The sequence below is a fragment of the Astyanax mexicanus genome, unplaced genomic scaffold, assembly GCF_023375975.1.
Source record: "Astyanax mexicanus isolate ESR-SI-001 unplaced genomic scaffold, AstMex3_surface scaffold_33, whole genome shotgun sequence".
Lineage (NCBI taxonomy): Eukaryota > Metazoa > Chordata > Actinopteri > Characiformes > Acestrorhamphidae > Astyanax > Astyanax mexicanus.
Genome location: NW_026040043.1, coordinates 1,806,885 through 2,048,905, shown reverse-complemented (window position 1 = coordinate 2,048,905; position 242,021 = coordinate 1,806,885). Strand labels below are relative to the sequence as shown.

General features: G+C 37.7%; 5 protein-coding genes and 52 non-coding genes across 60 annotated transcripts; 54 read left to right on the top strand and 3 right to left on the bottom strand.

The window, feature by feature from the left end:
- Positions 1–44,140: 44,140 nt before the first annotated feature.
- Positions 44,141–110,250, top strand: LOC103042932 (fibronectin-like). Of its 4 annotated transcripts, XM_049473077.1 has the most exons (45): positions 44,141–44,362; positions 45,055–45,180; positions 46,183–46,320; positions 47,112–47,243; positions 47,840–47,977; positions 53,993–54,148; positions 54,926–55,132; positions 56,085–56,270; positions 57,696–57,872; positions 59,398–59,550; positions 60,695–60,823; positions 61,191–61,331; positions 66,577–66,689; positions 70,650–70,818; positions 71,871–72,047; positions 72,167–72,295; positions 73,232–73,321; positions 73,430–73,624; positions 75,571–75,849; positions 77,340–77,603; positions 79,105–79,199; positions 79,302–79,470; positions 80,925–81,011; positions 81,108–81,299; positions 83,245–83,523; positions 84,821–85,009; positions 86,489–86,578; positions 87,571–87,837; positions 88,593–88,709; positions 89,538–89,711; positions 90,777–90,932; positions 91,540–91,944; positions 92,224–92,411; positions 93,456–93,543; positions 95,106–95,288; positions 97,985–98,074; positions 98,946–99,134; positions 99,987–100,076; positions 102,892–103,343; positions 104,693–104,831; positions 105,436–105,597; positions 106,505–106,630; positions 106,728–106,834; positions 107,842–107,955; positions 109,054–110,250. In XM_049473077.1, the coding sequence occupies exons 1-45, from the start codon at positions 44,200–44,202 to the stop codon at positions 109,129–109,131; spliced, it is 7,488 nt and encodes a 2,495-aa protein (XP_049329034.1). In that variant the 5' UTR covers positions 44,141–44,199; the 3' UTR covers positions 109,132–110,250. The 4 variants fall into 4 exon arrangements, with proteins under 4 accessions (XP_049329034.1, XP_049329032.1, XP_049329031.1 ...); XM_049473075.1 differs by lacking the exon at positions 83,245–83,523 and having other exon boundaries at positions 44,142–44,362; positions 103,216–103,343; XM_049473074.1 differs by lacking the exon at positions 83,245–83,523 and having other exon boundaries at positions 44,142–44,362.
- Positions 110,251–112,005: 1,755 nt separating this feature from the next.
- LOC103043257 (bifunctional purine biosynthesis protein ATIC) lies at positions 112,006–128,409 on the bottom strand. The gene is made up of 15 exons (XM_049473088.1): positions 128,307–128,409; positions 126,609–126,735; positions 125,483–125,626; positions 124,141–124,229; positions 123,511–123,662; positions 121,688–121,844; positions 120,432–120,557; positions 119,997–120,104; positions 119,022–119,107; positions 118,830–118,919; positions 117,896–118,021; positions 117,709–117,801; positions 114,904–115,086; positions 113,896–114,051; positions 112,006–112,802 (listed from the first exon to the last, which is right to left on the bottom strand). Exons 1-15 carry the CDS (start codon positions 128,320–128,322, stop codon positions 112,683–112,685), a joined length of 1,773 nt encoding a protein of 590 aa, XP_049329045.1. The 5' UTR covers positions 128,323–128,409; the 3' UTR covers positions 112,006–112,682.
- An 8,877-nt stretch (positions 128,410–137,286) lies between these two features.
- Positions 137,287–137,368, top strand: trnas-cga (transfer RNA serine (anticodon CGA)). Its single transcript has one exon. It is a non-coding gene; the product is annotated as a tRNA-Ser (tRNA).
- Positions 137,369–138,237: 869 nt separating this feature from the next.
- Positions 138,238–138,319, top strand: trnas-uga (transfer RNA serine (anticodon UGA)). The gene has a single exon. It is a non-coding gene; the product is annotated as a tRNA-Ser (tRNA).
- A 545-nt stretch (positions 138,320–138,864) lies between these two features.
- Positions 138,865–138,946, top strand: trnas-cga (transfer RNA serine (anticodon CGA)). Its single transcript has one exon. It is a non-coding gene; the product is annotated as a tRNA-Ser (tRNA).
- A 594-nt stretch (positions 138,947–139,540) lies between these two features.
- Positions 139,541–139,622, top strand: trnas-uga (transfer RNA serine (anticodon UGA)). The gene has a single exon. It is a non-coding gene; the product is annotated as a tRNA-Ser (tRNA).
- A 670-nt stretch (positions 139,623–140,292) lies between these two features.
- trnas-uga (transfer RNA serine (anticodon UGA)) lies at positions 140,293–140,374 on the top strand. Its single transcript has one exon. It is a non-coding gene; the product is annotated as a tRNA-Ser (tRNA).
- A 545-nt stretch (positions 140,375–140,919) lies between these two features.
- trnas-cga (transfer RNA serine (anticodon CGA)) lies at positions 140,920–141,001 on the top strand. The gene has a single exon. It is a non-coding gene; the product is annotated as a tRNA-Ser (tRNA).
- Positions 141,002–141,595: 594 nt separating this feature from the next.
- On the top strand, positions 141,596–141,677 carry trnas-uga (transfer RNA serine (anticodon UGA)). Its single transcript has one exon. It is a non-coding gene; the product is annotated as a tRNA-Ser (tRNA).
- A 673-nt stretch (positions 141,678–142,350) lies between these two features.
- trnas-uga (transfer RNA serine (anticodon UGA)) lies at positions 142,351–142,432 on the top strand. Its single transcript has one exon. It is a non-coding gene; the product is annotated as a tRNA-Ser (tRNA).
- Positions 142,433–142,977: 545 nt separating this feature from the next.
- On the top strand, positions 142,978–143,059 carry trnas-cga (transfer RNA serine (anticodon CGA)). Its single transcript has one exon. It is a non-coding gene; the product is annotated as a tRNA-Ser (tRNA).
- Positions 143,060–143,653: 594 nt separating this feature from the next.
- On the top strand, positions 143,654–143,735 carry trnas-uga (transfer RNA serine (anticodon UGA)). Its single transcript has one exon. It is a non-coding gene; the product is annotated as a tRNA-Ser (tRNA).
- Positions 143,736–144,408: 673 nt separating this feature from the next.
- trnas-uga (transfer RNA serine (anticodon UGA)) lies at positions 144,409–144,490 on the top strand. The gene has a single exon. It is a non-coding gene; the product is annotated as a tRNA-Ser (tRNA).
- Positions 144,491–145,035: 545 nt separating this feature from the next.
- Positions 145,036–145,117, top strand: trnas-cga (transfer RNA serine (anticodon CGA)). The gene has a single exon. It is a non-coding gene; the product is annotated as a tRNA-Ser (tRNA).
- A 561-nt stretch (positions 145,118–145,678) lies between these two features.
- Positions 145,679–145,760, top strand: trnas-uga (transfer RNA serine (anticodon UGA)). The gene has a single exon. It is a non-coding gene; the product is annotated as a tRNA-Ser (tRNA).
- A 545-nt stretch (positions 145,761–146,305) lies between these two features.
- trnas-cga (transfer RNA serine (anticodon CGA)) lies at positions 146,306–146,387 on the top strand. The gene has a single exon. It is a non-coding gene; the product is annotated as a tRNA-Ser (tRNA).
- Positions 146,388–147,060: 673 nt separating this feature from the next.
- Positions 147,061–147,142, top strand: trnas-cga (transfer RNA serine (anticodon CGA)). The gene has a single exon. It is a non-coding gene; the product is annotated as a tRNA-Ser (tRNA).
- Positions 147,143–147,686: 544 nt separating this feature from the next.
- On the top strand, positions 147,687–147,768 carry trnas-cga (transfer RNA serine (anticodon CGA)). The gene has a single exon. It is a non-coding gene; the product is annotated as a tRNA-Ser (tRNA).
- Positions 147,769–148,362: 594 nt separating this feature from the next.
- Positions 148,363–148,444, top strand: trnas-cga (transfer RNA serine (anticodon CGA)). Its single transcript has one exon. It is a non-coding gene; the product is annotated as a tRNA-Ser (tRNA).
- Positions 148,445–149,117: 673 nt separating this feature from the next.
- Positions 149,118–149,200, top strand: trnas-uga (transfer RNA serine (anticodon UGA)). The gene has a single exon. It is a non-coding gene; the product is annotated as a tRNA-Ser (tRNA).
- Positions 149,201–149,745: 545 nt separating this feature from the next.
- Positions 149,746–149,827, top strand: trnas-cga (transfer RNA serine (anticodon CGA)). The gene has a single exon. It is a non-coding gene; the product is annotated as a tRNA-Ser (tRNA).
- Positions 149,828–150,421: 594 nt separating this feature from the next.
- Positions 150,422–150,503, top strand: trnas-uga (transfer RNA serine (anticodon UGA)). The gene has a single exon. It is a non-coding gene; the product is annotated as a tRNA-Ser (tRNA).
- Positions 150,504–151,176: 673 nt separating this feature from the next.
- On the top strand, positions 151,177–151,258 carry trnas-uga (transfer RNA serine (anticodon UGA)). The gene has a single exon. It is a non-coding gene; the product is annotated as a tRNA-Ser (tRNA).
- A 545-nt stretch (positions 151,259–151,803) lies between these two features.
- Positions 151,804–151,885, top strand: trnas-cga (transfer RNA serine (anticodon CGA)). Its single transcript has one exon. It is a non-coding gene; the product is annotated as a tRNA-Ser (tRNA).
- A 594-nt stretch (positions 151,886–152,479) lies between these two features.
- Positions 152,480–152,561, top strand: trnas-uga (transfer RNA serine (anticodon UGA)). Its single transcript has one exon. It is a non-coding gene; the product is annotated as a tRNA-Ser (tRNA).
- A 673-nt stretch (positions 152,562–153,234) lies between these two features.
- On the top strand, positions 153,235–153,316 carry trnas-uga (transfer RNA serine (anticodon UGA)). Its single transcript has one exon. It is a non-coding gene; the product is annotated as a tRNA-Ser (tRNA).
- Positions 153,317–153,861: 545 nt separating this feature from the next.
- Positions 153,862–153,943, top strand: trnas-cga (transfer RNA serine (anticodon CGA)). The gene has a single exon. It is a non-coding gene; the product is annotated as a tRNA-Ser (tRNA).
- Positions 153,944–154,537: 594 nt separating this feature from the next.
- trnas-uga (transfer RNA serine (anticodon UGA)) lies at positions 154,538–154,619 on the top strand. The gene has a single exon. It is a non-coding gene; the product is annotated as a tRNA-Ser (tRNA).
- Positions 154,620–155,292: 673 nt separating this feature from the next.
- On the top strand, positions 155,293–155,374 carry trnas-uga (transfer RNA serine (anticodon UGA)). The gene has a single exon. It is a non-coding gene; the product is annotated as a tRNA-Ser (tRNA).
- A 537-nt stretch (positions 155,375–155,911) lies between these two features.
- On the top strand, positions 155,912–155,993 carry trnas-cga (transfer RNA serine (anticodon CGA)). Its single transcript has one exon. It is a non-coding gene; the product is annotated as a tRNA-Ser (tRNA).
- Positions 155,994–156,587: 594 nt separating this feature from the next.
- Positions 156,588–156,669, top strand: trnas-uga (transfer RNA serine (anticodon UGA)). The gene has a single exon. It is a non-coding gene; the product is annotated as a tRNA-Ser (tRNA).
- A 673-nt stretch (positions 156,670–157,342) lies between these two features.
- On the top strand, positions 157,343–157,424 carry trnas-uga (transfer RNA serine (anticodon UGA)). The gene has a single exon. It is a non-coding gene; the product is annotated as a tRNA-Ser (tRNA).
- Positions 157,425–157,968: 544 nt separating this feature from the next.
- trnas-cga (transfer RNA serine (anticodon CGA)) lies at positions 157,969–158,050 on the top strand. The gene has a single exon. It is a non-coding gene; the product is annotated as a tRNA-Ser (tRNA).
- A 594-nt stretch (positions 158,051–158,644) lies between these two features.
- trnas-uga (transfer RNA serine (anticodon UGA)) lies at positions 158,645–158,726 on the top strand. Its single transcript has one exon. It is a non-coding gene; the product is annotated as a tRNA-Ser (tRNA).
- Positions 158,727–159,399: 673 nt separating this feature from the next.
- On the top strand, positions 159,400–159,481 carry trnas-uga (transfer RNA serine (anticodon UGA)). The gene has a single exon. It is a non-coding gene; the product is annotated as a tRNA-Ser (tRNA).
- A 544-nt stretch (positions 159,482–160,025) lies between these two features.
- On the top strand, positions 160,026–160,107 carry trnas-cga (transfer RNA serine (anticodon CGA)). The gene has a single exon. It is a non-coding gene; the product is annotated as a tRNA-Ser (tRNA).
- A 594-nt stretch (positions 160,108–160,701) lies between these two features.
- On the top strand, positions 160,702–160,783 carry trnas-uga (transfer RNA serine (anticodon UGA)). Its single transcript has one exon. It is a non-coding gene; the product is annotated as a tRNA-Ser (tRNA).
- A 673-nt stretch (positions 160,784–161,456) lies between these two features.
- On the top strand, positions 161,457–161,538 carry trnas-uga (transfer RNA serine (anticodon UGA)). Its single transcript has one exon. It is a non-coding gene; the product is annotated as a tRNA-Ser (tRNA).
- A 544-nt stretch (positions 161,539–162,082) lies between these two features.
- On the top strand, positions 162,083–162,164 carry trnas-cga (transfer RNA serine (anticodon CGA)). The gene has a single exon. It is a non-coding gene; the product is annotated as a tRNA-Ser (tRNA).
- A 531-nt stretch (positions 162,165–162,695) lies between these two features.
- trnas-cga (transfer RNA serine (anticodon CGA)) lies at positions 162,696–162,777 on the top strand. The gene has a single exon. It is a non-coding gene; the product is annotated as a tRNA-Ser (tRNA).
- Positions 162,778–163,450: 673 nt separating this feature from the next.
- trnas-uga (transfer RNA serine (anticodon UGA)) lies at positions 163,451–163,532 on the top strand. Its single transcript has one exon. It is a non-coding gene; the product is annotated as a tRNA-Ser (tRNA).
- A 544-nt stretch (positions 163,533–164,076) lies between these two features.
- trnas-cga (transfer RNA serine (anticodon CGA)) lies at positions 164,077–164,158 on the top strand. The gene has a single exon. It is a non-coding gene; the product is annotated as a tRNA-Ser (tRNA).
- Positions 164,159–164,773: 615 nt separating this feature from the next.
- Positions 164,774–164,855, top strand: trnas-uga (transfer RNA serine (anticodon UGA)). The gene has a single exon. It is a non-coding gene; the product is annotated as a tRNA-Ser (tRNA).
- A 666-nt stretch (positions 164,856–165,521) lies between these two features.
- On the top strand, positions 165,522–165,603 carry trnas-cga (transfer RNA serine (anticodon CGA)). The gene has a single exon. It is a non-coding gene; the product is annotated as a tRNA-Ser (tRNA).
- Positions 165,604–166,356: 753 nt separating this feature from the next.
- trnas-cga (transfer RNA serine (anticodon CGA)) lies at positions 166,357–166,443 on the top strand. The gene has a single exon. It is a non-coding gene; the product is annotated as a tRNA-Ser (tRNA).
- A 539-nt stretch (positions 166,444–166,982) lies between these two features.
- trnas-cga (transfer RNA serine (anticodon CGA)) lies at positions 166,983–167,064 on the top strand. Its single transcript has one exon. It is a non-coding gene; the product is annotated as a tRNA-Ser (tRNA).
- Positions 167,065–167,679: 615 nt separating this feature from the next.
- On the top strand, positions 167,680–167,761 carry trnas-uga (transfer RNA serine (anticodon UGA)). Its single transcript has one exon. It is a non-coding gene; the product is annotated as a tRNA-Ser (tRNA).
- Positions 167,762–168,443: 682 nt separating this feature from the next.
- Positions 168,444–168,525, top strand: trnas-uga (transfer RNA serine (anticodon UGA)). The gene has a single exon. It is a non-coding gene; the product is annotated as a tRNA-Ser (tRNA).
- Positions 168,526–169,206: 681 nt separating this feature from the next.
- Positions 169,207–169,288, top strand: trnas-uga (transfer RNA serine (anticodon UGA)). Its single transcript has one exon. It is a non-coding gene; the product is annotated as a tRNA-Ser (tRNA).
- A 753-nt stretch (positions 169,289–170,041) lies between these two features.
- On the top strand, positions 170,042–170,123 carry trnas-uga (transfer RNA serine (anticodon UGA)). Its single transcript has one exon. It is a non-coding gene; the product is annotated as a tRNA-Ser (tRNA).
- A 1,241-nt stretch (positions 170,124–171,364) lies between these two features.
- Positions 171,365–171,446, top strand: trnas-cga (transfer RNA serine (anticodon CGA)). Its single transcript has one exon. It is a non-coding gene; the product is annotated as a tRNA-Ser (tRNA).
- Positions 171,447–172,914: 1,468 nt separating this feature from the next.
- On the top strand, positions 172,915–172,996 carry trnas-cga (transfer RNA serine (anticodon CGA)). The gene has a single exon. It is a non-coding gene; the product is annotated as a tRNA-Ser (tRNA).
- A 1,006-nt stretch (positions 172,997–174,002) lies between these two features.
- Positions 174,003–174,085, top strand: trnas-cga (transfer RNA serine (anticodon CGA)). Its single transcript has one exon. It is a non-coding gene; the product is annotated as a tRNA-Ser (tRNA).
- An 11,743-nt stretch (positions 174,086–185,828) lies between these two features.
- On the top strand, positions 185,829–197,417 carry LOC125789977 (motor neuron and pancreas homeobox protein 1-like). Its single transcript, XM_049473097.1, has 3 exons — positions 185,829–186,467; positions 191,837–191,997; positions 193,904–197,417. The coding sequence occupies exons 1-3, from the start codon at positions 186,059–186,061 to the stop codon at positions 194,276–194,278; spliced, it is 945 nt and encodes a 314-aa protein (XP_049329054.1). The 5' UTR covers positions 185,829–186,058; the 3' UTR covers positions 194,279–197,417.
- Positions 190,840–190,921, top strand: trnas-cga (transfer RNA serine (anticodon CGA)). The gene has a single exon. It is a non-coding gene; the product is annotated as a tRNA-Ser (tRNA).
- Positions 197,418–213,147: 15,730 nt separating the features above from the next.
- Positions 213,148–225,803, bottom strand: LOC103045172 (serine/threonine-protein kinase 16). Its single transcript, XM_022685687.2, has 8 exons — positions 225,700–225,803; positions 223,559–223,692; positions 220,779–220,998; positions 219,194–219,327; positions 217,737–217,857; positions 216,327–216,422; positions 215,583–215,704; positions 213,148–214,569 (listed from the first exon to the last, which is right to left on the bottom strand). Exons 2-8 carry the CDS (start codon positions 223,642–223,644, stop codon positions 214,428–214,430), a joined length of 921 nt encoding a protein of 306 aa, XP_022541408.1. The 5' UTR covers positions 223,645–223,692; positions 225,700–225,803; the 3' UTR covers positions 213,148–214,427.
- Positions 225,804–228,023: 2,220 nt separating this feature from the next.
- Positions 228,024–241,453, bottom strand: tuba8l2 (tubulin, alpha 8 like 2). The gene is made up of 4 exons (XM_007234818.4): positions 241,339–241,453; positions 230,246–230,468; positions 229,957–230,105; positions 228,024–229,240 (listed from the first exon to the last, which is right to left on the bottom strand). Exons 1-4 carry the CDS (start codon positions 241,339–241,341, stop codon positions 228,266–228,268), a joined length of 1,350 nt encoding a protein of 449 aa, XP_007234880.2. The 5' UTR covers positions 241,342–241,453; the 3' UTR covers positions 228,024–228,265.
- Between the last annotated feature and the right edge of the window lie 568 nt (positions 241,454–242,021).

Below are 242,021 nucleotides of genomic sequence, written 5' to 3'. Positions count from 1 at the left end.
TGATGCCAAGAAAAAACAGGGTTATTCCACCAAATATTGATTTCTGAACTTTAAAAAATTATGAATATGAATTTGTTTTCTTTGCAATATTTGAGGTCTGAAAGCTCTGCATCTTTTTTGTTAATTCAGCCAGAGAAGGAAGAGCGAGAGTTTCCTCTGTTGTAAAGGATAAGTTCAGCAGAGTTGCCAGCCTTAGAAACTGCAAGTTAACAAAAAGCTCCCCAGATAAGAGCACCTAAATGCTTCTTCAAAGAGTATTTTTGGTTTGTTTAACACTTTTAAGTTACTACATGATCCCTTATGTGTTCCTTCATAGTCTGATAGATCACTTCAGCGCATATGTCCAGACTTGTCCAGACCAAAACTGTAGATCAGTTGAACTGGAAACAAAAATAGAAAATAGGTGTAGAAACAAGGAGGTGGTCATAATGTATTGATTGATTGGTGTAGATTCATGTTATTTGCGGTTGTGAATCTTCCATTGGGCAGCAGGTGGAGCCATCTACCATGTAGAGGAGTGACCTGAGGACCTGAGGAGAATCAAAGGCTGGAGAATAGAAAATATTGGACTATTTATAAATATTGGATCTTTTGCAGCATTCGAGTGGACACCTGGTCATAAACTGGGTTTAGAACTATTAAAAACATAAAACAAAAGTTTAATAATTAGTTATATGTCTTCTAGACAAACACTGCCCTGTAAACACAAACTGAGGTTTACTTATGGTCTACTACACTAAATCCTCACAGCAATGCTCCAATATCTAGTTTAAAGTCTTTCCTTAACAGTAAGAGGTAGTTACAACAACAAAAGCAGGATAACCTATTTTAATATATTGTGTTAATCAGCTGGTTGCTAGGGTATTGATAGCTGTTGCTAAGGTGTTGCTGGTAGGTTCCTAAAGGCTGGCTAGGTGGTTGCCACAGTGTTTCTATAGTAATAATTGCTATGGCAAAGCTAGGAGGTTGCTAAGCTGTTGCCATACTGTAGCTGTTGGTTACTCAGCTATTGCAAAATGGTTAATAAAATGTTGGTTGATATGGTGTTGCTAGGAAACTGCTAAGGTACTGCTAAAATTTACTGTCCTGTTTTACTGTTTCAACGGTTTGTTTCACCTGTGCTTTCTCGTACTATGCTAGTCAGTTACTATGGTATAGTTGTTGGTTGCTAACAAGGTACTAGGTGGTTGCTAAGGTGTTACCAGCTGGTTGCTAAAATGTTGCTGTGATATTGGTGTTGGTTGCTAAGGTATTGCTAGAAGGTTCCTAAAGTCTAGCTATGTGTTTGCCACTTTGTTTCTATAGTATTGGTTTTGGTTGCTAAGGTGTTGCCAGCTGGTTGCTAAAATGTTACTATGAGATTGGTGTTGGTTGCTAAGGTGTTGCCAGGTAGTTGTGAAAATTTTTGCTATGATACTGGTGTTGGTTGCTAATGTTTTACTAGGTTGCTCCTAAAGACTAGCTAGGTGAATGCCAGGGTGTTTCTATAGTATTAGTTTTAGTTAGTGTTAATATTAATTGCTAAGGTGCTGCAAGGTGGCTGCTAAGGTGTTGCTTTACTTTAGCTGTTGGTTGCCCAGGTCTTGCAAAGTTAATAGGATGATGCTATAGTATTGATATTGGTTGCTATGGTGTGGCTAGGTGGTTTCTAAGATGTTTCTATACTGTAGTTGTTGGTTGTTTAGGTATTGCAAAGTCTAGCTGTTGGTGCTGTAACTGTTGATTAATACGATGTTGCAGTAGCTGCTGCTGGCTGCGATGGTATTGCTGCTATGATATTGGTGTTTGTTGCTAAGGTGTTGCCAGGTGGTTGGTAATTGTTGCTATGTTGCTTTAACTCTGGCTTCAGTGAGAGTGAAAGTATCAGATCTTCTTCTCTTATATTAATAAAGTCTTCTGTCTTTCTTTTCTTTCTGAAGCTGAAAGGTGATAAATAAAGCGTATTATTGCAGCCTGTTCTTTACGCTCTGTTTATCTTTATTTCCTAGAAAGACTGAGGAGCAGATGTGAGGTTTTTTTTTTTTTTGAGAGACTGAGTTTTTCCACTGTGTGGAGAACACAGCAGATACACTGCACTGGTTTATGAAGTGAGAGAGTCTGAGAGAGAGGAGTACAGTAGGTCATGCTGTTTCTCCATCAGCAGCCGGAGTCCGAGAGAGAGAGAGAAAGAGAGAGAGAGAAAGAATACAGTAGGTCATGCTGTTTCTCCATCAGCAGCCGGAGTCTGTGAGAGAGAGAGAGAGAGAGAGAGAGAGAGAGAGAGTACAGTAGGTCATGCTGTTTCTCCATCAGCAGCCGGAGTCTGAGAGAGAGTACAGTAGGTCATGCTCTATCCTCTCATCAATCCCATTGTGATGTTGGCCAGCACAGGCGTCTGTTAGCTGATGTATCAGAGCTGGGGATCCAACGCTTTCCTCAGAGAACCTTGTAATGCTGCCTATTAATGCTGTATTGATTAGTGGAAGTTAGAAAAGAGGCGGAGTCTATCTTCACATGTATCGGAGGAGGCATGCACTTGGAAGCATTGTAAGTGATACTAGTGTATTAAGTCTAAGTCTTATTGAGTGAGTTTGTTAGAAAAGATCTTCATCTGAGAGACGTTTCTTAGCTTGCTGGTAATTTGGTTAAAAGCGATGCTATAAAGGCATGCCGACACAAGCCGACAAAAACAGCCGATCTCTGCGTGATAAAAGCTTTACGATGCCGCTCACGTTCTGCTCCACGTGCTGAGAGATAATTCAGCTCTGAGTCAGCAGTGTTTACAGCGTTCCTTCATAATCACTACTGTGAGTGTGAACCAGCTTCACACTGTGTTACTAATAATCAGATTTACCACAGCGAGAAACTCATTAATCCTATTTATAAAAATATACACTATTAATTCAATTTTGCGCTTCTCATTTCCGATGATACTGCATTTACTATGACAATGTGTGAAACCTCACACTGATTGTGTTTATTTAAAGGAACAATACAATGAGTAATAAAATAACAGCAAGCCTGTAAATGTTTGATCTGGCAACATATAATTACATTTACACAGCTCTGGAAAAAATGAAGAGAGCACTTCAGTTTCTGAATCAGTTTCTCTGATTTTGAGTAAAATGAACATTGTTGTTTTATTCTATAAACTACAATTTAAACTACATTTCTCCCAAATTTCAAATAAAAATAATGTATTTAGAGCATTTATTTGCGAAAAATGAAAAAAGTTCATAGTTAAGTTTTAAGAGTTCAGAAATCAATATTTGGTGGAATAAATCTGTTTTTTAATCACAGTTTTTTTCATGCATCTTGGCATCATGTTCTCCTCCACCAGTCTTACACACTGCTTTTGGATAACTTTTTGCTGCTTTACTTCTGGTGCAAATACCTATGTAAGCAGTTCAGTTTGGTTTGATGGCTTGTGATCATCCATCTTCCTCTTGAATATATTCCAGAGGTTTTTAATTTGGTAAAATCAAAGAAACTCATCATTTTTAAGTGGTTTCTCTACAAAGTATTTGGCTCTGATGCTCTCGTTTTTTGCCCCTTGTAGAAATAAATACAGGAGATGGAAAGACAGTTTTTACAAGCTGTTCTGTCAGTTAAATATATATATATATATATATATATATATATATATATATATATATATATATATATATATATACGGAAAATGGGCGGAGCTACACATCAAACAGCATGTATTATATCTGATCTCAATTCCCCTGCTTCCGTTAATACTGTACCCACTGCACACAGGCTGCACGGCTTCAAATAGCAGCATTGTGCGCTCTGTACTGAGTCTGAGATTTTATCAGCCTATAAATGAATAGAAACGGCTCTACAAACTACAAACAAGCAGTATAAACAGAATTCCAGCAGAGTAAACAATGGTTCCTGAACAGGTCAGGGTGAAGTGACCTTACAAAAATGCTGCTGGATCAACAGAAGGGCTTTAATTCTTTAATTCTGCTTTAATAAAGCTTAGACTGTACAAACCATCTGAGAGGATCATCTGGAGTGAAGCCAGTGACATTCCAGCTGGAAATGAATGTAATACACATACAGTTGCAAGAAAAAGTATGTGAACTCTTTGGGATTATACTTGGATTTCTGCAAAAATTAGTCATTAAATGTGTTCTGATCTTTATCTACGTCACAACAATAGACAAACACAGTCTGCTTAAACTAATACCACACAAAAAATGTTTGGATGGTTTTACTAAACACAACATGTTAACATTCACAGTGAGGGTGGAAAAAGTATGTGAAGCTTTGGATTTAATAACGGGTTGATCTTCCTTTGGCAGCAAAAACCTCAACCAATCGTTGGAGATCCAACCAATCAACAATCAACCAATGTAGTTGCAGATCAGAACTGCAGAACAGTCAGGAGGAATTTTGGATCTTTCCTTTTTACTAAACTGTTTCAGTTCAGCTATAATATTCTTGGGATATCTGGTGTGAATTGATCGCTCTCTTGAGGTCATGATGCCACAACAGCATCTCAATTGGGTTCAGGAGGTCAGGACTCTCCAAAAGGCCCAGTATTTTCTTCAGTTGAAGCCGTTCGGTTGTTGATTTACTTCTATGTTTTGGGTCGTTGTCCTGTTGCATCATCATCCTCTGTTGAGCTTCAGTTGGCGGACAGATGGTCTTAAGTTTCATGCAAAATGTCTTGGTAAACTTGGTAATTCATGTCTAGCAGTAAACGATCTCTCACCAAGGTCTTTTCATAGGGCAGCAGGTTCATAGGGCAGCACTATTTTATACCCTCTTGTAAGTTCAGTGCCAAACTAATTGAAAAGAGTCAAACATGAAGAAAGATATACGAAAGTTTAAGGAAGTTGCAAAAACACGTGACGATCAGCAGTGGAAGAACCATCTTTAACTCATCTGTCAGCGGTATGGGTGGTACCGCCGCAGGGCACGGGTCTGGCACCAGTTCCCCCGGGTTTGGCAGAACCGCAGAGAAGAGTCTGAGGTTTGGTGTGGTTGAAGGCTATTATAGAGATAAGAAGTTACATATGAGCAAAGACATATGAGAGAGAGAGAGAAATAGAGGTAGAGAGGGGGAGGGATAGAGGTAGAAAGAGAGAAAAAGAGAGAGACAGAAGTAGAAAAAGGGAGTAAGACAGAGAGAGAAACAGAAGTAGAAAAGGGAGGGATAGATAAAGGTAGAAAGAAAGATAGACAGAGAGAGAGGGTAGACAGATAAAGAGAGAGACAGAGAGAGAGTTAGAAGTAGAGAGGGGGAGGTAAAAAGAGTTTGAGGTAAAAAGATGGAGAGATAGAGGTAGAGAGAGGTAGAGACAGAGAGAGGGGGATTGAGATAGAGGGGGAGAGAGATAAAGGTAGAGATAGGGGTAGAGAGAGAAAAAGTTAGAGAGGGAGAGACATACAGATAGAGGTAAAGAGAAAAAGGTAAAAAGAGAGAGAGAGCTAAAGGTAGAGAGAAACAGGTAGAGGGAGAAAGAGAGGGAGATAAAGGTAGAGAGAAAGAGAGGTAGAGAGAGAAATAGATAGATAGAGGCAGAGAGACAGATAGAAGTAGAAAAGTAGAAAGAAAGAGAGGGGGGAGATAGAGGTAGACAGAAACAGAGGGAGAGAGACATAGAGAGAGAGATAGAGGTAGAGAAAGGAGGGATTGAGGTAGAGAGAAAGAAAGAGAAGAATAGAGAGATAGATGGAGAGAAAAAGACAGCGGTAGAAAGAGAGTTAGAAGTAGAGAGAAAAAGAAGAGAGAGAGATAAAGGTAGATAAAAAGAAGTAGAGAGAGACAGATAGAAGTAGAGAGGTAGAAAGAAAGAAAGAAAGAAAGAAAGAAAGAGTGAGAGTCAGAGGTAGAGAGAGAGAGAGAGGGAGAGAATGTAAGGACAGAACATGAGGTCTTCAGTAACCCGAGGCTGTTTGGGTGAAGTACTCTCTTTGGGATTTAATTCCGAAACGTCCGGAAACCTATTATCAGCAAACAGCAGGGAATTCTGGGTAATGTGGATACACTTAGCTCAGCTGGGATCTTCCACAAACAACCTGATTTGCACTTCCGTCACTTACTTTAGTTATTCTTCTTATATAACAAGCGTTTACAAGCCCTGGAAAACAGATCCTGCAGTTTTACACAGTGAGAGACATCAGATTTTACTGGATTCATCAACTGCTAAATGTTCTAAAAGACACCCAGGTTGTAATCAAAGGTTATAATGATGTTGGGGGACCATCTGTTTAACGAATATAACTAGCACAACCATCCTGGATGACTAGCATGATTAAGCTTCAAAAATAGCATTACCAGTATTGCTTATTTTGGTTGATTGGCTGTATTACTAACCTAGCATTAACAGCAGGGCTAAGCTAGTTGACTAGCATGATCAGCATCACAAGAAGTTGACTAGCATACATACATTATTGATGATCTGAGATAGTCAAGGTGACATCATCCTCTATTCTCATAAGCCAATAGGCCAGTAAGGTCAAGCTGGTTATGCTAGTTGAGTAGCTTGGTAATGCTACAGGCTGGCATAATAATGGGCATGCTAATCATTACAGTCTACCAACTACAAAAAGCCATGCTCTTGCTATGCTAGCTATGCTAGTCAACCATCTTGGTGATAATGATCATAATATACATTACAGTGAAGCTTAGCCATGGTGGTCACGCTAGTGATTAAACATGACCAAACTGCTCATGCTGGTCATGCTAGTCAACCAACTTAGCCATGCTAATCATACAGTCAATCAACTTAGCCTTGCCAGTCATGTTTTTGTCATACTGATCATGCTATACCTCCAACTAGGTCATGCTATTCATTTTAGTCAACCTGCTTGGTTATGTTGGCCATACTAGTCATGAAACTTAAATATCTTGGTCATGTTGGTCATGCTACTCAACCATCTTAATAATGTTAGTCATGGTATTGAACCAGCTTTTGTAATTTTGGTTATTGTAGTCCACCAGCTTGGTTATGTTATCCATGCTAGCCATTATAGTTGACCAGCTTTGCTATGTTTGTCAAGCTAGTCATGCTAGATGGTCATTTTAGTCATGTTGGTCATGGTTGTTGACCAGCTTAGCCATTACCAAGCTGTAGCCTAGCATAACTAGCATGTCCAGCTACACCAAAATGGTAGATTACCATCACTAACATAGCCAATCTGCTCTACTATAAAAACTAGCCCGACCAAAAAGACCAAGTTGGATGACTAGCATATTCAAGTTTCTTGACAATTTAGCCTGATCATTTTAATTTGGCTTATTGAACAGATTATCCAGTTGGCCACCACAGATATTTTATCCATGACCCTTCCAGACCAACCATGATGTCCACCCACCCTCCAACAACCCTTAAACCAGGACTTAAACCATTTGGTCATTTTGGCCAATTGTCCAAGTGTCTACCAGCTAAACCCCATGCCTTGATCCCAGACAGGCTAATTAACATATTTGTCTGGACGGCTGTGTTTAAACATTAATGGCAGATATTTGGAAAGAGGTATTTGCTGAGGAATGTAGGCGTAGCGTCTGGAACTGGACACTTCCATTACCACTCAGCGAGACTATGTGGGTGTGAGGAACTCTCTGACGCTTTCCGGACGATAATTCTACTCTTCTTCGTTAAAGAAGTTGTAGGTGGTACGAGAAAAATGCGTAAGAAACAGCGTTTGCTTAAAACAACCCTGCCAAGAAGTGTTTCTCCAGCAGGCAGCTGAGAACTTCACGGATTGTTCTCTGGATTAGAACGGTACAGTTTATCTCTTTGGGGTCAATTACGCAAAACTGCACATCTGTACCATCTCTAACAGATGTGTTCACTCTGATGTGATCAGGCCAGGGCTTTATCTTGTCTTAGTCTCGAGTGGTCTTTCAATTTCTTGGTTACAGGCACTTAAAGATGATGTAAAATCAACATACTGTAATTTACTGTGTAATGTAGGGTAATTAAAGGAGAACTCCGGTGTAAAATGAACTTTTGTTGTAGTAAAACATGATAAAAATTACTTACCTTTGATGAATAGCCACCTCCACTCTCCTACAGCTTTCTGAGATTCAGTAATTTTGTGATTTTTGCCTAGCACTCTGTACACTGAAAAAAGGCTGAGTAAAATGTACTTAAAAAAAGTTTCGCAACTTTCTGCATTTGCTTTTTTAAGTAAATTTAATTTCAGATACATTTAAGTAACTTCAACTCGGTTTCAAGACTTAAATGTTACACAGAGTAAATTAGTGAACTGAACTTCAGTCAATCCTTTCTTTTAATAAACTTTACTTCATTTACTTTTACTGAATCAATCCCAAAAGCACACCTCAGTGCAAAAGCACACCTCAGGCGACTCTGTTTGTGGCTTGCTTGCAGAAATGGCTTCTTTCGCATCACTCTCCCATACAGCTTCTCCTTGTGTAAAGTGCGCTGTATTGTTGACCGATGCACAGTGACACCATCTGCAGCAAGATGATGCTGCAGCTCTTTGGAGGTGGTCTGTGGATTGTCCTTGACTGTTCTCACCATTCTTCTTCTCTGCCTTTCTGATATTTTTCTTGGCCTGCCACTTCTGGGCTTAACAAGAACTGTCCCTGTGATTCTTCCATTTCCTTACTATGTTCCTCACAGTGGAAACTGACAGGTTAAATCTCTGAGACAACTTTTTGTATCCTTCCCCTGAACAACTATGTTGAACAATCTTTGTTTTTAGATCATTTGAGAGTTGTTTTGATGAGCCCATGATGCCACTCTTCCAAATAGGAGAACAACTTGCAATTGAACACCTTAAATACCTTTTTTTGTGCTTCAGTATGTCAGTAAAAAGTAGTTAGGAGTATTCAAATCAATAAAATGATAAGGGTGCCCATACTTTTGCACCGGTCAAATTTTGGTTTAATGCATATTGCACATTTTGCAAACCTCATTTTAATCCTGAAATATTACTGTGTCCATCAGTTATTAGATATATCAAACTGAAATGGCTGTTGCAAACACCCAAATATTTACAACTAAAAATGATTAAGATTAATAGGGGTGCCCAAACTTTTTCATATGACTGTATGTAAAAAAAATAATTTCAGGAATTATAATATATTATGTTTTATAAATAATTTAAGTAATATTGTAAAAATTAGAAGTATCCTCAAGTGCGGAAACATAATGATTATGAAACATCTACAGTAAGTACTGTTGCTCACAGCTTTTATACAGATTTAGCAGGGTTTGTGAGAAATCTCCTTGTATAATTATCAGTCTGGATCAGTTAGAGTATGGCGTGGGAGTATCTTTATTCAGTATACTGTACGTTTACAGTCTATAAACAGTCTATTCTTCTTCATCTCCTCAGAACACCAAAACAAAAACAGTCTGTCTCTGAAAGCAGACGCAGCCTGGAGCTGATCTGAGGTGATGAATGAAGCAGCCGCCAGACGCTCGTCTGCACTGATCTCGTTCCAGACGCTGACCTGATGTCAGAGACCACATCAGATACGGTACGAACAAGCATAACATTATGACCATCTCATAACATTACGACCATCTTCACAGCAGTACTGCTGAAATTCTAAACACCTAAGTGTCACTGCTGCACTGAGAATAGTCCTGTAGGCAGTGTCCTGTGCAGCATACTTTAAGCAGCATATTGTGGGCAGTGTTCTGTGGGCAGCCTCCTGTGGGTGGCATCCTGTGGGCAGTGTCCTGCAGAACAGTATCCTGTGGGTTGCATTCCATGGGCGGCATCCTGTGGGCAATTCCTCTCTTCTTGAGAGTGGCAACCTGTGGGCAGCAGTGTCCTGTTGGCAGCAGTGACCTGTGAACAGCATCCTGTGGAAAGTGTCCTGCAGACCAGCATCCTGTGGGATATGTCCTGCAGACAGGCGTCCTGTGGGCAATGTCCTGCAGAGCAGTGTTCTGCAGTGGAGCGTCCTGTGGGTAGCATCCAGTGGGCAGTGCCCTGTGGGCAATGTCCTGCACAGAGGTGTCCTGCTGGTGGAAACTTGTGTGAAGCCTTTTGTGGGCAGTGACCTGCAGCTCAGGGTCCTGTGGGCAGCCTCCTGTGGGTGGAATCCTGTGGGCAATGTCCAGCAGAGAAGTGTCCTGCAGAGCAGCGTCCTGCGGGTTGTTTCCTGTGGGCAGTGTCCTGCAGAGTGGGCAGCATCCCATGGGCAGCGTCCTGTGGGCAGCATCCAGTGGGCAGGGTCCTGTGGGCAGCAGTGTCCGGTGGGCAATGTCCTGCACAGTGGTGTCCTGGAGGGCAGCGTCTTGCGGATGGCATCTTGTTGGTAGCATTCTGTGGGAAGTGTTCCGCGGGCAACGATGTGTGGACAACAGTGTCTTGTGTGCGGCATCCTGTCGGCAATGTTCTGTGGGCAGCAGTGTCCTGCAGAAAAGTATCCTGTGGGCAGATACATTTCTGGCGTATTGCTATCTTGGCAGTGGAAAACACAGGTGCTTCAGCAATCTGCCAAAGTCCGAGCGCACCTGGCTCTTGAAGGGAATAGTAATGTGATACGGTAAATGGTCTCCATGATTAATTATGAGAATTCGTTTTGAGTGTTTAGAGCCGTGTACTTTTCCCGTCGTTATGATAGCAAAGACACACAACGTCACTGTTTCTGGAAACGTACTGAAGGTTCTGGCCTGTGGGTTTTGGGCCTACAGCCGGACGGGGAGGCGACCCACGCTGCTGCCTGTTCCCACAGTAACACAGTGGGCGTGGCCTTCTGCTCCAGGCCTGACAGCTTACAGCTAATATTATTACAGCCTGAGGCCTGACCCCAGCACACACACACACACCATACACACACACACACACTATACACACAGAATACACACACACGCACTACTGCCAAGATACAGGACGGTGAACATACGGAAAGAATTCATTAGGGCTGGACCCGAATATTCGGGTATTCGGATATTCGTTCGTTGAGTAGGTATTCGGTTTTTAATTTTGGTATTCGGATATTCGTTTTTTTTTTTCTCCTTTCCAGAGTTCCACCTCACTCTAACCACTTCTGTTTTCGCGGGTCCCGTCAGAATATCTTGCGCGCGGGACAGAACTGAACTGTTATTGGCTGGAGCGGGAGTTTAATCCAGACGATGCGGGAGCAAATTAATAAATAGTTAAGAAAACTGTAATAATTGTAAAAAAAAAAAAACCTAAAGAAAACTCTCAACGCGCAGGATGGACCGACACACACATGCACACACTGATGGTGTTTGGACTGGGGTAAGGAACGGGACCGCACTATGTGGCGGGCGGGCGCGGGATTAAAAGAAGCAATTTTTTTGCGGAGCGGTAACGAGACAGAAACGCGGGAGCGTGGAAGAGTGGGTTTAAAAATCAGTCTCGCGCAGACCTCTATTATACATGATAAAAAAAAATGCAGGCTCTTCGAAACTGATTTATATAATAAAACGTAAGGGGTAATGTGGCAACAGGAGGGGCTAAATCGGTTACAAAAGCCTGGCCTACAAAAATGATGTCTGAACGAATTTCCTCTTATCTAATATAATTTAAAATGGTTTAAAAATATAAAATAATTTCTAAGCAAACGAAATATTTAATATTGAGCTTATAGCCCAAGTGCAAAAATACAAAATCAGTAATACGGCTATGCCCTGCACAATGCTTAAACCGAAATAGACCAAATACAATAACGTCATTAACAATGACTTTCCTCTACTCTAATATAATTTAACATGGTTTAAAAATATAAAATAATTTCTAAACAAACGAAATATTTAATATTGAGCTTATAGCCCAAGTGCAAAAATACAAAATCAGTAATATGCCCTGCACAATCCTTTAACCGAAATAGACCAAGTACAGTTTACAATGACTGTCCTCTAATATAATTAACAATGTTTAAGAATATAAAATACTTCCTGAACAAACGTTTTTTTTGTTTGTTTTTTTAAGCAAATAGCCTAAGTGTGAAAACACAAACAGCAATTTACTGGGCTGGCTTGCGCAGCGGAGAAACCGTGCAGCAGCCTCCTAGCCTGCTTACGCAGCGGATAAGCCGCGTGTGGGGCAGCAGAAATTCCGGGATGAAAACACAAAGAAATCTGAGCTAAAAACACAGAAAAAATATGGGGGATAAAAACACCAAAAATCCGGGGTGAATATGTCTCGTCGGTCAGAGCAAATTGAACATTTTTCAGTGGATTAAAGGGGCCGTGATTTGCTTTTTTTTATTTATTTTTTTACCTCTTTTTTTAAAAACGAATATTCGAATATTCGCTTCGAATCAGTGCCGAATATCCGGAGCTCAAAAAACGCTATTCGGGCCAGCCCTAGAATTCATACTGGTGGGGCTGAAGCTCCACATCCAGAGGGCGTGTCTGAACCCAGTCCATTCATTACCTTACATAAGAGAAAACAGCAGAATTAAACACTCAAACCCAAACAGCACTTTTATTACTTACAAAGTGATTTTATAGTATTAAACATGTTATAATGCATACTGGATCATTTACTATGGTTAATAAACGGTTCATAGTAGATACAGAATCACTCATAGTAGTTAGATAGTATACAGATACTGCATTATTTATTGCATTTCCTGCACTGCAGTGATATAAATAGATAATGAAAAATTCATAGCATATACTAAGTAATTCATAGTGGATACTAAATCATTAGTGTTACAGACTGCATTATTGTTGATAATAGATATAGATTATAATTAACTCATAGTGGATACTTCATACTAAACATTAAATCATTAATAGAACATACTGCATTGTTGATGCTAGATTATAAGTAATTCATAGTGGATAGTGAATCCTAAGTAGTATCTACTGCCCAATTAATGGTAGATAATGAATAATTCATAATGGATACTGAATAATATATGTGACAAGCATTACTGTGGTAGATAATGACTAATTCATAACACATACTGATTAATTCATAGTGCATACTGGATCAGTTATAGTGGATAGTGCATTATTGGTTTACACATTATATAATTCATAGCGCACACTAGATGCTTTACACTAAATACTGATTCATTCATAGTTCATATACTATACTATCATTCATAATATGTGAAGAATAGAAGAGGGGGTTCTGATGAAGTGGCCACAATTAGTGAAAGCACAAGGTACATTAGGTGTTTCTAATAAAGTGGCCAAATGAGTGGAAGTACAATTTTGGCCACATTATAGTAGGTGTTTCTAATAAAGTGGCCCAAATTTGTGAAAACACATGATACAGTAGGTATTTCTAATAAAGTGGTCAAAATTAGTGAAAACACAAAGTGCAAATAGGGTGTTTCTAATAAAGTGGCCAAATTATTGGAAGCACAAGGTACAGTAGGGTGTTTCTAATAATGTGGCCAACATTATTGAAAACACAAGATACTCTAGGGATGTTTCTAAAAAAGTGTGCAAATTGAATTAAAGGTAGGTGTTTCTAATAAAGTGGGCAAATTGAATTAAAACAAAATATACAGTGGGTGTTTCTAATAAAGTGGCCAAAATTAGTGAAAACACATGATAACCTAGGTGTCTCTAATAAAGTGGCCAAAATAGGTTAAGTACAAGTCAAAATAGAAGGTGTTTCTGATAAAGTGGCTACAATGAGTGAAAATACATGATACAGTACGGTGTTTCTAATAAAGTGGTCAAAATTAGTGAAAACACAGTGAAAACAGTGAAAAGTGCAATTAGTGTGTTTCTAAGAAAGTGGCCAAATGAGTGGAAGCACAAGGTACAGTAGGGTGTTTCTAATAAAGTGGCCAAAAATGAGTGGAAGTCATTTTAGAAGGTGTTTCTGATAAAGTGGCAAAAATTAATGAAAATACATGATACATTAGGTGTTTCTAATAAAGTGGCAAAAATAAGTGAAAACAGAGTAAAATAGGGTGTTTCTAATAAATTGGCAACAATTAGTCAGGACAGAAGGTATTTCTGATAAAGTGGCCAAAATCAGTTGTATTCAGTACAGTGCAGTGTTTCTAATAAAGTGGCCAGAATAAGTAAAAGCAAATTGTATGTTAGAGTGTTTCTAAGTAATTGTACTTCCACTCATTTTGGCCACTTTATAGTAGGTGTTTCTAATAAATTGGACACAAATGAATAAAAGCACAAGGCACAGTAGGGTGTTTCTGATAAAGTGGCCAGCAGAAAGGCGCTGCAGGCTCAGTGCTTGTAAAGTTACAGCAGCTGGAAGGAATGGTGTAATTAGTGCAGACTGGTGGACAGACTGTGAGTCATGCTGAAGATGCTACTGAAGATTCCTCTCCAGCTCCTCGGGCTCCACCTCGCCCTGTTCTGCTGCTTCTGGAGATCCTGTGTCACTGCTGACTGGATCTGTTATCCAGCTGTGAAGCTGATGTTGGGAAAGATGGTCTGAGATTCAGCGAGTTCAGGAGTTTCTGTTCCTCAAAAGACGACAGATACTTTACGCAAGCATGCGTTCCTAAACATCATTATTCTAAAATTAATCATATTCTTCATCATTCTGTAGTTTCACGTTTATGACAAAATTGTCAAGTCAGTGTGTTTTCAGTGTGTGATGGTTCATTATCCCAGATTCCTCCAGGTCCATTCTTTCATTTAAAAAAATTATGCGTAAAATTTACTTTAAAAAGGTTTTGCATCTTTCTGCATTTTTTTAATGTAATTTAATTTAATGTAAATTAAAGTAACTTCAACTCGGTTTCAAGACTTAAATGTTTCACAGAGTAAATAAGTGAACTGAACTTCAGTCAATCCTTTCTTTTATTAAACTTTACTTCATTTATTTTTACTGAATCAATCCTTTCTTTTAGTAAACTTTACTTCATTTATTTTTACTGAATCAATCTTTTCTTTTAGTAAACTTTACTTAATTTCTGCATACAATATTACCTAATTACAATTACTTAATTTATACAATATTATTGTTTATATTTTTAGTTAAAACACACATATTTACATAATCTCAAAGATGTTTTTTGTAAACAGACCAAGTCCCACTGTCTCAATACATGTATGGCATGTAATACATTCCTTTTAGTATACTTTTTAGTCTTGAAACTGAGTTGAAGTTACCTTTAAATTTATCTGAAATGCAGAAAGTTGCAAAACTTTTTAAAAGTAAATTTTACTCATCATTTTTTTCAGTGTACAACAGCTCTGAATCTCAGCCAGGTTAGATGAAGAGCATCTCTTAGGTCAGGACTTTGAATAACACATGAATGTCCTCTGATCTAAACCATTCCTCTGTAGCTCTGGCTGTATGTTTAGGGTCATCGTCTTGTCGGAAGGTCTCAAGTCTTTTGCAGACTCCAAAAGATTTTTTTTTCCCAGGATTGTTCTGTATGTATCTCCATCCATCTTCCCACCATCAACTCTGGCCAGCATCATTGTCCAAGATGCATGATGCTGCCACCACCATGTTTCACAGCGGGGATGGTGTGTATCTCTACAGCGTAATGAGCGGTGTTACTTTTCTTCCACACATAGATCTTTGCATTTAGGCTTAAAAGCTGCAATTTGGTTTGATCTGAGCACAGAAACTTCTTCCACATGTTTGCTGTGTTCTAACATGACAAGCCAGGTTCTGTCATGGTATCTTTGGTTCATCATGTCTGCAATCAAATAAAAGTAAAGGACATTTCCACGACCCAAGACCTTTTTAAAGTTAGCACCGGCCAGTAAGGAGGATTATGCTAACTGGTGCCCACAAGTATGGACAAACTCTGAGCCACATTAGCCACGGTTCTGAGTGAAGCTTTCCTTTACGTTTTCCCATATTTCCGTGGTCAGCTCTGTGGGAAAATCTGTCATCTTAATGGAGCATTTAGTAGCTGAGCATTTTGCCCCTAGCACCAGAGCGGGACACCCTGCCAGAAGGGAGCCATGCAGGCGGGACATGGGCTAGCTCGCCCCACTCGCTCTGGCTTTGATACAGAGTGTGGTATTTCTCAGGGAAAAGAGTGTCGGGTCTTTAAGGAACCTGAGAAATACTGAGAGACAGACTCATTTCCTCTTATTGAAGGCTGGCGCTGCGGGAGAGAAAGAGAGGGAGAAAAAGAAAGAGAGTAAACTGAAGTAAAAAAGGGGGATATAAAAAGAAAGAGAATGAGATCAAAAGAGTATAATCTAGTCTAATATATCTAAAATCACATAAAACAAAGGAAGGAAGCATAATAAAGGCTAGCATTGATGCTACATTCCTTTAAAATCTACAAAAAACGATAGAATATTACAAGCTAGTTTTGCTCTAGCTTGTATATTTGTGCTATGACTCAAGATTCATGAGTTCAGATACCTCATCATGCTACCTCGCCATCAGCAGCCGGAGTCTGAGAGAGCACAATTGGCCATGCTCTCTCTTTGGGTGGGTATCAGGCCGTTGCAACAAGGTAAGCAAACCAATTGATTGCCATAGGGCCCCAAGCTGGCCTATCCTACTAGTAGTTGCTGACAGCAACGAGTAAGAAGAGCTAAAGAGAGAGAGAGAGAGAGTAAAGAAAGGAGTTGGTGCTACATTCCTTTAAAATCTACTAAAAACATCACATTAGAGATTATCATTTATTTTGGCTGACATTTCTGCGCTATGATTCAAGATTCCCAAGCTCAAATCCTGCATCCAGCTACCTCGCCATCAGCAGCCGGAGTCTGAGAGAGCACGATTGGCCATGCTCTCTCTGGGTGGAAACCAGGCCTGTTGCAACAAGGCAGGCAAACCAATTATTTGCCTGTAGGGCCCCAAACTGGCCTGGGCCCCCTAGATAACGACCGAATTAAATTAAGAATTGAATCCCATTGGTCATCTTTGAGCGCCCAATGCAAATACATGCAATGACACTGTTATTGGAAACCCCTATAGGATATCCCTTCCTTCTATTTGCTGACAGTAACTACTAGGAAGGGATAAAGAGAGAGAGAGAGAGAGAGAGAGAGAGAGAGAGAGTAAAGAAAGGAGTTTTAAAAAGAAAAAGAAAGTGATCGGCCAACCAATTAATTGCCTTTAGGGCCCCCAGATAGCTTATGAATTGGTTATGAATTGAATCCAATGCCCCCCAAATGCCTTAAAATGGCCCTGGTGGGTACAGTAGGTGGCGCTCTCTCCTTACATCATTGTTAGGCATAGTCTCAACTTATATTCGCAGGTGATATTTAGACAGATACTTGGTCTCCCAGAAGTCTTGGAAGTCTACCACATATCAATAAAGGGAGAGAAAGACACTCCCTTCGTGAGCATTTAGAGAGGGTTCTGATTGGCCTGTTCTCTGCAAGGAGTCTGTGAGTCAATCAGTGAGCCAATCAGTTTTTAGTGTGGACGGGCAGTGTTTTTTTCCCCTACTGGACGGATGCATTCAGGAGCATCATGGCTCCCATTAAAACTCATTTCACCTCAAACTACTCTAAAGTATATCCATGTCTGGTAAAAGTAAAAAACAAGTTCTGCCTAGATAGCATGTTGATATGGGGTTTGTATGGGTGGTCAGTGATGAAACTATAAGAAATTAAACATAAGCATGTTAGCTTAGTTGCTACTGTGCTTAAAACACTACGCTACGCTATAATGCTATATAATGCTATAATGTCCGGTGAAAGTAAAAAAAAATCCAAGACTAGGCTTAACATTGTCTGGAAACCTGCCCTAAAGAGCCCTTGTTACCTTTCCTTATTTAACCTCCCTTTTCCCTTCTGTTCATCAGGAGATTATCATGGATTTAGAGCAGAACTAAGTACAGAAAAGAGCTGCGTTTCCTATAGAGAATAACATTTTCGTCATTAGCATCATTTCCAGGAGAAGCTTCATCAGCTGTTTGCTCTGTGTGCAGTCTGTCTGGCCTGAGGGGATCCGGTGTCCTAGCCGTGCTGGAATGTGAGTCCGGCAGCACCTTGTATGGTACTCAAGCTCAAAAATATGTAAGATATCTCCAGATGTGGTTAAGTCTGATCGTAATACGTTCCCTCATAATCCGAGCTTCCCTTTGCTCTGTGGTATAGAGGAACATGTTCGTCATGGTTGGTGAAATTTGGGGTCAGGTATTGTCTACTCGAGGTTTGAGATTTGTTCGGTGAAGCAGGATGGCCTGGTCTGGTCTACATATCTTCAGATAAAAAAAAAAAAATCTTCTCCAGGGAGGCTAAGCTGTTCGTTAGCAGTGGAGTTGGCCAAAGACAAATAAATTATCTGGGTCTGGATGATTTATTGTAAGGCTAATTTGTTATATATACTGTATATATTACGTTTAATTTTCTTAATCAACCATGAAAAGGTTTATATATAAGGCTCACTTCCAAAGAATGTCTAGTTTTTGTTTATTTTCTGGTCTTCATACATAAGGCAGATTATGAGGTGCATTTTAAGCAACAATAGTAAGGAACAGGGATGTCGCCATGTTTTAATTTTAATTCAGCAGGTCGCTGAACTATGCCGCTGAGTGGTGGGGGGGAGTTGTGTAGGGGGAGGAGCACTTAGATAAACAAAACTGTAATTTTTAATATAAAATCTATAAAATTTTCTTTTAAACAAGTGCTGGATGTTCATTTACACACATTTTTCTCCTGAAAACTGTATATTTGGGTCAGTAAAGCACCGTTTATTTACAGTAAGCTTAGATCTCCAGATTTCCAATAAGGCTGGGTGCAGCAGCATTAGTATCTTGTAACCCGACAGCCTCTCTCTCTCCCTCTCTCTTCACCTCTGAACGGCAAAAGAGCTAGCAATTAGCATGGTTAGCAGCAAATGCTAATGCTGCTCCAGCAGTGCTAGCCAGGGCTAGCAGCAGGTTACAAGCTGATAATACTCACCTCTGAACGGCGAAAGAGCTAATGCTTAGTGCAGTTAGCCGCTAATGTTAATGCTGCTCCAGGAATGCTAGCCAGGGTTAGCAGTAGAGTTTAGGCCAATACAACTCTCCTCTGAACAGCAAAAGAGCTAGCGCTTAGTGCGGTTAGAGCCTCTATATGCACTAAGCGCTAGCTCTTTATCTGTTCAGAGGAAAGTATTATCAGCTTGTAGTCTACTGCTAGTCCTTAGAGGCTAATGCTTATGCTAATACCGCTCCATTCTTAGTGCTGGAGAACTAAACTTGAAACTCCTGTATAACTCTGTACTTTAGTGGAGTGGATTTACCGCTCCTTAATACCTGACTGGTAGAATTTGTACGTAAGGAGCACAGGATAATTAGGCGTATTGACGATTTTTAAAAAAAATTAAGGATTTTAAGTGCACCTTATAGTGCGAAAAATATGTTAATTGCATTGTTTTCCCTAGATAGCATGTTGATATGGGGACTGTATGGGTGGTCAGTGAAGAGCTCAGAAGTTTTTAAATATAAAAGCCCTACATAGGCATATTAGCCCAGTTGCTACTGTGCTAAAAACGCTATATACCGCTATAATGCTATGCTATACTACGTGGCTCTTTGAGCCATCCCCTGTGACATAATCCAATAAACAAATTAAAGCAGGGCTAATTTATTCCTTTAATTTATTTAAGTCCTATTTAAGTGGAAAATGAACGTGTTTCGTTCTGAACTACAAAAACAGGAGGATAAATTGGGTTGTAAAACCATGTCTGAGCACTTTTCACCTCGACCAAAGTCGTTTTCGTACTATTTATACGTTAAACAAGAACTTTAATACTCAATAAACACATTTTATAGCTCCTTTAAAGTGACAACAGCTACTGTAGCCACCCCTGTTCCCCTGACTCTGACCACGTTCCAGAGAGACGTTCCTCCAGAGGACAGCGTGTTCATTAACTGTCCTGCGGTCAGAGATGATGAGGCAGGACGTTTCAGTCGCTGGATCATTCAGACATGTCTGGTTTTGACTCACAGCCCCAGCTTTGTCTCCTGACGCTGAGCTGCTGGCGTGGTGTGGTGGTACCTGTGGTCTTGCTTACGGACGGGGCTCTTGGCTCTCCGTCAGCAGCGTTTGAGTTCCTGAGCAGCTATGTGAGCTAAGTCAACTCTGACTGGGCACGCTGACCTGGCCAGGCCTAGCATCAGTGATGGTGAAGCAGCCAAACAGAGGAGGACCAGAGCTGTCTGAATGAAGGACAAGAGAAAATCGAGTTAACATGGGTACAATTTTGGCAGGTTTGACCTGTTAGAGGTCACTAAGAGGTCCTGGTTAAGATTCCTGTCTCATTAAAGTAAATAATATGAATGAATGAATGAATGAAGTTCAACTTATATAGTACCTTTCTAGAAACCCAAGGACGCTTTACAATTTACACACTTTTACGTACAACCATTTATAATGAGCACTCATCCACACACCGGTAAGAAGCGGCAGCCAATAGCGCACAGCGTAGTCTCAACTGGAAACAACCATCCACCTGGAGGACTGCATCCAGCACTACAGCATTTACCCAGGACAGAGTGCCAATCCATATCTGGGCGCAGTCATACATGCATTCAGCAGCTCAGACACGTCCAGGTAACTGCGCCGTTAAAATAGCAATCTGCCTATAAAAAGTCAGAGCCCACCTGACTCTTAAAGGGAATAATGAGCAAGTGACACTCTGATTGGTTTATTTCACGTAACGCCCAAAATTAACCACACCAATGATGAATTACAAGAATTAGTACATGACTTTTTTGAGTTACGCAAGGTGTACTTTTTATCACAAAGGCCAGTTTATTAACAAAGGAGACAAGTATATAAGGAGAGTCTAGGGCAGGCAGGGTCAGTAGCAATAAGGCAGCTATAACAAACAACAAACCAGGAAGTGGAGGAGTAAGCAGGGTCAGTACACGGGAAATCCAGCAGAGGGGAATAGGCAAAAGAATGGTAAAATTTACAAGCAAGGTTGGTAGCTAGAAAACAAGCAGTAAACTGGGCAAGGCAAAAAGGATAAACACAAATACAGAAACAGGCGAAACACAAAAAAACAATAAACAAAGAGAAACGCTTAGTGGAAGAGCTTGGGAATCTAGATTCAATACTCAGCAACAATGAGAGCAAACTGAGGGGTATTTATACTAATAGTCCAGGAGCTAACAATCAAAAGCTAGGCAAAATGGAATGCTTAGTTGTTGTAGCCCTGAGTGAGGGAATGCTGGGAAATGGAGTCTTTGAGACCTTCAGAGTTCAGAGCAGGCATATTGACAGTGCCAGGACTGATACTTTTCCCGACATTACAATAGCAAAGACACTCTGAGACAGCCTAAATCAAGCTGCACAGAGCACACTTGATGACTTTCCTATAGAGCCCTGGGTCTTGTCCAAATTTTAGTTTTTTTCTAGCTTTCGATAATTAATGTTTCCAGTTATATAAAGACAGCAGATCCAATGGTTATGTAATTGTGGAGATATGTAATTGTAGTGAACTGAGATGCTGAACTGAGAACACTGGAGTATCTATGTTACCTTCTGGCTCTTTATCTTTAATTAAGCTGTTATTATCAGATCTTCTGAAGTCCTTAGATAATCTCACTCTGATAATCTAATGATCACATTCTTTTTAACTTGAACTGCATAACAGTTTCAGTTTACTCTAACTATTAATCTTTTTTAAGCCCTGCTACTATTATTATTTTATTACTTTCATTTTTACTACCATTACTGCTATGGTTATAGCAGTACACGTCTGAAAAAAACTGTTTTATGTAGTAGTAGTTGTACAGATCTTATTTTCACAATAGTTTAACAAAATTACATTTAAGCGTCACCTTAGTGCCAGTGGGATCATCTAAAGAACTTCCACAGAATTTAAAGTATATATATAATTTATAACTGTTTTTTAATTTTTAATAGTTCAGATAGTTCTCAAAGGTATGAGCCGCCTCAAAATACCACAAAATACCATAGAAAATAACATAAAAATAACAAAAAATCCCCAGACACCAGAGCAAACACAGAAACAAGCGACCTCAGGAGATGACTGAGGACTGAGTGTGTGTGTGTGTGTGCGTGTAAAGTTTCCAGACACTGTTTAGACTTTCCTTTTCAGATGTGGAGGAGGAGGAGGAAACCCTGCAAACCCTCTAAAGAGACTAATTCTTTATTAAACTGTTTTCAGTCATTTCCAGTACCTGACACCATACTACTTCCTGTCCCATGACTTTTGGCATGTCCAATTGACCTGTGGGAAATGTGGGCGGGGTCTCATTTATCTGCTCACATGGACAGTTCTAGCCAGAAGCCGACGGTCACCATCATTAACCTCTCAGACACACACCCTTTCCATAGTAACACCTTAACTGCCACCTTAATACACCTTAGCACCCAACAACCAACAACTCTACCATTGCGACACCTTAGCGAAATCCCTGCATACCATAGCAGCCACATTGCATACCAAAGCAAACACCCAGCAAGACTTCCAAGCAACCATTTAGTAAAGCATAGCAACCACTGTTAATTCCATAGCAACCGGCTAGCAACTAGAATTCTGCAGCAACCAGCAAGCAACACCTTAGCAACCCCCTAGTAACCATATAGTACACCTTAGCAACCACCTAGCAACACCTAACAATGCCTTAGCAAATATCTGGAAACACCAGAGCAAAACACCTAAACAACTTGTGACCAGTAACCACTAAGCAATCACTTTGGATTCCACAGCAACCAACTAGCAACATCTTAGCAACCATTTAGTAACACCATAGCAACCACCTGGGATACCAAAGCAACCAACTAGCAACACCTTAGCAAGCACTGAAAGTTTGTTCCAGCAACACCATAGCAACCACATAGGAACACCCTAGCAACATAGAACCTCCACAACATGTAATGTATATATACTGCATTTTTTGCAGGTGCACTTAAAATCCTTTCATTTTCCCAAAAATCTGTACTGTGCCTTATAATCCGGTGCTACATCATAGCAACAACAAAGAAAGACCCTAGCAACATCATAGCAACCACGTGGGATACTAAAGCGACCTTAGGATCCACTTTAGCTGCGCAACCATCCTTGTTTCCAGTAAAAACACTTTTTTTTATTTTCAGTTTTATTATATTGCATCATAAAATGCATTGGGAAAATAAAGATTTAATAATTTAATTGTCCATCACTGAAGGTTTGTTCCAGGTTTTAGATCCAGACCCTCTTACTGGAACTCACGCCCCACCTGAGGAACAGCAGACCTGCAGACCCCCGGCCCACCGTCTAGACAGGAACGCTGAGTAATACTTCCATTCAGACTGGAACCTGCAGAAACTCTCCATTCATACACATCCATTCAGATTGTGGTTTCAGAAACCCAGATAAACTAGTTCATACAGGAAAAATAAGGACTTTAATTAGTACCTTTACCCACAGAACAGCAGCTCTGGATCACATCTACTGAATGTGGGATAATTAGAGCTGTGAGACGTTTCATTTTTACATTTTTCTCGTTTGTTATTTTGGGATATGCTATGGAAATGCACCAGACCTCCTAAACAACAAAACAGTGCAGGTACAGCATGGTGCTGCGCAGTATACTGCTTCATATAATGTACTTTTCTGTGCAACAGAGGAAACTCTTGATCTTCCTTTCTTGGGGTGTTCCTGATGAGTACCAATTTTATCATTATACCATTTTTGATGGTCTTTTCAGTGACTGCACTTGAGGTTCCTTTAAAATTCTTGAAATTCTTCTTTTTGGATTGATTGACCTTCATTTCTTCTTAATATCAATTTTAGTTGAGTAGTTGTTGCTTCTCATAATCTGGATTAGAACATTACTCAAATATTCACTATTCACTGTATACCTGTAACTCTACCTCTTCACTACTTTACTTTAACTGATGCTCTCAAACACTTTATTAAGAGACAAGAAGTTCAAGTAATTAACTCTTGATGAGTTCAGCACAGCTGTTAACTGAAAGCCTGAATTCCAGGTGAATCTACCTCATAAAACTGACTGAAAAAAAATCCATCAGAGACGTGTAAAACTGATCATCTATGCAAGTGGAGCTACTTTAAGAATCTAAAATATAAAACATATTCTGGTTTGTTTATCACTTTTTTACTCTTTACCTAATAATTTCATATATTTTTCTTCATATTTTGGATGACTTTAGTATTAATCTACAAAAGCAGAACATTTAAAAATAATGAAAACTACTAAATGTAAGAGGTGTCCAAATTTTTGACTGGTAATGCATGTGTGTAAAGTTTGTAAAGTAGAAACATTACCAACATGCCAACATTAGCTACTATGTAGTTAGCATTGCTACTGAACTGTTAGCATCACTGTCCTGCTAATAAAACAACTTTCCCTGTGGCCCCGCCCCTAGAACCGACAGTTAAGGTGAGCTTTTCAGTTGGAGTTGAACAGATTGATCCTAATGAAATATAAACTCTGGTGAGTGTGTTTAACCACCAGATATAAAGGAGGATATTAATCCATCACTACTATAAACTCGAGATTGCACTGAAACAATTTTGCAGAGTAAAATGAACATTGTTGTTTTATTCTATAAACTACAGACAACATTTCTCCCAAATTCCAAACAAAAATATTGTCATTTAGAGCATTTATTTGCAGAAAATGAGAAATGGCTGAAATAACAAAATAAGATGCAGAGCTTTCAGACCTCAAATAATGCAAAGAAAACAAGCTTATATTTATAAAGTTTTAAGACTTAAGAAATCAATATTTGGTGGAATAACCCTGGTTGGTTTTTAATCACAATTTTCTTTTATGTATCTTGGCATCATGTTCTCCTCCACCAGTCTTACACACTGCTTTTGGATAACTTTTTGCTGCTTTACTCCTGGTGCAAAAATTCAAGCAGTTCAGTTTGGTTTGATGCCTTGTGATCATCTATCTTCCTCTTGATTATATTTCAGAGGTTTTCAATTTGGTAAAATCAAAGAAACTTATAATTTTTAAGTGATCTCTTAAAATGAGTATTATTCCTGTAACAGTCTCTTTATTCATTTTACTGCAAATCTCTTTGCCCTGGGAAACACGTCCCTGGGCACGTCCTTAACACCATTCAGTGATTAAAATACACGTCACAATTTTACCTTCTCTTCCCAAACACACACACACATGCTCACACACACTCAGACACTTAGCAAACACACGGTTTCCTCCAGCTCACTGTTTTCACTCCTGACTCATCACTCTCAGCCGATGCTAACAGCAGCGCGGCTAAACGTTTAGCTGGAGGTCGGTGCTGACCCGGCCCGGTTCAGTAGAACATCGCCTCAGTGTGAAATACAGCACTTCATCAGCACCGCTGTACCGCGAGCTGCAGAACCTGCAGGATTATGCAGAGAGACTCTGTTCTACAGGATTAGCAACACTTACTGAAAATACTGTGAGGAAACGTCAAAACTAACACGCTAACAAAGCAGCTAACAACAACACAGCGGCGGCTAACCTTTATTCTGCAGCTTCCCCTCTGTAACAGCACTCTTACATATACAATATGTCTCTTAATAAAACAGTAATAAATAGATCTAGTGTTAGTTTATTGTTTGAGTCCATGATATCCAGCTAATTTAAGCTAAGCTAATAGATTAGCGCTTGTTCCTAGTTGATCGAGTAAAACCCCAAACACTACAACTTTCTTTCCAAAAGAAAATGTTAACCCATTTTTATCCAACTTGTTTTCATTACGGCTTCTCATTGTCACGTCCTTGCCCTTTTTCCTCGTTTCCCATTTGTTCTCGCGTTTCTCTGTGTTTTGTTCACCTTAAGCTTCTTTAATATATTTGCATTCTACTAAAATACATTCATTTACACTGGGCATATATGCAGCTGAAACAGGAAACAGCCTTTAACTATATTTATCAACATTTTAATATTTTAGCATTACAGTCATTATGGCTTTTAGAAAAATTTGCATCTTTTTCTACTTACATTACTTTTACTTTTATACTTTAAATGGAATTTTGAAACCAGTACTTTTACACTTTTACTTTGGCTGTGTGTAATGCTGCAACGAGCCAGATATCTCAGCATGGAGTTGTGGAGGTTCCTAATGTTCCTCCTCTTAAAATCCATCCCATACCAGAGGAAAATTTTATTGCTTAAATGTTGCTCTATGATGTCTCAGGAGACATATTTGTGATTCTCCCTTGTCTGATTTAGATATCAACTTTGTCACAGATGTTTCTCCTAAAATTGCCTAGGAGAAATAAATTTAGACAAAAATGAGACATGAGATTTTGTGAAATCAGATTTTTTATGCTAAATTGTGTATTTCATGTTCTGAGTTGTTTAGGTATAGTCTCTTCATTTCGGAAGCTTCTTTTTTTTCATGGTCTACTTTTATTTAAACTTTTCTGTATTTAGTAAACTATTACTGTTATTGTTTTTATGAAATCTGAGCACAATGTAAGACTGTATTGAGATCTGTAGTAAAACTCAGGAGGAGATGCATGTGAGATTATGGAAGTCTTTGTCGCAGGAGAAACATCTGAGCCGCAGGAGATTTAAAGTAAAATCTCTCTTGGGTTTCCTTCTAATCTCATATCTGTCTAGGAGAAACAACAGAGACATTAAGGAAATCTCCTTTTTAATTTTTCTTTCCTATGGGATAATATCTCCATTATTCTGTATACACAGTTCCTGCAGATTGTGCAGTAGCGGTGGAGTAGTAGTATGATGCCTCTCAGGGCAGGGCTTCAAACTGATGTTATCATTATTAGTATTTTTATTCTAATTCTATTTTTATTTGATCTATTTTTATCTTATATTTACTGTTCTTTTAACACGATTAAATGTATTTATTATTTTCTTTGTCATGTCAATCCCTGTATCTGTAAATAAATTGACTTTCAGCAGGAATACATTTTCGGAAGCGCCAAGTGGTCCAGTGGTTTAAAGTACTGCCACTATTATCAGGAGGTTGCTGGTTTGAATCCCGGTCATGCAGCATGCCTTCAGCTGCCGGAGCCCCGACAGAGCACAATAGTCCTTGCTCTCTCTGGGAGGGTACAGTAGATGGCGCTCTTTCCCCTAATCACTCCTAGGGTGATGTGGAACAGCACAAGGCTGCGTCTGTGAGCTGATGTATTAGAACCGATTCACTGCGCTTTCCTCGTTAGTGCTGTGATTCAAAAAGAGGCGGAGTCTGACTTCTCATGTATTGGAGGAGGTGTGTGCTAGTCTTCATCCTTGAGGCATGGTGTTGAGGCATCCCTAGTGATAGAGGGATATACAGCTGAGTAGCAGCCGAATGTGTGGGATAATACTATATTCTCAGGTAGTTTTGATTTATCGCCCGATTATAGTAACAGCTATATTCTCACCCGGCTGCTCTGGCTCAGGAGCTGTAGAGTTGGCGTGGTGTCAGGTGGGCAGTGAAAATCACTCACTACCTTTGGGTTCACACCTCTCTGACTGTGCCGTTACTCATGTTTGTTCACTGCTGCTCTCCAGACGCTGTGTTACCGCTGCCCGGGTCGACCCCGGGCCCAGGCTCTGTTGACCCAGCTGACTCTCTGCTCGGCTGAATGGGGGGAGTTGGCGCTCGGTCAGGTGTTAAGAGGGCAAGCAAACGTAGACTTTCTGAGACCAGACCAAAGAGCTGTCAGACTGTGTAAAAATAACGTACCAAAAATAATGACCACTTAAAAAATAATGAGTTTCTTTGATTTTACCAAATTGAAAACCTCTGGAATATAATCAAGAGGAAGATGGATGATCACAAGCCATCAAATCAAGCTGAACTACTTGAATTTTTGCACCAGGAGTAAAGCAGCATAAAGTTATCCAAAAGCAGTGTGTAAGACTGGAGGAGGAGAACATGATGAAGCCAAGATACATGAAAAAAAAACTGATATATTTATCTTTTTTTTGCAAATAAATGCTCTTAATGGCAATATTTTTATTTGGAATTTGGGAGAAAGGTTGTCTGTAGTTCATAGAATAAAACAACAATGTTCATTTTACTTAAACATAAACCTATAAATAGCAAAATCAGAGAAACTGATTCAGAAACTTCATTTTTTATAGAGCTGTATTTTCTGTTTTTTATGTTGGTCGCCCAGTACTTGCTTCTAAAACATAGGACCGTCAGCGTTAACGCATTACAGTATTAACAGTAATGTGTTAATATTTTTTTAGGCAAATATATTATGCCACCAAGTTTGACCCCAACTTCCGCTGTAATCTGCTGAGAATTTTTTTCTGGAGCGGTTTGCTTGTGGTGAGAACGTGATTCAGTCTCGATCCGAACCAGCTATCAAATATAGGGCTGTGACGATAATTTTATTACCGCAATACCGCGGTTATGGGACGTCACCGCGGTGATGAGCTCATTACCGTCATTACCGCATTTTTTTATGGCTGTCAAATCTGATTGACTGCGTTTTGAGCGGTAGTAAAATGCTCCATATAAGCACAACTGTGGTGAATTCAGTATTAATATGTCAAGTGTAAGTCCTACACTATAGGGCTGTGCAATATATCAAATATATTTTGATCGCGATAGATATTGGTGTCAAACGATCTCAAAATTCATAATATCGAATATAAATTTTTTTGTCATTTATCTGTGCTGCCGCTGCACTGGCGCGGCAGCGAATGGGTTAAGCAAAACGCGGTGCGTGGTACTCATTGAGGTCAGAACAGCTCTGGAGTCTCCTGCTCACTTCGTCTCCATTGAGGCTGCTGAAGAGAGTGAAGATTAGCAGCACTAATATTGGCTCGGAAATGGAAGCTACAGGGCAGGCTCAGTAAGTTGAGAAAAAAGGAAGAAAAAGACTCAGAACAGAAGAGAATCATCTGCAAGATTTGCCGGAAAGTGGTGTCTGCACCTCTCACCAACACATCAAACTAATTCACCCACCTCAAGGTAAACCATAGAGCCATGTAAGGTGTTCCGTGGTCACATTTTGAGAAAGTAAAATATATTAATTCATTGTCTGGCTGCTGGCTGTTCTGCGTGAGCACCGCGGAGAACGCGCAGCATTGCGCCTCAGTCTTGGGAAAAATAGTAAGGTTGGTTGAAGTGTAGTTCAAACAGCAAAGCAATGATATAAAACTATAACCACCATCTTTACTGAAATGTTGTTATCTGACCAAGTCTGAGGTAAAATGCGCTGCGCCTTGTCTCTTTCACAGCACGCGGAACTGAGTTCAGAACCGCTACAAATATAACCATATAAAACTCAGTTCAGATAAATAAACTTCAGATGAGTAAGGACACGTAAAGTGAAACAAAAATTGTCAAACATAAAGGACAGGTTTCTATTATTTTAAAATGGGACTAATGTCTTTTTTTTGGTCGGTTGTCTCTTGCGAGCCGATTTCTTAACGTCACGACATTTTAATCAACATATTATATGACGCGGGTCCCGTCAGGATATCTTGTGGCACAGACAGAACTGAATTGTTATTGGCGGGAACAGGAGTTTAATCAATCCAGAGGATGTGGGAGCACATAATAAATAGTTAAGAAAATTGTAATAATCACGCAGTGATTCTCATGCACGCAACAAAAAAACCCTAAGCACAAAAAAGGAGCGGAGAATGGACCGACACGCGCACACACACACCGATTTTGTGGTAAGAAACGTGACCGCACTATTCAGCGCGGTTTTAATAAATATTTTTTTTAATTTTAAGCACTAAATGTAATTTATTAAATTTATTTAGGACCGCGGGGCAGGTGCGGCAAATGTGGCGGGCTGATGCGGGATTAAAAGAAGGATTTTTTTTGCGGAACGGTAACGGGACAAAAAAGAAATGATGTCTGAATTAATTTCCTCCAATCGAATATAATTTAACAGGGTTTAAGAATATAAAATAATTTATAAACAAACGAAATATTTAATATTGAGCTAATAGCCCAAGTGCAAAAATACAAAATCTGTAATACTCTGCACTGCACAATTCAAACGAAATAGCCGTAACGCAGCTGCGCTCCTGCCCTGCGATGCAGCCGAAGCCTGGTGTGAGGCAGCAGAAATTCTGGGGTGAAAACTACATAACTACACAACATAAGGAGACATAATGCACTCCAAATATTCAGGAGGGAAGTGAAATAAATGATACTGTACAGATATAATCTGTATCTAGTAGATATTTAATGAGAAATAAGAACAGTGTGAATAAAAAAAAAAACAGACGCCTATCACAGACTTCTTGAGCCTTGAGCCCGAACGGCCCGAGGAAAGGGGTGAGAAATTTATTTTTTTCGGGTCCGGGGTCAGTGGAAAATTTTGCTGTGGATTAATTCGTCTTTTTTTTTTTAACGAATATTAGAATATTCGCTACCAATTACTGCCGAATATCCTGAGCTCAAAACCGCTATTCGGGCCAACCCTAAAATAGATCTATGGATGGAGAAGGGGGAGGCGGACAAGCTCCTCCTTCAAAAAGTCTGCTCGGAAAAAGACAGGTTAGCTGTACAATGACGAATTATACAGGCAGCATATGTTCACTTGTTATGCTGTATTTATGGTTTATGTATAGGTTGTATGTAGGCTGTATGGTTTGAAGAATAAAGATTTGTTACCAATAAATTTGTTTGTTGTTTTGGGGTCTCGCGGTTAACCGCAATATCGCGGTGATGCGTTAGTTTTTTACCGCGGTTATAAAAAATCAATACTGCCCCAGCCTTAATCAAATATACTTTTTTTTTAATTGAGCTAAACTGCTAAAAAGGTGCAGTTTAGTCTGATATATATATTTGCCATATAATATACTGCTATTAACAAACACTGTCTCTGCTGCTCCATGATTTTTATTTACACTAAGAGTGCAGTATGAGCAGAGTTCACTGCTTGTCCCATTAAAAACGCTTAACAATGTCAACAATCTGTCAAAGTTTTCTGGACGATCTTATTTAAGACATTTTGATTTAATGTCGTTAAATGTTCTTGTAACATCGTTGTACCATGTGTGAGTGTTTTAATTTTTAGTTTTGGGAATGTTACTTTTAATGTTGGTATTAGTCTAGCCTAGTTGGAAAAAAAACATTTTTACAGGACATTCCTGGAACAATTCCTGTTTCTGTAAGGTTACAGGTTACCCTTCTTGGAACCAAGTCTGGTGGAGGAGAACATGATGCCAAGATGCATTAAAACTGTGATTAAAAACAGGGTTATTCCACCAAATATTGATTTCTGAACTTAAAACTTGATGAATTTGAACTTGTTTTCTTTGCATTATTTGAGGTCTGAAAGGGAAATGCCTTATGTATAAAAATAGACCAGAAAATAGACATTCATTGCTAATGCTCCTTATAATACGATGCACTTTATACTGTGGAAAATACGGTACATATCTGCCTTGATACATAACTGAATACCAAGTTTCGCAGCAGGCCCTTGTGGTATGATGGGATGTCATTGTCACATCTACACCAACACTGTACACCCTGTACTTTGTATTGTATGTGATTCAGAGTGAAAAAATTGCCCTTTTTGCAGTTTTTCCACTGTTCAGACAGTTCTAGATCAGACCCGCCCACTGTACATATTGCCTCATGCTGGTTTGTGGTCCCAACATCTGCATGTTAAGGGAACTGGACCAGTATGACTCAACAATTGGAGTGTTTTTCTCAGTTCACCATGCCAACATGTTCATGCACAAGTGTCAACTTGATGTTGGGTGGAGATAAGAGAGAAAGTTCTGGAAACTTGAACCATAACTGAGGTCATCAACTCTGGCCTGAGGTAAAACACCAAATGGAGGTTCCTATAGAACCCACCATAGAGCTAAAAAAGATCCCACCAGTCTATTACTAGAAAAACAGGGTTTCTCAGTGCAAGAAGACCATTAAAACCCATAAAAATACAACATCAGGGGCTCTATTTTAGTGCAGCTTGATTTAGGGTGTGTCATTGTGTCTTTGCTATCATAACAACGGGAAAAGTACACATTGCATGGCTCAAAATGCACAAAGGGCATGTACTTATTCTCTTAATTAATCATGGGTGTGTTTAATTTTGGGTGTAACCTGAAATAAACCAATCAGCATGTCCCTTGCTCATCATCCATTTAAGAGCTAGGTGCGCTCTGACTTTGGTGGATTGCTATTTTAAAGGCGCAGCTACCTGGACCTGTCCAACAACCCTTCTCAGCAGAGGAAACTGACCTGCTTGTTCACGCAAGTTGGGTTTGTGCACTGATGGCAAGATAGCAATTAATGTCTGACTGTTGACTGTTGTCAGGGTTTTAATCAGTCAGTGGAGCTCCTGTGTTTTTTGTTATCAAGATAAACAAGCAAAACTCCAGAAATGTACCTAAACACACCTCATTTCCATCAGTGTAGATATATTCAGAAACTCTGTTGCTATTTATATGAGACAGGCAGAATGTGTGAAGACTGTAGACTGTAGACTGTTTGGCGGGGTGTAAGATAGCAAAGAACATCAGAACGTACAGTACAGGCCAAAAGTTTGGACACACCTTCTCTTTTTCAATGCGTTTTCTTTATTTTCATGACTATTTACATTGTAGATTCTCACTGAAGCATCAAAACTATGAATGAACACATGTGGAGTTTTATGTACTTAATAAAAAATGAGCTGAACCTCCACAGTCACCGGACCTGAACCCAATCCAGATGGTTTGGGGTGAGCTGGAGCACAGAGTGAAGAAGGCAAAGGAGCAACAAGTGCTAATAAACACCTCTGAGAACTCCTTCCTTCAAGACTGTTGGAAAACTTTTCATTTCAGGTGGCCACCTCTTGAAGCTCATTAAAAGAGAATGATGCCAAGAGTGTGCAAAGCAGTAATCAGAGCAAAGGGGGGCTATTTTGAAGAAACTTGAATATAAAACATGCTTTTAAGTTATTTCACCTTTTTTTGTTAAGTACATAAAACTCCACATGTGTTCATTTATAGTTTTGATGCCTTCAGTGAGAATCTACAATGTAAATAGTCATGAAAATAAAGAAAATAAATTAAAAATCAGAAAGTGTGTCCAAACTTTTTGGCCTGTACTGTACCTTGCGCAGAATGTAAGACCCAATGGCGCCAATCAGTTAAATCTAAAACCTGTCCAGACCCAACACATATTTGAGAAAAGAGGACTGGACCCAGCAGGAAGAAATAAGTTAATCTTGTACTTTAAATGATAAAAAAAAAACGTCTTGACCATTTTTAATCCCACACACTGCATTCTTTTCCTCCCAGGTGGATCTCTGAAACCTCTGGCCCATGACGTCCAACCACACGTCCAAACCTCTCCAGATGAGAATACCACCGCATGCTGCAGGCGCTGGAGTGGGCGTTGGACATTACTCCACATTACTCCACATTACTCCAGAGAATGCAGCTTCCTACTGTGCAGTCCAGCTGGCTGTCAAACAGAAGGCGGACTGGGGAACTGAGAAACTGAGGAACCGGGAACAGCGTTCCAACACTCCAGTCTCTACTTAACGCTTCGCCACCCAGGCTGAGTTCTTTTCTTTACCTGGAAACGTGTGTTGAAGTAGAGAAACGAGGGATGAAAAGAAATATAATCACTAGTCCTGTTGTGATCTGTTGTTCACTGTAAAAAAGAAAACTTTAAATTGTTCTGCTTAATGTGATTTTTAAGTCAGCTGAATGAGAAATATTGAGCTGCCACTATGAGCAGGAGGTCGCAAGTTTGAACCCCCGCTCATGCAGCTTTACCATCAAGCTGCCGGCGCTCAGAGGGAGCAAAATTGGCCCTGCTCCCTCTAGGTGGGTAGATGGCGCTCTCTCCCCACATCACTCCTAGGGTGATGTCTGCAGCACAGGGCGTCTGTGAGCTGATGTATCAAAACCGAGTTGCTGCGCTTTCCTCCGAGCGCGCTGGTTGCTCGGTAATGCTGCATCAGCAGCAGCTCGAAAAGAAGCGGTGGCTGACTTCACATGTATCGGAGGAAGCATGTGTTAGTCTTCACCCTCCTGGTGTGTTGGGGCATCACTAGTGATAGGGGGAGTCCTAATGAGTGGGTTGAATTGGCTGTGTAAACTGGGGAGAAAATGGGACAAATAAGAAAAAACTAAAACAAACAAAAAAAACATTTCATTGGTGCAACTTATTTTTTTAGTTGGTTCTAAAGGATAGTCAGCAATACACTTTTGTAGAACTTAAATCAGGCCAACTAAAGGCACAAATTACATTTTTTTTAAGTTGGTGAGATTTAATATTTGAAATTTTAATACATATAAAAAAAAATAATTATCTGGGCTATCTGGGTCCTTAACTCTAGCTAGAATTAAATTGTAAACTTTATTGGAGTTTCTGGACAGAATTCGAGGATTCACACCTGTGGTGATTCAAGCCATGATGAATTGGTATTTACAGGTCAGATATCTGACATAGACCCTGAAGAATGGGTTGAAATGTCATGTTTTATTTAAATAAATTAGTCTACTTTTTCTGCAGAATAATTGCATTTCAGACCAGCTCGAATTATAGTTTGGAATCAGACTTCATGTGGTTATTGGCGGTTCAGACTATGAGTAATCAGTCTGGATACAATCTGGACACGATTTATTATTCTTTGTTTGTATTGTCTTGTATTGTCTGTCTGCACTTTTGTACTGTTGCACTATTGTTCTGTCTACACTGTGTTTATGTGCACCATGGTCCCTGGAGGAACGTTGTTTCGTTTCACTGTGTACTCTGTATATAGCTGAAATGACAATAAAAAACACTTTGACTTTGACTTTGATAAAATTATTATGGATACAATGTAGACATGCCAAAAATTAGAAGACATGTTGTTTCTGTCTAGTCTCGATACATGTAGACAGGGAAAAAATAGAATTCATGTGGATTCTGGCTGTTCAGATTATCACATGTCAATATGTATATAATCTAGACATGCCAAATACTAGATTACATGTGATTTCAGGCTGTCAGGACTATGCAAACATCAATCTGGTCAAACTAGATATGCTAAAAAACAGATTTAATGTGGTCTCTGTCTGTGTAAAAAACAAAAAACAGTCTGGATACAGTCTAGACATGGCAAAATTTGGATTTTATGTGTTTTTGGGATGTTCAGACTATCAAATCAGTCTGAAAACAATCTAGACATTCCAAATATTGGATTTCATGTGGTTTATGTCTGTTTAAACTATCAATAATCAGTCTGGATACAATCTAGACATACCAGACATCAGTTTTTATTTGCTTTCTGGCTGTTCAGACTATCAAATGTCAATCTGGATATTATCTAGACATGCCAAATATTGGATGTTATGTGGTTTCTGTCTGTTTAAACTATTCAAAACCCGTCTGGGTACAATGTAGACATGCCAAAAATTAGATTTCTTGTTGTTTTTGTCTGTGTAAACTATTTAAAACCAGTCTGGGTACAATGTAGACATGGCAAAAGTTGATTTTATGTGCTTTCCAGCTGTTCAGGTAATCAAATATCAATCTGTATATAATCTAGACATGCCAAATATTGGATTTAAGGCTTTCAAGACTATGCAAAAATCAATCGGCTCAATCTTGAGATGCTAAAAACAGATTTCATGTTCCTGGCTGTCAAGACTATGCAAAAATCAATCTGAATACAATCTAGACATGATAAAATCAATATGGATACTATGTAGACATGCCAAAAATCAGATGTCATGTGGTTTATGTCTGTTTAAAACTACAATAAATCAAACACAAACTAGTCTGTATTTGTGTAGACGTGCCAAAATAATAATTTTATGTGATTTTGGGCTGTTCAGACTATAAATAATCAGTCTGGATACAATCTAGAGATTCCAAATATTTGATTTCATGGGATTTCAGGCTTTTACGACTAAGCAAAAATCAATGTGGTCAATTTAGAGATGCAAAAACAGATTTCATGTGGTTTATGGCTGTGCAAAGTGTCAACATACTCATACAAAATAGACATTCCAAAAATTAGATTTCATGTAATTTTAGGCTGTCAAGGCTATCAATAATCACTCTGGATACAGTCTAGACATGGCAAACATTAGATTATATGGTGCCTGTCTGTTTAAACTATCAAAAAACAAATATGGATATAGTCTAGACATGCCAAAAATTAGATTTTATGTAGTTTTGGGCTGTTCAGACTATTAATAATCACTCTGTATACAGTCTAGACATGCAAAATTTGGATTTCATGTGGTTTCTGGCTGTCCAGATTATAAATAATCAGTCTGAATACAGTCTAGACACAGTAAAAATCAGATTTGGGATGGCAGTAACCGAAACTAATGTACATGCTTCTCTATTTAGTGTTTTCTTTACTTAGCTTCACTTTTAGTTCAGTGTGTATATACATTTTTTATACCTATTCTTATGTTTCTTTATTTTTGTATTGTTTTTTAAGACAGTAATTGTAGGAACTGCAAAGTAAGAATTTGATTGTATATTGTACAGTGTAACTGGTTGTTTCTGCTGTGCATATGACAAAGAAAACTCTTGAATTCTGACTCTTTTACACATACTGCACACCAAGGGCGGATGCTGGTCTTTCAAGGAGGGGGAAGCTCAATTTCGGCCTACATCTTAACATATGTAGTTTTATTTATACGTAAATTCTACTCTCCCTGAGATTTTTTTTTGTAAACGAAAAGGCAATATTTTCAAGTTTTCACTACACAACAAAAAGTTACCCATTCTTTATATTGAACAATTACATAAAAAGACGCTATGAGATGAATAAACATAAAATGATCAGTAAAAAAAAAATATTACGCAAAATCTTTAAAGTTGGTAAAGGAAAAAATGCAGGTAAATTTATTTCCTTTTTGGACAGTTTAAATTTCCTTAAATAATCCCTTTATTAATTTTAATTATTTTTAATGATAACACAATACTTACTACTGGCCCCTGTTCATTTATGTCCTGAGATGGTTTCATCAAGAGGAATGGCCATCAGTACATTTTATTTGTTACAGCACTTCCAGTCAGCCAGCTCACTTTATCAAACCAGAACAGCTGAAAAGACCTGTTACTTTTCCCCACCTTTTAAACTAAATTAATCTGAGCAGTTGATCTGCCCTGCTGTTTAACTCGAAGTTTTTCTTCGTAAGGAAGACTATCAAATGGATTTTTACACTAAAAGATCGCTGATTTGCTCATTTCGCTGTCAATCAAAAAGGGACTCCGCCTCAGACAGATCATCCAATCATCATGCAGAAGCTGAGCGTCCGGGCTGGCCGAGGCCAGCCCACTGCTCCATAGACCCCCAGAGACGCTGAGCGTCCGATGGGCGGGACAAAGTCCAGCATTTATCCAATGACTCGTCTCGTTTCGCCGCGCGCTTTGCTCCGCTATTGAAGTCTGTGGACGCTCAGCGTCTGCACTGTTTAAAGCAGCGCTGTGAAGCTGCGGGAATGAGTAAGAGGAAAGCCGCGGCGTTACCAGTGATAAAAAGCTGATTCTGGACTAAGTTCAGCGCGTTGTAGCGCATATTTAATCAGTGACATGTACACACAAAAGTATATATTTAATCACTTTTTTTTACATTTTAGGGGAAGCTGAGCTTCCCTTGCAGTCTTAGGGTGTACTCACACTAGGCAATCCGAACCGTGCCCGGACACGGTTACCTCCCAAAGCACGGTTCGTTTGGCTAGTGTGATCGCTCCGAACCGTGCCCGGGCACGGTATGCTGAACCGTGCCCGGGCCCGCTTGGAGAGGTGGGCCCGAGCACGGTTCGCTCGGGCACGGATCAAGATGATGTCAGTGATGCGATGCTACTGTAAACGGAGGACGTTTTATACACAATTCTGCATATAATATTTTTGAAAAGGGTTCTAAAGAGCACCATAATGGTTAGTGTTACCCATAATAAATTAGGACTACTATCTACAAGTCCTAAACAACAAACACATTTTATTATTACTTGAGTTTTATGTTTCGCTCCTTTGGTCACTATTTATGTATATAGCAAATACGTCTCTTACCTTACTGATGAACGTGAATTGTAGTCCGCAAGTAAAGCTGCAAATTTCTCCCTGGACGTCTGCTGCTTGTGTAAAAACCTTCTTACACGTGCAGCACGATTAGCAGTAAATCGCTGTGTTGCACAATCAATGAATCTCTGGTTCAGTTGCGTATTTGCACGCCCAAAACGACTCCAGAGAAACAAAAACAACAGTACAATCCTGAACTCCATTGTTTTGCGCGCGCATACTGTTCTTCAAAACAAAAGTCACTTGTTGATGACGAAAGCGTGCTCGGGCACGGATCGTTTAGCGCAGTGTGAGTGCAGGCATGCGGGGGAGTGGGGAGGGGGCCGAACCGTGCTCCAGCACGATTCAACCAAACCGGGCCTAGTGTGAGTACACCCTTAGAGCAATCGCCACTGCTGCACACGTTACCGTGTAAAAGGGACCAAGCATTTCTGTTAAATACACTTCAGCTCAGGTTTGTTGTTGGTTATTGGTTCAGAACAGATGCAGCTTTGGGGATCAGTATCTCAGAGTGCTTCTGGTCTCAACACCGTATAGAGTGTATTACTGCTGGAAACATGGACTCTGTTGGCAGCCATGTTTGTTTTTTCTATCTTGGCTGTTTGCTGAATGGGTGAATCACTGAAGGGAAACAGTTTTTGACTCTGTAAAGTTTGAGGACTGTGAGGATCTGATCCAGTTCTGTTACTGGAACTGATGGAGAGACTGGAACTGAAGGCTGGACTTATGAGTCACTGAAGCTGCTGAGATCCAGCGACAGCGTTATCAGACTCGCCCTACTGTCAACAGTCTGCTGCATGTCTCGTCACGCTCTTACCTTCTGTCCAAAACATTACAACCACCAGACTCACAGCTGGAGTTCCTTCATTTATACACAGTGTTGGGCACGTTACTTTGAAAAAGTAGTTAGTTATAGTTACTAGTTACTTCTCCAAAAAAGTAACTGCAATACTCCACTATAAAAGTAACTAGTTACCAGTAAAAGTAACTATTGCGTTACTTTTGTGTTACTCGCCCCCACCCCCCCTCCCCCGTTACTTGCGTCTTTGTCTGTATGCGCTAAGTTAAAGAAAAAGTTTATTGAGCGGCTAAAGTAACGTGCAGTAACGGGGTGTGGGAAATGGTAACGGCGTTATAGTTACAGTCAGAGTAATTAGTTAGATTACTCCTTACTGAAAAAAAAGTAACGGCGTTAGTAACACTGTTTATTTCAACGGCATTATTCCCATCACTGTTTATACAGTGAACAGACTAAATCTTTAACAGAGGCTACTTTATTAGAAACACCTACCATTTTATTGTACTTCATCTACCTTACGTTTCGCACTATAAGATGCATTGGTAACACAATAATAACTTTTTTATTAATATACCATTGAGTAATTAATAGCTGTTATTTTATTACATTTTAAGAAACTAAAAAGTTGTTAATATATTTGTAAACACTAACAAACACATTGACAACATGAACTGCAATTGATAAACATTTGTCAGATTTAATTTTTTTATAAACTAGTGATTTATTAATGTTCAAATTTTGATGAGCTAAAGATTTATGAACATTTCTACGTAAGAATATCCTGATATTCATATGCTGATAAATTAGTGTCACGTATGAGCAATTGGTAATATAAAAAAAATTCTGAAAAACTAATGCTTTGCTCACATCTACTGATCATTAGTTAAAATATATTAATATAAGTTATTATAAGTGTTAAAGATGCATTTAAAATCCTTTACTTTTCCAAAAAATCATCAGAGCTCCTTCTGTATGAATTCTACCAGTCTGGTATTAAGGAGCAGTAAAGCCACTTTGCTGAAGTACAGAGTTATACAGGAGTTTCAGTTTAGTTTTTCAGCACTGAGACTCGAGTAGTATTAGCATTAGCTGCTAACTGCGCTAAGTGCTAGCTCTTTCGCCGTTCAGAGATGAGTATCAGACTGTAGTCTGTGTGTTTACCATGTTAAAACATCGGTAATAAACATCGGTAATATCACCCTGGCTTACCCAAACACACAGTGTAGTCACTGAGACTCGAGCCTGGAGCAGTATTAGCATTAGCTGCTAACTGCGCTAAGCGCTAGTTCAGAGGTGAGTGTTATCGACCTGTAGCCTGCTGCTATCTCCAGCTAGCACTGCTGGACCAGCATTAGCATTACCTATTAACTGTGCTAAGCGCTAGCTCTTTCGCTGTTCAGGGGTGAGTATATTGAAGACTATGTTTACCATGTTAAAACAAGCTAAGTAGGACAAACTGATGTCACTTTGGCTAAGGGTTCCTCAGTATAGCGCTGTCGGTGGCATTAGCCGCTAACTGTGGCTAGCTTTAGTGGAAATCTGATAATCTAAGCTTACTGCAGATAAATAGAAGTGCTTTACTCACCCGAATAAACAGTTTTAATGAAAGAAATCTGTGTTGATTAACATCCAGTGCTAGTTTGACTTAAAATATGTTTTTTTTAAACAACTAAGGTTTTATTTACTTAACTTAGCTTAACTTCAGCTTTAGCGTAACCCAGTGGCGAGACCTGCTGAATTAGAAGGGAAACATTTTGACACCCTTGTTCCTTACTAGTGTAGAATAATGCGCCTTATAGTGCGAAAAATCCTTCCTCTCCTTATGGCCAATTCATCAGGAACACCTACTGAACTTGTACTCCCACTCACTAGTGGCCACTTTATTAGAAACACCCACTAGCTGACAGCTACAGCAGAGTGTAAGGTACGGGTGCAGGGTTCAGGTTCAGGGCTGGATAGTGTTTTCTATGGATCAGACGTGATCACATACTGCAGGTAAACAGGAAGCTGGTTCTGCTCGGTGGGGAAATCAGGGCCTCAGTGAATCACAGGTAAACACACACAGTGAGTAAGAGCCGCAGACAGGTGAACTCATCCAGGTGGAAAAGGAATAATGTTCTAAGATGAATGAGTCTCTTTGGGATCACAGGAATCGTTTAAATTATTTACCAAATGGGAAAAATAAGCCACTCAAAACTCAGTTTACATAACAACAATCAACCAATCTGTTTTTTATAGGAGTAAGTAAAAATAATCTCAAATGAAAACAGATGAGGTAGATGCAGTAGCTATTTTTTTTTTCAAAATTATACAGGTACTTAAATTGAGTTATCAAAATAAACTCAACTAAACTTTTTTAAAGTATCCGTCAAATAACGTAAAGCAGCGTTGTGTCGCAAAACCCCATTATGAAGCTTTTTTTGCGAAGATTACTTTATTATCACTTATATAAACCCAGTTTATGCAAAGTGACCACGCCTATACATTTCATTGTAGCCTACTTTATATATTTGCATGAATGATTGATGAAATTACTGTAGAAACGATAGGGATATTTATCGTCATATCGCACAGCACTACTCTCAGGGTAAAAAACAACTCTTAAAATTGTTAACAAACTTTTTTAATTCGTTTGTATTTTTTTTGTTTGTATATTTTCTGAACATTATAAAATGTTATACAAAAGCAGTGTGTAAGACTGGTGGAGAAGAATATGATGCCAAGATGCATGAAAAAAAAACAGTGGTTAAAAACAAAAAACAGGGTTATTATGCACCTAATACTGTTTTTTTCTGAACTCTTAAAACTTGATAAAATGAATATGAACTTGTCTTCTTTTAATTATTTGAGATCTTTTTTGTTATGTCAGCCATTTCTTTCATTTTCTGCCAATAAAAATCTAAAAAGCTCTAAATGACAATATGTTTATTTGGAATTTGGGAGACATTTTGTCTGTAGTTTATAGAATAAAAAAAAACTATGTTAATTTTACTCAAACATAAACCTATAAATAGCAAAATCAGAGAAACTGTTTTGCACGAATTAGCTTACTGCTAGCTACATTAGCCTCATAACTCCAGTGTAAATCTTACAGTAAGGCGTAGGTTTGGAGCTCTGAGCTGACGGTGCTGCTGATGATGGACTGCATCTGGGTTAAGAGTACAGTGGTATAAAGTGGACGTTTTTGCTGAGCTGTCTCTCTCTAATAGTCTCTGTATATTCTGTGGAGATCTGGCGCCGTTTTCGCCTCATAACAGGCTGGTGATGTATGTTCTGAGGACTGAGCTGAGAGGGGCTGGAACCAAACAAACCGTCGCTTTGAGGGCTTCGCTCTGGACCCGGGCTGATGTAACAGCGCTGAATTTGTTTATGGGTTAATATAAAGTCGGCGTGATGGGCCCGGTCTCCTCCCTCGAGCCGGTTTCTCCCGGGAACGCTGAACTTTTGTCCTCGGGCCTGACGAGAAGCAGCGGTGCTTTGACAGCCGGGCTACAGCTAATCCTCTCTGAGGGGTCAGCGTTCTGCGAGAAGGTCGAGTAGGTCTGGAGAGAGAGGGCGTGTATAAGCAGCGCTAATGCAGTCGGTTGTGCAATCTGGAAATGTTAGATATTTTAAAAAGAGAACCTGTTGGTTCCAGGTCTTCAGTTCCAGAAACACCAAGGTTTTTAAACATCATGATTAATAGATTTGTAGGTTACTCTTTTTAGGATGTTTTCACACCTGTAGTTTGTTTCTCTGGTTCAGAGCTGGTCGAACCACATGACTACCTAAAAAATCAGGCTCGTAAAAAATCATGATACTAATAAAAATAATAATAACGTCATATGCAAAACCATAAAAACATCATATGTAATATAAAAATGTGTAAAGCATATTATTAGACATAAAAAAATACAAAATTTATATATTTTCTGGAGAAAAAAGACGTGTAAAAGTTGGAGTGCATTATGGTAGTTTGCGTGCACAGCGGGGCTGGGGGAGAAAGCTGCGCTCACTTCTCCTGCAGAAACTGAACATAAAGTTTTAGACTCAATAAACATCCTTTAACCAGCTATAATCAACACATGTCCACCAGAAACATTCTGAAAATGCAGACCTTTCTTTTACTAAAAGTAAAATATAACTGTTTCATGTTAAATCAATTATATTTTAAACATTACGTTACATACAGGCCACAATTTAAAGTCTTATTTATTAAGTAAATCTAAGTTCTATCTGGATTTGGAGTAATGGGATCTCAACTTGGTTTTATATTCTGCAGAGTTTGGAGTCCTATTTTTTAGGAAAATCTAAATGTTTGTATACCACGCCAGTAAATTCGTAAAGATCTCATTCTCATGTATTTAAGATATATGTTTCAAGTGATGCTACTGTAGAATTTAGGAAAAGTGTCTATTTGATTGTGCATACACCCGATTTTTTTTTTCTACACTATTAATATGGTATTAGCATTGAATGAGTTTACCATAGCATGTTGGAGTATTCGGAGGTAAAACGTAAGAAAAAAAGGCCCATTTGGTTTTGCATTTGGTGGGCCCTACAAAGCATTTGTGCTTAGGGAACCCAAATGGCTAGCGCCGGCCCAGTGTGCTGGTCATGTTGGGCGACCAGCATGGTCAACCTTAGTCATACTGGTTGTCTAGCTTGGTCACCACAAAATTTAAAAACAAAAAGGATACCCTGTACTGGTTAAAATCTAATCTGGTCACCCTCCTTGACCAGATTAACCACCTTAAACATCTGTGAATGTGTAGACATTAGGACTAGTTCACTTGTAGTGAAACGTCTTCTGGTCTCGATCCGACCCAGCTATCAAATATACTCCTTTTTAACTGAGCTAAACTGCTGATATCTTGCAGTTTAATCTGATATACTGTATATATTAGCCAGATAATATACTGCTATGAACAAACGCTGTCTCTGCTGCTCCATGCTGTTTACACACTAAAAGCGCGGTCAGTGCAGTGTTCACTGCTTACAGCCATGCGACTCTGCACCGCACATCCCGTTAAAAACACTGTGTTTAAAAGCACAGCTGCAAATTTTTTAGCGTTCAGTGTTAAAACAGCTTCACAATGCACAGATATATGCACTGGAACATATGATGAGAAAAACAGTTTTAATACTTTTATCAAATTACCTTAGACATCTTTTGTAACGTTTTAAAGATGAATAATTGTAAAAAAAAAAAATCACCTCACTGCTTTGTTTCTCTATAGCTTATTAAAAATTGACTGTACAGGAGAGACTGATGAGTTTAAAAAAATGATGGATCTCTGCATTACTAATAAAGTACTTTACAAGCTGCTCAGAGATATTTCCATCATTTGAATAAATAAGAAACACATAAAAGCACATATTTGACATATACTAATATTTTACGTTTCTACAATAGGAAAAAATCATTTTTTTTTATTAAGACTTGTAGAAAAAGAAAAAGTACTTCCCTAAAACTATATTACAGTATGAGTATATTACCAGTTGTCCTGGTCATGCTGTAATTTTACAGGGTTTTTAAGTTTATGGTTTGGAGGGGGTCCATGTACAGTAGTGGTGGGCGTGTCCTGCTGTATTAGCCCCTCCCCCGGACTGTGTGAGGGTATATAAGCAGTGTAGAGCTGTAGTTGGGTCCATAGCAGCAGCTCCGCGGCGGGGTGTGTGAGTGTGTGTTATTTATTACTGGAGCTCCGGATGATCAGCGGGATGCTGCGGGGGTCTGTAGCCGGGCTGCTGCTGCTCTGCGCGGGCAGCGCGGTGCTCGGGGGGCCGCAGGCGGGCAGAGGCGAGGAGCAGCAGCAGCAGGTCGCCCTGGACACGGCGTTCCTGGAGGCGACCCAGTACTCCGGCCTGCAGGGTACGACCAGTTCATTAATATACTTTAATATTCCCATTAATCTGCTTTAATATAGATTATTATCTGCAGTATTAGAATGCAAATGTGAGAAATTTAATTTTAGACATATTTCTTAGTTTCTCTGTTATTTTAATATGCAATATTTAAAGTTTTGAAGTTTTTCTTGGCTACTTTTCTGAGTATTTTATGGGGATAAACAGTGTTGGAGCAGTTAATTTCCAATAATCTACTTTAATATATATTATTAGCTACATAATTAGGATGGAAATGTGAAAAAAATAAGTTTAGACATATTTCTTCTATTTTTTTCTTTTTAATGTAATAAATATTGCATTTTAAAAGTATTTCTTAGAAACTTTTTTCGAGTATTTTATGGGGATAAACAGTGAAGGACTAGTTTATTTCCCATTAATCTCCTTAAAATTAGTTTATTACCATCATGATTAAGATGGAAATGTGTAAAATTTAAGTTTAGACATATTTCTTCTGATTTTTTTCTTTTTATTGTACTAAATATTACGTTTTTAAATATTTCTTGGCTACTTTTCTGATTATTTTATGGTGATAATCAGTGTTGGAGCAGTTTATCTTCATTAATCTACTTTAATATATATTATTAGCTGCATAATCAGCTTGTGCAGATGTTCCTGTATCAGCTGATGTTTAATCGGTTACTGTGTTGGTGGTTATAGAGGGCTGTACTGAGAACAGTCGGTTCTACCGGGCGAATGAACAGTGGGAAAGACCGTATATGGGCAGTACTTTACTCTGTACCTGTCGAGGATCAGCCGGAGTCACCTGCGAATCCAAACCAGCAAGTAAGCAACTGATATATAACATTAAATAACACATACTGCATTTCATACCATAGTAAAGATACTAAAATGGATTTTCAGGTGATAGCATTAAAGAACTACTATGTAAACCCAAACAAATGTATGTATTAGACATCAGTATGGGTGTGAAGAACCTTTAGGGGTCATTTGATGTAACGATTCTTTAATATAGATTATTAGCAGCATGATTTTTTCAGATTTTTCCCTTTAAATGTGTTAAATATTAAGTTTTTAAGTATTTCTTGGCTACCTATTATTTTATTATTACGTATTTATTGGGATAAAGTTTAGAACCAGTTTATCTCACATATCTTACCTTTAATATATATATATAAATATATTTTTATGTAATAAATACTGTAGTTACCTCTTTATTCCCTCCATCACTATTGTATATAGTGTCTCTTGTCTCACGTCACACTTGCTTTAACTTTGGGAAGGAGAGGGTCTCTGAGTGGTCTAGCGGTCTAAAGTGCTGCCACTATGATCTAGAGCTCGCTGGTTTGAATCCTGGTCATGCAGCTTGCCATCAGCTTTCCCCTTATCACTCCTAGGGTGATGTGGATCAGCACAAGGCTGCGCCTGTGAGCTAATGTATCAGAAAAAATATATATAAACAGTATATTTGTCTGTTTATATTCGTACTAGGGGTGGGAGTTTTTACGTTGGCCCTAAAATAATATTACGATATTTCATGGTATTTTTTCACGATAACGATACTCTTGGGGATATGACAAAACACTGAATTAGAAAAATTATTTCAAGAATACACTACTAACATAATTTCAGTCCACTGTATGTCCTGCACAGATGCAGTATTGACAATAAAACTACTTGACTTGACTTAAAAAATCTTTTTTAAAAAGATTATAATATATAATAATAATAAGTTTGTGCTTTCACCATTTTTGAAGATCGTTTTTTTTCCCTGACAGCAACAATATAACTTGAATTTGTAAACCTGTGTTGTTTTTGTTGTGTTAGTGGAGGAGACCTGCTACGATAAAGTGAACATGAGGTCGTATCGCGTTGGCGAGACGTACGAGAGACCTAAAGACGGTATGATCTGGGACTGTACCTGTATCGGCTCTGGCAAGGGCAAAATCAGCTGCACCATCGCCAGTGAGTTCAGTACTACACTGCACCGCACTGCACTGTTACATCACATTCTGATACGACTATAAATCAGCTTTAAATCTCTACATACTCACAGCCTACACTTTTTTGAGTAAATTTAAAATTTGAGTTGAAAGTAACTTCAACTCGGTTTCAAAACTTAAATGTTACACAGAGTAAATAAGTGAACTGAACTTCAGTCAATCCTTTCTTTTAGTAAACTTTACTTCATTTATTTTTACTGAATCAATCCTTTCTTTTAGTAAACTTTACTTCATTTATTTTTACTGAATCAACCCTGAATCACTTACAGACATTTCTCCCAAATTCCAAATAAAAATATTGTCATTTAGAGCATTTATTTGCAGAAAATGAGAAATGACTGAAATAACAAAAAAATTCTTTCAGCTTTCAGACCTCAAATAATGTAAAGAAAAGTTCAAGTTCATATTCATAAAGTTTTAAGAGTTCAAAAATCAATATTTGGTGGAATAACCCTGGTTGGTTTTATGCTGCTTTACTCCTGGTGCAAAAATGCAAGCAGTTCAGTTTGGTTTGATGGCTTGTGATCATCTTCCTCTTGATTATATTCCAGAGGTTTTCAATTTGGTCAAATCAAAGAAACTCATTTTTTTTAAATCGTCTCACTGAATCCCACTGAAGTTATAAACAGTGTTTCCTTCAGCCTGGACTCAATACTCTAAATGTTGTTCTGATTGTACAGTGAACCCAGTGAATTGCATTTTTAAGTTAAATTTGTTGTTATTAATGAATAACTCTTTATTATCTGATGCCAGATCGCTGCCACGAGGGCGGGCGCTCCTACAGGATTGGTGAGAAGTGGACCCGCCCCCACGACACCGGCGACTACATGCTGGAGTGCGTCTGTTTGGGCAACGGCAAAGGGGAGTGGACCTGCAAACCCGTGGGTAGGTGCATACGCTGAATTAGGGGGCAGTGAGGGCAGCGTGGAGGTGGTGGTGGTGTTGGCGGCGTGGGCTGGAGAACAGATCAGCAGCAGCAGGAATTCTGGGAAGTCAGAGTCCAATGGTTAAACTCATCACTCTTCAAATATTTAATAACAGGACACGGATCAATACCTAAAATCTGTGTCAGACATGAGCTTTCCTCACTACTTACAGGATTCTCAATTTGGTTTTTCACTCATTTTAATGGTCTGTATTGCAGATTAAAGGAGAACTCTGGTATGAAATTGACTTTGGGTGTATTTATTAAAATGTGATAAAGTTCTTACTTTTGTTGACTATCCTGTAGGAATGTAGAAAAGGAAAATTGCACCCAGATAGGGACTTGAACCCAGGACCCCAGGACCCCAGTCCCACTGTGCCACCATGCCCAGCTTTCCTTTTTCAGCTACCTTGACCTGCAAAGACCAAAATAAACCATCTCAAACCAGTTACCAGCAAAAACGGGTATAGAGATGAATTGTTTAGCAAGGTTTAGCAAAATGTTTCTGTCAGAATGGAGAAAGCTCAGTTCTTAAATAAAACGATGCTTCTTTCAGCGGAGCGATGCTACGATTCCTCGGTGGGCTCCTCGTATGTGGTGGGTCAGACGTGGGAGAAGCCGTATCAGGGCTGGATGATTGTGGACTGCACGTGTTTGGGAGAAGGAAACGGACGCATCACCTGCACCTCCAGAAGTGAGTAATAAACCCCAGATTTAATGCTCTTTACCTTTAAACCAAATCAAATGTTCAGATTTCAGACTAATCCTATATGAACTCAAGCAGCCGTGACCTACACACTGTCTGAAGGTCACTTCTGTGGTCTATTGGATTGTAAAGTGATCAATAATTGACGTGTTTATGTCGTTTCTGACCCTGTTTGACACACTGTTATCTATAAGCACGGACTAATGCTGCGTTTATTTACCTTAGAACTCCATCAGAATATCAGAATAGGCCCTAAAATAATATCACAATATTTCATGGTATAACGATACTGAATTTGCTGAATCAAAAAAAAAAATTCAAGAATACATTAATGCAACAAAATAAAAATTAAATTTTACTATTGCATTTGATATGATATTGAACACCTCTAATAACTCAGATATTAAAAAATACAAGAATACAATTTTATCAGATTTGTAACAGAAGTCAATAATCCAGGATGTCATGATACTAATAATAATAATGCACTCCAAATATCTCCAAATATCCAGAATTAAAATAAAATAAATGATACTGGACAGATACAGATATAATCTGTATCTAGTAGATACAGCTCTAGAAAAAAGATAAAGAGAGCACTTCATATTCTGAATCAGTTTCTCTGATTTTGCTATTTATAGGTTTATGTTTGAGCAAAATGAACATTGTTGTTTTTTTCTATAAACTACAGACAACATTTCTCCCAAATTCCAAATAACAATATTGTCATTTAGAGAATTTATTTGCAGAAAATAAGAAATGGCTGAAATAACAAAAAAAAAGATGCAGAGCTTTCAGATCTCAAATAATGCAAAGAAAACAACAAGTTCATATTCATAAAGTTTCAGAAATCAATATTTAATGGAATAACCCTGTTTTTTAATCACAGTTTTCATGCATCCTGGCATCATTTTCTCCTCCACCAGTCTTACACACTGCTTTTTACACTCCTGATTCAGAAATTCAAGCAGTTCAGTTTGGTTTGATGGCTTGTGATCATCCATCTTCCTCTTGATTATATTCCAGAGGTTCTTAATTTGGTAAAATCAAAGAAACTCATCATTTTAAGTGTAAAATTATTGGAATAATACCATCAACTCTGGCCTGACATCTTTTCCAGATCTGATGTACTTGTTAGGTAAATGGAACGCAGCATTAATCTTTGCTTGTATAATAAATTTGTAATTAATAAATGAATAAGTATAATATTATTTTTCTCAGTTGTTAAACTGGGTTCGCTTTATGTACGTTTAGGACTTGAAAAGGTGTGAAATTATGTTTTAGGTCATATTTATGCAGAAATATAGACCATTCTAAATGGTTTACAAACTTAAATTATAAACAATAACTACCGGTGTATATATAGCATAAACGGAAACATACTATAGATTTTTTACAATAAATGAAATGAAGTGAAACGTATGTAATGTAATGTATAATGTAAATCTAAGCTTAATTTAATTAAACAGAAGCACCTAAAACCACCCATATAAACAGTTTTCAGAGGATAATACCATGTAGATTAACATCTAGCGCTCATTTAACTTGTCTGACATAGCTTTACAGGTGAATTAGAAGGAAACGTTGGCGACACTCCTGTTCCTAATACTACTTGTACTAGTTTTGAATAAAATGAGATAGAGATAGATAGATAGTAGGGGTGGGAATCGATTACTATCTCACGATTCGATTCGATTCCGATTTTGGGGGCCACGATTCGATTCAAAATCGATTTTTGATTCAAAACGATTTGAATTATAAAAATTTCTGCTTCTGGCTTATGAATCTTATTGAAAAAAAACCCTCCATAATATACACTGGTCCTGGAGCAGGTAATGTGTTACAAAAACAATAAAATGTGCAGGAATGTGGGTCTTCAGTGACAGAGGAATCACTGGGATATCACAATGACGTTAATGAACAATAAATAAATAATAAATAACACTGCTTTATTACCAGGCTACTAGCGGTGGTGTGTAGGTGACGCTGCTGGGCTGATGTGATGATAGCAGTGGAGCGCTAAAGTTCAGGAGCAGCTGCTGATTAACTAGTTAATTTAAGGTCGTTGTATTTCTTCAGAAAGGGGGCAGGAGGTGGAGAAATTAATTCATATTGTCCATTCCTTAATTCCTCTGTGATGAGGAGCTGAAATTAGCTCTGATTAGCTTATTTTATTTTTCCGTTCCGCCTTAAATGCTGCAGCCTGCTGCCACCTGTAGCGTTATTTAAGGTGGAACTGGAAAGTTAGCTTGTTAGCTAGCTAACAGTTACTGAAACTAACTACTAGCGATCTTTTTTATGCTTGTTATGAAGCATTCTGCCATAAAACATTAAAACTACACGTTAATCTAAGGTAATATAGTGCTTGTTCTGCCATCTTACCGGTGATTCTCAAACACCTACTACGCTCTGTGTGGGTCTGGAAGACCTCGGTTTGAAGGGACAAGCGGGTTGCCAGGTCCAACAAAAATACCCAGCCCAAAATCAGTCCAAAACCCGCCCCTCAGAATCGATTTTGGGACATTTTAAATCGATTCTGAATCGTAGTAAATGAGAATCAAGATTCTTATGTGAATCGATTTTTTGGCACACCTCTAATAGATAGATACTTTATTGATCCCCGGGGGGAAATTCTTGGCATCCAGCAGCAGGTTACACAATACACAAAGTTAAAAAAGATAAAATATAAAATATAAAGATACATATAAATACAATCAAATAAGAAATAGAATATACAGTGTAAATGTACAGTCTTCGTGTGTGTGTGTGTGTAATGGAGATGGAGAATGGAGGTAGTGCAGTTGAACACAATAGACAGTGAACACCAGTTGATGTGCATAATGTGAGGATAACTGATGTCAGCCAAACAGAAAGTGCAAATACACAGTTATATAATAATTTAAATTAAATTAAGCAGTGCAAAAGATACGTTAACAGTGCAAAAGATACGTAAACAGTAGGTGAATTAACTAGTGAATGAACTACTAGTGCAAAATATGGTAGAACTATAAAAAGTGTTCTAGGCATCAGCAAGTCTGAGAGTGTGTCCATAGCTGGGGGTGTGTCCATGGTGTGGCCAGAGTGGCCGGAATGAAAAAGTTTCACAGAGTCTTTAGTTTGCTGTGCTGAGAGGAGTTGAACAGTCTTATGGCCTGAGGAACAAAAGACTTTCGGAGTCTGTCTGTGGAGCAGGACTGGGACAGCAGTCTGCCGCTGAATGAGCTCCTCTGCCTGGTGATGGTGCTGTGCCTTATAATCCAGTGCATCTAATCAAATGTATGAAAATCATAGTATCACAATAGGTCCAGAAACAGCTACAGAAATCGAGTAACATCAAATAATGAATTTGTTTAAAAGCCTCTATTATAAGGATTCACTGTAAGAGCCTGAGGTTTGGGTTTTGGAGAGCTGGGAGGAAGTCATTGACAGGTTTTACAGCTTTAGGCCAGTTTTTACTGCTTTTACAGTTATAGACCAGTGGAACATCTGAGCTCATGTGTGAGATTGGAGGTACTGGACTGTAAACTGGATGTTTGGATGTGATTGGTGGATTTTTACTGCTGACTGCTGTTTTTTTTAACTCTGTCTTTAAAATCCTGGTGTCAGCACAACTAGGGTCATTCCACCAAATGGGTACCCTTTGCTTGTTTTAACTCTTCCAAATTATACTTTATTTTTCATCTTTTTTTTTAAACTCTGAGGCTAATGACACACATACATTTAACTATTCACATATATTTAACTAACTAACTAGCATGTACTGGTCAAATTCAAACAGCTTTACTTAATTTAAATAAAGATTTCTAATCCAAAGATGTTTTAAAACTCATGTAAAATTTAAAAAGCATGTTTAAAAGCAAGTCCACTAATTTCTTTTGATTTTCTCTTAAAAAAGTCTCTATTTTAAAGAAATGATAGACTGCATGTTCAAATAATTGATATTTATGACCAAAGAAAATCCTGTTACTGGAACTCACTCCTGTTACTAGATTTTTTTTATGTTATGAGTAACAGGACTAAAAGTGAAAGGAATGAGTTTTTAGCTTAGAATTAGCAAAAGCATAAAAACGTAGCTATATGGCGGCTATGCTAATAGCATGAGGACACTGATCAGACACATTCCAGTGATCTTCCCAAAATTTGTATTTTTAAAACATAAACAAACAAAAAAAAAAAGAATTAATTTAGGTAACAGGACTGAGTGTTGAGATCGATCTTCTCCTCAGTCATTACAGTTACAATAAGATCAACTATACAGAAAAAAAAACTAATGAGGGAACCTAGTTTTGGTCTTCCCATGATCTTCAGAACCAGAACCAGCTGATGATGTCACTTCCTGTTGTAGATGTGACTTCCTGTTGTAGAGTGTTCCAGATGTTTCAGATGATCAGGGTAATGTGTTTTATGGTAACAAGACTGAGTGAAAACCGAGGTAAACAACTAAAATGTGTATTTTTTAACTTAAATATTATGTTTTTATTATGAAAAATATATTTTTAAAGCATAGATGGGATTTTAATAATTTTTTTTCATTTTAAAGTTTATAGTTAGAGAGTGGGGTAACAGGTAACAAATGCTTTTTTTAGTGTTTTAAGTAGTTTTTATTAATATTTTTAATTACATATCTTAATTTTGCAAATAGGTCAGTGTACAAGACACTGTGCTTAGTAATAAAATGTATTTTAAAGTTATTTTGTGTGCACATTTATACATAATTTCCTGGGAACAGAAATGGCACCCATTGGGTGGAATATGTCACTAGAGTTTCAGTTTAATGCTTTAGAAATTTAGTTTTTTAATGATTGTATTAGATTTGTTTGATTTTATTTCACTTTTCAGCTTCAGATTCTGCAGCCAGATTCTTTATATTAGCGCGTCACTACTCAGGTGATCAGACCCTGCTTACAGCAGTACTGCCGAGGCTCCAGCGGCAGGAATAAAGACAGCAGGCTGCCTAACATTAGCATTGTTAAGTGACATCAGGGAGGAAGTGAGTTTGAACAAACACCATTAGAGACGCTGTAAACTTCCTACACCTCTCCAGCCAGCTCTGTCTGGAATGTGTCGGAGCCAATAACACGAAAACGCTCGATAAAAAAAGAGCTGGATACTGGAGGGAAAAGCAAACCGGTCGCCAAAAAACTGTGAAGAAACAATAGAGAAGAACATGGTGTTTTGGAAAGCTACTTCCTTTGTGGAGTGATTTACTTTTACTAACGATCTGAAGGAAAAGAAAAGGAGTTAGATTAGATTGAATGGAGTTTAGAGTTATGGAGACCCAGCCCAAGTCTAAGAAGTTATAGAATAGAATGGATCTGGATCTCCAGATTCGGTTTCTGAATCAATTTCTCTGATTTTGCTATTTATAGGTTTATGTTTGAGTAAAATGAACATTGTTGTTTTATTCTATAAACTACAGACAACATTTCTCCAAAATTCCAAATAAAAATATTGTCATTTAGAGCATTTATTTACAGAAAATGAGAAATGGATGAAATAACAAAAAAGATTCATAGCTTTCAGACCTCAAATAATGCAAAGAAAACTTTTTTTTTTCATGAATCTTGGCATCATGTTCTCCTCCTCCACCAGTCTTACACACTCCTTTTGGATAACTTTATGCTGCTTTACTCCTGGTGCAAAAATTCAAGCAGTTCAGTTTGGTTGCTCTTGATTATATTCCAGAGGTTTTCAAATTGGTGGAAACTATTTTTTTTTGTCCTATATATATATACACATAGGTTTTCAGCCTTTCCTCTTATAAATCTGTTCTGAGAGGACAGGTTACACTCGAAAACAAGGGGTAGTGTACAAAACAGAAATGGGACTGGGCCTAAAAATCCAATTACAAGTATTTCCATGCATTTTTCAACAAGACAAAGCTTAAGCTCATACTGCACATTATATTATAAAGGCATGGCTGTAAAAGAATGATGTGTGGATGGTTTTGGAACTGCTGTGTTGCTGCTGATCTATAATTCTCTTTATTCTTTGCTTCTTCAGATCGCTGTAATGATCAGGACACCAGGAAGTCGTACCGTATCGGCGAGACCTGGAGTAAAGTGGACACTAATGGGCACAGACTGCAGTGCCTGTGTACGGGTAACGGCCGGGGGGAGTGGAAGTGTGAGAGACACTCGTCTACACACACTGCGCTGGGTGAGTCTTCACTTCTACAGCCGTACACTGGAATTAATCGATAGGCGCTAATTAGAGCTGAAAATGTATCCAAAGACAATGACACTTTATTTAGCTTAAAATAATGTAACTAGGGGGTGGCGAGTGTTCCAGCTGTCTAAAGCCACTATGATGCCACTATGATCGGGAGATCGCTGGTTCGAATCCCGGTCGTGCAGCTTGCCATCAGCTGCCGGAGCCCTGAGAGAGCACACACAGTTGGTCTTGCTCTCTCCGGGTGGGTACAGTAGATGGCGCTCTCTCTTTCCCCTCATCACTCCTAGGATGATGTCGATCAGCACAAGGCTGCATCTGTGAGCTGATGTATCAGAACCGAGTCGCTGTGCTTTCCTCCGAGCGCACTGTGATGCTACTCGGATGTTTATATATATTCGAAAAGGGGCGGGGTCTGACTTCACATGTGTCGGAGGTGGCGTGTGCTAGTCTTCACCCTCCTTGTGTTGGGCCATCACTAGTGATGGGGAATAAAACAAGTATGGAACAATTGGCCTCACAAATAAGGGAGAAAAAATAGGAGAAAATTACAAATAAAAAAAAAAATAATACTACATTTTATTTTATCTAAACAAAACAAAACCAAACAAAAATAAAACAGAAAAAGTCAAAAGCTTCACACTTTCAGTGGAAGTAAATGTAAAAAGCAGTAATTTTGGAGCGTTTTTGTTGATTCACTTTGTATTAAATGATGCTAAATGTAAAAAATGTTGGTGTGTAACAGTCTTTTCCTGTTGGTAACAGGTCCTGGAACAGGTACGGAGCTGGTGGCTCGGGTCAGACCCGTCACTCATCAGGTGGACGTGGTGAATCAGCTGGTGGAGGAGGAGGGATCGTGCCGGGTGGCCTCCGAGGTGATCTACTCTAACGGCATGAGCTGGGTCCAGACTCAGGGCAGCCAGCAGAGGATCTGCACCTGCGTTAACGGAGGAATCGGCTGCGAGGATTGGGGTACGTTGTTCCCACCAATCAGGAAAGAGCTTTTGGACCTTAAGTGTAATGGGATGGAGTGTAGCTACAGACTAGTAGCTCTCAAGCCCAGAGGGTTGTTGAACCCAATTGCAGAACAGTTGATATTAAAGCGGATGTCGTCAGGGTTGTGGTCCAATAGACTACCGCTGCCCTGGCTAGTGAATTGGGACACGGCTGGGGAAAAAAAACGCCCTTATAAGGAGATAGGGAGCCTGAGAAAACGAGAAAAACAATAACGGGAGAAAACTAAAGTCACGCCGAGCCGACAGAGAGAGAGAAACAGGGGAGGAATATAAACAAAAGCTCTCCAGAGAAGCATTTTATTATTATTTTTTTTTCATTATCGTTATTATTAGACTTTAAACAGAAAAAGATCATACGCGTTCAGTGTGGCATTTTTTCGATAAGCTTCTGCTACGTCACAAAATTTATTTCAATCCAGTGTTGCATTAAATATTAATTTTCACCAAGATTTTGCAGCAGCATTGATGATGGTAGAGTCTAACAGCTGCACAAAGCAGCTCTTCTCCATCCAGCACATCCCAAAGATTCTCAATGAGGTTAAGGTCTGGACTCTGTGGTAAACTCTCTCAATCCATGTGTAAAAATGATGATCTCATGCTCCCTGAACCTTCATGCACTTTTTCACAATTCCTGCACCATGAATCCTGATATTGTTATCTTGGATGGAATATGAAGAAAAAATAAATCCATTGATGTATATGATGGAATAACCTGGTTTCTATTCAGTATATTCAGGTAGTCAGCTGACCTCATTCTTTCAGCACATACTGTTGCTGAACCTAAACCTGCAGACCAACTGCAGCATCAACCCCACATCATTTAGGACAGGTAGTGTGTGTCTGAAGGTTATGAGTACTGATACCCGTGGTCTTTCTCTATGTGTGTGTGTTTGTGTGTGTTTGTGCAGATGGTCAGTCTTCTCAGGTATATGGTGGGAACTCTAATGGTCAGCCGTGTGTGTTCCCCTTCGTGTTTGAGGGAAAGACTCATTATTCCTGCATCTCTGAAGGACGAACCGACGGGCAGCTCTGGTGCAGCACCACCTCCGACTACGACTCAGACGGACAGTACTCCTTCTGTACCCAGAGGAACTGTGAGTACAGATCTGATTTACCCTAAACAGAAATATCGGATTTAAAACCATTCTGATTCATAAATGTTCAGGAAACACTTTTGAGTAAAGCTCACAATTACCGTATTTTTCGCACTGTAAGGTGCACTTAAAATTCTCAATTAATTTTCCTAAAAATCATCAGTGCTCCTTATGTATGAATTTTACCAGTCAGGTATTAAGGAGTAAAGCCACTCTACTGAAGTACAGAGTTATACAGAAGTTTCAGTTTAGTTCTCCAGCACTGGGACTGGAGAAGTATGAGCATTAGCTGCTAACCGCTTATGCTATACTCACTCAGATAAGTATTATTTACATTTACATTTACGGTATTTAGCAGACGCCCTTATCCAGAGCGACTTTCAACAGTGCTTCGTTGTTTACATCAAAATATCCAAAGCTATTTTTTTTTATTGGATATTATTAGCCTTTAGTCTTCTCCTGTCTACTCTGGCTTGCACTGCTGGAGCATTATTAGCATTAGCCGCTAACAAGCCACTAGCTAAGCGCTAGATCTTTTACCGTTTAGAGGGGAGTATATCAGACTGTAGTCTGCACCTTTACCATGTTAAAACAAGCTACTTGGGAAAAAATGCTAGCTAGTATTGCCCTGGCTTACAAAAAACACTCAGGGTTCCTTAATGTAGCACTGTCGGGCGGCATTAGGCGCTAACCACTAGCAGTTAGCGGCTAATGCTAATAAATTCAGGAATCTAAGCTTACTCTAAATAAACGGAAGTGCTTTATTCACCCAAATAAACAGGAGAGTTTTCAGGAGAGAAATCTATGTAGATTAACATCTAGTGCTCATTTAACTTATAAGAACATCTTTTTCATTAAAGTTTTGTTTAGTTAGCTTAGCTTTACTTAACTTAGTTGCCTACCCCCTGTTACCACCACCCAGCGGTGGGACCTGTTGAATTAGAAGTTCCTTATAGTGTCTCTTAAACTGCACCTTATGTTCAGTCCATAAAATATGGTAAATAAAACATTGATACTTATTCTTCATTTTTTTGTCATATCACCAAGATTGTGGCATTAAAACTCCTAAACATTGCGTAAATATTGCATTAATATTGCATTATTTAAAAACCCAACTCACGCAAGTTTAAAACACAAAAAAGCAGTGTTAATTCTAATGTATGAATTACACCATTTCAAATTAAATTTAAATTTAAAATCCATTGAAATATGCAGATTACAGATTAATTTACCTTTGCCAGTTTTTGAGCTCTCTATATATAAAGCCCCCTGTTTCAGGCCAGGCTTCAGCTCTGGCTGATCATAACGTTTCTCCTCGGTTATAATGAGGCAGTGGGTTTAGTCTGGTCTGGAGGTGGAGGAAGATGGATGAGGTGTGGATTTGCTCCTCAGAGCTGCAGTTTATATTTATTAAATCTCTCTCAGTGATGGTGACGACCCGCGGAGGGAACTCCAATGGCGCCATGTGCAAATTCCCCTTCATCTACAACGGACGCAACTACACCGACTGCACCGCCGACGGACGCCGCGACGGCATGAAGTGGTGCGGCACCACCACCAACTACGACGACGAGCAGCGCTTCGGCTTCTGCCCCATGGCTGGTGGGTAAAAACACACAGTAAAATCCACAGTGTTAAAATCCACAGTATATATATACAAGGGTTGAACAATGAAACTGAAACACCTGTGATTTTAGTGTGGGAGATTTCATGGCTAAATTGGAGCAGCCTGGTGTTCAATCTTCATTAATTACACATTGCACCAGTAAGAGCAGAGTGTGAAGGTTCAATTAGCAGGGTAAGAGCACAGTTCTGCTCTAAATATTGCAATGCACACAACATTATGGGTGACATACCAGAGTTCAAAAGAGGACAAATTGTTGGTATACGTCTTGCTGGAGCATCTGTGACCAAGACAGCAAGTCTTTGTGATGCATCAAAAGCCACGTTATCCAGGGTAACGTCAGCATACCACCAAGAAGAACCAACCACATCCAACAGGATTAACTGTGGATGCTGTAAGAGGAAGCTGTCTGAAAGGGATGTTTGGGTGCTAACCCGGATTGTATCCAAAAAACATAAAACCACGGCTGATCAAATCACCGCAGAGTTCAGTGTGCACCTCAACTCTCCTGTTTCCACCCGAACTGTCCGTCACCACAATAAATTATTGTGCTCTAAAACCAGGTGTTTCAGTTTCACTGACCAAACTATTATATCTCTACATATTTGTGGACACTCCTTTTAATAAATGCATTTAGCGACTTTAAGTTACACACATTGCTGATATTGTAGACAGGAATGTGTTGGAACACACAGGTGCTCCTTTGCAAATTTCAAACAAAAATGTTAGCATGTGCCAGAGATTTCTGTAAGTCTACAGCTGACGCTCTAGGATTCTTCCTCACCTCATTGATCATTCTGTATGTGCTGTGCTCTTACAGTCATCCTTACAGGACTTTACTACGCCTAGGGAGAGTAGCAGCAACAGTGCTGAACTTTCTCCATTTGTAGAGTGTCTGTCTTATCGTGTGGACACATGAACATCAAGGCTTTTAGAGATACTTTTATAATCCTTTCCAGCTTCATGCAAGTCAACAATTCTTGAACGAAGGTCTTGAACGAAGAGCTTGACCTTTTGTGCTCTTTTGAGGCATGATTCACATCAAGCAGAAATGCTTCTTAAGAACAGCAAACTCAAAACTGGTGTGTGTTTTTTTATAGGGCAGGGCAGCTTTTTTTAACCAACACATCTCAAAACAATCTCATCACATTCTGCCTCCTCCATTTAGCTCTTAGAAAAGTCATTAGCCTCGGGGTTCACATACTTTTCCCTCCTCACTGTGAATGTTAATATGTTGTGTTCAATAAAAACATGCAAACATATATATGTTTTGTGTGTTTTTAATTTAAACAGACTGTGTTTGTCTATTGTTGTGACTCAGATGAAGATCAGGAGACATTTATTGACCAATTTATGCAGAAATCCAAGTAAAACCAAAGAATATTTTTTCTTGCAACTGTATATACAGTAATCAGTAAATGTATTAAATATTTATTCCACTGTGTAAATCTCTCTTTATATCTTTATATATGTGTCTCTCTCTTTCTCTCTCTTTCTCTGTAGCTCATGAAGAAATCTGCACAGCTAATGATGTGATGTATCGTCTGGGTGACCAATGGGACAAGCGCCACGACACCATGGGTCACTTGATGCGCTGCACGTGTTTGGGAAATGGGCGTGGCGAGTGGAGTTGCATTGCCTACTCTCAACTACGAGGTATACCAGTATAATATGCAAAAACCCCGGTTGCCAAGTATGTGAATTGGCTTAAGGCGCTTGGGCCAAAACCTCATTGCTTATTCTGCATGATGATAAAGAGGGCGGAACTTGCAGCAATGGTATGCTGTAGATTACAGAGAAACCAATTGGTTCTGACGTTTCTGTGAAGGTATCTCCTCCGACAGCCTCACCACACCCAATATGTCCATTTCATCGGAGCTTCAGAACAGAGTTTACCTCCACAGAGTAGAGAGTAGGCGTATGGAGTCTTTTGTAAATGCTAATTTAGCACCTTCAACCACAGACACATCTCCTTTTCTTGAAAAGATGTGGATGCAATATAGATATCTTGCTATGTGGTGTCCCCAAATCTGCTGTAAATATCTGTGATAAAGGTTAAATAGCCTTTTGGAATGTTGGGTTAGCATTTTTGTGCTATTTTGTATTTCCACTTGGGTCTCGACTGCCCCTTTAATAACTATAAGTACTCCAAACACCCCAAAAAAAAAACCTGCATAGAAGAACCACCCTGGCGCCACCCATCACCAGAGCCCCACAGAATAGCCACAGTAGAACACAGTAGGAATAGCCAGCAGACTTCTTCTTAGGGAGGGATCTGTACCTACTGTCAGTGGAAAGTCAGCAATGAGGGAGATGTTAGAACTTAGGTATGTTTCTGTATAGCCCATAGATATATTCTAAATTGTGCAAAAAGTTAGAATGTTAAAATGAACGTGAAAATGAAATTCTAGCACAAATGCAGAAGAAACAATCATTTGGAAGTGGTCCTTTTGAAGTTGAAGGTGGTGGTTCCATCTCGTAAATACGATTTTTCTGACACGACTTGAAGGCAGCATGAGTGTTGTACGTGCCAACACCCCGGTTGCCAAGTATAGTACAACTAACTGCTCGGTTCTGCATGGAGGATATCGAATTTTTAATGCTATATGTGCAATAGAATTGAAGATAAAATATCTTTATGGCTCAAAACTGCTTGAGAATTTTATTCTGGGTGGAAAAAAGAAGTTGCAACACTGCTCAATCTTGTAAATTTCTAAGAATTCCAAGGAATTGAGTGCGATTTCTTCATTTTTGGACCTGTAATAACCATATAATCTGTTTTTTTTTTTTTTACCTCCAGATCAGTGCATCGTAGACGGCCACACGTACGAGGTGAACCAGAACTTCGACAAGCGCCACACTGAGGGCTACATGATGAACTGCACCTGCTTCGGTCAGGGCCGAGGACGCTGGAAATGCGACGCCATCGGTGAGCCAGCAGCAGATTCGCTTTCTTTTAATATCCGCAGTCCTCATCTCTGGAGACTTGCTCACTGATCTGCAGAAGTTTAATAGTAATTTCGGCTGTTCTGCAGTAACTTTCTCCAGTTTCCTGTGATTCAGCCGAGTGACCTGAGTGAACAATAGCTTTAGTATTTTATTATATCAGAGCTGTAGAGGTCAGGAGAGCGAGACAGGCGGCAGGTCTATGGTAAATGTCGCACTTTCCAAACCTCTTAAAGCCCTTCAGAAGGAAAAGCCGCTGCCGCTCTGAAGAGCAGATGTTTCCTCTGCAGCTGCTGGAGAGCCAGAGGACGCTTTGCACTTCTCTTATGTAAATATTTCTCTCGCCTCAGATCAGTGCCAGGAACCCGAGTCCAAGGCGTTCTACCAGATTGGAGAAACGTGGGATAAGGTGATCCAAGGAATCCGGTACCGATGCTACTGCCACGGGAACGGCATCGGAGAACAGGCCTGCGAACCCCTGCTGTCCTCCGGTACGCTGTTTTTGCTATTTATAGGTTTATGTTTGAGTAAAATGAACATTGTTGTTTTATTCTATAAACTACAAACAACATTTCTCCCAAATTCCAAATAAAAATATTGTCATTTAGAGCATTTATTTGCAGAAATTGAGAAAAAAGATGCAGAGCTTTCAGACCTCAAATAATGCAAAAAAAAAAAAAACAAGTTTATATTCATAAAGTTTTAAGAGTTCAGAAATCAATATTTGGTGGAATAACCTGGTTGGTTTTTAATCACAGTTTTTTTTATGCATCTTGGCATCATGTTCTCCTCCACCAGTCTTACACTCTGCTTTTGGATAACTTTATGTTTTACACTTCTGGTGCAAAAATTCAAGCAGTTCAGCTTGGCTTGATGGCTTGCGATTATATATTTTCGTTTCGATTATAGGCATAGTTTTTAATTTGGTAAAATCAAAGAAAATCATAATTTTTAATTTCTCTTTTATTTTTTTCCAGAGCTGTATTTTTTAAAAGTATATTAAACATGGAAAAGTATATACTTTTAACATTAAAATTAGTATGTACTTAAATACATACGAAATGTAATATTTTGGAACAACTTAAATTGTAATTAAGCTATTTAAATACAAAATAAGTGCATTAAATTGTGCTTTGGAGTGCAAAATTGAGTAGATTTAAGTATGTGTTTTAAAACCATTATTTTTAATGCAATTAGAGTATATCATAAATATACTACTTTATATATTGATGCACACATTTTGTACACCTTAATGCTACTAGAAAATATGTTCGTCTTGGCATTAAATACTGCATAAAGTGCACTTTAGCGTAGTTTTTTTTTTTTTTTTACATCAACACAACGTTTAATTTAAAGCATATTGCTTAAAAAGACATTTTATGGAGATACAGAAAAAGTATATTTAAAGTTTTTTTAAGTAATTCAATTGAAAATGTACTTTTAGTATTCTTTACCTAATTTTAACATACTTTTAAAGCTCTTAAGTGCACGTCCTTATTTCACAAGGGCATCTAAAATCAAGATGCTACAAAGGGTTCTTTGAATCAGTACGATAGAAACAAACAAAAAAATTGTTTGCACAAAGAAGAATTACAGTATTAAAATCAGCCTTCTTTCTCCAGTTAACAAATAAATAAAATTTATTTCAGTGTGCAATAATTGTATCCTTTAAGATACAGTATTTGTATATTTAAACAGGGCTATAGTTTCTGCTCTTGGAGCTTTTTGCATCTTGTATCCAGGGTTTTAAAGAGTTTTATCACTTCTTCTGAATAAATGATTCTGTACCCAGGACTGATTCTGGGTTTGTCCACAAAATAACACTTAAAACCATTGAATTGCTTGGTATTCTCAGTGTCTAAACATCTTTAAAGTGTAGTAAGAAGTAATGGCGACCTTAGAAAGTGGTAAAAACTTTACTGCACAACTTTTTTTTGGAATGTATTCAAGGTTTGAAATGCAGGAGTGGATATAGATTGATAAAGTAAAAGAAGTTGAGCAGATAAATCATGAAATATTGTGGGTTAATTTCGTCTGAAAGTCTGAAAAAGTACCAGAAGCACTTGAAAGCACTTGGAATTTGGACCTTAGCTAATGCTGGTGCTGCACTATTGATACTATTGATCTGATTAGTCCCACAGTTCTGCTCCTCTCTAATCATTAATCAGTGTTTGTGTTCTTCAGATCCACAGTGCTAACACTAACACAGCATCTGCTTTCATTGGTCTGTTATTTAGCAGTTTGGCTGCTTGTTTTGGTGGTGTTGGGGGGTTGGTGTTGGGGGGTTGGTGTTGGGTGTTGGTGTTGGGAGGCAGATGGACGTGGGTGTGAACCTCTACACTCTTCCTCTGGGATTTGTGATGGAGGTGTGATCGCTGTTGTTGTAGCAAAAGGCTTAAACCCATCCACTCTCCCTGATCCCACGTGATCGTTAAAAAATACTCCACACAATACCGTGTTCATTTCTGATGAATAGTTTAAATTGTAGATTAATATTGAAGTCATTAGAGCTATAAACAAACACATATGGAGTTACCTATAAATCAAGTGTTAGAAAACAAAGTGTTAAACAAACCAGAAAATGTTTTCAATCTCAGTTTCTTTAAAGTAGCAATAATAACTAATCCCAAACTCACTCAAAACCCTCAAAAAACTCATTCCAACTCACTCAAAATCTATTTGAATCTCATTTGCAAACTCACCCCAACTCACACCAAATCCATCCCAACTCAACCCAAAGCTCACTCAAAACCCACCCCAAACTTGTTCCAAACTCATCCCTGATCCATCCCAAACTCACTCAAAACCCATCCTAAACTTGTTCCAAACTCATCCCAAACTCATCCCTGATCTATCCCAAACTCATCGCTAATCCCAAACTCACTCAAAACCCATCCCAAACTCATCCCTGATCTATCCCAAACTCATCGCTAATCCCAAACTCACTCAAACCCCATCCCAAACTCATCCTTGATCCATCCCAAACTCATCCCTGATCCATCCCAAACTCATCGCTAATCCCAAACTCACTCAAACTCATCCCTGCTCCATCCCAAACTCATCCCTGATCCATCCCAAACTCATCCCAAACTCATCTCTGACCCATCCCAAACTCACTTAATCCCCATCCCAAACTCATCCCAAACTCACTACAAACTCAATCAAAACCCATTCCAAACTAATTCCAAACTCATCCCAAGCTAATCCTAAACTCATTAAAAACCTTCCTAAACTCGTTCTAAACTCATCCCAAACTCACTAGAAACCAACTCAGTTGAGTTTAGGATGGGTGATTTTGGAAGACTGTTTATTACATAACTCCACATGAAAGCCTCAGTAGTTCACGTGAGTGAAATACAAACAAAGATAGCGGGTCAGAGTTTTTGGTGAACAAACAAATGCTAATGCTAAGTTAGCTCAACTAGCAATACTACTCCTGAAAAGGAATGCAGCATATTAAACAGACAGTTTGTGAAGAGGTAGTTATTGAGTACTGAGTTAATGTATTGCTTGTGAGTAGAGTGTAAAAATGAACTTAAACCTGCCGTATGGCGGCTCTCTGTTACAGCTCTCTCACACATTTCCTGCCTCCCTAATTATTTCCCCTGAAAAAAAAATTGAATGAGAATCTGTCCATAAACTTCATAATATTCTGTAGTGATTATAAGAGAGCCACACCTGCAGAGGGGGAGGGGCTACAGGTGATGATGTAAGTGATTCTCAACAGACATCACATGACCTCAGTCAGTCCGGAGCCTCTCTTACTGACTGTAATGCTGATCAGTGGAAACTGCTGCCTTTAACATTTGCCCTCTTTCATATTGAGACAGCGGTTAATGTGTTAGGGAGCGTCAACAAACGGACCGTTCTGTTCCAAAACATGAATTATCCGTCTGCTAACCATTATCGGAGAACAGGGACACTCTGAACATGTGATATTACTCTGAATTACATCTGCAGGAACATAAAATACACACATAGCGCCCATGTGTTGCAGTCTGGACTGTGGAGGTTTGATGGACGAGTGATTTTTGAGGACTTTTGAGATTAACCCTAGTTCAGACTGACAGCACAAATCTGATTTTTGGCATATTTTCATTTGATCCAGATAGATTTTTGATTGTCTGGACAATCAGAAACCACACCAAATCAGATTTTAGCTTATGAACTTCAATTCTTAGCATCTCCACATTTTATCCAGATTAGATATATGTGTATATGTGTATAATTTAAATAGCCACAAAAAAAAAATATTTTGTTATATCTATATTATATCCAGATTGATGTTAGATCATCTAGACTGCCAGCAACCACATTAAATCTGCTTGATCAGACTGAATTTTTATTTGATAGTCTGGGCAGCAAGAGACTGTGTAAAATCTGTTTTTCGTATATCATGTTTAGATTGCATCCAGAAACGTAAAAATGCTATTGTCAGCAGTTTTAGATTGAATCCAGGTTGATTGCTGATGGTGTGGACAGCCAGAAATGACAGAAAATCCTATTTTAATATTTATATTGATTTTTAGATTAGTATTTAACTTGTATACAGATTGATATTTAATCTGATAGGGATTTCTGATTGTTGAGCAGCTAGAAATCACATAAAATTAGATTTTCGGCATTTCTATATTGTATACTGATTTATTTCTAATTGTTGAGCAGCTAGAAATCACATGAAATCAGATTTACTGGCTTTTTCAGATTGTATCCTGATTTGAGTTTCTAGTTGTTGGAAACTACTTGAAATCTGATTTTTGGCATTTCTAGATTGTATCCTGATTGATTTTTGATCGTTGGACACCTGAAAATCATGTAAAATCAGATTTTCTGAATTTCTATATTGTATACTGTTTGATTTCTAATTGTTGGACAGTTAGAAATCACATGGAACCATTTTTAGCGTTTTTAGATTGTATCCTGATGTAATTTCTGATTGTTGAAAAGCTAGAAATGACCCATAGATTTTTGGCATTTCTAGATTGTATCCTGATTGATTTTCTGAATGTTGGGCAGCTAGAAACCATAGGAAATAAAATTTTTGCTAATTGGATCTAAACCACATTCTGAGGTTTTAGGATTGTGATGTCCAGACAGGCAAATCTGATGTGATCTCTTATAAATAAAAGTATAAAAATGCAAATAATCAACCCAAACCCAGATCTGATTTTAGAAACAAATCCAGTTTATCTTCAGTCACATCCAGAACATCAACTTAAGCATCCTGTGAGCTGCAGTCGCATTTTTACGGCCTGTGAAAAAAAAGTTATTTGGGTTGACGTAATCTGTTGACGTAATATTTATCGCATTCCTGTGGAAGTGATGTATGATGTGCACATATGGAAGTGATTACCGTAACTGCACTGAAAGTCCCGTCATTATTTCAGTGTTACATGATCTCCAGGGCCGAGCCTCCGGGTCACCCCAGGCCAGAGTAGAGCGATGCAGTGGATTTATCCTCCACAAAAATTAGATTTGACTAATTTCTCGTTATTACGAATCGTATTCTGCAGCAGCTGCAGGCTGTTCGATGTTATTTTTGCTTTTGTTGCTTTCTTCTCTCCAGAGACGTTAATCCAGTCCACCTGTGCTGGTCGTTACACAAGTCTCAGTGGAAGCCTGAGCTAAGACGTATTTTTCACTGAAAGGCGAAAAACCAGAACCAGAAAATCCCGCCGCAGTTCCATTCCAGATGAAATGGGTGCTAATCTTATTATTTATCTCCTCCCCCTTCAGTTCCAGTCCGGGTGATCATCACTGAGACAGGAAACAAGCCCAATTCTCATCCCATCCAGTGGAATCCACCTTCATCAGCCCACATCACCGAGTACATCCTCAAATGGAGAGTGGTATGTATAGCTGTTTCTAGCACTTTTATACTGTGGAGTTCCTCAGGGCGCTACCTTTGGGCCAATGTAGTTTTGTGTTATTGTAAAGTTTAAGGGCCTCCAGTGGCTGGAGGACAAATGTGTGAAAAGTATCTCCATTCATTACCTTGTAGGTAGAATAGAGTATAGATATTAGGGTTTAATAGAATACTTCTGTAGAAGTTGAAAAATTATCAACTCAAGCTTTTTACTTATTAAGTAAAAGTGTTGTAAAAAAAAGTACTGGTTTAAAACTACTTAAAGGGGAACAAATGGCATTACCGTAATTTCCAGACTATAAAGCACATTAAGTGACACTAGTAAGGGTGCCTACATCGAAGTGAGCAAGGGTTTCGCCATGTTTCCCTTCTAATAAGGAAGCTGGGGGAGGAGCCTAAGTAAACAAAAATAGAATTCTTACAAAAAAAAACATTTTCTTTCAAAGTTAAACGAGTGCTGGATGTTAATCTACACAGATTTCTCTCCTGAAAACTGTAAAACTGTTTATTTTGGTGAGCAAAGTGCTTCCTTTTATTTACAGTAAGGTTAGATTTCCAGTATTTTGTTTTATTGTGACCGATAGCTGTAGTTAGCAGCGTTAGCCAGTCCCAATTAGCAAGTTAGCAGTGCTACTCAACTCCAGTTAGCAGCATAGCCAGCCCAGATTAGCACTGCCAGCCAGCCCCAGTTAGCAGTGCTAGCCAGCTGCGGTTAGCAGCATAGCCAGCCCAGGCTAGCAGTGCTAGCCAGTCCCGGTTAGCACTGCTAGCCAGCCCCAGTTAGCAATGCTAGCCAGCTGTCTTTAGCAGCATAGCCAGCCCTGGTTAGCAGTTCTACTCAACTCCTAAGATTTAACAGTTAGCAGCATTGACAGCCCTGGTTAGCAGTGTTATCCAGCCCCGATTAGCAGCGCTAGCCAGTCTCAGTTAGCAGTGCTAGCCAGTCCCAGTTAGCAGTGCTGGTCAGTCTCGGTTAGAGATGGGCCAGCATAGCCAGTTGTGGTTAGCAGTGCTAGCCAGCCCAGGTTAGCAGCATTAGCCAGTCTCTGTTAGCAGCGCTATCCAGCTGCGGTTGGCAGCGCTAGCTAGTCCTGGTTAGCAGCCTTTGCCAACTGTACTTAGCAGTGCTATCCAGCCCAAGTTAGCAGTGCTAGCCAGCCCCGGTAAGCAGTGCAAGCCAGTCCCGGTTAAAGGTAGAGGTCCAGGTAAAATGTTAATGTTGATAATATAATTAGGGATGCACTGGGCTGTTCCCTGTTTTTTTTATTGAGATCTTAATCTGTAGTTCAGCTTCCCATTTACGCTTAATATGCAGGGAGTTATTTGGCTCCATTGATTTAAGAGTTTGGTATAAATTATAAAAAAAATATCTTACATGGTATGTCACCTAATTTGTAGTAACCTGAAAAAATCAGTTTTAGAAAGTTCAAATTCTTGTCTAAGTTGAGTAAAGGACTTTTCCGAAATGTTTGATTCAAAGAAATTATGTACATATGCAAGACCCTTTTTCAAAGGGTTTTTAAAGCCTGAATCCAACTGTATTGGGGGAAATGTATTCATGTATTTAATTGGCGTTAGAGCAGAGAGAGTGGTTGGGCGACTATATGTTTTCAGTATTTTCCTCCAGACCAAGACTTTTGTCCAGATGATCCTCATAGATGTCAGGGGTATGTCGAGGTTCTTTGAACAAGATCAGAATAAGCAATGTTTCCTTAAACAGGACAGTAAACAGTTAGCGTTAGCCGCTGTTTGCGTAAATATAGAAGTACAGGACGTAATTTCTCTAGTTCAAACAAACTGCCGTCCCCCTGTGCCCCCCGTCCCCCCCGTCCTTGAACTTCAGGCTTGTTTGCGAGGCGTTGCAGGTTCTGGTGGAACACAGTCAGCGTGTTGTTGAAGTTCACAGTCTGGATTTAATGAGAGACGCTGTTTATTCAGCAGAGAAGGAAGTGTCTGATGTTTACAGACGTCCAGAACTTTACTTCTACCCACCCAAATCCTCAGATCAGGTGTTGATTCCCGGCACCAGGACACGGGCGCACAGGGAAGCCGGGACACGGGGACAGACAGCTGGACAGCCCTGAATAAATCTTTAATAATCTGAGTTGTGCAACAGACGCGAGGACAGTTACTCTGTGACTATTGACCTGTACAGTATCCTCACCGTCCTGGACTGAACTCACTGGACTCTTGTCTTGTCTCAACCCTTTTCTTGTTTTGTCTTCTTGTGTCTTCTTGTATTTTCTCTTATCTGTTTCTTTCATTTTGTCTCTTCCCTTCTCTTCTCAACATGTCTCATATTAACTTGTCTCACCTCACCTTGTCTCTTCTCTTCTCTACTACTCTCCTATCATCTCGTCACATCTCCTCTCCTCTGGTCTCGACCCAACTCTTCTCGTGTTTCCTCTGTTGTCTCTTCTTGTCTCTTCTCTTTTCTTCTTGTCTCATATCATCTAATCTCGTCTTCTTCTCTCTCCTCTTGTCTCATTTCAACTCTTCTCGGGTTTCCTCTAATGTCTCTTCTTGTCTGTTCTCTTTTCTTCTTGTCTCATATCTTCTCCTTTCGTATTATTTTTACTCCTCTTGTCTTTTCTTAACTCTTCATGTGTTTTCTCTATTGTCTCTTCTTGTCTCTTCTCTTTTCTTCTTTTCTCATAATGTCTCCTCTTGTATATTTTTACTCCTCTTGTCTTTTCTTAACTCTTCACGTGTTTTCTCTATTGTCTCTTCTTGTCTCTTCTTTTTTCTTCTTTTCTCATAATGTCTCCTCTCCTATTATTTTTATTCCTCTTGTCTCGTCTCAACTCTTCTCGTGTTTTCTCTATTGTCTCTTTTTGTCACTTCTCTTTTCTTCTTGTCTCGTATAATCTCATCAAATCTCATCTGTGCTTATCACTTCTTGTTTCTTCTCTTCTTGTCTTTTCTTTAATAGTGTCATATAATCTTTTCTCCTCACATCACTGTTTTTTTTTTACCTTTTCTTCTTGTCGCTTCTCTTCTGTACCATTTTCCTATCTTCTTATCTTGTTCTCTTTCATCTCCTTTTGTCTTGTCTCAACTCTTCTCGTGTTTTCTCCTCTTGTGTCTTGTATTTTCTTCTACCTTTTTTCGTATTGTCTTGTCTCTCACCTCATCTCTGCTGTTAATTTCTTGTGTCTTCTCTTCTTGTATCTCCTTTTCATGTCACTTCTCTTCTCTACATGTCTTATCTCATCTCACCTTGTGTGGTCTAATCTCTCCTCATCTTGTCTCTTCACCTTCTGTACTAGTAACATATCATGTAATCTTGTCCCATCTCATCTTATCTTCTCTCCTCTCCTCCCCCTTTTCTTGTCTCAACTCTTCTCGTGTTTCTCTTCTTGTTCTATTTCTATTCTTCTTTTTTCTATGTTTTGTTTTATTTTGTTTCATTTCTTCTTTTCCCTTCTCTTTTCTTCTTGTCCTCTTGTACATTTTTTCTTCTGCCCCATTTCCTCTCTTGTCTCTTTTCTTTTCTCTTTTTGCCTTGTGTCGTTATGTCTCACCTTATGTCACCTTAACATTTCTATCCTCTCATCTTTTATTGTCTCTTCTTGTCTTGTCTTGTCTTGTCTCTTATAATTTTTTCTCATGTCTTCTTCTCGTGTCATATTGAACACGTCTGTTCTGTCCTTTGTCTTCTTTTTTGTCTCTTATCGCCTTGTCTCACCTGGTTTCTCTTCTTCTTGTCTCATCTTTACTTCTTTTCTCTTCTCTTTTTGTCTCTTCTCAGCCCTGAACAAATCTTTAGTAGGTTAGAATGATGAAGTAGACATATAAACAGTAATTCAGATAAATATAATCTGTAGTATTTTTTACTGTTCTGCGGGGGGACAGGGGTGGGACAATTCTGGAGCAGAAGCTGTTGGGTTTGATTGAATTTGCTGTTCTACTCTAACTGCTTCCTGTTTTTTTTTTTTTTCAGAAAAACACCAGAACCCCGTGGAAGCAGGCGGTTATTCCAGGCCACATCAACTTCTACACCATCTCAGGCCTGAAGTCCGGTCTGACCTACGAAGGTCAGCTCGTCTCCATCCTCCACTCTGGACGCCGCGAGACAACCAGATTCGACTTCACCACCTCCCACGGCTCCTGTATGAAAACTTACACCTTGATTGCTCCTTGATGTTCTCATATTCTCTCATCTACTTTTTCTCATCTCTTATTGCCTCTTATTGTTTATTTTTTGTCTCTTCTCATCTCATTTTGTCTCTTTTTGTCTAGTATCACCTTGCCTCACCTCGTCTCATTTTTCTTGTCTTTTTGTCTCTTTTGGTCTTTTCTCTTTTTGTTTCAAATTTTTGTCTCATCTCCTCTGTGCTTGTCTCACATTGCCTTATCTCTTATTGTTATTTTTTGACACTTTTTGTCTTTTCTCTTCCCTTTTTGTCTCATATTGTTTCACCTCATATTGTTTCAACTCATCTCTTCTTGCCTCATCTCATCTCCTTCCTTCTTTGCTCTTTGCTCATTTAATTTCTTCTTGTCTCCTCTCTTCTTGTCTTGGATGTTGTGTCTCACCTCATCTCATCCCTTCTTATCCTTTTCTCTCTTGTCTCAAAACTCTTCCTTTTTGTTCTTCCCTTTTTTGTCTTTTCACTTCTCCTTTTGTCTCATATGGTTTCACCTAACTCGTCTTTTCTTGCCTTGTCTCAGCTTTTCTCTTCTTTTCTCTTTGGTCATTTAGTCTCTTCTTGTCTCCTCTCTTCTTGGATTCCTTATCTCACCTCACGACTCTTCTTATACTTTTCTTTTTTTTTCTTTTCTCTTTTTTGTCTCATAACTCTTCCGTTTTCTTCTTCCCTTTTTTGTCTTTTCTCTCCTTCTTATGTCACATATTGTCTTAACTTTTCTCTTCTTTCTGCTCTTTGATCATTTATTCTCTTCTTGGTTTGGACCTTCTTGTCTCACCTCATCTCTTCATACTCTTTTGTCTCTTTTTTCTTTTCTCTTTTTTGTCTTATAACTATTCCTTTTTTGTCTTCTCTTTTTTCATTTATATTTTCTCTTCTCTGTTTCTTATCTCTTGTTCTCTTTTCTTCTTGTCTCTTTTTTTTCTCATTTTTCTTCTCTGCTTTTGTTGTCTCTTGGCCTTTCTTGAACAGTACATTTTCACTATTCTCACCATCACTCTTGTCTCCTGTAGTGATTCCCACTGAGGGCATCACGACTCCGCCTCCCCCGGTGTTGGACACGTCGGAGTCAGTGACGGAGATCACCTCCAGCAGCTTCGTTATCTCCTGGGTTTCTGCGTCCGACACCATCTCCGGCTTCAGGGTGGAGTACGAGCTCTCAGAGGAGGGAGCCCAACCCAGTGTGATTGGTTAGCGCTGCTTATGAACAGCTTACGAACAGCTTACGAACTTTACGTCTTTTCTACGCGTTACTCTGCCAGATTTTACCAGTAATTAACAGTGATCTAATCTCCTGTATCTGATGCAGACCTCCCCCGCACTGCCACCTCCGTCAACATCGAGAACCTCCTGCCCGGACGCAGATACAACGTACAGGTGTTCGAAGTTCAGCCAGGGGGCGACACTAACATCATCCTGCACACCACGCAGACCACTGGTGAGCACCAGCACACTTATACTTACGCTTTTAGTAAATAAATAAATGATATTGCTAAGTTAGCTTAGCTAACATTACTAACCTAGTCCTGTACAGCTCGTATCTTTCAATTATCATATCAGTTCATACTGTAAAACCAGAAAACTCAGTAAACTGATACCAGACATCACAAATATTGTTAAATGCTTTTATTTTATTTCATTATTTTATGTGTAGAGTGTAAACATGAACTTAAACAGGCCGTTTTCTAAGTGTCTCATATTCTTATAGTATACGCACTCTGATAATCAATGCCTCTGATGCTGCCGCTGCTATTAAAAAAAAAAACCTAATGCAATATGACTTGAATTAACTAAAAACATTAAAAGAAGAAACGTTTTACTTTTTATTTGTAATGTGAGTAAAGCCAGTAAAGTGCTTAGGGTTATAGTTTAGCCTGTTCAGAGGTGAGTATTATCGGCCTGTAGCCTACTGCTTTCCCTGGCTAGCACTGCTGGAGCAGCATTAGCATTACCTGCTAAGCGCTAACTCTTTCGCTGTTCAGAGGCGAATATAATGGACTGTAGTCTGTGTTTACCATGTTTAAAAAAAGTTACGTGGGACAGACGAACCGCAAGCTAATATCACCCTGGCTTACCTGAACACTTAGGGATCCTCAGTGTAGTGCTTTTGCGTGGCAGTTAGGTGGCATTAGCAGTTAGCCGCTAATGCTAATGCTTCAGGTTTGCTTTGCTGATTTAGAAGGGAAACATGGCGACACCCCCGTTCCTAACAAGTTATGTATGAAAATAGACCAGAAAATAGACGTTTATTGATAGTGCACCTTATAGTGAGAAAAATATGGTGGCTGTTGGTTTAAGTAAAGTGCCGTTTGTTTGGAGAAATTTTAGTCAAAAAAAAATGTTTTTCTTACTCACCAAACTTACTCTCCTGCAGCTCCTGACGCTCCTACAGACCACAGGGTTACAGGTGTTGAAGAGACGTCCATCGTGATCTCCTGGACCCGACCACAAGCTCCCATCACAGGTAGGACCAGAACTCCACCGCGCTGGATTCACACCATACCAAACAATCTGGATCCCTGTACTGATGGTACTGACGGTGTGTGATGTGTGTGTGTGATGTTGTGTGTAGGGTACCGGGTGGTCTACACCCCGTCTGAGGAGGGCAGCAGCACCGAGCTCATCCTGCCCGAGTCCGTCACCACCGTCACCCTGGTGGACCTCCAGCCCGGATCCCAGTACAACGTCAGCATCTACGCCGTGGAGGACAACCAGGAGAGCGTACCGGTGGTGCTGCAGGTCAACACTGCTGGAGAACCACAGCCTGGTAACATCTTCACTACATACCATCAGGCTAAAATGTCTAGTTGTGTCTCTAGCATAAATAAACGCAATGTGAGCTATTTTTTGTGGAAAAAAAAAAATAGTGCTCCGGAGATCCAGTATAACACTGCTTTAGTCCGGTGGAGGCGTGGGCGGGGGGAACCAATAGGATTTCAGCTCTTGCTCATGAATATTCATACATGCAAACAAATATCGCCACTGATTGGCTAACAGCGAGACGAACAACAGTAGAAGCATTTTAAAATAAAGACATTTTTACACTTATAACAGTCTTTGCGATGTCATATGTTACTTTACAACATGTGAAATAATGATGAACCTGCTGAGTCTCTGTAAAAAAATGCCAAATCCACCGGAGATCCTATTTAAACCTATAGTTACTTACACACACAGAGGTCCAGAAATAATAAAGTTCTAATAAATTAACGTATAGACTTTTATTTTTATCATAGAAGTTTATTTTTGAGAACCCACTAATACGGCTCATTGTATTAGATAAAGATAAAATAAGAATAATGAAGTTAATAATTAAATAAATAAGGAAATTAATGTGTGATAAACAAAACAGAGGGTTAAATCAGCTTTTAAGACACATATTTTAGTGTTTAATGTAATTTAAAAAAAATTATATTGTCATTATTAGTATTATTATTGCAGTAATATAATTATTACGGTATGTATTAAATCAGCAGGGCTTAATCTGACAGTTTTTAGAGAGAGTGTTTTTTGTGTGATTTGGAGCAGAACACTGGCGGTTGCTGTGGCGGTGTGTGTGTGTGTGTGTGTGTGCCCTGCGTGCTCTCTCACATGTTGAGGCGTGTGCCAGTTCTCTGCCGCGCTCAGGCGGCGTCTGATTTACACACTGTCTCTCGCCAGAACACACACACACACACACACACTGGAAGTTTACTGTTCTCTTTATTTTCCTTCCAGATTCATCCAGCTGGCACACACACACACTTAAACACACACACACACACACACTTAAACACACACACACACGCACACTTAAACACACACACAGACTTCTTCCTGCTGTTTTCTTTTTGCTTTCTGCGCTTCTGCACTTTTTTTGGACAATATACCAGTGAACCATTTACTCAGAATGAGTTTTTATATGTGTGAATTTCATAATTATATCAATACTGAGTTTACTGATAAAACTGATTAAACAAAACACTTAGCAACACCATAGCAACCACCTAGCAGTACCATTTTCCAGCCACTACCTGACTAACTTCAAAGCAATCATTTGGCAACACCATAGTAACCACCTTACAATTCTATAACATCTATCTACCAATCGCTTATCAACACCATAGCAACCACTTTCCCACCACCAGGGATACCAAAGCAACTGCCAGCAAAACTGTCATTTAGCAACTGTAGCATTTGTTTGCCAACCATTTAGCAGCACTACAGCAACCACCTGGGATACCAAAGTAACACTTAGCAACACCATCTTAAGCACCTGGGATACCAGGGCAACACCATAGTAACCACCTGGGATTCCATAGCAACTGGCAGCAACACCCTAACAACCACATTGCAGCTCGATAGCAACCATCAAGAAACACCATGGCCACCACCGGGGATACCAAAGTAACACTTAGCAACACCACGGTAGCCACCTGGAATACCAAAGCAACTGGTAGCAACACCCTAACAACCGCTATGCAATTTGATAGCAATCTTGCAAAACCTTATCAACAACTTAGCAATGGTATAACATATTTACCAACACCATAGCAACCACTTTGGTACAGATTGTAAAAGATTTTGGACATGTTGTCTTGAGGTTCTAGTCCATTAACATTATTTTTACTGCTATCATTACTATCATTATTACTTTTATAGTTACTTCTATTATTACTGTTTTTATTTTATGGAGAAATTTAACGACTCGTGTTCTTAACTTCCTGTCCACAGAAGAGACCCCCGCCCCGACGGACCTGCAGTTCTACGAGGTGACCGACACCAAGATCACCATCACCTGGAACGGCCCCCCGAGCGAGGTGTCCGGCTACAGAGTGACCTTTGAACCCGTAACCCCCGACGACAGACCCCAGAAGGCACTCCAGCTTCCCGTCACTCCCAACGCCTACGCCGAGATCACCCACCTGCAGCCGGGAACGCTGTACCGCTTCCACATCTACGCCGTACACGGAGGAAGCGAGAGCCAGCCGCTGGTGGGGGACAGGAGAACCAGTGAGTGTACCTATAAATACCAACCACACACTTTCAGATACCATAACAACCACCTGAAATATCACAACCACCACCTATCAGCACCTTAGCAACCGCCCTGCCAAGGGAGCCATCTAGTTACACCTTAGCAACCATTAGAACAACAGCCAATAACACCCTAACAGCCACTTAGTAATTCCCTAACAACCACCTTGCACATCAAACTAACTGTCAGCAAAACCCTAACAGACATAAAGCAACCTCCTAGCAACCGCCTAGCAGTGCCAAATCTAGCAATGGTTGGGATGCAATAGCAATAACCAAGCAAGTTCAAAGCAACCTGCATCCAGCAACACCCATCTAGCAACTGCTTAGTAACACCGTAGCAACCATATAGGGACTCCAAAGCAATATTGCAACACCATAACGAACCCCTGTGATACCAGAGCAACCACTTACTTACAGCATCCTAATAATTACTTAACAACACTCTTATATTCCTCTTAAAAACCATAGCACCAATCTATTTATGCCAAAGCAACCACTTACTCTGGGATACCAGAGTAATTGTGAGCAACACCCTAGCAACCACCTAGCAGTGCCAAGGTATTAGCAACTACCTGGGATGCCATAGCAGCGCAACACCAAGCAACACCAAATCAACAACCAGTAACACTATAGGACCTATTACTCACTTAGTGTCACCATAGCAACCATCTAGTCATACCAAAGCAAAGCTAGCAACACCATCACAGCCATCTAGGACTCCAGACTAACTACCAGCAACCACCTAGCAACACTTCAGCACCCATCTAAGGACACCATAGCACCACCTAGCAACCACTAAGAAACACCAGAGAAACCACTTGGGATACCAGGTCATCTGCCTACCAACCAGCTAGCAACATCATGGCAACCATCTGGAATAGCAGAGTAACTGCCAGCAACACACTAAGGAACTTCTTAGCAACCACCTACAAAAGCCATAGCAATGACCAAGCAACACCACAGCAACAACCATTATACCATTATATTCACTAAGAAACACTATAGGAACCATCTAGTGACACCAAAGCAATGCTAACGACATAATTATAACCATCTGGAACCTAGCAATCACTGAACAACACCAGAGCAACCATCTAGTGACACCATAGCAACAACCTAGCAACCACTGAGCAACACCCAGAGAAACCACCTGGGATTCCAGAGCATCTGTCTCGCAACCAGCTAGCAACACCCCTAAATTGACTTAACAACACCATCGTGACCACCAAGCAAGATCATAGCAACCACCTGGTGTGGCGGATGCTTATGTCTGTGTAATGTAATCCCTATTTGTGTAGCCTTTATGTGTATAGAAGTGTTGGCCAAATTCTGTATGTGTGTTTTTGATGGATTTACAATATTTCCTTCAAAACGCTAAAAAACGATTTTTAAATGAATGTCTATTAAATGGAATACATAGAAATAGACAGTTAAAACTTATATTTTATTTTATGTTTCCACAGAACCCGACTCTCCGTCAGAGCTACGCTTCTCCGACATCACGGAGAACAGCGCCCTGGTCATGTGGTCTGCTCCACAAGCTCAGGTCACAGGCTACAGTCTGTTCATCACCACAGAAGGCTCCGCCCACAAACACTTGAGGATCCCCTCCCACGAGACCCAGTACACCGTCAGCAACCTGCAGCCGGACACCGACTACATCGTGGTCCTGCACTCGGAACAGGGCAGCACCCTCAGCGAGGGCATCCGGGGCACTTTCACCACCAGTGAGTCACTGATATTACATGAAGACAATGCTAATGCTAATGCTAACACTGCTAGTGGCCACTTTTAGGAACTATTCGAAACCTATTGCTTGTAGTTCTAGCTTATGTAGCCAAAGTTTTACTAAATTCAGGTGTTCTGATCGTTTCCTTGACCACAGGTGTATAAAAACAGTCATCTTCTGTAGAATCAATTACGACAGACCTCCAAACTTTAGATTAGCTTCAGATTAGCTTCATGCAGTGGATCAAAACATGCCGCCATTGGACTCTAGAAGAATGGAGATGTGTTTTCTGGAGTAAAGAATCACGCTTCTCCTTCTGGCGATCCAATAGATTAGTCTAGATTTGGCAGTTTTCACGAGAATGGTACTTATGTAAAGTTTGGTAGAGGGGGGATCATTAGTATTATGGTTTTAGGTTGTTTTTCAGAAATTGTGCTCAACCCCTTAGTTCCAGTAAAAGAAATTATTAAAGCTTCATCAGACCAAGATATTTTAGACAATTTTATTTTATTTTATTTTATTTTTCTTTTATTATTTGCGCAAATGGAATGTAACATCACGTAAACAAATGAACAAACAAACAAACAAAAAACTGTGCAGGCAGTAAAAAAAAGCCTAAAAGAGATTTGTACTTTCAAGAAAACTATAAGAGAAACACAGAGAAAAGAAGACCAAGAAAAAGAAAAATAATTGTAATAATAATATACGTTTACTCAATGTACATAATCATAAATACATATTTAGTGTTTGGATAGGTTACAGTGAGAGTAGATATGTTTTAAGCTGTTTTTTTTTTTAACTAATGATGCTAGTGCAGATTTCTAGTTGCAGATTGAGTTGGTAGGCAGAGAAAAAAAATGAGTAAGTGTAAACTGTCCAATTGATGTTCTAAACAAAAGGTTATTAGAAGATCTTGTGGAGTAGTGATAAACATAAACACTCTCCTAAACCTTGTAGAAAGCCTTCCCAGAAGGGCTAATGCGGTTATAGCTATAAAGTTTGAGCTAACATTATATTAAATCCTATGGATTCATAAATACAGCAGGAAAAAAATTAAAAAGCACTTAAAAATGATGAGTTTCTTTGATTTTCCCAAATTAAAAACCTCTGGAATATAATCAAGAGGAAGATGGATGATCACAAGCCATCAAACCAAACTGAACTGCTTGAATTTTTGCACCAGGAGTAAAGCAGCATAAAGTTATCTAAAAGCAGTGTGTAAGACTGGTGGAGGAGAGCATTATGAGGTCTAAAAGCTCTGAATCTTTTTTGTTATTTCAGCCATTTCTCATTTTCTGCACATAAATGCTCTAAATGACTAATTTTATTTGGAATTCGGGAGAAATGTTGTCTGTAGTTTATAGAATAAACCAACAATGTTCATTTTACTCAAACATATAGCGAAGGAAGACAACGAAAACTTGTAGCACTATAGCGTATGTCTGTAGAGAAGTTAACTCTATATATTTTCCCATTTTTCTCTCTCTTTTTCCACACAGCTCCTCTACTGGGCAGAGCTCCACCCTTCTCCACGGACGTCACCGACACCTCCATCATCATTTCCTGGTCTCCAGTTCCTCGCATTAGTTATAAAGTAAATAGCCTGGACCTGTTTTGCACACTGGCGCAATTTCCCGCCTACGCCATTCTGTACTTCATTGCTAAACGTGTGTGTGTGTGTGTGTGTTTCTCACAGTTGTCTGTAAGGCCCAGTCAGGGAGGTGAGGCACCCAGAGAAGTGACCTCCGGCTCTGGCAGCATCTACATCTCCGGTCTCACACCAGGAGTGGAATACACCTACAGCGTCCAGCCAATCATCAACGGCCGCAAGCAGGACAACCCCATCACTCGAACCGCCGTCACGCGTAAGCACACGTTACATCTGACAATCCCATATTAACCACCCTAAAATACCACAGTAACCATCTACCACCTAAAATAGTATAGCAACCATCTGACAACCCCATACTAACCACCCTAAAATACCACAATAACTATCTACCACCTTAAATAACACAGTAACCATCTTTAAACACCCTACCTTCCACCTAAAATACTATAGTAAACATATGACAGTGCTGTAGAAAAGGCCTACAGTACCCCATTAACCATCCACCAACACCCCATCTACCACATAAAGTTCTATAGTAACCATGTGACAATGCTGTAAAAAAAAACAAAAATACCACATTAACCATCTACCAACACCCTAGCTACAACGTTAAATTCTTGAGTAACCTTCTAAAAATACTGTAAAAAAGGCCTAAAATACCATAGTAACCATCTGCTGACACCCTAACTACCACCTAAATTACTATAGTAACCATTTGACAATGCTGTAGAAAAGGCCTAAAATACCACATTAACCATCCAACAACACCCCAGCAACCACTTAAAATTCTGTAGTAACCATCTGACAATGTGGTAGAAAAGGCCTAAAATACCACATTAACCATCTAACAACACTCTAGTCAACCTCTTACATATCACAGTAACTACAGTATCTAGCAACACCCTAACTACCACCCTAAATACTACAATAACTATCTAGCAATGCTTTAGAAAAAGCCTAAAGTACCACATTAATCATTTGCCAACACACTACTCAGCACCTTAAATACCACAGTCTCCCCCTTACCTTAGATACCACCTAAAATACCACAGCAACCATTTACCAACCCCCTAGCTACCACCTAAAATACCACATTAACCATTTACCAAAACCCTAGATACCACCTAAAATACTAGAGTAACCATCAGACAAGTAACTGTAGACAAGGCATACAATACCACAGTAACCATCTACAAACACCCTAGCTACCAGTACTACGGTAACTATCTACCAACACCCTAGCTACCACCTAAAATACCACAGTAATAACAGTTTTCCAGCATCATAGAAAACACCTAAAACAGCTGCCAACATCCTAGCAAACCATAGTAACCATCTTCTGCCAATGCGCTTGCAACCATCTCTAGAGTACCATAGCAACCGCCTGCCTGCACAGCAGAAAACACCTAAAATACCACAGTAACCATCTGCCAACACTGTGACAAATCTTAAAACACCACAGTAACCATCTTCTGCCAATACACTTGCAACCATCTAAAACCATCCTTCCAGCACAGCAGAAAACACTTAAAATACCACAGTAACCATATGCCAAGCCCTAGCAACCACCATAATCTGTACAATAGTCTTAGTCTTAGTAATTTGAATAGTTAAATAGTTTTACAGTGTAGTTCCTGCTCCCTCCTGATGTTCTGAAGGTTCTGCTGTTCCTCATTGTTCTCCTGGTTTGTTTTCTATTGGCTGCAGCTCTGTCTCCTCCCACTGACCTGAACGTGGCCTCCAACCCCGACACCGGCGAGCTCAACGTCAGGTGGCGCGACGCTCAAATTCCCGGTAAATATATAGAGTCTCTCAGGCTCTCACACTGATGTGTGTGTGTATGTTGTTGGCTGTGAGAATGTAAATGTGTGTTTTTAATGTTTTCCTCAGATATCAGCGGGTACAGAGTGACGTGTGCGCCCACTAATGGTCAGCGGGGGAACTCTCTGGAGGAGTTCATCAGGGCGGGGCAGACGTCCTGCACTCTGGAGAACCTGAGTCCCGGAGTGGAGTACAACGTCAGCGTCTACACCGTCAAAAACCACATCGAGAGCGAGCCCATCTCCACCACCGTCACACAGGGTAAGACCTGACAGGACGTACACACCCGTATTATACATTGTGAGGTTGATGTGCTCATGGCAAGGCATCATAAAGGGGAGTTGGAACGATGTCGGACAGTGGGTACAGGTACGAAACTGAAACTTGAATGAAGGAAACATTCGTCTGAAGGCAAAATACCAAAAATCGAACACGGTTTATCACAGTTTATTAATTTTGCCACTTTTTGACCAATATTTAATGCAAAACTACACATAAAGAGTTACTTATCGGCTACAACTTGGGTAGATGGCAATTAAGTTTGGTCGCAGAACAGATATTTTCCAAGCTGTTACGTGGCGGACCACAAAAAAAATTCTGTTTTGGGAAATTAAGTGTAATGGGATGGACTGTTACAGACTAGTAGCTCTCCAGCCCAGAGGGTTGTTGAACCCAATTGCAGAACAGTTGATCTCAAAGCAGGTAAACCCAAGAAAAAAGATAAAAATAAATAAATAAACACATTGCTTCTCACGCGGGATCCAACCCGTGTCATCAGGGTCACGGTCCAATACACTACTACCGCTGCCCCGGCTAGTGAATTGGGACACAGCCGGGAAAAAACGGCCTTATAGGGAGCCTGAGAACGAGCGGAAAAACGCGCCAGAGAGAGACAGAGGAGGAATATAAACAAAAGATCTCAAGAGCACCATTTTATATTTTTATTTGTTCATTATTGTTCATTATAGTTCAAACAACCTCACATGCCAGATGTTTCATGCCCACCTCTTCACCTGCTGTGCTCCACTGTTTCTGAATGGGCTCTGAATGGTCTAATTGTCTTTAATAAGAACACTAAAAGTAAAACACTAAAACTAAAAATAGAGTCATATTTGTATATTAAATATGTAAAACCCCAAATCAGTAAAGCTGGGACTGCATGCAAAATTAAAATAAATGTCTTTGACAGTATGTACCCAAAACCTAAAGGAGGAGGAAAAATGTAGACAGGTCTTGAAGGCAGCATACAGCTCTGAAAAAAACAAGAGAGCACATAAAAATGATGAGTTTCTTTGATTTTACCAAATTGTAAACCTCTGGAATATAATCAAGAGGAAGATGGATGATCACAAGCCATCAAACTAAACTGAACTGCTTGAATTTTTACACCAGGAGTAAAGCAGCATAAAGTTATCCAAAAGCAGTGTGTAAGACTGGTGGAGGAGAACATGATGCCAAGATGCATGAAAAAAACTGTGATTAAAAACCAACCAGGGTTATTCCACCGAATATTCATTTCTGAACTCTTAAAACTTATTTTCTTGTCTCTTCTCTTAATTAAAAAAATCTTCTCTTATTTTTTTCTAGAGCTGTATGCTTCTCTAACCTCTCAATGTATTTGTTTCATTACTGTCCCAACAATTTTCTTTAAGAAAATACTGTAGATTTGGGGTTTATTTATAGTTATAATCTGACATTAATAAGCTTTTAGTGTTCTTAAAAAGTAATTACAGACTGAAAAAGAGCCTGAAAATATGCATGGCTTTTCCATATTTCACCATGTTTTTCCCAATCAATGCTCATCAAAATCACTTATATAATGCATCTGATTTGTTTTGTTACAGTATGCCTTTGGTTAAATTATTTAATTGATTAATTGAAAGAATTTCAATTTGTTTAATTTATTTGTAATCTTAAAGTAGCACTGCTGTATTTATTAATAGCAATTTTGTTTGCTATTTATTTATATATTTTATAAAATGACGATGTGTTGATTTTAGCAGAAATTATAAGGAATGTGAACATTTTTGTATGATTGTTTCATATTGATGCATCTCTAACCATTGCATGTTTCACGCTAAGCATTTTTTAAATTGCACCATTTTGATTGGCTCATGTTTTGCACTGCTTCTTTGTCTCGTCCTGCTTGTTTATTTGTTAAACTTTTATAAACATGCTGCGTTTATAAAATACGGTCACGCTCTAGACATACCAAAGGTGCGATACCTCGGCCTCGCCAACGTGAGCGACACCACCATCGGGATCCGCTGGACCGGGCCGAACCACGCGGCCGTTACTGGGTACCGCGTCACGGTGGCGGCGGCCGGCGAGAGTTTACCTATCCTGGAGGACTCGGTGGACTCGGCCGCCAGATATTATACGGTGCGCGGGCTGGAGCCGGGCATCGATTACCACATCAGCGTCACCGCGGTAACCGAGGAAACCGAGAGTGAACCCACCACCATCACCCAGCAGACCCAGACCGGTGAATTATTCTCTGAGTGCTGATTGGTGGAGGGATAAGGCCTTAAACTCCGAGCTTATTAAAGCCGTTAAGCTTATATGTCATTATTCCGCATTATAAGCTTAATACTGCTGCTTTAATGAACCGGTGAAGAAACTGCCGCTGATTTACTCTGGATAAATAGTGAAAACAGACAACGAGAAATCAGTGTAACACTGGGGAGGGGCAGTTTGATCACACGGCCACGTGGACTGTATACATGTGCATCAGTGGCTCTACTCTTACCTGTAGTCTAAGCCTTTTAACCCTTTAGACCCTTCAGACCCTTAAGCCATGCTACTGAATAATATATAGTAGATATTGAATCATTTATAGAAACTTCTGAATACTTTATAGTAGATTTTGAATAATTTATTGTAGGTACTGGATCATTTATTGTAAATACTGAATTAGTTATATAGCAGCTATTGAATCAGTTATAGTAGATACTGAATCAGTTATAATAGTTATTGAATCAGTTATAGCAGATTCTGAATCAGTTATAGTACATACTGAATCATCTAGAATAGATATTGTATAATGTATAGTAGATAGTGAATCAGTTATATCAGCTGCTGAATCATTTATAGTAGATACTGAATCAGTTATATCAGCTGCTGAATCATTTATAGTAGATACTGAATCGTTTATTGTAGTTATTGAATCAGTTATAGTAGACACTGAATCAGTTATAGGAGCTGCTGAATAATTTATAGTAGATATTGAATCAGCTATAATAGATACCGAATCATTTATAGTAGATACTGAATCAACTATAGTAGAAACTTAATCTGTTATATTAGTGATTAAATCAGTTATAGGAGATACTGAATCAGTTAAAGTAGATACTGAATCCGTTATAGTAGATATTAAATCAGCTTTAGTAGATACTGAATCATTTATAATAGATACTGAATCAATTAGAGTAGATACTGAATCAATTAGAGTAGATACTGAATCATTTATAATAGATACTGAATCATTTTTAGTAGATACTGAATCATTTATAGTAGATACTGAATCATTTATAGTAGATACTGAATCTGCTATGATATATATATATATTTTAAAATATAACTATTTGCAGTAGTTATTTATTAATTTCAGGTAGTGAAAACAAAACATTTTGTGTTAATACAGTATTAACTTCTACAGGCCACTTTATTAGAAACACCTATCTTGAACATCCGTCCATGTCGGCCCCTCGGGACTCCATATTATGCGATGTCTCGCTGGTAATTTTTTTATTAACCAATTCTACCCTCTGGTTTAATTCCAGCCATCCCGTCTCCCACCAACCTGAACTTCGGAGAAGTGGGACCCGACTCCATGAGGGTGTCCTGGACACGCCCCTCAGTCCAGCCAACCGAGATCAGCCGATTCGTGATCCGCTACCACCCATCCAATAACGACGACGACAGTCACGAGGTCAACGTGGGCGGAGCCACCAGCACCTTCCTGTTGCAAAGTGAGGCCATTTCACTTTTTATTACATTTTTATTTTTTCACAGCTGAATAAATGCCTAAATATATTTTGTTTTGCTTTTATAAAAGAAGATATTTCAAAACTACACTTTAAAAATGTTTATGGATCGTTTAACCCTTTTAACATCACAGCAGAAAAGAAAAAAAGCACAATAATGCTTATAAATAATGTTTAATGAAAAACACTTATCTCCAAAACAGCAACTTTACAGGAGAGAGAAAAAAGCTTCTAAACTTTCAATGGAAGTCAGTGTAAAAATAATTTATTTCAGTTCATTTTGAAGTATTTCTATTGGTCCATTCATCAAGAAATTTTGGCACAGTGTAAGAGACAGTTTGCCTGTTCAGATGATGTAGTAAACTAAAAACCAACAAAAATGTAGATACTTGTTTTTCATTGGACAGCGACGATTTACAGTGCATCTTAGCGATGCTAGATAGCTAGCTACTATTCAATTAATTTTTATTTTTCAATTTACTTCAACAATGCTACACTAGTCACATGTCTATTTGTACAGCAGTGCAGTTTTAGTTGTATATTTATCTCAGCGGTCCTGTTTTGGTGCTAACACAAACAAATTCTAATGCTGTTTAAAGTTATCTAGCTACCTCAACCTATGTTCAATCGATCAATCACTCAACCTTTATTTTCACTCTGGAAAACATTGACCCTTAATAATAAATTAGAAATAATAATGAATAAAATAGTAACAAATAATAAATAAAAGAATTACTCATTTTAAATGAACATTTCACATATATAAATAATATATATATATATATATATATATATATATATATATATATATATATATATATATATAAAACAGAAAATAATAAAATACCATAAAAACAAATTGACACATAAAAAGTAAAAAACAATTATAAAATATAAAATAAGTAAAAAGATAATAGTAAAAGTAAAGTAAAATGTTAAGAATAATAAGAAATGATTAAATTAATAATAGAACTAAGAACAATAATGAAAATATAAAACATTAGAATAAAAAAAGTTAATAAATAAATAAAATTAAATTAAATAAATTAAAAAAAAATTAAATAAGAAAAAGATAAACGAAAAAAATGAATTCAAAACAATCACAGGGTAGTAACCAGGATGTTACTATCCTGGTCCTGTACAGCTCGTATATATTCATCTGTAAAAAAGCCTGTTTGTGACGTGGTAGTTTGTAAACTGAGACAGAGCATGATAAAAGAGATGCGGAGTGCTTTAATCAATTTCATTAGTTTGTAAGTAGTTTGCTAAAACATTAGAGGAACTAATGCTATTTAACTTTTTGGGAAAAAAAGTGTTTGACTTCAGATATATTAGTTGTTGGGTCATTTTTGTGCAAAAATATTTGTTTATTTAATGCTTCTATCATAAAACAGTTATTTATCCTGTGTTATTTTCAGGTATTTTGTATTTAACGGTTCTGTTCTCTCGTGTTGTTGAATGTAGATCTCCTGCCGGTGACGGAGTACCTGGTGAGCGTGGTTTCCGTGTACGGCGAGAGAGAGAGCTCACCAATCTCCGGCAGACAGACAACAAGTATGTTTATTATTTTATAACTGAAAATATAAAATATACAAAATATGATGTTTAAATTTTAGACAGCTCATAAATAAACTAGTTTATGCATACCCGCTAATGTTGCTGCCTATGTATAGAAATATTAATTAGCCTTTCATTGATTTTTGGTGGTTAGCATGATTAGCATGACTGACCAAACCATTCTACAGCTCTGGAAAAAAATAAGAAAGCACTTAAAAATGATGAGTTTGTTTGATTTTACCAAATTAACAACCTCTGGAATATAATCAAGTCACCAAACCAAACTGAACTGCTTGAATTTTTGCACCAGGAGTAAAGCAGCATAAAGTTATCCAAAAGCAGTGTGTAAGACTGGTGGAGGAGAACATGATGCCAAGATGCATGAAAACTGTGATTAAAAAACAGGGTTGTTCCACCAAATTTTGATTTCTGATATTATACTCTGACATATGGTGCCATATCACTCACCCCTAGTTATCACATCAGGGTTCTACTTTTTTACTGTTCTTTGCAAAAAGAAAAATTCACACTGTTCTCATTTCCCATTATATATCTACTAGAGACAATCAGATTATATATCTATATATATATGTCCAATATCCTTTATTTTACTTTAATCCTGGATATATGGAGATATTTGGAGTGCATTATTTTTATTAGTATCATCATATTCTGGATCATTGACTTTATCTGTTACAAATCTGATAAAATTATTGTATATTTTAGTATCTCAGTTATTAGGGGTGTGCCATATCATATGGTATGCAGTAATACAATTAAAATTTCATTTTGTTGCAGTAGTGTATTCTTGAAATAATATATTTGTTTATTCAGTGTTTTGTAATATCGCCAAAAGTATCGTTATATAAAGATATATCATAAAATATTGTGATGTTTTTTTAGGACCATATCGCCCACCCCTATAATTTAGATGGTAAACTCTTAGGTACTACTGTTTTGAAGTATGTTAAATTTACCGTCTCCTGCAGCTCTGGACTCTCCCACCGGTCTGGACTTCTCTGAAGTTTTCACCAACTCCTTCACCGTGCACTGGATCGCCCCGCGCGCCATCATCACCGGCTACCGCCTGCGCTACCAGCCCACCACCGGGGGGCGCTATAAGGACGAGCGACTGCCCCCCACCCGTACCTACTACACCCTGACCAGCCTGACCCCCGAGACCGAGTACAGCGTCCAGATCTACGCCCTCAGCGGCAGCAAGGAGAGCCAGCCGCTCACCGGCACTCAGGCCACCAGTGAGTATTAACTCATATATTCATCCATTTATCTGTTATTAGAAATATTATTACCTAACTTTTTATAGGATCTCTTTTAAAGTTTTATTTAGTTTAAAAGCTGTTTTAATACATCATACCTACATATAAAGTGTTTATTCACAAAAAAAGAGAATGTCTGAAATAACAAAAAACTCCAATTTAAAACAACCCAGCAGATATACCATCAAAAGTGTGGAGCTTTAAAGCTGTGTTCCAGCAGTCTAAAGCGCTGCCACTATGATCAGGATGTTGCTGGTTTGAATCCCGGTAATGCAGCTTGCCATCAGCTGCCGGAGACCTGAGAGAACACAGTTGGTCTTGCTCTCTCTGGGTGGATACAGTAGAGTAGAGTAGAGTAGAGTAGTAGAGTAGTGCTCTTCTCTTTCCTCTCATCACTCCTAGGGTGATGTGGATCAGCACAAGGCTACGTCTGTGAGCTGATGTATCAGAACCGAGTCGCTGCGCTTTCCTCCGAGTGTTAGCTCTGTGATGCTACTCGGCAATGCTGCATCAGCAGCAGTTCAAAAAGAGGCGGAGTCTGACTTCACATGTATCAGAGGAGGCGTGTGCTAGTCTTCTTCACCTTCCTGGTGTTGGAGCATCACTAGTGATAGGGGAGTCCTAATGAGTGGGTTGGGTAATTGGTCTTGTAAATTGGGGATAAAAAGTTTTTGGCTGCAAACTATAATCTGCATCTCTAATATTAATGCAACATGTGTTCTTCCCATTTTTAGTCTCAGACGCTCCTACCGACCTGGAAGTGACATCATCAACCCCGAACAGCATCACTATTTCCTGGGAAGCACCTTCTATCCCTGTCCGTTATTACAGGATCACACACGGAGAAACAGGTCAGCTCTGATACTGCAATTATCTGCTGGAAAACAGATTAATAAATCAGGATTTCTATAGAATATTATGAATTTGATGAGCCTATGGAACCTATAGAGCAAAACTGTAACACTGAGATCAGCTATAGTAATTAATTTAACATAATGTAATTTAAAATTTAACATGGAGGAAATATTTGCATATTTTTGCATTTAAAAAAAACAGTATAGCTACAGTATAATGCACCAGTCACCATCAATTTAAACTATTAATATTTAACAAGTATTATTAGTACCTGTACCTGTTTTACTTCATCTTATTTATTCTTTAATTTTATTTCTAATTCTAGTTCTTCTCTTAGTAATTTATTTCCTTTTAATTTTTTCATTATATATTCATTTATTGTTAAACAGTTTTGATTTATTGCTTGTTTATTAATTTCACTATTTTACTATTGTTGTTATTATTATGAATTTATTTTATTTATCTATTATTTTTTATTGTATTATGTAAAAGTTAGTTTTAGCTTAATTTCAACAGTTTTTTTGTTGTATTAAGCTTATCTTCTTTTGACCTTAATTTCTTATCAATTAAACCAATCAATTATTTTTATCTCTTTTTATCCTTTATTTACTGTAATTTTAAATTTATTAAATGTAGTTATTATTTTCTTGGTCATGTTAAACCCCTGTATTTGTAATTGCTCGGCTACATTGAAAATGAGGGTTGCCCTCAATGTACTTATGAGTCAAAATAAAGGTTAATTGATTCATTTATTCATTTATTTATTCATTTATTGATTGATTAATGTGTAAATAACTAGTTTTCTGATGCTCTTATCACTGCAGGAGAGAGCGGCCCACCCAAAGAGTTCACCGTGCGAGGCACCGAGTCCACGGCCACCATCCCCGGCCTCCGCCCAGGAACCGACTACACCATCACCGTGTACGCCGTCACCGGACGAGGAGATAGCCCCGCCTCCAGCACCCCCACCATCATCACACACCGCACCGGCACCGACAGTCAGTACACCCACATATATACAAATATATACACGTATACCACACATTATATATAGTTACAGAATATTAAAAATAGTGTATCAATTATGATACTTTGTTTTGCAAAGACATGTATGACAGTAGAGATTGGTGTCAGAAGATAGCAATAGTATATATGTAGTAAATTGTGCCGATATATGAGAAACACATGAATTGAGTTTTATTTGTTGTAGTTATGGGAAACTATTTTGCACTTTCTACAGTGAACAAAAATTATTATTAATTATTAAATTATAATTAATATTTTAAAAAAATTAAATATCAAAACTATTTGAAAAAATATGTATTTTTTTACATTTGTCATATTTCAACTATTTAGTTATCTGAATTATATTATTTATATATTTATTTTAAATATTAATTATATTTTCATGCTAAAATCACACCGCATATTTTGTCAAGATTGTCGGATTCTGTGATTTATTCGCTTTTGTGCAACTTCTAGATTAGTAACATCCTAGCAACTCATAGCAACTCCCTAGCAACCAGTAAAACACCTTAATAGCTACCTGGAATACAACTTGAATCACCTGGCAGCACTGTAACAACTGTCTAGTAACACCATAGCAACCACCCAGCAACACCATAGCAACCACCCAGCAACCACTTAGCAACCACCTAGCAACACCATAGCAACCACCCAACAACCACTTAGCAACACCATAGCAACCATGTAGCAACCACCCAGCAACACCATGGCAAACACCCAGCAACACCAAAGCAACCACCCAAAAACAACTTAGCAACACCATAGCAACCACCCAACAACCACTTAGCAACACCATAGCAACCACCCAACAACCACTTAGCAACACCATAGCAACCACCCATTAACACCATAGCAACCACCCTACGACCACTTAACAACACCATTGTAACCTTTTAAAATACTACTCCTCCTACTACTACTAATAATAATAATCTTTATATTGATTTGTTTGCATTTATTTATATTGCACTCTGTTGTATTCACATTTTTTTAATCTATTCTACATGTTTTCTTTCTTCTCTTTCTTTCTTTGTCAGGAGCTCCATCCCCCTCAGATCTGGATGTGACGAATATCGAGGATAACTCCATGACGGTGCGCTGGAGTCCTGCTAAAGGCCCCATAACCGGATACAGGGTCACAGGAGCCCCCAAAGAGGGAGTGGGACCCACCTTCACCAAGGTGGTCGGCCCAGGTAAGAGTTTACCTGTACATACCTGTAACCTTAAAGAGAAATATTACAGATAAACTGATAGTCACAAATTTTACTGTAGAATAAGATCAAATCATTTTGATGTATCTTTTTGCAATATTTTTGTTGTATTTTTTTTTTGTAGGTCCAGTGAAAAGTATTATTGTTTTATTAGATTATCTGCGTTATACATTTTTATATCAAAATATTTGACATTAGAATGGAATTTGTATTATTATTTAAGAAACTAGGGGAGAAATTTTCCTAAATTCAAAATTTTATCTATAGAAATGGTCCATGTTGAATTATTATTATTATTTATTTTTTTTTTATTTTTTTTTTGATAAATGATCGGTTTTATAATTTTTAAGGAATAGTTAAGGAAAATGTTTAGCTCACTATATTTTCATATTGAAATGGTAGAAATAACAAAAGATTGTATTTTAATAGGATGCATTATTTTTGTATTTTTTATATTAATAATATTTAATATAAACCTGTAAAAAAAAAAAAAAATATATATATATATATATATATATATAGTATTAAAAGCCCTGGTCTCAGGATGTAAGTATGAATAATTTTGTGTATTATTTGCTGCTGTTCTCAGATCAGACGCAGTTGAAGGTGACAGGTCTGCAGCCGACTGTAGAGTACGTGCTGAGCGTTTACGCTATCGGACCAGACGGAGAGAGCCCCCTGGGGGTGGAGAGAGGAACTACGAGTGAGGTGCAGATTCCCACGGCCGTGGACCGTCCCACCGACCTGAGCTTCAGAGACGTGGACAGCACCTCCCTGAGGGTGACCTGGACCCCCCCGCGGGGTCCCGTCACCTCCTACCGCGTCCTGTACTCCAGCCCGGAGGAGGGCGAGCGGGAGTGGCGTCCCGCGCCTCGCGGTCAGGACGACAGCGTGCTGCTCCGCGGCCTCCGCCCTGGAACCCAGTACACCGTCAAAGTCCTGCCCATTAACGGAGCCACGCCCGGAACCATGCTGAGAGGAGCCCAGGCCACCAGTAAGACGCAAACTTAAACATACAGCTCTGATCACTTCAGTTACTGAATCAGTTTCTCTGATTTTGCTATTTACAGGTTTATGTTTGAGTAAAATAAACATTGTTGTTTTATTCTATAAACTACAGACAACATTTCTCCCAAATTCCAAATAAAAATATTTAAGTTATTAAAATGTGCAAAGTTCAAGGGGTATGAATACTTTTGCAAACCTAGACTGTACCTAAATTAGCTCTGCTATTATTGCTGTACTCTAATTTTGACTCATCTGCTTTCTCTAGCTGTCCCTGCCCCCACCAACATCCAGTTTGGTGAAGTTGGCCCCTCCTCCTTCATCGTGTTGTGGACTCCGCCCAGTGCCAGGCTTAGCGGGTACCGTGTGCTGATCACCCCCAAGAACAACATTGCCGCGCCCAAACAGATGAACGTGGCCCCGGACTCCACGCAAGTGACCGTACCCGGACTCCTGGTAAAGATTTTATTACGTCTTTTTTATTACTTTAAGTCATATGAACATTACATTGAGCTTCATTTAAACATTATTGAGAGATTTAGCTTAAATGACTAAACACAAATTTTTTTTAAAAAAGTTGTAAAATTTCAAGTGCCATTGACTGCAAGGAATTTTTCCCACTCCTCCATGCAGAATTCTTTCAGCTGTGAGAAGAGAACTTAGAACCAGCTGCTATGATCATCTCAAAAATGCAGATTATCATTCCAAGGTCGAAAAGTTTTAAAAAAATGAAGTGAACACATATGTTTGTGTAAAATGAACATTGTTGTTTTTATTTTATAAACTACAGACAACATTTCTCCCAAATTCCAAATAAAAATATTGTCCTTTAGAGCATTTATTTTCAGAAAATGAGAAATGGCTGAAATAACAAAAAAGATGCAGAGCTTTTAGCTTTCAGACAAGTTTATATTCATAAAGAGTTAATTTTAAGAATTCAGAAATCAATATTTGGTGGAATAACCCTGGTTTTTAATCACAGTTTTTATGCCTTGTGGTATCATGTTCTTTCTCCTCCACCAGTCTTACACACTGCTTTTGGAAAACTTTAAGCCTTTACTCCTGGTGCATAAATTCAATCATCATTTTTAAGTGGTCTCTCATTTTTTTTTTCAGAGCTATAGATAAAAAAAGATATTCTCATGCTCTTGCTAATATGTATATATATATATATATATATATATATATATATATATATATATATATATATATATATATATATACACACACACACACACACACACATATATATATATATATATATATATATATATATTATTGTATTGAAAATAAGTATAACAATATATGTATAAATGAAATTCAGTTTTTTTATCAGCTTTAAGATTTCAATTTGAGGTAAATGTAAAGAAATAGTCATTTTCCAGCAGCAGAGATATCAGCTACCAGGTAGGGTGGGGTGATTCTAATAAAGTGGCCTGAACTTGCATGAATTTGCATGAAATAAATAGTACCTAATACCCGTGCTGGTTCTGTTTCCAGGTGTCAACCCTGTACGAGGTTCACGTCTACGCCCTGAAGGATTCCCTCAGCAGCCGACCCCTGATCGGAGAGGTCACCACGGCTGAAGGTGGGTCAACTTTATAAATTATCCATCAATCAATCGATCAAACTTTATTTTCACTCAGGAATACATTAGGGGGGCCCTCATGTGCAATGCAGCCGAACATTTACAGTATAAAAGGGACTGAAAACATTGAATTAGTTTTGAAAGTGGAAATAGTAAGGTAGTAATGGTGAAAATAAAAATAATAAATAAAAGAAATACAAATTTTAATTCAATGTCTAATGTAAATGAATAAAATACGTATGTAAAAAAGGATATAAAATAGGAAATTTTAAATGGACACATAGAAAGTAAAGAATTAGGGCCACTACAGTAATCACTCTGTTTATCGCTGAGACAAACTAAAGCTACTACGCTCCAGTTTAACTCCCGAGCCGTTGCCAAAAGCATCAACATGCATCAGTTATCATTAAATAAAGATAAATAATGTTTTAAATACATTTTTGGACTCGGAACAGACCAGAACATGCTGTAAATGTGTCCATATCATGTAAAAGTACACTAACTTTTTTAGCTGACTGGATAACAACCACTTAAAATACATTGTAAAGCTATTTATTGCTAATATTAATAAGACTTTCTAAAAGACAAAAAAAAGTATAAAGAACTTTGTAAAGAGTGTAAAAGTACAAATTAACTTTTAATGTAATCAAAAGTACAATAACACTACATGATCAATGATAGTATATTAGCAGTATTAACTAGCTAATTACTCGTGTAATGTAATCACTTAATTCTCAATTAAAGCCCCGCCTTTTTACTATAATAAAGCAGAATAAAATCATAAAAACTGATTTCTAATCTAATAAAAATGTGTTAATGTTAGCCCTAAATTCTGTTGAAACTTTTAGGACACTGGTTTGGGAGGAGCTGTTTTATCATTGAAATATATTAGGGTGGGCGGAGCTATATGTCAATTGCATTCTAAAAATATATATTTTTTTTTTTTCACGTTATATATATTAAAAATGATTTATTTCACATTTCTATCCCAATTTACATGGCCAATTACCCAACCCACTCATTAGAACTCCTAATCCCCTATCACTAGTAATGCTCCAACACCAGAAGGGTTGAGAAGACTAACACACGCCTCCTCCGATACATGTAAAGTCAGACTCCGCCTCTTTTTGAACTGCAGCTGATGCAGCATTACCGAGTAGCATCACAGCGCTAACACTCGGAGGAAAGCGCAGCGACTCGGTTCTGATACATCAGCTCACAGACGCAGCCTTGTGCTGATCCACATCACCCTAGGAGTGATGAAGGGAAAGAAGAGCGCCATCTACTGTACCCACCCAGAGAGAGCAAGGCCGATTGGGCAATGGCTCCAGCTGATGGCAAGCTGCATGACCGGGATTTGAACCAGTGATCTCCTGTTCATAGTGACATAGTCACCTTAGTCCGCTGGATCACTCTGAGCCCCAATATATATATATATATATATATATATATATACATATATATATATAAATGATTATATATGTATATCATACTTCAGTGTTGTGTTGGAGCTTTATGGTTTCCTGTTATATAATAAAAGTCTCCTCTGATTCGCTGTGCAGATATTAGCCCTCCGCGCCGCGTCCGCATCTCAGACGTTAAGGACACCAGCATCACGCTCGTCTGGCGAACCAAGATGGGCGAACCAATGACAGGATTCCTCATTGAGGCCACGCCAACCTCTGGCAGTTATCCAACTGTAAGGAAGGTGATTCCAGAAGACGCCCGCGCCATTACCATCACAGGTAAAATCCAGCTTTTAGATGGCTTTTATAGTGATTTTCTGTTAGAGATGCACAGAAATTAGCATTTTTGATTAAAACCAAACAAAACTGAGCAAAAAGAAACATTTGGCTGGAATTGGCCAAATTTAGAATTCCAGACATATTTTTTTTTACATATCTTAAATATATTGGGTGTCGTTTTTTTCTTTTTTTCTTTATGAAAAGCAATTGAACACATCAACAAAGCACAGTCTTTTTTTTTTTACTTTTCATTCAGCCGTACTTTAAACTTTTTTTTTTTTAGATTTTTTGCCAAATATTCCTAAAAGCAAAAACCCGACTTTTACATCAAAAATAAACATAATAACAGTGTAAACAAGAAGGTCAGTATCTTCCTCTGAGGCACCTAAAACCTTTAAAACCAACCTTTAACAACTTTTGAATTAACAATTTTAATTTTAACCACCAACAGCCTCTGACATTGACTGAAATCGACTGGGAAGTTCTTTCCCACTCCTCCATGCAGAATTCTTTCAGCTGCGAGATGTTTGAGGAGCTTATTGCTACACAGCCACTTTCAAATCATTGTGTCTTTATTGACTTACCGTATTTTTCGGACTATAAGGCGCACCGTATTATAAGACGCACTATCAAAGAACGCCTATTTTCTGGTATTTTTCCATACATAGGGCGCATCGCATTATAAGGCGCGTTAAGTGACACTAGAAAGGGTGCCTATATCAAAGTGAACAGGGGTGGCGCCATGTTTCCCTTCCCCCACGGGGGGTGTCTTGCCGGTGGAGCGTCTCAGTATACAAATCTAGCTATTTCAAAGTCAAACGAGTGCTGGATATTAATCTACACAGATTCCTCTCCTGAAAACTGTTTATTTGGGTGAGTAACGTGCTTCAGTTTATTTACAGTAAGCTTAGATTTCCAGATGTCCACTAAGGCTTGCTGCACCAGCGTTAGCATAGCTATCCGCTAGCACGCTAGCTAGTCCCCTAAACTAGTAAAGTTAACCCAAACTTAAACGACAGCGTTACACTGAGTAATCCTGCGTGTTCTGGTAAGACAGTGAGATATTAGCTAGCGATTCGTCCCCCGTAGCTTGTTTTAACACGGTAAACAAGCAGATTACAGGCTGATAAAACTCACCTCTGAGAGAGTTAGCGCTTAGCATCTAGCTAATGCTAGCCAGGCAAAGCAGCACAGACTTACAGGCTGATAACTCACCTCTGAACGGTGAACGCTTAGCGATTAGCATCTAACTCTAATAATACTGCTCCAGCAGTATTAAAAGTACTAAATTTAGATAATACTGATCTCTGAACAGTGAAAAAGCTAGCTAGCTTAGCGGTTAGCATCTAGCTAATGCTATTGCTGCTCCAGCCACGGAGCTGCACGGCTCTGCACGAGTGTGTGTTTACTTTAGATAATACTGATCTCTGAACAGTGAATAAGCTAGCTAATGCTATTGCTGCTCCAGCCTCGGAGCTGCACGGCTCTGGACTCTGTATAGCACTGAAACTCTCTATAACGCTGCACCGAGTGTGTGTTTACTGCTCCTTACAACCTGACGGGTAAAATCCATACAAAAGGCGCACCGTATTATAAGACGCACTGTCAATTTTTGTGAAAATTAAAAGTTTTTAAGTGCGCCTTATAGTCCGAAAAATACGGTAATTTAAGCACTATAGAGAAATTCATCGTAAATAACTAAACACATAAAACTGAACACGTTACTTTTAAACGTAAATAAAATGTAACAAACAAAACTGTGAGATGTTTTGTTTTGTGAGAGGGGTTTCTTTGATGTGGCCATTCCAGAACTTTCCATTTCTTTATTATAGAGCTGTTCCTCTATGGATATACTGAAATACTTTGGGTCGTTGTCATGTTGCATGGTCCATCTTTGGTTCAGCTTCAGTTTTCGGATAGATGGTCTCAAATAGGTATTACACTTGTCCTGGTCCTGGTCCTGGTCCTGGTCTTGGTGTTCTCTGACAAACCTCAGTCTTGTCCTGATGGGGTTTTTTTTACAGCAATTTTTTCTTTGCTGTATGTTTGAAGCTCAAGTGTCTATATGTGTGAATTTGTACATAGCTTAAATATTTTGGGTCTTTTTTTTTTTTAAGAAAAAGAAACTGAACACTATTACAAAATATGTATTGGACAGTGAACATTTTTACGCATTAAAAAAGCACAGTATGATGTACAATAATACATTAATAAACTAATAACCTGTTGTTCAGTATGTTTTAGTCTTTTCACTTTTCACTCATTTAGCCGTACATTAAAACTGATTTAAATGTTTTATTTTTTTGCTAAATTTTTGTAAAAGATTTGTGACTGAGCAGATCAGTTTCCTCTGCTGAGACAGACGCGCCAAAGCGCTGCACTGTTAAGATACGAATGCGCCAAAGTCAGAGCTCATCTGCTTCTTAAAGGGAATAACAACTGGCACACTGATTGGTTTATTCCACGTTGCACCCAAAATTAACCACACCTGTGATTATTTAAGAGAACTAGTTCATGACATTTTTACGTTTTAACCCACGCAAGGTGTATTTTTGGGGCCCTCATGACGCAATCAACCGATGGGCTATAGATCGCTAAAATAGGGCCCCTAGAAACAGAGTTTCTGTTTTATAGATTTATTTTGTATTTACTGATAAGTTAAGCTAATTTTCATGATGTTTGCGGTTGTGTTTCAGGTCTCCAGCCTGGTGTTTCCTACTTGATCAGCCTCTATACCCTGAATGGAGACAGCCGCAGTTCACCATTCACCCTCACCGTCACCACAGGTACACCATTAAACGTGCTACAGACTGCCACCAACCTCACGAAATGCCTCCAGAGTGTCTGTTTCTTTCTGATGTTGCTACTTAACTAGTACATAAAACTACAGTTAAATCTTAAAAAATGAGAATATCATTGAAAAGTTACTTTATTTCAATAAATCAGTTCAAAATGTGAAACTCATATATTATAAACATGTATTTATTACACACATTAATGCACACTGCTCACACCGCCAAATGTGCCAATTGGTCTTATGTAATGTATTCTAATTTTCTGAGACACTGATTTTTGGGTTTTCGTTCCTAAATAAGCAAATACCAGGAATTATAGATTTGTTGTCTTCTTCAATTTCAAATTCTTCATTGCAGGTTTACCATATTCATTTGATTATAGCGCCACCATGTGGAGTAATGAAGCAGTAACTTTACTAAGTCTAATTGGGTGGCGAGTCTTAAGGAGTTAAGAATGTCTATGTTTCACTAATAGAATATGTATAGAAAAATATTGATATTTAAAGCCATTTATCTATATAAAACAATTTATCAGCATATCAATATATTGTCCCACCCTGATCACCGAATGAGCATTTATTAAAAATAACGTAATTAATAACTAAAATATAGCAAACAGGGGCAAACACGAGTTAAATAATGAAGGGTCCGGAACTGAGCCTTGTGGAACACCATATGATGCTTAATAAAACCTGAATGAGTAATTAAAACATGCAAATTAGATATGACAACTTTAGTACAGAAGATCCAGTCTAATCTGCTCATTCTATTCCAGAGATGCAGTGCTAGTATTTGAATATCTTCATAATAAAGAACAGTTAAAAAAATATATTTTTAATATTAATTCTGTGTGTTTATTCAGCTCGTGCCGCCGTCCAGTCACCCACAAACCTGCAGTTCACCTCTCTGACCCCCAACTCCATCTCCTTCACCTGGCAGCCCCCCACCACACAGGTTACAGGATATTTCGTCACCTACGAGGAGGCGGGCGGAGCCCCAAAGGACCTCACGCCACGCCCACATGCTGGAGCAAACTACGCCACCATCACGGGTACGACTGTCTATTATATATTATATTATATCTATATTATATTAATAAATTACAGATAAAAAACTTACCTAGAGTTCCCACTCGCTGGCCACTTTATTAGAAACGCCTACTTACTTAGAGTTTCACTTATTGCTGGCCACTTTATCAGAAGCACCTATGTACCTAGAGTTCCACTTATTGCTGGCCACTTTATCAGAAACACCTACGTACCTGGAGTTCCTCTTATTGCTGGCCACTTTATTAGAAACACCTACTTACCTAGAGTTCCACTTATTGCTGGCCACTTTATCAGAAACACCTACTTACCTAGAGTTTCACTTATTGCTGGCCACTTTATTAAAAACACCTACGTACCTAGAGTTCCACTTATTGCTGGCCACTTTATCAGAAACACCTACTTACCTAGAGTTCCACTTATTGCTGGCCACTTTATCAGAAACACCTACGTACCTAGAGTTCCACTTATTGCTGGCCACTTTATTAGAAACACCTACGTACCTAGAGTTCCACTTATTGCTGGCCACTTTATTAGAAACACCTACGTACCTAGAGTTCCTCTTATTGCTGGCCACTTTATCAGAAACACCTACTTACCTAGATTTCCACTTATTGCTGGCCACTTTATCAGAAACACCTACGTACCTGGAGTTCCTCTTATTGCTGGCCACTTTATTAGAAACACCTACTTACCTAGAGTTCCACTTATTACTGGCCAGTTTATCAGAAACACCTACTTACCTTAATTTCCACTTATTGCTGGCCACTTTATCAGAAACACCTACGTACCAAGAGTTCCCACTCGCTGGCCACTTTATAAGAAACACCTGTAAACTTTGTGTTTTTTAATTTCAGGTTTGAGACCGTCCACTGAGTACATCATTAAGATCGTAGCTCTGCAGAACGCCCAGAGGAGCCCCCCGCTGGTGGGCAAGGCCAGAACCCGTAAGTACACGCCCACTTTTACACATAAACACATTTACATATTAAATATTGTGTTAGAAACGTGGGTAAAAGGTGAAAGGTGTACTCCTTCAAAACCCTGCTTTTGTCTCGGAGTGGTAAACGCTGACAAAAGAGGTTTTGAGACGCTAGCTTGACTCCGCCTAGCTCTGGCTTTGAGTTGTGCTTTCTGAGCAGCATTAGCATTTATACTGGGGCATCGTTAAAGGAACAATATGTACTAAATTATATATTAAATTATTTACTAAATTATATATAAATGGTTGCAACACTTGAAGCATAACCATGGCTTCAAGAGCCGTGTCTCTTCTTCTCCTCTTTTGTGATGATACTGATAGCAGTTCATGTTAGCATTTTGTAGCCTGTAACATTAGCTAGCACTATTCTGGATGACTTAACCTATCTTAAATACTCACTGCCTGGATTTACCTATTCACTTTCGAATGAGGAAGTGATTTAAAATTCCTATCCCTGCTAGCCGTGTTAATTTCGTTAACAAAAACCATTACGAAAAATCTTCGTTGATGACCTATTTTTCATGATGAAAATGAGACGAAAACTAAATAAAATGTAATACTTAAAAAAACGAAAGAAAATGAAAACTATGACCAAATGTATAACACCAGAATTCCCACAGGTCCTTAAAAAGTCTTAAAATGTCCTAAATTAAAATCTTGATGATTAAGGTCTGAAATTTTCTTAAATTTACTGTAAATTTGCTGTAGGTATTAAATTTTTAGATTGTGCGCTTAATGCCGGTGGAAAAAACACACACTAACATTAGCAGAGAGTTACTGGGGAGAGAACTAAGGTTAGCGGAGAGCTAGCTAACATTAGCAGCGAGCTAGATAACATTACTGGGGAGAGAATTAAGGTTAGCGGAGAGCTAGAGCTTTGTTGTGACTAATAGTGGTTCACTTTAACTTTAGTGAGCACTATTCTGGATGACTTAACCTCTCTCAATCTCAAATACTCAATACCTGGATTACCTAGTCACTCTTAAATGTTATACTAAAATTATTTAAAATTCCTATTACTACTAGTGGTTGTGATAAATTACTTAAGTAACGAAGCTCAGTGCTTAGCCACTCTGTTTTGAAAAGAAAATTAGCAGGTACAGCACTCTTGTCTTGTAGTCCTTCTAGGATCGAAGCTCCAGTCTCCCTCTATCTCTTCTCATTAGGCTTTTTAAAAAGATGCAGAAGCTCCAGCACAATGTGTTTACCTGCTATTGTGTTCTATACCTGGCAACCTGGGGTGTGGAAATGGGACTGGGGAATGGGCATTGGGAAAATATTATACATACTGTTCCTTTAATGCATTAAACCAGGCAGCTAAAGGCTACAGTCTACAGTGCCTGATGATGCTTTACTGATCACAGAAGGAGAAGCTTCTGGTTCTTAACTCAGATAATCAGCTGATTCTGATTTAGATTAATGTTTAAAGAACATTCCAGAAGATTGCTGCTTTTTTTATGCTCCCACTGGTGTTTTTATCATTTTGTTATTTTTATCTGGTTTCCAAAAAGCTTAAGATTAGCATTTTAGATGGTGTAAAAGTTGGGCTTTGATGGATAGGAGTAAATTTTTTTTTTATATAAACCTGTTGGTCTATCAATATGACAAACTAAGAGAATCCATTAAAAGTTTGGACATATGTTGTTTGCTTTTCATTAAATATTTCTTTATAGATATTTCGACAAAAGACATTAGAATAGATATTTGCCTACATTGCCCTGTAAAAGTCTTTATTGCTCCAAGTCAAACTTAAATAAAAAAAACTCAAATGTAATGCTAATGCTAATGCTAGCACATGCAGAGGGCAAGTTTCACAACTTTTTTTTGTAGTTAGACATCTCGATCTAACTTTAGCTTTGTAAAACGTATGTGCTTTTTCATGTCTTTACCGACATTACAGAAACTAATAGAAGGATACATCAGCTGCGTCCTTAAAATCACTCTTTTAGTGCTTAGAAATTTCTGCAATTCTTGGAGCAAACTAATACAAAGGGTGCTCTAGCAGTTAAAGCCACTCTGCTGAAGTACAGTGTTATAAGGGTAAGTTTTCAGTGCAGTTTTAGCAGTATTAGCATTAGCCGCTAACTGCCCTAAGTGCCTTTCGCCATTTAGAGATGAGTATTTCTGATTATAGTCTGCATGTTTACTTTGTTAAAACAAGCTACATGGATTGAATTGCTAGCTGATAGCGCCCTGGGTTACAGGAACAGCATTTACTAGCACTAAGTGCTGCTAACTGTGGCTAGCGCTGCTGCTGTCTGTGGAAATCTAAGCTTACTGTAAATAAACAGAAGCGCTTTACTCACCCGAATAAACAGTTTTCAGAAGAGAAATAAAAAATATAGAAGGGAAACATGGCAACACACTTGTTCCATATTAGTGTTGCAAAAATAAAATGTGCCTTATGTATGAAAATAGACCTAAAAATAGACATTCATTGATACTGCGCCTTATAATACAGTGCGCTTTATATTCCGTAAAATAGGGTAATCCCTGTCTTGGAATTTGCCCATAATGCTTAGATATGTCCAAACTTTTGATGGGTACTCTACTTCAGATACTACTTCTCTTATATGTTTATATACTAGCTGATTTCTGAAGACTAAAAGAAAGAATCCAGTACTTTATGGTACTGGTTTATGGTTAAGCACCACCACCTCTCTCCTTGGTTGGCTGTACCTTTACTATACTGCCCCCTCTGGCCAGTAGGCGCTACTGCAGCTCCTGCAGCCTTTCCCTCCCCATTACCGCTTTGCTGCTAACCCCTCTCTCCCGCTCAGAGGATTCCTCGTTGCTTCTGCCAACCCCCCCACGCCGCGGCCCTGGCCACGACCGCCTGGACGTCCCCGAGGTGGACATCGACGACAACACTGTGCACATGCCGGGTCCCACCGCCTGGCCGGGGCAGCCTGAGCGCGGGCAGCATGTGGAGTACACAGAGTATAATAACCAGCCCGGCACCCCAACCCACGGGGGCTACCAGCCCGTCCGGCCCCGCCCCAGCCTGGTGTACGTCCCCCAGGCGGGGCCGGACGGGGCGAGGGTCCCCGTGGTGGTGCAGGTGAGTGAGAGGCCCGGCCACGGTCTGCCTTTCCATTTTCCAGGAAACAAGTCCGGCATTCCGCAGGAAGCCCAGACCCAGACCACCGTCACCTGGCAACCCTACCAGCAAAGCTCCGCCTACCTGGTGTCCTGCCACCCAATCACGCACCGGGACGAGAAAATGTTCCAGGTTGGTGAATGATTCTTGAGCTTGTTTCTTAATTCTATGTTTTATTTGGTTGATGTTGATAATGGTAAAATTGTGGCAGACCTAGAAAGTGTGGGACTGATATATTTTCTGATAATTTTTTTGATAAGAATTCAGAAGAATTTCACATTAAACTACACTAAATCTCTAAATGTGGACAACATCTCAACCATTTTGCAGAAAAGCTTTAAAAATAATAATTTTATGGATTTTACTAGTAATATTGTAGAACTAGATGTGAAATAGATTATTATTATTGGTTGTTAATGTTTTTTTTTTTTATTTGTTCATTCATCATTGGTCATCTAGTTTGGTTAATGTATGAAACACACAGTATCGACTCCCCACCAATTAGCAAAAAGTTAGCAACAAGTTGGCAAGGTCCAAACCACTTTTAGGCCAAATCATTTCAATGTAAGTTAACAGCGCAGAACAGAAACTCAAATTTTAAATAATAATGCATCCATATGCACCACGGACAACATTTCTCCAAAATACCTTATACAAATATTTTCATTTAAAGCATTTATTTGCAGAAAATGAGAAATGGCTAAAATAATGCAAAAAAAGAAAGTTTTAAGAGTTCAGAAATCAATATTTGGTGGAATAACCCTGGTTGGCTTTTAATCACAGTTTTCATGCATCTTGACTTATGTTCTCCTCCACCAGTCTTACACACTGCTTTTGGATAACTCTATGCTGCTTTACTCCTGGTGCAAAAATTCAAGCAGTTTGGTTTGGTTTGATGACTTGTGATCATCCATCTTCCTCTTGATTATATTCCAGAGGTTTTCAATTTGATAAAATCAAAGAAACTCATCATATTTAAGTAGTGTCATTTTTTTCCAAAGCTGTATATTTATTTTAGAAGTTGTATTGTACAGCTTAGTTGTGATCACATGTTCAGCCCAGACTGTGTGGAGGTGTGTATTAGTGTATCTCTAGTGTATTTGATTATGTGGTTTCTGATGCAGTTTGACTCACTGTTATCTACAAAACTTGTATAATTATGTCTGGTGAATGTAGTAAAGAAGATAATGATTTATTGGGGGACACACTTTACACATGCATTTCTGGACAAGCATGTATTACTGTGGCAATTTAGTAATTTAGAAGATTTTACATTAGTATAAGAGTGTTGTGCAGTTTGGCCGAGCATTGACTGCATCACCAGAGTTACATAGTGCCGTTTCTGTCATAATGAGCCTGGAATTGCAATAACAGAAACGTCTCTCTGACAGGGATTAAACCCAGCTTGAATGGTTACCCACAAAACTGTGAAAAAACACAGTGAAGAAGATAATTATAACCCTGTTGTTATCTTACCACAGATGCGTCTTCCCTCAACCTCCACCAGCGCCACACTGATCGGCCTCACCTCTGGAGCGTCGTACAACGTTATCGTAGAAGCCCTGAAGGGGGCGCTGAAGCACAAAATCCTGGAGGAGATCATCACTGCAGGAAACACAGGTTTGAAGATTAAATATAAAGATAAAATATCATTGTTTTATATAATAAGAAAATGAACTAAAAGCACTTTACACCAGTGGTTCTTGGACCTGTTCCTTGGAACCCCTAGTTCAGGGGTGTCCAAACTACGACCCGCGGGCCATTTGTGGCCCGTTTCCTTTTTTGGAGCGGCCCGCGAAGTATTTTAAAAATAGAATGAAAGTTGGCCCGCTGTTAAGCAGGTTTTTATAATGTGAGATTCAAAGTTTGAACGCTAGGGGTCAGAAACGGGCCAAAGAGTCTAAAAGCGGAGAGAGTGCGCATTTCTAGCGTAAAAAACGGGGCAAAAGAGTCTAAAAGCAAAGAGAGTACGCATTTCTAGCGCAGAAAAACGGGCCAAAGAGTGTAAAAGCGGAGAGGGTGCGCATTTCTAGCGCAAAAAAACGGGGCAAAGAGTCTAAAAGCGGAGAGGGTGCGCAACAAAAAAAGTTTGGACACCCCTGCCCTAGTTGATCATCATCACTGGCTTATACAGTATAATAAATTGACAGAATTAATTTTAATGAATTAGCTGATGTTTAAATTCTGTGTTTTCTACTCTCTCTTTTTCCTCAATACCCATCAGTCCAAGAGGGAAGCTCCCCCAGCAGCGACGCCTGCTACGACACTTTCACGGCTACCTACCACAACGTTGGAGAAGAGTGGGAGCGAATGTCCGAGACTGGGTTCAAGCTCTGGTGCAGATGCCTCGGCCTGGGAAGCGGCCACTTCCGATGCGACTCGTCCAGTACGTATTATTTTATTATCTTGTGTCTGAACTGAAAGCAGAAGCATTTCTGAGTGGAGAAGAATATGGATAAAATGTTGTGTTTGATGGTACCAGTTGGCTAAAACACCATCCATTCAGTTCCCACATAATAACTAAAACAAGTATTACCAGATATAATTAAACCTCTATTTACGAGAGAAAACTCATCGCATAGTGTAATGTCTTATTATAGATCTATTTCAAACCTATCCTTAATTTCTAAGATTTTAGGAAAAAGCTATGACCCAACAACCAGATCTATTTAAATTTCCAATCTGGGTTTGGGCCTCATCATAGCACTGAGACCGCTCTAGTTAAGATAACAAATGATGAAATATTGTCATTTTGAGCATGTATTTGCAGAAAATGAGAAATGGCTGAAATAACAAAAAAGAGATGCAAAGCCTTCAGACCTCAAATAATGCAAAGAAAACAACAAGTTCATATTCATAAAGTTCAGAAATAAATATTTGGTAGAATAACCCTGTTTTTAATTACAGTTTTTTTCATGCATATTGGCATCATGTTCTCCTCCACCAGTCTTACACACTGCTTTTGGATAACATTATACCTGCACTCCTGGTGCAAAAATTCAAGCAGTTCAGTTTGGTTTGATGGCTTGGGATCATCCATCTTCCTCTTGATTATATTCCGGAGGTTTTCAATTTGGTAAAATCAAAGAAACTCATCATTTTGAGTCAAATGAACATTGTTGTTTTATTCTATGAAATACTGCCAACATTTGTCCCAAATTACAAATAAACATATTGTGATTTAGAGCATTTATTTGCAGAAAATGAGTCTTGCAATCATGCTCTCCTCCACCAGTCTTACACACTGCTTTTGGGTGAACTTATGCCACTTATCTCTATTGTCTTGTCGACAGAATGGTGCCACGACAGCGGCAACAACTACCGCATCGGTGAGAAGTGGGACCGGCAGGCGGAAAACGGTCACATGATGAGCTGCACCTGCCTCGGCAACGGCAAGGGAGAGTTCAAATGCGAGCCACGTAAGTCCCGCCCCTCCTCACTCCCCATTGGCTGGTGATCGAAACAAAATAAACATCTTCTTATCTTATTAACTCAATGTTTTTGTGTATTTTTTAGATGCGTCCACGTGTTACGATGATGGAAAGATGTACCAGGTTGGGAACCAGTGGCAGAAGGAGTACCTGGGGGCCATCTGTACCTGTACCTGCTACGGAGGACAACAGGTACATATTAGCGTAAAAGAAAATCCTCCGAAATACGAGTTGATCGAAAGACATTAGGGTCACAACGTCAACCAGTGAGTTCATGGCATCGTCCACCTTGGCTCAGGACCGCCTACAGGGTGTTTACAGAGCTAGTTAACGTTAGCGATCTTGTGTAAGAAATTGTAGGTTTAAATCGGATCTCCGGTTGATTCTGTATTTTACAGAAACTGCGATCTTGTGTTAGTTATTGTAGGTTTAAATTGGATCCCATAGAGATTTTTGGATTTGGATCATCCCTGATAATATACATACGACATATACTGTCATCTAAATTAAATTGCTTAGAAGTTTATGTATAATATGTGTTATACTGATGTTAGTGGGAATTTTGGATACATTTGAATGGTCTACAGTGGTGCTTAATAGTTTGTGAGTTTGTGAACCCTTTAAAATGTTATGTATTTTTGCATTAATGTGCAAAAAAAAGTCCTAAAAGTCTATAACGAGAAATATTATCCTTCTAAAACATTAAAGGAGAACTTAAAATGTGTAAAACAGACTTTTGTTGTAGTAAAACATGATAAAAAGTTCTTATCTTTGATGAACAGCACACCTCTGTTCTCCCACAGTGTTCAGAGATCCAGAAATTTTAACAGTTTGTCCAACAAACACCCTTCAGACTGGGTGATACGGGGCATAATTTACCCTGATAAATCACTTTTTACATCGTTATTCAGCTCAAAGTAGCTCCACACCTCCTTACTGGAATCCGGAGAGCCCTGACATTTAAAACGAGGCATTAATAACTTAAGAAGTGCTTATTAAAACACACTGTTTACATCCTATAACACTAGCTTCCACTCCGAACGCCACCATTACTGTACTCTATAGAGTCTATGTAAATATAAGTCTATGTTATTTTTAGTTCAGTAATGGCGGCGCTCAGAGTTAGAGTCACCTGGGATAGTTTTCTCAGCCTGTTGAAGGAGTGTATAATAAGTAGAGTGTGTGTTTTGGTGTATCAGGGTTGGCGCTGTGAGAACTGCAGGAGGCCGGGAGCTGAGATTGATGCTGGTTTGCTGAAGCCGGTCAGTTCAGACGTCTACAACCGCTATCGTGAGGGCACCCTGCGGAAAGTGGTGAGTCTACAGCACCCATCCAGCAGAAACTGCACAGAAATTTTTTTTTTTTTTTTTGGAAAAAAAAAAACATATTTTCTCTTGATTTTTTTTTTATTTTTTTGCAAAAGATTACAAGATACAAACATGGAAAAATCTGAGAAAATGGAAACATTTATATGAATAATAAATAATTCTTGAAGGGTTTTCCTATTTTATAGACGTCATATATATTTACCAATTTCACTTATATCTCTGTTGCAAGCAGAAGTTTGACACTTGAAAATAAGGGGTAGGGTATAAGTGAGAAATCTAGTGATTCTGATCAGGTTTCAGATCAATGTGTCTTAAAATCGTCCTCTGAGCTTTTGACTAAGACAAGATTTTTCAAATCCAAACTCATATTTCGCCACAAAAATTAGAAATGAGATTGATTTGGTGGAATAACCCTGGTTTTTGATCACAGTTTTTTTCATGCATCTTGGCATTGTGTTCTCCTTCACCAGTCTTACACACTGCTTTTGGATAACTTTATGCTGCTTTGCTCCTGGTGCAAAATTTCCAGCAGTTCAGTTTGGTTTGACGGCTTAAAATATACATATTTCTCTTGATTTTAAGATTTGTTCATTTTTGCATCTTATAACAAAAAAAAGCTGCAAAAAAAAAATCTAATAAAAAAAAATGGAAACATGGATAAAAACCCATTAAAAACAATAAAATCTTAAATTCATATTTCTAATATTTCTATTTACCAATTTTCCTTGTAACCTTTTCAAGAATTTATTGTTTTTATATATTTTTTAGTTTTAGTAATTGGTTATTATTTTTTACTGCTTTATGTTCTTAGTTTTAAATTTTCATCTGTAACTATATTATTATAATTTTTTTATTACCTTTGATTTTCTTACCAATGATTTTGGGATTCCTACTAAATTCTTACTTTTATCTTATTTTTTTTTTTATATCTTATTTTATAAAATGCTGAGTAATTTTATTTATTTTTTCTTTGACAGCACCATGTCTATGTATTGGCATAGCTACATCATCAATGTACTCCGAGATCAAATAAAGTTGATTGACATTGTTTGACATATTTTCTTTTTTTTTTTTTACTTTCAGAACATCCAGTGTCCAATCGAGTGCCTCCGACCAGATCTCCTCGCCGACGCCGTGGCCAATCCCAACACCAGGGAGTGATCGCCCACCCAGTGCCCTTCTACTGCAACCAACCCTCATTATAAACCCCGCCCACCTCCGTTAAACCCCGCCCACCTAAGGGTGGGTCTACCTGAGAGTGTACTAACCCCCATCCCCACCCCCCCTATAGTGCCTTAAAGCCTTCCTACTGTTTACCATATTCACCAGCGCCGTCCTACTGCTGCTTCTCAGCCAATCAGTGAGCTGATATTTAAGCCCCTCCCATATATAATAACAGTTCAAATTGAGTGGCATCATCGAAGCGAACGATTGGCTGTCAAAATATAGTATTATTCCTGTTTTTTTTCTTTAAAAACAACAGAAACAACCTAGGCCTGTCAGGATAACTATTAACTATTAATTATTAACTATTATATTGGTGTTTGGACGATATATTGTCATAGAAATAATATTGCGATAATCGATATTATTGTCATTTTAGAAGAAGGATATAATGATAATATAATATCATATAACGTATAGCTATTTTTCTCACTACCAAAAAAATATATAGGACAGTGTATAAATAAATACATTTTACGATAAGTCGTAACTAACGTAGTTATCGTAACAGGCCTACGACAATGTGTACGATTTTTTTTTACTTTTATGGGAGGAGCGTACAAAACGTTTTAAACATCAGACCCACCTTTCCAGTACTACCATTTTTTTTCTTCGTAAATTAGTGGCTATATCTATTTTTGTAATCACGTACGAGAAAAAAATTACGTACGAGACGAATAGAATGATATTAATGATTAATAAAAATCAAGCACTGTCGTTTTTTTTTTCTTTGAGAATGTTGGAGATCCAGGTGGAGCTCCAGTTTATTTGAGGTTCATTTCTCCAGGTTTCAGTTCGTCCTTTAGTTTAATTGTGTTTAATTTTCTCTCTCTTTTTTTCTTCTACGGCTCAAGTTTGAGGCCAGCACTGTTTTAAAGATTATGACACTTGATTTTGATAATTTAATGTAATTTGATGTGTTCTTTAGACGCTTCTCTGTTTTTATCCCCTCATTCCTCCGTTGTCGAGTGCTTTTGTTTTGTACTGTAGGTTCCAAAGTCTTCACTACTGTCAAGATTCCCATTTTTTGATAAAGTTTTACAAAAGAACCTCAAACTGCTGAAGTGTGTTTGTGCTTCTTTCTTTGCATTTAGCTACTTTAAGTTTCATTCATTGCTGACACTGATGTGCAAATGCATAAAAACACACATATACAGAATAGCAGAAGAGAAAGATCCGCAAACGGCAGGTTTAAGTTCATTTTTATGCTCTACTTAGTTACTAAGTTTACTACGATTATTTTTCTTCGCAAACTGGCTGTTTTACAGCTGAAAGAATACAAGCTGTACAGGACTAGAATAGTAATTTTTAGCTGAGCAAACGGATGTTTACTTTTATTTATGAATTTCTTTCACACTTAACATTACAATGGGTATTTTCTTTTCTTTGTAAAACTAGTTTAATCTACATTTTTCTCTTCCTCATTGCACTTCTTGACAATCATTTTATTGACTATATATGGGCTATTCCACTGAATAGGTGCCATTTGCTTATTGTAACTCTTCCAAATAAACTTTTTAATATATTTTTTAAACTCTGAATCTAATAACACATATATTTAAATATTCAAAACATGTACTGGTCAAACTCAGGCAGCTTTATTTTTTTTACAAGCTTTCTAATCTGAAAATGGTTCAAAAACTCATGTGACAATTAAAAAGCATGTTTAAAAAAGCAAGTCCACCAATTCCTTTGATTTTCTCTCAGAAAGGTTTTATAGAAATGTTTGCCTGCATATTCAAATAATTGATATTTATGACAAAAAAAAAATTTCTTTTACTGGAACTCACTCCTGTTACTCTATGTTTTGAGTAACAGGAATGAGTATATTTTCATAGAATTAACAAAAACATGAAAAATAGATAAATGGTGGCTATGCTAATAGCATGAAGACACTGAACACATTCTAGTGACATTTCTCTAAATATGTATTTTAAAAATAAACCAATAAGATGTGAAAATTCATTTAGGTAACAGGACTGAGTGTTGAGATTGAGCTCCTCAGTCATCGTTACAATAAGATCAAATGTACAGAAAAACTAATGAGGGAACTTGGGGAAATTTTGTTCTTCAAATGATCTTCAGACGAACCAGCTGATGATGTCACTTCCTGTTGTAGATGTGACTTCCTGTTTTAGAATGTTCCAGAACTGAGTAAAACCACAACACAGGGACACAACTAAAATGTGTATTTTAACTTAAACATTAAAAAAAAAAAAAAAAAAGTAAAAAAAGTATTTTTAAAACATAGGTGGGATTTGGACTCAACCATAATTCATGTTTTTAATTACTTTTGCAATTAGGTCGATGTACAAGACACTATGCTTAATAACTATTTACATTATACATTATACATGTAATTTCCTGGGGACAGAAATGGCACCTATTCAGTGGAATATGCCAAATACATAACCAATTAAAAAGCCAAGTACATGTAATAAAATCACTGGAAAATGGTACCAGGTGCCAGGCGTGGGCTATAGAGGGTTATAACTAGTAAGAATCTGGTATAAAAGCAACAAGCACACAGTGAAAACATCTAAAAGTCAGGTTTTGTCATGGTAAGGGGCGTCAGTACATTTCTGTGATGCAGCATTAATACAGAAATGTACATTATTGAGATCTTTGAGAAACATAAGCTGCTTTCATCACCACATCTTTTCCAGGAATGTCCATCATTTTATTTTTTTGAAAAGACAATGCTAAACCACACTCTGCACACATTATTACAAAAAGCATAACTGCTTACTTTTGTGAGAATAATGAAAAATAAAGAGTTTGGAAAGAAACAAACCAGTCATGAAACACAAATCTTTGAGAAACTGTTTATTCTGTATCTTCAGCTACAGTGAGGAGAGCTCCCAGCCACTAGAGGCAGCAGAGTGCAATCTGAATCAGTGGAATGTATCGTATCGTTGAGTAAAAACATCACCTCTACTGTTCACTACTGAACTTTTACAGCATCAACTACTGAACTACTGAAGAACATGGTCAGAAACATCAAGTTAGAAGAAAGTGCAGTAGAGAAACGGAATGATCTGGAAGAAAAAGACGAAACTATGTGAAATAATAGACGACGTTAGTGCAAGAAAAGCTCATTAGGAAATAGCAGGAACTGGTAACAATTAGCCTTTCTGTGCTAATAGATGACATGGTGTTAATGCTCACAGATAGTCTGGATTACAGTGAGGGAAACGTTAGCGTTGAGCTGTAGGTCGATTAGCCTCTAATGTAAGAAAAATGTGCGCCTAATGCAGGTCATGTACCAAACATAAGAGATCCCAATGCTAGTCTTGAAGGTCTTATTTACTTAATAAAGTAAATTACTGGGATGAATTTTCTCCAAGGAGCAGGTTAGGATCCACTCTTAAAGTTTACTGATGGAAAGGGCACAAATTAGTTCAGAGAGTTAATGGATGAGGGTAGGATGATGCTAACTAAGAGGTGGAGAATAGGCAGTAGGTAAACATGCAACCCTAATCCAGTTTTTAATGGTGGAACAGGCGCTTGTTGGTGTGCGCCAGGGTGATGCCCAGCTCGTTACAGGCGTTAATCACCACCTCATCAGCAGTGGAGCCGGCGGGGGCAGCGATGTACTCAACACCACTCTGAGAAAAAACACGGAAAACACCAGATAAACACATTAAATTGGGCTGTCAATCAATAACAAAAAATATGTATTAATTAATAGCAATAATAATAATAATTGCAACTAAATCACATTTTACTTCTTAGCACTGAAACTTTGAATGAAATTTTAAATGTAAGATAAAATAATCAATGTAAGATCACCACAATTGGATTTTATTTATTAACCCTTCCTTATACACAGAAATAAATCTGAGGGGAATCTGTTACGCTCATTCTCTCGAATAAAGACCCAGAGAGAGACAGACTACTTTTACTTACTTCCTTTATTGATCACTCAATCTTTTCAATAGTACTATTTTTCTCCAATCTGTATGTTTATTTTTATTTATTTATTTTATTACTGTTATTATTTTCTATTATCTGTTTACTTATTATTAAATGCTTTGGCAATAGTGTATATAATTACATTCATACCAATAAAACACCACTGAACTGAGCTGAGAGAGAGAGAGAGAGAGAGAGAGAGAGACAGACAGAAGAGAGAGACGAGGGAAAGACAGAAAGAATGAGATAGAAAAAAGAGCCAAACAGAGAGACAGAGAAAGAAAGACAGAGAGAGAGACAGACAGACAGACACAGACAGATACAGACAGGAAAAGACAGACAGAAAGATACAGAGACAGATAGACACAGAGGAAGACAAGAGAGATAGAAAGACAGAGACAGATAGAGAGCGACAGAAAGAAGGAAATAGACAGAAAAAACGATACAGACAGGGAAAGACAAAGAGAGACGGAGAGGAAGACAGAGAGACAGAAAGCCAGACAAAGACAAAGAAAAAAGAAAGACGGACAGACTGATACAGACAGGAAAAGACAAAGACAGAGAGAGACAGACAAAGAAAGAGATAGACAGAGAAAAAGATAGAAAGAATAAAGACAGACAGAAAAAGAAAGACAGATAGAAAGACAAAAGAGAAAGAAAAAAAAAGGCAAAGAGAGACAGAAAGAAAGACAGAAAGAGATAGACGAGGGTAAGAAATAGCCAGAAAGAGAGAGACAGGTAGAGACAGACAGTAGTGATCAGTGGGTGGTGGTAAGGTGGTGTTACCCGTTTGGCGCGGTCCACGTTGTCTCTGAAGGGGAAGAAAGCGTCGGAGCTCAGAGCCACAGCCTGTAGAGAACTCAGCCAGTTTCTCCTCTCCGTCTCAGAGAGAAACTCAGGAACCTCCTCATACAGAGCCTTCCACACCGCCAGGTCCTCACCCTGACATATAAACACACACAGACACAACATATATAAACTACTGATAATACTCTCAATTACATCATTAATTATTACCCTCTTATAACTCAAATACTGACTCCCGAAACACTCATCTACACTAACTTTACAATGCTAACTGTATCTATATTCTATTAATTTATATGCTACATAAGATTTGCTTCTTTGCTGGTTAAATATATTTGGAGAAAAAAGGGAGGAAATTGGGTTTTTGACTAAATCAAGGCTTTAAGAGAAATTACACCAAATTAGGGCTGCAACTAATGATTAATCAATCGATAATTTTTTCTGATTAATCGATTACTAAATCAGATAAAATGCAAAACATTTCATAAATTAAACTGTCTTTGTACAAAAGCAAAAGTTGTTGTGATGCCATGTGCTGACAATAAGGCAATTATTCTGCAATTAATGCAATTAATTTGTATTAAATATATTTGAGGAACACATGCATTAACTTATTAAAAATAGTGTTTACATGAACTAACCTGAGATTTACATTAAATTGTATTATTCTCATCATTTAATAGCAGCAGCAGTGTATGCACTGTAAATATACATTTGGCTGTCATTCACAAACGATTTTACACAACGTCTGTCAGGAAACACCTTAAAAAAGGCAGTAAATATATTTTAAAAATGTTTAGATTGATTTTCTTTTACTCTGAATAGAACTGACGCCACATTTAAGGTAAGTTCTTGGTAATAACAGCTGTGAATAAAATATGACCTACAGTAATTTATTTATAATACAGAAGTTACAGGAGAACTGTTTTAAAAAGGTCATAATTAGAGGAGGAGACGGTGGTATGAAGTGTGTTATCTACTCTGTACCTCTCCGACGGTGCCGCTGACATACTGGTCGATGGCGTTGGCCATCTCTGCTCGTTTGACGCCGGAGCGAAACTTCATACCCAGAACTGTGGGATGATGCCTCAACCACCAGTTATCAGCCTTATCTCCAGCCAGACGAGTGCAGTGGATCCGAGACTGCTGCCCAGCTCCAATACCGATCACCTGATCACACACACAAAAAAAAAAACATACCAACATTAGAGCTCTTGAAAAAATATATAGAGCACTGAAATATGATGAGTTTCTTTAATTTTACCAAATTGAAAACCTCTGGAATATAACTAAGAGGAAGATGGATGATCACAAGCCATCAAACCAAACTGAACTACTTGAATTTTTGCACCAGGAGTAGGGCTGGGCGATATGGAAAAAAATCTTATTACGATATAGTTTTTCATATCAGCCGATATCGATATGTATCACGATATAAATCAAATCACTTTCTGTTACACTTAAAGGTTTCTATTTTTACTCAGAAGTGACAGAATAAGGGAGTTATGGACAAAATCACTAGCAGGCTCAGAGCCTTGTGGACAGACACTAGGATGTTAACATCTTGCCAGGTGGGTACAGCTTTTAAATTAATTTTAAAAAGGGGACAAATATATAAACTAAAAAATATGTAAGACCCTTTACATTATATGTCTGTTTAATTTAAATTGCAATAACACTTTATTTATTTTTATAAAATTATATTTAATCAAAAGATCATTCCCCTCCCTGAATGCAGGCAACTACATAAAGCAAAATACAAGAGTATATCACAGTGTTCATTTTGACAGGTGATTTTGATACAGTCTTAGTCTTTTCACTAAAATGTATAATAGTTTTAGTTACATTTTAGTCTATCGGATATTATTAGTTTTAGTCAGATTTCAGTCTAGTTTAATTTTGGTCATATAAAAAGTATGTATTACATATGTTTTACTGTTTTTCTATTTTCTATTTGTTGTAATTTTAGATAATATACTGCTTATGTTTTTTTTTAAATAAGAGCCTTTAGTTTTTTTTTCATTTAAATTAAGCTAACATTTAAATATTTTTAAAAAAAAGTGGCCTATAATGGAGGTGGGAGGAATAAAGTCAAGTTTCTGAAATGATCCACTTCTACTGCAGTACAGATTTATACTAACATTACTGGCTTTCAGTAGACTAGACTTACATTACTTAAGTGTATTTAAAACTCCAGTTCAGTAACAGCAATGTTTAGCTCAGTTCAAATACAGCTAGACAGATTATATAATCTTCTGTATTTAGTAAAATATCCAGCATAACAGACTCTCTATCTGTTAAAAACTATAAAACACAAAGACAGAGGAGAATGCTGCCCTCAGGGTTTTCTAACAGAAACAGTGAGAGTTAGGAAAAAAGATGGAAAGTGCTTCCTTTCTGTGTGTTTATATACTAACCCCTCACTCGTGCTGAAGTTAACCTTAATTTACACGAAACGTGGATTAACACGGCTAACGTGCGTTACCCATTAGTTTATTAGAATGTAAAAAGCAGTGAAAGCATCTTAGCTAATGATGACAGATTGCACAGATCCCTTTTACACCTAAACATCGCTAACTTTAAACTGGAGACAAGCTAATCTAACTAGCAGCAAACAGAGCAGCGTTTACCTGCCTTCAGAAATCTGAACAAGCTCACCTCTCTAAATATCTTGGAGACGCATGCCTCATATTTAAAAGGTGAGTTTTCCAGTGTAGCGCCGCTGAATAGTATAAATGAAGTTTATCCAGTAAATGGGAGAGAAGGAGCCGCTATGTGAGGAGTTCAGAGTGGAGGGGCTCGGGGGGTGGGGCGGAGGGGGATGGTGGAGAGGGGAGGGGAGGGGTTGTACTGGGCTGAGCAGCAGTTCAGCGTGCTGCCTGATCTCGTGCTGCGCCTTTTCACAACGCTACTTAAACGGGAAATAGAAAATTTAGTTTATCGAATTTCTCGCCCCGACTTATCGCGATATATAGTTTCCTCGATAACTATCGATATCGTTTTATCGCCCAGCACTAACCAGGAGTAAAGTAGCATAAATTTATCCAAAAGCAGTGTGTAAGACTGGTGGAGGAGAACAGGATGCCAAGATGCATGAAAAAACTGACCACCAAATATTGATTTCTGAACTCTTAAAACTTGATGAATATGAACTTGTTTTCTTTACATTATTCTTAGCATCTTTTTTTATTTCAGCCATTTCTCATTTTCTACAAATAAATGCTCTAAAAGTGGCCTGTAGTTTATAGAATAAAACAACAATGTTCATTTTACTCAAACATAAACCTATAAATAGCAAAATCAGAGAAACTGATTCAGAAACTGAAGCGCTCTCAATTTTTTACATAGCTGTACGTTAAGAAAAAAATTAATTTGTTTAGGTTAATTAGTTTATGCTGAGTGTTTACTTACCACACGTTAGTGTTAGCTTGTGCTAAATAGCAAAACACAAATAAACAAGCTAGTTCCTGGTTAACTGTGATGGTTTTTACATCTCCCTCAACTACTGACTTGTTACTCTAAGACAATGTATAGATCCCTCCCTCAGACAAAGTCTGCTTGCTAATCCTGCTGTCTACTGTTTGAGTTTCTAAACCAAAATAACGGAAAGTGTGTTTATGCTAGTAATGGCATAGTATATGATTGTGATTATAGTATATGAGTATGAGTATGTTATTAGTATATAATATATGAGTGCTGTTATTAATTTGGTTTAGAAACTAAAAAAAAAAAAATTACATTTTTGTCCCAAATGCATACTGGTTTTATGTGAATGTTAGCGTGTGTGCTCACCTGTCCGTCTTTAGCGTAGCACACGGAGTTGGACTGGGTGAACTTCACAGCGATGGTGGCCACGATCAGATCCTGCAGAGCTTTCTCAGACAGCTAATCAATATTAAAAACATCAAACAGTTTAAACCACAATCAATCATTTAATCAATCACCAATAAATAAACAGGAAGTGTGTAATGTGTCTCACCGTTCCTTTAGAGACGATGTTGCTGAAAAGCTCTTTATCGATGACAGCGTTGTTCCTCTTTTGTTTGAGATGAAGTCCGAAAAGAACCCGAACCTCCTGCTCATCCGGCTCATACTCCGGATCCATCTGATACACAACACGGACACTTTATTAGAAACACCTACAAACCTCAGCTTTTCATTTACAGCTGGCCACTTTATTTGAAACACCGACTGCGCAAAGATATTTATATGAGAAATTGATAACGAACTGTGGAATGACTGTGCAGGGGGTTGCTAGGCTGTTGCTATGTAGTCTCAGGTAGTTGCCATGGCATTTCAGGTAGGCGGTTGCTACCTACAGTGTCTCACTGTATTGGCTTAGTGGTTGGTGTGAAATTTCAGGAGGTTGCTGTGGTGCTGGTAGGCGGTTGCTGTGCTGATTCTACACTGTCACACTGTATTGGCTTAGTGGTTCCTGTGACATCTCAGGTGGTTGCCATGGCAATGCAGGTAGTTGCTGTGATGCTGGTAGGCAGTTGCTATGCTGATGCTATGTTGTCTCAATGTATTTGCTTAGTGGTTGCTGTGATATTTCAAAAGGTTGCCATGGCATTTTAGGTAGTTGCTGTGGTGCTGGCAGGCGGTTGCTATGTCTCACTGTACTTGCTTATTGGTTTCAGTAATATTTCAGGAGGTTGCCATGGCATTTCAGGTAGTTCCTGTGGTGTTGGTAGGCGGTTACAATACTGTTCCAATGCTGTCATACTGTTTTTCGCTTAGTGGTTGCTGTGATATTTCAGGTGGTTGCCATGGCATTGCAGGTAAATGCTGTAGTGTTGGTAGATTGTTGCTATGCTGTCTCTGTGTATTTGCTCAGCAGTTGTCATGATCCATATACCAATACCATATTAACCACCTAAACACCACATAGACCAAGTGAGAGCAGGCATTACCTGGAGGACACAGTAGTTGCCGTTCTTCTTTTTGGAGAGAATCCGAAGAGCCTCCTCATCATACGCCGGGGCGATTATACCATCCGACACCTGCAGGAGATTTGGGGGAGGAGTTATTCAAGAACCAATAGATTTTAGAGTCATTTAAATTAATTTAAACAGGAAGTTTGGTTGGTAGGTCCTGGTACACACCTCTCTGGAGATTATCTTAGCGGTCGGAACATCACAGGGGTCAGAGAGAGCGATGAAATCTCCGAAAGACGACATCCTGTCTGCACCTGAAAACATCAGACACAGTGAATGAATGGATCGGGTATTATCAGCCATTTAATCTTAATCCAGTTCTGAGTGTTTGCTTTAATCCTGGCATCCAGATCTCGGAGGAGAGTTCTCAGAAGATAAGAGTAACTTTTTAACGGTGCACACTAGGGCTGCACAATATTTCGTTTAAGCATCATAATCCCGATGTGCTTATGTACAATAGTCACATGTCAGGACGTGCGATGTCATTTAAGGCAATTAAATCAAACATGTCAAGTTGCAACGTTTTGATTGACACAAGAAGTAGATACACAGCGCTGTCTCTGTGTCTGTGTGAGTGACAGGCTGCTGCTGCCTGAGAAGCGCGAGGGGGAGGGGGAGCGCCATCCACATGGTTGGGCACGTGCTTGTAAACGTGAGCATGTGTGGAAAGCTGTGCACCTCAGTCCAGCACAGTTTAGCAGTGCAGATATTTCTAGTTACAGCTGAATTCAAGCTTTTAATCCCTGAAAAACAAACGCTCTTATTCACCTTTTAAAAAGCCATTTAAATGCCTGATTAAAGGGCCGAATACTGTTGTTTTACTGTTTTCCTCGGGTTTTGAGAGGTCAGCTCTGACTCAGCTCTTGATCGGTCCGCGTGCAAGACAGCTGAGGGGGGTGGGGGCGGGGCTAGTGACGTCATCGGCCCTGCACTGTTTAATATCGCCATATATATTGTTGAAAAAAAAGTATTATTTTTTTATTCAATGTCGTAAAGCCCTACTGCACACTCAGAACAAAGTACACACTAACGCTAATGCTAATACACTACAAAAAAAAAAAAAAAAACAGTTATTACACATACAACAACAACAACAACAGAAGCGTGTGTGTGAGTGTGAGTGTGTGTGTGTGTGTGTGTTACCTCTGGCCCTGGCGTAGGCGGTGGCGAGTGGTGTGAGGTCCTTCAGCATGTCGTGCACCATACACACCTTAGCTTCCTCCTCACTTAGAGCTACACCAACCGCAGCACCTGCAACACAACACCATGAGATTTCAGAAGGTTGCTAGGCTCTATACTATATTGCTATATACTAGGAGGTCATACTATTTTGATGGTTGATCGAGGGATGCTACAGCAGTTGCTGTATAAATTAGAACCATAGGAAAAACAAGTAAAAAACTTATGGTGTTGAGTGGTTGAGAGTTTCTATAGTATTTCAGGTGGTTGTTATGATGTAGCTGTGGCATCCAATCTGCATTACATGGTTCTGGTAAGTGGTTATTCTATTGTTCTATTGTGGTGGAAGATAAATGCTGCCCCCTAGTGGAGAACGTCATTTACGCAATATAAGCTCACCTGCAGGACTGACGTGTTTGAAGGACGTGGCTGCAGGTAAACCCAGAGCGCTCTTCAGCTCTCGCACCAACTGCCAGGCATTCAGAGCATCACACAGATTAATAAACCCCGGAGAACCGTTCAGCACTGAGAGAGAGAGAGAGAGAGAGAGAGAGAGAGAGAGAGAGAGAGAGAGAGAGAGAGAGAGAGAGAGAGAGAGAGAGAGAGAGAGAGAGAGAGAGAGAGAGAGAGAGAGACATTTAATTTTTTCTTGATCTAGAGCATAACATTTATTGTAAAAAGAGGAAAACAAGCAAGCACTTCATTTGTTTCCACAAGAAAGGAAGACAATAGGGCACTTTGTCTCTATTTTACAGCCCCTAGATAAAGCTATATACACTTAGTACCTCTAGAGTGGACAAAAAGGGACAAAGTGCCCTCTAGAGTGGCAAAAAAAAAAAAGAAAAAGAAAAGAAGAGCCCTCTACGAGCGGTCAAAAAGGGACAAAGCTCCTTCTAGAGTGGCCAAAGAGACAAAATGTCCTCTAGATGTGGCAAAAAGGGGACAAAGTGCCTTCTACAGTACTAAAAAAAGATACAAAGTGCCCTCTAGAGTGGCCAAAAAGGGAAAAAGTGCCCTCTGGAGTGGCAAAAAAAAAAAAAGAGACAAAGCGCCCTCTAGAGTGGCAAAAAAGGGACAAAGCGCCCTCTAGAGTGGCCAAAATGTAACAAAGCGCCCTCTAGAGTGGCCGAAAAAGGGGCAAAGCGACCTCTAGAGTGGCCAAAAAGAGGAAAAAAAAAGCACCCTCTAGATTGGCCAAAACCATGGGCCACTGGGGAAGGGACAGTTCCAAGACCGTTCACTCAGTTACTCATGCACCGTTCTTTAGTTTACAATGCGAGATGCTAGACTAAAATGCTAAGCATCCCATATATCACCCCAACAAAGCTTTTAAAATATACCCAGATATATCCAGATGCTTATGAAAAATTAAAATTAATTCTTGATTTTTGTGGTGTCAGTTAGTGGTTATTATAGTCATATAAGCTATAATTAGAATGCTTTTTTCGAAGCACTGCTTCTCCCTCCAGCCTATACTTATACTTACATCCAAGCAGTTTTAATATATAATTGGTTCTTGGGGGGGAAGAAAATAGCTTTGTAATTTTTATTTTGCTTTTCCACAAAAATAAATAAATAAATAAATAAATTAATTAATTAATAAAAAATGTTTTAGTGAATACTAGCACAGGTGTTGGCGCTGAACCTCTGCGTACCTGTGAGCGGCAGGGCGGGGCGTAAGGTGTAAATCTGGGCGGGAGCTTGGTGAGGGTTCATGCCGTAGCGGAGCTGAAGCTGAGAGACTCCGCCGCTGTACTCACGCCGGAAATAATCAGCGATCGCCTCGTCGTACTGAGCCGTGTGAGTGAACGCCTGAGAGAACAAAATCACACACAAATATATTCAAAAATTAAACACCAAGAGCTCAGTGATATGTACAGAACATCCTGCAGACACATGTTGCTTTATCTTATGCAGAACTTCCAACTTACAGCAGAGTTCAGCAGGGTAATGCTCACCCACACACCACAAAGAACGTTTGTTTCCCAGCAATGTCTCCACCAGATTGCAGCACTTCTTTGTCTTACCTGGTCCCTAAACTGATTAATAATCCAAAATTTATTATGTAGCAGCTAGGACAACCTATAAGTGTAGAGCTACAGGATCTACAGGCCCAGCTGTAGCAACATCTGTGGGTAAATGTGCTGCAGGATCCATATAGAACCTGTAGAACCTTCATAACCCAACCCTCTCAAGCTCATCTTATATCCAGGATGGAGGAACCAACAGTGTTCTATAGAGTCTCATTACAATTGTATTTCAACCATTCTAAGCAATAAACTTATAACTTAAGTTTCATTCTAATATTGTAGTGTTGAAGTCTACAATCAGCTTAACTGTGTCAAAGGTTAAACGAGGACACGATGAGTAAACAGTGAGCAGGAATCTGGACCATGACCCAGTATGACCAGCACTGCAGCCACCAGGCCAAGTTCCCAGTACATTCCCAGTTCAGCTCCAGTTCAGCTCTGTTGACTGACTGATTAAATAATGGGGGTCAGTGGTGATTTAATCAGTGTGGAGATAAGCAGTGATGTGTGTTTACTTAGAAACTATGAGGTTTCTGCCTCTGTAGTTTAAGATTGGAGTCAGAGTGTGTGTGTGTGTGTGTGTGTGTGTGTGTGTGTGTGTGTGTGTGTGTGTGTGTGCGTGTGCGTGTGCGTGTGCGTGTGTGTATGGAGAGTGTGTTATTAGTGGGGGTTGGGGGTTATTGCGCAGTATGAACTCAACTGCAGGTCTGAACAGGTCTGAAGGGAAGGAACAGAAGAGGAGTTGAGAAAAACCTGAAGATCATCATGTCATTTTCAAAGGATCGAAATCGAGTGGAAAACTACGGATCACTGATGTATTAAATAATTATGAGTGGGTGAATCGTTCAGGCAGTGCGAGTGACAGTGATCTGAGCTGTGAGCTAGTGGCTGGTAGGCTGGGAAAGCATTGTGCAATTTACAGGGGTTGGACAATGAAACTGAAGCACCTGGTTGTAGAGCACAATAATTTATTGTGGTGACGGACAGTTCTGGTGGAAACAGGAGAGTTGAGGTGTACATTGAATTCTGCATGATTTGATCAGCCGTGGTTTTAATGATTCTTGGATACAATCCGGGTTAGCACCCGAACATCCCTTTCAGACAGCTTCCTCTTACAGCATCCACAGTTAATCCTGTTGGATGTGGTTGGTCCTTCTTGGTGGTATTGGTGCTGACATTACCATGGATTCCGTGGCTCTTGATACATCACAAAGACTTGCTGTCTTGGTCACAGATGCACCAGCAAGACGTGCACCAACAATTTGTTCTCTTTTGAACTTGTTGTGTGCACTGCAATATTTTGAGTAAAACTGTGCTCTTACCCTGCTAATTGAACCTTCACACTCTAATGACAGGCTGCTCCAATTTAGCCAAGAAACCTCCCACACTAAAATGACAGGTGTTTCAGTTTTATTGTCCAAAGTATATATATAAAAAAATAAAATTACCTTAAGAGCCAGAGTCTTGCGGGTGTCCAGGCTGGTGTCATGGTTACCGGATGACTCCATCTCCTTGGCAATCAGGTCGTAATCAGACGGATCGCAGACGATGGTCACTCGGGCGTGGTTTTTGGCCGCCGCTCGGAGGAGAGTGACGCCACCTGAAGACAAGATTTCAGTATGCATTAAAATTATCCTTTAAGCTACAGTATTAATATACTTAAAGGACTGTACTTTCTGCTCTTGAAGATTTTTTACACCTTGTATCCTATTGCATAATTCCATTCCTCTCTTTTCTAAGTGAATATTTGCTGTTTGCTGTTGTTTTTCTATTTTACAATGATATAAATACACTCGTACAGTGAGAAACAGCAGCAGGAGCTTCTCAGATAAAGTGCTCAGTTTTCATTTCTCTTTAAACAGGAGGGAGCAAGACAAGCGCTGGACTTCACAAAGCTGAGCTACTGTCATTGCGGTGCATTAGCTTGTTATGATATCCTACACAGCGCTCCACAGCGCCTCTAGTGGCATGGCGGTATGTGAAAAATACATATTGTTTCACCAGACGAACCAGTATACCACCCAGCACAAGTATGTATCCATCCATCACATAATCTGAATGATGTTAAACTCACTCACCAATGTCGATTTGCTCCACAGCATCTGCCACGGTTACGTTCGGAGACGCCACCGTCTTCACAAACGGATACAGGTTACACACCACCACCCTGAAACACACACACACACACACACACACACACAAACACAATATATATATAATATTACCAGACCTTCACTTTAATCCACAGTCTACACACTGACCATATAACCCCAAATATAAAGGTCATATAAATGTCCTCAAATTACCCTTTACTACAGCCAATCAGAGCACAGAGCCTCCAGCCATCCACATCCGCAGCTCTTAAATTAACCGTTTATCAAATTAAACTCAATCTCTCTAACTCTACACTACACACACCACAGCTGAGCTTCAGCCAATTAGTTAACAGATTTGATTGGGTCACATGTTCATCACATGACCTTCACACGAGACCTGCAGGAGTTTCTAATCAGGTCCATCACTAACCTACAGATTCACACACAGATGATCTAGAGAAAAGCCTGTCTGTCCGAATGTCTAACAAACGCTAAATAAAACAACTTTACTGGAAATAATAATAAAAATACAGAATAATTTGTACCAAACAATTTACTAATCAACTTGAATTGATCAACAAAAACATAACTACATTCATTTTAAGAAAATACACATGCATGCTTTAATTTAGCAGCTCCTCCATAATATAACCATCACAGAATAATCTGTCAGCTTCAGCAATAATAAATACCAAATAATAAAAACAGAGCAGCTACTGCAAAGCTATTGCTTTTGTAAAAGATACGTTATCCTAAAATATACTGCTTATTGGGTATTTGTAGCATAGTATTATTTAGAAGTGCATTAGTGCATATCTGTTATGTATATTTGAATCTAGATATATGTATGCAGGTATGTATGTATGTACAAGTGCTCATAAGTAAATAAATATGTAGGTGTATGTATGTATGTACGTATAATACAAATTAATTGCACATAACCTAAAAATTACTGGAATACACGTAAAAAACTGCTAATATACAATTTGGAAAAGTGTGTTTTGAAAAATATAAAAATATAAAACTACATTTAAACTATGTATAGTTTAAAATATGAGGTGATGCATATTCCTTGTGAATCTGTTAAAATGATACATTAATAGATTTATATTACAACTGATATGATCAGATCAAGGACATCCCTAAATGTATACAGTATATTCCAATTCTGTGCATTCATTTTGCCATTTTTATAGGTGAAATTAAGTTTTTTTGCAGGTGATTTCCACAGAATATGTTGGGATCCAATTCTTTCGGTAAGAGCTAGTAAACACTCTAAACCCCTGATTCTGAATGATTGATTATATCCTCTGTTCTCCTTTACCTCACTAAACTGAAGCCCAGTTTCTCCATGTCTGCCTGATCGGACGGCGAGTGTCTGGCCAGGATGCCGCCATGAACAGCAGGGTGGAGGGTCTTAACTCGGCCCCCCAGCATCTCCGGGAACCCGGTGAGCTCAGACACATCTCTGTAACAACAAGCAATCGAGCAATCTGTCAATTATTAGTGAAACAAATTGACCTCATTCTGCTTGCATTAAAATATTAAGAACTAAAACATACATGCTTAGAACTCTTGTTGTTTTCTTCTGTCTAAACTCTAATTCTGAGATTGATAAAACACAGTGGATCAACACCTGCAGATGACATGTCTTGTCTCCCCATAAAACCATCACTGATTGTGGGATTAAAACTTCACACTAGACCTCAAGCAGTTTGGTCTGTGTGTCTCTCCACTCTTCCTCCAGACTCTGCTCCCTTGATTTACAAATGAAATGTAAAATTTACTGATGATCAGTGATGGTTTGGAGAGTCATGTCTGTCATCTGCTGGTGTTGATCCACTGTGTTTTATTATCAAGTCTAAAGTCAGTGCAGTTTTGTTTTCCCACAAAATCTTACAGCACTTCATGCTTCCCTCTGCTACTGACAACTTTTATGGAGATGAGGATTTCATTGTCCAGCAGGACTTGGCACACTGCCCACACTGCCAATTGGTCTTACATAACATGAAACATTTTCTGAGACGCTGATTTTTTGGGGGTTTTCATTGGCTGTAAGCTTTATAATCATCAACAATAAGAGAAATAAACGATTAAAACAGATCACTCTGAGTTTAATACATCTGTATAATATTTCACATTTAAAATCAACTGAATTACTTCATGCTACTCCACAGCATCTGTACTGAAAAAGGATAAAACACTGGTAAAAATAATCAAATAGCAGGATTTACAGATTTATTGCTTTATTGTTTCCCAACCAATATTCTTCCCCACATGTTTATTAACCCTACTTATTTCATTATAGCGCCACCATGTGGAGAAATTAAGTAATGAAGCAGGAACTTCAGTAGTAAATAGCAGTAAAAAAAAGTGCAACATCAATATTTGATGCTACATATGGAGAAGGTTTCGCAAAATTAAACACCCCCAATGAAAAAAGTGGTTACCTGACGGTAAGGCCGGCATCCCTCAGGGTTTTGGCTGTTCCTCCAGAAGCCACCAGATTCAGCCCCACCGCCACCAGCCGCTTAGCGAAATCCAGCAGCCCAGTCTTATCAGACACACTGAGAACGGCTGGAGACAAAAACAGCAGCTGTAATTTCATATTTAATATATTATACATTATATTGTAAAGGGTGATCCGTATTAAAATGGAGCGATGCACAATGGTACCCAACAGTGCAAAATTTTTTACATACATTTATGGCATTCACAAGCTTATTTCTATTACAGACTTGGGCCAAAGTAATGTTTAAGAGACACACCTACTGGAAATACATGAACCAAAATATATATAAAAAAATCTCTTTAACAACAAGGTAGGGAAACAGGTAACATTAGTAAAGTCAATATTGATTATAAAATCAATGTCATAATCAGGAAATTGATCATATCGATTACTTTGATTCCTATTTAATCTTAAGTCACCAAAAATATAGCAATAATACACAGTAACAGTAGTAAGAGTTTGGATAGAATTCGAAATGATATACATTCTTGGAAATGGAAATAAATAACTTATGTTGTGTTGGGAGAGCATGTGCTGCTGCACAGAGATTTCCACTGCCTTTTAGTTCAGTTTTTGCAACCAAAATGAACATAACTACAGTGAATTCCAGTTATAAATAAAGGAAATAAACCTTTAAGTGGTGCAGGATGACTTCATTCTCATAATATTATGAATGTACTTTCGTAATAATACGACTTCATTCTCGTAACATTACAACTTTAATCTCAAAGTAAACTGCTTTTATTTTTTGGCCCTAAAAGTGGCCCTAAAATGCTAATGACATAGGAAATACAAAAACTGAAATGTAATTTTAAAAGAAGCAGAGAATTATCATTAACATTAGTAAAGTCAATATAATATTAATATAATGAAATTATTGATTTTATAATTAAGGAATTGATAGATATTGATAATATAATTACTGTAATTATTATTCCTAAGACAAATTACCTATTAAAAAAGGATTTTAAGTGATGAACCTACTGAAAATACATGAAGTAAAAGGTAATTAAAAACAGAAAAATAACAAAAAAGCAAGAGAAGAGATAAAACTAGGTCAATATTGACGATGACATCATTGATTTTATGATCAAGGAATTGATCATACTGATTATATTGATTATTTAACTAGGCAAAAGCAGCAAAAACAAAGCAAAACTAACGTTACACAGTAATAGTACTAATAGACTTTGGACAAAAACTATGATGCAGTGCATTCCTGATCTATAGTTAAGAAATGGAAATAAATGAGTTAATAAATAATATAATGAATATATGAATATAGTAACAAAACACTAAACTAAACTAAACTAACACGAAACAAACAATGAATGAGAATAAACACAAACTCTTTAACTCATATTACACACTATCTACACAACACAACACACAGCATGCGTATAAATAAGAGATATTACAGTGTAAAACTCACAATCTTCAAACTTTAACAACAGAAAACCAGATTAAGACACTTTATAAACTCAATAAACTCTATAAACTGTGATTAACTGCACTGTTTACTAACTACCTACACACACAGCGCTGTTTAACGCACACTTCCGGTACACTAAACCCAACTAAAACAGTTTAAACAGTGAAATAAAGCTTTAAATAAAGAAAAATAAACTATAGTTACCAAGTTCAGAGGCCATGCTGCTGCTGTTCACTCACACAGGAGAGGGAAGAGCAGGACACGCTGCAGCTAATCACACCAGCCTCGCGCACCAGGGGCATCATGGGAAATGTAGTCTTTACGCTGCAAGACAGCCTACAATGGAAAATCACAGGGACTTTTTTCATTTCCAGTGATTTTCTTATTTTTCTCATTTTGTTTTTATTTCTTAACTAATATTTTTATAATGTGTAAATGTTTTGTGTATCTAATTTGATGCTAATTGTGTTCTTACTGATCTGAGGAATTGTGCTTTTAAATGATTTCTTATCCCTATACGTTTGTTCTCTCATTTTATGCACAACAATCTATAACAAGATTTATATATATATATTGTTATATACATATAGTTTGTTATATATATATATATAAACTCATTTTATACCCTGAATTTGTGAGGAGGGTATTTTATTATTGTTTCTTATAAAGCCTAACACTGGGTTATTATAGAATTCATTTGTTTATTTATTTATTGCTGTGATTATGTTTTTTTTTTGTAGATACAAGGATTGTATTTATATATATATATATACATTTTAGTTATTTCCAACGTTGGTTTGATTAGTATATTAAAAATATATATCTTTATCTAAAATAGTTCTGGTTATATTAGCAAGATTTGTGTAGCTTTCTTTGGACATTATTAAGAAATTATTAAGATTAGTGACTGGAAGTTTCTTTTCCTTTTTCCTTTGTTTTTTTGTTTCTCAGAATTAGCAGGACCTCACTCCCCAGTTAAGGACTTTTATTGTGGACTTGGAACAATTCTTCTCTCCAAGTAGGTGCACTAAGGTTTGGGATGTCATTTTTTTAACTGTTGGAAATAAAATTACTGACAAATCAGCTGATTTCCAAAGTTATATTTATTGGTTTAAATCAAAGAAAATTAATTCTTCTCCATTCAGATCTGTGACACACACACACACACACACACACATTGTAAAAATTTTAGACCATGTTTGCAGTTCTGCCACTAGGGGGCTCCAACAGACAACATCACATTTCCCGCCTTTCTGGACTAGATAAGCAAACATGAACCTATTAGCACCTGTTCCATTTTATTAGAAACACCTACCTACCTTATACTTCCACTCATTGGCCACTTTATTAGAAACACCTACCTACCTTATACTTCCACTCATTGGCCACTTTATTAGAAACACCTATCTGCCTTATACTTCCTCTCATTGGCCACTTTATTAGAAACACCTACCTACCTTATACTTCCTCTCATTGGCCAGTTTATCAGAAACACCTACCCTACCTTGTACTTCCACTTACTGGCCAGTGGCCACTTTATTAGAAACACCAACGTACCTTATACTTCCACTTACTGGCCACTTTATTAGAAACACCTATCTGCCTTATACTTCCTCTCATTGGCCACTTTATCAGAAACACCTACCCTACCTTGTACTTCGACTTACTGGCCAGTGGCCACTTTATTAGAAACACCTACCTACCTTATACTTCCTCTAATTGTCCGCTTTATTAGAAACACCTACCTACTTTATACTTCCATTCTCTGGTCACTTTATTAGAAACACCTACCTACCTTGTACTTCCATTCTCTGGTCACTTTATTAGAAACACCTACCTAAGTTGTACTTCCATTCTCTGGCCACTTTATTAGAAACACCTACCTACCTGGTACTTCCACTTACTTGCCACGTTATTAGAAACACCTACCTACCACACAGAAATACAGTGGATTATGGCCAAACCAATCAGTATTCTAGAATTTAGGCATTCTTAGTAAAAAGATAGGTTCTCTAATAGAATGGGGGCGTGTCAGTCCACTTTTCAGTACTCAAATAGCTCTGGAAAAAAATAAGAGACCACTTAAAAATCATAAATTTCTTTGATTTTACCAAATTGAAAACCTCTGGAATTCAATCAAGAGGAAGATGGATGATCACAAGCCTTTAAACTAAGCTGAACTGCTTGAATTTTTGGCATAAAGTTATCCAAAAGCAGTGTGTCTGACTGGTGGAGGAGAACATGATGCCAAGATGCATGAAAACTGTGATTAAAAACAGGGTTATTCCACCAAATATTGATTTCTGTACTTTATAATTTTTTGTATTTGTAAAACTTTATAATTATGAACTTGTTGTTTTCTTTGCATTATTTAAGGTCTGAAAGCTCTGCATCTCTTTTTTGTTATGTGAGCCATTTCTCATTTTCTGCACATAAATGCTCTAAATGACAATATTTTTATTTGGAATTTGGTAGAAATGTTGTCCGTAGTTTAAAATAAAACAATAATGTCCATTTTACTCAAAGATATACTTATAAATAGCAAATCAGGGAAATTGATTAAGAAACTGAAGTGCTCTCCTTTTTTTTTTCCAGAAGTGTATATTCGAGAGGTGTTTATGCATTTTTTCAACAAGATAATGCTAAAAAAAACACATGCTGCACACCAGGGCCGGATCTAGCCACTTTGGGGCCCTAGGCAAAATATAAACAAGGGCCCCTCATTCTTGAAACGCACACATAAACCAAATAACTAGAGATGGAACGATCGATTGGCAGTGTATCTGTATCGGCGAATTTTCAGCCAAAATACGGTATCGGCGATCGGCAGATATTCTTCTGATTTAGCCGATCTGATTCAGGAGTTTAGGGTTAAGCAGTTTATCAGAGCTGTGTGTGGATGAAACTGGTAAAACCGGTGAAACTGCTCGCTCACAGGAAGCTGCAGTTCCTCATCCAACCACTAGTTGGAGCTGCAGCAGCAGCAGCACAAGCCCCGCTGTCTTTACTCAGTCACAGAGCAACAGCCCAGCCACGGGCTACAGGGCTCAGCACAGCCAGTCTGGAGCGTTTTTTTTTTTTTTTAAGTTCATTTGTGTAGAAAATAAAGGTTTTAACCCCACTAACCGGATAATACAGCTCTCTACAGTTCATCTTTCAGCCCAAGCAGCTAACAGCAGCAGTTTAGAGCAGCCGTCACAGAGGCACTGCTCGGATTACATTATAAACAGGTCAGTTAGCGCGCTGCTAACCTCAGGATGTTTATAACTACGGAGTTCAATGGACACACCACGGCTGCAAGGTTAGACTGTTGAAGGCTACTGAAGACTATTAAAGGCTATTGGGGGTTATTGGGGGCAGAATTCAGTAAAGGCTGGTTAGATCAGTAATTCACGTCCTCGTCCTTTGCTGAGGTGAAACTGCGATTAGCGCTGTCACAGTGAGGTTTATTAACGTCATTAAAACAGATTTTGTCAGGTTTTCTCTTATAAATATTTACAAATAACTTATATCTCTCCTAAAAGTGTTTATTTTGGTCAGTAACACTCGTGTTTATTTACTATCAGTGTAAATTACCAGTGTATACTTTGGCGTGGATGTAATTAGAGGAATCTGTACCAGGTTTGTCTGGCACCTGTGTGGCATTAATGTGGCATTTGGCCCCGCCCAATATCGGTTTTGGCCGATCGTGGTGAAAGACGATCGGCGATCGGAATCGGCCCCAAAAACACTGATCGGTCTAGGAGGTGTAAAAAAGGAGGTGAATTTTGTCAGTGCATCTGCGATTCTTTTGCTCTCTGCCAGTTTCTTTCGTTTAGCAGAACCACTATTCATAACTCTGCTTCATTTTCACTGTGACAGCTGTCACTCTAGTCGCGTACAGTTCCCGCTGTTTTGGTTTGAAGTCACGTCGTGTGGCAGGTTGCTACGTCATCATATTATGGACTAGTTCAATGCAGTAATGGAGGGGGGTATGTGTGTTTGGACAATTAGTATTTAGACATTAATTCGGTATTCTACTGATATTTCTGTTGTTTTTTTAATAGAAATATGTTTTTTCTTTACTTTACATAAGTAACAAATTAACATTGTTTTTGGTGTATTTACTGTAGCTGGGGTGGTCAGATTTGGGGGCCTCTATGGAGGACAGATTTGGTCGAGGCCCTAGGCAAATGCCTAGTTAAATGAAAGAACCGCCTCTGCTGCACACATTACTATAACTATAAGGGCTAAGGTTTGACTGTCTGCATTCCTGATCTGTCCCCAGTAGTGTGTTGGACACCTGGCGACGTTTTTACAGGAAGAATGAGACAATATAACACTTGAAACTCCAATTACAAAATGATACCTAAATGCTTTACTGTCCTAAATTTGTGTCTGTGACAGTTCTTTAAGCTGATGAAGGAATGGTATATCATAAGTGAGGAAAGTGTTTAGGTTAAATGGAATAATGAGTTCATTTAGGGCGCATTCCAGCGATCAGGCCGGGTGTTGCTTTAATTACTGGGCGCGAGCCAAAGCAATGCTTTCACAGTGTTTTGGAAACCTGTCGCCTTTTTGTAATTTAATTAAAGTGGACAAAACAGCGCAAGCGCCAGCGGGGCTCCTGGGGGCAGTTAAGGCCGATCGGGGCCGTCTGTTAAGCCGACCGCATCGATTTCATTGATTTGCAACAGCTTTTGGGCTAATTTCATCTGCAGAGGTGAGGCCGGTTCTCCTGGCTCCTGAGACGCTCCATCTTTCTCCTCACCTCCACCTATTCCTGCTGCGCCAAGTGATTAGATAAAAGTGGATTACAGGAGGCAACAATAAGTCTTATTGGGGATGCGGGGGATGCGGGGGGGGGGGGGGGGGGGCGGGTTGCGGAGGGGGTGGGGTGGGAATAAGGTGAGAGAATCAATAACTTTTTATTTGCCTCGGGGTCGGCAGGGGTTGGGTGTTATTGATGCTTTTAAATGCATCACAACTCTCTTTGGCCCACGGCGGAGAAACTGCTGAGGTGGGCAGGAAGGTGGCGTGACGGGGGGGAGCGGACAAACACGTCCAGCCACTCGTAAAAATCATAAAAAAATCGTAAGAGTTGATGGATGAATCTCAAATGAACCTGTCCCAACGCATGAATCACGTCTTAACAGCCCCAGAGTTCCGTATCATTCAGGTGACTTTGGCAGAGAGAGAGAGAGAGAGAGAGAGAGGAACGCTGGCCACTTTATTGGAAACATCACCTTGTACTTCCATATATTGGCCAATTTATTGGAAACACCTTGAGGTGATTCCTTGAGAACTTGCGATTCCACTCACTGTGGCTGTTTTACTGGAAACACCCTACAATCCTGTACCTAAACTCACGTAATAGCCAGCCAAACACCACCTTAAACTACCAAATACAGCGGCCACTTTATTGGAAACACCAACTACAAATGCCTTCTGCTTCCACCTACAGTGGCCACTTTATTGGAAACACCTATTACATATACCTTCTGCTTTCACTTACTGTGGCCACTTTACTGGAAACACCCTACTATCCTGTACCTAAGCTCCAGTGAAACACTACCTTGGACCTCCAAATACTGACCACTTTATTGGAAACACCTACCAACCTTGTGCTTCCCCTTCCAGTAAAGTGGCCACTTTATTGGAAACACTGACTATATATACCTTCTGCTTCCACTGCCTGTGGCCACTTTACTGGAAACACCCTACTAGCCTGTATCTAAACTCGCTTAATCTTAGTCACTTAGTCTTCCAAATACTGGCCACTTTATTGGAAACACCTACCAACCTTGTGCTTGCACTCACTGTGGCCACTTTATTGAAAAAAACTGAAGTCACGTAGAAACACCAACTACAAATACCTTCTGTTCCACTCACTCTGGCCACTTTATTAGAAACACCTAACAGCATTGGGTTTTCCCTCACGGTAGCCACTTTTGGAAACAACTATTAACTTTAAGTTTCCACTTAGTTTGTCCACTTTATTAGAAACACCTACAGTACCTAGTGTTTTTTTACTCACTGTGGCCACTTTATTGGAAACATCTACCAACCTCATTCTTACAACTCTTTGCCATCTTGTGCTCTTTGAAGAGCTTCGTCAACTGTTTCCAGATAAATTGTACATAAAAAAAATAGCAAACCGTTTAACTAGCATTAGCATATTGCTAATATATGGTACCCCGTTATATTGTCCCTATAATCCCTCCCTGTGAACATTACAGAGCAGGTTCGCTAACAATGCTCAGCCTCCTCCTGTAAGTTTATGTTTATAAAGTCCTTGTTTTGTCCTTGTCACACTCCTGGCTAGCGCTAATATATTAGCATCAGGCTAATAACTCTGACTCCTGGCAGCCGGAGCGGCGACACCCCCGTATTTATCTGCTGGCCCGCTGTGATTGGGTCTAATTGGTGGATCAGGACTTCATTAGAGCAGATTAAGCGTGAGGGCGGACGGTGGGGGGGTGCCGGTGCTCGGCGGCCGGGGGGGTTAGCGTTAGCGGCGGAGAGGGAATTAGCTGATTGCGGCGAGGGGGCGGGAGCTACACGCTGGGGGAGGACGTGGGCGTGATGGATGGGTGATGGCTGGAGGTCGGAGTGTGCCGGCAGAGCGGCGGTTCTGATCCGGGAGGGAGGGAACGGACTGTATTCATTAATTTGGATCCATCAGCATGTCAACAGTAGGAGTGACAGCGGAGACTCATCTGCATGAGGATGCGCCACGGACAATCACTTACTATCTCTTATACACACACTTAAACGCACACACACTCTAATTCTTTTGATATTCTAATTCCTATCGTATTTATAAAATAATTAATATTTTCCACTTTTTATTGCACTTTTTATTTCCTGTCATGCAAACTTTTTCTCATAGGGCCAGGTTTGTTTGGTTACTTTTTTAATTTTTATATAAAATCACAATTTAAAAACAGCTTTTTATATTTACTCATGCTAAAAATGGAAGTATTATTTAAAAAAAGCAAAAACAAAAGAAGGTATTTTACAACATATTGATTTCTGAACTCTTAACACTTTTTCTTTCTTTTTTCTTAAAACGTTTTCTTTAAATTATTTGAGGTCTAAAAGATCTGCATCTGTTTTTGTTATTTTAGCCCTAATGCTCTAAATGACAATATTTTTATTTTGAATTTGGAAGAAATGTTGTTTGTAGTTTATAGAATAAAACCAAAAGTTAAAAAATGTTCATATATACTTTTTTAATAGGGCTGTGCAAATATTAAATCAGAATTTAATTCAGATGTTTTTTTTAAGTACTCACACACACACACACACACACACACACTCAGGCTCCGCCTCCCTCTGTTCTTCAGGTCTTTACTGTAAACTGGTTTAATTTAGCTGAAATAGGAAGCTGACAGCTGCTTCATACTGATGGAGTGAGAGAGTGAGTGAGTCTGAAGGAGAGAAAGATAGAGCGACATTTTGTCATCCCTGACCTCATCTCTCTTTCTTACACACACACACACACACACACACTCACACACACACACACATACACTGTTTATTGTCACTTAACATGATTACCTCACTGACCCCATGTGTCTATCTGCATACAATAACCTCAGCAAAAAGATAATAATCACCATCGCCATCAGCGTCAAGATCATTTCTCCCTCTACATCCCATAATATCATTAAAGCACACAAGGAATGGGGAGGAATTTCTTAGGTTCACCACAACCAGAAGCTCCTCCCACTTATCTACTACAATACAGAGTTACTATATTCACTAATACCACTTACAACTTTACTACTGTACTCAACACAAGCCTTACTATGTTCAACATGACCAGAAGAAGCTCCGCCCACTTCTCTACTACAATACAGAGTTACTATATTCACTAATACCACTTACAACTTTACTACTGTACACAACACAAGCCTTATTATGTTCACCATGACCAGAAGAAGCTCCGCCCACTTCTCTGCTACAATACAGAGTTACTATATTCACTATTACCAGTGTGTGTGTGTGTGGTGATTAGATTGAGCCTGAACCCTTATTGGGCTTAATTATAGCGAGTGGTTAAGCTATGCTCCCCGTTACAGCTGACTGCCACAGGGTTAAGTGTTCTAAAAGATGCGACATGTAAATAAAGCACACACACAAACCACTAACAACTTGTCTTCCTGTAGTTCAGCACTGCTGGGTAGGTTTGTGGTTGAGGTCACTGTAGAACTCTCTGTTGATCTGAGTATATAATATTATTTCATATAATTATATTCTAGTCTTTATATACACTATACTATGGGCAAAAGTATTGGGACACCTGATAGTTTATTGATTTTTCCAAACGGACAGACTTCTGTCTCTTCTGTCCAGGGAGAATTTTCTACTAGATTTTGGAGCATTGCTCAGAGGATTTGATTGCAGTCAGTATTCAGTACTCTCAGTACTTTCAGTAGAGGATGAGTTGTCAGGGCTGTGATGGCCGAGAGGTTAAGGCGTTCCCGAAGCAGTTGTTTAGATTTTAAATATAGTATTTGAGATTCAGTATTCTGTATTTGAGATTCAGTATTCTGTATTTGAGATTCAGTTTTCAGTGTTAGAGATTTAGTATTCAGTATTAGAGATTCAGTTTCAGTATTAGAGATTTAGTATTCAGTATTAGAGATTCAGTTTCAGTATTAGAGATTTAGTATTCAGTATTAGAGATTCAGTATTCAGTATTAGAGATTCAGTTTTCAGTATTAGAGATTTAGTATTCAGTATTAGAGATTTAGTGTTCAGTATTAGATATTTAGTATTCAGTATTAGAGATTCAGTATTCAGTATTAGAGATTTAGTATTCAGTATTAGAGATTCAGTATTCAGTATTAGAGATTCAGTATTCAGTATTAGAGATTTAGTATTCAGTATTAGAGATTCAGTATTCAGTATTAGAGATTTAGTATTCAGTATTAGAGATTCAGTATTCAGTATTAGAGATTCAGTATTCAGTATTAGAGATTCAGTATTCAGTATTAGAGATTTAGTATTCAGTATTAGAGATTCAGTATTCAGTATTAGAGATTTAGTTTTCAGTGTTAGAGATTTAGTATTCAGTATTAGAGATTTAGTATTCAGTATTAGAGATTCAGTATTCAGTAGTCTATATTCAGTATTCAGTATTAGAGATTCAATATTCAGTACTCTCAGTACTTTCAGTAGTAACTGAGCTGTCAGGGCTGTGATGGCCGAGAGGTTAAGGCGTTGGACTCGAAATCCAATGGGGTTTCCCTGCATATGTTCGAATCCTGCTCACAGCGTATCGTTATACACTGGCCTGCTTTCACTAAATATCCAGTGTGTACTTCTTACAGTAATCTTTGTACAACTCAACAACATTTAAACTTTACATATGAGAACTCACTACTGTAGTGATAAGGTACACTACTGGTAGAAAACCTATTATATACTGTAGTAACGTCAGAATTTAATGTTGAGATTCAGTACTTTAGCATTAGAGACATAGGGTCTGAGAGATTTGAGATTTGGTATTCAGTATTAGAGATTCAGTATTCAGTATTAGAGATTAAGTTTTCAGTATTAGAGATTAAGTTTTCAGTATTAGAGATTCAGGCGTTGGACTCGAAATCCAGTGGGGTTTCCCCGCGCAAGTTCGAATCCTGCTCACAGCAAATCATTATACACTGACCCGCCTCCACTAATTATCCAGTGTGTATTACTCACAGCATAACAACATTTACACTTTCCTTATGAGAACTCACTACTGTAGTGACAAGGTAGACTACTGGTATAAAACTTTTTATATACTGTAGTAAAGTCAGAATTGAATGGTGAGATTCAGTACTTTAGCATTAGAGACATAGCATCCAGGATCTGATATTCACTATTCAGAATTCGAGATTACATTTTCAATATTGAAGATTAATTATTTATTAATTTCATTATTCAGTATTAGAGATTCGGTATTTTGTATTTGAGATTTAGTATTAAGTATTTGAGATTCAGTATTCAATATTAGAGAATCAGTGTTCAGTAGTCTATATTCAGCATTCAGTACTCTATATTCAGTACTATCGATTTAGAATTTAGTATGAGAGATTCAGTAGTCTCTTTTCAGTATTTAGTATTAGAGATTCAGTATTCAGTAAGTAGAGGGTGAGCTGTCAGGGCTGTGATGGCCGAGTGGTTAAGGCGTTGGGCTTGAAATCCAATGGGGTTTCCCCGCGCAGGTTCAAATCCTGCTCACAGCGATTCATTATACTAAATATCCAGTGTGTATTACTCACAGCATGACCACATTTACACTTTCCATATGATGACACATTACTGTAGTGATAAGGTAGACTACTGGTAGACAACATATTATGTAGTAACTACAGAACTGAATGTTGAAATTCAGTGCTTTAGCATTAGAGACATAATATCCAGGATTTGAGATTACATTTTTAATATTGAAGATTAAGTATGTATTATTCAAGATTCTGTATTTAGCATATAAGATTTACTAAGCAGTTGTTTAGATTGGAACATAGTATTAGAGATTTGGTATTCAGGATTGGAGATTCATTTTTCAGTATTAGAGATTCAGTATTCAGTATTTGAGATTCCTTATTCAGTATTAGGAATTCAGTACTCAGTACTTTCAGTAGAGGATGAGCTGTCAGGGCTGTGATGGCCGTGAGTTTCAGTATTCAGTACTCTATATTCAGAATTCAGTATTAGAGATTCAGTATTTAGTATTAGAGATTCAGTATTCAGTACTTTCAGAACTTTCAGTAGAGGGTGAGCTGTCAGGGCTGTGATGGCCGAGAGGTTAAGGCGTTGGACTCGAAATCCAATGGGGTTTCCCCGCGCAGGTTAGAATCCTGCTCACAGCGAATCATTATACACTGACCCGCCTTCACTAAATATCCAGTGTGTACTACTCACAGCACAACATTTACACTTTCCATATAAGCACTTACTACTGTACTGCTAAGATGAACTACTGGTAGACAATATAGTAACTTCAGAATTGAATGTTGAGATTCAGTACTTTAGCATTAGATACATAGTATCCAGGATTTGAGATTGTATTTTCGATATTGAAGATTAAGTGTATATTATTCAAGATTATGTATTTAATAGATACGATTTACTAAGCAGTTGTTTAGATTTGGAATATAGGATTAGTACAGGATTTGAGATTCAGTATTCAGTACTCTATATTCAGTATTCAGTAATAGAGATTCAGTATTCAGTATTAGAGATTCAGTATTCAGTATTCTATATTCAGTATTCAGTACTTGAGATTTAGTATTCAATATTAGAGAATCAGTGTTCAGTAGTCTATATTCAGCGTTCAGTACTCTATATTCAGTACTATCGATTTAGAATTTAGTATGAGAGATTCAGTAGTCAGTAGTCTCTTTTCAGTATTCAGTATTAGAGATTCAGTATTCAGTACTCTCAGTAGAGAGTGAGCTGTCAGGGCTGTGATGGCCGAGTGGTTAAGGCGTTGGACTTGAAATCCAATGGGGTTTCCCCGCGCAGGTTCAAATCCTGCTCACAGCGAATCATTATACACTGAGCCTTCACTAAATATCCAGTGTGTGCTACTCACAGCACAACATTTACACTTTCCATATAAGCACTTACTACTGTAGTGATAAGGTAAACTACTGGTAGACAAAATATTATATAGTAACTTCAGAATTGAATGTTGAGATTCAGTACTTTAGCATTAGATACATAGTATCCAGGATTTGAGATTATATTTTCAATATTGAAGATTAAGTATTTATTATTCAAGATTTGGAATATAGTATTAGTACAGGATTTGAGATTCAGTATTCAGTATTAGAGATTCAGTATTCAGTACTCTATATTCATTATTCAGTATTAGAGATTTAGTATTCAGTATTCTATATTCAGTATTTAGTATTAGAGATTCAGTATTCAGTATTCTATATTCAATATTTAGTATTAGACATTCAGTATTCAGTACTCTATATTCAGTATTTAGTATTAGAGATTCAGTATTCAGAATTTCTGATTCAGTATTCAGTATTTGAGATTCAGTATTCAATATTAGAGAATCAGTGTTCAGTAGTCTATATTCAGCATTCAGTACTCTATATTCAGTACTATCGATTTAGAATTTAGTATGAGAGATTCAGTAGTCTCTTTTCAGTATTTAGTATTAGAGATTCAGTATTCAGTAAGTAGAGGGTGAGCTGTCAGGGCTGTGATGGCCGAGTGGTTAAGGCGTTGGACTTGAAATCCAATGGGGTTTCCCCGCGCAGGTTCAAATCCTGCTCACAGCGATTCATTATACTAAATATCCAGTGTGTATTACTCACAGCATGACCACATTTACACTTTCCATATGATGACACATTACTGTAGTGATAAGGTAGACTACTGGTAGACAACATATTATGTAGTAACTACAGAACTGAATGTTGAAATTCAGTACTTTAGCATTAGAGACATAATATCCAGGATTTGAGATTACATTTTTAATATTGAAGATTAAGTATGTATTATTCAAGATTCTGTATTTAGCATATAAGATTTACTAAGCAGTTGTTTAGATTGGAACATAGTATTAGAGATTTGGTATTCAGGATTGGAGATTCATTTTTCAGTATTAGAGATTCAGTATTCAGTATTTGAGGTTCCTTATTCAGTATTAGGAATTCAGTACTCAGTACTTTCAGTAGAGGATGAGCTGTCAGGGCTGTGATGGCCGTGAGTTTCAGTATTCAGTACTCTATATTCAGAATTCAGTATTAGAGATTCAGTATTTAGTATTAGAGATTCAGTATTCAGTACTTTCAGAACTTTCAGTAGAGGGTGAGCTGTCAGGGCTGTGATGGCCGAGAGGTTAAGGCGTTGGACTCGAAATCCAATGGGGTTTCCCCGCGCAGGTTCGAATCCTGCTCACAGCGAATCATTATACACTGACCCGCCTTCACTAAATATCCAGTGTTAATTACTCACAGCACAACATTTACACTTTCCTTATAAGCACTTACTACTGTAGTGCTAAGATGAACTACTGGTAGACAATATAGTAACTTCAGAATTGAATGTTGAGATTCAGTACTTTAGCATTAGATACATAGTATCCAGGATTTGAGATTGTATTTTCGATATTGAAGATTAAGTGTATATTATTCAAGATTATGTATTTAATAGATACGATTTACTAAGCAGTTGTTTAGATTTGGAATATAGGATTAGTACAGGATTTGAGATTCAGTATTCAGTACTCTATATTCAGTATTCAGTATTAGAGATTCAGTATTCAGTATTAGAGATTCAGTATTCAGTATTCTATATTCAGTATTCAGTACTTGAGATTTAGTATTCAATATTAGAGAATCAGTGTTCAGTAGTCTATATTCAGCGTTCAGTACTCTATATTCAGTACTATCGATTTAGAATTTAGTATGAGAGATTCAGTAGTCAGTAGTCTCTTTTCAGTATTCAGTATTAGAGATTCAGTATTCAGTACTCTCAGTAGAGAGTGAGCTGTCAGGGCTGTGATGGCCGAGTGGTTAAGGCGTTGGACTTGAAATCCAATGGGGTTTCCCCGCGCAGGTTCAAATCCTGCTCACAGCGAATCATTATACACTGACCCGCCTTCACTAAATATCCAGTGTGTGCTACTCACAGCACAACATTTACACTTTCCATATAAGCACTTACTACTGTAGTGATAAGGTAAACTACTGGTAGACAAAATATTATATAGTAACTTCAGAATTGAATGTTGAGATTCAGTACTTTAGCATTAGATACATAGTATCCAGGATTTGAGATTATATTTTCAATATTGAAGATTAAGTATTTATTATTCAAGATTTGGAATATAGTATTAGTACAGGATTTGAGATTCAGTATTCAGTATTAGAGATTCAGTATTCAGTACTCTATATTCATTATTCAGTATTAGAGATTTAGTATTCAGTATTCTATATTCAGTATTTAGTATTAGAGATTCAGTATTCAGTATTCTATATTCAATATTTAGTATTAGACATTCAGTATTCAGTACTCTATATTCAGTATTTAGTATTAGAGATTCAGTATTCAGAATTTCTGATTCAGTATTCAGTATTTGAGATTCAGTATTCAATATTAGAGAATCAGTGTTCAGTAGTCTATATTCAGCATTCAGTACTCCATATTCAGTACTATCGATTTAGAATTTAGTATGAGAGATTCAGTAGTCTCTTTTCAGTATTTAGTATTAGAGATTCAGTATTAAGTAAGTAGAGGATGAGCTGTCAGGGCTTTGATGGCCGAGTGGTTAAGGCGTTGGACTTGAAATCCAATGGGGTTTCCCCGCGCAGGTTCAAATCCTGCTCACAGCGATTCATTATACTAAATATCCAGTGTGTATTACTCACAGCATGACCACATTTACACTTTCCATATGATGACACATTACTGTAGTGATAAGGTAGACTACTGGTAGACAACATATTATGTAGTAACTACAGAACTGAATGTTGAAATTCAGTACTTTAGCATTAGAGACATAATATCCAGGATTTGAGATTACATTTTTAATATTGAAGATTAAGTATGTATTATTCAAGATTCTGTATTTAGCATATAAGATTTACTAAGCAGTTGTTTAGATTGGAACATAGTATTAGAGATTTGGTATTCAGGATTGGAGATTCATTTTTCAGTATTAGAGATTCAGTATTCAGTATTTGAGGTTCCTTATTCAGTATTAGGAATTCAGTACTCAGTACTTTCAGTAGAGGATGAGCTGTCAGGGCTGTGATGGCCGTGAGTTTCAGTATTCAGTACTCTATATTCAGAATTCAGTATTAGAGATTCAGTATTTAGTATTAGAGATTCAGTATTCAGTACTTTCAGAACTTTCAGTAGAGGGTGAGCTGTCAGGGCTGTGATGGCCGAGAGGTTAAGGCGTTGGACTCGAAATCCAATGGGGTTTCCCCGCGCAGGTTCGAATCCTGCTCACAGCGAATCATTATACACTGACCCGCCTTCACTAAATATCCAGTGTTAATTACTCACAGCACAACATTTACACTTTCCTTATAAGCACTTACTACTGTAGTGCTAAGATGAACTACTGGTAGACAATATAGTAACTTCAGAATTGAATGTTGAGATTCAGTACTTTAGCATTAGATACATAGTATCCAGGATTTGAGATTGTATTTTCGATATTGAAGATTAAGTGTATATTATTCAAGATTATGTATTTAATAGATACGATTTACTAAGCAGTTGTTTAGATTTGGAATATAGGATTAGTACAGGATTTGAGATTCAGTATTCAGTACTCTATATTCAGTATTCAGTATTAGAGATTCAGTATTCAGTATTAGAGATTCAGTATTCAGTATTCTATATTCAGTATTCAGTACTTGAGATTTAGTATTCAATATTAGAGAATCAGTGTTCAGTAGTCTATATTCAGCGTTCAGTACTCTATATTCAGTACTATCGATTTAGAATTTAGTATGAGAGATTCAGTAGTCAGTAGTCTCTTTTCAGTATTCAGTATTAGAGATTCAGTATTCAGTACTCTCAGTAGAGAGTGAGCTGTCAGGGCTGTGATGGCCGAGTGGTTAAGGCGTTGGACTTGAAATCCAATGGGGTTTCCCCGCGCAGGTTCAAATCCTGCTCACAGCGAATCATTATACACTGACCCGCCTTCACTAAATATCCAGTGTGTGCTACTCACAGCACAACATTTACACTTTCCATATAAGCACTTACTACTGTAGTGATAAGGTAAACTACTGGTAGACAAAATATTATATAGTAACTTCAGAATTGAATGTTGAGATTCAGTACTTTAGCATTAGATACATAGTATCCAGGATTTGAGATTATATTTTCAATATTGAAGATTAAGTATTTATTATTCAAGATTTGGAATATAGTATTAGTACAGGATTTGAGATTCAGTATTCAGTATTAGAGATTCAGTATTCAGTACTCTATATTCATTATTCAGTATTAGAGATTTAGTATTCAGTATTCTATATTCAGTATTTAGTATTAGAGATTCAGTATTCAGTATTCTATATTCAATATTTAGTATTAGACATTCAGTATTCAGTACTCTATATTCAGTATTTAGTATTAGAGATTCAGTATTCAGAATTTCTGATTCAGTATTCAGTATTTGAGATTCAGTATTCAATATTAGAGAATCAGTGTTCAGTAGTCTATATTCAGCATTCAGTACTCCATATTCAGTACTATCGATTTAGAATTTAGTATGAGAGATTCAGTAGTCTCTTTTCAGTATTTAGTATTAGAGATTCAGTATTCAGTAAGTAGAGGATGAGCTGTCAGGGCTTTGATGGCCGAGTGGTTAAGGCGTTGGACTTGAAATCCAATGGGGTTTCCCCGCGCAGGTTCAAATCCTGCTCACAGCGATTCATTATACTAAATATCCAGTGTGTATTACTCACAGCATGACCACATTTACACTTTCCATATGATGACACATTACTGTAGTGATAAGGTAGACTACTGGTAGACAACATATTATGTAGTAACTACAGAACTGAATGTTGTAATTCAGTACTTTAGCATTAGAGACATAATATCCAGGATTTGAGATTACATTTTTAATATTGAAGATTAAGTATGTATTATTCAAGATTCTGTATTTAGCATATAAGATTTACTAAGCAGTTGTTTAGATTGGAACATAGTATTAGAGATTTGGTATTCAGGATTGGAGATTCATTTTTCAGTATTAGAGATTCAGTATTCAGTATTTGAGGTTCCTTATTCAGTATTAGGAATTCAGTACTCAGTACTTTCAGTAGAGGATGAGCTGTCAGGGCTGTGATGGCCGTGAGTTTCAGTATTCAGTACTCTATATTCAGAATTCAGTATTAGAGATTCAGTATTTAGTATTAGAGATTCAGTATTCAGTACTTTCAGAACTTTCAGTAGAGGGTGAGCTGTCAGGGCTGTGATGGCCGAGAAGTTAAGGCGTTGGACTCGAAATCCAATGGGGTTTCCCCGCGCAGGTTCGAATCCTGCTCACAGCGAATCATTATGCACTGACCCGCCTTCACTAAATATCCAGTGTGTGCTACTCACAGCACAACATTTACACTTTCCTTATAAGCACTTACTACTGTAGTGCTAAGATGAACTACTGGTAGACAATATAGTAACTTCAGAATTGAATGTTGAGATTCAGTACTTTAGCATTAGATACATAGTATCCAGGATTTGAGATTGTATTTTCGATATTGAAGATTAAGTGTATATTATTCAAGATTATGTATTTAATAGATACGATTTACTAAGCAGTTGTTTAGATTTGGAATATAGGATTAGTACAGGATTTGAGATTCAGTATTCAGTACTCTATATTCAGTATTCAGTATTAGAGATTCAGTATTCAGTATTCTATATTCAGTATTCAGTACTTGAGATTTAGTATTCAATATTAGAGAATCAGTGTTCAGTAGTCTATATTCAGCGTTCAGTACTCTATATTCAGTACTATCGATTTAGAATTTAGTATGAGAGATTCAGTAGTCTCTTTTCAGTATTTAGTATTAGAGATTCAGTATTCAGTAAGTAGAGGGTGAGCTGTCAGGGCTGTGATGGCCGAGTGGTTAAGGCGTTGGACTTGAAATCCAATGGGGTTTCCCCGCGCAGGTTCAAATCCTGCTCACAGCGATTCATTATACTAAATATCCAGTGTGTATTACTCACAGCATGACCACATTTACACTTTCCATATGATGACACATTACTGTAGTGATAAGGTAGACTACTGGTAGACAACATATTATGTAGTAACTACAGAACTGAATGTTGAAATTCAGTACTTTAGCATTAGAGACATAATATCCAGGATTTGAGATTACATTTTTAATATTGAAGATTAAGTATGTATTATTCAAGATTCTGTATTTAGCATATAAGATTTACTAAGCAGTTGTTTAGATTGGAACATAGTATTAGAGATTTGGTATTCAGGATTGGAGATTCATTTTTCAGTATTAGAGATTCAGTATTCAGTATTTGAGGTTCCTTATTCAGTATTAGGAATTCAGTACTCAGTACTTTCAGTAGAGGATGAGCTGTCAGGGCTGTGATGGCCGTGAGTTTCAGTATTCAGTACTCTATATTCAGAATTCAGTATTAGAGATTCAGTATTTAGTATTAGAGATTCAGTATTCAGTACTTTCAGAACTTTCAGTAGAGGGTGAGCTGTCAGGGCTGTGATGGCCGAGAGGTTAAGGCGTTGGACTCGAAATCCAATGGGGTTTCCCCGCGCAGGTTCGAATCCTGCTCACAGCGAATCATTATACACTGACCCGCCTTCACTAAATATCCAGTGTGTGCTACTCACAGCACAACATTTACACTTTCCATATAAGCACTTACTACTGTAGTGATAAGGTAAACTACTGGTAGACAAAATATTATATAGTAACTTCAGAATTGAATGTTGAGATTCAGTACTTTAGCATTAGATACATAGTATCCAGGATTTGAGATTATATTTTCAATATTGAAGATTAAGTATTTATTATTCAAGATTTGGAATATAGTATTAGTAAAGGATTTGAGATTCAGTATTCAGTATTAGAGATTCAGTATTCAGTACTCTATATTCATTATTCAGTATTAGAGACTTAGTATTCAGTATTCTATATTCAGTATTTAGTATTAGAGATTTAGTATTCAGTATTCTATATTCAGTATTTAGTATTAGACATTCAGTATTCAGTACTCTATATTCAGTATTTAGTATTAGAGATTCAGTATTCAGAATTTCTGATTCAGTATTCAGTATTTGAGATTCAGTATTCAATATTAGAGAATCAGTGTTCAGTAGTCTATATTCAGCATTCAGTACTCTATATTCAGTACTATCGATTTAGAATTTAGTATGAGAGATTCAGTAGTCTCTTTTCAGTATTTAGTATTAGAGATTCAGTATTCAGTAAGTAGAGGGTGAGCTGTCAGGGCTGTGATGGCCGAGTGGTTAAGGCGTTGGACTTGAAATCCAATGGGGTTTCCCCGCGCAGGTTCAAATCCTGCTCACAGCGATTCATTATACTAAATATCCAGTGTGTATTACTCACAGCATGACCACATTTACACTTTCCATATGATGACACATTACTGTAGTGATAAGGTAGACTACTGGTAGACAACATATTATGTAGTAACTACAGAACTGAATGTTGAAATTCAGTACTTTAGCATTAGAGACATAATATCCAGGATTTGAGATTACATTTTTAATATTGATGATTAAGTATTTATTATTCAAGATTCTGTATTTAGCATATAAGATTTACTAAGCAGTTGTTTAGATTGGAACATAGTATTAGAGATTTGGTATTCAGGATTGGAGATTCATTTTTCAGTATTAGAGATTCAGTATTCAGTATTTGAGATTCCTTATTCAGTATTAGGAATTCAGTACTCAGTACTTTCAGTAGAGGATGAGCTGTCAGGGCTGTGATGGCCGTGAGTTTCAGTATTCAGTACTCTATATTCAGAATTCAGTATTAGAGATTCAGTATTTAGTATTAGAGATTCAGTATTCAGTACTTTCAGAACTTTCAGTAGAGGGTGAGCGTCAGGGCTGTGATGGCCGAGAGGTTAAGGCGTTGGACTCGAAATCCAATGGGGTTTCCCCGCGCAGGTTCGAATCCTGCTCACAGCGGATCACTATACACTGACCCGCCTTCACTAAATATCCAGTGTTAATTACTCACAGCACAACATTTACACTTTCCATATAAGCACTTACTACTGTAGTGCTAAGATGAACTACTGGTAGACAATATAGTAACTTCAGAATTGAATGTTGAGATTCAGTACTTTAGCATTAGATACATAGTATCCAGGATTTGAGATTGTATTTTCGATATTGAAGATTAAGTGTATATTATTCAAGATTATGTATTTAATAGATACGATTTACTAAGCAGTTGTTTAGATTTGGAATATAGTATTAGTACAGGATTTGAGATTCAGTATTCAGTACTCTATATTCAGTATTCAGTATTAGAGATTCAGTATTCAGTATTAGAGATTCAGTATTCAGTATTCTATATTCAGTATTCAGTATTTGAGATTTAGTATTCAATATTAGAGAATCAGTGTTCAGTAGTCTATATTCAGCGTTCAGTACTCTATATTCAGTACTATCGATTTAGAATGTAGTATGAGAGATTCAGTAGTCAGTAGTCTCTTTTCCGTATTCAGTATTAGATATTCAGTATTCAGTACTCTCAGTAGAGGGTGAGCTGTCAGGGCTGTGATGGCCGAGTGGTTAAGGCGTTGGACTTGAAATCCAATGGGGTTTCCCCGCGCAGGTTCAAATCCTGCTCACAGCGAATCATTATACACTGACCCGCCTTCACTAAATATCCAGTGTGTGCTACTCACAGCACAACATTTACACTTTCCATATAAGCACTTACTACTGTAGTGATAAGGTAAACTACTGGTAGACAAAATATTATATAGTAACTTCAGAATTGAATGTTGAGATTCAGTACTTTAGCATTAGATACATAGTATCCAGGATTTGAGATTATATTTTCAATATTGAAGATTAAGTATTTATTATTCAAGATTTGGAATATAGTATTAGTAAAGGATTTGAGATTCAGTATTCAGTATTAGAGATTCAGTATTCAGTACTCTATATTCATTATTCAGTATTAGAGACTTAGTATTCAGTATTCTATATTCAGTATTTAGTATTAGAGATTTAGTATTCAGTATTCTATTTTCAGTATTTAGTATTAGACATTCAGTATTCAGTACTCTATATTCAGTATTTAGTATTAGAGATTCAGTATTCAGAATTTCTGATTCAGTATTCAGTATTTGAGATTCAGTATTCAATATTAGAGAATCAGTGTTCAGTAGTCTATATTCAGCATTCAGTACTCCATATTCAGTACTATCGATTTAGAATTTAGTATGAGAGATTCAGTAGTCTCTTTTCAGTATTTAGTATGAGAGATTCAGTATTCAGTAAGTAGAGGGTGAGCTGTCAGGGCTGTGATGGCCGAGTGGTTAAGGCGTTGGACTTGAAATCCAATGGGGTTTCCCCCGCGCAGGTTCAAATCCTGCTCACAGCGATTCACTATACTAAATATCCAGTGTGTATTACTCACAGCATGACCACATTTACACTTTCCATATGATGACACATTACTGTAGTGATAAGGTAGACTACTGGTAGACAACATATTATGTAGTAACTACAGAACTGAATGTTGAAATTCAGTACTTTAGCATTAGAGACATAATATCCAGGATTTGAGATTACATTTTTAATATTGAAGATTAAGTATGTATTATTCAAGATTCTGTATTTAGCATATAAGATTTACTAAGCAGTTGTTTAGATTGGAACATAGTATTAGAGATTTGGTATTCAGGATTGGAGATTCATTTTTCAGTATTAGAGATTCAGTATTCAGTATTTGAGATTCCTTATTCAGTATTAGGAATTCAGTACTCAGTACTTTCAGTAGAGGATGAGCTGTCAGGGCTGTGATGGCCGTGAGTTTCAGTATTCAGTACTCTATATTCAGAATTCAGTATTAGAGATTCAGTATTTAGTATTAGAGATTCAGTATTCAGTACTTTCAGAACTTTCAGTAGAGGGTGAGCTGTCAGGGCTGTGATGGCCGAGAGGTTAAGGCGTTGGACTCGAAATCCAATGGGGTTTCCCCGCGCAGGTTAGAATCCTGCTCACAGCGAATCATTATACACTGACCCGCCTTCACTAAATATCCAGTGTGTACTACTCACAGCACAACATTTACACTTTCCATATAAGCACTTACTACTGTAGTGCTAAGATGAACTACTGGTAGACAATATAGTAACTTCAGAATTGAATGTTGAGATTCAGTACTTTAGCATTAGATACATAGTATCCAGGATTTGAGATTGTATTTTCGATATTGAAGATTAAGTGTATATTATTCAAGATTATGTATTTAATAGATACGATTTACTAAGCAGTTGTTTAGATTTGGAATATAGGATTAGTACAGGATTTGAGATTCAGTATTCAGTACTCTATATTCAGTATTCAGTAATAGAGATTCAGTATTCAGTATTAGAGATTCAGTATTCAGTATTCTATATTCAGTATTCAGTACTTGAGATTTAGTATTCAATATTAGAGAATCAGTGTTCAGTAGTCTATATTCAGCGTTCAGTACTCTATATTCAGTACTATCGATTTACAATTTAGTATGAGAGATTCAGTAGTCAGTAGTCTCTTTTCAGTATTCAGTATTAGAGATTCAGTATTCAGTACTCTCAGTAGAGAGTGAGCTGTCAGGGCTGTGATGGCCGAGTGGTTAAGGTGTTGGACTTGAAATCCAATGGGGTTTCCCCGCGCAGGTTCAAATCCTGCTCACAGCGAATCATTATACACTGACCCGCCTTCACTAAATATCCAGTGTGTGCTACTCACAGCACAACATTTACACTTTCCATATAAGCACTTACTACTGTAGTGATAAGGTAAACTACTGGTAGACAAAATATTATATAGTAACTTCAGAATTGAATGTTGAGATTCAGTACTTTAGCATTAGATACATAGTATCCAGGATTTGAGATTATATTTTCAATATTGAAGATTAAGTATTTATTATTCAAGATTTGGAATATAGTATTAGTACAGGATTTGAGATTCAGTATTCAGTATTAGAGATTCAGTATTCAGTACTCTATATTCATTATTCAGTATTAGAGATTTAGTATTCAGTATTCTATATTCAGTATTTAGTATTAGAGATTCAGTATTCAGTATTCTATATTCAATATTTAGTATTAGACATTCAGTATTCAGTACTCTATATTCAGTATTTAGTATTAGAGATTCAGTATTCAGAATTTCTGATTCAGTATTCAGTATTTGAGATTCAGTATTCAATATTAGAGAATCAGTGTTCAGTAGTCTATATTCAGCATTCAGTACTCCATATTCAGTACTATCGATTTAGAATTTAGTATGAGAGATTCAGTAGTCACTTTTCAGTATTTAGTATTAGAGATTCAGTATTCAGTAAGTAGAGGGTGAGCTGTCAGGGCTGTGATGGCCGAGTGGTTAAGGCGTTGGACTTGAAATCCAATGGGGTTTCCCCGCGCAGGTTCAAATCCTGCTCACAGCGATTCATTATACTAAATATCCAGTGTGTATTACTCACAGCATGACCACATTTACACTTTCCATATGATGACACATTACTGTAGTGATAAGGTAGACTACTGGTAGACAACATATTATGTAGTAACTACAGAACTGAATGTTGAAATTCAGTACTTTAGCATTAGAGACATAATATCCAGGATTTGAGATTACATTTTTAATATTGATGATTAAGTATTTATTATTCAAGATTCTGTATTTAGCATATAAGATTTACTAAGCAGTTGTTTAGATTGGAACATAGTATTAGAGATTTGGTATTCAGGATTGGAGATTCATTTTTCAGTATTAGAGATTCAGTATTCAGTATTTGAGATTCCTTATTCAGTATTAGGAATTCAGTACTCAGTACTTTCAGTAGAGGATGAGCTGTCAGGGCTGTGATGGCCGTGAGTTTCAGTATTCAGTACTCTATATTCAGAATTCAGTATTAGAGATTCAGTATTTAGTATTAGAGATTCAGTATTCAGTACTTTCAGAACTTTCAGTAGAGGGTGAGCTGTCAGGGCTGTGATGGCCGAGAGGTTAAGGCGTTGGACTCGAAATCCAATGGGGTTTCCCCGCGCAGGTTCGAATCCTGCTCACAGCGAATCATTATACACTGACCCGCCTTCACTAAATATCCAGTGTTAATTACTCACAGCACAACATTTACACTTTCCATATAAGCACTTACTACTGTAGTGCTAAGATGAACTACTGGTAGACAATATAGTAACTTCAGAATTGAATGTTGAGATTCAGTACTTTAGCATTAGATACATAGTATCCAGGATTTGAGATTGTATTTTCGATATTGAAGATTAAGTGTATATTATTCAAGATTATGTATTTAATAGATACGATTTACTAAGCAGTTGTTTAGATTTGGAATATAGGATTAGTACAGGATTTGAGATTCAGTATTCAGTACTCTATATTCAGTATTCAGTATTAGAGATTCAGTATTCAGTATTAGAGATTCAGTATTCAGTATTCTATATTCAGTATTCAGTACTTGAGATTTAGTATTCAATATTAGAGAATCAGTGTTCAGTAGTCTATATTCAGCGTTCAGTACTCTATATTCAGTACTATCGATTTAGAATTTAGTATGAGAGATTCAGTAGTCAGTAGTCTCTTTTCAGTATTCAGTATTAGAGATTCAGTATTCAGTACTCTCAGTAGAGAGTGAGCTGTCAGGGCTGTGATGGCCGAGTGGTTAAGGCGTTGGACTTGAAATCCAATGGGGTTTCCCCGCGCAGGTTCAAATCCTGCTCACAGCGAATCATTATACACTGACCCGCCTTCACTAAATATCCAGTGTGTGCTACTCACAGCACAACATTTACACTTTCCATATAAGCACTTACTAATGTAGTGATAAGGTAAACTACTGGTAGACAAAATATTATATAGTAACTTCAGAATTGAATGTTGAGATTCAGTACTTTAGCATTAGATACATAGTATCCAGGATTTGAGATTATATTTTCAATATTGAAGATTAAGTATTTATTATTCAAGATTTGGAATATAGTATTAGTACAGGATTTGAGATTCAGTATTCAGTATTAGAGATTCAGTATTCAGTACTCTATATTCATTATTCAGTATTAGAGATTTAGTATTCAGTATTCTATATTCAGTATTTAGTATTAGAGATTCAGTATTCAGTATTCTATATTCAATATTTAGTATTAGACATTCAGTATTCAGTACTCTATATTCAGTATTTAGTATTAGAGATTCAGTATTCAGAATTTCTGATTCAGTATTCAGTATTTGAGATTCAGTATTCAATATTAGAGAATCAGTGTTCAGTAGTCTATATTCAGCATTCAGTACTCCATATTCAGTACTATCGATTTAGAATTTAGTATGAGAGATTCAGTAGTCTCTTTTCAGTATTTAGTATTAGAGATTCAGTATTCAGTAAGTAGAGGGTGAGCTGTCAGGGCTGTGATGGCCGAGTGGTTAAGGCGTTGGACTTGAAATCCAATGGGGTTTCCCCGCGCAGGTTCAAATCCTGCTCACAGCGATTCATTATACTAAATATCCAGTGTGTATTACTCACAGCATGACCACATTTACACTTTCCATATGATGACACATTACTGTAGTGATAAGGTAGACTACTGGTAGACAACATATTATGTAGTAACTACAGAACTGAATGTTGAAATTCAGTACTTTAGCATTAGAGACATAATATCCAGGATTTGAGATTACATTTTTAATATTGAAGATTAAGTATGTATTATTCAAGATTCTGTATTTAGCATATAAGATTTACTAAGCAGTTGTTTAGATTGGAACATAGTATTAGAGATTTGGTATTCAGGATTGGAGATTCATTTTTCAGTATTAGAGATTCAGTATTCAGTATTTGAGGTTCCTTATTCAGTATTAGGAATTCAGTACTCAGTACTTTCATTAGAGGATGAGCTGTCAGGGCTGTGATGGCCGTGAGTTTCAGTATTCAGTACTCTATATTCAGAATTCAGTATTAGAGATTCAGTATTTAGTATTAGAGATTCAGTATTCAGTACTTTCAGAACTTTCAGTAGAGGGTGAGCTGTCAGGGCTGTGATGGCCGAGAGGTTAAGGCGTTGGACTCGAAATCCAATGGGGTTTCCCCGCGCAGGTTCGAATCCTGCTCACAGCGAATCATTATACACTGACCCGCCTTCACTAAATATCCAGTGTTAATTACTCACAGCACAACATTTACACTTTCCTTATAAGCACTTACTACTGTAGTGCTAAGATGAACTACTGGTAGACAATATAGTAACTTCAGAATTGAATGTTGAGATTCAGTACTTTAGCATTAGATACATAGTATCCAGGATTTGAGATTGTATTTTCGATATTGAAGATTAAGTGTATATTATTCAAGATTATGTATTTAATAGATACGATTTACTAAGCAGTTGTTTAGATTTGGAATATAGGATTAGTACAGGATTTGAGATTCAGTATTCAGTACTCTATATTCAGTATTCAGTATTAGAGATTCAGTATTCAGTATTAGAGATTCAGTATTCAGTATTCTATATTCAGTATTCAGTACTTGAGATTTAGTATTCAATATTAGAGAATCAGTGTTCAGTAGTCTATATTCAGCGTTCAGTACTCTATATTCAGTACTATCGATTTAGAATTTAGTATGAGAGATTCAGTAGTCAGTAGTCTCTTTTCAGTATTCAGTATTAGAGATTCAGTATTCAGTACTCTCAGTAGAGAGTGAGCTGTCAGGGCTGTGATGGCCGAGTGGTTAAGGCGTTGGACTTGAAATCCAATGGGGTTTCCCCGCGCAGGTTCAAATCCTGCTCACAGCGAATCATTATACACTGACCCGCCTTCACTAAATATCCAGTGTGTGCTACTCACAGCACAACATTTACACTTTCCATATAAGCACTTACTACTGTAGTGATAAGGTAAACTACTGGTAGACAAAATATTATATAGTAACTTCAGAATTGAATGTTGAGATTCAGTACTTTAGCATTAGATACATAGTATCCAGGATTTGAGATTATATTTTCAATATTGAAGATTAAGTATTTATTATTCAAGATTTGGAATATAGTATTAGTACAGGATTTGAGATTCAGTATTCAGTATTAGAGATTCAGTATTCAGTACTCTATATTCATTATTCAATATTAGAGATTTAGTATTTAGTATTCTTTATTCAATATTTAGTATTAGAGATTCAGTATTCAGTATTCTATATTCAATATTTAGTATTAGACATTCAGTATTCAGTACTCTATATTCAGTATTTAGTATTAGAGATTCAGTATTCAGAATTTCTGATTCAGTATTCAGTATTTGAGATTCAGTATTCAATATTAGAGAATCAGTGTTCAGTAGTCTATATTCAGCATTCAGTACTCCATATTCAGTACTATCGATTTAGAATTTAGTATGAGAGATTCAGTAGTCTCTTTTCAGTATTTAGTATTAGAGATTCAGTATTCAGTAAGTAGAGGGTGAGCTGTCAGGGCTGTGATGGCCGAGTGGTTAAGGCGTTGGACTTGAAATCCAATGGGGTTTCCCCGCGCAGGTTCAAATCCTGCTCACAGCGATTCATTATACTAAATATCCAGTGTGTATTACTCACAGCATGACCACATTTACACTTTCCATATGATGACACATTACTGTAGTGATAAGGTAGACTACTGGTAGACAACATATTATGTAGTAACTTCAGAACTGAATGTTGAAATTCAGTACTTTAGCATTAGAGACATAATATCCAGGATTTGAGATTACATTTTTAATATTGATGATTAAGTATTTATTATTCAAGATTCTGTATTTAGCATATAAGATTTACTAAGCAGTTGTTTAGATTGGAACATAGTATTAGAGATTTGGTATTCAGGATTGGAGATTCATTTTTCAGTATTAGAGATTCAGTATTTGAGATTCCTTATTCAGTATTAGGAATTCAGTACTCAGTACTTTCAGTAGAGGATGAGCTGTCAGGGCTGTGATGGCCGTGAGTTTCAGTATTCAGTACTCTATATTCAGAATTCAGTATTAGAGATTCAGTATTTAGTATTAGAGATTCAGTATTCAGTACTTTCAGAACTTTCAGTAGAGGGTGAGCGTCAGGTCTGTGATGGCCGAGAGGTTAAGGCGTTGGACTCGAAATCCAATGGGGTTTCCCCGCGCAGGTTAGAATCCTGCTCACAGCGGATCACTATACACTGACCCGCCTTCACTAAATATCCAGTGTTAATTACTCACAGCACAACATTTACACTTTCCATATAAGCACTTACTACTGTAGTGCTAAGATGAACTACTGGTAGACAATATAGTAACTTCAGAATTGAATGTTGAGATTCAGTACTTTAGCATTAGATACATAGTATCCAGGATTTGAGATTGTATTTTCGATATTGAAGATTAAGTGTATATTATTCAAGATTATGTATTTAATAGATACGATTTACTAAGCAGTTGTTTAGATTTGGAATATAGGATTAGTACAGGATTTGAGATTCAGTATTCAGTACTCTATATTCAGTATTCAGTATTAGAGATTCAGTATTCAGTATTAGAGATTCAGTATTCAGTATTCTATATTCAGTATTCAGTACTTGAGATTTAGTATTCAATATTAGAGAATCAGTGTTCAGTAGTCTATATTCAGCGTTCAGTACTCTATATTCAGTACTATCGATTTAGAATTTAGTATGAGAGATTCAGTAGTCAGTAGTCTCTTTTCAGTATTCAGTATTAGAGATTCAGTATTCAGTACTCTCAGTAGAGAGTGAGCTGTCAGGGCTGTGATGGCCGAGTGGTTAAGGCGTTGGACTTGAAATCCAATGGGGTTTCCCCGCGCAGGTTCAAATCCTGCTCACAGCGAATCATTATACACTGACCCGCCTTCACTAAATATCCAGTGTGTGCTACTCACAGCACAACATTTACACTTTCCATATAAGCACTTACTACTGTAGTGATAAGGTAAACTACTGGTAGACAAAATATTATATAGTAACTTCAGAATTGAATGTTGAGATTCAGTACTTTAGCATTAGATACATAGTATCCAGGATTTGAGATTATATTTTCAATATTGAAGATTAAGTATTTATTATTCAAGATTTGGAATATAGTATTAGTACAGGATTTGAGATTCAGTATTCAGTATTAGAGATTCAGTATTCAGTACTCTATATTCATTATTCAATATTAGAGATTTAGTATTTAGTATTCTATATTCAGTATTTAGTATTAGAGATTCAGTATTCAGTATTCTATATTCAATATTTAGTATTAGACATTCAGTATTCAGTACTCTATATTCAGTATTTAGTATTAGAGATTCAGTATTCAGAATTTCTGATTCAGTATTCAGTATTTGAGATTCAGTATTCAATATTAGAGAATCAGTGTTCAGTAGTCTATATTCAGCATTCAGTACTCCATATTCAGTACTATCGATTTAGAATTTAGTATGAGAGATTCAGTAGTCTCTTTTCAGTATTTAGTATTAGAGATTCAGTATTCAGTAAGTAGAGGGTGAGCTGTCAGGGCTGTGATGGCCGAGTGGTTAAGGCGTTGGACTTGAAATCCAATGGGGTTTCCCCGCGCAGGTTCAAATCCTGCTCACAGCGATTCATTATACTAAATATCCAGTGTGTATTACTCACAGCATGACCACATTTACACTTTCCATATGATGACACATTACTGTAGTGATAAGGTAGACTACTGGTAGACAACATATTATGTAGTAACTTCAGAACTGAATGTTGAAATTCAGTACTTTAGCATTAGAGACATAATATCCAGGATTTGAGATTACATTTTTAATATTGATGATTAAGTAATTATTATTCAAGATTCTGTATTTAGCATATAAGATTTACTAAGCAGTTGTTTAGATTGGAACATAGTATTAGAGATTTGGTATTCAGGATTGGAGATTCATTTTTCAGTATTAGAGATTCAGTATTCAGTATTTGAGATTCCTTATTCAGTATTAGGAATTCAGTACTCAGTACTTTCAGTAGAGGATGAGCTGTCAGGGCTGTGATGGCCGTGAGTTTCAGTATTCAGTACTCTATATTCAGAATTCAGTATTAGAGATTCAGTATTTAGTATTAGAGATTCAGTATTCAGTACTTTCAGAACTTTCAGTAGAGGGTGAGCGTCAGGGCTGTGATGGCCGAGAGGTTAAGGCTTTGGACTCGAAATCCAATGGGGTTTCCCCGCGCAGGTTCGAATCCTGCTCACAGCGAATCATTATACACTGACCCGCCTTCACTAAATATCCAGTGTTAATTACTCACAGCACAACATTTACACTTTCCATATAAGCACTTACTACTGTAGTGCTAAGATGAACTACTGGTAGACAATATAGTAACTTCAGAATTGAATGTTGAGATTCAGTACTTTAGCATTAGATACATAGTATCCAGGATTTGAGATTGTATTTTCGATATTGAAGATTAAGTGTATATTATTCAAGATTATGTATTTAATAGATACGATTTACTAAGCAGTTGTTTAGATTTGGAATATAGTATTAGTACAGGATTTGAGATTCAGTATTCAGTACTCTATATTCAGTATTCAGTATTAGAGATTCAGTATTCAGTATTAGAGATTCAGTATTCAGTATTCTATATTCAGTATTCAGTATTTGAGATTTAGTATTCAATATTAGAGAATCAGTGTTCAGTAGTCTATATTCAGCGTTCAGTACTCTATATTCAGTACTATCGATTTAGAATGTAGTATGAGAGATTCAGTAGTCAGTAGTCTCTTTTCCGTATTCAGTATTAGATATTCAGTATTCAGTACTCTCAGTAGAGGGTGAGCTGTCAGGGCTGTGATGGCCGAGTGGTTAAGGCGTTGGACTTGAAATCCAATGGGGTTTCCCCGCGCAGGTTCAAATCCTGCTCACAGCGAATCATTATACACTGACCCGCCTTCACTAAATATCCAGTGTGTGCTACTCACAGCACAACATTTACACTTTCCATATAAGCACTTACTACTGTAGTGATAAGGTAAACTACTGGTAGACAAAATATTATATAGTAACTTCAGAATTGAATGTTGAGATTCAGTACTTTAGCATTAGATACATAGTATCCAGGATTTGAGATTATATTTTCAATATTGAAGATTAAGTATTTATTATTCAAGATTTGGAATATAGTATTAGTAAAGGATTTGAGATTCAGTATTCAGTATTAGAGATTCAGTATTCAGTACTCTATATTCATTATTCAGTATTAGAGACTTAGTATTCAGTATTCTATATTCAGTATTTAGTATTAGAGATTTAGTATTCAGTATTCTATATTCAGTATTTAGTATTAGACATTCAGTATTCAGTACTCTATATTCAGTATTTAGTATTAGAGATTCAGTATTCAGAATTTCTGATTCAGTATTCAGTATTTGAGATTCAGTATTCAATATTAGAGAATCAGTGTTCAGTAGTCTATATTCAGCATTCAGTACTCCATATTCAGTACTATCGATTTAGAATTTAGTATGAGAGATTCAGTAGTCTCTTTTCAGTATTTAGTATTAGAGATTCAGTATTCAGTAAGTAGAGGGTGAGCTGTCAGGGCTGTGATGGCCGAGTGGTTAAGGCGTTGGACTTGAAATCCAATGGGGTTTCCCCGCGCAGGTTCAAATCCTGCTCACAGCGATTCACTATACTAAATATCCAGTGTGTATTACTCACAGCATGACCACATTTACACTTTCCATATGATGACACATTACTGTAGTGATAAGGTAGACTACTGGTAGACAACATATTATGTAGTAACTACAGAACTGAATGTTGAAATTCAGTACTTTAGCATTAGAGACATAATATCCAGGATTTGAGATTACATTTTTAATATTGATGATTAAGTATTTATTATTCAAGATTCTGTATTTAGCATATAAGATTTACTAAGCAGTTGTTTAGATTGGAACATAGTATTAGAGATTTGGTATTCAGGATTGGAGATTCATTTTTCAGTATTAGAGATTCAGTATTCAGTATTTGAGATTCCTTATTCAGTATTAGGAATTCAGTACTCAGTACTTTCAGTAGAGGATGAGCTGTCAGGGCTGTGATGGCCGTGAGTTTCAGTATTCAGTACTCTATATTCAGAATTCAGTATTAGAGATTCAGTATTTAGTATTAGAGATTCAGTATTCAGTACTTTCAGAACTTTCAGTAGAGGGTGAGCGTCAGGGCTGTGATGGCCGAGAGGTTAAGGCGTTGGACTCGAAATCCAATGGGGTTTCCCCACGCAGGTTCGAATCCTGCTCACAGCGGATCACTATACAATGACCCGCCTTTACTAAATATCCAGTGTTAATTACTCACAGCACAACATTTACACTTTCCATATAAGCACTTACTACTGTAGTGCTAAGATGAACTACTGGTAGACAATATAGTAACTTCAGAATTGAATGTTGAGATTCAGTACTTTAGCATTAGATACATAGTATCCAGGATTTGAGATTGTATTTTCGATATTGAAGATTAAGTGTATATTATTCAAGATTATGTATTTAATAGATACGATTTACTAAGCAGTTGTTTAGATTTGGAATATAGTATTAGTACAGGATTTGAGATTCAGTATTCAGTACTCTATATTCAGTATTCAGTATTAGAGATTCAGTATTCAGTATTAGAGATTCAGTATTCAGTATTCTATATTCAGTATTCAGTATTTGAGATTTAGTATTCAATATTAGAGAATCAGTGTTCAGTAGTCTATATTCAGCGTTCAGTACTCTATATTCAGTACTATCGATTTAGAATGTAGTATGAGAGATTCAGTAGTCAGTAGTCTCTTTTCCGTATTCAGTATTAGATATTCAGTATTCAGTACTCTCAGTAGAGGGTGAGCTGTCAGGGCTGTGATGGCCGAGTGGTTAAGGCGTTGGACTTGAAATCCAATGGGGTTTCCCCGCGCAGGTTCAAATCCTGCTCACAGCGAATCATTATACACTGACCCGCCTTCACTAAATATCCAGTGTGTGCTACTCACAGCACAACATTTACACTTTCCATATAAGCACTTACTACTGTAGTGATAAGGTAAACTACTGGTAGACAAAATATTATATAGTAACTTCAGAATTGAATGTTGAGATTCAGTACTTTAGCATTAGATACATAGTATCCAGGATTTGAGATTATATTTTCAATATTGAAGATTAAGTATTTATTATTCAAGATTTGGAATATAGTATTAGTAAAGGATTTGAGATTCAGTATTCAGTATTAGAGATTCAGTATTCAGTACTCTATATTCATTATTCAGTATTAGAGACTTAGTATTCAGTATTCTATATTCAGTATTTAGTATTAGAGATTTAGTATTCAGTATTCTATATTCAGTATTTAGTATTAGACATTCAGTATTCAGTACTCTATATTCAGTATTTAGTATTAGAGATTCAGTATTCAGAATTTCTGATTCAGTATTCAGTATTTGAGATTCAGTATTCAATATTAGAGAATTAGTGTTCAGTAGTCTATATTCAGCATTCAGTACTCCATATTCAGTACTATCGATTTAGAATTTAGTATGAGAGATTCAGTAGTCTCTTTTCAGTATTTAGTATTAGAGATTCAGTATTCAGTAAGTAGAGGGTGAGCTGTCAGGGCTGTGATGGCCGAGTGGTTAAGGCGTTGGACTTGAAATCCAATGGGGTTTCCCCGCGCAGGTTCAAATCCTGCTCACAGCGATTCACTATACTAAATATCCAGTGTGTATTACTCACAGCATGACCACATTTACACTTTCCATATGATGACACATTACTGTAGTGATAAGGTAGACTACTGGTAGACAACATATTATGTAGTAACTACAGAACTGAATGTTGAAATTCAGTACTTTAGCATTAGAGACATAATATCCAGGATTTGAGATTACATTTTTAATATTGATGATTAAGTATTTATTATTCAAGATTCTGTATTTAGCATATAAGATTTACTAAGCAGTTGTTTAGATTGGAACATAGTATTAGAGATTTGGTATTCAGGATTGGAGATTCATTTTTCAGTATTAGAGATTCAGTATTCAGTATTTGAGATTCCTTATTCAGTATTAGGAATTCAGTACTCAGTACTTTCAGTAGAGGATGAGCTGTCAGGGCTGTGATGGCCGTGAGTTTCAGTATTCAGTACTCTATATTCAGAATTCAGTATTAGAGATTCAGTATTTAGTATTAGAGATTCAGTATTCAGTACTTTCAGAACTTTCAGTAGAGGGTGAGCGTCAGGGCTGTGATGGCCGAGAGGTTAAGGCGTTGGACTCGAAATCCAATGGGGTTTCCCCGCGCAGGTTCGAATCCTGCTCACAGCGAATCATTATACACTGACCCGCCTTCACTAAATATCCAGTGTTAATTACTCACAGCACAACATTTACACTTTCCATATAAGCACTTACTACTGTAGTGCTAAGATGAACTACTGGTAGACAATATAGTAACTTCAGAATTGAATGTTGAGATTCAGTACTTTAGCATTAGATACATAGTATCCAGGATTTGAGATTGTATTTTCGATATTGAAGATTAAGTGTATATTATTCAAGATTATGTATTTAATAGATACGATTTACTAAGCAGTTGTTTAGATTTGGAATATAGTATTAGTACAGGATTTGAGATTCAGTATTCAGTACTCTATATTCAGTATTCAGTATTAGAGATTCAGTATTCAGTATTAGAGATTCAGTATTCAGTATTCTATATTCAGTATTCAGTATTTGAGATTTAGTATTCAATATTAGAGAATCAGTGTTCAGTAGTCTATATTCAGCGTTCAGTACTCTATATTCAGTATTAGAGATTCAGTATTCAGTACTCTCAGTAGAGAGTGAGCTGTCAGGGCTGTGATGGCCGAGTGGTTAAGGCGTTGGACTTGAAATCCAATGGGGTTTCCCCGCGCAGGTTCAAATCCTGCTCACAGCGAATCATTATACACTGACCCGCCTTCACTAAATATCCAGTGTGTGCTACTCACAGCACAACATTTACACTTTCCATATAAGCACTTACTACTGTAGTGATAAAGTAAACTACTGGTAGACAAAATATTATATAGTAACTTCAGAATTGAATGTTGAGATTCAGTACTTTAGCATTAGATACATAGTATCCAGGATTTGAGATTATATTTTCAATATTGAAGATTAAGTATTTATTATTCAAGATTTGGAATATAGTATTAGTAAAGGATTTGAGATTCAGTATTCAGTATTAGAGATTCAGTATTCAGTACTCTATATTCATTATTCAGTATTAGAGACTTAGTATTCAGTATTCTATATTCAGTATTTAGTATTAGAGATTTAGTATTCAGTATTCTATATTCAGTATTTAGTATTAGACATTCAGTATTCAGTACTCTATATTCAGTATTTAGTATTAGAGATTCAGTATTCAGAATTTCTGATTCAGTATTCAGTATTTGAGATTCAGTATTCAATATTAGAGAATCAGTGTTCAGTAGTCTATATTCAGCATTCAGTACTCCATATTCAGTACTATCGATTTAGAATTTAGTATGAGAGATTCAGTAGTCTCTTTTCAGTATTTAGTATTAGAGATTCAGTATTCAGTAAGTAGAGGGTGAGCTGTCAGGGCTGTGATGGCCGAGTGGTTAAGGCGTTGGACTTGAAATCCAATGGGGTTTCCCCGCGCAGGTTCAAATCCTGCTCACAGCGATTCACTATACTAAATATCCAGTGTGTATTACTCACAGCATGACCACATTTACACTTTCCATATGATGACACATTACTGTAGTGATAAGGTAGACTACTGGTAGACAACATATTATGTAGTAACTACAGAACTGAATGTTGAAATTCAGTACTTTAGCATTAGAGACATAATATCCAGGATTTGAGATTACATTTTTAATATTGATGATTAAGTATTTATTATTCAAGATTCTGTATTTAGCATATAAGATTTACTAAGCAGTTGTTTAGATTGGAACATAGTATTAGAGATTTGGTATTCAGGATTGGAGATTCATTTTTCAGTATTAGAGATTCAGTATTCAGTATTTGAGATTCCTTATTCAGTATTAGGAATTCAGTACTCAGTACTTTCAGTAGAGGATGAGCTGTCAGGGCTGTGATGGCCGTGAGTTTCAGTATTCAGTACTCTATATTCAGAATTCAGTATTAGAGATTCAGTATTTAGTATTAGAGATTCAGTATTCAGTACTTTCAGAACTTTCAGTAGAGGGTGAGCGTCAGGGCTGTGATGGCCGAGAGGTTAAGGCGTTGGACTCGAAATCCAATGGGGTTTCCCCGCGCAGGTTCGAATCCTGCTCACAGCGAATCATTATACACTGACCCGCCTTCACTAAATATCCAGTGTTAATTACTCACAGCACAACATTTACACTTTCCTTATAAGCACTTACTACTGTAGTGCTAAGATGAACTACTGGTAGACAATATAGTAACTTCAGAATTGAATGTTGAGATTCAGTACTTTAGCATTAGATACATAGTATCCAGGATTTGAGATTGTATTTTCGATATTGAAGATTAAGTGTATATTATTCAAGATTATGTATTTAATAGATACGATTTACTAAGCAGTTGTTTAGATTTGGAATATAGTATTAGTACAGGATTTGAGATTCAGTATTCAGTACTCTATATTCAGTATTCAGTATTAGAGATTCAGTATTCAGTATTAGAGATTCAGTATTCAGTATTAGAGATTCAGTATTCAGTATTCTATATTCAGTATTCAGTATTTGAGATTTAGTATTCAATATTAGAGAATCAGTGTTCAGTAGTCTATATTCAGCATTCAGTAATCTATATTCAGTACTATCGATTTAGAATGTAGTATGAGAGATTCAGTAGTCAGTAGTCTCTTTTCCGTATTCAGTATTAGATATTCAGTATTCAGTACTCTCAGTAGAGAGTGAGCTATCAGGGCTGTGATGGCCGAGTGGTTAAGGCGTTGGACTTGAAATCCAATGGGGTTTCCCCGCGCAGGTTCAAATCCTGCTCACAGCGAATCATTATACACTGACCCGCCTTCACTAAATATCCAGTGTGTGCTACTCACAGCACAACATTTACACTTTCCATATAAGCACTTACTACTGTAGTGATAAGGTAAACTACTGGTAGACAAAATATTATATAGTAACTTCAGAATTGAATGTTGAGATTCAGTACTTTAGCATTAGATACATAGTATCCAGGATTTGAGATTATATTTTCAATATTGAAGATTAAGTATTTATTATTCAAGATTTGGAATATAGTATTAGTAAAGGATTTGAGATTCAGTATTCAGTATTAGAGATTCAGTATTCAGTACTCTATATTCATTATTCAGTATTAGAGACTTAGTATTCTATATTCAGTATTTAGTATTAGAGATTTAGTATTCAGTATTCTATATTCAGTATTTAGTATTAGACATTCAGTATTCAGTACTCTATATTCAGTATTTAGTATTAGAGATTCAGTATTCAGAATTTCTGATTCAGTATTCAGTATTTGAGATTCAGTATTCAATATTAGAGAATCAGTGTTCAGTAGTCTATATTCAGCATTCAGTACTCCATATTCAGTACTATCGATTTAGAATTTAGTATGAGAGATTCAGTAGTCTCTTTTCAGTATTTAGTATTAGAGATTCAGTATTCAGTAAGTAGAGGGTGAGCTGTCAGGGCTGTGATGGCCGAGTGGTTAAGGCGTTGGACTTGAAATCCAATGGGGTTTCCCCGCGCAGGTTCAAATCCTGCTCACAGCGATTCACTATACTAAATATCCAGTGTGTATTACTCACAGCATGACCACATTTACACTTTCCATATGATGACACATTACTGTAGTGATAAGGTAGACTACTGGTAGACAACATATTATGTAGTAACTACAGAACTGAATGTTGAAATTCAGTACTTTAGCATTAGAGACATAATATCCAGGATTTGAGATTACATTTTTAATATTGATGATTAAGTATTTATTATTCAAGATTCTGTATTTAGCATATAAGATTTACTAAGCAGTTGTTTAGATTGGAACATAGTATTAGAGATTTGGTATTCAGGATTGGAGATTCATTTTTCAGTATTAGAGATTCAGTATTCAGTATTTGAGATTCCTTATTCAGTATTAGGAATTCAGTACTCAGTACTTTCAGTAGAGGATGAGCTGTCAGGGCTGTGATGGCCGTGAGTTTCAGTATTCAGTACTCTATATTCAGAATTCAGTATTCTATATTCAGTATTTAGTATTAGACATTCAGTATTCAGTACTCTATATTCAGTATTTAGTATTAGAGATTCAGTATTCAGAATTTCTGATTCAGTATTCAGTATTTGAGATTCAGTATTCAATATTAGAGAATCAGTGTTCAGTAGTCTATTTTCAGCATTCAGTACTCCATATTCAGTACTATCGATTTAGAATTTAGTATGAGAGATTCAGTAGTCTCTTTTTAGTATTAAGTATTAGAGATTCAGTATTCAGTACTCTCAGTAGAGAGTGAGCTAACAGGGCTTTGAAGGCCGAGTGGTTAAGGCGTTGGACTTGAAATCCAATGGGGTTTCCCTGCGCAGGTTCAAATCCTGCTCACAGGGATTCATTATACTAAATATCCAGTGTGTATTACTCACAGCATGACCACATTTACACTTTCCATATGATGACACATTACTGTAGTGATAAGGTAGACTACTGGTAGACAACATATTATGTAGTAACTTCAGAACTGAATGTTGAAATTCAGTACTTTAGCATTAGAGACATAATATCCAGGATTTGAGATTACATTTTTAATATTGAAGATTAAGTATTTATTATTCAAGATTCTGTATTTAGCATATAAGATTTACTAAGCAGTTGTTTAGATTGGAACATAGTATTAGAGATTTGGTATTCAGGATTGGAGATTCATTTTTCAGTATTAGAGATTCAGTATTCAGTATTTGAGATTCCTTATTCAGTATTAGGAATTCAGTACTCAGTACTTTCAGTAGAGGATGAGCTGTCAGGGCTGTGATGGCCGTGAGTTTCAGTATTCAGTACTCTATATTCAGAATTCAGTATTAGAGATTCAGTATTTAGTATTAGAGATTCAGTATTCAGTACTTTCAGAACTTTCAGTAGAGGGTGAGCGTCAGGGCTGTGATGGCCGAGAGGTTAAGGCGTTGGACTCGAAATCCAATGGGGTTTCCCCGCGCAGGTTCGAATCCTGCTCACAGCGAATCATTATACACTGACCCGCCTTCACTAAATATCCAGTGTTAATTACTCACAGCACAACATTTACACTTTCCTTATAAGCACTTACTACTGTAGTGCTAAGATGAACTACTGGTAGACAATATAGTAACTTCAGAATTGAATGTTGAGATTCAGTACTTTAGCATTAGATACATAGTATCCAGGATTTGAGATTGTATTTTCGATATTGAAGATTAAGTGTATATTATTCAAGATTATGTATTTAATAGATACGATTTACTAAGCAGTTGTTTAGATTTGGAATATAGTATTAGTACAGGATTTGAGATTCAGTATTCAGTACTCTATATTCAGTATTCAGTATTAGAGATTCAGTATTCAGTATTAGAGATTCAGTATTCAGTATTAGAGATTCAGTATTCAGTATTCTATATTCAGTATTCAGTATTTGAGATTTAGTATTCAATATTAGAGAATCAGTGTTCAGTAGTCTATATTCAGCATTCAGTAATCTATATTCAGTACTATCGATTTAGAATGTAGTATGAGAGATTCAGTAGTCAGTAGTCTCTTTTCCGTATTCAGTATTAGATATTCAGTATTCAGTACTCTCAGTAGAGAGTGAGCTGTCAGGGCTGTGATGGCCGAGTGGTTAAGGCGTTGGACTTGAAATCCAATGGGGTTTCCCCGCGCAGGTTCAAATCCTGCTCACAGCGAATCATTATACACTGACCCGCCTTCACTAAATATCCAGTGTGTGCTACTCACAGCACAACATTTACACTTTCCATATAAGCACTTACTACTGTAGTGATAAGGTAAACTACTGGTAGACAAAATATTATATAGTAACTTCAAAATTGAATGTTGAGATTCAGTACTTTAGCATTAGATACATAGTATCCAGGATTTGAGATTATATTTTCAATATTGAAGATTAAGTATTTATTATTCAAGATTTGGAATATAGTATTAGTACAGGATTTGAGATAAAGTATTCAGTATTAGAGATTCAGTATTCAGTACTCTATATTCATTATTCAGTATTAGAGATTTAGTATTCAGTATTCTATATTCAGTATTTAGTATTAGAGATTTAGTATTCAGTATTCTATATTCAGTATTTAGTATTAGACATTCAGTATTCAGTACTCTATATTCAGTATTTAGTATTAGAGATTCAGTATTCAGAATTTCTGATTCAGTATTCAGTATTTGAGATTCAGTATTCAATATTAGAGAATCAGTGTTCAGTAGTCTATATTCAGCATTCAGTACTCCATATTCAGTACTATCGATTAGAATGTAGTATGAGATTCAGTAGTCAGTAGTCTCTTTTCAGTATTAAGTATTAGAGATTCAGTGTTCAGTACTCTCAGTAGAGGGTGAGCTGTCAGGGCTGTGATGGCCGAGTGGATAAGGCGTTGGACTTGAAATCCGATGGGGTTTCCCCGCGCAGGTTCAAATCCTGCTCACAGCGATTCATTATACTAAATATCCAGTGTGTATTACTCACAGCATGACCACATTTACACTTTCCATATGACAACACATTACTGTAGTGATAAGGTAGACTACTGGTAGACAACATATTATGTAGTAACTACAGAACTGAATGTTGAAATTCAGTACTTTAGCATTAGAGACATAATATCCAGGATTTGAGATTACATTTTTAATATTGAAGATTAAGTATTTATTATTCAAGATTCTGTATTTAGCATATAAGATTTACTAAGCAGTTGTTTAGATTGGAACATAGTATTAGAGATTTGGTATTCAGGATTGGAGATTCATTTTTCAGTATTAGAGATTTAGTATTCAGTATTCTATATTCAGTATTTAGTATTAGAGATTCAGTATTCAGTACTCTATATTCAGTATTCAGTATTAGAGATTCAGTATTCAGTATTCTATATTCAGTATTTAGTATTAGACATTCAGTGTTCAGTACTCTATATTCAGTATTTAGTTTTAGAGATTCAGTATTCAGAATTTCTGATTTAGTATTCAGTATTTGAGATTCAGTATTCAATATTAGAGAAACAGTGTTCAGTAGTCTATACTCAGCATTCAGTACTCCATATTCAGTGCTATCGATTTAGAATTTAGTATTAGAGATTCAGTATTCAGTACTCTCAGTAGAGGGCAAGCTAACAGGGCTGTGATGGCCGAGTGGTTAAGGCGTTGGACTTGAAATCCAATGGGGTTTCCCCGCGCAGGTTCAAATCCTGCTCACAGCGATTCACTATACTAAATATCCAGTGTGTATTACTCACAGCATGACCACATTTACACTTTCCATATGATGACACATTACTGTAGTGATAAGGTAGACTACTGGTAGACAACATATTATGTAGTAACTACAGAACTGAATGTTGAAATTTAGTACTTTAGCATTAGAGACATAATATCCAGGATTTGAGATTACATTTTTAATATTGATGATTAAGTATTTATTATTCAAGATTCTGTATTTAGCATATAAGATTTACTAAGCAGTTGTTTAGATTGGAACATAGTATTAGAGATTTGGTATTCAGGATTGGAGATTCATTTTTCAGTATTAGAGATTCAGTATTCAGTATTTGAGATTCCTTATTCAGTATTAGGAATTCAGTACTCAGTACTTTCAGTAGAGGATGAGCTGTCAGGGCTGTGATGGCCGTGAGTTTCAGTATTCAGTACTCTATATTCAGAATTCAGTATTCTATATTCAGTATTTAGTATTAGACATTCAGTATTCAGTACTCTATATTCAGTATTTAGTATTAGAGATTCAGTATTCAGAATTTCTGATTCAGTATTCAGTATTTGAGATTCAGTATTCAATATTAGAGAATCAGTGTTCAGTAGTCTATTTTCAGCATTCAGTACTCCATATTCAGTACTATCGATTTAGAATTTAGTATGAGAGATTCAGTAGTCTCTTTTTAGTATTAAGTATTAGAGATTCAGTATTCAGTACTCTCAGTAGAGAGTGAGCTAACAGGGCTTTGAAGGCCGAGTGGTTAAGGCGTTGGACTTGAAATCCAATGGGGTTTCCCCGCGCAGGTTCAAATCCTGCTCACAGCGATTCACTATACTAAATATCCAGTGTGTATTACTCACAGCATGACCACATTTACACTTTCCATATGATGACACATTACTGTAGTGATAAGGTAGACTACTGGTAGACAACATATTATGTAGTAACTTCAGAACTGAATGTTGAAATTCAGTACTTTAGCATTAGAGACATAATATCCAGGATTTGAGATTACATTTTTAATATTGAAGATTAAGTATTTATTATTCAAGATTCTGTATTTAGCATATAAGATTTACTAAGCAGTTGTTTAGATTGGAACATAGTATTAGAGATTTGGTATTCAGGATTGGATTGCCTGCTTCCACTAAATATCCAGTGTGTACTTCTTACAGTAATCTTTGTACAACTCAACAACATTTAAACTTTACATATGAGAACTCACTACTGTAGTGATAAGGTACACTACTGGTAGAAAACCTATTATATACTGTAGTAACGTCAGAATTTAATGTTGAGATTTAGTACTTTAGCATTAGAGACATAGGGTCTGAGAGATTTGAGATTTAGTATTCAGTATTAGAGATTCAGTATTCAGTATTAGAGATTCAGTATTCAGTATTAGAGATTCAGTATTCAGTATTAGAGATTAAGTTTTCAGTATTAGAGATTCAGTATTCAGTATTAAAGATTAAGTTTTCAGTATTAGAGGTTAAGGCGTTGGACTCGAAATCCAATGGGGTTCCCCCGTGCAAGTTCGAATCCTGCTCACAGCGAATCATTATACACTGACCCGCCTCCACTAATTATCCAGTGTGTATTACTCACAGCACAACATTTACACTTACCATACGAGGACTCACTACTGTAGTGATAAGGTAGACTACTGGTATAAAACTTATTATATACTGTAGTAACGTCAGAATTGAATGGTGAGATTCAGTACTTTAGCATTAGAGACATAGCATCTAGGATCTGATATTCATAATTCAAGATTACATTTTCAATGTTGAAGATTAATTATTTATTAATTTCATTATTCAGTATTAGAGATTCAGTATTTAGTATTTGAGATTCAGTATTCAGTATTTGAGATTCAGTATTCAATATTAGAGAATCAGTGTTCAGTAGTCTATATTTAGCATTCAGTACTCTATATTCAGTACTATCGATTTAGAATTTAGTATGAGAGATTCAGTATTCAGTAGTCTATTTTTTAGTATTCAGTATTAGAGATTCAGTATTCAGTACTCTCAGAACTTTCAGTAGAGGGCAAGATGTCAGGGCTGTGATGGCCGAGAGGTTAAGCCGTTGGACTCGAAATCCATTGGGGTTTCCCCGCGCAGGTTCGAATCTTGCTCACAGCGAATCATTATACGCTGACCCGCCTCCACTAAATATCCAGTGTGTATTACTCACAGCATAACCACATTTAAACTTTACATATGAGAACTCACTACTGTAGTGATATGGTACACTACTGGTAGAAAGTCTAGCATTAGAGAAATATTATCCAGGATTTGAGATTATATTTTCAATATTGAAGATTAAGTATTTATTATTCAAGATTTTATATTAAAAGATAACATTTCCGAAGCAGTTGTTTAGATTTTAATTATAGTATTAGAGATTCAGTATTCTGTATTTGAGATTCAGTATTCAGTATAAGACATTCAGTATTCAGTACTAGAGATTCAGTTTTCAGTGTTAGAGATTTAGTATTCAGTATTAGAGATTCAGTATTCAGTATTAGAGATTCAGTTTTCAGTATTAGAGATTTAGTATTCAGTATTAGAGATTCAGAATTCAGTATTAGAGATTCAGTTTTCAGTATTAGAGATTTAGTATTCAGTATTAGAGATTCAGTATTCAGTATTAGAGATTCAGTTTTCAGTATTAGAGATTTACTATTCAGTATTAGAGATTTAGTATTCAGTAGTCTATATTCAGTATTCAGTATTAGAGATTCAATATTCAGTAGAGGGTAAGATGTCAGGGCTGTGATGGCCGTGAGTTTCAATATTCAGTACTCTATATTCAGAATTTAGTAATAGAGATTTAGTATTTGAGATTCAGTATTCAATATTAGAGAATCAGTGTTCAGTAGTCTATATTCTACATTCAGTACTCTATATTCAGTAGTATTGATTTAGAATTTAGTATAAGAGATTCAGTATTCAGTAGTCTATTTTCAGTGTTCAGTATTAGAGATTCAGTATTCAGTACTCTCAGAACTTTCAGTAGAGAATCCTGCTCAAAGCAAATCATTATACACTGACCCGCCTCCACTAAATATCCAGTGTGTATTGCTCACAGCACAACATTTACACCTTACATATGAGGACTCACTACTGTAGCGATAAGGTAGAGTATTGTACCTGCATTTCGGTAAGAGTTCAGTTAAAAAAAACTGTTATATAATTACTTTAGTATTTACTATTGAGATTCAGTACTTTGTATTAGAGATATAGTATTCAGGATTTGAGATTTAGAAGTCAGTATTTGAGATTCAGTGATCAGTACTTTAGATTTAGAAATTAGTATTAGAGATCAGAATGCAGTATTAGAGGTATAGTATTTAGCTGTAGAGATTTAGAATTTGATATTAAAATTTAGTATTTAATCTTTGTTATTCAGTATTAGAGATTTAGTATTCAGTATTAGAGATTTGGTGTTCAGCAGTCTATATTCAGGACTACTGATTTACAATTTAGTATTAGAGATTCAGTGTTCAGTATTAGAGATTCAGTATTCAGTATTCTAAATTCAGTATTCAGTATAAGAAATTCAGTATTCAGTACTCTCAGTACTTTCAGTAGAGGGTTAGCTGTCAGTGCTGTGATGGCCGAGAGGTTAAGGCGTTGGACTCGAAATCCAATGGGGTTTCCCCGCGCAGGTTCGAATCCTGCTCACAGCGAATCATTATACACTGACCCGCCTTCACTAAATATCCAGTGTGTGCTACTCACAGCACAACATTTACACTTTCCTTATAAGCACTTACTACTGTAGTGATAAGGTAGAGTATTGTACCTGAATTTCGTTATGAGTTCTGGTAAAAAAAAACTGCTTAGTACTTTACTTTACTTTAGTATTTACTATTGAGATTCAGTACTTTTTATTAGAGATATAGTATTCAGGATTTGAAATTTAGTAGTCAGTATTTGAGATTTAGTGATCAGTACTTTAGATTTAGAAGTTAGTATTAGAGATTCAGAATTCAGTATTAGAGGTATAGTATTCAGCTTTAAAGATTTAGAATTTAATGTTAAAATTTAAGAATTAATATTCTGTACTACATTTAGTGTTTAGTAATAGAGATTCAATATTTCAAATTCAGTATTAAGTGTTTTAGATTCAGAATGTGGTATTTTTTATATATTGGTTATTCAGTATTAGAGATTCAGTATTCAGTACTATTGATTTAGAATTTGGTATGAGAGATTCAGTATTCAGTAGTCTATATTCAGTATTCAGTATTAGTGATTCAGTATTCAGTATTAGAGATTCTGTTTTCAGTATTAGAGATTCAGTATCAAAATTCAGTTTTTAGTGTTGGTCATTTAGAATCCATTATTTAGTTGTCAGTATTTGCCAACAGGAATTCAATATTTGAGATGCAGTACTTGTATTAACAAATAATGTTTAGTATTCAGTATATACTGTTGGAGATTCATTTTTCACTATTGCAAATTTAGTATGTAATATTCATTTCCCAGTAATTGAGATTCAGTATTCAATACTTTACATTATTAATTTAGTATTAGATATTTGATAATTAACATGTGAGATTCAGTATTGAGTACAATATATTCAGTTTTCAGTATTAGAGATTCAGTACTCAGTAGTCTATTTTCAGTATTCAGTATTAGAGATTCAGTATTCAGTACTCTCAGTACTTTCAGTAGAGGGTAAGCTGTCAGGCCTGTGATGGCCGAGTGGTTAAGGCGTTGGACTCGAAATCCAATGGGGTTTCCCCGCGCAGGTTCAAATCCTGCTCACAGCGCATCATTATACACTGACCTGCCTTCACTATATATTCAGTGTGTACTACTTTCAGTGATCTTTGTAGCTTTATAAAACAATGTTTTAAATACTAAAAAGTAGAAAATAATAACTGAGTTGCTCTGTTTTTAAGGTATTGTACACAAAATTAATTACGGTTTGCCGCTAATGGGAGACGCCACCGGATATCCAGAGTGTATTCTTTAAGAGGGAAATTGCTTACTGAAAATAGACAAATCTAGTCAGTAGATCAAATTATTAACCTAAAGAACATCAGGCTTGAATGCACTGTGTACAATGTTACTAAATGTAAATATAAACAGAATACAATGATTTGCAAAGACCCGTATTTTATTTACAGTAGAACATAAAACACATCAGATGCTAAAAATGAGCCATTTTAATGAAAAACAAAATATTAAAAATGTAAGTGTTACTAATAAAAACTGTTAAAAAAGAGGAATAAATAATATACAAATATAGGCAGAGCATCCCAAACCTGTCAAAAAACTGTGTTTTAAAATTGTGAAACAATTCCAGAAAAACGTTCCTCATCATAAAATAATAAGGACTTTGTATTTCCCACCATTTACAGCCAATAATATCATTAGAAGATTCAGAGAATCTGGAGAAATCCCTGTGTGTAAGGGACAAGGCTGATGGTTAATATTGGATGTTGGTGATCTTCAGGTGCCTCAGGTGGTAAAATGTCTCTCTCATTTAGCACATCTGATGTGTTCTTTTGTTCTATTGTTCTTTTGTTAATAAAAATATGGGTCTATTAGATTTGCAAGCCATTGCATTTTTTATGTAATATATACACAAATGTACAATATATGTAATTGTTTTATGTAATCCTCCAGTCAACAAGTTTTATCTTTTTTGTATTTTTGCAATTAGAAAATGTACATATAACACAGTTCCTACAGGTCTCTGAACTGAAGTGGTTAAGGGAAGGTGTTGACACCCCCACTGTGGGAGTGTGTGTGTTAATGAAACGTTTCAGGTCTATAGTGTGTTTAGACGTGTCGCTCTCTGTTGTTTAGGAAGCTTTAAATTCTCTCAGCCATTAGACTGAGTGTGTGAACTAAACAATAGAAGAATAGAAAGAACTGTCTGGCATTGTTCCCAAAGCCCAGAGGAGAAGGGGGGCGGGGCTAAAGTACGAGAGAGTCGAGGCAGGGCGAGGGAAGGTCAGGGATTTTTCAGAAAGAGCCACATGTTTAACCCTGCAGCAGCTAGTAAAAGAAAATATTCAGAAAAAACAAGCTGCATGCATGCAGTTCATACCTGTTCTATTTGTGCGAATAACTCATCAGTGTTTATATTCTTTACCCTAAGAAACAAATGGTTAGAAATTGTCTATGGAGGAACACCACCAGCCAAGTACTATTGAGATAGATAGGAGTATGTTTAGAACAGTTCTGTTTACACTAGTTAAAAGTAAAAATCCACCCCGGGGTTTTGTTCCAACTGCCTGGGCGGCTCTGCTGCGGCTCAGCCAACAAAACTCAGCCTGGGGTGCATTTTTACTTTCTGGATCTGGACTACCCACCTCTGTGTGTAAGTAACTATAGGTTTAAATAGGATCTCCGGTGGATTTGGTGTTTTACAGAGACTCTAAGACTAGGTCAGTGGCTAAACTGCACTTAGCAGGGCATTATTACACAGGTTATAAAGTAACATCTGACATTGTAAAGACTGTTATTAGTGTAAAAATGTCTTTATTTTAAAATGTTTCTAACTGTTGTCCGTCTCACTGCCTCTTGGTGTCACAGTGCTGTTAGTCAGTCAGAGGTGATATGTTTGCATGTCTGAATATTCCTGAGCAAGAGTTAAAATCCTATCGTTTCTCCCCGCCCCCCACTACTCCTCCACCTAAAGCAGTGTTATGCATGAACACCGGAGCACTGATGCAATGACGCCTTTAATGTGTTTAAGAGCATCAGTTGGAAAGTAGTGAAGAGGTAGAGTTACAGGAATACAGTGAATAGCTCTACGTGAGTAATGTTCTAATCCAGATTATGAGAAGCAAGAACTACTCAATTAAGTAAAGAACAAGAAGACTTTAAGAAGAAATGAAGGTCAGTCAATCTGCAAAGAAGAATTTCAAGAACCTTGAGTGTCCTCAGGTGTAGTCACTGTAAAGACATATTAAAACTATTATAATGGTGAAACTGGCCCTCATCAGGAAAGGAAAAGTGCAGCATTTGTTATCTATTCAGTAAAGGTAGAGCCACTGGTTGTAGGACCTCAATAATGAAATGTTCTGCACTACAGTTCTAAATTACACTACATGCTAGATCATTTCAGGTCAGGTATAGGTACTGCACAGCCCACTCAGCACTGAGTAAAACACAATAAATAAACTTCTAAACTGCTTCTAAACATCGGACCGTTTGAGCACATGACTTTAATGATGTCCAATCGTTTCCAATCACGCTGCGAGGAGATAACGACCGACACGTCAGAGGTGTTCACAGATACATTACACTCAGAGATTGGCAATAAAACGCTGTGATAAGACAACGGCCGCAGTAAATCCATGCTAGACAGTAATTTCATTGTGGAAATTATGATCATAATTACCTTGAACAGATATATATACTGAGATATTATTGTCTGGGTAATGTTCCTGTAGGAGTTAAAAGCATTCCGACTTACCAAAGGTTGTGTTTCCTAGACAAATGGGCCAATAATGCACTATACTGTAAAACAAATCCTAAACTTATACAGTGGCTTCCATATTTTGTAACATTACAACCTCCAACTTAAATATATTTCATTGGAATTTAACGTGAAAGACCAACACAAGGTAGAATACAATTATGAATTGAAAAGAAAATTATGCACGAATCAAAACATTTTTTACAAATAAAAAATAGCCTTAGAGGTTGGTTCAGAGAATATTGGGGAGTAAACAGCATCATGAAGTCCAAATAACACACCAGACAGGACAGGAATAAGGTTGTGGAGAAGTTTAAAACAGGCTTAGGCTATAAAAAGATTTCCCAAGCTTTGAACATCTCACAGAGCACTGTTCAATCCATTATCCGGAGATGGAAAGAGTATAACACAACTGTAAACCTACCAAGACAAGGCCGTCCACCTAAACTTACAGGCCGAACAAGGAGAGCACTGATCAGATATACAGCCAAGAGGCCCATGGTGACTCTGGATGAAATGCAGAGATCCACACCTCATTGTAGCCCTAAACATACAGCCAGAGCTACAGCAGAATGGTCTAAAACCAAACATATTCATGTCCAGACCTAAAACTAATCAAGAACTTGTGGCAAGATCTAAAAACTGTTGTTCACAAATGCTGTTCATCCAATCTGAGTGAGCTTAAGCTGATTTGCAAAGAAGAATGGATCAAAATTTCAGTCACTAGATGTGCAAAGCTGGTGGAGACATACCCTAAAAGACTTGCAGCTGTAATTGCAACAAAAGGAGGTTCCACGAAGTGTTGACTTTTGTCCACGAAGTACTTTTGCACACCGCACTTTTCAGTTTTTCATTTGTAAAAAGTGTTTTGAATCGTGCATAATTTTATTTCGACTTTACAATTGTATACCACTTTGTGTCGGTAATGTTACAAAATATGGATAAGTTCAAAGGGTATGAATACTTTTGCAAACCACTTTAGCAGCTTCACATTTTTTCCATTTTCACACCTTAAATGCAACACAAACTTAAATGTATTTTATTGAGATTTTAAAAAGATTTCAATTAAAATAATTCATTTTATATTAATGGTTTAATGTTTTTTAAATATTCTCATCCAATAAAAATCTGAAAAAATGAGATGTGCAAAAGTATTCATGCACCTTTACTGTGAAACCTAAACCCCTAAGTATAATTCAGAAGAAGTCTTAATTAATTAGTTAATAAATCTAATACAGCTGAGTTTCAGTAATTTAGTCAGCTGTTCTGTGAAGGCCTCAGTGGTTTGTTAGTAAACAATAGTGAACAGGCAGCATCATGATGAGATCAAGAAACTCACCAGACAGGTCAGAGATAAAGTTGTAGAGAAGAATTCTACTGTAACTGTAAACCTACTCATGGCCATGGTTTACCCAAACTGACAGATCCAGCAAGGAGAGCACTGGTGAGACAAGCAGCCAAGAGGCCCATGGTCACTCTGGAGGAGCTGCAGAGATCCACAGGTGACTCTACTAAGTTTTGATTTAGGGGGGCTTATCACACCTTTCAGATTTTTTATTTGATTAAAATAAAATTAAAAAAAACATTGTGGACCTCCGAGTGGTCCAGCAGGCTAAGTGCTACCACTATTATCAGGAGATTGTCGGTTCAAATCCTGGTCATGCAGCTTGCCGTCAGCTGCCAGAGCCCTGAGAGAGCACAGTCACCTGCACATCACGCCACACCCCCCCCCCCCCCCCACACTCCAGCAAGAACATAGCAGATGTATGTAGTCTAGTATGAAGATGATCCGTGCAGAGACTCAAGAGAACTCCAGACAAACTCCAGTCCAACTAAATTTCTTTAATATATTTACATTCTACTAAAATACATTCATTTACAATCAGCATATATGCAGCTGAAACAGGGAACATCCTAGTGCAAAATCCCAAATTATATTATTATTATTTTAATATTTTAACATTATAGTCATTGTGGCTTTTAGAAAAATGTGTTTTGGGTGGGGGGGGGGGGTAGTGGTGCACTATAGGACTCAAGTTTTTGTTCTTAATGGATTTATTTTTTCTCCTTACATTACTTTAACTTTTATACTTTAAGTAGTTTTAAAAACCTGTATTTTTTAAACACTTTTACTTAAAGAGTAAAAAGCTTGAGTTGACACTTCTTCAACTTCTACAGAAGTATTTTATTAAACCCTAGTATATACAGCTCTGCAAAAAATGAAGAGACCACTTCAGTTTCTGAATCAGTTTCTCTGATTTTGCTATTTATAGGTTTATGTTTGAGCAAAATGATTTTTGTTGGTTTTTTTTATAAACTCCAGACAACATTTCTTCCCAATTCCACAAAAAATATTGTTATGTAGAGCATTTTTTTACAGAAAATGAGAAATGGCTGAAATAACATAAAGGATGCAGAGCTTTCAGACCTCAAATAATGCAAAGAAATCAACAAGTTCATATTCATAAAGTTTTAAGAGTTCAGAAATCAATATTTGGTGGAATAACCCTGTTTTATAATGCATCTTGGCATGTTCTCCTCCACCAGTCTTACACACTGCTTTTGGATAACTTTATGCTGCTTTACTCCTGGTGCAAAAATTCAAGAAGTTCAGTTTGGTTTGATGGCTTCTGATCATCCATCTTCCTCTTGATTATATTCCAGAGGTTTTTAATTTGGTCAAATTAAAGAAACTCATCATTTCCTTAAACAGTAGTAGTTTTAGTAGTTAGTGTGAGGAGCAGGAAGAGACCCTCTAAGGTCTTTGTCCAACTCCATCTCATTTCCTAAAGCAAGCAGGGACAAGATAATGCTGAGCGATGATCCAGGGGAGAGTGGGGTGAGAGTAATTAGGCCGTGCTCTGTGTGATAGTGAGTGATAGTGAGGTGATAGTGAGGTGAGGAGGTATAAACTGAGATTATCTGCTGCTACACAATGAGGCCGTTGTGCGAGTTGGGCCGTAAAGAGGCCGGCTGCTGAAGGGCTCATTAAAGTGCTGTAAAGCTCACGCCGGCGGCGGCGGCTCTCTGAAAGGGGGTTTGTTACCTGCGTGGAAAAGACAAACAGGTGAGCACTCCCAGGCTGAAGCAGGGGGGAGGGGGAGAGCCTTAAGGAAGACATCAGGATTTGGGAAACGGCTGCTTTGAAGTCGTCCGATCTGTAGTGTTGATTGCTTTCTGATATTTTTATACAGCGCTGGTTGTCATAACAAATCAAGACACAATGCCGTGAGATAATAAAAGCCCAAAATGTGATCTGAACCCACTGAGGTTAAGGTTACCATTGTTTCTTACATTAAATTTGACTTATTTTGATATTCTTTTATTTATTTCATTACAGTTAGTTCCGACCGTGCACTATGATTGGCTGCGAGGTGTTCTACGAGTGCCGTTATCAGCCGGTAATGGCACTGTAACCAAGGCTCTCCATGTATTACTCCGCCACATACAGGCAACATTGCAGCGATGCAGCGCTTACAAGCCAAACAGCGCAGCTACAAACAAACAGAGCAGCAATGAAACTATTTTAACTGGCTGAGTGTTTATAACCAAACAGATCCTATTTTCTCCTCCTCTTTAACTCTTTAAATCTTGCAATAAACAGTGATAATGAACTGGGGTATAATATATGCAATAATACACTCGTAGTATTAGTGAATATAGTAACTCTGTATTGTAGTAGAGAAGTGGGCGGAGCTTCTTCTGGTCATGGTGAACATAATAAGGCTTTCTTTGAGAAACATTGTTTTTCAACATTTCAATCATTTTCTCAAACATTTTAAAAACTGAAAATGAGAGATTAGTTTGCATTGAAACAACAGTATGAATTCGAAGCACTCATTGTTGTTAACACACACACACACACACACACACACACACTCCCTGGCCGTTAAGCATTAGTTAATGAGTGACGGCTGTTGAGAGTGTGAGAAACTTGAATAAATTACTTTTATCTCCATAACGAGGTGACATTAATTAGGGTCCCAAGGTTCGGCCGGAGAAGCAGGTAATCTATCACTGTGCTGTGGGAGTGTGGGAATCGCTGTAATTTGCTGAAAGGCCCGAGCGCTGATTCTTTACTCTGTTTAAAAGCAGCTGTGCAGATCATCATTCACCAAAACTGACCTGTTTCATATTTTCAGTTTGATTAAGTTCAATTCAGTTTAGTTCAGATTAAGTTCAGTTTAACATATAGAGCTCTGGAAAAAATAAGAGAGCACTTAACATCTATGAGTTTCTTTGATTTCACCAAATTAAAAACCTCTGGAATATAATCAAGAGGAAGATGGATGATCACAAGCCATCAAACCACCAAACTGAACTGCTTGAATTTTTGCACCAGGAGTAAAGCAGCATAAAGTTATCCAAAAGCAGTGTGTAAGACTGGTGGAGGAGAACATGATGCCAAGATGCATGAAAACTGTGATTAAAAACCAATCAGGGTTATTCCACCAAATATTGATTTCTGAACTCTTAAAACTTTATAAAATATGAACTTGTTGTTTTCTTTGCATTATTTGAGGTCTAAAAGCTCTGTATATTTTTTGTTATTTCAGCCATTTCTCATTTTCTGCAAATAAATGCTCTAAATGATGATATTTTTTATTTGGAATTTGGGAGAAATGTTGTCCGTGGTTTATAGGATAAAACAACAATGTTCATTTTACTCAAACACAATCAGAGAAACTGATTCAGAAACTGAAAGGGTCATTGAAGTGGTTAATTTTTTTTGTTCGGTTTGCATGTTTATATTATGTTTGATTTGATTTGAGTTCAGCTCAGTTCATTTTTTATATGATTGATTTGGTTTAGTTTAAATTAGTTGAATTAAATTTAAATGAGTTCAGATTACTTTAGTTTTGTTTGATTCAGTTCACTTCAAAATAGCTCAGCTCAATTTGATGTTTGAATTCATATCAATCCAGTTCAGTTGGATTAATTTTAATTTATTTAGGTTGAATTGATTCAATCTGAATCAGTTACTTTCAGTTTAGATTTGTCCAGTTTGATTTCTTTTTGCTCAAGTTAGCTTAACTTAACTCAATTCAGATCAGCTCAGGTTGACTCAGTCAATGTCAGTTCAGCTCAGTTCGGTTTGACAGTTCATTTCAGTGTAGTTTAGTTCATTTCAGTTTAGTTCTGTTTCATTTAGGTCATTTTATTCTTTTTGATTCGGTTCATTTAAGTTCAGTTTGATTCAGACAAATAATTTCAATTCAGTTTGATTCAGATACATAATTTCAATTCAGTTTGATTCAGATACATTATTTCAATTCAGTTATTTTCAAGTTATTTTCAGTTTAGTTTGATTCAGTTTGATTCCGTTAACTTCAGTTCAGCTCGGTTCAGTTTTGTTCAGATTCATTTAGATAATTTCAGTTCAACTCAATTCAGTTTGATTCAGTTTGATTTTGATAATTTCGGTTCAAATCAGTTCAGTTTTATTCAGGCAAAATTATTTCAGCTCAGTTCAATTTCATGTTTTTTAATTCAGATCCTCTCAGGTCGTTTTGATTTGTTTATCTCTGTTCACATATGATTCAGTTCATTTCAGTTTATCTCTGTTGAGACTGGATTCAGTTGGTGGTGGATGAGTGCAGGTGTTGGGGAGCTGAGCAGGATGGTGGTGAGGGATGAGGTGGTGCTGGTCGGGTGGTGTTAGATCAGTGCTGAGCTGTGATAATGGTTGGAAAATACGCCGGTAATGAGCGATAAGTCCTCTAATGTTCTGTAAACTCGGCCAGCGGTAAAGTTTACAGCCCAGAATTTACTGATAAACTCTGGCTTTGAAGTTCAGCGCCAGATCCTGATTATGATCCAGTTCACCAACAGTCCGACATAAACTCATACCTCCTTCAGTAACTGCAGGTTCAGACCCTGATACAGCTGAACATCCCGCAGCACTACCACCACCATGTTCAAAAGCTGGTATTATGCAGCAGTGTGAAGTCAAGGATTTATACCAGATACATTGATCATGCATAACATTTTTCTACTCTCATTATTTTTTATAATTATGTTTATGTTTAGCGTTTATTTGTGATTTATAATAAATCTTGTTTACCTGACCTCAGTGTTGTAGGCTATAAAAGCAAGTTACCACCTTCTCTCCTGCTTAAAATGAGTTAATGACTATATATTGGCTAAATGTTATAAAGACCAGTCATGATCATGGTCTAATACAGAATGATGCATCATAAATTGTAATTGTTAAAATGTAAGTTACAATATAAAGACTTTATTTTTATATTTGCGAAATAATTCTGTTTCAGTTTAATTGGATGAAGAAATATAATTAATTTAGCATAGAAAAAAAAAAAAAATAAAATATATATATATATATATATATATATATATATATATATATATATATATATATATATATATATATATATATTTCAGCTGGATAGGCTCCAGAGTTTTGTATAATTAAAAACAAATAATTGAGATACAGTTCAGTTGTGTGAAATTAATATTAACATAATGTATCCATCATTAAATTTAATTCATTTTAAGATTTTTATTTTTACTTATTTTACTAACTGATTTATGCAGGTGATTTGCATACTGAATAATAACAATTGAATGTTTGATGAGGTTCCTTTAGTCTAATATTGGTGTGTGTGTGTGTGTGTGTTTGTGTGTGTGTATCTGTGTAAGAGCTGCACGCGCTGATTTCCCCTGAGCAAAATTAGCATTATATCATCAGAGTGGACAGAAGGTACCACCTCTCCAATCTGCGCGCGCCCGCAAGTGTGTGTGTGTGTGTCTGTGTGTGTGTGTGTGTGTGAGCGCGCGCGCTTATGTAAATGTATATGTGTGTGTGTGCGTGTGTGTTTATTTAAATAAATTTTTTTTTTTTTGTTAATTTATTTACTTAATTTCACTCATACAAAGATAATCTGATATTCCGTTATAGAATGTATAAACGGATAAGTATAAGTATTCAAAAGTATATAAATAAGTATTTAAAATTAGATATTATATCTATTCACACAGGTTACAGAATTCATACATTGTTCTGATCGGGTTGTATTATATCGTATTTATTTGCTAATTTATTCAAAATCGATATACAAAATTATATTTCTAAATTTCCATGGTTTCTAGACACTCTAAACATTTTTTGTTGAATATTTACAAATTATGCATTTAGTTGATTATTTATTTTGTTATTTTACACTTATGTTTATTCGTTTTAATAACTATGTGTTTGTTTATGTATTTTATTATTTATTCATCTTCTTTATTCATTTGTTTATTTAATCAACACCAAATAGACTGTTATGGCTTATTTCCCATGGTTTATTTATGTATGTATTTGGCTTACATCTTTAATTTCTAATATGGAAATTATTTCGTTTTGTTTTAGCGGCATTTATTTAATTACTTACTGCATTTATTTATCTCACTCATTTATTTAGTTTCTGTTTTAGAGCTGATGTTTGGTTCTTGGGGCTCTGATATTTACTTAAGATTTTTTTGTATGATGAATTAGACATCACACTCCTATATTCTGTTGTTATTATCAATCGTTTTTAATGTATCCTCGTTATGTGATCATTTAATTCTTAGCAGTTATATGCTTAAAAAATGAAAAATGTTAAAACACAGAAGGCGTGTCTTTGGGCAACATTGTGCAGGTAAACCACTTTTATTAGATTAATTAATCAAGATAAAGCAGTGTTTCTCATTTCCTCATAAAAATACAAATCATTAGATTAGAGGGTTAATTTTACGTTAGTGTTAAATCGACACTGTTAGTGATACATTAACACGGCAATTAGCGATAATTTAACTAAATAAAGTGTTGATTTAAAACCATTAAAATTATGTAAATAAAATTCAGTAGTTGATTATTAGACTGTGAAGGAGTGTCTAATTTATTTACAGTGACGTCATTAGCGGTACATTAACTTTGTGCTAAAACGTACATAGTATACATGCGTGCGCGCGGAGCGGATTTAAGAGCGCGTGACCGGCGGTAACCTGCGCCCGCGAGAACCCGACACAAACACACATACACACACACACACTCAAACACACACATACGCTCACGGGCGCGCGCTTTTATTACATTAAACACACACTCAACACACTAACACACTAAACAACGGCAGATGATTAACGGTCAGTAAATGATCTTTGGGTTGGATTATATTAATCAAACGCCTCAATCAATCACTGTTCACTTCAGACTTTCAGAATAAATTCATTTTTTTAACGAAATATTTTTATATATACTATAAATACTATAAAAATATATGTATTTCTATTATGAAACATGGCGTTTTTTAAGACTTTCATTTTTTATTAATATTTAAAATATTTTGCCTTGTTTTACAAACCTACAACTTTGCATTATAAGCTATTTTAACACTGGTTAATTTGTATTATTATATTATTATATTTTCTATTAGTTTTATTTTTTAATTTTGTATTATTGTGCTTAAATTTTTCTTTCTTGATACCATTCTTACTTTTAAAATACAATTATTCGTACTCTAATTTATTTATTAGCTTTTTTAATTATATCCAATTATTTGACTAAGCAATTTATTAAGAATTTGTACACTTCTATTAATGTTTTAGTAATCTTATTGTTGTTGTTAATGTCTTATTATGTTTTTTTTTGTTTGTTTATTATATAAAAAATTTAACTCAACCAGGTTATAATGGCTGTTTTTATGGCATTGATTAAGCAAGAAAAAAAAATTACATTAAAAAAAACAACATAATCTTTTTGTTTGTTTGTTTGTTGTCTTGTTGTTTACTATTATTAATAGCCTAAATCATATTAATAACTATTAACATTTTATTATTATTAATAGCCGCTATATAGCGACTCTTTATCCGTTCTACATTAAAGATCAAACGGATTTACTATTATTTACTAAACTGTATTTTTTTTATGGCTGTTTCTGTCAGTCAGTCAACACCCACCCCCATTCCCAAATCCACCCAATCCTTGTTTACTTATTCCCTCCAGCCAATCAACAGCAGCTCGAGCTAATCAGCATGGGCTGTACATTTCAGCCAATCAGCTCTATCTGAGATAACCAGTGAAGTGTGGGAAAGGGTGAAGGAGCTGCTGGGGATCTACTGTCCTAGTCTGGGAATGGTCCAGTCTGGTCATGGCTGTTCAGGTAGACCCTGGGTGGTGAAGCAGCACCACGAGTAGGGTACTGAACCCACCGGACCACCAGAACCCTCCACCCAGACCAGTCCAGAAGACAACTTGTGCCATCCTGGTACCATCTAGGTGGCATCAAGGCATCCAATCAACCTGCCCTCCAGAACCTCAACCATGGAGTCCAAGTCCAAGAGCTTCAGGATCGATGCCCTGCTGGCTGACGAGGCTCACCGGGTCCACAGGGGTCACAGAGGTCACCGGGCACCGTCACCATGCCAGAGCGCCGACAGTCCTGCGGGCAGCCCGGTGTCTTGCCCGTCGCCTCGCTCCCTCCACCTCCAGCCCGGGGTTCTCCCAAAGCCAGGTCTCCTGGGCCTGACCCACCCGGCCCTCTCGCCCCTGCCCCAGGCCTCCATCCCGGCCATGTACCCTCCACCCATCTACCCCATCTCCATATTAGGGACCCAGCACTCGCCCCTGGGGTACACCACCTTCGCCCACCCGGAGCAGCTGAAGGCGGCGGCGGCGCTGGAGGGCTGGATCAGGGCCGGGGTCATGCTGCCCCGCCTACCCGACTACTCCGGTCAGTACAATACACACCTCTGTGTCCACTTACTTAATTAACACTGCATTTAATACAATACGCTTTAATTTAGAGCTAGCACTACTTTACCCGTTTACCTGTTCCATAATCACAGCTTTATAACTATGCACTATGCATCATTTAGGCAGAATCGGAATCATTCTTAGCATTATTGTTTATTTAGTCTAATCACAGAAATAACATATACTATATTTAACATTGTTATATAAAATATTTAACTTAATTAAATATACAAGCATTATGTTTCATAAATATATATATGGTGCTAGTCTGCAGACTTTAAGCTTTAAGCTATAAATCGATTCTAAACATCTATGTGCTTGCCTTTTACTTTTATTTACTCTATAGTACTATATTATTTTTTGTTGGCCATTATTGTTGCATTTTCTTTACACACACTTCTAATAATTCTGCTTTCTGTTAGAAATAAAAATTAGGAATAGATATAGATATAGATATAGATTAGAGGTGCTGTAGTTAAAAGCAGAGTGGTGTTAATGTGCCAGTGTGTAATCTGTGAGTTTATCATTGTCACAAACAGAGGGTACTGTTTCTCAGTCGTCATGAAAAAGGATCAAAGAGAGTAAATAATGCTATAACATCTATAACAGATGTTAGGGAAAAAGAGAAGAGACCACTTCAGTTTCTGAATCAGTTTCTCTGATTTTGCTATTTATAGGTTTATGTTTGAGTAAAATGAACATTGTTGTTTTATTCTATAAACTACAGACAACATTCCTCCCAAATTCCAAATTAAAATATTGTCATTTAGAGCATTTATTTGCAGAAAATGAGAAATGGCTGAAATAACAAAAAAGATGCAGAGCTTTAGACCTCAAATAATGCAAAGAAAACCAGTTCATATTCATAAAGTTTTAAGAGTTCAGAAATCAATATTTGGTGAAATAACCCTGGTTTGGCATATTCTCCTCCACCAGTCTTACACACTGCTTTTGGATAACTTTATGCCCGCACCCCTGGTGCAGAAATTCAAGCAGTTCAGTTTGGTTTGATGGATTGTGATCATCCGTCTTCCTCTTGATTATATTCCAGAGGTTTTCAATTTGGTAAAATCAAAGAAATTCTCTTATTTTTTTCCAGAGATGTCAGTCAAATATGAGTTTTTGTTTCATTTTTGTACATCAATATTTACAGTACTTGTAAAATGTTTGGACACACCTCCTCTCTCTTACTCAATATGTTTTCTATCTTTCTTTTTATTATTTTTTACATTGTAAATTTGTCATTAAAGACTATATTAAAGCTATACAGGAACACATGCAGAATTATTCTGTACAGAACAAACCAGAATATTAGTTTTATACTTCAGATTCTTCTAAGTATCACATTTCTCTTTGAGGACAGATCTGCAGACTCTTGGTGAGATTTTAATCTCAGTGTCTTCATGAGGGAGAGTCACCTGGAATAGTTTTCTCAGCGTCTTGAAAGAAGGAGTTTCTGGAGGTGCTGAACAATAGTTGCTGCTTTTCCTTCACTTTGCTGTGAAGCTCCAGCTCATCCCAATTAAATCACCTCCAATCACCATCTCAGTTAATCAGATTTAGATCAGGGGATTAATGTGGAGGAATAACACACTTTTTATACTGTTTATTATGTAATTCCACGTGTCCCTTAAATTACATTAAAGAATTAAGCATAAAAACATGGAATGAGAAGGTGCGTCCCAACTTTTGACTGGTCCTGTATAACAACCATTGTTATACAGGTGATCTTACACCTTTATTTACTGGCAAACTGATGAGTAACAACAAAAAAACAAATAACAAAATAATACCTGTCCTTATTTCTGTCCAAAAGTTGTTAAACAGTTGTTGAAAACAACAAGAAAATGAAATAATTCACCCAAAGTTAATTGTAAAATGGTAAAGCCATCATCATTCTGAAAACTATGGAGCTTTTGAGAAACATTTATAGGTGAATATATAAATAAATATAAAAGTGCATTAATAAAACACTGTATATATTTGGCTTCTGATCAGATTAGTCAAGCATAAGACTGAAAAACATCCAAGTATCACCCTTTGCAGAGCATCAGAACTGGAGGAGTTGAGAATTAAGTGGAGTGGTCATCATACAACATTCTGACCTCACTAACTTCAGTGCAATCAAATCCTCACAGCAATGCCCATTTCAAAATCGTCTAGAAAGTTTTTGTTCATTTTTGCTAATTCTTCGCTAAAATCTCAGTCCTGTAACTTTCATTCCTGTTAAAAAAAATAGTAACATGAATGAACACCAGTAACAGGAGTGAGTTCAGAAATGAGTTCAAGTAACAGGAGTGAGTTTCAGTAAATGGAGTGATTTTTTTTTGTCATACATATCAATTATTTGAACATGCAGTCAAGCATTTTGTTTAAAATAAAGATTTTCTTTTGAGAAAATCAAAGAAATTAGTGGACTTTAAACATGCTTTTTAAATGTAACATGAGTTTTGTAAACATCTTTAGTTTATAAACTTCGTAAAAAAAACGTAAAGCTGTCTGAGTATTGATACATTCTCCTTTACAAAATAATAAAGAAATAAAGAACTAACAGAAGAATTTAAAATAGCTAAATTTCCTTAAAAGACTTGAGCTAGAGGTATTTAGACTGTTATTTCTTTTGGAGTTTTTTTCCTCACAAAAAAACATTTCTGACATTTTTATTAATTCCATTATATAAAAGTTATTTAAAATACATTTTTAGTTTTAACTAAAGGTCTTATAACTATTATTTCTTAGTACTGTTTACATGAAGATCAAAGCTCCATAAGTTTGAATATGTTTGAAACACTCAGAAAAGTTTTTTTTATGTGGTGTTTTTATATTTTCTCATGGCTGTATATGTTAGATATATATTTGTGAGTTATATCAAAGCAGTAAAGCTGTGGCGGTGTTTGTGAGGCTATAAAGAAACATCTTTAAGCTGTTCTGAGTTCATCAGTAAAAGGCCGAGGCCTGTATGAGACTTTCATTAAGTTAATGGCGTTTACGGCTTTCCTGCCCATCAACTATAAACCAGCACAGCTATTACCCTTAATGATGGACGCCGCGTTCACACGCTCCCAGTGCGCGCGCGCGCCCGCGTGCGTGTGTGTATACATAAGAGTCCTTGACATTGTATAAAAGCTACAGTTTGTAATAAAGAATAAAGAAAAATAAGTGATATTCTGGAAGTGTGAGCTACAGCCCCATTCATCAGAAAACGTTTTCAGGAAGGTTAGGGTTAGTCTGTAATTTCACAGAAATATCCAGAACGTTCAATGGTTGCATCATGACGTTATTAGAACGTTTCTCACACAATGTTCCCAGCTAGACGAATAATAACATTATTAAGATGTTAAAAGTAGCAATTCCATCCTGCAGACATGTAACAGTATTAGATAGTATTAGTTATCCTGTCTGACATAAACATTTTGTCATCATGACATACATTCAACCTGAAATTAACGTCTACTGACGTTGGTGGCCAGCTGGGCAAAACTAAAAATTGAAACATTGACACAGTAAGGTTACTGGAATTATTAATAACCTTTAAAAATGTTCGAAGAACATTTTTGTGACAGATAGAACGTTCTAAGAACAAAAAATTAATGTTCAGAAAATGTTCTACTAACCAAAAAAATGTTAGCATGACCAGATAAACCATCACAGTTTATCTACAGAATTCTGTATTTGAATCTACACAATTCAAATACAGAATATCAAAAATGTTGAATCAATGTTAATGTATCTTATCTTTGATGCACTGAAAGAAGGTTCTGAATTTATTTATTCAGGCATATCAATTTAATGTTGCATTAATATTATTATTAATTAGATTTTTTTTTTTACAGATTGAACGTTCTATGAACAAGAAATTAACGTTCAGAAAATGTTCTACTGACCAAAAAATGTTAGCATGACCAGATAAACCATCACAGTTTAAATTCAAATACAGAATAACAAAAAGTATGTTGAATCAATGTTAATGTATCCGTCTTTGATGCACCGAAAGAAGGTTCTGAATTTATTTATTCAGGCATATCAATTGAACGTTGCATTAATATTATTATGCTATAATACTAAAACAGTCTTGATTGCATCTAAAAATCATGTTATACAATATAATATTGCATTACATAATATGATGTACAGTGATACAATTTTACAGTACTAAAAAACGCAAAATATCACCAGTATAATAATAACAAAAATATTTTTCAGTAGGTGGTGTTTTTTTCGGTAGAGGTGGTGTTTTTCTTATTTTGTATTTATGCTTGCATTATTTTGAATTATATTATACTTATACTCATTAACTAAGTAGCTAACTAACTAACAACAGTAAAAAAAAAAAAGAGAGTCACGCATGCGCTGTGATGGCCGAGAGGTTAAGGCGTTGGACTCGAAATCCAATGGGGTTTCCCCGCGCAGGTTCAAATCCTGCTCACAGCGATATATTATAAATATATTCACCGAACATAAAACGTTCCCACGACTTTCACTCATGCTACTGCTAATGTTTAGGATCGAACGTTCTCACAGAAACGTTAATGGAACCTTCTAAAATCGTTCCCCAAGTAAAGGAACATGCTAAATTGGAGGTAAAGTGATGGGAACATTGATAAAACTTTAAAAAAGTTCTGAAATTAGAACAATTGTCTACCTGATATTGCACACCTAAATCCTGAGGATTTCTATTCAAGCATTACATAAAAAGTTTTGTGTTTTATAAGAAACGTTGCTGAAAATATGAACTGTGTTTGAAGTACATCTGTTACTGTCAAAATATAATGAATAAAAATGATAAAATTTGTTTTTCTAAACCTAAATTAAAAATCATTTTGGCGAATATAAATGAAACAGTTTATGTCCTCCAAACCTTTTGTTTTAATAGTTTTATTTATTAATCTTTTAAATATATTTTAACCAATAATTGATTGAGATGATACAGTATTGAAAGTTGCTACCAAAATGTTCCGGAAAAGTAAAGAAAACTGGACAGATGATCATTTTCTAGTACATCTCTAGAACATTCATTTGTTGTTGTAGAATAATAAGGATGAGGCAACATTTTGGAACTTTGCTACTGGTTTCTAAAGGAAATGGTTAAGAAAACTGGAAACTGATTTTCCTAGAATACAACAGAAATGTAACATTTTAGGTAAACTTTCTACGAATGTAATTTTGTTAATTGCATATAATTTTAAAAGACATTACTGTTTGTAGAGATCATTTTCCTTTGTAGCCAACCATAATAACAGATCATATGATCAGCTGAACTGAAATAAACCCAAAAGTCAAAAAAGCAATCATGCACAAGACCTTAACCCCAAACTCATTATTTCTTTCTCCCCTGTCCTCCTGCAGGTGCTCCTCAGTCGGGGCTGATGGGTAAATGCCGGAGACCTCGCACTGCCTTCACCAGTCAGCAGCTGCTGGAGCTGGAGAACCAGTTTAAACTCAACAAGTACCTGTCCCGCCCCAAACGCTTCGAAGTGGCCACCTCGTTGATGCTGACCGAGACTCAGGTGAGGAACTTCAATCGGTCAATCATGTGATCAGGGTCATCTAAACCTGAATAATTCCATCCTCAGCTCAAATAAAAAAAAAAGGCTAAAAAATGGAAATGGTAGGGGCTCTGGGTATGTATGGGTTTAGAGGTGGGTCAGGAGGGAGAGCTGATTGGTTGAGCTGTAGCAGTGTGCCTCTGATAGCAGGGGGGTGGTATTATTAATTGACTGATCTACATATTGTTATGTATCTCCATACCAAAGTATACAGACACATCATCCACGCCTATAGCACAGTTGTATAACCTTGGACAATGCTGCAGAGGCAGAAATTACCACAATAAAAGTGTTTTTTAAAAGTTAGGAAATGTTTATGAAAATTGTAAGCAGGACTGGTATGTTTCATTACTTCAGAGGAACACATATTAGATATTAAAGGAAAAAAATTGATTTAGGGTTTAGTGTCTCTTTAAGTTTAGTATAGAGTTGTATAGGTCAGTTTCCAGACAGGGATAGAACCTAGTATGTTTAGAATTAGAGTATTAAGATCTTAGATAGATAGATTCAGTACCGTTAACAGGATCGGGGGCATCTAACGTTCTTCTTGTGGTTACCTCACTGCCACTTAAAGGGTAACTAAACCCCCTGATTTTTGACTCGACCCTAGGTTTGAAATAAATGAAAGCGGTAGTTTTGGAGGGGCACTGGATGATGTATGGGTTTAGGGGCGGGGCAGGAGGGAGAGCTGATTGGCTGAGCTGCAGCAGCAGTAGTGTGCCTCTGATAGCGGTAGTGAGATGCAGATGGTTGGACTTTTTCAGCAGGGGGCGGTTTTATTGAATGATCAATCTGCATATAGGACTGCGTACTTCATAAGTTTATGCTGAAGGTGGAGTAGGCAAAAATCAGGGTGTTAAGTTCGCCTTTAAGTGGTACAAGAAGAATCCCCCCATGGTTAGATGCCCCTGATCCTGGTTAACGGTACTAGATCTGCAAGATCTTTATACTCTGGTGGACAATGCTCGTAAAAAAAAAAACAAATAAAGATATTGTATAGTTGGGATGGTCCAAAAACTTTCCAAGAATGTTTTGTGTTGGTTTCCCAAACAAAAATTCAGGCTAGTCATAGTCTATATTTTCCTTTCAATAGAAAATCTTAATTAAAATAATGTGTATTCCAAGACTAGGCTCAATCCCTTTCCAGAAACCAACCCTATAACTAAACCCTAAACTAAAATTTTTCCATTAATAACTGAAAGAGGCAGAAATTACCACAGTAAAAGTGTTTTTTAATGGTTAGGAAATGCTTATAAAGAATTTAAGCAGATCTTCAGAGGAACACTAAGCTTTTATAGCACTATATTGCACAGGTTCTGTTAATACTGGTACTATCCTTCCCTCTTTAATCCCCCCCATCACTATTGCACGATTGTCTTGTGTCTCTGGTCTCATGTATGTCTATGTCTGTGACTTTGTTATTTATATTTTTATCTTGCTGTAACTTTGGAAAGGAAAGTAACAAAATGTCTTGTACATATGCAGTATTGACAATAAAACTACCTGACTTGACCTGACTTGAACACATTTTAGCTATTAATGGATATGGTTAAAAATATGGTTTAGGGTTTAACGACTCTTTAAGATTAGAGTTACAGGGTTGGTTTCCGGACAGGAATTAAGCCTATTCTTGGACTACACATTTATTAAAAGAAAAACCTTTAGCCTACGACTAGCCTTAATCCTTGTCTGTGAAACAAACCCATAACGTTCTTGGAAAGTTAAAATTTTTTGGACCATCCCAACTCATCCCTAGCACTGTCCACCAGAAAGAATTGAAGAAATTGAAGTTCTTGTACGTAGATCTGGTACCATTTACAACTGTCCTCTGTGAGCCACTAATTTTTGTGTGTTTTGATTTGTACAGGTGAAGATCTGGTTCCAGAACCGCAGGATGAAGTGGAAACGCAGTCGAAAGGCCAAGGAGCAAGCAGCCCAGGCGGAGGCGGAGCGACATCGCGGTGGAGGCAAAACAGCCAATGAGAACTCAGCCAGCGAAGACCAGAGGAAGAGGGTGGAGCCACTGGAAGAGGAGGCAAATGAGGAGGAGGAGGATGTAGATGAGGAAGAAGAAGAGGATGAGGAGCATGAGGATGAGATGGACCGTCATGAGTTCTTGAGCAGCCCTGACTTTCATCAGCATGGTGACTCGGAGGTTGGGTACCACCGCCACAGCCCGTACTCCGATGATGACATGGAGGAGATGGAGGGCGGGAACAGGAAGATTGGGGCGGGGTTATGAAAGGACAGGACTATTCGGCAATTCTGCCAATTTAGGGGACAAAGATGACAATGTTTCTACATATTCCCATCAGTCCTACCAAGGAACTGGTCAACGTCTATGGTGGACCCAATGAGACAAGAATGAGAGCTTCTGGACATGCAAACAAACACTAGGGGGCGTCATTTGGGTCATTTCTAGCCTGCCACTCCAGGCTAAAATCTGCCTTTGCATACTGTACATAATGGTGAATGTAATGGCGTACAACTGTGTGGTGTCCAAAGAGCCTGTTCTACTGTGATCTGCAGTTGGACGTCACTCGGTTTTTATGCAAATATGTCATGCATTTGGGAATCCTCCCCACAGCAACATACAAATCCTGACTGATGTTTTTCAGCTTCCTAAAAGCAACATTACTTCCATATCTGTCCAAAATACCTTGTTTTAGATCAAGGGTTTGGGAGGTTCTAGAGCACTAGACTTCTCAATTTTAGGATTGTCATGCTCAAGCATTTCTGGTTCAGCTCAACTGCTAATTACCAGACTTGGTTGGTTGGTTAGCCAACGTTCAGACTTTGAGGCCAAATAAGATAAAATAAAATTAGACATATCTAGATTGTACCTAGGTTCATTTTTCCGAGTCTTGACAGCCAGACACCAAACCAAAAGACTCCAATACCACTTAAAATTGATTCCAAACCACATTTGGTGATAACTTAAAGGTGAACTCTAGTGTAAAATTGACATTTAGGGTAGTAAAACTTGATAAAGAGTACTAACCTTTGTTGAATAGCACACCTCCACTTTCTTGCAGCTTTCTGAGATCCAGTAATTTTGTGTGCTTTTTGCCCAGCACTCTTTACAGTTTTTACAATTAATGCCTCTGTTTTTACACCAGTATCCAGGCTCAAAGTAGCTCCACACTTCATAGGTAGAATCCAGAGAGCCCTGACATTTAAAACGAGGCATTAAAAACGTTAAATGTGCACAAGAAGCTTATAAAACCACTCCACCAACTCCAATCTTGCGCCCGACAATGTTGGTAACGGGTTACGGGTTGTAAACAGTGTTTTTTATAAAGCTTCTTGTGCACTTTTAAAGTTGGTAATGCCTCATTTTAAATGTCAGGGCTCTTCGGATTCTACCAATGAGGTGTGGAGCTACTTTGAGCTGGATAACGATGTTAAAAAGCGATTTATCAGGGGCAAAATATGCCCCAAAGAAGACTTTGTAAAGAGTGCTGGGCAAAAAGCACAAATTCCTGGATCTTAAAAAGCTGCGGGAGAGCGGAGGTGGGCTATTGAACAAAGATTAGCACTCTTTATCATGTTTTACTACACCAAAAGTCAATTTTACACTGAAGTCCTCCTTTAAAAAGTGATTACAACCATATTTGTACAGATGAGTATCACTCTAAAAACTCTTTTTTTTTTTTGGCGATATCTGGCGATACTTAGGGGTGTTGGTCCAAGAAGAGCGCCAGAGGTTAATTTCTGACAGCAACCTCGACACCACAGCAACCCATGTAGATGCATTTATGATGCTAAGACAGGCAAATCCAGTCGGATCACTGGCAGACAGTCACCTCAACAGATCTGGTTTGAGAATCAAATCCGATATCTGAGCAATTAAATCATGCCTGAGCTGGATTTTCCCGATCGCTGCTTTTGAACATCACTCCGCAGAGCGAATAAGCCAGTTTACGGTCAGTAAACTTCACATATGTCAGATCTAGTTGTGTGCTGTTTTCAGAGGCATTACGAAATGTTTATCCTCTATAAAAATACAAAATATTATCCATACTTTGTATTCGAATGATTAAAAAACAAAGTTCAGTTAATGTCCGGTACAACCGTATAGCAGATTAACATTTACACATCCTGGTCCACCAGAATGTAATGTCTTGTAAAGTTCAACAAGCAGATTTGAAAGACTTTTTTCCCTATTCTATCAATCGATCAATTTCTCTAATCAATTTGACTGTTTATTCAATAACAGCATGCATGTACAACTGTAATGCCAATGGTCCCCACAAAAAATTATCAACCCTGACCGAACAAAGAAATTGACTATTTCGTTAGATACTAAATTTGTAAAGTTTACAATGATCTGTTACATCTGACAGCAGTAAAACAAATGGGATTCATTGTCCAAACCCTACTGCTTTTGAAAAAAATAAGAGACCACTTTAGTTTCTAAATCAGTTTCTCTGATTTTGCTATTTATAGGTTTATATTTGAGTAAAATTAACAATGTTGTTTTATTCTCTAAACTACAGACACCATTTCTCCCAAATTCCAAATAAAAATATTGTCATTTAAAGCATTTATTTGCAGAAAATGAGAAATGGCTGAAATATCAAAAGAGCAAAGAAAACAAGTTCATATTTATAAAGTTTTAATAGTTTAGAAATCAATACTTGGTGGAATAACCCTGGTTTTTAATCACAGTTTTCATGCATCTTGGCATCATGTTCTCCTCCACCAGTCTTACACACTGCTTTTGGATAACTTTATGCTGCTTTACTCCTGGTGCAAACATTTAAGCAGTTCAGTTTGGTTTGGTGGCTTGTGATCATCCATCTTCCTATTGATTATATATTTTTCAATTTGGTAAAATGAAAGAAACTCATCATTTTTAAGTGCTCTCTTATTATTTTTTCGAAAACTGTAGATGGAATAAGCCCTCCTAGTCTTTCCATTTATATGTACTGTATGTATAATTCTGGTGGCATGAATGCTTTTATAGATTACATTACTGTAAATATCCTGGTTGCAGTCTTCATACAGTAAATACTTCCATATTGAACAATGTAAAAGTATGTATATAATTATGTAAACTAAGGCCTCTTTTCCATTGCATGGACCAAAAATAATAAGAGCTGGATCAACATGAACCTGGATGAACTTTAAAGTGTCCATTGACTCAAAAGTCAGGAAATGGACTGTGATTTGGGTCAGTTGATTATTGAAAGGAAGGAAACTGGTCTTGTGGAAGATGTACATTTAGTTAAAGCTCCTGTTCAACGTTATTTAAACCTGTTTAAGGTCTAATTTATTTGCTTTGTAAAAAAGACGTTAAAGGCTGAAACACAGTCAAATTTATGCGATGGTCTGTGTTGTTGTAAATGACATAAATAAAAAGAAATACCATTTGTAAAGCTCCTGGTTGTTCATTCTGAAATCTACACCTACATCTATTTTGTACTTCCACTGACTGACCACTTTATTGGAAACATCTATTGTACTACCTTGTGTGCTTCCGCTCACTGGCCACATTATTAGAAACACCTACGCAACTCGGGTCAGGTTAATTGGAAACTCTTAATACAGTGTGCTTCCACTTACTGTGGCCACTTTATTAGAAACACCGACATACAGTACCTTGTGCCTCAACTCACTGTGGCCACTTTATTAGAAACACATACTATAGTACTACGTTGTGCTTCCACTCACTGTGACCACTTTATTGGAAACATCTGTTTTACCTTCTGTGCTTCCACTCACTGCGGCCACTTTATTGAAAACACCTACTATTACTTTATCTTGTGTTTCCACTCACTCTGGCCACTTTACTGGAAACACCTACTATAGTACTACCTTGTGCTTCCACTCACTGGCCACTTTATTAGAAACACCTACTGTTACCTCATCTTGTGTGCCCACTCACGGTGGCCACTTTATTAGAAACACCTACTGTACTACCTTGTTCTTCCACTCACTGTGGTCATTTAATTGGAAACACCTACTATTGCAGTCTTGTGTTTCCACTTACTGTGGCCACTTTACTGGAAACACCTATTATGACTTTATCTTGTGCATCCACTTTAGTAGAAACACCTACTATACTACCTTGTGCTTCCACTCACTAGTGGCCACTTTATTAGAAACACCTACTATACTACCTTGTGCTTCCACTCACTAGTGGCCACTTTATTAGAAACACCTACTATACTACCATGTGCTTCCACTCACTGTGGCCACTTTATTGGAAACACCTACTGTACCCTTTATAGTTCCTCTAACTGGCCACTTTATTAGAAACACCTATTTTTTTTATTTTTAAACTTAATGGCCTCTTTATTAGAATGAATTGTAGAGTTATGATAAGTGTTTCCAATAAATTGGCCCAGACACGCTCTACTATCCACAATGCCCGGCGCAGAGCGGACGTTATTTACGACGCTGGCTCTCAAATATGAATTACTCCATCAGGTTTTACTGATAGTCTAATAATTAAGTTAATGAAGTGGGAAGTAAAGTAATCAGCCCCCTGATGATGATGTCATCCGGCCCATTTCATTTGCAGGAAGAAGAAAAAAAGACGCGCATGCAAAAATGATGAGTGCGTGACCAAAACAGGGCGTTTTATTGAGAGTCCATGTAAGGGCGGTGATTAAATACGGGACACTGCGAGACACAGCATAACGTCTCTGTCACCGAGGCCAGGCGGCGGCATGTTTATATAGTGATTAAATGCATTTTTAACTGGTCGCCACGAGCCAGACGAGCCTCGTTAAACATGGAGACTGATTCTGGTCCTCAGTGCAGGACAAAGAGGAGACTTTCAGAGCTGGTAAAGGCCTGGAGTATGGTTTTCTTTAAGGAGGCATCTAGCACTTAAATGTAACACTTTTATTTAATACCATATATTGCCCAAAAATGATCAATGTGCCTTATAATCTGGTGCTCCTCATGTATGAATTCTACTATTCAGGTATTAAGGAGCAGTAAAGCCACTCAGTACAGAGTTAAACAGGAGTATATATGAAGTTTCTCCAGCACCAAGGCTGGAGACTGGAGCTGCATTAGCATTACCTGCTAACTGCGCTAAGCTCTAGCTCTTTTGCCATTCGTAGGTGAGTTAGTATTATCAGCCTGTAGCCTGCTGCTAACCCTGCTAACTGTGCTAAGTGCTATAACTCTTTCACTGTTCAGAGGTGAGTATTATCAGCCTTTCTCTAAATTTCTCTGATATAACAGCTCAATTCAAATTCTTCAGGTTAAATTTGCTTCCTCCTTTAAACAGCTATAACATGTATTTGTATCAGGCTACAAACAGGGCTGCTTTATGAATTCATGCAACGCATATAACACTGTTTTACTCTTATTCAGTGTGGGCATACCTTTTGCTAATATTACTTTTATATTTTTTACACTTGTTAAGTTAACTGATCATTTATCAGTTTTAAAATCTGTTATATCACTTGTTTTAGTGCTTTTTAAAACATGTTGATCCACGGCATAGAGCCTACAAAACTCAAACTATGCAGCCTTTCAACACACCTTTAACCTAAATATCTAAAATAAAATGATGTGGCCTAAAATATACACTTGCTGTTCATCCAACACTTCTCTTGACCGTTTGCTATTTTATTAGTCATTGCTCATCATGTCCCTGTGTAATCCTAACCTCACTAACGTTACTATCTGCTTATGTGCTACACATTCCTGCTCAGTCTGTTCCTCGGTTTCTCCTTCACAAGTCTGCTCTCCCGGTCTGCTGCTGCTGTCTTCACCTACGGAGGACAGAGCGGAGGCTACAGCAGTGAACACGTCTGTGATTTTTACACATTTTGTAGCAGCTACAGTGAGTTTCTTCACGCTTAACTTCTCCGCACAACTGCCGCTTTTGTTTCTCCATACTGCCTCTCCTTTAACATACGCGCTCAACACTGAACGTACCACACAGAGAAAAAGTGTAGAACCAGCAGACACACATGCTTTCGCTTGTAAACACTTTTGCCTAGGGCCTTGACCAAATCTTTCCTCCATAGAGGCCCCCAAGTCTGACCATCCCAGCTACAGTAAATAAACCAAAAACAATGTTAATTTGTTACTTATATAAAGTAAAGAAGAAACATATTTCTATTAAAAAAACAACAGAAATATCAGTAGAATACCGAATTAATGTCTAAATACTAATTGTCCAAACCCCCCTCCGTTGCTGCACTGAACTAGTCCATAATATGATGACGTAGCAACGTGCCACACGACGTGACTTCAAACCAAAACAGCGGGAACTGTATGCGACTAGAGTGACAGCTGTCACAGTGAAAATGAATCTGAGTTATGAAAGTGGTTCTGCTAAACAAAAGAAACGGGCAGAGAGCAAAAGAATCGCAGATTCTCTGCCAAAATTCACCTCCTTTTTTAAAACCTCCTGGACCGATCAGTGTTTTTGGGGCCGATTCCGATCGCTGATCGTCTTTCACCACGATCGGCTGATCGCCGATACCGATATTGGGCGGGGCCAAATGCCACATTAATGCCACACAGGTGCCAGACAAACCTGGTACAGATTCCTCTAATTACATCCACGCCAAAGCATACACTGGTAATTTACACGGATAGTAAATAAACACGAGTGTTACTGACCAAAATAAACACTTTTAGGAGAGATATAAGTTATGTGTAAATATGTATAAGACAATACCTGACAAAATCTGTTTTAATGACGTTGAATCACTTATCTAACCAGTCTTTACTGATTTCTGCCCCCAATAACGCTTTCAATAGCCTCCAATAGCCTTTAATAGTCTTCAGTAGCCTTCAACAGTCTAACCTTGCAGTCGTGGTGTGTTCACTAAACTCCATAGTTATAAACATCCTGAGGTTAGCAGCGCGCTAACTGACCTGTTTTTAATGTAATCCGAGGAGTGACTCTGTGACGGCTGCTCTAAACTGCTGCTGTTAGCTGCTTGGGCTGAAAGATGAACTGTAGAGAGCTGTATTATCCGTTCAGTGGGGTTAAAACCTTTATTTCCTACACAAATGAACTAAAAAAAAAAAACGCTCCAGACTGGCTGAGCTGAGCCTGTAGTCCGTGGCTGGGCTGTAGCTCTGACTGAGTAAAGACAGCGGGGCTTGTGCTGCTGCAGCTCTGACTAGTGGTTGGATGAGGAACTGCAGCTGGGCTCGTTCCTGGGTGACCCAAATGGACATTACATGCTTTTTGTACTCCAGAGAGAACTTAAGGTATGGTAAAGATGTAGCTACTTAGGTTTCAGTGAATGTAAACAGAATATTTAATGGATGAAGTAGATTATTAGATGATTATTTGATTATTCTTCTGTTTCGCTGGTCCTGCGAACTTCAGGAGCACCGTCCTGCTTTCTTTTCCCGTGTTTACATCTGTGCGCCACAGAACGCTCTGGCTTCCTATTGGTCAGAGTCAGGGAGCAGGTCGCAGAGCATGTCAAACTAGGCGATAAAAAACAAAAAAATTCTAACATGCTAGTCTTTCCGTCGGATGCTCTGACGGCGTCACTCACGTCAAATTACTGCTCTTTGACTGTCACACTACACTGACCTTTGTCGCTCGCGACAATGAAATTCGGATCCGACGCACACAATGTGTCGGCGCCGACAAAATCGGGCTAAAATCGTGTAGTCTGATCCGGGCATTAACCCTAAACTCCTGAATCCGATCGGCTAAAATCAGAGGAATATCTGCTGATCGCCAATACCGTATTTTGGCTGAAAATCGTCTGATACCGATACACTGCCGATCGATCGTTCCATCTCTAGTTATTTGGTTTATGTGTGTGTTTCAAGAATGAGGGCCCCTTGTTTATATCTTGCCTAGGGCCCCAAAATGGCTAGATCCGCCCCTGCTCGGGGGTAGACTGGCAAGCCCACGCTTTCTTCTTCACATACAAACACAATGCAGAGTAGATAGATTTGAGGAGAAGGATGTGACTAATTTGCGACACAGTGAATCCTGGAATAGAGTGGAATGGAACGGCGTGGCAATTCTAATCACAATGCACTGTACATGTATTATGTTTGAGGCAGTCAAACAAAATCCCGGACGATTTTGAAATTCCCCCCGGACATTTTTTTAGGTCTTAAAAGTAGGACATGCCCGGGAAAAAGAGGACGTCTGGTCACCCTAAAGCAGCATTACTATTAGCCACTAACCACAGCGCTTGCTCTTTCACTGTTTAGAAGTCAGTATTATCGGCCTGTAGCCTGCTGCTAACCCTAGCTAGCACTGCTGGAGCAGTGTTAGCATTACCCGCTAACTGTGCTAAGCGCTATATCTCTTTTGCTGTTCAGAGACGAGTATTATCGGCCTGTAGTCTGCGTGTTTACCGTGGTAAAACAAGCTACATGGGACAAGCCGCTAGCTAATATCACCCTGGCTTATTAAAACACTCAGGGTCCTCAGTGTAGCGCTGTCAGGTAGCTGTCACATAGCTGCTAATTAATGCTAATGCTGCTGTAACCAGCCTTAGTGAAAATCTGGAAATCTAAGCGCTTTATTTACCGAAATAAACAGTTTTCAGTAGAGAAAGCTCTGTAGATAAACATCCAACGCTTGTTTGACTTTAAAGGAAAATGTGTTTTTTTTAAGAATTATAGTTTTATTTACTTAGCTTGGACTAATAATAGAACTACAAAGTATCCTATATGATAACTGGAGCTAATAACATGTACAGTTAACGTAGTGGTCATTATAGCATGTTTGATATTTGTGCAGTAAAATAGTCTGTAAGTTAGGTCTACTCTAGAAATGGTATAGAGCCATCAGCAGCATATTTATTGACCTGCTGCACGCTGGGACATGGACTCAGTGGCTTTATACAGGCGTATAAAACTGCAGGAAGGGTTCGAGACGGGTTGACTAACCCTGATAAAACGTCCACTTAGCCAAATTCTGATCTCAGAATACCACTTTACTCGTGATTGAGACTTGAGCATAAATTCTCTGCTTCTGGTGGCACTTTACTGTTGTTATATATGAAGGCGAATGTGACAGAAGTGCTGACCAGAGAGCCGCCAAGCCGCGACGCCAATCACACAACGTCTGGACGAGGAACATTTCCTTATCAAAAAATGCAGAAAGCGCTTACGAATTCTGCCTTCAGCTTCCGACACTATTATCATCATGTCCTCGACTCAATAAGCGTCCAGCAGGCGTCCAGATGGGGACGTGGTCCCGGAGACGTCTCTCTCTCTCTCGCGAACATTTCTCTTCTTTCCTCGGCCTGTAAATCTCCACTGAGTGAGCGCGACCCCGTAAAACATTTACGCTCTGTAGTTTTAATCAATCAGCCAAATGTCGGCCTCATTACGGGAATATGAACAGATTGTGTGATCTTTTAAAGTAATCACCGATATTGGTTGAGATTTTTCCCTCGGCCTTGTCGTGTCACTTAAGCTAATGGGGAGGTAAGGGAAAGAGCGACGGCGAGGCCGTATTTCACCGCCGCCCTGACTTTTAACCGTTGTTCAAATGTGACGGAAGTGGCTGGGGGGTATTGGGGGGGTGGGTGGCGTCCAAGTTTTGGGGGTAATAAAGTTTATGGAAAAGGCCGGGCCTTCCCTCTGCCGCATTCAGGACGAGCATTTATTACACGAGCGGGAAAATCTGTCATACATCTCAGAAACGCGGCTTAATAATCAAGATAAGCTTCTAAATAGCCACCAAACAAACACAATGGCCATGAGATGAGCGGCCATATTTGTTTTTGCATACGTGTTCCATATCTCCTGCAATACATACAGTACTAGTGCTTATATAAAAAAATAGAATATAATTTAAAATTTACTTTATTTTTTTAAGTATATCAGGTTCAAAATGTGAAACTCATATATTATATAGATGTATTACACACAGTGATTTTTTTTAAGTGTTTTGTGAGGATACTCATCGTCCCTGTTCAGCAGCACTCGCGTTTTTCTTAGGGCACACAGTAAACAGCTTTAGCGACTCGATTGGCTAAGAGAAACACACGACAACCATCTTCTCTGTTGGCTGGCACAAACTCAACTGACTCAGCCGTTTATTCGAAAAAAACACACAGCATAAGGGTGGTACGCATGGGCGTATACATGGGCACTGACGTCATCACGTCATACATGTCTAATTGGATGCTGGTAAACATGGCTTTGCCCTAATAACAAATATGCTTAACACTCCCACTCAAAGACATGTTTGCAGCTCTCTCTCAACTGTATAGTGGAAAACGAAACCAAAAAGATACATAACCCATTTTGTACTGTACTCAGTTACAGTAAAACTCATAAAACAAAAACATTTGACATACTGGCAGTTTTCATTACTCTCCAAATAAATAACCCATGAACTTCTCAAATTTGACTTTTGACACTGGTTTGGTAAGTACATCAGCTACCATGTCTGCAGTAGGACAGTAAACAACATTAATCTTCCCCTCTGTGTGTGCAGACCGTACAAAGTGATATTTTATATCCACATGCTTGCTTCTCTGTCTACATACTGGGTTCTTGGATAACGCTATCGCCCCCTGGTTGTCCTCATAGATATTGACTGGTAAATGCTGGTTACTACCATCCATCCCTTTTAGTAGCTGAACAAGATACATGCTCTCCTGAGTAGCGGCTGCTAGAGCCATGTATTCTGCTTCACAGCTAGATAGCGCCACTGTTGGCTGCTTCCTGCTCTTCCATGATATTACTGCACCAGTCTCAGTTAAGCTGAAACAATATCCAGTGGTGCTTCTCCTGTCATTTTTGTCAGCTGCCCAATCAGCATCACTATACCCCTCAAGCTGTAAGCTTTTCTCACATTTTCGGTAGTTTAATTTCTGATCCAGAGTACCTTTTAAGTACCTCAGTAAGTGTTTTGCAGCAGTCCAATGCTGTTGGTTTGGTTCTGCCAAGTGTTGTGATAGCTTACTAACTATCCAACTCAAGTCGGGTCTAGTGCATGTCATGATGTATATCAAGCTACCCACTATTTCTCTGTACCCTGTTGGATCAATTACATCTCCATCATTGCCAAAATGTAATTTCTGCTCAGATGGGGTAGATCTCGGTTTGCATTCAGGCATTCCAAATCTGGCTAACATTTTCTCAATGTGTCTCTTTTGTGTCATTTTGATTTCTCCATCACTGTAGTTAAAATCAATACCTAGAAAGTGTTTAAGTGGACCCATATCCTTCATCTTAAACCTTTTCTTCAGTATTTCTTTCACATCTCTCAGTATGGTGTTTTCACTAGCTGCTATGATTAAATCATCAACCCACACTAACAGTATGACTTTCTCATTCCCAGATTCTCTGGTGTAGACACAGTGGTCAGCATCATTTTGCACAAAACCATTCCCTGTAAGGTGATCATGCAGTAACATATTCCAGTTGCGACCGGACTGTTTTAACCCATACAATGACTTGTTGAGTTTACACACAAGATGTTCACCTGTTTTTGACATAACCTCAAAACCTTCCGGTTGCTCCATGTATACCTCACAGTCCATGGGAGCATGTAAGTAAGCAGTCTTTACATCCATTTGGTGAAGGATAAGATCCTCCTGCACAGCTACCTGCATCAATGCTCGGACAGAGGTCATGTTGGCAGTGGGTGAAAATGTCTCTTTATAGTCAATCCCTTCTACCTGACCGTACCCCTTTGCTACATATCTGGCTTTACAAGTCTCAGATCCATTTGGGCTTTCTTTCATTGCATATACCCAGCGACCTCCCACTGCTTGTTTACCCTGTGGCAGTGGTGTCAGAGTGAAAGTTTCATTCTCAGTTAAAGACTGCATCTCTTCTTTCATCGCATCACCCCATAATTTAGATTTTTCTGAACTCATTGCCTCACTAAACGTTTTAGGAACACCATAGGTCACTCTGTAGAAATAATCTACATTTTCTGTTTCATCATCACAGTCAGCTTTGCACTGGTAATCTTTCAGGTATTCTGGGGCCTTTCTCTCCCTCACAGGATACCTCCTTTCTACCTGCTCTTTCTCTGTACCATCTGCCTGGGTTGGACCTACTTCAGTCGTCTCCGTACAAGGCTCTCTAGTCCCTTCAGACTGTTCCTGACCCTGGCTCACTACCTTTGGTGTATCATCTCCATAGCTCTCTAAGTCATCCTCCATATCATAACTGGTCTGTGTCTGGCTATCTGCGCTGCCTTTAGTGATTGTTTTCACAAGCCTATGTTTTAGGACTTTTCCTGTCTCCGGGTAGTAGATGTTGTAAGCTGGGCTATACTTATCATAGCCGACAAAGATCCCTTTGTCACACCTAGCATCCAGCTTCTTTTTGTCCTGCTTATATGTGTAACATTCAGATCCGAATACCTTCATGTTAGACAGGTTGGGTGTTTTCCCTGTGAAAACACGGTAAGGTGTCTGCTCTAGACGCTTACTGTAACACCTGTTTCGAATCTGAGCTGCAGTTTGCACTGCATATGTCCACAACTGCTTTGGGAGGTTACTCTCCAACAGCATGCATCGTGCCATCTCAAATAATGTTCTCCATCCCCTTTCGGCAGTTCCATTCTGATGAGGTGAGTAGGGTGCACTTGTCTCGTGCCTTATCCCATTACTCCTAAGTAAGGACTGGAACTCCTGTCCGGTAAATTCTGTTCCGTTGTCAGACCTTATACACTTAATTTTCCCATAGGGAGCTACGTCTGCTATGAATTTCTCTGTAGCTTGCGCTGCATAGCTTTTTGCCTTTAGAAAATATGGAAAAATCATCCCGCTGTAATCATCAGTAAATGCTATTGCATACTTGTACCCATTTTTATCTGCTGGTTCTATGGGGCCGCATAAGTCTGTGTGCACTAGCTCAAGTATGCATGTAGCTTTTGCATCTGCCTGTCTGTTTCTGCTTTGTGTGAATTTGCCCTGTGTGCATATTTCACAGTTTTGTTTTGACTTATCATTTTTGCCCTTAATAGACATCCCTTCAACAACATTCTCCAGCTTTACAATGTCATCAAAGTTACAATGGCCTAGTATTCTGTGCCATGTTTGTATATCATGACAACCATACACTTCATCACTCTCAACACTCTCAACTGTGCTAAGGTAATACAGCCTACCGTACACATCCATTTTGAATTTTGTACCGTCCCTGTTGACTAGCCAGTCATCACCGTCTTTGAAATGGACCTCTGCACCGTTGCCTGTTGCTGCCTTGACAGAAAAAATGTTCTGTGGGAACGATGGAATGTAGAGCGCCTGCTTGAGTTTCGTTTTCACTCGTCGTCCCTCGCTGTCCAGCAAGTAGACCTCGGCGTCTCCCCTCATCTTCGCCATTCCGCTCACCTTGGTTCCGTCGGCCAGCTCGATCATATGATCCTCGGGTCTGAAGTTCTTGTCCACCGTTTTGAACTTGGTGGCATCATTGATCATATGCGATGTGGCGCCGCAGTCAACCATGAGCCCTTTCTTATTTTCTTCTTGCAAGTGACAGTCACTCATCTTAAAGAAAAATGACGACTGCGTATCTGTCTGTTCATCAGCTTTCTTGATTTGGTCACGACCTCGGCCGCGTCCACGACCGCGCCCTTTTCCTCGCTGTGGTGTGTCCCATGTTCGATCATCTCTCCTCTGCTGCACGTCGTTGGGGCATGCCCGGGCCATGTGCCCTCTTTTCCCGCACGCGTAACACTCCATGTCAGCCAAGTCCACTCTCTTCCCCCGGCCTCTCCCACGTGCTTTCGTCGCCCCGCTTGTTCTCATCACGTTGTCCTCAGTCACGTCTCCTCTCCCATATTTCTCTGTACTTTCATAGCTGCGCAGTTTACTTTTAAACTCACCAAACATCACGACTTCATTTGTCTGTGTAACGTGCACAACGAACGGTTTGTAGGACTCGGGTAGCCCTTTCACTACCATTGCAATCATAAGTCCATCACTAATTTGTTCGTCTGCTCTCCTTAATGACGTGAAAATAGTCTCTGCTCGAATTATGTAGTCGGTAACTGTCTCATCGCTAGCTTTGCAGAGTGAGGACAGTTCACAGTATAGACTCACGACTCGTGGCTTGTCCTTGCCAACGTAATGCTTTCGCAGAATCGCCAATGCCTTTCTTCCGTCTCGTTCCGCTTCTCTCATTACCAACGATAAACTTTTGTTGTCCAACACTTGCACAAGTTCCGCATACGCCTCACCATTCTTTGCCTCATCTTCGGCGAGAGCTCCTTCATCCCCCGCATCGATATCAGGCGTCTCCGTGATGGTCTCCCTGAGACTACGGAGTTCCATGTGAGCGAGGAACCTTGCTTCCCAAAGTTCATAATTTTTCTCTTCACCGTCGAATAAAAGTCTGCTCCACCTGTGGCCTAAGTGACTGGGCCCATAACCTGTGAGGATACTCATCGTCCCTGTTCAGCAGCACTCGCGTTTTTCTTAGGGCACACAGTAAACAGCTTTAGCGACTCGATTGGCTAAGAGAAACACACGACAACCATCTTCTCTGTTGGCTGGCACAAACTCAACTGACTCAGCCGTTTATTCGAAAAAAACACACAGCATAAGGGTGGTACGCATGGGCGTATACATGGGCACTGACGTCATCACGTCATACATGTCTAATTGGATGCTGGTAAACATGGCTTTGCCCTAATAACAAATATGCTTAACATGTTTATTTCTTTTAGTGTTGATTATTGATTATATCTTACAGCCAAAAATCAGTTTCTCAGAAAATTAGAATATTATATAAAGAGCAATTGGTATTTTTGGCAGTGTGCCATGTCCTGCTGGAAAATGAAATCCGCATCTCCATAAAAGTTGAAAAAAACTTGAGGTGAAAAAGGGTGGTGAGTCAAATCCTTTCAGTAATGATCCAAAATCTAGAAGAAGAACTACAGGCATCCCAATACTTTTGCGCTCTTGTTTAAATAATACGCGTGTAACACGCTTATTTTAGAAAAAGTGTGAGAAGTGCATGTTTCCAATAAAGTAGCCAGTGAGGTGTTTCTAATAAAGTCAGTGAGTAGATGGTACATGGTAGGTAGTTGTTTCCAATAAAATGGCCAACAGTGAGTGAAAACACAAGGTAGGTCTTTCCAATAAATCAGCCAGCGCATAGATCCTTATAAATAAGGGGAGTTTCTAATAAAGTGGTCAGTGAATTTAAGCACTAGATAGTAGATGTTTCTAATAAAGTGGCCAGTCAGTGAGTGGAAGCACAAGACATAGAGGAGTTTCCAGTGAATGGAAGTACATGGTAGGTAGGTGTTTCCAATAAAATGGCCAAGAGTGAGTGGAAGCACAAGCAGAAGAGAGGGTGTTTCCAATAAAGTGGCTGGTGAGTGAAAACACAAGGTAGGTAGGTATGTATGTTGGTGTTTCCAATAAAGTGGCCATTGCATAGATGCATATAAACAAGAGGTGTTTCTGATTAAGTGGCCAGGGAGTGGAAGTACATGGTAGGTAGGTGTTTCCAATAAACTGGCCAGTGAGTGGATACATAAATAAGAGGGGTTTCTAATAAAGTGGCCAGTGAATTTAAGCACTAGATAGTAGGTGTTTCTAATAAAGTGGCCGGTGAGTGGAAGTACATGGTACGTAAGTATGTAGGTGTTTCCAATAAATCTAATAAAGTGTCCAGTGAGTAGAAACAAGATACGGTAAATTGTTTCTAATAAAGTGGCCAGTGAATTTAAGCACTAGATAGTAGGTGTTTCCAATAAAGTGGCCACAGATTCTTCTACAGAGGCTGGTTTGTGGAGTATGGGCGTTGAGTACAGGGACATATGGATGGATGGTGTCCCAGTCTCCATGGTGACCTGTCTGGTAGAAGATGATTTAAGAAGACACAGGAACACTGCGGGACGGATCATCACCACTCAGAACTGACCTATAATCCCCAGCTAATTAAATAATTAGCTAATTGATTCATTGTCAAATCAATAAAGAGATGGTTTATGATGTTGATGCGGGGCTCTATAGGAGAGCAGTGATCATGAGATGTGGATTCTTCTCTATTCCTTGAATGGTTTACTGATGATCAGTGATGGTTTGTTTGGAGAGACATGTCATCTGCTGGTGTTGATCCACTGTGTTTTATTATCAAGTCTAAAGTCAGTGCAGTTTTGCTTATTTTTTTTTTTATTCCAGAGCTGTTTATTGGGTTCTTATTATTTTATATTGTCGGCAGAGCAATTTGTAAAGCAATTGAATTTCAAGTCGAATTTGCAAGAAGAATGAGGTTCTGTTCGGTTTGACGTTGGTGTGGATTATTAGCATGACATCATTGCAGGAAAAACATGCTCTGTGATGTATGGAATAAAGAATGCTGGCCTGTGATTGGCTGGCTCTCTAGGACCCCTCACCATAAACATGGTTTCTGCATAATGAAAAGAAAAGAGAATTGAGTCTACAGGCTGGAGAATGTGCTGATCATGATGTGAGTGAATCTGTTAGGGGCTTTACAGGTTGTGTATAGTAGTTTAACAGTATAAGAGTATAGTATAGTTTATAATATACAGTAAATAAAGGGTTAAATCTGTGTTTTTGTGTCTGAATGCTTTACGCAGGTCCTGCTGCTGCGTTGTGTAGCAGGGTGACAGGGTCATGGAGGAGATTGATTAAGATGAGTGAAGGCACAACGTCACTTTGACCTTCTGGACCCCTGGCGGCCGTAAATCCAGAGCCCTTAACGGCCGCAGTAATCTCTCTGTACCTCGGGGGCGAGAGAGGGGGTTAAAGTGGGCTGTGTTTGCTTAATTTTACAATGCTTTGTCTGGTGTGGAAACAGCTCTGTGTAAAGATTACTCACCACATTATGGGGGTCACTGGTTTCATGCCATAACTGAAAAAACAAAACAGGAAGCTGCAACTTACTTAAAATACCTACTTTAAATATTTAATCCAGATTTTTTTTTGAATATTTCAATTTGGAAAATGATGCTCTATTTTTATTCACCTTCACTATTATGTGCTGTTTGTGTTGGTCTATCACTTAAAGGGCCACTAAACCCCCTGATTTTAGCTGAGCCCACTCTAAAAAAAAAAGGGATGGTTAGTTTGTGAAGGGCATTGGATGATGTATGGGTTTAGGGGCGGGCAAAAGGGAGGGAGAGCTGATTGGGCTGAGCAGTGTACCTCTGTTAGCGTGAAATCCAGATAGTTGGACGTCACCAGGGGGCGGTAGTATTGATTGATTGATTGATTGGTTGATTTGCATATTGTGAGTGGGGAAATGACCACAATAAAAGCGTTTATGAATGGAAAGTTTAGGAATGGTTTATAAGAGTTTAAGAATGTCTGGTATGTTTTATTATTTTTTAATAAAATAATAAAACACATTTCAGCTATTAATGGAAAAATATGGTTTAGGGTTTAGTGCCTTAAAATCTCAATTAAATACGTAAAATATTTTGGTAGTAAGCTGACAAAATGTGGAAATGTTCAAGGGATATAATTTAAAATGAGGAATTAATAACTTAAAAAGTGCACAAAAGTGCACAAGAAGCTTACTAAAAAAGCAGGCTATGCGGAGTCTATGTACATATATGTCTATGTCATTGTCAGTACAGTGATGGTGGCGCTCGGAGCTGAACTAGTATTATAGGATGTAAATAAACAGAGGTTTTTAATAAGCTTCTTCTGCACTTTTTAAGTTATTAATGCCTCATTTTAAATGCCAGGGCTCTCCAGATTCTAATAAGGAGGTGTGGAGCTACTTTGAGCTGGATAACGGTGTAAAAAGTGATTTATCAGGGTAAATTATGGCCCGTATCACCCAGTCTGAAGGGTGTTTGTTGGACAAACTGTTAAAATTTCTGGATCTCTGAACGCTGTTGGAGAACGGAGGTGTGCTATTCATTAAAGGTTTCAAAATTTTTTATCATGTTTTACTACAACAAAAGTCCATTTTACACCAGAGTTCTCCTTTAAGTGTTATTTATAACGCTAATTCCAAAAGAAAATGGGACACAAAATAAATAAATGCAATTAAAAACAGAATGCAATGATCTGTAAATCTCATAAACTCATACAGTGACTTGCAAAACAATTCATATCCCTTCAACATTTTCACATTTTGTCAGCTTACAACCAAAAACATTTTATGTATTTAATTGAGATTTTAAAGAGCCACTAAACCCTAAACCATTGTTTTCATTAATAGCTTAAATATGTTTCTTTGAAGTAATAAATAATAAAACATACCCAACCTGTTTATAATTTTATAAACATTTCCTAAACTTTAATAATCGCTTTTATTGTGGTAATTTCCCCACTCACAATATGCAAATCAGTCAATCAATACTACCACCCCCTGGTGACGTCCAACTATCTGGGTTTTACCGCTATCAGAGGTACACTGCTCAGCCCAATCAGCTCTCCCTTCCTCTTGCCCCGCCCCTAAACCCATACATCACCCAGTGCCCCTCACAAATAAAGCATCTTTTTCAAAATTTTATTCAAATAAAAATCTGGACTAAATATCCCCCCCCCCCCACTGTATGTTGCTTTAAATCAGTTTTTAAATGTACTTTTCAGCACGGATAGTCCCACAGAGCATGGCAAAAGTCGTAGGACATAATGCTAGATGACTTTTGGTTCTCATCCCTTAATTAGATTCTCATTATAACACTATAAATGTGCTCCAATTGCATAATATGCACTAATACAGCAAAATATCATCACTGTCCAATGAAAAATAAGTATCTCTATTTTTGTTGATTTTTTGTTTTCTACATAATTTGAACAAATTAACTGTCTCTTACACTGTCTGAAAATTTCTTAATGAATGGACCAATAGAAATACTTCAAAATGAAATAAACTCTTTTTACATTGACTTTCATTGAAAATTAAGAATGCTTTATCTCTCTCCTGTAAAGTTGCCGTTTTGGAGATGCTTGTTTTTCATTGGACGGCGATGATATAGACTGGGTACATCCCAATTGTACACTACTAACTACTATCACTACTTTATTTTTAATTCTGTTTTTTATATTTAAAAAAAGCCGAGTTCAAAATTCCCTTTCATTTCTGTGAGCTTTAAGTGGCCTCTGCTGTTCAGCAGCAGTACTGCAATATTCCTATTTGCCTAAATGTCTGTTGCCAATCTAATAGTAATCCTTTTGCTGGATGCAGTAATACGTATAAACATAAATAATAAAACATAATAACAGAAAATCCAAGTTATGATTGATATCCTTATTTTTAATCACCTTAAATAATAATAAAAAAGAGAATTAATAATTTTGAAATAAACAAAATTATTATGCATATTTCCACAATTACATACTGTAATTCCCAGCTAAATTACATGCGAGTGCAAATGCATCATTACACACATCACACAGTGTCCTCCAATAAACAGCAAACCTCTATAACCCGCTGCCATTCCAAATCAATTATAAAAAACAAAATTATATATATTTATAATACAGTAAAATGACAATAAAACTTAAAACCGCAAACTAGGCACCAAATTTACAATTTTATAAGTGAAAGTATCCTATGCTTAAAAGGGGAATTTTAAATGTTTATTAAAAATGTGTATTTCTTTTATTTATTTTCTTATTATTTCTAATTTCTTATCTAAATGTTTTCAATCCCTTTTAAACTGTAAATTCTTGGAATTATTGTTAATGAGGTTTACCTGAATTTTCTAAAAATTGAAGCTCTAACCAATGAACGGTTTGCTTCAAATCAGCCCCTCTATTTTAAACCATATATAATTTTCATCCAACCGTATACTATTTTGTTTTCTAAACTACTGTTTGTAGCTTTTCGTCCATTTTTTTAGTTGAGCAAAAACATTTTTACACTGGATTTTGTACCATTTCTAGTTATTGACTGAACTTAATTGACTTAAATGGCAAAAAAAAAGTAAAAAAAAAAATGGGGGTGTTCTTAAACTTTTGAGTAATAATGTACGTTCTACATAAACGAGGTCATGATATTTCACCAGTAAACGTTTCTTACTAAAAAAAAACATCCTTTTTATCCTTTATTCTCCATAGAGCTTTTTTCTTCTTCTTCAAAGGCCTTTAAACACTGAAACAAAGCTTAAAATAGTAAAACTTAACTATTTTTAACTGCAGCCTTCAGCTTCACTCAGCTACAGCTCAGATCAGATCTTCACAAGTTGGGTTATAAACCGATATCATGGTGATTTTCACTCATAATGACCTTAAAATATATTTCACAGTCTGACCCAGAGCTTCAGAACTTCCAACACGTCCATTCGCTCCACCGTGACTGATCCCGAATCAGTGAACTCCGCTGTACATCACCCAGGAGTTCACTAAGGTAAAGGTAAGCTCATGTTTATGAGGCCAGAAGTTAATGTATGAGCTGAATCAGGGAACGAGTGAGAGTGAGAGAGTGAGAAAGAGTGAGAGTGAGTGCATAGTCCAGATAAAAACTGTCCACAGGAAGTGACCGGAGGGGGCGGAGCTCCCCTGCAGGGACCATCATACCCTGTTGGTGTCCACAGGTCCCGCGTCCGAGCCCTGCAGGCTCTTCACCTGCTCCAGGACCCAGTTGATGTCGGGACGTTCCTGAGGATTGGTCACCATGATGGAGCTGAGGAGGTTCTGCAGTCCTGCAGAGTAGCTGTTACCATAAACAAACATCAATTAACAGAATTCACTAACCAAATAAACACTGTTAAAGGGTTTAATGGTTCATTAATGTCTCAACGATTTTAATTATTTATTGACACTAGTTAATTGACGAGTTATTATTATTATTATTATTATTATTGTTATTATTATTATTAAACATGACTCAATTTCTATGCTTAAGAGTGTAAATAAAATACACCACTGCAGTCCTGTCATTTTTTTTGTAGATGATTATGCCCATATTTGGAGTTCTGTGTCTAAGCTGAGTTTCTCAATGGGAAGAGTTTTTGAAAAAAGAAGTACAGAGAGAGAGAAATATATAGAGAGAAATCGAGAGAAGTACAGAGAAACACAAGCTGAGAGAAAAACCAATACACAGAAGTAGACAGCAAAAGAGTAAAGTAGAGAGGGAGATACACAGAGAAAGAAAGAGGGCCAAGTAGTGAAAAATAGACAAGTAGATAGAAAAAAAAGAGAGAGAAAGAAAGAGAGGGGTAGAGAGAAATAGAGCAAAAAGTACAGGAGAGAAAAAAGAGCAGACATAAAGAAAGAGAATTACAGAGAAAGAGAGAGAGAGCGAAAAGTAGAGATAAAGAGAGAGAGAAGTAGGGAGAAAGAAAGAGAGAGAAATTAGAAAGAAAGAAAATTTGAGAGAAATAATAAGCGAAATGTAGAGAGAAAGAAAGAATGGTCTAGAGAGAGAGCAAAAAGTACAGAGAAAGAGAGACAGAGAGAGAAGTAGAGAAAAAGAAAGAAGTAGAGAGAGAGAGAAATAGAAAGTAGAGAGAAAAATAAAGAGTGACAGAGACATACAGAGAAGTAGAGAGACACAAGTAGAGAAAGAAGAGAGAAATAGAAAGAAAGAAAGAAAAATGTAAGAAGAAGATTATGAAGAACATTAAATTGACTTTTCCAATCTTAATTAAATGAATTCCAGGTTTCTGGTGTATTTGGGGTAATTTATTGTATACATGATAAATATGATGAATATGATGAACTGACCTGCACGGCTGAGGAATGGTCACCGGGTTCTGTACAGCCAGAGCCACGCTGTCCCCCTTCTGGAAGATCAGATCATACGGTCCCTCCAGCATCATCATACAGTACAGAACACAACCTAACGACTGAACACAGACACAATCAAAATCATCATCCTTACAGAACTCATCATACTGTTAACATAAGATATTCAAGCTACATCTCTATTCTGGGGAGGGAAAATAACACCGGAATATCTGTGGCCCAAATATTCACTATTCACTGTATACCTGTAACTCTACCTCTTCACTACTTTACTTTAACTGATGCTCTCAAACTTTACATTAAGAGACAAGAAATGCAAGTAATTAACTCTTGATGAGTTCAGCACAGCTGTTAACTGAAAGCCTGAATTCCAGGTGACTCTACCTCATAAAGCTGACTGAGAAAATCCAGCAGAGATGTTCAAAACTGATCATCTAAACAAGAAGAGCTACTTTGAAGAATCTAAAATAATTATGCAAAACATATTCTGGTTTGTTTTACACTTTTTTTTACTGTTTATTAAATAATTCCACATATTTTTCACATAGTTTAGTATTAATCTACAATGCAGATATTTTTAAAATAATGAAAAAACACTGAATCTAAGGTTAATTAGCCTGTTGGGAGTTTTGGGTTAGTACAATTCTAACACAAAGACAAAAAAAAGAGAATAACTATTGAAAGTGGGCGTGGAAAAACTGGAACTGTATAAAAGTTGCTCACCCAGATATCCGTCTTTTCATCGATGATGCAGTGGCTCTCCACATTAAAGAGTTCTGGAGCTCTGTACGAGATGGTACACCTCTGAGCTGCCCAGTCCTGTAAATGCGAAAATTAAAGATAAGTTAAGAAAAGAGAAAAAATTAAAAATAAATAAAATACAAATTAAAAATTAGAAATGTTAGTAGGACTGTGTATTGGTAAGAACTACTATTCTATATATTGCAATATACTACAATACTGCAAGCAAGGTGATATAATTGCATTTGTTAAAATCAAAATTGAGAAAAAAAAACGGTCATAGTCTAAAATCTGAATAAAAGGAAACTTTACAGTCATATGAAAAAGTTTGGGCACCCCTATTTATCTTAATCATTTTTAGTTCTAAATATTTGGGTGTTTGCAAAAGCACACCTCTTGCAGAAATGGCTTCTTTCGCATCACTCTCCCATCCAGCTTCTCCTTGTGCAAAGTGCGCTGTATTGTTGACCGATGCACAGTGACACCATCTGCAGCAAGATGATGCTGCAGCTCTTTGGAGGTGGTCTGTGGATTGTGCTTGACTGTTCTCACCATTCTTCTTCTCTGCCTTTCTGATATTTTTCTTGGCCTGCCACTTCTGGGCTTAACAAGAACTGTCCCTGTGGTCTTCCATTTGCTTACTATGTTCCTCACAGTGGAAACTGACAGGTTAAATCTCTGAGACAACTTTTTGTATCCTTCCCCTGAACAACTATGTTGAACAATCTTTGTTTTTAGATCATTTGAGAGTTGTTTTGATGAGCCCATGATGCCACTCTTCAGAGGAGATTCAAACAACTTGCAATTGGCCACCTTAAATACCTTTTCTCATGATTGGATACACCTGGCTATGAAGTTCAAAGTTAAATGAGGTTTCCAAACCAATTTTGTGCTTCAGTAAGTCAGTAAAAAGTAGTTAGGAGTATTCAAATCAATAAAATGATAAGGGTGCCCATACTTTTGCACCGGTCAAATTTTGGTTTAATGCATATTGCACATTTTCTGTTAGTACAATAAACCTCATTTCAATCCTGAAATATTACTGTGTCCATCAGTTATTAGATATATCAAACTGAAATGCCTGTTCCAAACACCCAAATATTTACAACTAAAAATGATTAAGATTAATAGGGGAGCCCAAACTTTTTCATATGACTGTTTTTTGCATCCAATCAGAACAATGGAATCAACACAGTAACACAGTACATCACTGCCACCTAGTGGGTGGGGTTTAAACACAACACTAAATGAACCACTTCTGACACTAATTTTTACATCTAAACTAATTATTAAAAATCATTGTGTTTTTGAAAACTGATACAGTATTGGTAAATAAAATATCACGATCAATATTTTATCTATACAGCTAAATTCTACAGCAGGAAGTCCCACCTGTATGGTCATGGCCTCTCTGGAGCCTCTGACTTCTATACGGGCTTTGTTCATGGAGCCCAGGTCCATCAGTACCGGCCGGTCGTTCTCCTCCAGCAGCACATTAGTGGGCTTTAGATCCCTAAAGATACAGAATCAAATTCAGGTTTATTCTCAGGACAGAAACAATGGGTTAAAACATATGTCTACAGGAACTATTTAGCTGAAAATGGCGGCAAAAAAAAAAAAAAAAAAAAAAAAAACATTTCCTGTGTGTGCTGAGATAAGTTAAGACTTAATCATTTATACCAAACAACTCATTTTTTTCAGGTCATACTGCAGCGTTTCCCCCTTAATGTTTGGACTCCATCACCTCTTAACCCAGCAGCACAGTGCATCAGAGCACTGCTCTACACAGTGCAGGGAGTGAGGGAGAGAGCCGGCAGGGAGAGCCGACCAACCTCAGGTTTAAGTTAAGTTTAGGGAAACTAAATTAAGTATTTATCATTACTCTCGTACATCACATTCACCATAAGTTTACTACTTCTTTACAAACTGTCTGTTTTCCAGCTAAAACAAAAAAAAGCTGTACAGGGCTAAGATAGTAATGTTAGCTGAGCTAATTTAGCGTTAGCATTTGTTTGTTTACCAAATAACTTGCTGCCTGAGTAAATTTCACTCACATGTGATTTAAGGAGCACTGCTGAGGTAAATTCATGATTAGAATAGCAGTGCTATAGTACATGTACTTTTGTGTTTCTTGGTGTATCTGATGGGATGTTAAAAAAATTAGGGTATGTAATTATTTACTATAGGAAATGTTTAGAATTGCACTGCTGAACTTTTTGCACTTTTGTTATAATCACATTGCTAGAGGTAAGTCATGTTTTTGCTTGTGATTCGCCCGTATACGCATGGTGCAAGGGTGTGCATGCGTCCTAACTCCACATCTACGACTCACCTACGACTGCTGTCGCATGGTGTGTGTGCCAAGCTGAGATGTTTACAATAAAGTATAAAAAAAAATAAAATATACAATTTATCATGTATTCTTTATTCTAGCACCACACGTTGGCTTTATATTTCCTCAAACACATATAGTATATATTAGTATACCACGAATATAAATAGAACTGCATTTTTCATTTGTTGTTCTTCTTCTTCCGATTAATTGCAGAAAATCACAGAATATTGTCGTGATTAATCTGATTTTATTTTTTCGATTGACACCACTAGCATTTTTATATTTCGTTTATTTTTTTTTTTTATTTGGCATCCTTCACTGTACACAGAAACTTGTTTCCATACTGTGCAGATGACAGTAAACTCTTTAAATTAATTTATTCAATGATGAAAAAAATTTAAATCAGCAAAAAACATGCTTGGTGTTTGGTATTCCCTATAAAAAATGAATAAATAAAAGGTCCATCCCTAGCCTACACTCATCATTACTCATCTCCGCTCCTCCCAGCCCATACCTGTGGGCGTAGCCCTTGTCGTGAATGGCTTTGAGACCTTCACAGATGCCACGCAAAACATGCAGAACCCGACTCTCAGCCATGGAGCTTCCTTTATCCCTCATCTTCTCCAGAACTGACCACAGACTGCCCTTCTGTAACACAACACAAACACACACACATGAAACACGAGCCAGTGTGTACTGTCCACAACACAGAGCTTCATGTGTAAATAATGACAGTGTTTTGGAAAATGTATCTAATAGAGGTGGGATGGTTGGAGGTCACTACGTTTTTTTTGTTTTTTTTTTACAAGAAGAAACCTGTATCAGTGTGAGGTTTCCTTAAAGTGTTGGTTCTTAAATCTCAGAGTGTTTGTTTAAGGGCATTTTTAAGCAGTCATATGTGTGTCAAGCTCAATCTGATCACGCTGGTTTCTCTGGTTGACCAGTTTAGCTCTTGACCAGTATACAGTGCTCTCCAAAAGTATTGGAACAGTGAAGCAAATCCCTTCATTTTTGCTGCAGACTGAAAACATTTGGGTTTGCTATTAAAATATTATGTATATGAGACAAAAGATCAACATTTTAGCTTTTCTTTCCAGGTATTTGCATCTAGATCTGGTACACAGTTCAAAAGATACCACCTTTTGTCTGAACCTACCCATTTTTCTTATCAGCAAAAGTACTAGAGCATGTGACTGTACAATAAACAGCACTGAATGTCTATGTTTAGTTTAAAATTTGGGTTTCATCTGTGCAGACTGTGGATTTATAGTGAGAGTCTATGGGTAAAAACCAGGCCCCCAGCTTTTCCCTTCCAAAACGTGCCACCGGAACTGTGCTGCTGAGGGATGAGAGAACCATTTGAGCGAAGCTATCCATTCACTTCCATTCATTTCGGGGTGTCTTTGAACCAATAATAAATGTTTTTCCAAACCGTTTTCGATTATGACACAGCCTGTGTTCTTTTTTTACAAAAATGGATTTTCTGTCATTTGATCCATAAGATTAATAATCTGTTTATAGCTTTAGAAAACAACGTGTTTATACAACTATTCTAACGATGACGTAAAAAAACGCGAGCCAAAATACCGTGCTGTAATGTTTGGAGAAGTTGCTCCTCATAATTTAAAAGTACAGAGCTGATTGAATTAGAGCAGCGTCAAAGTAACCTTTTATGATGCAAATATAATACTTCTACTAACACTTATAATACATTTAAAATAGTAAGATAGTAGTAAATAGAAGTAAGATAGACTATGAGAATTATAATGTATAGATATAACTATAAATTATATTACACATTTATTACTATCATTTACTATCATTTACTGTACTATCATTACAGAGATTATACAGAAACGATTCTACATTTTGTCTGTGAATTTTAAAAGTGAAACCAAACTGATTAGGAGATCCTTAATCATGCAGCAAGATAATGACTCAACACCCGCTGCAGCCTGGAAAAGCATCACAGAAGGAGAATGCAGAAGGATAGTGATGTCAGAAGGTCAGACATGATGCAGCTACTGCAAGCAAAGGATTTAATTATGATGAATGATGGTAGATAAATTAAGCAGCCGGTAAAACCGGTATGAACGTACGCTGATGTAGGGCAGCAGGAGCCAGGCCTCGCTCTTGCCGCTGCGCTCGGTGAAGGCGTGGCCGGTCAGGCTGAGGATGTTGGGGTGGCTGAAGAGCCGGTGCATCTCCACCTCCGTCTGCGCCTCATTGCGTCCCTCGCGGTCGTGGCACAGGATCCGCTTCAGGGCGTAGAAACGGCCGTCCTGGGCGCCCTCCACCAGATCCACATAGCTGAATCCTCTAAACAAAGAGAAAACACAGAAAATTATGAAAAAATAGCAATATAACCATTCTAAGGATATTATTATGACTCATATTTCATATTTCACCAGAATGCTGTTTGTTTCTCTCTTTCAATCTTTTAGATTGCTACACAATGTAAAAAGTAAGAAACCACTTAAAAATTATGAGTTTCTTTGATTTTGCCAAATTGAAAACCTCTGGAATATAATCAAGAGAAAGATGGATGATCACAAGCCATCAAACCAAACTGAACTGCTTGAATTGTTGCACCAGGAGTAGAGCAGCATAAAGTTATCTGCTAGAGTGCTAGACTGCTAGAGCTGCAGGCCAGCCCTCAGTGCTCATTCTGCTGGACCTCTCGGCCGCCTTCGACACGGTCAACCACGACTTCCTCCTAACTATACTCTCAAACATGGGGATCTCAGACAATGTGCTGTCATGGTTTAGATCATACCTCACTGGGCACTCGTTCAAGGTGTCGTGGCAAGGACAGCTGTCCTCAGCCCACTCCCTATCCACTGGGGTTCCCCAGGGTTCGGTACTGGGTCCCCTTCTCTTCTCAATATACACTGCCTCTTTTGGTCAGGTTATCCACTCACATGGCTTTTCCTACCATTGCTTTGCTGATGACACCTAGCTTTACCTGTCATTCCCACCTGAAGATCACTCAATCTCTGCACGGATATCACAGTGTCTCTCAGACATATCCTCATGGATGAAGGAGCATCACCTTCAATTAAATCTCTCAAAGACTGAACTTCTGGTCATACCAGCAAAACCTTCTATTCAACACAACTTCTCTATAAGCATCGACTCTCTCTCTCTCACCGACAAAGGTTGCTAGGAACCTGGGTGTTATGGTTGATGACCAGCTCTCCTTCACGCACCATGTGGCCTCAGTTGCTCGATCCTGCCGCTTCGCGCTTTATAACATCAGGAAAATTAGACCGTTTCTGACGCAACAGGCCACCCAACTCCTGGTGCAAGCAGTCGTCATCTCACGCCTCGACTACTGCAATGCCCTGCTAACTGGCCTCCCGGCCTGCGTAGTAAAACCACTCCAAATGATCCAGAATGCAGCAGCACGTCTGGTCTTCAACCAACCAAAACGGGCACATGTCACCCCGCTGCTCATTGAGCTCCACTGGCTACCAGTTGATGCTCGCATCAAATTCAAAACTCTTACAATCGCCTACAAGGTGATGACAGTACAGCTCCTTCCTACCTGCACTCACTCCTGAAGGCTTACGTTACCTCCCGGCCGCTGCGCTCCTCCAATGAACGTCGCCTCGCTTTGCCAAACAAACACTCACACAAAGAACAATCCAGACTGTTCTCATACAGAGTTCCCCAATGGTGGAACAAACTACCTTCCACTACCAGATCAGGAGAATCTCTCGCTATCTTTAAGAAACTCCTGAAGACAGAGCTCTTCAAAGAGCACTTGCTCTCCTAACACCTCTAACACACTAACTACTTCTAACCCCATTTCCTTCCTCCCCTCCTTCACTTCTCTATCCCTTTATTTCCCTTCGACCGCCTTTAAGCCCTATCTAAAAATGGGTTATCTTAATTCCTATTACTTTGTACTTCATTATTGTAAGTCGCTTTGGACAAAAGCGTCTGCCAAATGAAATGTAATGTAATGTAATGTAATGTTATCCAAAAGCAGTGTGTAAGACTGGTGGAGGAGAACATGATGTCAAGCTGCATGAAAAAAACTGTGATTAAAAATATTGATTTCTGAACTCTTAAAACTTTATGAATATGAACTTGTTGTTTCTTTGCGTTATTTGAGGTCTGAAAGCTCTGCATCTTTTCTGTTTTTCCAGCCGTTTCTCATTTTTCTGCAAATAGGATAAGAATAAAACAACAATGTTCATTGTTCTCAAACATAAACCTATAAATAGCAAAATCAGAGAAACTGATTTAGAAACTGAAGTGCTCTCTTAACTTTTCCAGAGCTGTATATGGCCTGAAAAGGTCAGCAGTTATTAGTTTTTTGTCAGTGGCTTTCACACAGAGCTATGCAGGAACATGCTAATTGTGCCGGACAATGAGATGAAGCTTTTGTCTGATTCGGCCTGTGCAGCAAGGCTGCCGAGTGTAATTTACAGACAGCTCTTGAAAGCAAACATGTACACCCAATATAAAATAATCGCCAGAAGAAATAGCTGCAAAAATATCTGTACCCAGAAGGAAGTGTGGGATATAAATGCGACTCACAATGTGCTGCTGTGATGGGTGTTCAACCAGCAGTTAATTCCAAGGGTTTTCTTTTAAAACCCTTCTATGACAAATTTATGCAGAAAACCATGACACTTCAAAGGGTTTACATGCTTTTTCTTGTCACTGTCTATGATTTTATTAAAAAATAATATCTGTGGTTATTGAGAGCTTTGATTTTTTTATTTTCTGCTAACAATTGTCTATTTTCTGTTGCCTTCTAAACCATGTGGGCTCTCCTGCCTCGTCTTTGCTCTAGAGTTACTGCTAGGAACCTTCCTGTAGTGAATGGGTTAATGGGTTCATGTGTTTTAGATACTTGGTGCTTTACCCCTCGTCGAGTTTCTGAATGAAGTAGTATCTCTTGTTGTCGATGGTGATGGCGCTGCGAGAGCAGATACACAGCGACTGTCCCATCCTCGGCCGAGCATCGCTCACCTGACCATCCAGGGGTTAAAATCTGAACTGGAAAAAAAAATAATAATAACAGAGTTAATATCACTTCGACTAACTAACTAAAAAAATGTTAACCCTAAATTATATCCAAAAAAATTACTATTCTCATTAAAACACAGTTATATGAGCTGGTATAGCTGTCAGTCACTTGTTCACCTGCAGGTTGTGGTCAGTAAAGCAGGACTTTAATTTTGGAGCAGTGAGGGTAATTTTCCACTGCACCCCGAATAAATTATTTACATCTTCCACAGACACACAGAACTGCACACAATACCTCACGCTTCTCCTGTAGCAGCTCCTAATTGGCTGGTCTGTGAACCTAAACAGCTCCTGATTGGATTGGATTAGAATTTGTTTTGCACCTACTTCTTTTATCTAAGCAGCCCACCCTCTTTACACTTTGTCACTTGGTCACTCTCTATTTCACATTGTCGCCTTATTTGGGACATGAAAGGTGCTGATTGGCTGTCCTATGTATCTAGATTGATCTGATTGGTTGTTCTTTGTATACGGACTGATCCGATTGGCCGGCATGTAGGCCTGTCACAATAATTAAATTATCGACTTATCTTTCAATAAATGGACATGACCTCGGTCATTTTAATAATCGTGATATCGTCCATTGTGTTTGCATTTACAAAATGAGTCAAGGGTCTTTATGCCAGTCCAATGTGGGCCAGCTGGGACAGACCGGGGCTGCACATCATGGTGGACCCACGGTGAATGTACACAATGTGTATGTATTATAAATGTATTGTCTTTAAAAGGATGTAACCCCTTTGTTATGAATTATGTTGTCATTATATTAGTGCCATTTAGTGGTCTTAAAAATGCCAACAATATCATGTATAACTATAATTTCTGGGAATATTGTTCGCAAAAAACTGTTATCGTGACAGGCCTACCGCCATGTGTAGACTGTTTCTGTTTCTACAATTGGCAGCATGTTCCATGTCTACAAAGCCATGGTAATTCTTGTGGCTAAACAACTGAACAGAACTGACTGACTGCATTTGGTTGCTAAACAGTCCTGATTGGCTGTGTTTTATATTTTTATTGGCAGCCATGACTGGCTGTCCCTTGTATGTAGACTGTTCTGATTGGTTGGTTTTGATCGCCCCTCTTAATTAGACTGTTCTAATTGGCTGTGGCTTGTACCTAAACAGCTCTGAATGGCTGTTCTTATTTGAACACTTTCTACTAGCTGCTTCTCGTATCTGGATAGACATTATTGGTTTCCTTTTATAAAGGACTCGAACAGCTATGATCGGCTGCCCCTTGTATCTGAAGTACTCTGATTGGTTACCATTGGTAGTCTTTTTCATCAAGACTACTCTGGCTGGCTGCTCATTTTATTGGCTGCCTCATGTATCTAGATAGCAGTTATTGGTCTCCTTTTATTGAGAGTTTAAACAGCCCTGATTGGTTGCCCCATTACCTGAAATAATTTTATTGGCTGCCTCTTGTATTTCGGGTATAAGTGGGATATTGTTTTTCCTGAGTATTTAGACTGCTCTTGTACATGGACAGCTCTGATTGGCGTGATCATACCTGAACTCATTTTATTGGCTGCCATTTACATCAGTATATAAACAGCTGTTTTTTCGTTTTCCCTTACGTTAAGACTTTAAACAGCTCTGATTGGGTGTCCTCCATATCTAGATGGTTCCGATTGGCTGCCCTCCATACCTACACCGTTCTGATTGGCTGCTCCTTTTTAATGCTAAATGCTATAAAACAGGTGTATTAAAGCCCGGGGTATCTCTGGTAACCACGGGGGGTTTATCTGGAACCTGCTGGGGGAGTCCGGGGGTCCGGTCCGGTTCTGGTTGATTCTCTAAGCTTCTCTAAAGGGTAACGTGGCACCGCGAGCTGCCCCGAGCGGCGGATCTGATCCGGTACCGGTAAAAACCTCCCCCGGTACCGGGTTCAGCCCTGCGCCGGTAAACCAGCGGAACCGGCGGGTATCAGAGACCAACCAGAGCCGGTTCCGATCAGAGAGAGAGCAGAACCTACCTGTACCGAACCGCCTCCCTCCCGATACCGCTACACACACACAACACACACATCCACTCACCACATACACACACACACTTCCGTCTACACCAGTGACGCAGCGACTACGCACACAATTAACCCTTTACAATCCGGATCCGACCATAGTTATATATAATATAATACAATATAATACAATATAATATAATATAATATAATATAATATAATATAATATAATATAATATAATATAATATAATATAATATAATATAATATAATATAATACAATAATCCGAATTATAATAAAAGAATATAATGTAATATAATATAATATATTTTAACCCTTTACAATCCAAATCCAATCAGAATTATTTATTAATAAAATATAATATATTCTAATGATACAAATTTCCATTACAAAGAACATAATATAATAATAATCCGAATTACAATAAAAAAGAATATAATATAATATTTGAATAATCTGAATTATAATAAAAGGTAATAATATAATATATTATAATATAATAACCATAATTCTATAGAAATAAGCTTCTATTCAACCTTTTTTGTGATGAGGGATACATAAACTGAAATTAAATTTAAAAATGGTGACAAAATTGTACTTAATAATTTAGTGAAACAATAATATGAATATCTTGATTTTGAAAAAAAAGGTGTGAAATCATAGATTTCTGTAAATGCATAAGTGTAAGCATTTGTAAATATACAGTGTGTTTAATAAATAAAAGCTGTTATCATTGTTTAAAATGAATACATTTATGAATGAATGTATTTTATTATTGTTGTTGCTGTTTGATAGTAGATTATGGTAACTTTACAATTACAATCACAGTACTTACGTAAGTACTTAATACATTTAATACATTATTAAACATTACTAATAATAATGAATTGAGACATTAGTTAAACAATGTTGTAATACTTAATAATGTATTAAATAGTGTGTATTAATTGAATATTATTAGTTATGACATTCTGCAGTAAGTACTGTTTATTAGCTCCTTTTAACTGTGGCCAAAAAATTCAATTTTCGCCTATTTTAAGGGTACCTCTGTTTAGCTTAGAATATTTTTTTAAAAACACACTGTATCCTGGTGGTTAACAGCTCATATGAAAGTAGATACTTGGGCTCCTAAAATGACCCACAGTATTTGGTAAAGTAAATAACCTCTTATTGATTTTATATTTTTATATTTTTTCAAAAGAAATTAAAATCGTCTATTGTTTTCCCACACAAATAATTATATCTTCAAAGTACATGATGATATCAAACTAATTCTGCTTAGTGAATGCACCTTGCAACGCGCTGCTTCCAAAGTACAGTGAATGCACCTCCAAACACACACTACAAGTAATACGGATTGCCTGGATCCGCTTTGAAGGTCTAATTTTGCACTTCACATGGCATGTAGATCAGATAACCTCCTTACTCACTGCTGATTCGCCTAAACTTGCTGATTGACAGCCTTCCAGACCAATGATATCCCGCCTACAGCCGCTGCGTAAACGGGGGTTGCGCCAGAGGGTATACCTGGTGGGCGGATACGCACGGCTTTATCTCGGGCTCTGATTGGTCTATTTTGACACACAATGGCATATGAAAGCTGAAGGTGTCCACAATTGGACGATATGGATGCCAATCAAAGAAGTCGCTCTTTTAGATTTCACGCGCAGTTTGGATGACGCTGCATACATTTCTGAGCGCGTTTCAACGTAAAAGTCCTCACGCTCTGTGCCTATTTCTTAAATAAAGCGTGCTTATAAAAAAAATACCCTAATTGATTTTGAAGAGGAAATCTGTGGCTAAAAGCTGTATATTTTCCTTTATTTCTTGACCCTGATGGATTAAATTTCAAAGGAAAGGTTCAGGATGTAAATATTTCAGTGAAAATAGTTTTTCTTCATCTTGGGTGAGTAAGCTAGTTAACATGTATAAAACGGGTTTAATCTGGTTTAAACTGTATTTTGTAATTGTTGCAGGTGAATATGATTTTTTTTTAAGATGATAAAAGTTAAAGTTAAGTGAATTGTTTTGTTTTTGTATGAAGATCTCTGTGTTTAGCTCCTGTCTGCTTGGTGTCACCCCTGCCCCTCTTACTCCCCCTACCGACTCACTGCCTGCACTCAGACACAGAGCCCAAAAAACATTATTTATTTGTTTATAATTATTCAAAATGTCCGCCAAGTCGGTTTCACCACTAGGGCGACTTTATTGTAAAGTGTTATCCAGATTATTTATTATTTTTATTTTTAATTATTCACAGTATTGTGTGCTTAATACACTATATATCACAAAATAAAAAACAAGCACTGAAACAGAATTGAAAGATTTATTTTATTTTTATCACTATTTGGATATTGTATACTTCTGGGAAAAATAAAAACATGATTTTACACAGAAAGACAAACACACACAGGAAGTAGCTGATCATGACAACCTGCACACTGCGCTTCCTTTGGTAATGTTGGCAGGACGAGACGTTTACGTTTTAACACTCAGTCCTTTATTAGGGCATTTATTTGGCTCAGATGTTCCCCGGGGTTAGCTTTCATCTTCAGGCTCTTAAAACTCCTCCCCCTCCTCTTCTTCCTCGAAGGAGTCGATGCCCACCTCTTCGTAGTCCTTCTCCAGGGCGGCCATGTCTTCTCGGGCCTCTGAGAACTCTCCTTCCTCCATGCCCTCCCCCACGTACCAGTGCACGAAGGCCCGCTTGGCGTACATCAGGTCAAACTTGTGGTCCAGGCGAGCCCAGGCCTCGGCGATGGCCGTGGTGTTGCTCAGCATGCAGACGGCCCTCTGGACCTTGGCCAGGTCTCCTCCGGGCACCACGGTTGGGGGCTGGTAGTTGATACCCACTTTAAAGCCAGTGGGACACCAGTCCACGAACTGGATGCTCCTCTTGGTCTTGATGGCTGCGATGGCCACGTTGACGTCCTTGGGCACCACGTCGCCACGGTACAGCAGGCAGCAGGCCATGTACTTGCCGTGACGTGGGTCGCACTTCACCATCTGGTTGCTGGGTTCGAAGCAGGAGTTGGTGATCTCAGCTACGGACAGCTGCTCGTGGTAGGCCTTCTCGGCGGAGATGACAGGGGCGTATGTGGCCAGAGGGAAGTGGATACGGGGGTAGGGCACCAGGTTGGTCTGGAACTCGGTCAGGTCCACGTTCAGAGCTCCGTCGAAGCGCAGCGAGGCGGTGATGGAGGACACAATCTGGCTGATGAGCCGGTTGAGGTTGGTGTAGGACGGACGCTCGATGTCCAGGTTCCTCCTGCAGATGTCATAGATGGCCTCGTTGTCCACCATGAAGGCGCAGTCCGAGTGCTCCAGGGTGGTGTGGGTGGTGAGGATGGAGTTGTACGGCTCCACCACGGCTGTGGAAACCTGCGGCGCCGGGTAGATAGCGAACTCCAGCTTGGACTTCTTGCCAAAGTCGACGGACAGGCGCTCCATCAGGAGGGAGGTGAACCCAGACCCAGTGCCGCCGCCAAAGCTGTGGAAGACCAGGAAGCCCTGCAGGCCTGTGCACTGGTCAGCCTGTGGGGAAAAAATTAAAACGACAAAGATGAAAAAATTGCAGGTTTTTTAAAAGCTCATTTTCAAAATTAGCAAAAACACATTGGCTGGAAAATGCACCACAGAGCCAATCATGTACTTGTTTGACTGTATCACTATTTTTAAAACTATAAGGCACACTTACAATCCTTAAATGTTCCAAAAAAAGTTTAATTTTAACTCTCCAGCACCAAGATTTGAGACTGGAGCAGTATTAGCATTACCCGCTAACCACATTATCGGCCTCTAGCCTTCTGCTAACCCCGACTAGCACTGCTGGAGCAGCATCAAGATAGCGCTGTCAGTTGGCATTAGCCGCTAACTGAGGCCAGCCTTAGTAGAAATCTGGAAATCTAAGCTTACTCTAAATAAACAGAGATGCTTTACTTACATAAATAAACAGGACAGAAATCTGTGTAGATTAACATTCAGCACTTGTTTGACTTTAAAATAAAATGTTTCGTTTACTTACCTTAGCTTAGCTTTACAGTTAACTCCACCCAATGGGGAGACTTGCTGAATTAGAAGGAAAACATGGCGAAACCCCTGTTCCTTACTAGTGTCTCATAATGCTCCTTATAATCCGGTGTGCCTTATAATGCGAAAAATACTGTAAGTCTTCTGTCCAGCTTCTAAAGTTCTAACCAATGGGTGAACTATCTATATTGCATTTAAATGTAAATATGATTTTTTCTTACCAGTTTGCGGATGCGGTCAAGGATGGAGTCAATGATCTCCTTGCCGATGGTGTAGTGACCTCGAGCGTAGTTATTGGCTGCATCCTCCTTGCCGGATATCAGCTGTTCTGGGTGAAAGAGCTGCCGGTAGGTACCAGTGCGCACCTCATCTGAAACACAGGGTCATACAAATTCAGTTATTCACATATTTTCCACATATATAGCAAAAAATATAGCCAAATTGAAAGCAAACTAAACCTCAAACATTGACAGAAATGGTTTCAAGAAAAGCAATCAAGGCTGTAGTCACCTATAACAGTGGGCTCCAGGTCCACAAAGATGGCCCGAGGTACATATTTTCCAGCGCCGGTCTCGCTGAAGAAGGTGGTAAATGAGTCATCATGGCCACCCACAGGTTTCTGGCTGGGCATCTGACCATCCGGCTGGATGCCGTGCTCCAAACAGTACAGCTCCCAGCAGGTGTTGCCCATCTGAACGCCAGCCTGGCCAACATGGACGGAGATGCACTCGCGCTGTGGAGCAAAAAAACACAGATTAGACACATGTATTTACAAAAAGGCACAAAAATTCCCACAAAAAAGTCTCTGAGGAAAGTAAAGATGAGCAGAGGATCTCCAGATGGTAACAAATGTTTTACAAAATCTATCTATCTATCTATCTATCTATCTATCTATCTATCTATCTATCTATCTATCTATCTATCTAACTATCTATCTATCTATCTATCTATCTATCTATCTATCTATCTATCTATCTATCTATCTATCTATCTATCTATCTATCTATCTATCTATCTATCTATCTATCTATCTATCTACAGATAAATCTCTCCCTCCAGATAGAGTGAATCTGATTATGATTGGATGTAGAGAAGTATAAACATATACCATTCCGACTCCTTATTGGTTTATACTGTGATCCAGGTAGTGCACTATAGGACTCTGTGGGCGTGGCCTAAGCTTTTTACCGTATAAAAGGAATTGAAAACATTTACAAATAAATTGGAAATAATAAGGAACAAAATAGTAAAATATAATAAATAAAACAAATAAAAATGTAAAAAGATATATATAAGAGAAATAAGAGAAAATGTAAAAGAAAATACAAAAATTCGAAATATTCTAAATTCTAATAATAGTAAAAGTACAGTAAAATCATGAGAATAATAATAAATGCTAAAATAAATAATAATAAACTAAGAACAAAGGAATCAAAGTAAAACAAGAATAAAATGAATGTGAAATCACTAGCAAATGACAGGCCACTGTTGTAACTGCTTATTATTGGTTTATAATGGTTTAGATAGTTTTTATAAAAAAAAACTATTAATAAACTCCTTTATAAACCATAACTTTTTATAAAGAAGCCATATTTCTTCACATCTTTGTCAATAATTATTACAGATCTTTAGACCAAACAAAAACTTGTTATATTAACTTGAGTTCATACCGTCTACAATTAAATAAAATTCGCAACTGTCTCAACTACACATGACATAATAACTTAAGCATTATAATCATACAGAAATGTTTATAAATGTACTGTAATATAGTAAAACAAAGCCTGTTTTTAGGTAGGAGCTGCTGAGTGGGCGGGGTTTACACCCTGCCATACCAGTACAGCGGGATGGTTTCTTTTTGCTAAAAAATTTGCTTTGCCACAAAAACTTGATTTGCATAAGTCAATATGCAGCGGTTGCTTATCCCTTATAGCCACGGCCTCTTTTACATGCAAACACAGCTTAGTTTAATCAGCAGTTTGAAAGTGAGGCCTTCTGAACTATTGTACTTTTACCATTGTATTGAACTATTGTATTGGATTTTACCATTCAATTTTTAAACTTGTGTTCAGTAAACTACTACATTCCTCCTACTTTTCAAATCCTTTGAAATAAATGTTGGTGTTGGTTAATATTTTTTCTTCAGATGTATTTTCACTTCTCTGACGCCTTTAAATGTGTTTTTATTACACAACCTTGTTGAGTAAAACTTAAACTGTGCAACCATCATAGTCACTCCCCTTTCCTATCTACATTTCCTTCAAAACACACATTTATATATGTTTATAGCAACGTTTGGCTGCATGGATTGCTGTTGGAGCAAGTGACCATTATTATTATTATTCCATATGACTAATACTGTGCAGTAGTACACTGCAAAAACCAAATCATAGCAAATGAAATTATCTAATTATTTCCAGGCAATAAATCTTGAGAATTTTGAGAACATTTTAATCAGTCTTACTAGAATTTTCTTACTAATTTGTTTTTTTATTTACAGTAAACTTAGATTCCCAAATTTCTACAGTACTAAGGGTGGAGCATTAGCATTAGCAGCTTGTGGTTAGCGCCAGTAAATGGCACCTGACAGCTAAGCTAAGTAAACAAAACTGTAATAAAAAATGGCTTTTCCAAGTGCTGGAAGTTAATCTACATAGATTTCTTTTCTGAAAAACTCTCCTATTTATATGGCTGAGTAAAGCTCTTCCGTTTATTTATAATAAGCTTAGATTCCCAAATTTCTCTAGTACTAAGGCTGGAGCATTAGCATTAGCGGCTTAACTGGTAGCAGTTAGTGCTAGTAAATGCCACCCGACAGTGATACACTGAGTAAAACTGAGTTTTCTGGTAAATCAGGGCGAAATTAGCTAGCGGTTCGTCCCACGTAGCTTGTTTTAACATGGTAAACTTGCAGCCTACAGTCTGATATACTTACCTCTGAACGGGGAAGGAGCTAGCGCTTAGCGTGGTTAGCGGCTAATGCTAATACTGCTCCAGTCCGGTGTTGGAGAACTAAACTAAAACTCCTGTATAACTCTGTACTTCAGCAGAGTGGCTTTACTGCTCCTTAATACCTGACTGGCAGAATTCATATATAAGGAGCTCCGGATTATAAGGTGCAGTGACTATTTTTGAGATTTTTTTATTTTTATATGCACCTTATAGTGCAAAAAGTACGGTAGATAAGCAATTACTCAACTACAATTACTCAATTTTTTTTGTTTTGTTTTACCACCAGGGGGCAGTTACAGACAAAACAGGACCACAATCCAGTTTAATGTTCTTGACCGCAGGCCCTGATCTACATTACTGACTGACACATGCAGGTGACAAGTATGACTGAGGTGAGTGGGCGGAGCTTGAGGGTGTAACACACACACACCTACAACCTGTTTGCCCAGTTATTTGTCTCTGCTCGTCTGAGTGATGCCACTTTCCATGCATGGCTTACTGCTCAAACACATGACGCGTCATGGAGAGCTGCTCTGAAAGGGCGGTTGCCCAAAGGTCTCACCACACACACACACACACATATGTACAGAAACGATTCCAGTGTCTTCCTACTCGTCCAGGAACATGCCTGCGCAGAGCTTCTGACGGAGGTTCTGCGGGTTTACGCGGGAGGACTACACCCTGCTGAGCAATCTACATGCCCCTGAGATAAAACACAGCCATCTGTAAACACATCAGACCTGAAAACAAGACTCTCACTACAGAACTACCTTTACTAGCTTATAAACTATATGGGCAAAAGTCTTGGGACACCTGCTGAGTCATGAAAATCAAGTTCTGAAAAGCAAGGGTTCTGAAATCAAGGATATTAAAACAGTGTATCCTGCTTTTGTTGGTAAAACTGTCTTCACTGCCCAGAGAGGATCTTCTACTAGGGTGCAGTACAGCCTTTTTGAGTACAAATCCTTTCCTATTGGCTCCTGGCATCATATATTTAAACACAAGTTTTATTTAAACACTGGTCTTCCTTCCACATGCCATCAGTGTGTAGTCACTCCCCTTTTCCTTCTGTCTAGCTTCCCTTCGGAATACATATTTATACACTGCCTGGCCAAAAAAAAATAAAAGTCACCGCCTGGATTTAAGTAAGTAAATGATGTGGGGTTGATGCTGCAGTTGGTTTGCAGGTTTAGGTTCAGCAACAGTATGTGCTAAAAGAATGAGGTCAGCTGACTACCTGAATATACTGAATATAGACCAGGTTATTCCATCAATGGATTTTGTCTTCCCTGATGTCACGACCATATTCCATATAGATCATCACTTCGCTTCGCCGAGTCTGGAGCAGCATTAGCATTAGCCGTTAACATGCTAAGTTCTAGCTTTTTTGCTGTTCAGAGGCGACTATTACTGGCCTATAGCCTGCTGCTAAACCTGGCTAGCACTGCTGGAGCAATATTAGCACTTTTGGCTTTTAGAAAGGCGAGTATATATCAGACTGTAGCCTGTGTATTTACCATGATGAAACAAGCTACATAAAAATATACAAAATGAAATAAACAAATGCCTAAATCCACAGCCTCCCCTCAATACAACAATGAAGGAAAAGGGTTTAAGAATTACAGTTTTGTTTACTTAACCTGCTGAATTAGAAGGAAAACATGGTGACACCCCTGTTTCTTACTAGTGTCTCATAATGCACCTTATAATCTGGTCTGCCTTACAGTGCAAAAAATATGGTATGCTATACAGCTCTGTGAGCGAGCAGCCTAGAAATTATAGGCCACATTATGGCCGTAGGAGTCTACAGGGTTAACTGGGTCTATGATTAGGCCTAAACAGTTCAAGATGTTTGTTGTTCTGGTGCAGAGCTGACGTGTGCACTGCATAACGCTGACACATTACTGAGATCTGCACTGTGGTGAGTCAATACGTCTATCAAACGTTCACACACCGGTGTTTTCCTGAGGTTAGAAAGTGCTGGGTAATGATCTGAGCTCTGAATCTGTGCCGAAACTCATGGGACATGTCCCACTTCAGTGCTACAAGGTGCCCGCCTGCATCTGCCTCTCTTCCAGTGCCTCTCTGCTGTCCTGGCTGCGAATGGGACGCTATTTTTACCCCCTGCCCCGTCCGCTGCCCTGGCACGGGGCGAGGGGGTGGATGGTGGGTGGGATTACTCAGGCTATGCCTAGTTTGGGCATGGCAGCCAGGTCAGGAGGCAGCGCACAGCAGCCTGTTATTTATGGGCGGCTATAACTGTCCCATTCCCCGACCCCCCACTGTGACTCTTTCCTACCACAGTGACCCCGCCCACTCCCACTGACCCCTCCCCTTACCACTCCAAACATAACACTGTTTCTGCATTTGTATAACACACACACACACTCACTCAAGCATTCACACTTATTCATACACACCATTACACATATATGTACAATTATAATCATACACACATTTTTCAGAGTGTCACTCTGAAATTCTTAACTTTTTATGGAAATCAAGGTAAAATATTTTACTTTAAGTCACTTTAAAGCATTTTTATTGGTCAATTTATCATGGAATTCTGATACATTGAAATTAAGTATTTTTTCTTTCAAAAATCATAGTAAAATGACAAATATACAATGAATAAAACATTTTTAGCTTATCATTTATTAAAACTGACCATAAAAAAACCTTAAAGGTCTCCTTGCACTAAAATCTGTAGAATAATATAATATTATAGGTCTCTCTGAGTTGTATATGATGCTGGATATAAAACTGTTTCTCAGCGTCCTAAGTAAAAGAAAATCCTCAGAAATATAAGTTGATCAGAGAGACGTTAGGGTGATAAAGTCAACCAGTGACTTCATGGCCTCACCCACCTCGGGACCGCCCACAGGCGGTAGGTTTAAATCGGATCTCCGGGTTGATTCCGCATTTTACCGAGACCTTTAAAATACACATGGGAAGCACGGTTTGACAAGGTAGCACGCCTTAACAGAACAGCGGTCAAAGCGGGCACCGTTTAACGCTGAGAGTCTGATGTTAAGCAAAGTTAAAGGGTTAACTTTACCTAGCACTCAGTGCTGTATCTTTATAATTAAGGCTGTATCTCTGAAAACATTTTGTCTTTTGTCCAGTTTTAGAGCTGTAAAACTGACTATGGTTTGAAGGCAGATAGGGGTTTTCTGCTGCAGTGCTGTTGGCTATTTAGAGGTGATATATTTGCATGTATGAATATTCAAGGTCTTTCTCTAGAGACCAGTAATCCAGTGATCTAAAACAGGGCTATACAAAAACACCTGAGCACTTTTTTTTTTCATAAAAAACGGTTCACATGACATTTATTCATAATAGAGACCACAACTAGACATTTTAAAATGAATGAAAAAATGATGGAATGAGACCTTTAACTATTATAATATAACACATAATAAAAAAAAATAAATCCCAAGAGAAGAAATTTCCATGATACAAAATACCAAAATAATTGCTCTGAAATTACCTGAAATAAAACCTTTTAACAATAATGTTCACTGACAGTTTTACTTTTTAATTTTTTCTATAGTATCACTTCAAACAGAACATAGCCCTCCATTCAGAGAAGAAAGTAGGCTTTCTGACCACCTCATCTCTGCAATAAAGTTAACCATTAACAGACCACAGCCGTTACTGTATCAATAAGCTAAAGTCCAGTTTGCTCTGTTGGGCAACACTGAGCCGCACGTACCTGCAGTAAACCTAAAGCTCAACGACACAAAACTAACCAACAGAACCTCCGCCATACAGAGGTCATCCGGTTCCACACACTGCTACGTTTGTGTTTGTTAGCACAGAAGCTAACGTTTAAACCCAAACCAGATGGAGAACCCGGAGAGCCAGGCGTGGAGCAGCGAGTAGAACAGGCCTTTATTTGTGGACTGTTTATAATTTGTCTTTTGGGGGTTGCTGCTGGAGGCTGGTGGAAAAACGAGTCCGGCCAGCAGGAAGAACATTAACACAGCTGGCTGTAAACACACCCTGCTGGTCTGGGTTACTGGTGCTGAGGGACGGAGGCCTACTGGAGAGACTGCTGGAGAACTTATAATACCGAGCATGAAAGAATCCGTTCTGCTAATATCTCTAATATCTAATATTTTCAGTATAAGCACTGTAAAACAAATTGAAAAACAATAAACTGACTGGCAATAATGTCTGTAAATTAAAATCATATACCATATACATTTTTCACAATATAAGGTGCACTTAAAATCCTTTAACTTTCCTAAAAATCATCAGTGCGTCTTATAATCCGGTGCTCCTTATGTATGAATTCTACCAGTCAGGTATTAAGGAGCAGTAAAGCCACTCTGCTGAAGTGCAGAGTTATAAGGGTGAGTTTTCAGGAAAGTTTCTTCAGTACTAAGGCCTGGGTGCAGCAGCATTAGCATTAGCCACTAACCACGCTAAACGCTCGCTCTTTCGCCGTACAAAGGTGAGTATTATCAGCCTCTAGCCTGCTGCCAACCCCTGCTAGCACTGCTGGAGCAGCATTAGCATTAGCTCATTAGATGAAAACCCCTGTAGAATTGTCCAGTAGAACCTGTTTAACTAAGGAGTGGCATTTACCTGCGCTAACCATGGCTAGCACTAGCTGTTAGCTGCTAATGCTAATGCTGCTGCACCCAGCCTTAATGGAAATCTGGAAATCTAAGCTTACTGTAAATAAATGGACATGCTTTGCTCACCCAAATAAACAGTTTCAGGAGAGAAATCTGTGTAGATTAACATGAATTATAAGGAATACATGGTCACACCCTTGTTCCTTACTAGTACTATAATCTGGTGCACCTTATGTATGAAAATAGACATTAGAAAATAGACGTTTATCGATAGCGCACCTTATAATTCTGAAGCTAATATAAGCAAATCAACATGAAACCTCTACTAATGTTCTATGGTTCTCAGTCTTTCTACTGGCTTAACGTCCGAAGGGAAAGAATAACGAAAGCTGCTGAACAGATGGAGGCTTTTAAAAACTAAACCTTTCACGCCCCCCAGTGACTTCTGACCAGCTTTCTTTAACATCTGATGGTGTGAAGCACACAGCTGGTGTTCCACCTAGATCCTTGAAATGGCGAGAAATAGTTGCCATTCAGAACAGGAACACTCACTCTCACCTACATATGGTTGCATTCAGCACTTACTGCCCCCAGGAACAGGAAGGCCTGTGATCAGAGCTAGTGTTGTCCACACCTCAGGGTCTCCAGACCCAAGAACCCAAGAGAATGTGGAGCTATTTATATAAAACATTTATAAAATATTTTTGAGAATATTTAGAAGACAGCACAGAACAACACAAAAAAAGATTAGTAAAATTTAGTTTCTGCACCTCTGCACTTCATGTCGGTTTCAGGACTTAAATGTTACATAGAGTAAGTGAACTGAACTTCAGTCAATCCTTTCTTTTAGTAATAATTTATGATACATAATATATTATAATTCCTGAAATTTAAATATTTTTAGTTAAAACACACATATTACACTCTGTTTCTCAACACATGTATGGCATGTAATACATTCTTTTTAGTATACTAAAAACATCCATGTGTTGAGACAGTGAGACTTGGTCTGTTTACAAAATAAATCTTTGATATTATGTAAATATTTGAATGTGTGTTTTAACTAAAAATATTTAAATTTAAATAAAGTAATTGTAATTAGTTAATATTGTCTGCAGAAATTAAGTAAAGTTTACTAAAAGAAAGGATTGATTCAGCAAAAATAAATGAAGTAAAGTTTACTAAAAGAAAGGATTGACTGAAGTTCAGTTCACTTATTTACTCTGTGTAACATTTAAGTCTTGAAACCGAGTTGAAGTTACTTAAATTTATCTGAAATTAATTTACTTAAAAAAACAAATGCAGAAAGTTGCTAAACTCTTTTAAAGCAATTTTACTCATCATTTTTTTCAGTGAAGCAAAGCTAATAAAGCTATAAAAACAACTATAAATCCAACAGCCGCACCCTCTATACACGCTCCTCACTGTTAGCCTGTAGAGGTAAAATAACAATACGGATTCTGACTGTGCTGAAGAAGAACATTAAGAACATTCCTCACTGTCTCTTTGTTTTGTTTAGTTTTTTCTGGTTTCTGCCTGTAAATACCTGTTTAAACCCAACACACCAACTTCAACAAAGGGTCAAACAGGCTGAGCGAGTTCCATATGTGCTATTTTTCTATATATAGTGCGCTACTACTTAGGGACATTAAATAATGCCCCACTGTTCTCTGAATAGTGCACTATGCAGGGCATTACATAATAGCCTCATATCATCACTGCCCAATGAAAAACAGGTATCTCCAAAACAGCAACTTTACAGGAGAGAGAAAAAAAAACCTTCTAAACTTTCAATACAAGTCAATGTAAAAAGAGTTTATTTCAGGTCATCAAGACATTTTGACACAGTGTAGGGAAAGGTTTGTCTGTTCAGATTATGTAGTAAAATCAAAATCAACAAAAATTGAGATCCTAGTTTTGTTTTAAAATGTCTTAAAATAAAATATGGGTAATTAAGGTCTGTAAATTTGCTGTAGGTATAACATTTTCAGATGGTGCGTTTAATGTCGTTGGGAAAACACAGTGGCCTACTGTGAATATCTAAACCTGTTGAGAGAACTAAGGTAAGCAGAGAGCTTCCTAACATTAGTGGCTAGCTAGCTAACATACTAATTTAGCAGTGAGCTAGATAATATACTAACTTTAGCGGTGAGCTAGCTAACATACTAACTTTAGCGGCGAGCTAGCTAACATACTAACTTTAGCGGTGAGCTAGCTAACATACTAACTTTAGCAGCGAGCTAGCTAACATACTAACTTTAGCGGCGAGCTTGCTAACATACTAACTTTAGCGGTGAGCTAGCTAACATACTAACTTTAAAGGCTAGCTAGCTAACATACTAACTTTAGCAGCGAGCTAGCTAACATACTAAGTTTAGCTAGCTGAAGTGAGTTAGCTAACATTACCAGGGACAGAACTAAGGTTAGCAAAAAGCTAGCTAACATTAGAAGAAAGCTCGCTAACATAATAACTTAAGGGTCGAGCTAGCTAAAAATAGTCATTTTAGCTAACTCAAGCAAGCTAGCTAACTTTACCAGGGATAGAACTAACTTTAGCAGATAGCTAGCTAACATAAGTGTCGAGTTAGCTAATATAAACAGTAGCAGCAAACTAACGTTAGCTAGCTTGCTGCTTTAGCTAGCTTAAATGAGCGGCAAGCTAGCTAACATACCAACTTTAGCTAGCTAAAGCAAGCTAGCTAAAGTTATCAGGGATAGGAGTAAATGTTAGCAGAGAGTTGGCTAATATTAGCTGCAAGCTAGCTAACATAACTTTAGCGGCGAACTAGCTAACTTAATAACTTTAGTGGTGAGCTAGCTAACATGCTAACTTTATCTAGCTTAAACTAGCTAGCTAACGTTAACAGGGATAGAACTAAGGTAAGCGGAGAGCTGGCTAGGAAAAAACAGGGTTATTCCACCAAATATTGATTTCTGAACTCTTTAAACTTTATGAATATGAACTTGTTTTCTTTGCATTATTTGAGGTCTGAAAGCTTTTTTGTTATTTCAGCCATTTCTCATTTACTGCAAATAAATTCTCTAAATGACAATATTTTTATTTGTAATTTGGGAGAAATGTTGTCTGTAGTTTATAGAAAAAAACAACAATGTTCATTTTACTCAAACATAAACCTATAAATAGCAAAATTAGAGAAACTGATTCAGAAACTGAAGTGCTCTCTTCATTTTTTCCAGAGCTGTATATATAGAATAGCTATAAAATAGCTCCTTATTCTCTGTATAGTGCACTATACAAGACATTAAACAATAGCTCTGTATTTTCTATATGGTATAGTATACATAGCATTATATAAAAGTTCAGTGTCTATATAATGCACTACACAGGACATTAAATAATGTCACACTGTTGTATATATAGTGTAATACACACTGTATCAAATAATAGCACCATACATTACATATATATTGCACTACAGAAAGCAATAAACAATACATATGGATTTATCTAACAACTCCATATTTTAAATATAACTTCATATTCCTCTTATAGTTCACTACACATTTTATTAAATCATAGCTACATATTCTCTATATAGTGCACTAAAATTTTAACAAAATAATACCATGCTTGTCTTTATATAGTGCACTAAACGGGACATTTAGTGAATGCTTCCTGTATCCAATATAGTGCACTACCCAATGGATTAATTAATAGCTACCTTATACCTAGTGTAGTGTACTCCCTAGTGAAGGAAGTATTGATGCCCACTACATACTCACTACTAAGTGCACTACACATATATGACCATTTGAGACTGAGCCCTGCAGTAGAATGACAGCACACACTGTGTAAATCTGGGAGGTGCTACAACATTAAGGCATTATGGCAGAAAAGCATTTTTACTTTTAAAACCAATAAAAATAATATGATTTATCTTTAGAAGCACTTAAATTAAGCTTAAAAAAGAAAACTTAGTATTTCTAGCACAGTTCAGGACCTTGACCTGTAAGTAAATGCACTGTACAGGCAGTTGGTTGCCTTTAGAACAGAAATACTGATTTATATTTATTAATATTTAATATCTGACTGATTTTACTCACCATTTTAGCTCAGTTTCTGTCTGTCTTTCCTAAAGAGAAATCGTCCACAGTCCTGTTCCTCTCACTATACCTATAATGGGGTATGAGTGAGACAGTCACAGCTGCTGCTGACACTCCTCTATTTTTTATACCTACAGCGTTTTTAGGGAGTGGAGGGGGCGGGGCCATGCTGTAGCCCCTCCTCTGGCCCCTCCCATCCTCCTAATGTTCAGAAGGGTGTGTTATGTGGTAAAAGTGAGATAATTATCACAGAGAGAGAGAGACAGCTCATCACTTAAATATGCATGTGGGCCATTTTATCTTTGTTCACCTCTGAATCTAACTCATAACACATACAGCTCCGGAAAAAAAAAGTAAGAGACCACTTCAGTTTCTGAATCAGTTTATCTGATTTTGCTATTTATAGGTATATGTTTGAGTAAAATGAACATTATTTTATTTTGATAACGACAAACAACATTTCTACCTAATTCCAAATAAAAATTATTTTCATTTAGAGCATTTATTTGCAGAAAATGAGAAATGGCTGAAATAAAAAAAAAGATGCAGAGCTTTCAGACCTCAAATAATGCAAAGAAAACAAGTTTTTATTCATAAAGTTTTTTAAAAAGTTCAGAAATCAATATTTGGTGTAATAACCCTAGTGGAATAATCACAAATGTCATCATCTTGGCATCATGTTC

Coding starts and splice junctions, on each gene's coding strand:
- LOC103042932 (XM_049473077.1), top strand. CDS start 44,200: ATGATCAGCGGGATGCTGCGGGGGTCTGTAGCCGGGCTGCTGCTGCTC. Junction 83,524..84,820: donor CACCCAGCAGACCCAGACCG/GTGAATTATTCT, acceptor GTTTAATTCCAG/CCATCCCGTCTCCCACCAAC. Junction 98,075..98,945: donor CACCCTCACCGTCACCACAG/GTACACCATTAA, acceptor GTGTTTATTCAG/CTCGTGCCGCCGTCCAGTCA.
- LOC103043257 (XM_049473088.1), bottom strand. Junction 120,105..120,431: donor CAAACACGTCAGTCCTGCAG/GTGAGCTTATAT, acceptor GTTGTGTTGCAG/GTGCTGCGGTTGGTGTAGCT. Junction 118,920..119,021: donor CTAAGATAATCTCCAGAGAG/GTGTGTACCAGG, acceptor AATCTCCTGCAG/GTGTCGGATGGTATAATCGC.
- LOC125789977 (XM_049473097.1), top strand. CDS start 186,059: ATGGAGTCCAAGTCCAAGAGCTTCAGGATCGATGCCCTGCTGGCTGAC. Junction 186,468..191,836: donor CCGCCTACCCGACTACTCCG/GTCAGTACAATA, acceptor GTCCTCCTGCAG/GTGCTCCTCAGTCGGGGCTG. Junction 191,998..193,903: donor TGATGCTGACCGAGACTCAG/GTGAGGAACTTC, acceptor TGATTTGTACAG/GTGAAGATCTGGTTCCAGAA.
- LOC103045172 (XM_022685687.2), bottom strand. CDS start 223,644: ATGGGACAGTCGCTGTGTATCTGCTCTCGCAGCGCCATCACCATCGAC. Junction 216,423..217,736: donor GAGAGGCCATGACCATACAG/GTGGGACTTCCT, acceptor TCGCATTTACAG/GACTGGGCAGCTCAGAGGTG. Junction 214,570..215,582: donor ACCATTCCTCAGCCGTGCAG/GTCAGTTCATCA, acceptor TTATGGTAACAG/CTACTCTGCAGGACTGCAGA.
- tuba8l2 (XM_007234818.4), bottom strand. Junction 230,106..230,245: donor CCTGGAGCCCACTGTTATAG/GTGACTACAGCC, acceptor CCTGTGTTTCAG/ATGAGGTGCGCACTGGTACC. Junction 229,241..229,956: donor TTGACCGCATCCGCAAACTG/GTAAGAAAAAAT, acceptor TTTTCCCCACAG/GCTGACCAGTGCACAGGCCT.